The following is a 288,358-nucleotide window of genomic DNA, read 5'->3' on the forward strand; positions in this document are numbered from 1 at the left end:
ATCTGTGTAAGTAAAAAAGCTACTGGTCTGTGAAAGTTTTACATGCACATATGGACTGTTATTTACCTGCAGCAGTCCTCCTGTTATTGAGAATGGACCTCCTCAGACTAGATCATGTATTATTATTAGTCTGTAAGTGAAGTGATAGCTCTTTATTTGAAATTAACTGGTCACCATTTTGTTGTTATAGCTTATTTCAAATTATCATTATATTGGCTTGTGACTGTATCACTTTTATGTAATTCCTTTACTTTCAGCCTTGTTGGTTGTACTGGGTAAATTCTGAGTACTGATGTTAAGATGTTCCAGTGCATTGGAAATAGGGTCTATATTAAATAGGCAAAACTTCAAAATGTTGAACGCTCATATGAGCAGAAATTCAGGAACTTAAAATCGCTATTGTGGGGGCTGCACCCCCCCACAACCCCTGCTAAATATATATTCCAACTCCGAGATCGCACTGCAGTGAGGAAATGGCAAATATTCCAATCTTCACTGTACTGTGATCCAAAAAAATAAACACAGAGTTCCTGAATTTATGTGAGCATTTGACATTTTGAACTTTCGTCGATCTAAAGTAGACCCTTGGAAGTATGCATTCGTGTTCCTAAAAAAAAAAAAAAAATTGTGTTGCTTAGGTCTTCTGAATTGTATAATACTCTATATTTTTGACACTCTTTTGACTATACCTTGTAAATGACCATGGCTGTAAAGGATCCTTGAGATGAATCCACTTACCTGTCTTTTAAATGACCAAATGAATGACATGTACAAATAACTAACTAAAAATCTGACTTGTGAACTCACTCTGCAAGAAATCACGAACAGTGATAAAATAAATTGCTGATAATTTTAACTAGGAAGTAAAGAAGAGAAGAATTTCAACACATGGTGCAAGTAAAGTAAATAAAGCTGAGACAGCTAATGAGAAGAGGCAATTTAGTCACAAATAAGTGCACACTGTATTACTTCTTAAAATAACAAATCAAATGTGATGTATTACATGTTACAAGGGACAACAGTATAGATAAGTAATATTGTGTTGGGGCACGTAGAAAAGCATATTTTCACTTGTATACTTTGAAATGTGTTTGCAAAATTCATGGGGCAATCCTGCAGGACAGACAAACCATGAGAGAAAAAAATACAGAAAGACATAGCCTGACTGGGAGTGTTTTATGGCATCATTTACACTGCTAAGGCTCACATTAAAGTATACAAGCATGCTGCAATAAGAAGGACATATGGGCCCAAAATTCAGAGCTTTCTTGCCCAAAAGAGAGAGAGGCTGACATTTAATGCTCTAGAAAAAGCATGAGCAACAGAAAAATGTAATGTCGGATAAAGGAGACCAATCTGATAGAGACCCCACCCCCGGCCAGGTGATGACAGGAGAATAAAAAAGGGGCAAAGAAATAAACTGCTCTATTTAGATCTCCACTGCTTATGGGAAACTTACTTGTACAAGTGTACTATGTTCATCATCAGATACCTAGCACAGTAACATTTAGCAATATGGGATGATTGCCAAAGCTCATGAAGCACTGGTAGAGCTTATCCTGGGCAGAGTCCAGAAGTCCATGGAAAATAAACCTAGCAAACCCTGTCATGGCTCTGGAAAAGGAATAAATTTATAGCGCTTAGTGAAAGCATGTACTGATGATTGCTGCCTCTAAAACAGCTCTAGAGTGTAGCCCTTTCCAAAAGGTCCCAGAAGTTGCCACAGCTCTGGTGGAGTGAGCCTTTAATATTCTGAGAGGGGCTTTTCCCATTAGAATAGTAACAGAACGGAAGAGCCTAAGCTACCCTCACAGAAATGGTTTGCTTAGAAACTAACTGCTCTTTCTTCTTGCTATTAAAGGAAAATAAAGTGCTGGTCTAACATTCGGGAGTCTTTAGTCTTGTTCAGGTAGTATCTGAGTAGCTTCTGGACATCCAGGGTATAAAGAATTCTCTTCACTCTGTTTTTAGGCTCATGGAAGAACACATGAAGGTGACAGTTTGATTTAAAGTAAACTCCAAACAACTTTTGGCCACAAAGGAAGGTTTTTTCATAGGACCTAACTTGTTTTTATGGAAAATTCAAAAAGAGTTGAGAAGACATGAGGGCTTGCAACTCAGATACTTGCTAGCCAAGGACAGAGCAGTAAGTAAAGCTGTCTTACAAATGAGAACTTTTAGGGGAGAACTAAGTACAGGTGCAAAGGGAGGAATAGTCAGCTTTTCCAACAAAAAATTAAGATCCCAGGAAGGAGTCACCAATTTTCTAGGTGATTGAATATGGAGACCTCCTTTAAACAACTGTGACTTGGAACAAAGAAGGAAGGGGGATCTAATGTCAGACAGTCAGACATATCTGACATCTGTACTGTGACAGAAGTGTAAGAAAAGCCTGACTTGAAAAATTCACATAGATAGTGGAGAATCAATAGAGCCCCTGCATGGGATAGATCCTGGTCTTTAATATATCACCAACTAGAAAATCTCTTCCACTTGGCTAAATATGATTTTCTAGTAGCAGGTTTTCTAGCCTTCTTTAATAATTGTTGCAAATCATCTGAAAAGAGGTAACTGAATGGGATCAAAGACCTATAAACCTTATAGTCAGGTGAAGGTTTAGATAAATGTCAGATCCCTTATTATATGTGAGTAGGTCCACTTTGTGAGGAAGGTTCTGGTAAATGCCCACTACCAAATACATGAAAATTGAAAACAGATGTTATCTAAGCCAAAGGGGGGTTACTAGAAGTATCTTTGGAGAATCTTTTTTTTTTTATCTTTAGTAAGATTCTTGTTATCAGAGGAAAAGTTAAGGCATAAAGGATCATTCCCTTCCATGGGAAAGAAAAGTCATCTGTTTTCCAGGCCTTTTTTTGTAAAATATCCTGGCACAGAACTTTTGCAACTGTTTACTGTGAGTCAACACAAAGGAATATACTTAGGGAATTCCTCACAGATGGACAATCTCTTGGAAGATTTTGGGGTGTAACATCTATCTGTGAGGGTCTGTCCTGGATTTTCTCAGTGAATCTGGTGTTATTTTCCACTATCACATAACACAGGTTACCAAGAGAGAGAGAGAGAGAGAGACAGAGAGATTGCGCTGAGTTGCCAATTTCCAGGCTACCATGGCTAGTCAACACAGGTTTAGTCCTTGTCCCCCATGTCTATAACTGTGGGTTTTCTTGCTACAAAAAAAAAAAAAAAACAAAACAAAAAAAAAACCAGAGGTACAGATGTCCACAATTTATTCAGTACCTTGATAGTCTTTATCAGGGCAATTGTTTCCTTCTTGGTTTTTGTGTGTTTGGACCTGAAATGAAGTTCCCACATCAAGGACATTGATACCTTGAGTACCTGCCCCCATGCAGAATGAGAGATGTCCAGTATGACCTTTTCTGATGAATTCTAGAACTGGAAATGGGAAGGATAGGGAATTTTGGTGTTGGGAACAGACAAATTTGAATAAATAAATAAACTTTTCTCATGCGGTGTCTAGCTAAAGGAATCATGAAGCTAGATGAAGCCATGTAACTGAGAATTCTGAGGAATTGCCTTGCTATAGAACTGTTCTAGTGAGCAAGATTTAATAACTGCTCATTGTAGAAGGAAACTTTCTCTGGAGGGAGTTAAGATATCATTAGAGAAGTGTCTAGAAGGCATCCTAGAAAGATTAACAAGTGAGGAGACCAGGGAGGACTTTTCTAGGTTTAGCTTAAAACTAGACTTTGGAAAAGATTCATGGAAAAATGAAGTGGTGTCAGTGTCTCTAAGTTAGTAGTAGCTACAATGAGGGAAACATGTACATAAGTGTAAATGTGAATTTTCTGTATTCTGCAGAGGGCAAGGACTGGAGGCAAACACTTTGTGAATACCCTTGGAGTGGTAGATAGACAAAATGGTAAAGATGAAAGTACAATACCAAAACAAAGAATCTTAGATAACACTGGCGGTCTTTCTGAATAGGTATATGAACATAGGCATCCTTGAAGTCTAGAGTGGTAAATAAACCTTGTATGGAAGAAGAAGAAGGAAAACCGACTGCAAGGTTATTATTTTGAACTTAGGAATTATGAGAAAGCTGTTTATGTATGATAGATACAAATCTGGTCTCCAGCTGCCTTCCTACTTGGTACTTGAAAAATCCTCGAGTATATAAGCCTTTTCCTTATTGTAAAGGATTAACATGCTCTAGCACACATTGTGAAATCATATCGGATAGGATTTGGGAAATCAAAGTTTTGGTCTTTGGAGTAGTGGGACGCCTGACTGTACAGGGAGAGATACCCATTCCACTTTACAGCCATTATGAATTATTATTTTTCAGTACTCAATAATATGATGTTATCTGTCTCCAAAAGTTGTATGGAAAGAGATAGACTACCTGCTAGCTTTAGAGGATGACTGGGGTGGAGAGGGGATGAGAAGAATGAGGTCTAACGGTAGTCTTGCAGTTTTCTTATGCAGGGATGATCCTTGTGATCCATTCCCTTTTTTTTTTGAGTCTTCTTGTGACTTTTTCTTGTACTGTGCTTTCTGGATTTTGGTTGAGAAGGTTTAAAGGGCTTCCCATCGAAAACCTCAGGGCTTGAAGTCTTATTATTAGCTACTTAATTTTGGTCCCCTGGAAGTGGTAGCATTTTCTACATGTGGGAAAAGATATTTATGTATTCTTTAGATCTCAATGAATTTGTTTGTGTCTTTCGGCTTTTCCCGGTTAGGGGTCGCCACAGCAGAACTCCAGCCTGCTAATGATTGGCAGTAGATTTTTACGTGCTGGCTTGCCGGGCCTAACTCACAACCTTCACCGAAGGAACGCCCATTCACGCATGTCGCCACACAGAAGATGCTCTAACTGAGAATTGAACGGGCAATGTCTAACTGTGAGGCGACAACGCTACCACAGCACCACCACCGCAGCACTTTAGATCTCAATGAATGTGTATCTTATTAGCTAAATACTTTAAGATATTCTTGTGTAATTTAATTGATGCTGAAGCAATGTCTTACAGGCTATATAAGGGTGAAGTGGAAACCAAGAGGTGATTGTTGCCTTATTTATAGCACACTTTGAAATAAAACCACAATAGTGGCCTCAAAAATCTTAATTATCAGAGGACAAGAAGGTATCAGGATCATCGAGGAAAAAAACATCTCAAATGGAAAAACAATGTAGTTTCAAAGTTGTCAGACCTAATATAGTTGTTCATGGTAAAAACAAAAAAAAACACACAGCTGAAGTCCATGAAAATACTTTACTGCGTAAAAACACAACAAATGTAAGCGCTCTCGTAAGGCATCAATAACCAAACTTCCTAATTGTTAGAGGAATGGCTAAATCCTGCTTCATGCTATTTAAGATGCATCCAGAGATATTGTCAAGACCCATTGCTACAGTACTTTTAGCTTTTGATAGCACTTTCAGGACTTGTTCTTGTGTGATAGCTGGTGATGAGCCAATTTCAGGTATATCTTGTGTGATAAAAGATGGGAAAGAGTGGTAAATTTTGAGCTGAATTTACTGGCCAGTAAGTTAGCTGTATCTTCAGCTGCAATGTAGGTAACATTGTTCACTATTAGCTCAGTGTATTGATGCATTGTGCTTTTTAGATTTTAACATAACATAGGCCTCATGATTGTCTTTGGAAAGGATGGCTATTTTAGCCTCAGACTTGGCTTTGGTGGATTTTATTAAGCTCTGGAGTTGTCTGTTTATTTCAGTGATGATGGTGCTATCATTTTGAGAATTAATCTTCTTAATTTTGGTCAGAATTATTTTCCTTTTATTGTACAGATTATTGATATGATTCCACTAAACATTTTTTTTTCTGGGGTTTGCCCTGAGCTTGCTCCTACAGGGTAAAGCTGCATCAATGCAAGCTATATCTATGTGTGGTGGTATATATTTCTAGGTATTCAGTGAAGTTAACTGGGTTTGGTGGAGATTTGAAGCTTGACAATGTATACTTCAGGAGGAGGTAGTTCATCTTAGAGAAATTTCTAAAGGTACCTTAGGTGGAAGGAGTCCCAGGTTTCAGTTTTATTTTGAAGGAGATGGCTTACAATCAGACGTAACAAGTGTTGAAGATATACAAAAGATGCCATATGATGCCCCTATATTACTAAGGACAAGATTCAAGATGTTATCCCCCCAATAAATAGCCTGAATAACTGTTCCAGTACATTTGTATTGACAAAGCCCAGGAACCTCTGTGATTGCACACTAGTGGTGGTGGTGTTGGTTTCCCACTTAATAGTTGGATAGTTTAGGTCGTCCAATAAGGTCGTATCAGGTTTACAATCCGAGTGACTCCAGTTTCAGTAGTCATGCATTGTGGCTTTCTTGGGTCATACAAGGAGATCTACAGCTAGCTAATACATTGTATGGGATGTCTCTGATGGTTACTTGGACATGAAGAAGCTCTAGTGGCTTCCTCCCTCAAGTTCTGTGAAGTAAGGCTGAGCATGTTCAGTTCTTCCTTTTTGACCCTCCGTAGCTACTCTTCCAAAGGAATCCTGGTATCTTCTGACAGTGGTGCCTCAAATTCAGATTTGCTACTACCACTTAACTCTCCTCCTGAAGTAACACCTTCTAAGGGAAGCCCAGTAACTTTCAGCAGCTGTGATTGAGATTTTCTCTCACTGCTACTAATTAGCCCCTCTCCTAAAATAGCTACATTACCGCCCTCAGTTGGAGGTTTGGCCACTGTCTGGATCCCACCACTGAGTACCCTCACATGCTTGCCTCCATGTCTGGCTGCAGGTAACCACATGTATATGAAGTACTACATGGCCAAAATCATTCCTAGGTAGTTTGTTGTCAGGGTCATCTCCAGGTAACTCATCACTGTCACAGTGTTTCCCCTTCTTGCTGACTTGTGATTTTGTTCCCCCAACATGGCTCAGTGGTCACAGGTACAGTACATATGCACTTTGGTTGCAATGAAAAAATTTAACTACAAGGACCTAGGTATGTACAAAAATTAATGGCTTCCCCCTTTGCTGTGGACCTACTGTGATGGTTTAGATTAATATGGGTCCCAGTATACTCATGGTGTAAAGTGTGTCCCCTTCTTATGAAGTTGTAACCTGTTAGCTAGCTACAGATCTCCTTTCCACCCCATCTCTGGCAGGTGGTGACTTCAAATCAAAAGGGGGCTGCAGGAGACAGCTGAATGGGTGGGGTCAATGGGATGGGGTGTGGCCAACTAGAAAGGGGAGGAGCTATGCTCAAAACCACAAAAACTAACTAAATACACTGCCCTGGGTGCCAAACCGTCATTATGAGAGTCCAATCAAGACAAAATGAAGTGTAGAAGAATAAGAATATTTCAATGCATTGGCTGCATGACAGATTACTTAATATCTAGATGGAAACAAAAAGGTTGTCAGGCATGAAAAAATAAATTACTTTTTAAATACATTAATGGAATGCCAGTCAAAATCAAGTATAAGAAAAACAAGCAGCACTCAACTCAAACCACTTCTTGCACTGCAGTTCTAATTATAATTTATATTTCAGCTTTATTAAAGTACCAAGTAACATGCTGAAAGTAGAAATCTCTGATGCTCCCACTTGTAAAAATGTTTCTTATCCAAAAAAAGACATGCTGCCTGACAACTATCTACTTGTTTCATGGGGAAAACATGATCAAAGTAAAAAATGAAAAACAAACAAGAAATAAGCTCAAGATACATTGCTTAAAAGGATTACTGTACAGGTTATGGACCACACGATTGGCATTCTGTTTAGTTTACGGATAAAGCCTGCAGAGATGACTGGAAGTCTCCAAGTGTAATGAGCTTCTTAAAATAATGTAATCCTGTCCTTTATTACAAATACTGTCATATGCATTTCAATACCCAAGGCTTATACATTATCTAGTTAAGTATTCTCTACATGGCAACAACAGAAAGGCTTTCAATGTTGGCAATTCTTTAACAGTATGCTTATTAAAGCTTACTTGCATCTTACGATCTCACCCAAGCTTACCTGATGGTCATTAAAGTATTGCTACTTAAACACAGAGCAACAGGCACTTTGAGTAATAAGCATAAATCAACAGTACAAAAAATATGACAGAAACCAGACCATTCTGCAAAAATCAAGGACAGATGAAAAAACACTCTAGTACTTGTGTCTACCTTGGATGGGGAGGATACTGTGCACATTTACACTGCATAACTACTCCTTGCCTTGCTTCGACACATCCAGAGTCACTACATGGGGGAGTGGGGTGCAACAAATGTCACAACTGGAAATGTCTCTGGCTGACTGCGATGGCCCTGACACATTTGTCATACCTCTCAACCTCAAAGCAAGAAATCTGGACAAAGCCATACAAAGAAGTGGGACAAAGGCCCAAAAATAAGGACAATTGTTAAATATTGCTCTTATAAACTTAGAAAGATAACAGAATAGGTCTTGCATTAGTATGAATTTTCTGAATGGTATGAAATCTGAAACTGAAATGTCTGTCATTATTTTCTAACTTCAGTCTTTAATGATTTGTCACTAATTTGCCAAAAAAACCCCACAATTTTATGAAAAATGGACCAAAAATGTGATGTAAAAATATAAAATAGCCACACAATACAGCTGGGAACCTCTCAAAGAAGGGACACTAATATTAGTACTGCTAACTTGAGCAGCTGACAAAATAAAATAATCTACATGCATTTATGAAATAAAAGTAATCTATAACTCTGATTATTACAGTCATTTCTTAATTGTAAACCCTCCATGTTTTCTTCCAAAATTGCTATTTTGCGGAGGGATTATTAGGGGGAAGAGCAGCATTTTGAGCCAAAATCAGGGACAGTTGAGAGGTTTGGCTATGCCTAATTCTATAAAGCAATTTATTTGCATGTACCTCTCAATCTGTTAATGCAATAAATCTGGACAAGGCCAAATATATTGGGGGAACATATAAACAGTACTAAAAATTGCTCTTGTATAAACTGAGACAGTTGATAGAACAGGTCTTACTTTAGCATGCATTTTTCTGAAGGTTATGAAGTCTGAAACTCAGTGTGTCATTATTTAGTGACTTAATTCCTAAATGATTTGCCAGAAAAACACAAATTTTATGAGGAACAAACCAAAAATAAGAAGCAAAAATCTATTCGTTCTTTGAAAATCTGGACAGTTGGGAGGTATAGTTCAGCTGGGGCTGTCTTTAAGTTTGCCACCCTTCCCCCTCACAAAATCATGGTCGAATGGAGCCTCCCCCTGCAGCCATTCCAATGATCCATTACTTCTATGATGATTTGGACTTCATTTGAAAGTTTTATTTTGCATTTTACAGCACAAACACTAAGACATCTGCTAAACAAACTTAGCATTAAAACTTCTCTGCCCTCGAAACTCACATTCATTGAAACAGCACTGAAACCCACATTCAAAGAAAATACATTTTACCAGTGGCGGACAAAGATTAATTCTGGGCTGTTTTCAAATCATAGGCCCCTTGCATATGAAACATGCATGTGCTCTTTGATACACCTTCCTATTGTTTTGAACATTTTTCCAGTAAACTATGAAACAAAACGTATGCACCAATAATGACAAAACTGCCCAATTCAGAGCATCTTTCCAGTAAACAATGAAACAAAATGCATGCACCCATAATGACAAAACTGCCAAGTTCAGAACAATTCCATCATAAAAGTCTACTCAAACTTCTACAGTCCACCATTATCAGTAAATATGCACAATTCTACAGTCCACCATTATCACTAAATATGCACAATTCTACAGTCCACCATTATCAGTAAATATGCACAATCTCTGAAGTATGATGAGCTAGTAATATTGCAATAGGAAATGGATGGCAAACTGATAACAGGCTCATAGTTAGTATCTTAACTTTTTCAGTACAGCAGCATCCACCCCTTGTGGGAGTAGAACCAACAATCCTCTGCATCAAAAGCAAGTACACAACCTGTTGTGCTATTAACAATGCAAGATGACTTAGCATAAGCAGCACTAAACTTCTCTTCCCCTGCAGCTCTCAGCTCCTTGTAAACTCTACTCAATACTCAACTGCATCTCAACTTCGCAGCGCAAGAAATCTGGAAAAAGCCAAATTTATTGGGGGTCAAAAGCCCAAAAACCAGGGACACATTAAACATTGCTTGTATAATCTTGGAAAGTTGCTAGAATAAAATGCTGTGTTACCACCATACATTTTACTGCCAAGGTCCCTGTGCAAAAGAGTCAGAGCAACATACCACTATGCCAAATCAGCTGCTTTGTGAAAGAAAAATGCTGTGTTACCACCATACCTTTTACTGCCAAGGTCCCTGTGCAAAACAGTCAGAGCAACATACCACTATGCCAAATCAGCTGCTTTGTGAAAGAGAGGAAGACTGAAACTTAAATGGCTATCATTTAATGAATTCAGTTCTCACCATAGTTGTCAACCTGTTAGCACAAAACACCTGGACAAACCCAGTAATGAGGGAATACAGCCCTCAAACATATTCAGTGAATTCAGTTCTTGCCATAGCTGTCAACCTTAGTACAAAAAACCTGGACAAAGCCAATAATGGGGTAATACAGTCCCAAAAATAAGGACAAATTTCAAATATTCATCTTATAAACATAGAAAATTGCTAGAATAAAAGGTTGTGTTACTATGTATTTTCTGAAGAATTTGAAGTCTGAAATTCAAACGCCTGTCAATTTTACTTCAGACGGAACAAAAACAATTTTCAGCAGAGGCCCAGGGAGAAATACTGCAGACACATGTCTTTGTAAAATGGCAGGACACTAGAGCAAATCCACACAAACACAGACTCTACAAAGAAGGCACCCCAGCCAAGAATCAAACCAGAAAACCTATAGCTGTGAGGCAACAATGCTACCACTGCACCATTAAATATGTAAGGAATTAAACATTCAGAAACCTGAAGTCTGAAATTCAAATGCCAGTCAATTTTATTTAACATTTGTTAATCAGGACAGTCTGACTTGGAACAAAAAAACAATTTTCAGCAGAGGCCCAGGAAGAAATAATGCAGGTAAGTCTTTGTAACATGGGAGGACACAAAAGCAAACCCACACAAAGATAGGGAGAAGATGCAGACCCCACACAGAAGGCACCCCAGCCAAGAATCAAACCTGAGAATCTGCAGCTGTGAGAAAACAATGCTACCACTGCACCATCAAATATCAAGCAGTGCATCATTTAGAAACCACAGATATTATGAGGAACAGATCAGATCAAATATGAGGCAAAAATCTGCAAACACACAGAGAAGATGCAGACCCCACACAGAAGGCACCCCAGCCAAGAATCAAACCTGAAAACCTGCAGTTGTGAGACAACAATGCCACCACTGCACCATCAAATATCAAGCATTGCAACATTTAGAAACCACAGATATTATGAGGAACAGATCAGATCAAATATGAGGCAAAAATCTGCAATTTTTTACAAATGGTGGTGGGTAGGGAATTCAGGTCCTTAACACCTGCATACAAGGTACAGGGTTCAAGCCTGAGGTATTCCCTACCACACCACCATGAGTTTGTTCTAGCAACCAGTATATAACAACTGGGGCATACACACACACACACACACACACACACACACACACACACACACACACACACACACACACACACACACACACACACACACCTGGAGCGATCCCTTCGTGCCATTAAATCCATGCCTGTGACCTCATGATCCCTTCGTGTGCATCCCTGACAAGACTCCAGTCTGCCACCACGTGAGATTTCCCTGACGAGACTCTAGTCTGCCTGCTGACGTTGCTGTCTGAGTTGGCTCTATTTCCTGAGACACTCTATGCAGTTACAACCGCATAGACTTATGGTATGTCTGTTGTTAAGTGTTTCCTAATCCGGACTGCAGCTGAGACAGTCTGTGCATGCTCCAGACTGTCTCAACAGCAGTCCGGACTAATGCGCATGCGCGAAAGTCGCAATTTTTTATTTTTCGTTTTTATCTTTATTTTCTTTCTTTTTTTATTTTTTACAGCTGGGGGGGCTGCAGTCCGGCAGTCCAATAGCACGGGTTGCCTATGAATTAAGGTGAAGACTTAAGTTATGTGCAGTACTTTTGAATGTTATCCTTTTCCTGTTTTCCTGTGATAAATCTATACTGATTAGAATGAATGTGTTTTAGAAGAAGTATGGTTATTATATTCAACTGCAGAGTCATATAGATTTTATTAAGTATAGAAATGGGCTATTACAAGAAGTTGCAGATGGAGATAACACACAAGAAAAAAAAATACAAGGGGAGGAAGCCCCTTGCATCCTCATATGTGTGTGCGTGTGTGTGTGTGTGTGTGTGTGTGTGTGTATGTTTTTTATGTGTGAGTGGGGTTTTTTATACTCTTGTAAATCTTCTTCGTAGATTCTTTCTGGGAGGACAAACATATATGAAGAAACTGGGAGAAAAGCCTGGGCTGTCTAGCTATTAGTGGAACTAGAGAAACCATACAGTTAGTCTGAGGCCTGGGATACTGGGGTCCAGTATCCACAAAGGATAAAGATGAGATCAAAGGAGGATGAACCACACTTGGTGAGGCCGGGAGGTAATAAGTATACTAGAGCTTTTCAACCGACTAGCTTTCTGTAGGAATTTTGCAATTAGAGGAACTGGAAGATAGGCGTAAAGGAGACTGGAGGGTCAAATGTGGAATAGAGCATCTCGTGGTGACTCCCCCAAGGGGGGATCAGGGCAAAATACCTGCTGCACTTGTTGTCGTGGGGAGTTGCAAACAGATCACAGCAAGGTTGGTCCCAACGATGGAATATCTCTTCCGCCACTAACTGATTGAGACACCACTCATGAGGCATCAAAATGTACCAGATGAGTTTGTCTGCTGGTAGAGACAGGATTTCCCCAGGATATGCATTTCCACTAAAAAGTAGTTGGAAGAGATTGCCCACTATCACACTCTCATAGCTTCTTGACAAAGAGGATAAGATTGGCTCCCCCTTCTTTGTTGATGTACCAGACTATGGAGATGTTGTCTGTTTGAATCGCAATAGTCCCCAGAGGGAGAAGGTTCTGAAATGCCTGCAACGCTAATAGGACTGCTCTCATCTCCAAGATGTTGATGTGAAAACTGGTCTCTTAAGAGGACCATGTGTCTTGGACCATCCTTCCCAAGACATGCCCACCCACTCCAGCTGGGAGGCATGTGTGGTCTCACTCAACCCCACGCAAGTGAGACAGGATGCACGGACCAAACCAAATACAATCAGAAGCACCAAAAAAAGTCCAGCACCTTGAGAGATAGATGAAATTAAGATTTAATGTGACAGAACAGCAAAAACAGCATACCGATTTCGCCATATGGTTTAATTTGATGCTATTTAAATGTGTAATTGATTCATGTCAGTTAATGCACTGAAGAAGGCTGTAAGTTTTGCCAAAACCGGTATGCTGTTTTTGCTGTTCTGTCGCATTAAATCTTAATTTCAACTATCTCCCAAGATGCTGGACTTTTTTTTGGTGTTTCTGATTATGTTTGGTTTGGTCCATGCACCCTGTCTCACTTGCGTGGGGTTGAGTGAGGCTGCAGGCATGTCTGGTCACAATGGCCACTGGGGAAAGCAGAACGAACGAGCATCCTATGTAAATGCCATCTGACTGGATCCACCAACGAAGATGTTTTTTGCATATCCAAGTAATTTTGACTGGGAAGGATAGAGGATGTCAAGAATAGGCCACTGAACAGCTAGAGTCCATTGTACAGCACACGTATAATAACATGATAATGGAACGAAGACTGTAGATGCTGCCATTGAACCTACAGCCTGAAGGACAAATCTGGCTGGAGAAGTAAGGTGAGCAATAATTTGCTTTACCTGGAGCTTGACTGTATCTATACAATGAGCAGGCAGAGAAGTGATCTGGTTTATTGTGTTTAACTGTGCACCAATGAACTTCATGCTCTGTAACTGTTGTAGTTTGGATTTAGTGATGATGACTGAATGCCTACTGTTTGACAAAGTTGGAACAAATACTGCCTGGACTGTTCTAGTTGATGCCTGGTTGAGGCTGTGAGGAGCCAGTTGTCTAGGTATGAAACATTCAGAAACCTTGCAGTTTTGGGTGAGCTGTTACCACTGCCACATACTTGGTAAACAACCTGGGGGCTGTGGTGAGCCCAAAGGACAGGGCTCTGAACAGACAGTGATTGACTCAAAACCAAAGGATCTTCAGGAGCATCTGTTCATTTTGATGTGATAGTATACATCCTAACGACTGACTGAGCACATCCACACTTCCTTGTGTAAAAAAAGGTAGAATGGACTGAACTGTGACCATTCAGAACTTTGATTTCCTCACAAATTTGATCAGGTTGCTTGTTTTTTTGGTCAACAGTTGCTCAGATCCAAAACTGGTCTCAGGTCCCCTGTCTTTTTTGGCACTAAAAAGAACCTTGAGTAAGTCCTGAATCCTCTTTTGTCAGGCAAGACCTCCTGTATGACTCTTTTGTTCAGCAGTTTCTGAATTTCTTGAGCTGCAGCTTTACTCTGACTGGGAGGAATGTTAGGAAGCTTTTTGTCTTTTGATGTGGTATCTGTAAAAATGGTATGAAATAACCTCTGGATATTATTTTTGGCACCCAAAAGTCTTCTGCTATTGTAGCCCAGACATCTGGGTGCAAGGACAAGTGTCCCTGACTGCCTCCAGAGGTGAGCAATAGGGGAGCCTTTCAGGAGTGCTGAAAGGATCTATCCAGAAAGGAATCTCAGAAACTCTGTTTAGCAGGCCTCCTCTGCTGTGAAGATGGTGTCTTCCAATTGAACCCCCCCCCCCCACTGCCTCTGCAGGACTTGTCTCCATATGAAACCTGGAAAGATCCCGGGCTTTATGAAAACACAATTTCATGCCTCCTCTTTGATTCTGTGAAAAGGATCATTGAGAGGTAGAAAAGTGAATTCCTATGGCTGATAGGGTCTTCCCTACCTGTTTACTGTGGAAAGCATTTCTTCTACAGAAGGGCTAAACAAGTTTGTTCCATCAAAAGGAGCATTGATGAAAGAATACTTGAAAGGCTCCATAAAGTCACATAACTGCATAAAGGCAAGTTTCTTTATGGCAGTGTCTGAACTGGCCACCTGTGAGGTACCCTCTACAGTATGGGAGATCAACCTCATGAAAGCATTGGAAATGGATAGTAGAGTGGCCACTTGCAAGGATGATCTTTTAAAGTCCACTGCAGACGTGGATTCTGAGAGGGATATGGAGAACTCCTTGGTCAAATCCCTTCTGTAGCTTTGTAAAGTGCACCATATAATTCAGGGACTTCAAGGCAAAAGTCACTGAAGGAAACATGTGCTTTCCAAATCTGTCCAAAGCTCTGGACCCTCTATTGTGGGGATGAACAGAGGAGCTCTGCTCTGCTAACTCCTTTTTGTGGCTGTCACCACAACCATTGCATCAACAGGGACTCCTTATGTACAGTGAGGTCTGTCCTTTGGTTGTGCTAAAATCTTATCTGGATGACATAGGATTAGTTCAAAAGAATCTGGTTCCTTCCATGCCTGATGAGAGACTAGGTCAATGAGCTCATCAGCCAGGAGAGCCACGTAGATGGGCCATCAGCAAAAGCTTCAAGAAATACTTCACTGGAGAAGGATTATCTGAACACCAATCATCTTTCTGCTTAAGGATCTCCAAAATGTTGTGGTCAGGTGGTGATATAGGGGAACCCTTCACCTTTCTCAAACTCAGTATCTTCTGAGAGAGATTCTAAATGTATCAAACAGTTGCGACAGTTTATACCCTGCTTGCATTGAGCGTTACAGCGCTCAGGTTTAGATAAAAAAAAATAATTTTTTTTTTTTTTTTTTTACTTTACTTTAGACCACACACAGAATGCTATAGCGCTCATGCTTAACTGCAAATGCAATACTGGCTTTTAAAAGCCATTATTGCATTAAAGAGAGATTGGGCTGGCTGATCTAGCTGATCCCTAACACTCTGCACCTGGGGCAAGCAGCCATCTTGCCTCACCCTAGCTATACTACTGATTTCACTTGCTGATGTGTAGTAGGTCCATCACCCATGGTCAGAGGATGCCTTGTATGCCAGACACACATCAGCTGCTAGCAGTCAGTAGGACACCAAATATAATCAGAGGGTTTTGAGATGGTCCATATAGGACATACTGTTTAGTCCTTGTAGCCTTTTAATAAGGTATCTCTGTGGACATTCCAGCTTTTTCATGTGCCTGGAGAGGTGTATGCCAAGGGGTGTATTTTATTCAATGACTGGCCGAATGAGGGCTGAGTAAAGGGGAACAATGATATCTTTAGATCTAGATACAATGCTTTAGTTTATAGACTGCACAATATAGAATAACTTTTTATAATAGTGAAAACATGTCGGTCAAAAGTTAGGTCACTGTCCACAAATTTCCAACAACTGGGCCAATTCTCATGGGTGTATTGTCAATGTTGCAGTTACCTGGGCTAGATGAGTTCCCAAAGGATATGATAGTACATTTTTGGCATTTAGTTTCAGATCATGATTCTAGGACCAGTTATTTGTTTGGGGCAAACCTTCATGCAGGGTTGCTAGGTCATTTGAAGATTGAATAACTGCTCCTAGCTTGCAGTCATCTGCAGACTTAGTCGGACAGAGCCCTTTGGTATTGGATTTTACTTCAGAGAAGTACCAAACCCTGGGGGACTAGACAGATGACTTGTCTCTTTTTGGAAGTAGCTTCCCCTATCTTGATCTCCTGCCTACCATTTGTGAGTCAATTTGCTATCCAGCAGGTGATGCAAGGTTTATTTCCAGTTTAGCTTTTCTACTATGCCAGAATATGGGACTGGGTCAAAAGCCTTGACCAAGTTGAGGTATGCAGTTTGAACTATTTTACAATCATCTATTGTTTTAGTGACCTTTTCAAAGAAGTCCACTTGACTGAGTAAGCACTACCTGGCTTTGATGAATCTAAACTGAGATGGGTCCAGTGTTTGGAGGATACCCATGTCCTTATTGATTAGATCCATGTTAACACTTTCCATGGCTTTGCATATGAGGCTGGTCAAACTTTTGGTTCTGTAATTGCCTGGGTGTGTGGAAGGTTCTCCCTTATGCAGATGAATGATTGCAGCTGTTCTTGAACAAAATCTGTATGGAGGATGAGCATTAACAGCGTTGTTAGAGGAATGGCTAAATCCTGCTTCATGCTATTTAAGATGCATCCAGAGATATTGTCAGGACCCATTGCTGCGGTACTTTTAGCTTTTGATAGCACTTTCAGGACTTGTTCTTGTGTGATAGCTGGAGGTGAGCCAATTTCAGGTATATCTTGTGGGATAAAAGATGGGAAAGAGTGGTAAATTTTGAGCTGCATTTACTGGCCAGTAAGTTAGTTGTATCTTCAGCAGCAATGTAGGTAACATTGTTCACTATTAGCTCACTGTATTGATGCATTGTGCTTTTGAGATTTTAACATAACACAGACCTCATGATTGTCTTTGGAAAGGATGGCTATTTTAGCCTCAGACTTGGCTTTGGTGGATTTTATTAAGCTCTGGAGTTGTCTGTTTATTTCAGTGATGATGGTGCTATCATTTTGAGAATTAATCTTCTTAATTTTGGTCAGAATTATTTTCCTTTTATTGTACAGCTTGTTGATATGATTCCACTAAACAGTTTTTTTCTGGGGTTTGCCCTGAGCTTGCTCCTACAGGGTAAAGCTATATCAATGCAAGCTATATCTATGTGTGGTGGTATATATTTCTACGTAGTCAGTGAAGTTAACTGGGTTTGGTGGAGATTTGAAGCTTGACAATGTATACTTCAGGAGGAGGTAGTTCGTCTTAGAGAAATTTCTAAAGGTACCTTAGGTGGAAGGGGTCCCAGGTTTCAGTTTTATTTTGAAGGAGATGGCTTACAGTCAGACCTAACAAGTATTGAAGATATGCAAAAGATGCCACATGATGCCCTTATATTACTAAGGACAAGATTCAAGATGTTATTCCCCCAATAAATAGCCTGAATAACTGTTCCAGTACATTTGTATTGACAAAGCCCAGGAACCTCTGTGATTGCACACCAGTGGTGGTGGTGTTGGTTTCCCACTCAATAGTTGGATAGTTTAAGTCGTCCAATAAGGTCATATCAGGTTTACAATCCGAGTGACTCCAGTTTCAGCAGTCATGCATTGTGGCTTTCTTGGGTCATACAAGGAGATCTACAGCTAGCTAATACATGGTATGGATGTCTCTGATGGTTACTTGGACATGAAGAAGCTCTAGTGGCTTCCTCCCTCAAGTTCTGTGAAGTAAGGCTGAGCCTGTTCAGTTCTTCCTTTTTGACCCTCCCTAGTTACTCTTCCAAAGGAATCCTGGTATCTTCTGACAGTGGTGCCTCAAATTCAGATTTGCTACTACCACTTAACTCTCCTCCTGAAGTAACACCTTCTAAGGGAAGCCCAGTATCTTTCAGCAGCTGTGATTGAGATTTTCTCTCACTGCAACTAATTAGCCCCTCTCCTAAAATAGCTACATTACCACCCTCAGTTGGAGGTTTGGCCACTGTCTGGATCCCACCACTGAGTACCCTCACATGCTTGCCTCCATGTCTGGCTGCAGGTAACCACATGTATATGAAGTACTACATGACCAAAATCATTCCTAGGTAGTTTGTTGTCAGGGTCATCTCCAGGCAACTCATCACTGTCATAGTGTTTCCCCTTCTTGCTGACTTGTGATTTTGTTCCCCCAACATGGCTCAGTGGTCACAGGTACAGTACATATGCACTTTGGTTGCAATGAAAAAATTTAACTACAAGGACCTAGGTATGTACTAAAATTAATGGCTTCCCCCTTTGCTGTGGACCTACTGTGATGGTTTAGATTAATATGGGTCCCAGTATACTCATGGTGTAAAGCGTGTCCCCTTCTTATGAAGTTGTAACCTGTTAGCTAGCTACAGATCTCCTTTCCACCCCATCTCTGTGGTAGTGTTACACTCCCAGTCTGACAGGTATGTCTTCCAGCAGAATACTGAGTGATTGCTCCCTCAGCAAAAGGTCTGCTAGCTTTTCAAGTGTAGTAACTTGGAAACCATTTACCTGCCTATGAGAGTAAGTGCCTATTTCTGCAATATAATCACTTGAATGAGCATCTGAATTTCTTCTTTGCTCTCTAAATTTCTTTCTATATACTTCAGAAGTAGTTTTGACAGAGGATATATACTGGTAGATGTCAATTTAATGTACATATTCACTGTGCCGTGTTAATAAAGAAATTCTGTAAGGGAAAAGCTAATGGTGATGGGAGAACATATGCGTCAAGCTAACTTAATTGTGGTCTCTCTCTCTCTCTCTGTCACTCTCACACACATACACACACATTCATGAAGTGCACAGCACACTATATCTATCATCAGTGTTTAAGACAATGGGATGAAAGGGTGGCAGTTAAGAATAAGGCTACTGAATCATTAGCAACACAACAGAACCAAACAGAAACAGCAGGTAACAGTATGAATGCAGGCAGCAGTACAGTATTAAAATGAAAGAAAGAAGAAATTAAATGGTATCAACAATCACATGCTTTGACAGTGGCCCAAAAGAGCAAGAGGTTGCAGACAGCAAATATTAGCAGATGATTACTTTATCTTGTTTGCTGATTTAAACTAATCCAATATATTCACCAGTAGTGGACTACAAGAAAATCACTACAAACAACTGTCTGTTTAATATACTTTATTTTAGTTTGAATAAAAACTATGCCTATCATTTTGCTGTGCCTCTGTCAAGCAGTGTAGCTGAAGTAATCCCCTGGGGTATATCTGCAATCCACATCCATTGGTCAATCTTTGGTTCTGAGGATCTAGATTTTTTGAGGTGAAGCATATTCATCAAATCTGGGTTTGACATGGCCTTTATATATCAGGCACGGTCACCTCCTGAGCAAGCGGTATGAGAGCTGGATAGAGCTGGAGTTTCTTCAGTTCTCAGCATAGACAGACATTTTTTTGAGACTTTATCCTTTTGGTGAGGAACTTTTGCCTTCAAGCTGCAGCAGGTGTGTCTGTCAGATACATTCGATGAACCTTCATGATCAGGTGGGTGGATATAGAGGTTTTTCCTAACTACTTTAGCAACATGAGTCAAAACGAGCTACTGTCAACCTGGGTCCCCAGAGATCTCTGATGATTTTTTTCTGTGCTCAGTGGCCACTATATGTATGGTAGCTAGTAGCCTTTGTTTTTTCCCAGGTATGACTATGCATTTTTTTTTTTAACTTCAGGCCATGGCTCTGGCACCAGTTATCCATTTCAGTGGCCTGTCTCTGGGAGGATATCTGTGTGTGTGTGTGTTTTCGTTTTATGGCCCAGTTTACAGTTGCAGTCATCTGCAAACTTTGTCCCATAACCCTCCTGTGTTTGCTTGTACTTCAGTAGCCTGTGGGACACCACTTGTGACAGGCTTTGAGTCTGACATGGCTCAGCAAAACTGACCCTGTGGGTTCTGTCACTAGCCAGTTTGCAACCCATCTTGTGTGTGTGTGGTTTACATTCATCAGCTGATGCCTTTGCCAGGTCGAGGTAGGCTGTATGGACTGCCTTTCCCTCATCATGGCCTTTGGGACTGTCTCAAACTGAGTTGGATCCAAAGTCTGCAAGTCCTATGTCTTTTATATGAGAGTTCCATTATTGATCTCCTCTCTTTGCAGCAGATAGGCTTGTCAGTAATCCATCCGGTCGGATGGATGCTGTGTTTTTTGCCTTAGTGAGGGCAGTTCTCACGTTTGTTTGGGGGATGTTTGGGGGAATAGATATTTCTAACATAGCTAAAGAAATGATTCGGGTCCACCAGACTGGACGCTTGCTTTTGGTACAGAGAGTCTTAGTTTTTTTTGGGGATTGCCTGATCCATGCAGTCTGTAGGTGGTAGGCAGAAGCATTTGTAAGTGATTCAGCGGTTTGAGTAATTTACCACTTACTGCTGGGGGGCCAGGAGACCACACTGGTTTTTTTAAGTTTAGAATCGGCTTCTTTTTCTTTTTTTTTTTTTTGGTGTTTTTTTTGTTTCGGTGGGCGGGATGAGGACCTCCAGCCAGATTTTTTTATTGATCTGATCTCACCAGTGAGGGGTATACTTCGGTGTTGATTTTGATGTTTTTGATCATGTTGATGAGATCTCAAGTTCTATATTTGTTCCTCTGGTGTGGGGATGGACTAGTTTTTTTGTGGCATTGCACTCCAGGAATCAGGAATCTTTGGGTTTCGGTGCTGGTGTTGAGTGTCTGATTTCCCAGTCTATATTAGCACCTAGTATGAAGGTGTTTTGAGATTGATTATGTTTTCCAATGTTTTCTCCCCTCCAATGTTTGGGGTCATGGTTTGTTTGAGAGGTGAGTTAACATGCTGCAAAATAACATGCTACAAATTGCAGAGCAGTCTTGCACCTGGATGTTCTCGCATTGGCCTGGTCTCCGATGCATTGAGGTGTGTGTCCACTTGATGGTGTGTCTATGTCGGACATATGAGGTGAAACCTGTTAGTGCTGGGGTGCTCTCAGGAGCCGTTCTCCATATTGAGAAGGGCCCTCGAAAGGCATCTTGAGATTGAGACTTCTGCATTGGAGCAGCATTACCCTTTTTTTTTTTTTTTTTTTTCTAGGGTGGTGTAGGTAGTTTTTTTTTGCCTAAAAAAAAAAAAAATGGGGGGGGGGGGGAGCCCTTTATCATATCCCGCCCAGGGGTGACAGGGGTGCTGTCCAGCATGTCATCCCAGGCAGACAGACATTGGATCCCCTTTGAATGACACCAGAATTTAAGCCAATTATTAAAGCTGATCATCTTATCACTGTTGTGGCATCATTCTAGGTGGTGAAGGGTGGACTGGTCAGCAGGATCATATACCCCTGGGAGTTGCTCTGGAAGACAGAAATAGATACTTTATTCAACATTTAAGCACTTTCGTTCCACCATATAAGGAACTTCATCAGAAACATTGTAACAAGCACTTCCCTTCATTTTAAAAACCTTTAAAAGCACCAAACTCACAAACCTATTTAAAGAGATACACCTTTAAAAAACAAATTATGAACCGTCACAGAAAAAAATCATAAGAAACAATTAATAATCCCATAAAATACAAATAATAAGCAACAATCCAGATAAAGAAGCAGGGGTCATAATCATGGATCGACATACATATTCCTCAAAAATGCTGGATTATTTAAACAATGTAATATTTTTCACTGAGGTTTCTCACAATGAGATAATTATTGCATACCATGGTATTGATCTGACTTTGCTGGAAATTTTTTTTACGTATGACCTACCATGGACTACTAAGGAATTCCTTGTTAAAAATCCTAGGATTCCACTGATTTTTGGAATTTCCAAAATTCATAAATCAGTTTCAGATCCTGTCTTGAGACATATTGTTACACCAGATGGGTCTAAATACATTAACTTTGAACTTAAGTCATTTTCAGTGGATAAAAGGCACATATTAAAGGATTCATGGCATTTTCTTGAATTATTAGCTAATACTACTTTCTTGGCAGAAGCTTTATTTGTCAGCACTGACATCAAAGATTTATTTTCTGTGATTCCACATGAACAGGGACTAGAATGCTTTTTTGAAGCCATAGCTACAGGTATCAACTTGGATAATTCAGAGACTAATTTAATATCTCAATGCATGGAATTGGTTCATACAAATAATTTTGTTTATTATAAAGGTGAACATTTCAAACAGCATAGAGGTGTGGCAGTGGGGGATGGTATCAGCCCCTATTTTCGCTAATATGATCCTGTGGTATTGGAAAACCTCTGTGGTTTTAAATTCACCTTTTTCTTCAGTGTTTGAAATCCATTTGAGGTACCTGGGTGATATCTTTATTCTGTGGAAAGGTAGTATCGAAGAGTTGGAGTTATTTATTGACTTTTTAAACCATTCCACTGATTTTATAGAATTTACCTATCAATGTAATGATAAGCAAATATTTTTTTAAATATTACATTGTACAAAAAAATGGTGGATGGTACATTTGAATTGACTATTCTAAGAAAGGATACTTTCTTGAATGCTTATTTGCACTATGACAGTCAGCACCCTTTATGGCAAAAAATAAACTAAGTCAAAAGGCAACTGATTAGGCTAAACAGATTAGTATCTCACAATTCTGTCTCAGGTTGAAGCCATCAAGTTATGTGACCTGTTTAGAGACTGGATATCCACAGAATATGCTGGATGATGTAAATAGATGGGTTTATCAGTTTAGGAATCTTAGATATGGTACATCAGTCTAACATTATGGTGAGCAAAACTAAAGAAAGTAGTAATTGTAGTCTGTCTCAGGCTTTTGTATTACAATATAGTAAGAATATTTATTCCCTGAAAAGTTTGGATATACACCCACTGGAATACTGCTTTTGGTAGCCTTGGGCTGTTTAATTGGTTAGGTGAACAATCTAGGTTTGTTTTTAAAAACAGCAAGAATTTTATAGCCATTTTTGAAACAAATAAGGGTTATGAAGGGATCCCTACTAGTGGTTTGGAAATGAAACAATGCAGTGCATGCAATCAGTGCAGATTTATTTTTTAGGGAAGTCACTTTTCTGTTCTTGGCTATTTTAAATTAATCTCTGTTAGGGGCAACTACAATTATAATAAAAAAGGGGTAATTTATATTGCTTTTTGCTCCTCCTGTGTGGCATTTTACGACAGAAAGACCATTGGCCCCTTGGGAACAAGAATTTATCAGCATAATTATGCTATTAGTACAGCAAATAACTGTAATGCCCTGCATAAACATTCTGTATTGTGTAAGGATTTTAAAAAGTTTTCTTTCACAATACTTGAAAAAGAAGTACACCCTATGGGGGGGGGGGTGATTGGTTGAACAGAGGGAGTTCCAATGGCAAATATTATTAAATGCCAGTGCTCCATCAGGAATTAATGATTTATTTTCCATTAGGCCTGTCTTAGACATTAATTCTGCCTGTTTGTGTTAGAATAGTTTATAATAATTTTATATCCATTTTTTAATGTTTATTATTTGTATTTTATGGGATTATTGATTGTTTCTTATAATATTTTTCTATGATGATTCATAATTTGTTTTTAAGGGTGTATCTCTTTAAATATTTTGTAAGTTTGGCATCTCTAAAGGTTTTTAAATGAGAGGAAGTCTTTGTTAACAATGTTTCTGATTAAGTTCCTTTTCCTTATGGGGTGGAACAAAAGCGCTTAAATGTTGAATAAAGTGTCTGTTTGTGTAATCCAGTGCGGGTTTTTATTTATTTAAGTCTTACATTACACCATTTGTAGTTTTTGGTTAAAGTGTTTATTTTATGCTGTTCATGAAGTGAGAGAGGGTAATAATCAAGTACCTGAAGTCATTTAAAATCATAATTACAGTGATACTAAAGTGCCTGGTTAATTTATGCAGGGCAAAATATTTTTCACTTTTGTTAGATGATGAAAGTTAGCTGCAGAGTAACTTCATAGCAACTCTATGCAAACTGCAATCTGACAGAGGCTCTTGATGTTGGTTCTCCCTAGAATACTTTACAGAACAGTTTACATGAAATTAATGCATTACAGCTGAATGTGTGCCCACGATTTCCACTCATAGCAAGATGTTGTCCCGTTCGATTCTCAGCTAGAGCGTCTTCTGTGTGGAGGCATACGTTAATGGGGCGTGCCTTCGTTGAAGGTTGTGCGTCAGGGCTGGTAACCTGGTACGTAAAAATCCACTACCAATCATTAGCGGACCGGAGTTCCGCTGTGGTGACCCCTAACCGGGAAAACCCGAAAGACACAAACAAACTGCACATATTCCAAGAACCCTTTAACAGTGTTATAAAAAGCTGTATTGGATACTTTCTAAAATTCTAGCTGCATTTAATACTAAAAAAATTGGAAAACGTCTTGCTGAAATTTTTTACACGTCAGATACTTCTTTGATATGAACTATTGAGTTTCTGTGGTGCTTAGCACTGCTATAAGTGCTGTTATATTGACCAGGTGTTACATTTTTTGAGTTGAAAGATTTCACATATTAAGTACTGGTTTCATGTTAATTCATTAAACTTTTACAGCGACTACTGATTTGCAGTAAGAAATTCAGTAAGAAGTATATTTACAGAAAACAGAATTTCTCACGTCATTTAGAGAACAAGCTGTAGGTTACTTTTTGTAATCATTACCACTATCAGATTGAGCTGGAATGGGAATTACAGAAAATGATATTTCCTGTTCCATGCATGAGTGCATATACATTGGAGATTTTGTGTTTTACTGAATCACTATTCACTGACTGCAGCTCTGCTAAAACTTTTTTCATTAAATTCTGTAATTCTCCTTTCAAGATCTTCATGACTTTAGATCTGATTATACAATTTATTGGAGTGCCTGGTATTCTGCTCCCCTGAATATACAAGTGACAGTCTCCACTCAGGCAATGGGGATTCACGGAATATGTTGTCAGTGAAATTGTTTTACGTGTCAGTGTTAATGATTATTCCCTAATTAGAAGATCTCTGCAGTGGCCTATCTAAGTTGACTTAGTAATCCATGCATCTACATATCCATTCTCAAAACTTGCAGGTGCTTCTATAAGGCAGAAATGATTACCGGCAATAGGTTGTTTAATTTTCCTTCCTATTTGCTCCCTTTTTGATGACAAGGCAAAGTCATTCTTCTTAAAGTGGAATGCTGCTGCAAATAAGATGTAGGTCCACAGTGATCTCTCCTATTACCATAATATACATACATCTTTTATTGATGTACAGCTTCATTGTGCCTTTATAATGCTTTCTCTGACCACTCTGAGATCTTTGTTCATGAATGAACTGTGAGAATACAGCCTGTCAGAGTACTTGAGTTGAATATCTATAAGAAATATGAGAAGAAATGGTGGGAAAGGATTTTCACCTCTGTACACTAGTACCTGTCCAAGCTCTTTAAATGGCATTGGTAAGCCACTCAAGTTTTACATTCATAAGGGAAGGTGAACTTCAACATGTTTATTCAGTCATAACTGACGTGTGCAGGGATGTGTATTAGTTTATTCAGATCCCACAACAGCTGTTGTATCAGTGAACTGTAGGCAGTTTGAGGCAAGATGGTTTCTCCCTCATAGAAATATTTTACATTTCACAGCTAGTAGTGCTTTAGATTTGTAACCTTGTTTGGAGTCCTGTCAGTACTGATGCAAACCTCATCACAGCTGATTGGTGTTTTTGCCTGGTCGCAAAATCTGCCACCTTTGTGCAATTTTATTTATTTATTTATTTATTTATTTATTGACATTTGTTAACTGGGTTAGTCCAACTGGGCTTGTGGCCCATTTTCAGTGGAGACCCGAGGAGAAAAGCTCCAATGCAACAGAAAAAAATACAGTTTACAAGATAAAATGCCAGAAGTAGTTATATTTACAACTTTGTACTTGTTCATTCAACATATGGAGATTATACAGAGATAAAAATTCTTAAAGTCAAGGAAGAAAGATATTAATAGTTGAGCAGGATAATTAAGTATATACATTATTTACATTAATTCAATAAACAAACTTCAAGAACTTCAACAGTGGTGGTTAAATATCATTCAAGAGCTTCAACAGTGGTGGTTAAATAACATTTTAGTAGAATGAAATTTTTTGAGATGGAAGAAATGCCTATGTATAAAGAGAAGGGGAGAAAACAGAAGTAGATAGGGGGGGTTAAGCTGGGGCTTGACAGGGGCAGGTTTTGAAGTTAAGTAGATGAAGTTTAAGTTTCTCTTTGAAATGAAATGGGTGTTTTATACTGCATATTTCTCTAGGAAGTTTATTCCAAGCTTGGGCCATAGAGTACTTAATATAGGAGTTTGCCCACTGATTTTTTTTGGGATAGTATCTTTGTGGTAGATGCTGGTTAGATGTCCGGAGGGTACGAGGTGGAGAGTAGATGGTGATGAAGGAAGAGAGAGCAGGACAAGCAGAAGGTTTATAAAGAATAGTGTGTATCATTTGAAGTTGGGCTAATGACAATAGATGTGGAAGTTCTAGCCAATTGAGGGAGTTAAGAGGAAGGCAGTGGTGCGTATTGTAGGGAGAGCCGGTGATGAATCGAGCTATCTTATGATAGGTTTGCTGGACTTTGTTTAGGGTAGTAGTTTGTATATGTGTGAGCACAGGGGCAGCATAGAGAAGTGATGGGAGAAGCACAGCTTGAGCAAGGGAGAGTTTGGAGTTAGTAGTTAAGAATCTTTTGTGGTGGTATAGTAAACCAAGCTTTTGATTTGTCTTCTTGATGCACTGTAGGATGTGTAAGTTGAAATTGAGTCCATTATCAATAATAACGCCAAGAAGTTTGGTGTGGGATTCGGGTTTGATAGTAGTGTGATTTGAGGAAGTGATGGCAAAGGAGGATTTGTGGTGAGCTAGAGATTGAGGGAGAAATAGTAATAGTTTGGTCTTTTTAGGGTTTAGGATGAGTAGATTAGTAGATAACCAGCTTTCTGTGGCTAGGAAGACCTGTTGAGTGAGGTCTTGGAGTTCAGAGATGTTATTTGAAGTAGAGATCAGAGTAGAATCATCTGCATATTGTATGAGGGAAGATATATTGCAAGCTGTATGAAGATCATTGGTAAAAATGTTAAACAGAAGGGGCCCTAGGATGGAGCCTTGTGGGACCCCTGTTGGGACAGGTAAGAAAGGAGAGGAAGAGGTGTGCCATTTTACTGACTGTTGCCTACAAGATAAGTAACTGAAGAACCAAGCAAGGGAGTTGGAACTCATATTGAGATTAGCAAGTTTGGATAGTAGGAGAGTATGGGAGACTGTATCGAAAGCTTTAGATAAATCAAGGAAGAGACAAGATATAAATTTGTTATTATCTAGGGCCTCAGCAATGGTATGAGTGAAGGATAATAGGGCAGTAGTTGTGCTGTGGCTGGGACGAAAACCATGCTGGGTGGAAGTGAGTAGGTTGTGATCAAGGAGGTGTTTGAGTAGTTGTGAATGAATACATTTTTCAAGTATCTTAGAGCGAGAGGATAGAATGGCTATAGGTCTATAGTTAGATGGGTCAGTTGAGTTACCACCTTTATGCAAAGGGGTAGTGTAAAAGAATTTCCATAATAGAGGGACAGTAGACTCTTGTATAGATCTGTTGATAGGTATGGATACTGGGTAGGCAATGGAGTCTGCAGCAAGTTTAAGGAAGGAGGGAGGTAGGTTATCTGTAGAGGGAGAGCAATGTTTGAGTTTTTGGAGAAGTGATCAGCTGTAGGAAGTGGAAACCAGGTGTAAGGAAAATTGGGTTTTATTGGATGGGTTGGGAGGGGTAGTCAGAGGAGTAGTATTACAGCTGGGAGGCTTGAGTGTTTGAATAGTTTCAATGAAATGTTTATTGAGCAGAGTAGCTGTTTCAAGAGGAGGTAAGTTAGGGTAAGGGGAGGGGTTTCCGGGGGAGCCAGGAGAAAGGATTTTATTAATGGATGTCCAGAACTTTTTAGGGTTGGATTTGTTATTTAGTTGGACAGTGTTATAGAAGGACTTTTTGTCATTATTGGTATGCTTTTTAATGAGATTTCTCAGACATTTGTAGTTGTGAAATAGGGGTAAGTCTTTAGTTTTTATCCAAGCTTTCCATGCTTTGTCCCTTTCACGCATAAGAGATTTTGTTTTTTTTTGAAAGCCGGGGGTTTGGATAGATTTTAGTCTGATTTTCCTGGAAGGAGCGAATGAGTTCAGGGTGTCAAGGAAAATACTATTAAATCTATTTGTGGCATCACTGAGAGGGATTTGCTTGAGGATGGACCAGTCTATGAATGATAAGATAGAATTAAATTGGGCTAGGTTGAAGTTAGAGAGTTTGCGACAGTCTCTATATAGGTGAGATTTGGGTAGTTGGTGGGGATGTCGAAGGACAGAGATAGGAAGGTGGTCACTAAGTTGGCCTGGGTGAGTTGTGAGGGTATGGTATAGTGAAGGGGAGTTGGTTAGTATCCAGTCGATTATCGAGCCAGAGTTTCTATGTTTATGTAGATGAGTTGGAGATGATATAAGCTGATGAAAACCATGTAGATTTATACCAAGTTGGGGAGAGTCAATTTTCAGTTTGGACCAGTCTATATTGACATCACCCAAGATGAGGGTTTCATGTGATATGTTTTGGGAGAATCAGGATAGAATTTTCTCAAGGATTGTTTAGTTGTTTCCTGGAGGGATATAGATGGAGGCAATAACTAGTTTTTTATGGGTGTTGAGGTGGTTATTTAGAACTGGGAGTTCTGCTGGATGAAAGTCATGGAGGGGTGAGGGAAATGGAGAGAGGTTGAGTAAATTTGAGTATAAGATGGCTACACCACCTCCTTTTTGTGGTGTTCTGTATGAGCGGTAGATGTTATAACCTGATGGGAGTATTTCCTTACTTGAGATATGTGGCTTGAACCATGTTTCAGATAAAGAAATAATAAGTGGGGTAGTATGGGCTACCCATGCCTGGAATTCAGTGATTTTTTTGGTTAGGCTCTGAATGTTGAGAGCATATATGGATAAGTGATTAGTTGGTGGAGAGTCTGGCAGAGTAGGCAGGCAGGAGGGCGAGATGTTAGAGGGAGTAGGAGAGGTAGTGGCTAAGGGAGGTGGGTGGTTGAAGGGAGAAGTTGAGGGGCCAGGGTTGGGGTGGATATCGCCAGATGCAAGTAAGCTATTTAACAGATAAAGCTTTGTAGTAATGGCAAGATGTAGTTTATGCAACTTAAGTTTAGGTTTATAAGTAGGATGGAATGCTTGCACTCTGTATAGTTTGTGATGGCATGAGGTGGGGAGGTTGAAAAGGGTGGGGGAGATATAAAATACGGAGGTTGCATTGTGGTTGTTGCTGGTAGTACAGGTAGGAGAGATAGATATTGGGCTAGGAAGGTACTTATGATAAGCTGTTAGAGTTGAGAGTAGGAGGAGAGGAGAGGTCAAAATTATAAGGTGTTTCATTGTTTATGAGTGGGAGGGGAGAGGAGGAGTGGCTGTGGAAATTGTTAAACTAAAGGAAGTGATGAAGTAGAAAGGGTTAGTAAGAAGTTGATTCTTATTGGATGTTTAGGAAAGGAATGGAGTGGGACTGGATGGTATAAAGGAGATTGTAATGGGGTGGGAGGGAATGGGGTAGGGTAGGGGAGCAAAGTGAGCCCAAGCATAGCGAGGGCAAACGGAGCGGGGCTAACACCCAGGTCACAGTAGCGCATACAAGAAACAATCAGTAAAAAAGTAGTATGACAGGCCGGGGAGAGAGAGAGAGAGACAGAAAAGAAAGGTGGATGATATAGAAAAAAAAAAGCCAGAGAAGAGTATGTACTGAGAAATCAGTCTTAGGAGAAAAAAAAAAAACAGTAGGGGAAAATATCAGTCCAAGCTGGCAATAGCTAAGGACACAGGAGTCTATTGAAGTAACACTAGGCAGAAGAAACGGGAGAGGCAAAAACAGAAACAAATCAGCAGTGTGACTTTAGCAGAGGGACAGTATCAGGCAGTGAGAAGAAATAGTTAAAAAGTCACAAAAACAGAAGCCAGATACATGACAGACCAGTGATAGATTGCAGGGACAAAGAAAAGGTTAAAAAGAGTGACAAAAGATGGGCAGTGGGGTAAGGAGAAAGCGAGGATATAATGAAATAGGTTAGGGCTGCTGGCGTCTCTACTCCTGTGCTAGTTTCCACATAGTGAACAAGCACATTCAAAAAAAAACAGGTTATGCTTACACTGATATGTTAAGAAATAGTTCTACAACTATAAGCATATAAATGCAGTCTTGATGCAATGGTTGGCGCTTAACTTAGTCCCTGTGGGCACATACCTAGGACTTCTTTGAGAGTATTCAGTAGGTTGCAGGAAATTAAAACTGGAGGCTAGAAGGCAGGATATCAGTTTCAAGTTACTTTGAAGGTAGGTTATACAGTGACTTGGAGAAGCGGCTGGGGGAATCCACTATATGTTAGGACTTCTTTGAGAGTATTCAGTAGGTTGCAGGAAATTACAACTGGAGGCTAGAAGGCAGGATATCAGTTTCAGGTTACTTTGAAGGTAGGTTATACAGTGGCCTGGAGAAGCTGCTGGGGGCATCCACTATATGTTAGGACTTTTTTGAGAGTATTCAGTAGGTTGCAGGAAATTAAAACTGGAGGCTAGAAGGCTGGATATCAGTTTCGGGTTACTTTGAAGGTAGGTTATACAGTGGCCTTTGAGAGTATCCAGTAGGTTGCAGGAAATTAAAACTGGAGGCTAGAAGGCAGGATATCACTTTCAGGTTACTTTGAAGGTAGGTTATACAGTGGCCTGGAGAAGCTGCTGGGGGCATCCACTATATGTTAGGACTTCTTTGAGAGTATTCAGTAGGTTGCAGGAAATTAAACCTGGAGGCTAGAAGGCAGGATATCAGTTTCAGGTTACTCTGAAAATAGGTTATACAGTGGCCTGGAGAAGCTGCTGGGGGCATCCACTATATGTTAGGACTTCTTTGAGAGTTTTCAGTAGGTTGCAGGAAATTACAACTGGAGGCTAGAAGGCAGAATATCAGTTTCAGGTTACTTTCAAGGTAGGTTATACAGTGGCCTGGAGAAGCTGGTGGGGGCATCCATTATATGTTAGGACTTCTTTGAGAGTATTCAGTAGGTTGCAGGAAATTACAACTGGAGGCTAGAAGACAGGATATCAGTTTCAGGTTACTTTGAAGGTAGGTTATACAGTGGCTTGGAGAAGCTGCTGGGGGCAGCCACTATATGTTAGGACTTCTTTGAGAGTATTCAGTAGGTTGCAGGAATTTAAAACTGGAGGCTAGAAGGCAGGATATCAATTTCAGGTTACTTTGAAGGTAGGTTATACAGTGGCCTTTGAGAGTATTCAGTAGGTTGCAGGAAATTAAAACTGGAGGCTAGAAGGCAGGATATCAGTTTCAGGTTACTTTGAAGGTAGGTTATACAGTAGCCTGGAGAAGCTGCTGGGGGCATCCACTATATATTAGGACTTCTTTGAGAGTATTCAGTAGGTTGCAGGAAATTAAAACTGGAGGCTAGAAGGCAGGATATCAGTGTCAGGTTACTCTGAAGGTAGGTTATACAGTGGCCTGGAGAAGCTGCTGGGGGCATCCACTATATGTTAGGACTTCTTTGAGAGTATTCAGTAGGTTGCAGGAAATTAAAACTGGAGGCTTGAAGGCAGAATATCAGTTTCAGGTTTCTTTGAAAGTAGGTTATACAGTGGCCTGGAGAAGCTGCTGGGGGCATCCACTATATGTTAGGACTTCTTTGAGAGTATTCAGTAGGTTGCAGGAAATTAAAACTGAAGGCAAGAAGGCAGGATATCAGTTTCAGGTTACTTTGAAGGTAGGTTATACAGTGGCCTGGAGAAGCTGCTGGGGGCATCCACTATATGTTAGGACTTCTTTGAGAGTATTCAGTAGGTTGCAGGAAATTAAAACTGGAGGCTAGAAGGCAGGATATAAGTTTCAGGTTACTTTAAAGGTAGGTTATACAGTGGCTTGGAGAAGCTGCTGGGGGCATCCACTATATGTTAGGACTTCTTTGAGAATATTCAGTAGGTTGCAGGAAATTAAAACTGGAGGCTAGAAGGCAGGATATCAGTTTCAGGTTACTTTGAAGGTAGGTTATACAGTGGCCAGGAGAAGCTGCTGGGGGCATCCACTATATGTTAGGACTTCTTTGAAATTATTCAGTAGGTTGCAGGAAATTAAAACTGGAGGCTAGAAGGCAGGATATTAGTTTCAGATTACTTTAAAGGTAAGTTATACAATGGCCTGGAGAAGCTGCTGGAGGCATCCACTATATGTTAGGACTTATTTGAGAGTATTCAGTAGGCTGCAGGAAATTAAAACTGGAGGCTAGAAGGCAGGATATCCGTTTCAGGTTACTTTGAAGGTAGGTTATACAGTGGCCTGGAGAAGCTGCTGGGGACATCCACTATATGTCGCAGGGGAACAGAGACGCTCAGCAGTAGGCAAGGAGAAGAATCATATTCATAATCATAATCAAATATAATATGTGTTGCAAAGGAAGCTTATTTTGCAACTTAAAGTATACATGGAAGAATTTTCTAAATGCAGCAAAGTTTACTCATAACTTTGGCTTGGTATAATATTTTCAGAAATATGTAATCTACAGACAAATGTGTTAGGTGGAGTAGCAGATTCATAGACTGTTGCTAGGCTAAAGACCTGGCTGGGGGCATTCTAAGCTTAGCCAAGTTTTCCCAAAAGAATAATGATGTCCTGCATCCAAGTAGGACGTTGAGGGCCAGGCATTTATAAGCTACCTCTGTCCATAAGAGACATGGGTACCAGGCCCAGTGTAAATTTCCTATTCCCCATCCACTTGTCAGGTTGTGCTTAAACTGGATAATAGATGAACTCAGCTTCACATGGATGGGAAGCCTGTTCCATAGAAGGGGCAGTGTCTGGGACACATATTTGTCTCTCTAGCATGTTCTGTTTAAGTTATAGACAAAATTCAGGTCCCTAGACCTTATATTTCTGGTGCTCTTTGACTTACAAAAATGTAAGAGATTCACAAGTGTGGGGTTTGCAGATGCCTTGTAAGCCAAGCATAGCTCACCCCTCACCCCTCAACAATCTATAGGAGACTGAGTAGAGGGAAAGGGCTTTAAGGTGCTCTGCATAAGGCAGGTTTATTACACCTTGTATTCTTTTTTAAGGAACCTTTGAAGTTGTTCTAGTTGCTGCAGATGCCTGGTCAGGTACATACTAAAGGGAGCACTGTACTCTATGATTAGTCTGACATGGGCACATGGGTACAGTGGGATAATGACCTTTATGGACCTAGACGCCATGCCCTTACTTATAAGTTGCGCAACATAAAAAGGATTTCCTCACCACTGTGGCCACATGGTGGTCGAAGGTAAGGCTACTGTCTATCTCTGTACCCAGTACCCTGACTACTGGGTCAACTCTTAGGGGTGTATTATCAACATGGTAATTAGCCGGGATGGCTGATTTTCAAAAGGGTACAATTATGCATTTCTTAGGAGCTGCAATTGTCGGAGCCATTATTTTTTTCATTTACAATTTTTATTTTTGGAGAATGAATTACACTGTCATCAACATTGTATATATTTATAATTTATAGTAGGTCAGTACAAATTACACTACTTTAAATGTACTTGTACTAAGGTAAAGTACACACTGCATTAATTAGTTATATAGTATTAAATATTAAATAAAAGGCAAGCTTTTAGATGAAATGTTTTTATTTTTTAGTATATTTTTTAATATTTGTAGATTGTCAGCTTTCATTTATACACTCTTAAGCCTTTTTATCTGTTTGTACTATATGCAGTCTTAGGGGCTTGTATTATGTTAAATAGAGTTTACCTATTAGTTACTTGGATACCAGGACTACAGGATGTGATGTGAAAAATTTTTAACCTATAGTAACTAATCAGTTACTTTTTAAATTCATTGTTAATTAACTATTCACTAGTCCGATGAAGCCAGTCGGTGAAAGCGCCAACTACTCTGCAAATATTTTGTTTTATTAAAGTTCATGTTTGCTGGACTAAACCCTGTTGAATTGGTTCATTGGGAATATTGATCTTCGTTTGAAAACTTGGAACATTATTTGCTCCTTTCCTTGAAATTGTGAACTTTTGTCTCAGTTTAATTCAGAGGTATTTTTTGGAATCCTGGTCGTACCTCTGGTTTTTAAGCCGTGGCTAACCACTGTGTGCTTTATTCTGTTTTTTTATTATAGTTATATAGTATACTGACTATTTTTTAAATTATATGAATTTGTACATAGTTATGCATGGAAGATATTTCTTTATCAATATTTCTATTATTAGAAGTCTTTACCTAATGAACAATTAGTCAGTGCAGTATGCCTAAAACAGCAGAATGAAATAAAATATATTATGGTTTGTGACTAATTTATGTGTGTTGTGTTATACAATCTGGTGACACAGGAGTTCAACTGGTTGATGAAATACACTGGAAGATGGCTAAGGATCAGGATTTTGAAAGTCATAGTAAACTATAAAATATGAGGGCAGCAAGACAATTTGAATGGGTTAAGAGTTAGCTCTAGGAGCAGCCCTGCTTACTATCGTCAGTAGTAACATGACAGTGCACCTCATGGAAAAGAAAGGCACATCATTAACAACCACCCTGCATACACACCGAGTGAAAGGAGTATATATCGTACTAAAAACTCTTACACAATAAAAAAGGCAACAAATGCAAACCATAGGGAAAAAGATGTAAAATATTAATAATCAAAATATGTGGCATAATACTACTGGTGATATCAGTGGTCTATGTCCAACAACAACCATGGTGATATCAGTAGTCTGAGTCCAGGAACAATCAAGGGTTATTTAGGGTTAATCATCCCCAGTTCTACCTCTCTAAACCATAACATCAAACCAAATAAGAGATGTCTTACTGATATCTTAACATGATGGCAAAGTAAGGCAATGCACAGACAAAGTTTGTCAATAATGCAATTTTCTATAATAACAATGAAAACAATTTAGTCAGTTTACTGTGCAAGTTCTTGGAAAATGGGATACAAAAAAATATGCTATTAACTATCACAAAATGACTGCCATCTAAGAGGCCAGATACTACCATTTTTTTCTGTGGCTGGTTCCCTGCATACAGTCAGTGACAATCTTTTGAAGAGGACTAGTGTAAAAATGTCCCCTAACCTTAAGAAGCACTATGGGAACACATCAAGATGAGCAGGGATTGCCGATTGCTGAGGTAACACTCGGTGAATTTAAGAATGGAATTACGTAGACTAAGGAGTAAAGATAAATCACTTTCTGCACCTAGTTCTGTGTTAATGGCAACAATTTGTACTACTCATGCCACTGGCATGTAAGTTTGTAGTGCACTTTCAGGAAGCCTAAGAAAGTAATTTTACCAAAATGAACAACAAAAAAAAAAACTAATAAATAAAAACAATCAATCCCTATAGGAAAACATTTTTTGCATTGAAAAATCTGCTGTTTATTGTTCAACCCCCAGTAAATTATCTGTGCTCTCTTAATTCTCTTATCTTTTAATATAATTGCATTTTATTGGAACCCAGGTTTGCCTAACCCTATTTCAATACTAAACCATGATTATAAAGTGTTTATGTCTATAACGGCGAAAAGAATGGCAATCGTGATGCCAAAATTGATAGATATGGACCAATGTGGTTTTGTGGAGGGAAGGCAAACATTTGACAACATTAATAGAACATTAATGATCCAGAGGGAAGCAGAATGTAAGAAAATACATTGGCAAAGAAAATAAGGGACTCAGAAATTCAAGGATATAATTAGTATGGTAGTCAAGAAAAGCTGGGTGCATTTACAGATGATATTATTTTACACCTGATAAAACCAGAAAAAGACATTTTAGTGTTATGGAACACTGAAACAATTTCAAATCCTTTCAGGATACAAAATTAATGAAGCCAAACCAAAGCCAATAGCTATAAATTATGTACCCACACATGAATTAGTTCAGCAATATCCATACTTAAAGGGACATGATAAAATTAAGTACTTAGGAGTGTGCATTAAAAATTATTCTGATGTGGCAGATAAGGATATGTGGGAAGAGACTAAACAAAAGATAAAACCAAAACTGAGAAATTGGAAGCTATGTTATATGGATATGGATAGTAAGATACAAACAGTTAAAATGTTTTTAGTTCCTTTAGACTTATATACAGGTCAGACATATTTTTATCAACCAGAGAAGGTGTCGATAGCAATTAATAAATAGCTGAAGGATTTTATCTGGGAGGGGAAGACAGCAAGAGTCAAGAGGGATAAGATGATTCTTCCAATAGAAGAAGGCAGACTGGGATTACCCAATTTGAAGAGGTATTTCAGGGCTACAGAGTTAAGGCTCTTATACACAGCACAAGCAGAAACCTATCATTTAAAGTGGAAAGGGATGATGATGAAACAGGGTGAAAGGTCTAGAAACAAGCAGAAAGTGGGATTTTGGATGCAGATCTTTAAGGAAAATAACAATAATTATACAGAATATTATATTCATAAAGAAGCAGAAAGTATTCCAAGAACTAAGCCAACATGGGAATGGAGAAAGGAGATTCTGCCGATAGGGATTACTGCAATTAGGGATACAGACTATAGGCAACAGTGGGCTGGAATTTATTGGAGAAAACTGGCAAAGGAACCAAGGTATTAAAAGCAAATAACTAGAGAGGGAAAAGTAATAGAATGGGAAGACGCCAATAATTTATTTGGACTGCAGGTTGCATTCCCTATCAAGGATTGATATCAGAGTATAGACAGAGAAAAATAAATGAGGTGTGTGGGGGGGTCTAAACAAAAGACTAGCACTGGCAGAGATTTAGTAGACTCTCGAACAGAAGCGGCTGTTAATAAAAGGAACAATTAGCAGAGCATATAAAATATTTCATGAAAACTATAAGAATCAATCAGAGCAGGTTACAAAGGATTGGGAAGATAGACTGGATGAGTAATTCACAAAGAAACAATGGGGGATATATGTATGTCTCCATAATATGCAACCAAAATCTAGAAGATTTAGGATTTTAGCTTGGGAATGTTTACATAGGTATTTTTATACCCCAAGTACACTCCAGAGAATTTTTCCACAGATTAACAGCAAATGTTGGAGGTGTGATGCGGAAGAAATAGATACTTGGGAACATATTTTCTGAGAGAGTAATGAGTTAGCAGACTTTAAAGATTCCCTGCAGACTACTCTATCAGAGATATTGGGTGAGCAAATTCTGAGCTATGATAAAGAATTGGAAATGCCTACACATAGTAAGGCCTTGCTGAGTCTAATCATGGTGGCTGCCAAAAAAGCAATTACTAGAAAATGGAAATCAAAGTCTAAACCAACTGTACTAGAAGCAGTGAATAAGTAACAGAGATAAAACAACTGGAATTGGGATATTTAGAAAATGGTAGGAGCAAATTACATAGAAAAATGAGAATTGTTGGAACAATACACACAGGTAAGGAATGAAGTTTAAAAGATGCCAGAATTTAACTGAGCTATGTAATGTTTGACTGAAAATGATTGGGTAGACTATAATTAATGTATAATGTTAGCAATTAAAATTATGTCAATATGGTTTGTGATACATAATGATTGCAACTAAGATTATGTAAATATGGTTTGACTTCATTCATATAAATATATGATTGCCTGTGTCATAAGTGATAATTTAATAAAGATGTTTCTTGTTAAAAAATCCTATCGGTTTAAGTTCAAAATGTCACCATGTTCCTATTCTTCCTGTCAGAGTATTTTTTCAACATGTTCCCCATTATAGGGTCATAGATTAATACTAAGGTAACTGTCCTTGTAGGCCATTTTAAGAAGTCAATTATCCTATGTCAGAATCAAACCGTGCACCTTGGGTCTGTAAGTTAAACACTGTTACCATTATGCCAACCTCTCATCCCCCCCCCATCCTTACTTTCTTCTAAATTGTTCCTCTCCCTTCCTGACTGTCTATTCTGGCCACCATTTCATTCTTTTCATTATTGTTACCCTTGTCATCCTTTTCCATTTTGTGCCTTTTAAGTCTGTCTCTTATTTATGCTTTAGCCCTCATTTCCCAACTTTCATTTCTACTTACTTTCTCTTTTTTTTCTCCTCCAGTCCATCTTTACATGTTATTTTCTTTCCTAAGTTTTGGTTCCTTATTTTTCCCCTCTATGTAAATTTTTGTTTACATGTTTAGTGCCAGAATTCTGTTTATGGGCTTGCTTGACCCACCATATATGGGTTACCTAATTTCTTCCTTATTTAGCAATGACTTACTTCTAATCTCATTATCTTTATTACAGTCCTTTGCATTTAATACGTTCATACGAGGTTACTAGGCTAATGGCCCTACGGACTTTACAAGTGTAGCCATGTAAAAACACAAGTATTCTTAATGACCATATTTAGATGGTCATTGTTATCAGAGCGATTCTGTGATCAGCACTGACTTTCCCTGTCCATGAGGGACATAGGTGCCACCCTAGGATGAATTTATGGTCAACCATCCAGTCGTCAAAGCTGCACTTGAATAGGGTCATTATGGAGCTCTGCTTCACATGGAGTGGGAGCCTACTCTAGAGGTGTGGCATTCACTGGGAGATATACCTCTGTCTCCAGAATGTTCTCTTAATATCACTAGCTAGGTTGAGCTCCCTGGAGCAAGTTATTCTTGTCCCATTTGATTTGCAGATGTGCAGCAATTCCATTAGGGCAGGGTCAGAGACTGCTCTGTAGGTCAGGCACAAGTTGCCTCTCAGCAGCCTGCATGATACAGAGTACAGTGACAGGGTTTTTAGTCTTTTCATGTATGTCATGTTTTGGAGGCCCTGGATTCACTTGGTTAGAAACCTCTGTGGTGTATCCAGTTGCTGCAGGTATCTGGTGAGGTACATACATAATTGAGCATTGTACTCAATTAGTGGCCTGATAGTGGCTGAAGTACAGTGGAGCTATAACCTCCCTGGTCTTAGATGCAATGCCCTTATTTAGTAATGCACAACGTGAAATACTTTTCTTACCACTACAGACACTTGGTGATCGAAGCTTAGATTGCTATCATGTGTTCTCCTGCCCTTTGACCCTGTCTTCGGTGCATGATAATGAGTTGGCTGGTGGCAGTGATAACTACCTTAATAGTCTGGGCAGAAGGGGTCAAAGCTACTAAACCTGTGCCAGCCTTTCCAAGGTGTGTGTGTGTGTGTGTGTGTGTGTGTGTGTGTGTGTGTGTGTGTCAGCTACTTGGGCAGGAACATAAAGTACTGATTGGACAGAGAGGGTGTGGGAGGTCTTGGATTGGCTACTCAGCTGAGATCTCAACTCTATAGCTGTGCCATTTGGGAGTCTTATTGGGGATGTGGAGAAAGAGGGAGAAACCTGCACTGGACTGACTGTGGTCTCTGTGTGCTGTTAAGGGAAATTGCACTTGATGCAGAGAGCTGCATCTGGAAATAATATGTGTGTACTTGTCATCCTGCCAGTGTACTTCCCCCACTGCTGCCAGTGGTAAGGATTGAGGCTCCTTGATTACTGATCCAGTGGTGGGTCATCACATTTACTGGTGGCAGTGGTGTGGATATTGAACTCATGTACTTGGGCAGATGACACTACCTTAATCTGTGCTGCACAAAACATTCCCACCCTCCTGCAAACAACTCAACTAGCATTCTCTGACGTTGAAAACTACCTTACCAAAGCCCAACTTATCCTCAATCCAAAGAAAACTCAGCTTATGATTATAACCAGTTCTAACAAAAACACTAACAGTCAATTCACTATCTACTCCACAAATGCTGCTCCAATCGCTCCAGTGGCACAGGCTAAGCTATTGGGAATAACCATAGACTCCCACCTAAAATTTGATAGTCATCTGAACTTAACTATTAAAAAAGTACATGCCAAACTGGGGTCACTCTACCGTATCAAACCATTTCTTACCAACAACACAAGATCAGCCATTGCTCGCTCCCAACTTCTATCCACCCTACTCTATGCATCTCCCATTCTGACTAATCTCAACAAAACTGAACTAAGCAAAATGGAAGCTTGCTATAACAGAATTGCCCGCTTTGCTGCAAATTGCTCATATAGAACTCATCACTGTACTGCTTTGAGACAGCTCCACTGGCTTGAACTGCCCAACCTCCTAACCTACAATCAGCTCTGCCTCTGTCATTCTATCTATTACCTCTCCAATAAGTGTCCTTCCCTCAAAAACCTAGTACAACATCACTCAGCCAAAAGGCCTCTTAGATCATCAAGCAAACTACTACTAGAAGTCACCAACAGCTACAATAGCTTTGGAAATGCACTATATAGTAGTTCGGTGGCTAAAAAATGGAACTCTGTCCCTACTAGCATTCAAAACACATCATCCAAAGCCTCCTTTAAAGACCTCATCAGGCAACATCTCAAGCAAAGTTGGCAGTGCCATGATTGCTCCCCAGGCTAGTGAAAGCGGATAACATATACATACTAAATCTAGAGCAAGTGATAATAGTTTTTCAATCTTACTCACAAACACTGGCTAATCTACAATGTATGTACTGTACCTGTGTACTATGTATGTATTCTACCTACGCTCCAAAGTTCAGCCGTATACCACAAATCTATTACTTACCTTTATTTTTAAAATTAATATTTTTTGATTGTTCTCTCCACTGTAACTGTTTGTGCCGCATACCACTGTAAAAACATGTCTCTTGTAATTTGTGTGTATACTGATCATGTCTAAATAACTAAATGTGTCTGTAATTTTACTTTGTGGAGCTTTTCTCCCCGGGCCTCTGCTGAAAAAGGGCCTTTTCGGCTCAGTCAGACACCCCTGGTTAACAAATGTAAAATAAAATAAATAAAAATAAATAAATAAATGTAGCCTATAAACAGTGGTCACTAAAGAACGTTTGTACCCTCAAGCAGCCACACAGTAGAAATTCAGAGTTTCATATCAAAATAGTTTTATTTATTTATTTAAGTTAGCTTATTTATTCAGGAAGAGCAGCAGACTGACAAAGAGTCAGTTGGCTGAAATGTCCCAAGCCAAAGGACTGGGGCATGCCAACCTGACTAAAGCAGAGCTGATTGCAGCCTTAGTCACAGCTGCATCACAAACCAGAACCAGGACAACAACCACACTGGCCTTAGGGATGTACAACTCTAAGAACATGGACAGTTTAACTTCACCTCAGAGGACTTAAAAATCCATCTGGAATTAAACAGACTTGAACTGGAGGCCAAATGGTTAGAACTAGAATCAGCAGAGAGACTGCGGTGTTTGGAGGATGAAGAAAAGGAGAAACAGATGGCATTAGAATCAGCAGAGGGACTGAGACATCTGGAAGCTGAAGAAAATAAGAGGCAGAGGCAACATGAAAAGGAGATGCTGACTCTTCGCCAGGGTCATGGAGGTAATGGGGAAGGGAGTAACTGAACCCCAGAAACAACAAAGGTCAGTAAAATTTCTTCCACAATTTACAGAGGGTGAACATTTTGATAGTTTTATTCATATGTTTGAAATGGTTTGTAAACAGCATAATGTTGACCAAGGGCTCTGGGTACGGTTCCTGAAGCCCTTACTCCATGGTAAAGCTGTAACTGCTATTTCTAAATTGTTTGGTACTGACTGCTTAAATTATAATACTGTTAAAAATTGTTTATTAGAGTGCTTTAAGTTAACACCTGAAGCTTAGAGAAAAACGTTTTGTGAGCATAGATGCAAGGCAGATGAAAGTTAAGCATTTATTTTCATAGATGGGTGAGTGGATGTCAGGTCACCACTTTTGAAGAGCTGGCAGTCCTTTTGGTGAGGGAACAAGCCCTTAGCAGTTTGCCTGAGGACATGAAAATCTGGTTGGCAGACCGAAAATGTAATACCGCAGATGAGTTGGAGAAAAAGGGAGACCTATACTTAGCAAGCAGGGCATCAAAGGGATACCCAGTGCTGCACATGGATCTAAGAGAACCCAAGGTGGGTAGCCTAAACTGTCCCAACAGTGTCTGCCAGTAACAGGGGAAGCCACTAGTTAAGGGACATGGCCAGGATCAAGGGTTAAATGTTTTAAATGTAACCAGTGGGGCCATGTATCATACAGATGTCCACGGAGGCAAGGTGGGGAACAAAAGGTGGGGGAGCTAGTAAGTGAGAATGACAAAACACCAGCAGCAAGTTGCCTGGAGATAACAGGGGCACCAAACTACCACAAGAGGTTAAATCCTATCTTAGTAGATGGGAAACATGTCACTTCTAAGACAGACACAGCTTGTGACCCAACCATTGTGAAGCCTGCAATTGTTAAAAAGGAGCACTACTTGCTTGGACAGTCTACCCCAGTCAGAGCTTTAGGAGGGCCCCATTCCAAATACCTTTGGCTAGGGTTCACCTAGACTGGGAGGGTGGAAAAGGAAGCAAGCAAGTAGGTGTATTTGAGGATATCCCTGCATTAGTCCTGATAGGGAATTATTTTGATAAAGCAGTACCTTGTGTGCATGCAGTCAGGCTTGGAGACAAGCATGAGGGTCTGGTAGCCTTGGGGGGGGGGGGGGGCAGACAGACCACACACTTGAAGCCAGGACTGGTGAGATGGTTACTTCAGAGAGGGAGCTACCCTGTAAGCAGTGAGACTGAAGGTGAGCCACAGCTGCTGGTGGGTACTGATGTCCCCTTGGACAGAGTGACTGCAACAGCAGAGGTGAGTAGTAGTACCCAGGCTGACAGTGAGACAGCGCTGTCAGAAGATACCAGACTTCTTGTGGAAGGGGAGCTGGGAAGGGTTACAAAGAGAGAGTTGAGACAGGCTCCGCTCTCAGACCCTACATTACAGGGCTTGAGGGAGGTAGCCAGAGAGGCACCTGATTCTCAAGGAAAGGGGGAATCTGTATACTGGGGCAAAGGGTTACTGCACAGAGAGTGGACTCCTGAGGGAGGGCTACATGGTGAGAGACTACAGAAGTTGGTAGTGCCCAGAACCTACTGTCTGGCACTTCTAGCCATAGCCCATGACATTCCCTTTGCAGATCATATGGGCATAATGTGTACAAAGACATATATTATGCAGAACTTTTATTGGCCTGGGATTTCCAGAGATGTAACAGGGTACTGCAGGACCTGTGAGCAGTGCCAAAAGGTAGGTGAGGCAGGAGACAAGGTCAAAGCTCTTTTAGGGCCTTTGCCTGTGATTGAGGAGCCATTTCAGAGGGTAGCCATGGATATTATGGGGCCTCTGACTACCCCATGTTCCACACTTAAGAAGTATATCCTAGTGGTAGTAGATTATGCTACCAGATACCATGAGGCAGTGGCTCTGTCCTCCATTGAGGCAGAAAAAGTGCCAAATGCTTTGTTAGAGATTTTCAGCAGGGTAGGTTTCCCAAAAGAAATACCGACTGACAGAGGTGCCAATTTCATGTTAGACCTGCTGGCTTCTCTATGGAAGCACTGTGGGTTGAAGCACCTAAAGACCACCCCTACCATCCCTAGACTAATGGCCTGGTGGAGAGGTTATACTCTACACTAAAGACCATGCTACAGGCATTCGCAGACCTGTTTAAGAGGGACTGTGGCAAATATCTGCGCCATCTGTTGTTTGCTTACAAGGAGGTGCCCCACAAATCCACACATTTTTCACCCTTTGAGTTTCTAGATTTCATTAGTGATGAGTGGGGAGGGTGAGTGTGAATCACACAAGGAGTCTGTTGTGGCACATTTTTATGTATTTTATTTTGCATTTGTTGACTGGGAGATTCCGACAGGATACATATCCATTTTCAGTGGAGGGCTGGGGAGAAAAGCTCCACAGATAATGACATACAAGTAAGATAATTAATACAAATAAAGCATTTTTCTTAAGAAAACAAACAAAAAAAAACATTATTTACAAGGTTGCTTAAGCTACCAGTTTCATAGTACAATACTCCTTTTATTGTGCTGGAGGTGTTTAAAGGTGAAGCACCATCGGGGGAAATTATGCTTCATCTACAAGGGATAGAGGTAAGAGGATGCAGAAAAGTGGTGGAAGGGTTAGTATGCTAGGGTTCAACCTGGAAGGTGATAAGGGCATTTCCATGTGAGTATTAGGTGTTCTTTTAATAGTTTTTTGAATGTAACAATAATTTTGGCAGAGGAAATTGCAGAAGGTAGTGAGTTCCAGATTTTACCTATGTAGTTGGGGAACAGGGAGTCACCTGCTGAGTTGTTGGCTTTGGTCACCATTATTAGTCTTTTGTCACTAGAGCAAAGTTATCTGCAATTGGATTGTAGTTTAAGTAGATTATGCAGTGCTGGTGTTTTTTCAGGAAGTAGTAAGGGTTTATGAGTGAAAGAGAGCTGGTAGAAAGTGAGAAGATTTGGGAATTCAAGCCAATTAAGTTGGTGTAGTGACTGACAGTGGTGGACATAGTAGGGGACAACTGTAGCAAATCTGGCAATTTGATTGCAGCAGATGTTGAGCTTGGCCATTTCAGTTTTGTGTAGGTTGGTGAGGATAGGAGTGACGTATGGTAGTGGTGAGAGAAGCTGGGTTTGAGCTATGGTTATTCAAGCAGGTTGAGTTAGAAATGGTTTATTTTTATAAAGACTGCTCAGCTTTTGTGGATGTTATTAATAGTTTGATTTATATATAAATTGAATTTGAGGTTATCAATGGTCACTCCTGGCAGGTTAGTATGAGTGTCTGGTAAGATGATAGTTCCATCTCTGGACACAATATTGAATGAGTTGGGCATTGGAGTGGATTTGTTTGATTTAAATATCAACAGTTTGGTCTTTTTGGGATTAAGTAGAAGGTTTTTGTTCAGAAACCAGGTTTTGGTAGTTTGGAAGGCTTTTTGGGTGATGGAGTGGAGTTCATGGAGGCTATTTGCTTAGCAGACTAGTGTTGAGTTATTGGCATATTGTATAACCATTGCATCTTGGCAGATGCTGTGGAGATCATTAATGAAGATGGGGAATAGAAGGGGATCTAAGATGGACCCCTGTGGGACACCAGTTGTGATAGGTAGCAGTGAAGATAGGTTGTTGTCCCATCAGACTACTTGTTGTCTGTCTTGTAGATAGTTTTGGAGGCTATTGAGTGATTACTAAGGCCAAGGTTAGTGAGCGAGTGGAGCAGTTTGGGATGGTTGACCATGTCGAAGGCTTTTGACAGGTAAACTAACATCTGACATATTCTTGGACCTAAGTGCCTGTTTTGGTTGATGAGGTCTGTAAAGGAGAGAAGGGCTGTGGTTGTACTGTGGGCATGTCGGAATCCATGCTGGGTAGGAGAGAGTAGCTAGTTATTAAATAGGTATGGCAGAAGCTGGTGGTGTATACACTTTTCAAGAATCTTTGCTATTGGGGACAGGATGGCAATTGGGCGATAGTGAGGTCAGTGGATGTACCACCTTTATGTAAAGGGATGACATAGGAAGTTTTCCAAATAGATTGTCTGGAGCTTTCTCATATAGATCTGTTAAGCAGAATAGAGATTGGGTAGGCAATCTCATTAGCAGCCAATTGGAGGTATTCTGCTGGGATATCCATCAGCTGCTAGGGTACTAGGTTTAAGTTTTGCTAGTAATTTTTTTTATAACTGGTGAGGATGGGTTGAAATTGGAAGACAGTATTGGGACTGACAGCAGGTTTGGGGATATTGATGGTAGTAGTAGTGGGTTGTTGTTGAAAAAGTTTGGAGATGGTTTCAATGAAGTATTTATTGAATTAATCAGGTATATCTGTAATTTCACTTGTGGAGGTTGGTGGTGGGGTGGGGGGTTTACCAGGGCGAAGTAGTTTGTTTATTCTTGCCCAGAATTGTTTGGGATTGTGCTACTGCCTATTTTGCAAATGTAGGAAGTAATTCTTTTTGTCCAGGAGAATAGTTTCTTTTAGTTTCATTTCTAGGTTTTTCAAATTGTTTTCAAATACCGGTAGTTTTTGTGGCTCTCCAGTGATGCCAGGCTCTATTTCTTTGTGTTATTATATTTTTGGTCTCTCTGGTGATCCAGGGAGCTATATTTATTTTGATTTTTCTGGTATGAGGTACGGCATGGGCATTTAGGATTTTTAGGAAAGTGCTGTTGAATTGATTTACAGCTACATCTAGGGGAAATTTCCTTTAGTATGTTCCAGTTTTGGTATTTTAGTTCAAGTTTGAATTTGTTAAGGTCAAAGTTATGCTTTTGAAATAGTGGGGTAGAACTGGTATGAGTTTTGTATTTTAGTAGGAAGGTGGGTTGGTGGTCACTGAGGGTGTCTAGTAGGACACCTGCTTGGTAAGGGGCACTGTTCTTGTTTATCAAGATCCACTCTAGGAGACTTTCTTTGGTTTTATTGTTTCATAGCTTTGTGCTAGAGTGAATTACTTGGGAGAAGCAATAGAGATTAATATTGTTAGTGGGGTTAATAGCTGAGCATGAGTGCCAGTCAATATTAAAGTCACCTAGGATGATTGTTTCTTGGGGTAGATTTTGATTAGCCCAATGCATAAGGGCTTCTAGGAAGGGGATATTGTTCCCAGGGGTGTATATAGCCAGTGATAATATTGATTGATTTATTGTCACTAAGTTTGAGTTTGGTTAGAAGACGTTTGGAGGTATTAAGAGGAGGGATAGGAGGATATGTGGTACATATTTTCAAGTTATTTTTGAAAAAGAATGTGACCCCACCCCTTTTTTGGATAATCTATCTTTGCATAATACATTGCACCCAGGTGGGAGAAATTTGCTGTCAGGAGTTGTAGGTTTTAACCACATTTCAATTAGGGATGATAGTAGATCAGGGGAATAGGTGGATATCAAGGCATGTAGTAGCTGAACTTTATTATTTATGCTTCGGATGTTTAAGTTGTCCTAAATCTCAGGACAAGGCTCAGGAAACTCATGGTCTTGGCCCAGGAGAACCTGGCAAAAGCCCAATAGCAGAAAAAGGTCTGGTATGACAGGAATGCTCAAGCTAGACAGTATGCTGTGGGGCACCAGGTTATGGTTCTCATCCCTGTCAGACACAACAAGCTGCAGGCAGCTTGGGAGGGACCCTTCAAAGTGATAAGGAAGGTCAGTGATATTAACTACATGGTAGAACTGCTATGCAGGAGGCGGGGGCACAAACTGTACCATGTTAATATGATGAAACCTTGCCATGATAGGGAAGCCCTGGTGCTGCGTATTTGCAGTAGGGGTCAGGAGGAGTCTGAGGGGGATCTATGGCTACAGGTATCCAGCCAACAAAATCCCAAATTACTATGGTGGATCCTAGGGTTGCAGGCATGTGATATGTCACTACAATACTGTAATGGGGTCAGCAATGTAAAGGCAGCTGGGATCTCAAGACAGGAAATGGGGTAATGTATTCCCAGATAGGCTCATTCCGCTCAAGCAATGTTTCTCAAGGGTTACTTTGAAAAACTAGCTTGAGTCTTCGAGGGGGGGAAGAAGTGTGACGAAAGGAGATACTGCCAGCTCAGCTATCTCAAATGTTGTAAATAATTATATATCATTTGTGAATATCAATTACATAAGATGCTTGTTTTACAACTGTATTAGAACTGTATGTCATGTGTATATCAAACTGCTGGTACAGAAGTATGTGTTGGAAAGGTTTTTGCAAAGTGCTGTTTAAAATGTAACCACAGTGTGCCCTACTGGAAGAGGACAGAAATGTATATGCACTATTGTAACTGTTTAAATGTATATATTTTAACAGTGGAAACTGGAATAAAGGAGGTTAACTTCAGGACAGCAAAACGTCAGAAAAATACCTAAAATTAAATTACTTTATGGCAGCTACAGACACAATGTCTGTGCTGAGAAGCTTTCTGTATTGTCGTGGGAGTGAATTAATTATTACAATTGTTTTATGACTTCCAGCATCTGCCAAAGATCTGAGATTTATGTATTTTTGCAGGTAGATGCTAAATACTGCTAGCTTCCAGCAGTGGGGGTTTTGGTTTACTATCGTTATTTCGAATGGCAAAACATTTGCCGTTCGAAATAACGAAAAGTTAAACTGAAATCAAACATTTCTAGCATACACAATGTCACCCCAAATGATCGACACATTTGAGTCAACATTGTCACTGAAAATGTGATGTGATAGCCTTATAAGAGCTGATGTAAATCAAACTCCTATACCACATATCACGTTCTTGCACCTCTCATACCCCCTGCTACTAATATATTCCAACTCTGAGATCACATCACAGTGGGGATATGGATGAATTTCCAATCCCAACTGTATTGTCATCCCGTAATATAGTCAAACACACTTATGCGAATGCACTATTGCATTCCCATAAGTGTGTTCGACTATCCAATACACTTTTCATTTTGCGAACGACATTCCCATTTTCAGCAGCATAACTGCCAACATCGATGGTAGTCCTCTGAACACAGAAGGTGTTATAAGAGATCTGGGAACACAGGTTGACAGCATCCACTCTTTTGACCACCACATTGCCACTGTGGTTAGAAAATCCTTCTATGTGGCACATCTCATTACTAAGGGTTTTGCATCCAGGAAGAAAGAGGTCATTGTCCCCCTCTACTTTTCCCTCATTAGGCCAATCATCGAGTATAATGCCCCATTTGGCATGCACCTCACTAGACACCTGCAACAAATGGAGAGGTCGCAAAAGTACCTTACAAAGAGGATCCTAGGCCTTAAGCACTTGTCCTATATGGACAGACTCAAAAAACTCCAACTATTCTCTGTCTCATATCGCCTACTTAGAGGCGATCTCTGCTTGACTTACAAAGCCATGTCTGACCCAGCACTGTTAAAAATGCTACATCTAAAGAAATCCAAATCCTTTCACACCACATGCTCTAGAGACCTCAACCTCATTACCACAATCAACAGAACATGCTGGAGGGACAGGTTCATAACACAGAGACTGCCCATGCTATGGAATAGACTTCCCATATATGTCAAGCAGAGTACCTCACTGGTCCTCTTCAAGAGAAATCTTGATGAGTGGATGGGAAATAGAAAATTCACCTCTGAGATCACTTCAGTGGCTCTACTTGACAGAGGGACTGGGAACTAAGGTCGGGTGGCACGATGCCAGGGTAATCCTATGGGCTAGGCTTGTAAAGGCATCAGGGTCATGAGCCTGGTACACACCTATGTACCTATGACAGAATGTCATTCACACAAATGATAGTAAACTGGGGGGGGGGGGTCACCTGGGATAGAGTCAGATGACAAGAAATTATGTCATTCTGCAAGCTATCCCAGCAATAATATTTGAAATATTAATTTGAGAGGTCTCTTAGAGAGACACAGCATTCTATATTCTGTCTTGGACCAGACAACAACTAAAGAAGAACCATTCACCACATCTACCTTGATCTTAAGTAAGTTAACTAGGGTATAGTAATTCTCTTAGATTCAGTCAGGAATATAGTGAAGCATAGTTTAGATGTTTTCTTTATTTATATGAGACCGTCCTGAAATGTTGTTTTAAACATTTCCTATGATTTTGAACTCTGATGTCACTGTGAACATATACTAAGTATTTTCTTATTTTTTCTTATTAAATATATTTAAACCTTTCATTGTGGCTGCTCTTTGTGAGACATATTTAAGTTTTGAGAGCACTTGCATATTTATTTGTTGACACTGTGGGTCACTTCTAATAGCCTTGCTCTTGGTCAAACTACCATTTGTATTGATATTAATATTACACAGTAAGATTGAAAACGCTTTGTTAAGGACCTTAAAATAGCTGATAAGGAGTTGCCTGGTGGCAGTGATAACTACCTTATAGTCTGGGCAGAAGGGGGCATAGCTAGTAAACTTGTGCCAACCTATCCCAGGTGTGTGTGTGTGTGTGTGTGTGTGTGTGTGGGTGGGTGTGGCAGCTACTTTGGCAGGGACATAAAGCACTGGTTGGACAGAGGGTGCTGGAGGTCTTGGCTTGGCAACTCAGCTGAGATCTCAGCTCTCTAGCTGTGCTATTGGGTAGTATTACTGGGAATCTGGACAAAGACTTACTGTGGTCTCTGTGCTCTCTTAAGGGAAAACTATACTTGATGCCGAGAGCTACATCTGAAAATACTGTGAGTGTACTTGCCATCCTCCCACTGTACATCCTTCACTGTTGCAAATGGTAAGGATTGAGTCTACTTTATTACTGGTCCAGTGGTGGGTCATCACATATACCCTACATGAAGCATTTCACAGTTGGTGCAAACTAATTTACAGGTTCATAGGTCGTTACTAGGCTAATGACTACTAGGTTCTAGCTGTGCACCTCAAACCATTTGGATCCCAAATATCATGGGTGTCTTAACAGGGGTATATTAGTACTGAGATAAAGATTTGAGGGGGGTGTTAGTTAAAATAATACTTTTCTTATTGATGACCCTGTCCATAAGGTGGTAAATTTAAGATTTCCCATCCAATTGTCAAGGTTTTGTTTGAATAGGATCTGTGTTAACCTCTGTTTTACATGGATGGGGAGCCTATTGCACAGTGCAGGAATCCTTTGGGATACACATCATTCTCTCCAGCATGTTCTGTTTATGTCAAAAGAGAATTTCACATCCCTGGATCTAGTGTTTCTGCTGCTGTTTGTTTTGGGTATGTGCAACAGATTCAGGGAGGGTGGCCTAATGGTTAAGGTGTTAGCCTTACAAACACAAGGTACAGGGTTTGAATCTCACAGGGGATAAATGGCTAGGCTTAAAATGGCTCACAAGGGCAGTTAGCCTAGTACTAACCTATGAACCTATGAACCTATCAAGACTGGGTCTGAGGAAGCCCTGTAAGCCAGGCAAAGATCCCCTCTCTGCAGCCTGTAGGAGAATAAATACAGTGACAGTGCATTTAGACCAGGGGTGGGCAAACTTTTTGATTCGTGGGCCACATTGAGTTCTAACATTTGACAAAGGGGCTGGAACAGGAGCAGATAGATGGCATGCTTTGAAAACATCACCTCATTGGGGGATAAATACACATCTTGGGATATGGAGAAAACATGTGCTTTAATTTCCAATGAAAATGAAGAAAAGCATTACAATAAAATCTCTGACTTCGAAATGAGTCTTTAAACACTGAAAATCAAATGACCATTTTATTTTAAAGCACTGAAAGTTCTGTTATCCTTCAGGATATCACCATCACTCTCCTCCTGACTGTCTTTTTTTTCCAAAAACGGTAGGAGATGCAGATGTACTTGTCCTGTTCCTTTTATTCAATTTGTTTCCCCGGTGCCAAAAGTCAACAACGACCAGTGCAAGGACGAAACAGTTGCAGCAAGTCAGTCTGTGAAGCGTTATATTTGATCTGCACACACTGTTTATTTTAACAACGTGCATATCACGGAGACACACACATTTTAATGGGAGCAGTGTTGTTGGTCTTCTGCTGTCTCTACCATACATTCTTTTAAAAACTCGCCCTCAGACAGTGGTTTGCTGGCCTTTGCTATTTTGAATGAAAGCATAAAACTGGCCTTGGTACTTGACTCTTGAATGGCAGTTTGACGGTGAAAAAAACTTTGCTGAGCCTTCAAATTAGCTGCCACCTTCTCAGCAGCAGCTTCCTGTTCTTTTGTTGAGAGCTTGCTAGCATAATTAGCGTGCTTTGTGGCAAAGTGACGGCTAATATGATACTCTTTAAAAACCGCCACAGTTTCTTGTAATGTAGCCTGTTTGAAGGCTGTAGTTGAAGAATGCTTTAAGTGGTCCTGATAGGTCATGTTTTAGACTGTGCAGAAGGCAACCAAGGATGTTGCTGGGACTCATGGAAGTGTTGTTCTGGGCTTTAACGAGTGCTGCCAGCACCTTGTCACTGCTAATAGCTGAGGGTAGTATGTTGCAAGGTTTTTCACGTTCAGGACCTGGGGGAGTAGGGGTGTGAAGTCTGAGCTGAATTTATCAGCCAGTAAATCTGATATGCTATGTCACCCTGATCAGTGAAGGTGGTACCATTCACCACCAATTCAGCATGGTTTACTATCATAATTTCGAACATGTTTGTTGTGAGTACTAACTTACTCGAAAAACATTTTCAAAAGTTATGATATTGACTGAGAAAAAGAACTAATGAAAAAAAATGTTGACAATCTGATTTTGAATTGTCGACATTTTTCGAACATACCACATCTGGTGGCATACAACACACGTTTTGCAGGTGGGCAAGTCCCCCTGTGCCCCCCACACCCCCTGCAACTTATATATACAAATTCTGAGATCACACAACAGTGTGAGAAAGGGTACAATTCCAGATCCCCTCTATAGTGTGATCTCCATCCAATATGTCAAACTCACAACAGTAAACGCTCACTACAATTCCCTGTTGTGCATTCCGCATGTTTTTTTTTTCGCACATACAAACCTGTGCAGATTTACTTTTGAATATCCATTATTGCACACTGCAGCTGTGACATTGTGATGGTACACTATTCAGCACACTGCTGTGTTACCTTTAAGGTTCCAGACATAGAAGAAGGTCTTGTGATTGTCCTTAGCCTGCAAAGCTATCCTGACCTTGTAGTTGGCCTTGTTGGACTTAATTAGACCTATTAGCTTTGTGTTTAGTTGTGTATGAAAGCACTTGCTTAAAGGAGATGCTCTTCCTAATTTTGGTCATGAGTTTTCTACTTTTTATTATATACCCTGTTTAGGTGAGGATTCCAACAGTAAGGTTTATTTTTAGTGTTTTTTTTTTTTTTTGGGGGGGTACTTCTGGTAGGTATGGCAGCCTCTATGCAGGCATTTACATAGGGACTCTGTGAATAATTCTGCATAGGTAGCTGTGGTCTTAAGGTCAGGGGAAGCCTTGAATTTTGAAAAACTGTCACTTACTAGGATGTAGTTTGCCTTAGAATAGATCTTGTTCCTGGTTTAGCTGGGTTTTCCAGGTTGATTTTTACTTCAAAGGAGACAGCTCTGTGATCCAACCTCACAAGTGAGGATGTCGCATGGGGGGGGGGGGTAGGGGGTAGTGGCCAGTGGGATGGGGGTGCGACTCTCTCCAATTTTGTTGACTACCAGAGTCAGTATGTTTGATTCTCTGGTTGGAGCATGCACTATCTGTTCCAACATGTTTGTGTTAATAAAGTTCAGGAAATGCTGCCTGCGAGTTTGAGGCAGTGTATATTTCCCAATCTATAGAGGGGTAGTTAAAGTCACTCATGAATAGGGGTGCTTGGTTGGAAAGTGAGCACCTCTAATAGGTTTAAGTAAGAATTGAGAGACTCTAGTGACATAGATGGTGACCTATAGCTAGCCATGGTATGGTGAGGGATCTTATCTATGGTGATTTATACATGGATGCGATCCATGGTATCATCCTGTTTAACCAACCTGGAGATATGTTTGCTGCTAACATAGATTGAGATACCGCCACCTTTGCCCCCCCCCCGAATCTGTGCTGTTGTTGGTCTAAATGTGTGGAAGGCTATGTAGATTTGCACTGCCAGAGTACTTTCTATGGCTTTAAACAAACTCTTGGTCATGGAACATGCCTATATTCTCCAGAGTGAGGAGGGCTTGAAGGGTGTTGAGTTTTTTGTTTAGGCTCCTACCATTGAGAAGTAATACCTTAAGGTTGCTTGGAGAGTTTTTCACTATGTTGGTATTTTTGTTGTTTTGGCATTGTCTAAAAAGGCACTAAGTGGGTGTATAAAGTTTTAGCCAATGTCCGAATGCCTAGCGGGACAGGTGCAGCCCATCCTTTGCAAAGTAACATGGCCTGTTGAATTTGTCCTCCCATGCTGACAGATATTGGATCCCCCTGGAGTGACACCAGAAACTAAGCCAATTATTAAAATCAATTATTTTATGTTCTTACTCTGGTATCACCCTTGGTGAAGGTAGAATAATGCTCAGTGCAAGGCCCATATCTATCTGTGATACATATTCCAAGAGATGAATTATGTTTCTTATCATATAGTCCAGTGAAATATGCCTCAAGGTATTTACACCCACATGGAATATGATAGAATCATATTGTTACCTGGGGTGCAGTGACTTGAGTGCTTGCATGATATTGTGGATCCTGGCTCCAAATAGGGAAATAACTGTTATCTTCTCCTTATCTAACCTGGTGAGTGCAGTATCTGTGTGACGCACAACAGCGTCCCCAGTGAAAAAAGTATTAGACAAAGTATATCTTTGCCTTACGGGCTTTGCTCTTGGTAGGACCGTTGGGTGTAGACTTATGTGAGATGTTTTGTGTGGCTTCTGGTGTGTGTTTTTGGACTGCTGAGGTGCACTGTTGCTATTACATGGCTTTGGAGGTCTTTGAGTTTAGGAAGGTATCTTTGAAGTGCCTCAGTGTGTGTGTGTGTGTGTGTGTGTGTGTGTGTGTGTGTGTGTGTGTGTGTGTGTGTGTGTGTGTGTGTGTGTGTGTGTGTACTCCTGACCACCTTATTTGTATTCAACATTTTTGCCTCCAAGGAAGTTGCATATTTATATCTCTTGCATACTGTATTATTTCCTTTAATGATTAACTGGCTGTCTGAGAACATGAGACAATTACTACATTGCCTTAGGATGCCCAAATCTACCAAGCTAGCCACAGAGACATTTGGAAATTGCATAGCCATGTTGTCTGGCCATGTAGTAGGGTGGACTATTTTAGAATTAAGGATTGTGTTTTAACAGAGGTCTCCTAGGGTAGTTTATGGGGTTAAGGGCAAGATGTTATATAGTGCTATGATGTGGTAGTGTTATTTGATATGCAAACTAGTTTCTAGGCTAAGGACAAAATATTCTAAAGTGCTATGATATGGTAGTGCTATTTCATATGCAAGCTAGCTTCTCTAAGCTGAATTTCACTCAATGGCACACTGTTTAACATGTTTCGGAACCAATCCTAACTTTATAGGAAAATTTTACTGTTTTTCGTGAGTATTAAACAGTTATTTTATTCCCCAGTTTAATCCTATAGGGACTCAGTGTGAGCTGATCTTTTCTGCTCCTTCCCCATTTATCAGTAAGTTAGTTTTGTCTGGAATTTCAGGCAATTGTTGGCATAAGATAGGTCCCTTTATAACATACCCCATTGCTTTTTTACTATTTATGGATGTCTGAATTCTTTGACCTGGCATGTTTCTTTACACAGTCAGTATTCATTCTCATCTTTTGTATACATTCCAGCCCTGTGCTTCCCTTTATTCTTGCCCAATTGTTTCAACGGCCATATCACTCATTGATTATTTGCTCCTTTTCTGTACAGAGGCTCTCCGTGGACCTTCTGGGACATACTTCTGCTTCCTTCTGCCTCTCAAACATTTTTCTTTTCAATACATGGAACAGTTTTGGCAGCCATCTCTCCTCCAATCTTTCCTTCAATCGTGATTATTTCTTCCTTCTCCCATTATATTTTCCTCTGAATTGTCTTGCACATTGGCCTTTTTATACTTCTCCAGTTCTACTGCTAGACTGCTACAATTTCTGATTCAAGAAATGATTTTGCTCCATGAAGAAAGAAAATGTTCATTATAGCTGAATATATTAAATTGAAGTGTACATTTAAAAGCCACCTAAATTGCTTAAAATATGGGGTAAACCTACTTCTCTTCAGGGTAGTTTGTTTGTTTGTGTCTTTTGGCTTTTCCCGGTCAGGGGTCGCCACAGCGGAACTCCGGTCCGCTAATGATTGGTAGTTGATTTTTACGTGCCGAGTTACCAGCCCTGATGCACAACCTTCAACGAAGGTACGCCCATTCACGCATGTCTCCACGCAGAAGACGCTCTAGCTGAGAATCGAACCGGACAGCGTCTTACGGTGAGGCGACAACGCTACCACAGCACCACCACCACGGATACTTCTCTTCAGGGTAGTGCCAAACAATAAATCATGGTCAGTGAATACCCACTGTTTTCCAACAGTCAGTGTTTCACCTTTCTTCCATAGAAGAGTTTTAATAAATGTACCTTTAATTGGAAGTTTTATACTTTAATCACTATTGGGCAGAGGATTCTTTGCCCTGGTCTCATTGCTCTATACATCCTAAGCAATCTGTCTGTAATTCCTGTTTTGCCAGGCTCCAACCATTTACTTAGTTGCTCAGTAATATGTCCTCTACAATCTTTTCCTGCTTCCCTTTCGGGAATGTTTGCAATCTTCTTGCCTCTCTCTGTATCTCCCCTCTCTTGAATTTTAATGTCCAGTTCTTCTTTTGGTGATTCCAGCTCTGTCAGTCGTGTATGAGCATCCTTTACTCCCACTTTTTGGGCTGCTAGATCATCAGAATGATTAAATAAAGTTGTTTCCATTTCTTAGACTATCTTATCCATGTTTTTCATGTATTCCATTAAAGAATCACCTATTTTCAGTACTTTGGTATACAGTCTATCTAGTTTCCCACTCAGGTCTGACATTTCTTTTTTGTCATCAGGGGATTGTTGTTTGGCTGCCATTTTTTCTTGCCCCATGCCTCATTTTATTTTGGTTGCATGGGTTTACTTTGCTCTGCTCCAATACTGCCTGGCTTTCTGTTTTGTTTAGACATCCACACTCCTTTTATGATCACAATGCTTCCTTTCTGCAGTGATTTGTGGTAAATAAATTATCTTTTTTTTGCTGTTTTATTTCCCCTTTTGGAGGAGACAACACCTAGCATGGCCTTCTGATATGAAGCCAAACTCTCGTGGGGAATCCACTTTTTGTTAGTGCTATAGCAAGAAATTCAGAAGTAAAAAAAACACATGAAAAAATAATGTTCAAAATTTAGGTTGCAATAATTGATGCAGTTACTAATTAAAATGAACTAACTATTGCAAGCTACACTTGCCTATAGACACTGACAACCTCCACACGAAAACAGGTGAACCAAAAGTTAATAATCTAAACCTGAATGATATGGCTGTACCCTAAAGACAGTTTCACACTATCTCTTTAAAAACTAATGAGATGCAGTTTAGTATTAAAAGGCAATTATGATTTCCTCATTTCTAGAGGATATTCCTTTGGTAATTAGATAACAGAGGTAGAACGATTTCCTACTCTATGACTGCTACATGGTGGTAAAAGGATATTTCTTTGCTCATGAATATGCTTAGATCTCAAGGGACTATGTCAGTTTAAAGGGTATGTCATTAATGTACTATGGATGCAGATAATGCTATTTCCCAAATTAAAGTCTGCTACATTTAATGGCATTAATCTTGGACCCATGGTCAGTAAACTAGGTAAATTCATGGTCAAGCCCTTCTTGCTGATTCTAAGTCAGCAAGAGAGTTAATAATGGCACCCAGTTTGCAGTTATTGGAAAACTTAGTAAACTTAGTCACTAGCCTTTAATATCTGTCTTAATATCACAGAATTAGATACCACAGAGGAGGGAGCACAGGACTAAGCCCAGTGTAACACCCTTACTGATATTTCATTGTGTGGAAGAGGTATCACCACCCTTTATTGTATAAATTCAGTGGGAAGCCGGATGCCTATCCAACAGATGATGTAGGGATTAATGTTTAGATGAGTGAGCCTGTCAATAATACCAGCATGAGTAACTGAAGGACTTTGCCAAGTCCAGGTAGGTGGTGTGGACAGACAGGTAATTCCTCATAGCTTCAATAACTTTTTCACAGAGGCTTTGGGTGGTAAAAAGCAGGCCAGACTGCCAGACCAAGTGAACTCTCCTCCCTCCCTTCCTCTCGGAGCTCCAAGCTCCTTGATGACTCTCTAGAGCTCAGGTAGTGCTGCTATCTCTAGGAAGCATGCACATCTTCATCTACATGTTGATCCCTGGCACCTTGGCATTGTGTGTTCTGCAGGGTCATGCTCTCTGTAGATGCTATCCAAGCAGTAAGCCAGAAACACTGCTCTTCTCCCAGGATGGATGAAATGACAATGGTCACTCACACATCCACTGCTCTCTGCTCCCTTAGTGCCCATGCTGCTAATTAAACATGTCAGATGGGTCACAATTAGGCTTTCATCCTTGTGCACCACAGCAACAAGCCTCAGAAATTAATGTTCTCTTATGCTGATGTATTTTTATTTTCATTTTATATTTTAATTTTCTGTTTTCCTTTTTTTCTCTACAAAAATGATATGCAAACCTCTTTTTGGAATTTTACTAATCATATACCTAAACCAATACTCCAGTTCATTTGTTAGTTTCTGAAAATAAGTGTATGAATTCACTCTGCAATTTAACATTTGAAATTATGATGTATTTTATTTCTTTTCTGTGTTTAATTCTTTCTGCTACCTTTTCTTGTTGATCTGCTACTTTTATAAAAATAAGTTATGTCCTTACCATAACGTTCCATGTGAGTTGTTCATCTCGCCTTTTTGTTCTTACACATGGGGTCGGAGTTGATCCCTCGGCTCCGAACCGACTGCTTTCAAGCTCAAACTCACAGAGAAGCTCGAGACCTAGTGTATATCCCATGATGCTCTACTGTGAATCCCCAGATCTAGTATGCTGCAACCAAGACAGCCTACAGGTATAAGTGAAACTATAGTGTCTACCTATGAAGGTAGCTAAAAGATTGTAGATAGGAAACAGAATATGCCATACAGACTGACAACTTGACCAATCTACCAAGGCAACCATCCCATTCGATTGGAGGGGGAAGGTGGGCGGGAATGTAAGAACAAAAAGGAGAGATGAACAACTCACATGGAACGTTATGGTAAGGACATAACTTCTTTATGTGAAGTTGTTCTATCTCGCCGTTTTGTTCTTACACGTGGGTAGCGTCCCAAGCACCCTAATCCTGGGTGGCTCATGGGAGAACATTCCTGAGCACAGTGGAACCAAAGGTAGCCCTGTCCCTGGAGGTCCTATCCACTTTGTAATGAGTGATAAATGTGTGAGATTTTGACCACGTGGCAGCTGTACAGATGGTATCTAAAGGTAAACGAGCTGCATGAGCTAATGATGTAGAAACAGCTCGTGTCGAGTGGGCTTTGATGTTAGATTCTAATGGTTGACTAGTGGAAGCATAAATGGATTTGATGCACTCAGAGAGCCACTTAGACAATGTGATTTTTAATACTGCAAGACCTTTCTTATTTTCTACGTAAGAGACAAAAAGTTGATCCGATTGTCTGAAATCCTTCGTTGTATCTAGATAGAACCTCAGTTGTCTTGTACATCATGCTTGTGTAACATATATTTCAATCTGTTGGAATGGTGTCTGAAGAAGGTTGAGAGCTCAATGGACTGATTTAAGTTAGTCTCTGAACAGACCTTGGGAAGAAAGGTAGGGTTAGTCCTGAGGGAGACCCTATCTGGTGAAAAATCAAATATGGGAGTTTGGTGGACAAGGCTTGAAGTTCGGAGACCCTACATGCAGATGTAATGGCTACCAGGAATATAGTTTTCCAAGACAAAAACTTTAAATGACAAGATGAAGCAGGTTCGAAGGGGGCGAGCATCAATTGGGATAAAACTAGATTCAAATTCCAGGGAGAGACAGGATGCCTGATAGGTGGTCTGAGATGGTGGGTTCCTTTTAAGAATGCTTTACATAGTCTATGTGACATGATGTTAGACCCGTTAAACCCTACATGGAAGTTGGAAATAGCAGCCAATTAAACTTTAATTGTAGCAGCTGCTGCGCCATCATGGAACAAGGAAGACAAGAAGTCTAAGAAGATATAGACAGGTGCTACATAAGGGTCAATGTCATGTTGAGAAGCCCATTGAACAAATCGTTTCCATTTGCTATTGTACAGCTTCCTGGTAGATAGTTTATGAGAGGAAACTATAATATGCTGGACCGCAGAAGACAAATTTTGAGACCAGGCTAATGTGGGAATTGGAGCAGCCACGCTGTCAGTTTTAGGGAGGTGAGGGAGGGATGAAGAACTCCCGACGAGTGAGTCAGAAGATCTGGCACTGGGTCCAGGATCCATGGTTCTTGCAGTTGATGCTTCTGCAGGAAGGGGAACCCAAATTTGTCAAGGCCACAATGGGGCTATCAAGATCACAGTCCTTCCCAGACTTTTGGCTTTCTGTATAAATTTGGGAATTAGGGGTATTGGCGTAAAGGCATATAGGAGGCCCGGGGTCCAATCGTGTACGAGCACGTCCCTTGGTTTGTTCCCCGGTGGGGGATAAAGGGCAAAGTAGCAGCTGCATTTGGCATTCATCGGAGATGCAAACAGGTCGCAGCAAGGCTGGCCCCATCTGCAGAAAATCTTTTCCGCCACTTGTTGTTTGAGAGACCACTCGTGAGGCAACAGGAAGGCCCTGCTTAGCTTGTCCGCTATCATGTTGGATGACTCTGGGATGTGCGTTGCTATCAGAAAGCGTCTGGTGTATACAGCCCACTGCCAAATTCTTAGGGCCTCCAGGCACAAGGGATATGATCTGGTCCCCCCTTGTTTGTTGATGTACCAGACTACCGACATGTTGTCTGTCTGGATAGCAATTGTACCTAGAGGGAGAGAATCTTGAAAGTGTTGCAATGCCAGGAACACCACTCTCAGCTCTAGGACATTTATACGCAAATGTGTTTCCATGATTGACCAAGTGCCTTGGACAGTCTGTCCCTGAAATAAGCCCCCCCCACCCTATCAGGGAAGCATCCGTGGTCACTGTGGCTGTGGGTTGGGGAAGAACAAAGGGACGCCCAGTTATTACTTGGTCGCTGTTCAACCACCAATTGAGATCCTTCTTGCAAAGACTCATTAACCGGATCTCGTGTGACATGGGCAGGCATTGGTAAGACCATTGTGCGAAGAGTAGCCACTGGAGTATTCACATGTGCATGCACCCTAGTGGAACTGCTATCAGTGTGGCTGCCATTGTGCTTAAAAGCTGCAGTATCTGGGATGCAGGAGCTTTGTTCAGGACCAACAGACTGGATAACTCATTTTTTAGGGATATGATTCTTGACTGGGGCAACCTGATCTTGCAGTGTCCAGTTCTGCCCCTATAAATGTAATATGCTGCGAGGGCGATAATGCAGATTTTTTGAAATTTAGGGTTATGCCCAACTGGGAACAAAGGTTTATGGTGTAGTCTCTTGCTTGAATTAGTTGATGCCTAGAGGTGGCGGTGAGGAGCCAGTCGTCCAGATATCGAAATGCCCGGAATCCTAATCGTCTCCGATGAGCCGTGACCACTGCCATACATTTGGTTAACACCCTGGGGGCTGTAGTGAGACCAAAGGGCAGGGCTCTGAATTGGTAATGACTGGCTAACAGCCGGAAATGCAGGTGATCTCTGGATGATCTGTCCATTTTGATGTGGTAGTAAGCATCCTTGAGATCTATAGAGCACATCCAATCACCCGTTGTTAAGAGCGGGAGAATCGATTGCAGCGTGACCATCTGGAACTTTTCCTTCTTGACAAACGTGCTGAGTTTGCTGAGGTCTAGTATGGGCCTCCAGTCCCCTGTTTTCTTTGGAACTAAAAAGAACCTTGAGTAAGTTCCGGATCCTATTTGGTCCGCTGGGACTGGCTGGATGACTCTTTTGTCTAGCAGGTTTTGGATTTCAATAGTTGCTAGTTTTCTCAGACTGGGTGGAACATCTGGGATCTTCGTACACATGGGGGGGGGGGTTGTAAAGGGAATGTAGCAACCTCTGGCAATGATGCTTTTTACCCAAGAATCCACTGTGATGCTTAGCCAGGCCTTTGGGTATAAAGCTAAACGACCCCTGACTGCCTCCAGAGTAGGACAGCCGGGCTTCCTTTCAGGAACGCTGATGGGGCTTACCAGAGAACTGTTCCCTGTCACCCTGGTTTTACAGACCGCCTCTGCCGTTAAGACAGCATCTCCCATTTTTGCCCCCTGCTCTGCCCCTAGAGGGGGTATCAGTAGGTGTGCTTTGGAAAGCTCCTTGGGGTTTTCGGAACCACATTTTCCCACTTTGTTGCCCTTTGGGGTACGGTCTAGTTGGAGTGGAAAAATGGACTCCTACAGCAGATAGAGTCTTCCCTTCTTGTTCACACCTAGTAAGAGTCTACTTAAGTTTGGGTCCAAACAAGGCGTACCCATCGAATGGGGTACTGACGAATGAAGACTTAAAGGCTTCAGCAATGGAGCAAAGGCGCATCCAGGACTGTCTCCGAAGAGCTATCGCTGAACCTGCCGCCCTACTTGATCCATCAGCAGCATAAGAGATGAGTCGCATGGATGAGTTTACTATTGAATTAAGGGTGTTGAGTTGTGCAGTCACCTTTTCAGAGACTGCATCAGCTGTGTTACCCTGGAGAATATCTCCCAACTCTTTTAGGAGATCTCGTTGAAGGCGGGTAAAATGTGTTAGGTAGTTGAGCGATCACATGGAAAATGCCACAGAACTAAATATGTGTTTCCCATACCTGTCCATCATCCTGGAATCTCTATTAGGAGGATGGACAGCAGAAGAGGTTTCTGACATCTCTTTCTTGGTGGCCACCGCCACCACCATGGCATCAACCGGAACTCCTTTTGTAAGAAAGGCCTTATCTTTAGGGGAAGTAATAAACTTGTTGGGCCTCTGAGGGACTGGTTCCAGTGAGTCAGGGGACTCCCATGCCCTTCGAGCAACCAGCTCCATCAGTTCATCGAAGGGCGGAGTAACCCAGGAGGTGGACAGTTAAGATCCAAAGGCCTTCAGGAGGACCGACTCGTCCTCAGTAGGGGCAAGGGACTGACAATCACCCCTCTTCCTTAAGATTTCCAATATGTCTGCAAATGAGACATCCTCTGAGGGGGATCATGGGGACCCTTCTGATTCCTCCAAGTCGGTATCAGATGTGAGGGATTCCTGTGGGGAATCCAAGTGTTTCCTCTTGCACAATCTCTTTCTAGGTACTTCATCGGTGGGAGCATCTGGTGAAGTCCCTAGAGAGGAGGGGCCACCCAATGGGGATACCTGAGGCCCTGGATCTTGACGCTTGGTGGGGATCTGCGGGGAAGAGGTAGAAAAGAGGCCCTTTAGGGGGAGGGGAAGACAGATCTGAGGAGGTAGTAGTCTTAGCAGACATGACCTTCCTCATGGCATCGAAGGCACCAGAATCTCGGTCCGAGAAGTCCGTCAGCTCCGAAGAAACCGGCAGCTCTCCCCTGGCCAAGACCCCACACTCCAATCCAAAGGACGGAGCCCAGGCCACCTATGCCGAAGCCCTGAGTGGAAGGGTTGGAACCAAAGTATTGGTTCGACTCTCCACCCCGGAGCCAGCGAGGGACTGTCAGCCCCGAGATTCCCCGGTAGGAACCGAGGAGATCAAGGTCGAAGGAGCCGAGGGAGGTGGATCGAACTTCGGCTCCGAGGGCTCTACCAACATCGGTTCCGCCTGCCCCGGCTCCGAACGCTCGGTTGGCTTCTGAGGAGGAGGTGGAGATATTATGGCTGAGGTTTCAGGCTTCGAAGCCGATTGGCTAGAAGCAGACAGCATTTTGGCCAGGGCCGGGTTCTCTAAGAGCCTCTTAACCACTCAGTCCAGATCCACATTGGAAAGCCTTGAACAATGCGTCGAGGGATGGGTCGAAGGAGCCGAAGATGGCACCGACTGAAGAATTGGAGATTGAGGAGTCTCCAATATCGGTTACACAACTGGGCTCCGAGGTAGAGGTTCGATACATGGTTCCAAGGCCTGTGGAGCCGATGTGCGAACCACACCAGAGGAACTCTGAGCCGATGACTTGGGCTCCGAGGATCCTTTGGAAGACTTCAACCCCTTCGAAGCCTTGGAAGAGAGGTCAGCCTTGTCTAAAGTAGTCTGAAAATCCGGCTTCAGGAGTCCTCTATCTACCAGCTTTCTCCGCCTTTCCAAGAGAACCCCGGCGCTAAAGGAGTGGCAGATAGAGCACACCTCTTGTAGGTGCACCGAGCCCAAACAGTACACGCAGGTGTTGTGATTGTCTGTAACAAACATCTTTTGACCGCACTCACACCTTTTTAAAACCTGACTTTTGCTTTTCTGACATTTTTTAAGAAAAATTCAGGTCCCTGAATTTTACTTGTTCAATAAATTTAGTAACTACACTCACAACTAGTATAAACTAACTTCCTATGGAATAATATAGAATAATATATATAAATATATATATATATATATATATATATATATATATATATATATATATATACATATATAAAAACACACTAAATATTCTAATATTAAACTATCACTGACTATATAATGAACACTAGGCATATAATATATATATATATATATATATATATATACGTATATCTATATATGTATATATGTATATATATATATATATATATATATATATATATATATATATATATATATATAAATATCTATATATATATATATATAAGGAAATACACACACACAGAATAGCTGACAGAGCCCTGTCACGCCCAAGAAAAAAGAGGCCTAAAGCCCTGAAGAAAAAACTTTTAGAAAAAGTCCTAACAAGGTTACACTAACAGGTAACAACCTTAATACTATAATAAGGATAGTAATCTAAATATATAAAAACTAATTTTAGTCAAAAATCCTATTAATATATAAGATTTTAAATCGCTGGCCCGAGCTTCCTCTGACGAGCTGTTGATCCGTTGAAGCGGCAAACTAGATCTGGGGATTCACAGTAGAGCATCATGGAATATACACTAGGTCTCGAGCTTCTCTGAGAGTTTGAGCTTGAAAGCGGCCGATTCGGAGCCGAGGCTATCGGCTCTTACCCCACGTGTAAGAACAAAACGGCGAGATAGAACAACTTCACATCAATTTATTTTACCTTCATGCATAGTACTTAATGTGTAGTCAATTATGCTTTTTATTCAATTAATAAATTACATGCATTATACTCTTTCGCATTTGTTATACCTTTTATTCCTTAACAGAGTTATCTTTTATTTTTTAAGAAAGGCACTTATTGTTATAAACAGCTTCAGTTGCCACAATTCTTTAATTCCAGGTATTATAAAGTCACATATTGAAAAGCAGTTAGCACTCTACTGCACTATACTTATAATGGCTACATAATTAACTTGTCCATACATTCAACTCTGTTACATATTAGAGTATAAAAGATTAAAATGCCATAAAAAGGGAATATAAAACCTCAACAATCTACTATAATTTACAAATCTACCACCAAAACCATTAAATTATTCCTAGACTAGTACAATGGGATATATACTATCCTAAAGTTCCTATATTAGGATATAGTCATTGCCACATAATCTATCTAGAACCGCCCTACACATTAGAGATTTAAATTCCAGCAAACATACCTCATTCATCAAAGGAAATAACAGCAGATATTAAAGTTGAGTCCTTTGATTTCCAACATTTTGTGGATGATTTTTTAATCATAAAAAGTAAATGATATAATGGGATTCTTAGTACCTGCATGCTTGCCACCATTACCAGTCCCTAGAAAGAATAATACAGGCTGAAATTATATTTTGTTTATTTATATGTTATTTTCTTAAGTATATGCTTTTGCATTTCTGTATATTCTTTTATTTTACAGAGTAAATTTCCATGGGGGAAAATACTTTGTCCATTTGTAGTTATTACCACCATGAATCAAACTGGCAGCCACAAGAACTGAAGTATTCGGTTCCTAATCTTCCTTACTACCTTTTGCATGTATAATGGATGGTCTTTATTGCATTTTACAATACAGGAAAATCGCAGTTCACTTTATTTCTATAATCTGATCCTAGATTAATAGGAAGGGTGAAATCTACCCAACTTATTCACTGCTCTAATCTTGCAGTTTCAGTGTGAAATGCAAATATGTCTATAAAATTCTATTTTACTGTGCATAATTCTATTTACCCTCAACTGCAGCACACATTCTGCTTTACTACTTTACTTTGTCACTTAGCAGACACACACATCACTTGCTTTCTTAGAGAATATCTCAACCCTCACATATTATTTGGAGCTATGCATCTAAAGTAGCAGGTTAATAATTTTCTTACACTGCAGCTATGTAAATTCCCCACCTAAATATGTAAAAATCATTCTTTCACCATCATGGATCCTTGTACTTTTCCATGGTAATTCATAAAATAATGCACATTTCTCTCTAAAACATTTTACTTGGAGATTCCTTTAGCTCATAAGAAAGCTTGATTTCCTTTTACCCTCTTACCATCAAGGACTACTTCTAAGGCTTGTTCTTGCAACACTGCAGACCCTTGGCTTTATGTCTGACTCATGTAAACATCCTTTTTTTCTTGAAACACTTCAGTTTTCCTCCTTCTTTAGCAGGCTATGCCTTTTGTTCTATTTCCAGTCACTTAGTACATTTGTTTACAGGCACAGTCACTATGCAAATTTGCCCCTTTTATAACCCACTGCAGTTAATGCTAGAGAATGATAGTGAATTCTCTACATATTAGTCATAGAAGACTCCATTGTGAGACGCACAGATGTGCCCCTCACCAGGTTGGATAAGGAGAAAGTCACGGTTAGTTATTTGTCAGGTGCCAGAATCCATCATGCCACCCATACATGTTCTTGCCACCCCCATAGTGCCTTTTTTAGGAAATGCCATGAGGTCAAAACTACCAACACAGAAATTTCATCAAAATGTAAATTAAAGATCATGCTGCTAAACGCTAGGAATACAAACTTGAAACTGCACTCATTGCAAGCATTCTTAACTCTGGAAGATGCTGACATTTGTACAGTCACAGAAACCTGGTTCAAAGCTGTGGAGTACACACCAGCCATACCAGGTTAGTCATCCTATCATACATTCAGACCCCAAACCATGGGCAGCAAAGCAAAAGGAGGTGGAGTTGCAATATATATAAAAGACATACACTCCTCCAGGCTGGTCAAACAGTATGACAAACAGGAAATACTCCAGGTGCAGTTTACAATTGACAAGACCCCTGTTCAAATCATAGCTGGCTATAGGTCTCCAACTTTGACCGAAGATGCCCACTCCACTTATCTGGACCTTTTTGAATCTATCAAGATTCTACACTTTACTCTGATCCAACTATAGATTAGAAGAAATACTCATGCCAGAACACAAATACCCAGAGATTCCATGATTTCGTCAATGCAAATGCCTTAGACCAGTTGGCTGACACCCCCACAAGAGGTGAAAATAACTTGGACTTGGTATTAACCAACATGAGTAACCACTGCAGCATCCCTACAGTGTCATCATCCCTGATAAGATCTGACCACAAAGCGGTCACTTTCGAAGTCACCATCTCCCCCGACCCCCCCCCCCCCCAGCGAGGGTCAGACAAAACAACTTCTTCAAAGCTGATTACAATCTCCTGAGGGAAGGTTTAAACAGCCTCATAGCCCGTCCCCCTCCATAGGAACTGGCACATATGTCCAAACCTACACCAAAGTACTATATGGGCATTTATATAGCTGCATGGAATCGGGAATACCCTACAGGATGAAATCATCCTCCTCAAGGAAATGTAAACTTGTCTGGTGGACATCTGCAATAAATAAACTCTATAATAAAAGGAAAAAATTGCTGTCCAGGACCAAGAAGGAGCAGGTGCCTAATATGAAGCACTCTCTCCTTAGCCTGAATAAGTAAATAAGAACACTAGTGAAATCATCCGAAGCAAACTCCAAGTCCAAACTGGCCACAACTACTAAAGACAATCATAAGGTCTTCTTCACATATGTCCACAATCTCAAAGGAAGCACACAGATCTGCTCAGAACTGGTGGTCAAGGACCCCACATACACAAATGCGGTAGATATAGCTAAACTGCTGGCAGACAGGTTCAGTGAAAACTTAAGCCCTCCGTCCCTCCATCAGTAAATCAGGACATCCCCAGTACCTGCTCCCCTCCCTTTATCTCTAGGTAGCATTTCATCACTGCCCTCTCAAAGGCAAAAAATACAGCCTCCATGGGACCTGATAACATCCCAGGCTGCATCCTACATGAACTCAGGCAGGAACTTGCAGCACCATTAGGCACCCTATTCAACCAAAGCCTGAGTACCGGCTTCATCCCAGCCGAGTGGAGGACAGCCACTATCATCCGTTTGCACAAAGGTGGAGTGTCCACCGATCCAGGGAATTATAGACCCATCAGCCTAACTAGCCTTATGTGCAAGGCCATGGAGTGGATTATCATGGACCTCATTAACAAGGATACTGGCAACCTCCAAACACTCGATCCTACACAGTCTGGTTTCATCACGGGGAAGTCATGTATGTTAAATTTGGTCAACTTCTTTGAGACAGTCACCAAAGCCATGGACGAGGGGAAGACAGTGCACACCGCATACCTTGACCTGGCCAAAGCCTTCGATACTATTCCACACTCTGACATAACAGATAAACTCTCCCAACTAGGCATCCATCCACATTTTATTTTTTTTTTATTTTAACATTTGTTGACCGGGAATGTCCGACTAGGTTCCACAGATCCTGTTTTCAGCAGAGGCCCGGGGAGAAATGCTCCAGAAGCATGTCTTTAGAATGTGTTACCAAAAGTGACGAATCCTTGATGCTCCACACTAGATATAAAACGAGGCACTCAGAAACATAAAGTGCTTTAATTCTACTTTTAACTGTACAAAAATAAAATCCGCTTTTCGGCAATGCAAATAGCTTAACTTCTTCAGAAACCTTACGATAAAATATTAAAATGTATGCATAAAAAAGTATAAGTAGGCAAAAAACTGTGTTCATTTACACGCCTCACAACTCAAGTTAAAAATAAAATTAATATTAATGTCTGTCTAACTAGATTTTTCAATCTTAAAATACACATTATAGTACTCATTTCATTTATCCCTGGGTATTGACATGCATTTACTCTCAATTGCCAGAGAAGTTCATTTCTTTCCAATTTCAATGACTCTGGTCCACCCCTTCCATCATTCCTCAGTTGGTCGATAACCCTGAATTTGAATTGATGACCCACATTCTCGCTAATGTGTTTAGCCAACGAGTTTTCTAGTTTGTTTTTCCTAATACTATATATATGTTCATAAATTCTCTCGCCCAGCTTCCTATCGGTTTTACCTATATAGAAAGCTGGGCATAATGTACATTTGGCTAAGTAGACAACTTGTCTACTGCAACAGTTATATCTCCCATTAGAGGTAAATTTGTCATCAGCTATTGTAAAATTAATTCCCGTATCAATATATTTACAGAGCTGACACATATTGCACCTATACATACCTTCTCTACTAGTGCGTGGCTTCCTATTAGATTCTAAGATGGCTTTCAAGTTATTCCCTTGCCTAAAAACTACTTTTGGTGTTGAGGGAAAAATTTTTATGCATACATTTTTCATATACATATTTTTGGATCTAACCAGTTAAACACACTTTATTGTACATATTTCATATATATCATTTTATTATATATATTTTATTATATATATTTTATTATATTTAGTAGTTATATATAGAATTGTGTTTTAACTACACTATGACTGACACTAAGTTAATCAACTAATTAATACACACATTTATTTTTATATTTTATATTTATTTCTATATACATTTAGGTATATATTCAATATATTCAATATATTTATTAATTTAATAACATATATATTTATATTGTGTCAATGTTCGGATGTTTATATAATTAGTTTTATTTATTTTTTATACCATTGGTATTTCTATTTACATTTTTACAGATATATTCCACACATTTGGATCGTCTGACACAGATACTCATATATACATATATTATTCATAATTTTTCTTGGAGTGGTTATATATACATTTTAGCTTTAATTGAAGTGAACTTTTTAATTGGAGTCTAAGCACAACTGTTTGTAAGATACTGTTTGCCTTTAAGCTTTAATTTGTTCACCATGTGACAAGTATAATGGTGTATATAAGTCACCTGTTTTAATATTTTATCGTAAGGTTTCTGAAGAAGTTAAGCTATTTGCATTGACGAAAAGTGGATTTTATTTCTGTATACTTAAAAGGAGAATTAAAGCACTTTATGCTTCTGAGTGCCTCGTTTTATATCTAGTGTGGAGCATCAAGGATTCGTGACTCTTGGTGTTTTGAGTTACTCGTGTTTTAATCAGTTTGTATCCATCCATATGTTACCAGATCAGTAGCAAACTGGCTCACTGATAGAACCCACCTAGTCAAAATAGGGGAAGCCACCTCAAGCAGTAGACTCGTAATGAGTGGTGCACCCCAGGTATCAGTCTTGGGGCCTCTGTTCTTTGCGTTATACTTTTCTGAGGTGCAGGCCAAAACCAGTGAGCTATGGCTGACCAGGTTTGCATATGACTGCAAGCTGGGTGCTGTCATCAATTCCCTTAGTGATGTAGACATTCTCCAAGAGGGTTTCACCCAAACAAATGACTGGTGCCAGAAACATATCCTCAAACTGAATGGCAAAAAATGTATCATCATCCCCTTTGGGGAGAGTGATGTTCCCACAAATTATCATATTAATAATAAGGTCCTAAGCAAGCAATCCATTGTGAAGAACTTGGGCACCCAGTTGATAGCAAACTGACTTTTGACAACCATATTGCCTCTGTTGTAATGAAAGCTTTCTATGTGGCCCACCTTATTAGTAAGGGTATCTCATCCAGGGACAAGGTGGTCATAACATCCCTGTAGCCTTCCTTTATAAGACCCTATTAATGAGTGCAATGCCCTTTTTTGCATATACCTCATAAAGCACATGCAGCAGCTGGACAGACCACAGAGGTTCCTCACTAGGAGAATCCAGGGCGTCAAACATCTACCATACACAGACAGGCTAAAAGCCCTGCCCCTCTACTCAATTTCATACAGACTCCTCAGAGGTGACTTCTGTCTGGCATACAAAGCAATCTCAGACCCCACCTTGATGGGACTTCTGCATAACCACAAGTCAAGCTCCACTCTAGTAACCCACATGCGTGACCTCAACTTGGTCTGTGACATCAACAGGATTTGTTGGCGGGACAGGTTTGTGTCCCAGAGACTCCCCCTTTTGTGGAATAAACTCTGTCTCCATGTTAAGTAGAGCACCTCGTTAACCCTTTTTAAGCACAACCTGGATAGCTGTATGGGGTGCAGAAAATACACCCCTGGGATTCCACCTGTGTCTCTGCTGGACAGTAGCATAGGGTGCTGACTTGTTGGAACATGGGCTAAATTCTTGGCTAGGCTTGTAAGGGCCTCAGGGCCAATAACTTAGTAACTTCCTATGATCCTATGAAATGTTTTCAGAAATGCTGGTGCTAAAAGTACTGCACTGTTCATTTTAATAACAGAAGTACTGTATCACAGACTGATACAGGATTATTGTAGAGCATATTGTTTTTTTTTTATAAAATGTAAAGTAGTTGATTTCATTGTGTTCTTTCAAATATGCTCTTTTTGTTTACATGAATTATTTATAGCTGGCATAGTAGTGTTTTTGAGCTGCACAGCCACATATTGTTGCTCTTTCCAGTATAAAAAAAAATTTGTCTGGTTACTCTTCTGTGTGAAAGTTTAGAATGCAGAATTTTTCCACAACAGAATTTTCTGCCTCATGTTATCAAACTTCAGTCCTGGTACGGATTCCTGATCACTACTGAAGGAAGAGTCCACACTTAGAAAAAAAAAAGTATGATTTATAGGTGAGGCTGAAAATGTGGTTCTGAAGAGGTTATAATTTTCCATTAAGGTTTCTAAAAATTAAATGCAACACAGTCAAGCGTTACAATGGGACAAGCTATACTGTTCTATGCACTAAATGCAGTACTCACATTTTGCACACAGTACAAGAAGCATTAAGGAACCCCTTGGTACTGGTTGAAACACTGTAAATGCACACTCCTACATTAATGCATTGCTCACTGGCCACTCCATCTTAAGTCCCCACACAAATTTATGATACTATCATTTGGTGACAATTCTTAGGAAAGTTTATACCTTAACAGACTGCCCATAATCTACTGGGTAGTGTATTCACCATTCTAATTAGCTTTTATTTGTAATTAATTCACTAACACTACTTTGTAGACATTCAAGTAAAGTTTAATTTCATACCTTTCCTTTCACCTTCACATCTCTTACATGGCCTAATACATGATATTACTGCACTCTTGCAGAAGCTGCTAGCTTTAAGTCCCTTGCACTGCTTAACTGTCACTGTTGTTATTGGTGCACAGCAAAGCTGCTAGTATAGTGCTGGACGTTTACTAATTTTAACCTTGAGTTTGCAGGCATCTCTACACAATGCCCTTTTTTCTGTGTATTTCAGAAAATACGATTCTGCAGTTGAGTGCAGTGTGTTCTGTTCCACCCTCCCCATGTTGCTATTTCTGTTCTCTTCTTGTGTATTTTTAACTTCCTAGATAGACATATACAAGTCTCAAACACCCTTCATAATTCCACAAATAACAGTTCCGCAAAAATATAGAGGATTATAAACAGGTCACTGATCATAACCTGCTTATTGTGTTCGAGACATGGATGCCAAGAAATTCACCTACAGCGAAGCTTGAGAGGTGAATCTTGGCATCCATGTGAAAAACACATCATATTAGGTTATGACTGGTAACATAATCATAATTCTTTGTAGTGCATGCAGCTTTATGTGCTCCATGTACTACTAGTTACATTAAAATAGAAAAAAAGGCTAAGTGTTCTGCTGTCTTTCAAAGCTATAAAGCACTTAGCATTCACTGTCAAAAAAGGCAGTATAACATGGTCTGTTACATTTACACTCACCTTTCATGCCTGTCAGCTGTCCAAATTTTCACAGAATTTCCAGGTTATTGCTTCATATTTTTGGTCAGCTCCTGAGAAAATCTGTGTTTTTTGGATAAACCACTGAGGACTGAAGTCACTAATTAATGGCATACATTTGAGTTTATGAGTTATCCTTTGGAAAATGCAGCAAACACACATCCTGTTATTCCAGCTAGTTTCTAAATTTATTGGAGAAAGGGATACCTTATTCCTTTGGACAGCAGCCAGGGACAAATCATTTGTTCTGCTGTTGTGATTTGCTGGCCAGTACAGTCAAATTTTACTACATATTGACAGACCCAACCTTAACAACTTTAGCAGGAAGTGCTTAACATTTTTTACGGGTCAGGTATCATGCCAGTTTAGCTAGCCGGTTTGTTTTTTTCTAAATATTGGAGGGTAATCACACACTCCATGCACTATAACTGTTACATATGGATTTCATTCATAATCTAATTATACAACTTTACTAGGCACTTACATATACACCATTTACTTGCCCTTGGAAAACATGAATAATACAAACCAAATCAGCAGAGTGATGCAGCATACAATATTGTTGCCTCATACTGTTTATTTCTTCAGTATGATTACCACTTGGAGTGCTTTCTAAGTGGTGTCTGCATGTCCTGTAAGTGCATGGAGTTTTGAGGGATGCTCTGTTTTTTTCCTGGATCTCAAATAAGTACAGGTGGAAGAAATGGTTTGTTTGTGTCTTTCGGCTTTTCCCGATTAGGGGTCGCCACAGCGGAACTCCGGTCCGCTAATGATTAGCAGTGGATTTTTACGTGCCGAGCTGCCAGCCTTGATGCACAACCTTCAACGAAGGTACGCCCATTCACGCATGTCTCCACGCAGAAGACGCTCTAGCTGAGAATCGAACCGGACAGCGTCTTACTGTGAGGCGACAATGCTACCGCAGCACCACCACCGCAGTTAGGTGGAAGAAATGGTAATTTCCCATATTAACTATAGGGGTTGATAGGTTCTTACAAAGCTTGCGGCCAAGGAGACAATTGAGAATCTCATCACCCAATACTGGTGGGAGAAACAATGCCCCCTATTAAATAGACTGTCACCACATATCCCCTAGTGAAAATTTGTGATCACCCACCTAGTCGCCTTAACTAGTTTTAAAGGTTGCTAGGGAAGTACTCTGCTTGAAGGGAAAGGATACCCTATTTCAGAGATGTGAGATATGTTGGGTTAGGTATTTGTCAAGCCATCTGGTTTTGTTGATGTGTTAGTATAGATTTAGGTATCTAGGATGAGAATTTCCCTCAGTACTGGTTCTATTTAGACAGAGGAGTTCAGAGAGTGCTGGGTCATCCACAACACAGAAGGCTAAGCGGCGATCACCTTACAGGAGTCCATATGACAATAAGTAGGACAAGGCTTTTAGTCTATCAGAGTACTGAAACGTGAAGAAACATTGTAGTGTCTCAAGCTGGTTTAAGTGCTCAACAAGGCATATGTTGAAGGGTGCATTATATTCAGTAATGGACCCTGTGAGGATATCAGATATTGTTATCTGTGCTAGCATGACTGGCTGAAGTTTTGTAATAATTGTAAATTACCCTGTGTTACATATGTCAACATGACTAGCTATAATTTTGTAAATAAGTTTATGTCTTTTGATTATCACTCTGATTTATGCAAGATGTTTGAATGTCAAACAGCGTTGTTCTGGCTGACCAAATGTACATGCCCTTTGTAAAGAGAATTCTGAATGCATGTTATGCCACAGTCGGCTGACCTAAATGTGATGACAATATGTGCCAGGGCTGGGAGAATGGAATCTTCACTGCAGCTGTTTGTTTACTTTTCAAAGTCTGATATGAGAGTAGAATTCTCATGGCAGCGTCCTGTTACTTTTGAAAAAGATCTGCTATAAAAAGCAGGTTCTGAGTCAGTTGTTCAGTTTTACCATTCAGTTATTTTTCAGAGCTGTTCAGCAGTAGTAGTCCAGTTGTTTCCAGGAGAGTAGTTGTTCCAATTGCTGAGGACAGACAACAGCTTGGAGTGTGGACATAATTTCTCATCCTACTTTGTAGAAGTTAGAGTATAATCTAGCCTTGCTAAAATATTTAGATTAGATAGGGACAGTTAATTTTTAGATAATCAAGGAACTACAGCTAGGTAGTTAGAGGTTTTCTAAAATCAATGTAAGATCTATCCTACAGGATTATTTTCATATTTCCTGAATGCAAAACTCTGATGTTTATTGGAATCAATTAAATGTTTTACTACCTCTAATCGTAAATACTTTTAATAACCTGAGAGTGCTTATGCTTACTGTGATAACACCACAGCCACTCCAAAAATCCTTACTGCTTGGAATACATGCTACCATTTGTTGCGTTATCTATTTTACCCAATATAACTGATTCTTAATGATGGGTCGGATCAGCCTCGGCCTTTACATAAGCTTGAGTGCCTCATCCAAGCTAATGGCCAGTTTTCCCAACCCAAAATGCACATGTTCTATAACCTCAGATCTTGTTTGCCCCCCTAGCAATGAGTGGAAGTATACATTACTCAGAGAATGTAACAAACATATTACACAAGCCATATCTCAGAGGCTGTAGAGCTCTGTAAAAAAACAAAAAAAAAAACAAAAAACAACAAGAGCTACTAGGTCTACCAGGAGGGGGAATGGTGGGTGGGTTGTGAGAATAAAGAACAAGACTGGCAACACACATTGAACATTATGGTAAGAACATAACATCTTTATGTGTTGTTGCCAATGTCGTCTTTATTCTCACTGATGGAACTGAGTCCCTAGCTACCTAATTCTTGGGTGGCTCATGACAGAATATTCTCAGAACCATAGAACCACAGGATGATCTACTCCTAGAGACCAAATCCAATTTGTAATGAGTGATAAAGGTATGTGGTTTAGCCCATGTAGTTGCAGCACAGATGCTGTCTACGGGTAATCTGGCTTGGAAAGCCACTGAAGTGGCTACTGCCCTGGTAGAATGAGCCTTGATAGCATTTGGAATAGTCTTGTGGTTAGAATTGTATATAAAAAGATATACATTGTGATAGCCAACTGGACAGTGTTACTTTAGAAACTGGTTGGCCTTTTCTAATGTCTGAATAAGACATGAAGAGCTGATCTGATTTTCTAAATTATGATGACCTGTGTAAATAGAAACGCGATTTAAAAGATGGAGAGAGTATTCTCCTTTGCTTCCAAAGTTAGGATAGAAAACTGGTATTTCAAAAGACTGGTTGAGGTTTGATTGAGAAACCACTTTAGGTAAAAAGGAAGGGTTTGTTCTCAGAGGAACTCTGTCTTTATGAAAAATAATGTATGTGTGTTTGGAAGACAGGGCCTGTAGCTCAAAAACTGTTCTAGCTGAAGCTTATAGCTACTAAAAGAAGAGTTTTCCATGATAACAATTTTAAATCAGATGTAGCAGAAGGTTCAAAGGGTGGGTGAACAAGGTTTGACAATACAAAATTCAAATCCCAAGTGGAATAGGATTTCTATATGGAGGGCGAATTAAGGATGTATCTTTGAGGAATGCTTTACAAAGTCTGTGGGAAATTATAACAGTACCGTTGTCTCCTATGTGAAAATTAGAGATGGCTGCAAGTTGAACCCTAATAATAGCTGCAGCAGCTCCCTCACTTGAATAGTTTATCTAAGAATTCTAAAATAGAATGTAAGGGAGTTGTGACGGGATCTATGTCATTAAGATCAGACAAGGTCACAAATCTTTGCCATTTACTTTTGTACAGTTTTTGAGTAGAGTTGTTGTGGGAGGAAAGCAAAATGCATTTTACTAGAGAAGAAAGTAGAGGAAACCTGGCTATCATGGGAAGCGGAGCAGCCAAGCTGTCAGTCTGAGATTGTGTAGGCTGGGATGAAGTTCTCCTGACAGATGTGTCAGTAGATCCAGAACTGGGTCCAGGATCCATGGTCCCTTCTGTACATGTAGCCGGATAAAGGGAAACCATATCTGTCAAGGCCAATAGGGCAATTAGGATTACTGTGGTCTACAGCAAGCTTGCTTTCTGTAGGAATTTTGGAATCAGCGATATTGGTGGGAAAGCATAAAGAATTTCCAGGGGCAAATCGTGCACAAGTGCATTCCTTGGTGACTCCCCCACTGTGGGGATCAGGGCAAAGTAGTTGCTGCATTTGACATTGATGGGTGATGCAAAGAGATCGCAGTAAGGCTGGCTCTATTAGTGGAAGTTCTCTTACGCCACTTTCTGACTAAGGGACCACTCATGCGGCCAAATAATGGCTCTACTCAGTTTGTCTGCAATCACACTGGATTTCCCTGGAATGTGTGTTGCTATTAAAAAGTGGTTGGATGACTCTGCCCATTGCCAAACCCTCAGGGCTTCTCGACATAAGGGGTAAGACCTGGTTCCCTGTTTGTTTATTTGCCAGACTACAGACATGTTGTCTGATTGAATTGCTATTGTTCCTAGAGGGAGAGAGGTTTGAAATGCTTGCAATGTGCGGAGAACTGCTCTCATCTCTATAACATTTATGTGCAAGTTCATAGAGTAGTACTAGGCTAACTGCCTGTGTGGGCAATTTTAAGCCTAGCCATTTACCACATGTAAGAATCAAACCCTGGATCTTGTGTCTGCAAGGTAAACACCTTAACCATTATACCAACCTCCCACACCTAAACAGTCTACACTGTGATTTGAACCCACACATATTCATGAAGCAGCACAACAACTACCAGTGTCAGTCCAACCAAGAAAATGTTTCAAACGCTGGTTGCGTGAACAGTATCACTTCCCATAAATCCACGCAAGAGCTCTGGCTATTGAAATACACTTTTATTATACAGGAATAAATGAATGTACACCCCACAAAACCCTTGTTAGAAGTTCAAGTATAAAATGCACAGTTTTTATTGTTTATATCAGTGAGCTATACATATTTATTGTTTTAATATTTTGTACAGTATAGTGTTTATGTGTATATTACATTGTTTTTAAACTGTTTTTAAACTTTTTATTCAGAGTTTTAAAAGAAAGAATTTTTTAAGTGTTCTTTTATAACTGATTCCTATGTAAGATGTCTCGAAGTATCCACCAGTATGCATATGTATTAAGTATATGAATATGTATGAGGTTAATTGGTTGCTGGATGTGACTGGAAGTAAACTGTTATTTAACTTAGGTTAGTAATGAAGTTAGTGTTCTGATGAAGTCTACCATGAGTAGATGAAAACGCTTAACCTACGTTCTGTATAATAAAAGTGTGTTTCAACGGCCTGAGCACTTGCGGGGATTTATGGAAAGTGATACTGTTCATGCAACCAGCGTTTGAAACATTTTCTTGGTTGGATATTCATGAAGCATTCATAGCAGCATATTGCTTAACCTTTTGAGCTATGGACTAGGCCTCATGTTCCTGCCAAGTGCCTTGGACTGTGTTCCCCAGATAATGTCCCCCACCCTATCTAGGACACTTCGGTGGTCATTGTAGCTTTGGGCTGAGTGAGGAGAAAAGGACGGCCTTGAGCGACTATGGGAGAGTTGAGCTACCATTGAAGGTCTCTTTTGCAAGAGTTGGTTAGTATAATCTTGTGAGACATTGGAAGATCCCAAAAAGACCATTGTGTTGACAGCAACCACTGGAGGATTCTCATGTGTTGTCGAGCTAGTGGTATTAGCACTACTGTAGCTGCCATTTTGCTAACATCTGTAGGATTAGTTTGGCAGAAGCCCTTCTCTTGTTGATCAGCATCCTTACATGACGTTAAATATTGTAGAGCCTTTCTTGGGGAAGCTTTGCTGACATAATTGTTGTGTTTATTTGTGGTCCTATGAAAACCAAGTACTGACATGACTGTAGAGCAGATTTTCCATAATTTATCATGATTTCAAGGGATGAACAAAGCTGAAGGTATAGTCCATGTCTTTCTGAAGAAGATGCCTGGTCGGGGCGGAGATGAGCCAGTTGTCCAGATATGGAAACACACAGAATCCTTTGCACCTCAGGTGAGCTGCTACTACTGTCATGCATTTGGTGAACACTCTGAGGGCTGTCGTGAGACCAAAGGGCAGAGCTTGAAACTGGAAATGACTGGCTCCTAGCCAGAAGCGTAAAATCCTTCTGGATCACCTGCTTATTAGAATGTGATAGTATACATCCTGAAGGTCTATGGAGCACATCCAAATGTCTTTTTCTAAGAGTGGAAGTATCGACTTCAGTGTTACTATCCTGAACTTGCTCTTTTTTACAGACCTGTTTAGAATGCTGAGATCCAAGAAGGGCATCCAGTCTCGTTTTCTTTGGAACTAAAAATAATCTTGAGTAAGTTTCAGATCCTTTCTGTTTTGTGGGGACTTGCTGGATGACTCTTTTGTTTAGCAACTTTTTTTTCCCCATTAATTTTTATTTTTGTTTTACATTTGCAAAAACCATAACCATTTCATATTTACAAAATGACTATATTTTCATGTTATACATTGTGGATAAAGTAGAAACATGTAGGTCATACAACATACCTAATTACAATATATACAAAGATGCTTTCACAATTAATGTCATTAGTCTAAAAACAGCACATACAAAAATTATACTTCATCCATAGTTAAGCTGTGTACTCGTGGGAATACTTCCAGTTCATAAGATATGGTGTACCTGGTGCTTTATGCTAATAAGATGTTATAGGACTGTTCCCAGATTGCTCAGGCTTTCATATTTTTGTTTCTTTTGTCCAATACTATTTTATGTGCTAGTAGATGTTTAATAGCAGATTTCCTGAATTCCTCCCAAGAGATACTTACAGGATCTAACCATTTGCGAGCTATATATAGCTTCATTAATAAGAAAATCGTTATAAGTGGGTTAGCTTGTTTTCCTGAGATGTTGGCTGGGAGGATGTATAAAAGAGTAAATTCCGATGTTAGTGTTGATACTTGATACCCCATTTTTTGCAGTTGTAACTTGAGGGAATTCCAAAGCTTGAAAACGCATTTACAACTACAGAATATATGTATTAGGTCTGCAATCTGGTCTTTACAGTGTGGACAGTATGGGGACTTAGTTGCATTGAATTTGTGAAGAATTGCTGGGGTGAAATAAGCATTATTATTAATCATGAGTTGCGTGTAAGAGAGTTTTTTAAGTGGAATAGTTTTCAACGCTAAGTTGATTGCCTTTTCTATTTGCTGGTCATCCATATCAGGTTTTAATTTTCTCCAGTAATTAGAGAAGAGAAGGTCTTTCTGGAATTTGATTGCCCCTATCATTTTGTATGAGTTTGTTATTGCTTTCCTTGACATTAACATAATCTTCCAAAGTAGGGTACAATTTTCAATGTCACTTTTGAGTATGATAAGGTTTTAGAGGTAACTGGAACACACCTCTTTGATTTGTCTTAAAATTATTATATATACTTTAGGTAAGCTTAGATTACTTCTTAATTCATGAATTGTGCTACTGAGGAATGGGTAGATATCTTGGATTCTCTTATGTTTTAACCGAGGGAAGGAGTCTAGGTTTAGCATCTTGTTATTTATTTTTAAGTTAGGATTTTTATGGAGGGGTTGTAGTATTAACATAGCTTGTCCAAGGTTTAAGTAGTGAAAAAGTTTTTGTGTTATATTTATAGAATGTTTTAGGGGCTCTATTATGTTATAGGCTTGTAAATCTTTTTTATTTAAGAAGGGAAGCGCTTTGGGATTGATGTCTAGTGTTTTTATGTACCTATAGTATATTGTTACCCAGGCCGGTGAACCAATCTTTACCGAGGGGTCATACTCTGCTATTCTCAGTATTCTATTAGTGTTGATAATAGAGTAGTAGGTTTTGAAATCTGGCAAGTTCAGACCCCCTTTGTTCTTGGGAAGTGTTAGTTTTTGATAGGAGATTCTGGTCTTTTTAGTTTCCCATACAAATTTTTCTAGAAAGGTATGAATTTGTTTGAAGAATTTATTATGTATAGTTATCTAAGATGTCATAAATAGATATATTAATCTAGGTAGTATGTTCATTTTAATTATTGATACTTTATTCAAAAACGGTAGCTTAAGGTTATTCCATCATGTACAATCTTGTGTTATGTTTTGCCATTTAAGAGTTACGTTATGTTGGTAGAATTCCTTGTTATTCTGAAAGAAAGTAATCCCCAGGTATTTGGTTTCTTCTTTTATTTTTATTTTGTCTAAGAGAGGTATTATGGAGATGAGTCTAGGTGGCATTAAGGGGAATATATTAGTTTTATTAAGGTTTAATTTGTAGTTGGACATGTATGACAATTGTTCAATTGTGTTCATTATTTTGGTCATGTCTGAACTCGGTGTAGTAAAGTATATGATTAAAATCGTTTGCAAATGCTGAGAGATAAACTTTGAAGTTATGTACTGAGGGGGGATTATGATATGTATTTTGTTTAATATATAGAAATAGGGGTTCTAGGTAAAGTTTGAAAAGAAAGGGTGATAGTGGGCAGCCTTGTCTTGTTCCATTTTTTATCGAAATTCTGTTTGACCCTGCTTTGTTTATATACAGGGATGTATATGGATTACTATAGAGAATTTGAATGATCTGTATAAAATTTTTAGGTATGTCAAAGTGAGGGAACGTTTGCAGCAAGAATTCAAGATTGACCCTATCAAAAGCCTTGTGGGCATCTACTACCATTGTGAAGATGTTGGTATTTCTCTGATTTGCAAAGGATATTAATGCTTCTAATGTTAGCATGTTGTCACTGGTCTGTCTATGTGGTGTAAACCCAGATTGTTCTGGAGAAATGATTTTCTCTACCAAATTTTTAATTCTGTTTGCATGTATTGAGGTCAGGATCTTGGTGTTTATATTTAGAAGAGAGATAGGTCTATAACTATCTGGATATTTAGGGCCCGCTTCGTCTTTTAATATAAAAATAGTTTTAGAGGTGTTAAAGTGAATATCATGTATGTTGTTATTTATTATATAGTTCAGCACGTGGTATAATAATCTGGCAACTAGTGGATGGAAGGATTTATAAAATTCTGAGGTAAGACCATCCGGTCCTGGGGCCTTGTGTGGTTTTAGATGTTTAATTGTTGTGGTTATCTCATTAAAAGAAATGGGCTCCGTTAGTTTTTTTTTTTTTTGTTGATCTAAATCTAGTTTAGGGAATTTTAGTTTTTGAAGAAAAAGATCCCTATCCTCCTTCGAGGCTTGTAAGGTTTGTTCTCCATATGTTTGAGTATATATTTGTTCAAATACTTTGATAATTTCCTCATTTCTTGTATAGTTTTTCCCTTGGTAATTTACTTCTGCTATAACTGAGGTGGATTTTTGTTGAGCGATAATTCTGGCCAATGCTCTTGAAGGAATTTCGGCTTCTGCGTAATTAGCCAACTGTCTTGTCTCATAAAAAGATACATTTCTGTTCTCAAGCATATATAGGTCTCTTTGTAGTTTTAGGAGGTCCATTTCCATTTGATTATTAGGGTTATTTATCAATTCTTTCTCACGTTGTTCTATTTTCTTTTTTATTTCATGTTCCTCTTTCAGTTGGATTTTTTTATAATATGCTGCTTTTTTAATGAAAGTTCCTCTGATTTGTGTTTTGGTTGATGCCCATTCTATATCCATTTATGTTTGGAAATTAAAGATATTTACAAGGGATGTTTTTAATATATCCTCAATCTCTTTTACTACATCTGTTTTGAAGAGCAGATTAGGATTTAATGACCAGTTATTAGCTCTATTGTTTAAAAACCTGTTTTTTGTCCCAGTTGATACTCAGTGTAACTTTGGAATGATCTGACAGAAATCTAGTGTGTATGACTATTGTAGGGTCCATGTTAATGAGTATGTCTGAGACTAAAAAGAAGTCTATTCTCGCCCACATTTTATGGCATTGGGAGTAGAATGTGTAATTCCCAGTTTTGTTATCTTTATCCTCATATTTAAAGGGGTCATATAGTTTGAAGTCTTGTTTAAGTTAATTTAAAGCTATTGTAGCTTGTCTATTATGTAGTTTGGTCGGGTTCAATTTATCCTTTCCTGGGTTTTGATATGTGTTCCAGTCACCACCAATTATTAATGATCTTCCAGTTGGTTTAGAACTGGGTACAGTGACATGAAAAAGAGATGTTGGTTGCTACAAGGTGCATATACATTTAACACCATTATGGGTTTTGGAAATACCGTGTTAGTAAAGGTTACATAGCACCACCTTCCCTCTTTGTCAGCCTTAGTTTCAAGTATTTTATCCTGAAAATGTTTTTTAATTATTATGGCCACCCCAGCACTGTTAGTTTTATCCCCAGAAGCTATATATTGTCTTATCCACTTTTTTTTCCCAATATCGGTCCATTGCTCTGACGTAATGCGTTTCTTGTATTAAGATAAGATTAGCTTTGGTTTTCAGGACTAAATGCAAAAATAGCTTCCTTTTTTCTTTATTTTGTAGTCCTTTAACATTCCACGTTTCAATTTCCCCCATTTATTTATGTGACAGATATGCTTGTTTTTACTGATCTGTATGTTAATTTAACATTTATGTTTTTTGTATGTGTTGTTATAGTGTGTCATTGGAAAGCATCTAACTATTCCCGTCCCTACACTGTGCCTACCCACTATACCCCTGGACCGGGAATAATCGGGGGAATACAATGTGAATTTAGTATGTACCATAAGATTCCCACTAGTATTAAATTATGTTTTTTCTTTACGTATAAGTTTGTGACATAGTATCCCCTTTATGTTATTAAATACAATATGGACAAAGCTTAACAGACTAGTTCTCTACAAAAAACACTGCTGCGTCATATCCCTAGTCTCAACCTTTAAACTATTATACCATTAGAATGCAGCAGTTAAAGTACAAGACATACGCTTATAAGTTTATGATCTATTCCTCCTAAAAGTGAGTTTTTAAACAACATGTTAATGATCAAATTCTCAATTAGATATGGCAAAATATACAACAATGTAACCTATATTTTTAAGCCAGACATGTCATATTTTAATGATCCTTCTCCATATAGTTCTCTTACCTTCCCTCTTCTTATATATATAAAAATTACCCAGCTTCTGTGTTCAGGCATTCTTCTGTAGCAATCTATAACAAACTCAGATTGCATTATTGGCATCTAAATATAAGTGGGTATATAAAGGTAAAAAAAAGATTGTAAGCTTAGGCAGATATATATACTGCTAAGACTTGCTTGTTTACATTATTTATAACTTCTGCAGTCAATTAGGTTATATTCATATTGTCATATAATTCCTCTCCACTAAACTGCTTAAACTCTCATTCCTGCAGTTATTCCAATTAAACATCATTATTTCAATCAAGAACCATTTACTTGGTCTGGTTCTACCAGACTCGCATCCAGAAATTAAGACTGGATTCTTTACAATAAGCTTGTATTGGAGAATCAAAGTCACAGTTTTGTTTTGGTAAAACAGTACCTTATTCTTCTGATTCTTCAAAGTTATGTTTGCAGGATTTACTAGTCATCTTTCAGTCAGTTGTTGTCTTATTGTTTTATGTCAATTTTTGTAATTTTGAGTCAGAAATCACTTCTTGGTCTTGCTGTACCTTCCTTTAAGGTCGTTTTGGTTTTATAGTGAAGATTTTGAGCTCGAAGGGAGGACTGTTTTAACATACCAGTTTCCTGGGAAATGGTGTCACCTTATATTACGTGCATCGGAAACAGCAGTTGAATTTTAGTTCCTATCGGGTTTTCATTTCCTTTTCCTGTGTTCCTTGTGGCTCCCATCACTGATTTAAGGGCCTAGGAAGGGGAAGCTCTCGGGGTGTGTATCCCATCAAAAACACTCACAAATCAGTCTGATTTTTACTCAAGTGTCATTTTTAATTTCCAGGCATTTTATTTAGTTTCTGGAGGTGGAATCTGCTTGAAAACTGACAGGAAAGTCTCTTTTGCTTCCTTGGGGTTAGCAATCATGTATTTAACATCTTTTACATTGAACATTAGAAGGTTTGGGTATTTCATCTGGAACTTTATTTCTTTTCTATCAGAAACTTGCAGTATGGAGATAGAAGTTGCCTTGCTTACCTTATCTGAATAGGCAGATCTTGAGTAAAGGAAATTCCACTATTATTCCAGGTGAGTGTCCCTTTCTTCTTTGCTGCAAAGAGTATTTTATTTACATCTTGATAGTTTAAGATTTTGGCATACACATGTCTTGGTCTCAAGGATGACTGAGCTTCTCTCAGAGCTCTGTGGGCTCATTCTATTATTATTTGTTGTGTTGTTTCAGAATCATCTAGTAAAGATTTTAGTATGAGTTTGATAGTTGGTATTAGATCAATGTGTGACACAGTTTCAGGGATTCCCCTTATGATAATATTGTTTCTCCAAACTCTTGCTTCTAAATCTATCATTTTTGCTTGTAGACTTTGCAGCTCTTTGTCATGGGAATCAGTTCTCTGAGATATAGAGTCTAATTTTATTTCATTTTCTAATATTTTTGCTTCAGATTTTTCAATTCTGGTTAGAATTTGATTAAACGAGTCTCCAAATGTTTGAATGTGTGGATAAGTCCTGTATTGCTTGTTGAATGGGCAATAAAGCTGTTTTTATATCTTCCAGGCTAGCTGGCTGTTCTGACTTGGTTTTATTTGCAGACTTGGAATTGTCAGATTGCTTATTTGTCCTCTGTCTTTTTGGAGTTCTGTCTTTGTCTGGTGAGGCTAGTATCGAGAATTTGGTTTTAGTTGTTAAAGTCTCCATATTATTTTCTTCTTTCGATAGCTTGCTTTTAGGTAAGTTTTGCAGACTTTATGTATGACTGCAGGGCCACAGCACCACATGGCTACAGATGATTTCTAGAATCTTAGTTAATCCTTTTGTTTTAAAAGGAAGATGTTGCTTTTTTTCCCCTTTTTTTGAATGCTGTTTGTTGTCTGGAACAGATATTCAGTCGTATTTATTTGTTTTTTAGTCTGCGCTGTCTTCTAGGTTTATTATAATCCAGGGTATTTCAGAGAGCTATGTGCTTGCAGAACAGCGGCCATCTTGAACTCCCTTGTTTAGCAACTTTTGAACTTCTGAGGTTGCTTGTTCCTTTTGACTGGGTGGAATGTCTGGAACTAAGGTGTTTATAGAAGGATGGTAGGTGAAGGGAATGACATACCCTCTGGATATTATACTCTGCACCCATATGTTGTTTGTGATGTTTCATCAGGTTTCTTGGTGCAGAGACAAATGACCCTCGACTGCCTCCAGAGACGAGCAATCAGTCACTCCTTCAGGAGCGCTGGTAGGGTCCTCCAAAGAAAGATTCTCTGAAGCCCTGGTTATGTGGACCCCTTCTGCTGTGAGGTCAGCGTCTACCATTATTGTTTCCCCCTCTGCCCCTGGGGGAACTGTTACCTTGTGTGTCCTGGAAATACCTGTGAGATTTTCTGAACCACATTTTCCCACTACCCCTTTGACCCTTTGGGAAAGGTCTGGTGGGTGCAGAAAAACATACTCCAACAGCAGACAAGGTCTTGCCCTCTTGTTCACACCTGTTGAGTGTTTCTTTCACTTCTGGTCCAAAAAGAGGGGAACTGTTAAAACGGGAATTAATGAAGGTAGACTTTAAGGGCTCTGCAAAGTCATAAAGTCTAATATAGGCCTGTTTCCAGACAGCAATACCTAAATCCGCAGCTCTACTCATTCCATTTGCAGCATAGGATATCAGCCTCATGGAAGAGGCTACTACAGAATTGAGGGTGGCGAGTTGAGCATTAACTTTATCTGCTGCTGCATCAGCTACAGCTCCTTGGAGGGAGTCTGTGAGTTCTTTTAACAGGTCCCCCTGTAGCCTGGTGAAATCAGTAAGGTAGTTCAGGAATTGAAGAGCAAAAGTCGCTGACAAAAACACTCACTTCCCATATCTATCCATAGTCCTAGAGTCTTTATTAGGAGGCAGGATAGAGAAGCTGGTCTCAGATAGCTCCTTTTTAATAGCTGCCGCCACGACCATGTCATCAACTGCAACTCCTTTAGTAAGAAACCCTTTATCTTTAGGTGCTGTAATGAACTTATTTGGCCTTCTACAAGTAGGCTGTGGAATCTGGGGTCTGCTACACCTTCCTAGAGACTAAATCCATAAGCTTGTCAGAAGGTGGAGTCACCCAAGAGGAGGAAGGGCGAGACCCAAAGGCTTTCAGGTAAATTGACTCCTCAGCAGAAGAGGGGCTGGACTGCTAGTCATCTCTCTGTTTTAATAATTCCAGGATGTCTCCAAAAGAGACATCATCAGGAGGTGACCCTCTTGCAGGTTCTCTTCCAAGGGCCCTCCTCAGTGGGATGCTCTTGGGAGGTTTCAGAAGAGGGGGGAGTCTCTCAATGGACAATTTGAGGCCTGGGGTCTCTGTGATCCTGTGGAAGGGTTACCTGAGAGGATGAAGACAACTGGCCTGTAGAGGGAGGAAGATCTGATGAAGGATGTGCCTTAGACTCATTAGGAGTCAATACCCTCCTCATAACCTAAGACAGACTGCCCCCACTCCGATGACTCTTCTGGAGCTGACAAAAAGGTTACTGTTATGAAGGCATCCCTGGAGCCAGAAACAGAAGCTTCAAGGCCAAGGTAGGAGCAGAATTCACCTGCACTGAAGCCCCGAGAGGCAGAGTCGGATCCAGAGAGATCCGAGCTGGCTCCGAGGATCTAACTAGGGAGTGTCGGCTCCTAAAGGCTTCTTCTTGCTCTGAATAGAGGAAAACGCTCCAGGCAAATGTCTGCTCCGAGGAAAGCAATGGTCCTGGAGCCGACACAGACACTGTCTGGAGATCAGAATCTTCTGGCTCCAAAACCAAGGGACAGATCAGAGGAAGAACAGCAACAATGGCAGTTGGATGTGTCTGACCTGAATCCTTTGAACTCGGATCCAACAGAAGTTTATCCAGGGCTGGAGTCTTCAGCAACCTCTGCACAACCATGTACATGTCTTCATTGGATAAGCTCCTGGTAGACCTAGAAGAAAGAGATGGTGATCTGGACTTAGTCAGTAATGGTGATGGGAGCCAGGAAGTCACTGGTTCAAGTGAAGGCAATGTGGAGTGTGCGTCAGCGCAGATGATGTTTGAGCCAATGGTTCTGTTGGCTCCGATGAAATCTTAGATCCAGTGGTGACTGTCTGCTCCAAGGATTCTGAAGGAGTAGAAAGTCAAGGAGTTTTGGGTTTCAGCTCCAAAGAGTCTTTTGAAGCCGAAGATGCCCTCTTGGAAGACTTGTCCGGGGATTTCGAAGAGTATGAAGAAATAGCTTCTGAGAAGAATGTCTTTAGCAAACCCTTCAGTATCAACTTGTTTTTATACTCGAGGAGATTTCTCTGGTTAAATCCATGACATATGAAACAATTTTCTTGGAGGTGAAGAGCCCCCAAGCAATAAAAACAAAGTGTGAGAATCACTAAAGGGCATCTTCTTTCCACATTTTTTTGAAACCTAATGTTTTAGAATTACTCAAAAAAAGAAAAAAAAAACAAAGGTAATGAGTAAAAAGGGGATAGAAAGGGATAACAGGAATTTTTTTTTTTCTAACACAACAACGAAACAGTTCTCCAACTTAATCGGACCAAAAGATGGGATAATCAAAGGGAGAAGTTATCCTCTAACTAAAATGGATGATTAGAGATGGAAAGGAATAGTCAAGAGAAACATCCTCCAACTAAAATGGATGGTAGGAATGACCCTCTAACGTAAACGGGTTTGTAGATTAAAAAACTGGGAAGGGTAAGGTCACACTATAAGGAAGATAATAACAATAATAGTAATAATAATAGCTATAACAATAACAAATAAGATTAGTTGTAAGTAATTTACAATACTTAGCCCACAGCTCAGCTAAAACGCACCTCTGCGCTCGCAGCAAATGAGATCTGAGGTTATAGAACAGGTGCATTGTGGGTAGGGAAATGCTCATGAGCTTATGGCCGAGACGGATCCGACCCATCAGTGAGAATAAAGATGAGATTGACAATAACACATCACCCCTTTTGAAGAGTATTTTGGTATCTGAATGGTGGCAGGCATTACCTTGTAATTTGGGCAAAGAAACACAGCAGGTAAATCTGTATTAGTCTTTCCCAAAAGAGTGAGCATGTGTGAATATCAAACATTTAAGAGTGACTGTGTCAGATACCTAGACGTAGGATGCTGTGTTCTGCAGTGGTTAATGTCGAGACTCATTTGGGGACTTGGAGTGAAGCATATAGTCCAGTTCCATGTTTTGGAACCTGTTCCTGGTGTACTCTTAAGGGAAATTGTGTATCCCTATCCCTGCTTTTAGTGACACTCCCTTACCGGAGACTGTGGTGAGGATTCAGACTCATTAGTTACTGCCCTGGGGTAAAGAAGACTTGTCACATATTGGGTTTCGTTATGTCCATGTACAGCACTGGGTATCCCTTTCTTATGCAGTGGTGCCCTGCTTGACGAGTAGAGATCCCCATTTCTCCCCAACTCATTTGCAGGGTTACATTCTTGGTCTGCCAACCAAATCCTCACATCCTCATGCAAGTGCTGAGAGCTTGTTCTCTCACCAAATGGTCTGCCAGTCCTTCAAAAGTGGTGATCTGACATCCACTCACCCACCTGTGAAAGTAAGTACTCAAATCAGCAATGTAATCACATATAGTTTCATATGCCTTGCGTCTATGTTCACAAAATGTTTATCTATACATTTCAGGGGTTAATTTGAAACAAAATAAGTAAACATTGTTTTACACAATCGTAATTCAAACACTCAATATCAGACAGTTTAGCAACTGCATTAACAGCTCTAACATGGAATAAGGGGATCAGAAACTGTATCCAGAGCTCTCAGTCAACATTATACTGTTTACATGCCCTTTCAAATATACAGATACAACTATCAAATTCATCTCCCTCCCTGTACTGAAGAAAAGTTTACTGACCTTTATGGCTTCTGGGTTTCAGTCATTCCCTTCCCCATTACCTCCATGAACCTGCTGAAGGGTTAGAAGCTCTTTTTCATACTCTCTGCCTCTCATTTTCTTCAGCTTCCATCTCCAAATGCTTGGTCTCCAAACGGTGCAGTCTCTCCGCTGATTCCATTTCCAAATGTTTGGTTTCCAGTTCAAGCTGATGCTGCTTCTCCTTCTCCCTCTCCTCAGCCAACAATTGTAAATAATTGTAAATTACCGTGTTATATATGCCAGGATGACTAGATATAATTTTGTAAATTTTTGATTATCACTCTGATTTATGCAAGATGTTTGAATGTCAAACAGTGTTCTTCTGGCTGACCAAATGTACATTTGTTTTAAAGAGAATTCTGAATGTATGTTATGCTACAGTCAGCTGACATAGATGTGATGTCATTGTGTGCCAGAGGTGGACGAACAGAATCTTCACTGCAGCTCTTTGTTTACTTTTCAAAGTCTGATATAAGAGAGTAGAGTTCCCATAGCAGCTTCCTGTTACTTTTAAAAAGATCTGCTATAAAAGCAGGTTATGAGTCAGTTGTTTTTCCAGAGCTATTCAGCAGTAGTCCAGTTGTTTCCAGTGTAGTTATTCCAGTCACTGAGGATAGACAACAGCCTGGAGTGTAGACATAATTTCTCATCTTGCCTTGCAGAAGTAAGAGCATAATCTTGTCTTGCTGAGTTATTTAGATTAGATAGGGACAGTTAATCTTCAGATAGTCAGGGAACTACAACTAGTTAGTTAGAGATTTTCTAAAATCAATGTGAGATCTATCCTACAGTATTATTTTCATATTTCCTGTGTGTGAAACTCTGTTGTTTACTGGAATCAGTTATTCACTATTTACATGTTTTAAAATGTTTTATTTATTATTAAATGTTTTACTGTCTCTTGTGCTTGATTATTTAGTTAATATTTTAATAACTTGAGAGTGTTTATGCTTATTGTGATAACAACAGGGTCACTGTGAAAAGCCTCACTGCTTGGGATACATGCTACCATTTGTTTCAATATCTCTTTTACCCAATGTAATTGAACACCCCTTTTGAAGGGTATTGTGGTATTTCGCTGGTGGCAGCTGATACCTTGTAATTTGGACAAAGAAACACAGCAGGTAAACATGTATCAATCTTTCCCAAGAGTGTGTGTATGTGTGAATATCAAACATTTAAGACTGAGTCTATCAGATACCTAGAACTGGGATATAGTGTTCTACAGTGGTTAATGTGGAGACTCATTTGGGGACATGGAGTGAAGCATATAGACCAGTTCCAGGTTCCTGGAACCTGTTCCCACTGTACTCTTTGGGGAAATTGTTAATTTCTATACCTGATTTTAGTGACACTCCCTTACCAGAGACAGTGGTGAGGATTAAGACTCCTTAGTTACTGCCCTGAGATAAAGAGGGCTCATCACAGGCCCAATAATAGATGAGTCCACCTAAAATTCACTTAGTGACTAGTCACTTTGGCTATGATATTTAACAACTGGTAAGTGTCCCTAGTTGACCAAATGCCACAAGAGTGAAAGATTCTAATTGATATCATCTTCATAAATATTCCTAAATATTGCAAAAAAAAGCCTCACTTTCCAAAATGCTATTCTTTACCACTGCAAAATGCTAATTTTCACCCATAATTTACCTTAAAGTCTTAAAGGTATTAGCTATGCTTCCTCATAAAGGTCAAAGCTGTAATCCTACTTTACAGACCACTTTTTCAAACAGACAGTACCTTGCACTCTCCCTCTAATGGCATACATATGTAATTTCTCAATAGCTACAGGAATCAGTTTTGCTATCCTTCCATTTGAAAAAAATAAATAAAACCCTTAATACTTGGCTGAGTTTCAACAGGTCTCTAAAGTGATAATCATCATCAGGTTTTATAACACATAAATAAACAAAGCGGACACAGTCCAGTAAAATATGCTACCTAGAATGGTTATGGTGCATTCATATTATTGCATATAGTTTCAGACTTTATATTTACTAACATGGGTGCTGGCCTACAGACAAGTGCTGACCTCAAGCATACTTTCATTTTGGGTGAGCACCAATTCAGTTCTAACTTGGGCATCTCTAATGGTCAAGTCTTAGGGCTTATAGTTCATAATCACAGACTACCTCATTCCCTTTCACACTCCCCCTTATCACAAAAAAATACTTCCTAATGTTCCACCCTCTCTAAGGGAAGTGGCCACTTCAGAAATAAAGAACCTTCTAAACAACTGAGTAATCTAAAAAGGTCCTACCAGATCAAAGGGGATCTGGAATTTACTCAAGGTTCTTTTTAGTGCCAAAGAAAAACAGGAACCTAAGGCCAATTCTAGACCAATGTTACCTGAATAAACTGTAAATAAAACAAAATTCCAGATAGTCACAATATAGCCCATCACAATATAGCCCATTCTTCCTCTTCTGAGGGTGAATGATTGGATGTGCTTGACAGATCTTCAGGATGCATATAACCATATAAAAATGGAAAAACACTCTAGGAAGCATCTTCAGTTCTGTCTGGGAGTCAGACATTTTTAGTTCTGAGCTCTGCCCTTCAGTCTTACCACAGCCCCTGGGGGTTCAACAAATTATGGCAGTAGTAGCAGCTCAGCTTCAACTGCAGGTATTCTGTGTGTTCACTTACTTAGACCAGGTGTTGTCACCAGCCTTACCAGGGATTTAGTCATCCAAGCCAGGGATTTATTGCTTCACCTGTGTTCAGACCTAGGCATTACAATGTATATAACAAAGTCCAAACTTCATCCAGCTCAGTCTTTAGAATTCATAAGAGTTCAGTTGGACACAAGCTTAAATTGTAAAACTTCCTCAAACAAGGATTACATATATTCATCATTGAGCCTTGGCCATCTTATCCTGTCAGAAGCCAACATCAAAAACAATTCTCCATCTTTTAGGCTCCATGGCAGCCTCAATCACCTTGGTTCCCCTGGCCATGTACAATATATGAGTTCTGCAGTGGAGTGGACTCTTGTAATCCAGTGGTCAGCAAGATAGCAAAGTACAGTTGTGTACACTTACCATAAATGTAGATGTTTGAGTGTATTCACTGTTGCAGTCCTAACCAATGGGTTATCCAGCTCCTGGTAGCCCTCGATCGGCCAGAATACCAAAGGTAAGTAAATACGACATCAGCTGTCGTCGGTTGCAAAAGGACGTCCGATACAAAAGGAGGCAGCTGACGTCACTTCCTCAGTTTTTCTTGCCATAACAGTCAGGAGTCGCAAGAAAACAAGGCTTAAACCAAAAACAAAGTAACTTTGGTAAAGTAAACCAGATTCAGTTTGTTCCTTAGGAAAGGAGAGCAGAAGAGGACCAAAAAAGGGGGAAGGAGGGAGGGAAATCAAGAATGCAACAGTGAATACACTCGAACATCTACATTTATGGTAAGTGTACACAACTGTACAATGTTCATCATGTTTCACTGTTGCAGTCCTAACCAATGGGTTGACTACCAAAGCCCAAAGAAAAGGGAGGAAGTATCAACAGAATCAAAGACTGGAGAGAATGCCCTGCAAAACAGCAGTGGCAAACCCTGCCCTGGCTCTAGAAAACAAAGGCAAATTATAATGCTTTGTGAAAGTGTGAACAGAAGACCATGTGGCAGCCTCCAAAATGTCTTTAGTAGAGACACCTCTTAAAATGGCTGCAGAAGTGGAAGCTGCTCTAGTGGAGTGGGTCCTAACCCCTTGAGGAGGAACCTTGCCATGAAAGGAATAACAGAAAGTAATACAATGTGCAATCCATTTCAAATAGAGAGAGCTTTGCTCTGAGCTCCAAGGGCAAAACTGACCAAGAGCTGTGGAGATTTCCGAAGGTCTTTAGTCCTGTCCTGGTAAAACCTGAGCTGTCTGTGCACATCAAGAGAATGCAGGATCCTTTCACCTCTATTTCAAGGATTAAGAAGGAAAGTAGGAAGGTGTATGGACTGATCAGGCTAGAAACCACCTTAGGCATAAAAGAGGGATTGGTTCTCAGAGAGACATGATCTGCATGGAAGATAAGAAAAGGCTCCAAATCCATCAAAGCTTGTAGCTCCAAAACTCTCCTTGCTGAAGTTGTAGCTAAGAAGAAGGCAGTTTTCCAAGAGAGAAACTTTAAATTTGCAGTGGCAGTGGCTCAAAAGGAGGAAGAGTGAGTTTCTCTAAAACAAAATTAAGATCCCTGGCTGGAGTAGGTGCCCTTCTGGGAGGTTTTAAGTTGCAAGCACCTCTGGGAAACATTTTCATCAGGGGATTTGAGAAAATGGGTTGCTAAAAAGAACAATGAGCAGAAATGGCTGAAGCATGGATCTTGATAGAGGAAAAAGAAAGAACACATTGAAGCAAATCAGCCAAGTATTCCAGAATCAGAGGAAGAGTAGGCTGAGAAGAAGATTCTCCTCTAGCCTGCATCCAATGAGAGAATCTTTCCCATTTGCCAGCATAGGACTTCCTAGTGCTAGGCCTCCCGAAGTACGTCACCCACCTGCTGGGTAAGGGAAGAAGAAATGGATTGATTCATACAATGAGCCTTGCTGCCAAATGGATAGACTGAAGAAGGGGATGTAGAATGTTACCCCCTTCCTGAACCAAAAGATCTGGTTTCAGAGGAAGATGTCGAGGAGGAAATCGGGAGAGACTGTGAAGCAGTGAATACCAATGCTGTCTGGGACAGTCTGGAGCTATGAGAATGGTCCTTGGTCTTTCATCCCTGATCTTCAATAATACTCTGGGAAGAAGAGGAAGAGGAGGGAAGGCATAAACTGACAGTAGCATCCAAGGGAAGGACAGAGCATCCACTCTCCAGGCCTTGCTGTGATGCTGTCTGGTGCAAAAAAGTGGTAGAAGGTGGTTGTCTGGGGAGGAGAAAAGATCCACCTGAGGAGTGCCCCAAAACTGAATGATGCTGTAAAAGACTGCACTGTTCAGTTGCCACACATGAGGATCCAAGGTCTGTCTGCTCAACTGGTCTGCCAAAGCATTGAGTCTTCCTGGAAGAAATTGAGCTAGGAGATGCAGGCCCAAGGATGCTGCTGTGGACCAGAGAATCATGCTCTGTCTGCACAGGGGGTAAGAATGAGTCCCTCCTGTTTGTTGATGTACCCCATGACTGTGGTGTTGTCTGTTCTGACAAGCAGAGTTCCTGGTGAAAGAAGATGCTTGAAAGCCAGTAAGGCTGCTGAACTGCTATCAACTCCTTCAGGTTTATGTGCAGGTGCATCTGCTGGGCGTGCCAACATCCCTGTATGCATCTGCCATCCAGGTGAGCTCCCCAGGCATAGTCCGATGCGTCTGTGGTAAGAACTTGAATGGCAGGAGGTGGGTGAAAAGGCATGCCTTTGTTCTGTAGGCAGGCTGTTGCCCACCATAGAAACTCTGTCTGCAGACATGGAAGCAGAGGAATTATCATATCCAGGTCCTGTGTGTGTTGACACCAAAGGTTCTTGAGGTACCATTGCAATTTCCTCATATGCAGTCTTGCATATGGAATTGTGAGAATGCAAGAGGCCATGTATCCCAGAGCCTGCAGTTATTTCCTTTCAGGGAGCTGGGACAGGCTTGCCAAATCCTTGAAGTAAACTGAAAGACTTGCCTGCTTCTCCTGGGTGAGATATATCATCTGGGCAGCTGTGTTCAGACTCACTCCCAGGAATATCATCTCCTTGGTTGGAACCATTTTTGATTTTTCCTCATTGAGAGTGTAACCCAAGGAAGAGAGAAGATTCTTTACAAATTGCAGATCCTTTAACAGCTGTTCCCGAATCGTCCAAGTATGGATAAATCTGAATTTTCTTCTGCCTGCAAAAAGCAATGACTGGAGCCAGGCACTTTGTGAAAACTCTGGGAGCAGTAGATAAGCCAAAGGGCAGCACACAGAACTGATAATGTTGCATGCCCACTCTGAAACAAAGGTATTGCCTGCAACTTTTCATGATAGGGATGTGCAGATAATCTTCTTTGAGATCCAAAGTTACCAGCCAGGAGTAATTGTCTAACATTGGTAGCAACTGATGCAAAGTGAGCATTCTGAACTTTGGAATTACCAAGAAAGAGTTCAGAATGGATAGATCTAGGATAGGATGCCAGGTGCCTTTTTTTGGAACTAAGAAAAGTCTGGAATAGAAGCCCTGGCCTACCTGCTGAGCAGGAACTGATTCTATTGCTCCCAGATGTAACAGTGACAAAATTTACTTTTCTACTTCTGCCCTTTGGTTTAAAGGAGTGTCTGGGAATCCTTTGGGCACCAGAAAGATGTGGAAAGAAAACCTGTGCCCTAGGGATACAGTTCTGTGTACCCATTTGTCGTCAGTAATGGTGGCCCAGACATTTGCAAAAATGGCCAACCTTCCCCCTAAACGAAACTCCGGACAAGCAGGAACAGGTAGAAGTTGGAAAGAGTCACTGAGAATGCTTGGATTGAGATGTAGGCTCAGAACTTCCTGCCTTAAAAGTGGAAGCATGCCATCGCTTAGACCTTTGAGGGTTAGCCACCTGTCCCCTAGAAGATTTGTAACCGCTAATCTTAGAACGGTTCTGTCTGCTGGTATCAGGAAACATCCAACTCTTAGAATTGTAATTCCTACTGAAGCGAGGAAGTTGAACTTGCAGAAAGCCTTTAACTGTTTGCATAGACTTAGCCTTATCCTCCATCTTTGTGAGCACTTCCTCTGCTTTGCTGCCAAAAAGACTGTCCTTGTGTAAAGGTACATCTAAAAGCTTAGCCTTGACAGGCTCTGGAAGGGGCTGTTCCCTGAGCCAAGCTTGCCTTCTGATAACAGATCCAGTAGCTGTCGCCCTGCAGGAAGCTTCTACAATGTCAAAACCACAATGTATTGAATGTTTATTGACAAGACTGGCAGAATTCAGCAAATCCTGCATATCCTTACTCTCTGCCAAAAGAGACACACTTGCAATCTTTAACTTAATAGCCTCCAAGGTGTGTGGCTGATACTTAAGTATATGAAAAAGGCAATTAGTAGACCTAATAGCAAGAGTGGCAGAGGTATAAACTTTTTACCCCACCTATCTAGGTTCCAAGATTCCCTGTCAGAAGGAACAGGATTTTTGGTAACACTGGCCTTAACTCCTTTAGGCCCTTGAGAAATAACCTCTGAGTCAGCTAGCGGATTCCTAAAAAGAAACAAATGAGAATCAGGGACTCTATAGTATCTGTCAGGTTTCCTGGGAGCAGGAGGAACAGAATTCGGAGTCAAGGAATTTTTTAGAAAAACATCATCAACCACTTCCAACACTGGAGGAATAGTCAGAGGCTTATGCTGAGGCAAATCCAAAAACTCCCTGATCCTTTTCTTAGATTGGGGATAATCCTGACTTTCCCATTTAAAATGCTCCCAAAGAGTATTAAAAGTATCACCAAAAGAGAAATCCTCTGGAGGAGAAGCAGAGGGAATAGATTCCTCTGCAACTGAATCCTCAAAAGGAGAGAAAACTGGGAAACTTCCTCTTCATCAGCAGAAATGCTAGAAGTATCAGAACCTGAATAAGATAAAACTTCTGGAGAGACATCCCTACCCGTTTTTGAAGGAGGAGGCTGAGAACCCCTAATAAGAGTCAAAAGGTCATTAGCCATTCTAACCATTTGAGATTGAGGGGAACATGAGGAAGCTGGAGCCTGTTTCTTCACAGGCTTATGACTGGAGGATTTACTTGCAAGTCTGAGGGACTTGGGAGGCTCGGCCACCTCTAAAGTTGAGGAAGAGGTCGTAGATATGAGCCTGCTGTCAGAACGAAAAATGGAGGCCTCAGAAACCAGCGCCAATTTATCGGCTCTGGATTCAGCTAAAGAGGTGACAGGAGACAAAATGGAAGCCAGAGGTCTGGGGGACTCTGAAATGGCCTCAACTGAGGTCTGCGGTTGAAAATCCATGGACTGCAGGGGCTGCAAAGGCGCCTCACTGGCTACCACAGGGCTGATGATCAACTTAACATCATCGGAAGACTTGACCCTCTGAAGCCTGTCGTGGTCCTTATCCTTACGTTTCTTAGGAACATCTGAAGCCTGAAGACCAGCAGACACCATACAGACAAACTTAGGCCACACTCCAAAATGCTTAGCTAAAAGCTTAGCCCGACGATAACTAGTACGTGGATTAAAGGAAGCACAGAGATCACAATTAGGAACATCATGGTCAAGGCCTAAACAAATAATACAATAGGTGGAATGAAAATCTCGAAGATAAATCTGTTTTCCACAGGCAAGACAATTATTAACTTTTTATGACATTCATTAAGGCAAGAAAAGAGGATCCCCAATGGGGTACTTAGCTGTAGTTGACTTCAACTCTGTAGTTGGAAACCAAAAAATGTAAACGGCCGACCGGCACTCATGCAAAATTGCTTCTGCTTTAGGCTCCGCAGCAAGGAAGACTGAGGAAGTGATGTCGGCTGCCCCCTTTTGTATTGGATGTTCTGATGTCCTTTTACAATTGACGACAGCCGATGTCATATTTACTTACCTTTGGTATTCTGGCCGATCGAGGGCTTCCAGGAGTCGGATAACCCATTGGTTAGGACTGCAACAGTGAAACACGATGAACATTCTATATCTTTCCAAGTATCTTCAAGGAAGATTTGAAAAACACATATCCAGTGGCAGTTGGAGTCACCACGTTTCACAAGGATGTCCCTTCAATCTTCCCTCTCCCCAAGCCATGGTGATGACTGATGTGTCTCACTTGGGGTAGCTTGGGGTAGGGGGCATTACCTGAAAAAGACAGTACAGGGCACATGGCCACAATCACAGGCCAGTCCACACATCAGTGTATAGGAGATGACAAATGTTGTCCAAGCACTATAGGCCTTTCAGTACTCTCTGCTCTCAGATGTGATCTCTATCCAAACAGACAACATGACAGTTATCTGGTACCACAACAAACAGGGAGGAACCAGATCTTATCTGCTATGTTGTGAGGCCATGTCAGAGTGGCAGTGGGTGATATCATTTTCAATACTTTCTAATAGCAGCACATATTCCAAGAAAGTCCAGTGTCTTAGCAGACAGGTTGAGCAGGTTCAGCCTTTTCCCTCACAAGTAATCTCTCAATCCAGTAGTCACAGAGCAGATATTCAGCTGCAATCTCTTTGCATCTTGCTATAATACTATGTGCAGAAAGTTCTTTGCTGTGATCTCTCAGGAGGGGGAGTCACTTAGTAATGCTCTGACCCCACAGTTGGCCTCCATGACTCCTTTATGCCATCACTTCCATTCCTTTGATTCCAAAGTTCTTACAGAAAGCACTGGTGAAGAAAATCACAGTCATCCTTATAGCGCCCTACTAGCCTTTACAAGTAAGTTTTCCCTTTCTCTGGTCTCATCTAGTACACCCTCCCTGGGTGTGGGGCTCAGCTCCAGATCTACTCAACCACCTGTCGGGGTCACCTCACCAAGATATTCAATCCCTCAAGTTGACCACATGGTTTCTCCGATTCCAGTGATGGTAAGACAGTCCAGGTTTTCATCCTTGGTTGTTCATTGCCTGACTTCATCCCAGAAACCTTCTACATGTAAGATTTATAAAAGCAAATGGAAAAGGCTCTCTATGTGAGTAGTTGAGAACAATCTTCAAACTTTTTCAGCTCCTCTTCCAGCAGTCTTGGAGTTCCTGTCCTATCTTTCTCAGAATAGAATCAGCTATTGCACTGTCAAAGCACAAATCTTCCTTTCACATTGGCGAGAATCACAAGCCCAATCGCAGCCTTAAGACTATCTTAAGCCTTTCTTACAGAAACATTTCTGTTACATCCCCATGTACAGATCCAATTTTCCCTGGGATATTACCATTTTACTGCAAGCCCTAACTACTTCATCATTTGAACCTGCTACCAAAGCCGATTTAATTTTTTTTTATCATGGAAAACTCTATTCTTAGTTGATATTATTTCTGCTAGAAGAATTTCTGAGCTTCGTGCCTTGTCTTCAAAACCTCCATACATAGTCTTTCACAAGGACAGATTGTATTTTTGATCTAACCCTTCTTTTAATTCAAACACATATACATACATGGTTCCCCTTCACAAGACTGAATGGATGGAAGTTCGAAATTCATAATCTCAAGACCAGAATCTCAAACTTCCATTCAGTCAAAATTGTGAATGGGAGCCTTAGGTTTAAAAAAATAAAAAGTTAACTTACCTTTTTTCAGGGGGCCAGGTCCCCCTGTACCCTAGCAGTTTAAACGTGAATGTTCCGTGACCGCACTACAGCCGGAGGAATGGAAAATCTTCCGTTTTGCACTTACACGTATAGCAAGGAAAGGGAGAGTTCCCTTTCTTTCATTATAGTGCGATCTGGGAGTAGGTATATTTAAGTAGGGGGGGTGCGGGTGGTGCAGGGGGCGAAGCCCCCCTGCGAAAACATTTGAAAGATGTTAATTTTTTTTTGTCCCTTTCATATGTTCGAGTTTCTCTAAATTCGAGATTCTGGTTTCGAATTTATGACTTTTGAGTTTAGAGAAATTCGATCATATGAAGGGGAACCACATACATACATACACACACACAAATATTTCAAGCATAGGCATTCATGCCCTTCTAGGCTGTCAATATACCAAAACAGTTGTTCCCATAATAACAGCTCAGGCTGTTCTTAAAAATATCTAGTGTTTGCTTTCATGTAATTTGGTAGTCTATTCCATGCATCAGCTGCTTTCTCAGAGAGCCAATTATTTCACTTCTCAGTCCTACAGAATCTTCTACATAGGTTGTGATTCTCTACTACTTTTTGATAACCCCAAACATTCCCAGAGATAGTTGTCTGTAAATGCCCTATATACCTGAATAAGGTCTCCTCTTAAATATCTATATGAGATACTGTACAAGTTCAGATATATTAGACTTTCATAATAACAAATTTTCACATCCATGGATGCCCTTGGTATATTTCCGCTGTACAGTTTCCAGTTTACTCATGCTTGTTTTCTAATAAGGTTTCCATAGTGTTATTCTATACCCACGTTTGGGTCAAATGTAATTAACAAATAATGACATCATCATTCCTGATTTCCTAGAATTTATAAATATTTTTATATAACATATAGTTCTATAACTATCATTAATCAATTGGTTGATAAAATTAGAAAAACTCAAAGTTGGATCTACCCATATACCCAGGTCCTTAAATGAATCAACAGTTTCAATCACTGTGTGATATACTATTTACCTTTCAATTTATGTCTGTCAAATCTGATATGCTTAGTGTTTGATGTATTTATCAGCATATTATTCTCCTGTGCCCAGTCAATTTAGTAAAGTTCTTTTGCAGACATGCCCTGTCTTTAACACATGTAATCAGTTTAAACAATTTCAAATCATCTACATACAGACTATAGAATACCTCAGATGAAAAAGATCTGAAAGATACAATTTAAACAAGTAAGGGCCTAGGATTGATCCCTGTGGGACACCTAACTGTAACCAAGAATTTCATCTCTCCAGTTGTTGTATGATACTTGTCATGTCCCATTTGTAAGTCATGCAACTATCCATCGTATCAAGAATGCATCAATACTTAGTTGTTCTAATTTATTGATCAGTGTTTTGTGCATGACCCTGCCAAATGCTGAAGTTAAATCTGCATAAACTATATCACAGCACAAGTTTTTCATTCACAGTTATTATATTGTCATAAACGTCATGTTACAGGTGGTAATAGCTCTATTTTCAACATATTCATGCTGATATATGGTTTAGTCCCAACCTTTCCAGTTATGACAATAACTTATCCATTATTACCTTCTCCATTATTTTTTCCAACATGAAAGTAAACTTAAGGGTCTATAAAACTCTGGGTTTGTCCTACTCCCCTTCCCCTTAAAGACGGGTTTAATAAATGCATGAATCCAAACTTGAAGAATATCTACATATTTATATGACCTAGTAAATAATAAATATAATGGCACTGCAAGTTCTTACTGAAATGTTCTCAGGTCATTATTACTAATGTCATCTCCTCCCTGTGCTATATTCGTATTCAGTTTGCATAGTTCTTTTTCAATATAATCTAATTTGATTTCAGTATCTGAGGTAAACTGGATGCCACTAGGACAACTTATCACCTCCTCTGTGTAACCAAGCGTTTTGCATAAAATTTCATAATTATATACAGTGTATATATATATATATATATATATATATATATATATATATATATAATCTGTTGTGTCTGACAATAAACTCTAGATTCTACACACAGATAGTTATACTCCTTCCACATGTTATGTATCTATAAAATGGTTTCCTATTATGCTCAATATATTTATATAGATTTTCTTCAAATTTTTCTTGATCTAGTTTCACAGTATGTTTACTTTATCTGTCCAGCTTGTTTATTTCAGTTTTCAAAGTTGTAGTTTGACCACTTTTCCTTTTATTTTTTGTCTCTCACCTTAATCAAGTATTTTGTACTTATGTAAGTATATTCTCCTGACGTTGTGTGCCTAGATCCTGATGTTAAACTTTTTTTTTCACATTCAAACAATTTCTCTTTCAAAACCTTCCACTTTTCTTCTGCACTTTTTTTCACTGAACGCGTCACTCCAATTAGTTTTGCATAGTGACAGTTTTGCTTCCATATAATCTGTTATTAATCTTCTTTGCATTGCTTTAGATTTCAGTTTGACAGAATTATCAGCCAACAAATTCACCTTTATAACTCCATGATCACTGCACATCACAGTGGTAAAACTTGATATGAAATAATAATTTCTTTAGGAAAAAAAAAAACAATGCCTAGTATGTTCTGTTCCCTGGTAGTTTTTCTTTTTTTACAGTCGGAAGCAACTGTTGTTCCTGAACATATGTTGTGAATAACTTCCTTCCTAATGTTGTTGAATCATTATTATTCCAGTCTGTTTCTGGTAAATTTAAGTCCCCAGCCACTATTATTCTTCCCTCTTGTGTTTCATGCAAGAAATGTATGAATTCTTCTAGGTCAACAGCACTTAACATTGGTGGTCTATACACTACAAAAAGAAGTTATGTACTTACCATAATGTTCCTTCTGTGCTATCCCTTTTCATTTTTCCTCATCTGATGGGTTCAGATCTGAGCCCTCAGATCTGACTTGGCCGCTTGTGGCAACTTTGAACTCTTGAGCTTCTCCCTTACCCAGAATGCACCAACTCCCATTACCTCAGATCTTGTTTGCAAACTATAGCAGAAAAGAATTACTCTTATGTAAAGAACATTAAGGAATATATAGCAGAAAAGTAAACAAAGCTATAGCTGGAGCTTTACAATGTGAAGAGTAGGCCCAAAAACTCGCTCTTCCAGAAAAATTAAGGTTGGAGGTCAGTGGATGGGGAGTTGAGGAAGAATGAAAATGGACAACACAGATGGAACATTATGGTAAGTATATAACTTCTTTATCTGATGTTGTCAATTTTCATTCTGTCATCAAATGATGTAGCCCCCAGCTACCTGAATCCCAGGGTGGCCTCAAGGAAGGATATTCCTAAGCAGCACTGAGCCAAATGATGCCCTACCCCTGGAAACTAAGTCCAGTTTGTACTAAGAGATGAAGGTGTGAGGAACCCAAGTTGCTGCTCCACATATGTCATCCATAGAGTCTCCCGAGTTGAAAGGCTGAGGAAGCTATCGACCTTGTTGAGTAAGCATGTAGTTGCTTAGCTAAAGGCAAGTTCAACTTGTGAATAAAGGAAATGTGGTTAGTAAGCCATTTGTCTAGGGAAACTCTAGTCACAGGCTTGCCCAATTTCCCTTCAGCAAGAGAAACAAATCACTGATCTGATTATCTGAAGTTCTGTGGTCCTTTGTTCTGCGTAAACAGAAACACAATTGCCTATGAACGTCTAGTAAATATAACAAATATTTGCCTTTGTTTGTATGATTTTAGAAGAAAACTGGCAGATTAATGGATTGGTTAATGTTGGACTCTGACACTACTTTGGGAAAAAAAGATGTATTAGTTTCTATCATAACTGTATCCTTATGAAAAACTAGATGTGGAGGCTTCACAGATAAGGCCTCAATCTCTGAAATTCATCTAGCAGAAATAATGGTCACCAAAAACAAAGTTTTCCAAGAAAGAAATTTGAGATCACAATCATATGCAGGTTCGAAGGGAGGAAGGACCAGAGCATGCTTTACCAAAGTTAAGTCCCATGGAGAAGTAGGATCTTTAAAGGGGGGGGGTTCTTAACAGAAGTGTGCCTCATAGAAAGGTTTTACAAAGTTTATGGGAAGCAAGTGAAGAGCGTTCAAGACCAATATAAAAATAAGAAATTGTTGCTAATTGAACCATCACTGTTGAAAAACTGTCTCCTTGACTAAAAAGTAATGTCAAGAACTCCAGGATACTATTGAATCGCTGCAGAAAGGGGGTCCACATCATTTTGAAGGGTCAAGTGCACACATCTTTTCCATTTGCTAGAATAACAATTCCTTGTAGACAGTTTGAGAGAAGATAACACAATTCGTGAGACAGGACAGGACAGCATAGATTGTCAGGCTATTACTAGAAATGGAGAAACCAAGCTGCTACCTTGAGACTTGGGAGGTCTGGATGCATCATGCCTGTTGGGTGAGACAACAGATTTGGAGCTAGGTCCAGGATCCAGGGTTGATGAATCAAATGAGGCCATAGGAAGGGGAACCAAATTTGTCAACGTCAAAAGGGTGCAATGAGGATGACTTTGCTCTTCAAACTGGCAGCTTTCTGTAGAAACTTTGAGATCAAAGGAATTGGGGGATATGCATAAAGTAGACTGGCGGGAGTGCCAATTGTGAAGGAGAGCATCCCTTGGTGATCCCCCCTGTGGGAGAATTAGGTCAAAGTAGCTCCTGCACTTGTTCAGGGGGGATGCAAAGAGATCCTAGCATGGCTGGCCCCACTTGCTGAAAATCATTTCAGCTACGTAGTAGAATATACCTGCTCAGTTTGTCCACTAGCATGTTGGATTTTCCCAGAATGTATGCTGCTATAAGAAAGTGGCTGGAAGATACTGCCCATTGCCATATCCTGAGTGCTTCTTGACATAGGGGATAAGATTTGATTCCTCCTTGTTTGTTGATGTACCAAACCACTGACATGTTGACTGTTTGTACTGTAATCATTCCCAAAGGGAGAGCATTCTGAAAGGCTTGCAGTGTTAAAAGCAATGCTCTCAATTCTAGAATAATGATATGTAAATTTGCCTCTTCAGGGGACCAATTGCCTTGGACCGTCTTCCCTAGGTAATGTTCCCCCCACCCCAGCTGGGAAGAATCAGTGGTCACTGGGGCCTTGGGCTGAGAAGGGATGAATAAACAACCTTGTACAATCTAATCGGATTGAATCCACCACATCAGATCCCTTTTGCATATGTTGGTTATTCGTATCGGGGGGAGATGAAGAACTGACCACTGGGAGGCCAGCATCCATTGAATGATTCTCATGTGAAATCTGGCTAAAGGCACTAATGTTATCACTGCTGCCACTGATCCCAGAGCCTGAAGGACCAAGCAGGCTGAAACTCTGGTATTGGAAACTATCTTTTCTACTTGTGTTCTTATTGTCTGAACTCTGGAGAGGGGAAGTTAGGCTACTGATCGTTTTCTGTTGAGCAGTGCCCCTATGAAGTCTAGACTTTGACTTGGTTTTAGTTGAGATTTTTTGTAGTTTATAGGTATCCCTAGTAAAGTACAAGTTTGGATCACTTTTTCCCTTGCTATGATGAGCTGATGCCTGGTCAGGGCAGATATGAGCTAATTGTCTAAGTATGGAAACACCCAGAATCCTTGCAATCCCAAATGAGATGCTACTACTGCCATGCATTTGGTAAACACCCTGGGGGCAATGGTGAGCCCAAAGGGAGAACTCTGAACTGATAATGACTGGCTCCCAGCCAGAAGTCTAAAAGCCTTCTGGAACACCTGTTCATTTTTATGTCATAGTATTCATCCTGAAGGTCTATCGAGCATATCCAATCATCCTTCTCCAAAAAAGAATGGAATGCACTGTGAACATCCAAAACCTGGTCTTTCAAATGGATTTGTTTAAGATGCTGAGATCCAGAATTGGCATCCAGTCAACTGTTTTCTTTGGTACTAAAAAGAACCTTGAGTAAGTTCCGGATTCTATCTGGTCTGAGGGGAACGTTTTGGATGACTCTGTCTAGCATCTTTTGTATTTGAATTGCTGCTTGTTTCCCCTGACTAGGTGGAACATTGAGGAATTTTCTTGAATTGGGAGGACAAAGGGAAATGGTATTATATGACCTCTGGAAATTATCTGCACCCAAGTATACGCTATTTCTAGTCAAGCTCTCTGGTACAGGGACAAGTGATCCATGATTTCCTCCAGAGGTGGACAATCAGGCCTCCTTTCTGAACATTGGAAGGGTTTGCCAAAGAAAAAAATCTCTTGACCCTTGGTTCTGCAGGCCACCTCTGCCCAGAGAGCACCAGCTACCATTAGTGTTCTCCCCTTCCCCTGGGGAACTTCCTCCACATGTGTCCTAGAAAGCACCTTGAGATTTCTTGAACAACATTTTACCACCACCTCAATGATTCCTCAAAAAGGATCTTTGAGGGGTGGAAAAATGTATGCCCACAGTAGAAAGGGCCTTTCCATCCTTCTCACACCTGGATAATGTGTCTTTTACCTTGAGACCAAAAACTGATGTGCCATCAAAGGGAGCATTAATGAACGAAGACTTAAAGGGCTCCACGAAATCACACAAATGCATCCAGACATGTCTTCTAATGGAAATACCTGAACACACTGCCCTTGAGATTCCTTCTAGTCCATTAGAAATGAACCTCATTGAAGAGTTGGATATGGACTGTAGGGTAGCCAACTGAGAAGTGAAGTGACAGATGTCTTCACCTCTTCAGAAATGATTCCTGAGAGAGTGTCTGACAGTTCCTTAATCAGGCTCCTTTGTAGTCTCATGAAATGTGCCAAATAGTTCAGTGAACTTAAGGCAAAGGTCGCTGAAGCATACACAAGCTTCCCAAATCTGTTCATCGACCATGACTCTTTGTTGGGGGGATTAGCACACAGGCATGGCATCCAGGGATACACATTTGGACCAAAATTGTCTGTCCTCTGAGGGAGTCATAATTTTGTTGGGCTTCCAGGGGATGGGCTCAATGGTGTCAGGATCTTTCCATGCCCTCTGAGAGACCAAGTTGATGAGCTTATCTGCAGGTGGGATCACTAGGGAGGTAGATGGGCTAGTACCAAATGCCTCCAGGAGTACAGATTCTTCTGAGGGGTTGCTGGGCTTCCAGCCATCTCTCTGTTTCAGGATCTCAAGGATGTCTCCGAATGAGACATTATCAGGAGGTGACTGTGGGGACCCTTTGCCCTCATCAAAATCTGTATATTTGGTGACAGATTCAGAGGAATCTAAATGCTTCCTCTTGCATATTCTCTTCTTAGGGACCTCCTTGTGGGATATTTGGGGAGGTATCAGAACAGGAGGGGATATCCTGATGGGAAGCCTGGGGTCCTGGTATCAGCTGCTCTTGTAGAGAGGATAGCTGAGACTGGAATAGATGTAGACTTAGGATCTGAGGGGGTAGGCAAGTGCAGACAGAGTTCTCTCCAAAACCCTAAAGGCAGACTGTCCTGGAGAGTGATAATAACCTGGGTCTGAGAGGACAAGCCACTGATTCCTGGTCCCCCCTGTTCCGAGGACAGCCACTCCAATGCCAGAGTCAGAACCGAAGTGACTATAGCCAAGGCTCTCAGATGCAGAGACGGCTTCAAAACCCTTGGTGCTGACTGCAACACCTTGGAACCAATGGGGTGGTATCAGGTCAAACAGCTCTCTGGATCCAACTGGACCAAAGAGCTCAGAGGAAGTCTTGGATCAGAGGATACAAAGATTCCCAGATCTGATGCAGATGGGTCTTGATGACTCGGATCCAAGGACTCTAAAATCTTGATAGGAGTCAAAGGAGGAATTGGTAGTGGTGGTGTCTTGGGTATACAGGCTTCCTGACACAATGAGGTAGAAAGTGAGAAAGGAGTAGGCTGGCTCTGTGCCAAAAGAATCTTCCTCACTAGCCTCGCTGTATCCTCTTTGGTCAGATATCTAGAACAGTGGGAGGATAGAGCAGATGGAGATTTAGGTCTCTCCAAAAAGGGGAAGGTATTCTTGAGGGAAATGGATCCAGTGATGGGGAGTACCTTGTTTCAGGCAAAGTAGACAAAGTCGATTTTAGTGTCTGATCTGAGGTCTTCAGATCCGATGAATCTTTAATTTTCACAGACTTCGGATCCAAGGACAGCTTTTTAGACATTGTTGGACTGGAGGAAAGGGATGGATCTGAGAGTTTTGACGACTTCTTCAATGGATCCTATAAAACCTTATGATCCAAAAAGTTCTTTTTCCAAGGACGGGAGGAGGCAAAAGAGGTATTCAGAGAAGTATGAGACATCTTTTTAAGCTTTTCTTTGGATGCTCCAGACATAGCTTCATCAAAGGAAGAAGGCACAAGACCCTTTAAAATAAGTTTAATCCTTTGATCTAACAATGTTTTATGGTTAAAAGCATGGCAGCTCGCACAGTTTTCCTGGAGGTGAAGAGAGCATAACCAAAAAAACTCACAAAGTGTGTGAGTCAGAAAAATGTATTTTCTGACCACACTTTCCACATTTTTTAAAGCCCACTGGGCTTTTCTCCTTTTCAGCCATAAGCAAACAATCAGAAAGATATAAAATGACCAACAACAAAAAAAAAATCACTGAATATACAATTTTTTTGAAATGGAAGAAGGTAAAGGCAAAGTCTGAAAAACTATCTATGAAGGTAGTAAGAATTATGCAAACGTATCTACAGCAAAGGCAAGGGAGAGACATTAGAGAAAGGGAGAGATACTAACAATAGTATCAACAGTACATTAGTATAGAAGGAAAAAGGATTTAAATAGTGAGATAAATTCAGAGAAAAATTCACAAAAAGTCACTTATCTAATTAGTAGCTTGAGAGACAACAGAAACCACATCTTTCACCTAGAGGTGGCAAATGAGATCTGAGGTAATGAGGATTGGTGTGTTCTGGGTAAGGGAGAAGCTCGAGAGTTCAAAGCTGCCACAAGCTTTTACAGTGGCCGAGACAGATCCGAGGGCTCGGATCCGAACCCATCAGTTGAGGACAGAATGAAAAATGACATCATCAGATCATTGGCTATATGTTCCAGTTTTGTCTTTATTGTCACAGTTACACAATCTATAGTACTGGTGCTATCACTGAACATGTAATAATCACAGGCCTTACAACTATCTTTAATCCCAATCATAACACCTCTACCTGATTTTTTGTTACAATGTCTGTTACAATAAAAATGTTTATACCCTGAAAGAAATGGTTTCCAGTTATTGTTCTTTAACCACGTTTTACAAACAATAATAATATCAGTCTTGTGGGAACATAGCAAATTTTCCAATAAAAAAAAAAAAAAAAATTATTATTAATGCTCCAAGCATTAACAACTATTAAAGATGCATCAAACGTGCTGCCTGTGAATTGTTAAATTTTTGACCTGGCAAAAATCCTGCTGAAAATTGCAGCCTCTGAATCTTTTATCAAAGACTCTATAAATCTCCCTGTATTTTTCAAAAAATTTTCAAACAAAGGTGAATACACATTACAATTAGTAGATATTCACCATCAGTTAAAATTCTGTTTACATTGGACAAAGGCCTATAGGAAAACTGAACAGTTGATTGTTTTTTTTTTTACTCCCATATCATCATGATGGAAAAGGGGGTATTCCAAAGTTACTCTCTCACATTGGTTCACTGAATGTATAGCATGTGTTTAAAAAGAAAAGGGTTTATTACTGCCTACACCCCCAAAAGCCCATTTTACTAGATCTGTAAATTCATCAACAGCCTTTTTTTTTCAGACTACCTCTTGATGACATCTGTGCAGTTGCTACCTGGCCCAAGGTCCATACCTTCATCTCATATTATAAACTGGACATACAATCCAGATCAAGAGCATCTTTTGCTTTGGCTGAGCTCCAAAATATCCTTCCAAAAGACCACCCAGGTGTTAAAGTAGATGGGGACGCTGCCCCATATGTTGAGGAACAGATGTAAAAGACAATATCTAATACAACAGTTATGTACTTACCATAATGGTAGATCTGTGTTGTCTATTTCTGTTCTTCTTCAACTTCCCACCCTCCTTTCCCCTGCCTTTGTGGTATTTGGTACTTTAACTCCTGGACTGTTTTGGCTGACAGCCTTGGCTGCTAGATCTTCCTTATCAAGACAAAGTGTTTCAGCTAGTGTCTTATTTCTATAGTAGACACTGTATACTTGCCTATTTTATTGTAGGCAAACTTGATCTGGGGTAGCTGGGTCAACAAGAGGGATTATGGGTAAGGGGAGGAGCTTGAGCACCAGATCCAAAGCTTGAAAGGCAACAAAGTCAGATCCAACTTGAATCTGAAGACCCATACATTGAGAAACAGATGGAAAAGACAACATCAGATCAAAAAATAAACTTAAAAATATCCCTAGGGTAGCCAAATCCTAAAAAGCAACCCCTACAGAGACAGTAATAAATGAGGAACGTCTACTGATATGCCTGAAAAAACAGTATTCTTTAAGTGGCATACCACTATTTTCTATAAAAAAAATAGTAAAAACAATAAAAAAGATATTGAAAATATACGTTATATATGTGGTGGAAGGTGTCCTCAGAAAGAGTCTTACCTGTCTGACAGGAAGTCTTGGCTGAATGCACTGTAGAAGTCTCAGAGATGCATTTGCATAAGACTGCAAGAAAGTACTGAAGATTTCTAGTCACTCTGGCTGCTTTCCTAATTCCCTACAAAAGGGATTAGCCTATAGGCAGCTGCGGTGACTGTGTGGGAGCCGATTAGAGCTTTGAGAAGCTGTCTGGGTGCTGCATTCTTGACAGGATACAACCGCTTAGGCTACTGCAGCAGTGAGAATGATGAACAAAAGCCTTCTAAAAACAAATAAATTTTAATTTCTTAATTTTAGGAAGGGTGGAAGTTAAGGATTCCTTTTCAGCAGCAGCTCCCAGAGAATGTTCTGATAAGTGTCAAGAGGAGAGCCACTCAACTCACTAAGTTTTCTAACTAGGCAGCAAACAGAGTTTGTGAGAGTATACTTGCTTGAAGCTTCTCTGTCATGTCACCTGGTTATATTCAGAAAAAAGGTATGGCAGGCAGTATTATGAGCTTCTCTTAAATCAGTAAGTGCCACAAGCACTTTCTGGATAGAGGTTTAGATAATGTAAGCCAATTAGGTCTAGGCTTGGTAGTGCAGCAAGACAAGAGGAGACCTTCTCACAAAACATATTATAAGAATTTTAGTTCTTGTGGCTGAAAATAGAAATTGTAAAAAGAAAGAAAGAAAGAAAGAAAGAAAGAAAGAAAGAAAGAAAGAAAGAAATTGTTCTCAAGCAGAACCCAGAACACCAGCAGCATCCTTAGTGAGTTTTGTCAAAAACTTTGGGAAGCAGCCTGGGGCTATTTGTCACTACCCAATTATGAAGCACAGAAATGACTACAGTGTGTGAGAAAAGTGATACATAATGAAAAGGACACACACACACACACACACACACACACACACACACACACACACACACACACACACACAGATAAAAATTTGCTCTCATTCCCCCATGCATATACCAGTTGCAGCTCAAAGTTCACTTTCTTGCCAGGGTAGTAGCTAGCTGATGGGGCACATAGGACATGTGAAAGAAACGCGCCAAAACAACACATTAGTAAAGTATGGAGTACAAAGACTGGCAATGTTCACATCAAATAAAAAATACTAATTTGCCATGCACAAGCATTATGGTTTGGATGAAGTGTTGGTATGCTGCAGCATAACAAATCAAGGCTTTAGCTACCAAAACAACAGAGGTGGAAATATATAATGCACAGACACATTTTTCCTCAGTAGAAAGAAAAAATATATAATTAACCCAAATTCAAGAACAGAAAGTCGGACTTTTGTTCCGTGCTGCATTGTAAGGAAAATATTTTTAAGCAAATACAACACATTTTACCAGCATTCAAAATAAAACACACATCTTCCCACTGCAGACACTAATGAACAGTAAAGCAGTTTAAATGCATATTAAAAGTTCTTTGAGGTAAAGGCAAGCCAGTTAATTCCTGGATTGCAATGATAGTTTTGACACCTCAGGAAAAAATGTGGGAGAGGGTCTGTCTGCACTAGGACTAAAACTGAAAGCCTTAAAACATGCATTTCAGCTAGTTTATTTATTTGAGCATTTATAACTACTGTTACAGAGGTAAGAGCTGCTCTGATAACACAAATTAGAGTAATTCAAGCTAAAGGGTACAAATGAAAATAGGTTTCAGAAACTGTGCAAGATGTCTGTGATTCCCACTGCTACCAGTCTATTTATATGACAGTTAAAATAAAAAAAAAAAAGATTTTCATTATGTCTAGTATGACTCATATAAAGGGATTTTGAAGTGGATTCTTGGAGAAAACCTCCAATATCACTTTACTGCTACAGGTCAGTTGAGATACAATAACCATACCCACTTAACAATATTGATTAATTAAAAAAGCCATAGTACAAAAATATAATGAATGAACTGAGATACAGTGGCAAACATAATTACCATAATTTATTTTCACTTTTTATTGTCTGGGTTAGTCCCACAAGGCCAATGGCTGCTTTTCGGGAGAGACCTGAGGTGGTACTCTTACTGAGTAGGGGAAGTTTGGCCAGGATACTGGGGAACTTCTCCTACTCTTATTGATAAGTTCCATTGGATCACTAACATCCACCTGGCTACCTCCAAATCAGGCAGATGGGACCTCGGTTTAATGTCTTATTCTAAGGAAGGCACACCCAAGAAATGCAGCCACCCCCCCTTTAGCTGCACTAACGTTTCTGTTGTGGGAATAGAACCCACAGTGGTCTGTGTGCTGCCTGTTGATCTACTAAGACTTCAAACAAAGACATGCAAGTTTTCTACCCTCCTCCAAGAACAGCTGCACCGATAAAAACAAAAAAAAACTTGAGCCAAGCAAATAAAGCAACATGAACCAACTGGTACTCTGTTTCTGGTTTGCTGAAACAACACCAATAGAAATCACTTAGATCACAATGTTTTGGGGTAACACCGAACCTCTAATTATTTTTTTGAGAATTATGGACAAATCCAAAATAATGTCTGTGGGAAGAGGCAAAATCAGGAACAATTTTTAAATATTATTGTAATTCACGGTTAATAGAGTAACAAACATATTCTGCATCAGTATACATTTTTGAACAATAAGAAGTATAAAACTCTAATGACTGGCATTATTGACTGACTGTAATCAGGAGTGATCTACCAGAAAGACGAAAATGTTACAAGGGACAGAAAAAACATATAAAGCAAAATCAGGGACATTCTGCAAAAATATGGAGAGGTAGCATTCAAAACCAAGTCTGGTCACAACAGCCCATTCCAGGATTTGAATACTTTTTTGGATGTATGAGATTTTAAATGATGCAGTTATGATTTTCTCAATGTTATTACAAATCTCTATAAATAAGTCTCAGCATAAGACTTTAAGAAATTGTAATTTTAATGACCATGATAGTTAAAACTACATATATTTAAATTCTTAAGCTGAGGCTTCTTCATTTTCAGGTAGTTTAGTTACCATAACATCCACAGCATCAACCACTAAAAGTATTAAAGAAACTGCAGCCATAGTCAATTTTCCATTATCAAAATATGGAACACTATATTCTCTCTCACATAAGGTGGAAAAAATGGATAATGTGGAGCATTTGATAACAACTAGGGAGGGAACTCACAGCATGGTTAAAATGTTAGTTTATACTTGTTCTTCAACCATTAGAGACTCTTGGGAGCAACAACTGATGTTGCTGAAGTCCAAGGCCCCAGATGGGCAATCCAAGCAACACCCCCCCCAAAAAAAACAAAAAAAACAAAAAAAAACACAATCAACTCTAGTCAGCATCAGGCAATCAAGTAATACAGGTAAACACAGACTTGCAATACCATGAATATTATACTATCCATAACACCAACCAGCACAGGATTTAAAGAAATTACATTCTAAGTCAACTTTCTATCTTCAAAATGCAAAATACTTCACTATCTTGCACAATGTGGAACAAATGGGTAAAAATGAGACATTTACTACCATCTGGAAAAGAAACTCACACCATGATTAAACAGTGTACTTTATACTTACAAAACAGTGTCACTGGTTTTATAGGTAGCACACTCGCTGTTGGTGCAATAGGCTGTGGATTCTAGTCTGACACCAGGTAGATCTATATCTGACACTGCAGTGCAGCATAAGTGCTGCACTCCAGAGTTTTTTGCCTTTTGTATGAGACATTAAACTGAGGTCTCAACTACCTGAGTTACTGGTAACTCAGGTGAATGCAAAAGATTCCATGGCACCTATTAAAAAGAGTAAGGATCCTTTATTTTTATACAAAAAAAAAACTCTTTATTTACAACATATTTACAGATTTATAAATATTTACAACTGTACAGATATGCAAATATATTTACACATTTTCATAATTTTTCTTACAATCACACTAAATATCCATTCCTATTACACCCCAAACTCCTATTTACATAATCACCATCTGATTTTACTTAATACTGATGACAAAATCCATTTATCATTAAAAAGAAGTTATGTACTCACCGTAAAATTCCATCTATGTTGTCCATCTTCATTCTTCCTCAACCTCTGGTTCTGATTTTCGGAACCAACTTGGCCACTACAATAGCTCATGGGAACCAAAGACTCTTGAGATTATTCCTTACCCACAATGCACCTGTCCAAATTACCTCAGATCGAGTCTGCTGATAAAAAAAGACAAATGCTTTCATGGAGACTATATCTGGAACTGTAAAATATATCAAAAAAGGTAATATTCCATTTATCACCTGTTCTTTCAGAAGTCAGGGATAGGGGGTTGGAGGGTGAGGAGTTGAGGAAGAATGAAAATGGACAACAAAGATGGACTATTATGGTGAGTACATAACTTCTTTATCTGATGTTGTCAATTTTCATTCTATCCTCAACCTATGGGACAGAGTCCCCAACTACTTTATATCCTGGGTGGACTTAAGGAAGGATGTTCCTAAGCATCACTGAGCCGAATGATGCTCTACCCCTGGAGACCTGATCTAATTTGTAATTAGTAATAAAGGTATGGGGAGTAGCCCAAGTTGCTGCTGTACAGATATCATCCATGGAAGCTCTAGACTGGAATACAGCTGTCACTGCTACACCCATGGTTGTATGGGCTCACAAGCGTTTTGACAAGGAAATGCACAATTTGATATAGATGAATAAGATACAATTTGTGAGCCATCTGGCTAAAGTTACTTTGGTCACAGGTTTTCCCATTCTAGTATGTGAGAAGGAAACAAATAATTGGTCTCACTTCCTAAAATCGTTTGTTCTATGATGACAGAATCTACACTGGCTGTGAACATCTAGCAAATGTAAGCAATATTCACCTTTATTAGAGAAGTTGGGGAAGAATACTGGCAGGTTAATACATTGGTTGATATAGGTCTCTGAAACCACCTTAGGTAGAAAAGAGGGGTTGGTTCTGAGCAAGACTCTATCGTCGTAAAAAATTAGGTATGGAGATTTAGATGACAAAACTTAAAGCTCTGAAATCCTTCTTGCAGAAGTTCCTGCCACTAAGAAAATAGTTTTCCAAGACAGGAACTTAATACCGCACTCTTTAGCCGGTTCAATGGGAGATTGAGGAATTGCTTGCAATACCAAATTCAGGTCCCAAGGAGGCTTTAAAAGAAGAATACCCCTGGAGATTAAGATACTCACCGTCCTATATACACTCCTGTTTCTAGGCTCCTTCAAAGATAATACTAATCTCTGACTTTTAAGATAGAGAGCTTGTCTTCTCCATAAAATATGCTCATTTTAATAATATATTTAACTCATCAAACTATCGAAACTGCCTGAGATTGGAAGCGGATTCTTAAAAACAAGAAGATTACCTCAAATTCTGTGGGAATTCTGGTGCATGTTCTCTGCCATGTGCACTCTGCTTCTGCATTACTCATCCTAAAATAAAAAAATAAATAAAAAATGCTGAATGAATCAGACAACATGGACACACAAACCAGCAAAGCTAAGTTCTCAGTGATTGCTTCTCCAGAAAAAAGACACCTTATCTAGAATGGGAAAGCAGCATGAATGTAGCAAAATGCCCAGCAAGAATAAACCTGAATTTACAAACCTACAGGAACTCAAATTAGCACCAAATCCACTGCAGATGGCTATCCAAAATTTCTCTGAACAGTTAAAAACCTTTGGTGAATATATCAATCAAATCGTAACCAGAGTTGAAAAAAATGGAAGCCAAAATCCTTGACAATGAAGTCAAAATTGAAGTACTACAGAAAGAGTCTATGTTAAATACAAAGTATATACAAGAATTACAACAAAAAGTTTTGGACCTGGAAGCAAGATCTAGACACAATAACATTATTCTAAGAGGTATCCCAGAAAGTGTGGACCAATCTAAACTACTGAATTCAATCATAGACATTTTTGCCGTCTTGCTGACGCTAAACAAATAATCATCGAGAGAGCCTATAGAGCTTTTCACCCCCTCTAGATACCAACAAACCATGTCTAGTCTACTTTATGCTTCTCAACTACCAAAATGTCAATGAAATACTTACAATGTCAAAAAAAAAAAAGAAATCTGTCACTTGGAATGGAGTTAGAATCTTTTTTACATAGGATCTTTTGTTACAAATTAAACAAGAAAGACAGAAGCTATCCACTTTCTGTGCTCACCTGATACAAACTCAGATCAAATTCAAAATGAAATACCCCAATATTCTCCTCTTTCAACATCAAGGAACTAAATACTCAATTTCCAACATAGAAGCAAAATAAATCTTCAGCAACATCTTTAAAACAATACCAGAAGTGATTACACCTAAATGCTGAATTTAACTGCTTACTACACTTTAATTAATCTCATTTATATATTCCGCTGCTTCCGATTCCTATAACCATCTAAATAAAAGCCTTGAACACATTTCAACACTTACCATGACTTTGCAGTGGTCAGTTGTCTGTCCAATGCTGCTCTCTCCTTATGGGAGCCATTATTTTTTCTTTTGTGCAACTCTGGGTATTTCTTGGCCCTGCATAGGCCCTCACTACTCCCTTTCAACCATTACCTTTATACCCAGGCTCCAACTGTTTCTTAAAGGGACATACCAGCATAATCTCGATTTACTGTAACAGAATGCAAGCCAATCTATTCATTCTGGCCCTACTGTTGATGTTGAATGGTAATTTACTTCATGGTATCTGGCTGTATGTTCAAGACTCCAGAAATCTTGATGCAGTCATCCTTGGAGCTTCGTAAGTCCAATATTGTACCAATCCTTTGCTAAGAACCATCGTTACATTTGCATTTGTCTGCCACATCTTTTTTTGCAAAATGCTTGAAGTTTTAAAGTATATTTAGTGGTGAAACAGGGAGTGGCTGGGTCCTGTATATCTCCTTAATAAACTAAGCTCAGATCACGGAGGTGCAGCAGAGAAAGCTCATCTTATGTGAGTTCAGATATACAGTCACTCAGAACATGTTTATTTCAGCTTACTATAACAGGAGCAAATAAAACTGTTCATTCCAAGCATCTTTATATGGTGGGACAAGCTCCCTTTTCACTTTATTATTTTTACTTCAAGATTACAGTCCTTTATAAATAATGACTTACCATCTCTTGCTCTTACTTTTCTAATGGAACACTACAGCTGTAGAAACACACTGAAATTGTAACTTCTCTGATAAACATATCGATGGACTGTTTTTTTTTTCCGTAGTTTACTTGATATATCACTTTTAAGATCCCACCAATGGTTCAGATATCTATGCATTTAATGTGTCATGCTTACCCTGCTCAATTCACTCTTGTTGGTTATTTGCTTTTTCTGATAGAATCTTGCTTTGTGAACTATGATGGTGTCAGGGATATGCATGATATACTTGCCAAACAATAGATGCTTGTTTTTTGCTATTGTCATGGCTTTTCTTAAAGTTTTCATGGGGAAGGGGAACGGAGTGGGTGCAGACATAAATAACAGTATTCATGGGAGCTCTTAAACCCCTATTGGTAAACCTTGACTATATTTCTTTGAAAATAATGTTTGTACTGCACCCCCCTGCTTGTATTTCCTATCATTACCTATTGTTGTTATACCAATAGTGGAACCAGTTAATAAAATTAACTACGTTATCATATATATATTTTTTTCTTTTTTTTCTCTGAATGGTCTTTGCATGGCTGCCAAATATTTACAAAAGTTGTACTGATTGAAAGATCCTGTTAATTGTGAAACAGTACATTCATATTATGAATATTTTCATAGTTTAAATTCTTAAAGACTAATATATATATATATATATATATATATATATATATATATTTTTTTTTGAAACGTATTCATGACATGGAGAAGATTATTATCGCTCTCTCTTCTTTATTGTAACACACCACTCTTACTCAATACCTACACAACACGGGTCGTGATATACTAGTCACAGTTAAGTTAACAACCTTAACTAGAGATTACAGAATTCTAGTTCTCTAGCTTATTTAGGGACATTCAACATAATATCCCTCTGGGATAAACTTAGACTATTCGCTTATGTTATTACAGTCATTATAAAAATTGATTATACTTATCTTGTATGTTATACATTACCATTTCCCTACTTACGAGTAAGATATTGCTCTGGTATCTTTACCTACACCTCATGATATCAACAAGCTGCAAGCCAACCTTACTGTTTGAAAGTTTTTAACCATGTTTTTCCATTTCTAAAATCTTTATCGCTCAATTCAACTTATTACGTAGCAAGGCTTATTGCTACATTATTTCCCATTGTATCTCTCCCTACACCCTACTTGTATCTGTACAGAGTTAAACTTAACCGTTATCAACCACGAATCCCATCCATCTCTTTTTATTAATTGATATAAATGTAAACTCTATTTATCCTCTGGAATTTTTTAACTGAGCTTGACCTTATCTACATACCCTCACTCTCCCTCGACAATTCTAACTCCTAATATTCCTTCACCATGTTAATATGAGGGGTATATTAAAGTGACACTCATATCCTGCTCTCTACCTTAACCCTCCCAATCTTAATAAGAGCTGAGAACTTTGCAGTTGATGTGTTAGGAAGTTATGCTATCTATACTCTATGTATATAATATTTAAAATTTGGGTCTACATGTTACAAGAAAACCAGCTTTAAGAGATCTATTGCTTAATGCTTTCTCTAATGACATCAAATCTAGATCTGTACTACCTACATTCCCTCTCTCTTCCAGGCTAAGTAGTTTTGTGAATAGGCACAAGGTTAATGCAGGAAGAGATATGCTCCTTTGTCCCTTTTTACTAAGTCATTTCATTCCACGCTTCCCCCACTCCCTTTTACCAAGATATTTAAAAAAGTACCTTATTATGTAAACAACTGCTTCATGGAATGTTAAGGAGATTCAATTAGAAAAGAAAAAGAAACTATTTTTTCATTTGCTCTATAAATCTAAAGCTAACATAATTCTTGTACAAGAAACACTATGTTACCTGAACAATGGAAATTTGCCCTGAGGAAAAAATGGATTAAGACTATTATAGCATCTGGTAAAAGTATGAAAAGTACAGGGGTAGCAATCATTGTAAAGGATAATTTCCAACAGGATATTAAAAGTTACGACAAGGACCCTGATGGTAGGTGGTGTTACATAACCAGATGCCCCCATATAGACAAACCTATATCGCTGCTAAACCTAAACGCCTATTGCATCAATCAGCATTAATTTATCATGTCAATCTATAAAATCCTGTCCTCCTTCCCTAACTATTATTATGTCTTAGGAGGGGATTGGAATTCTGTTCAAGCTCCAATAACTGACAGAACAAATCCCAAAACTAAACACAACAAATATGCCTCATTATCCATAATGGAACTTAGGAATGATTTCCAACTATTTGATTCATGTACCCCTCTCAACCTAATAATAACCCCAGAAATAAATTCATTTTCTACTCTCTTTGCCACAAGACATAGCCCAAATTGGATTTCTTTCTAATTTCTAATATTCTTCTAAACTTTAATATCTCATTCTATACTGAACTCAGATTCTTCTTTGACCACTCCAAGATTACTATAACTGTTGACCTGATTAAAAATCATTATATTAAAAATAGAGGCTATAACTGCTCATTAAATCCTAACTTACTAAATAATAAAGAGATGATACAAGAAATTGATACCATTATTGAACAAGCCTTAAACTCTTTTGATCTTAACCAACTACCCTTTGACATTTATTGTGCTTCCATTAAATGTCTAATCAGAGGTGCAGCTTCTTACTACATAAAAAAATATCCTCCAAGAATCAACAATTAATAATAAAATTACCAATCTTGAGACAGATCTCTAATCAAATTGTAACCATGAAACTGAAAAACAGATAATTCATCTACAGAAAAAGCTATTTGATCTTAACACTAAAAACGTAACCCACCAAGAAATAAAGACTCTAACGAATTACTCTGAATGGTCCCACATGCCATCCAAATTCCTAGCAAGGCTAATCAATCAAAACAAACGCTCTCCAAGTATAACCAAAATATTCTATCAAGCAAAAACTACCATAATATCCACGATATAATCACAATATTTGAACAACTTTAAACTCATTCATATAGATCCCCCAGTCTTCCACCTAATAAACAAGGTATGGAAACTTTTTTAAATCAATTAAGCTTTCCTGAACTCAACCCTGAATAACAGAAAATACTATCATCCCCTATTACCCAACAAGAAATAATAATGACAATTAACAAGCTTAAGCTCAATAAAGCTCCAGGACCTGATGGCCTTACCGCAGAATTTTACAATTTTTTTTTGCTCAAAAAATATCTTTTTTTTCTCCTACATTTATTTAACTATATCATTCACAATGGAATAAATGACTTACACTTAAATGCCTCTAAAACAATCCTTATCCCTCAATATTGCTCTGATCTTAAAAAAACCCTGGAATTATAGGCCTATTGCTCTAATCAATATTGATATGAAGATCTATGCATCTATCCTAGCTAACAGAATTAAACCCATTACCCCATGCATTATTTCTACAGAGCAATCAGGTTTCATTCAAAATAGACAAACCTTTGACCATACCATATCCTTGATGCCATGATATCTCTCTCTAATAATGCCCACAACCCTATATATGCCCTAGCTATTGATGCTTCCAAGGCCTTTGACAGACTAAATGTTGAGTTTCTACTATCCATTTTAGCCAAGTTTAACATTACCCCAGCTTTTATACAAGCTATTAGAACTCTATATTCTAATGCCCACACTCTTACAAATTAACAAAAACTCTTCCTCTCATACTGATATCAAGAATGGAGCCAGGCAAGGCTGCCCAATGGCCCCCTTATCTATTTAACCTATACACTGAATGTCTATTTTTATTAATTACTCAAAAAACATTTCACCTCATTCCTACTCTTTTCAGTACTAAAATTGCCTTATCAGCTTATGCTGGTGATTTAAACCTATATTACTCTCTTCTGAATTCAGATCTTCATAAAAATACTAGACTCAATTGATAATTACTCAATATTTTCTAACTACAAATTCAACTTAGAGAAAACAGCTATCTTTCCCATTAACCCCTTCTGTCAACTACCTACTTGCACTTTGTCCTTTCAAATTAAAATTAATAATTCTCTACAATACTTAGGAATATTCTTTCACCAAGACCCTAAACAAATCTATTTGAATAACATTACCAAACTTTGGTCCAATATCCAACAAGATCAAAATATGTGGGCAAAATTGCACCTCCCATTTCTCGCTAAAGTAGCCACAATCAGAATGAATATCCTACCCAAATTTCTATATGTCTTCAATGTTTCTAGCATAACCATTCACAACATTTTTTTTAAAACCCTCCATTCTATTTCTAAATCTCTACGGTTCCCCAAATCTACCAGAATTAGTTACAGAAGCTTAACCTTCCTTAAAGACAAGGGTGGTTTAAGCCTACCTGATTTTAAACTTTATTATGGTATTATCAATAGTAACAGAATTTTAACTATAGCTGACTATACCACGACTCGTCTCACTGGTGACCCACTTGGACAAAACTCTTTTATAATTATACTAAAACATTTAACCTCAACACCAAAGCCCTCCCCTTCCTCAATAATGAAAATTTGAAAAATTCTAAAATACACACATCTATAAAACATAAAATATCTATCTTTCAAAAGATTTTCAAATCTTTGAACTTATCCAATGCTTTCAACACTTTACAACCAATCCATCTTACTCCTAATCTTAAATTGAACAGCAAAATGATCAACTTAGTTAACCCTAGCTGACATTTTCTCATTTAAAATAAATCTATTACTGATATAAGAACTCCCATGAATTTACCTAAAAGCTATACGATAATCATAAGACAAATTCTTGAGATCTGTCGTAAAGCCTTGGAAAATACAGCTTTAACTTTCAATGACATAAAAACCAGTAAAACTATATGGAATTCACTTTCACTAAAAAAAGAAAATGATCTCCAATTCATATAAACTTATTATTTCTATTAGAACTCAAAATGATGTAATTCTTTCAAAGTACTGAAAAGACCTATTCCCTTCACTTTCACCTAACCAAATATCCAAAGCCATCCAACTAACCTCAAAACTTATCCCCCTTAAAAACTTAATTATACCCTAATTATGATACTTAATAATGCCTGCCTTACTCCAACTATACTGACCAAAATCTACCCCTCATCCTCTCCTCTCTGTCCACACTGTATCAACCATAAAGCTGATCTGTTACATATTTTTGGAGGTGTAAATGCTCCTACAGACTTTGGTGTTTACTTAGAGCTCAACTGGAAAAGATGGGTTACAAGAAGACAACTTTGTCATGGAAATTCGAACTACTACATATCCCTCCCTCAGGACTATCCAAATGACAGATACGTATCTTAATAGCACTCTTTATCCTAATCAACTTTTATATTACACTTAACTGAAAAGACAGCTCTCCACTCTCATGGGATGGATTTAAACACCTAGCTGTCAAACATCTACTTGATCATAAATAGTTAATCTACTCTCAAAAAATCTACAAACAATTTACTGAATATTGGGACACACTTTTGACCACATCTTAGATTAACCCTATCCTTCTTTCTTCTCCTTTGGATACAAGGCATATTTGTAAATTAGTTACTTACTATGTATATGTTTATATGCATTATTATTTTACTGTGTATCTCTTTTGATTTATATTACAAATGTGTTAATAAAGAGATTTTTCAAAAAAAAGAGAGAAAAAAAAAGAAGAGTACCCCTCAAAAAGGCTTTAAAAAGCTTGTAAGAAGCTACCGAGGAGCCTTGAAAGCCAATGTGAAAATTGGATATGGCTGCTAATTGTACTCTGATAATGGAAGCAAAACCCCCTTCATTGAAAAGTGCAGCTAAAAAACTGTAGAATATCATGATTTGGAGCCAAACAAAGGTTCAGTGTTATTCTGGAGCGCCCACCATGCAAATCTTTTCCATTTACTAGAGTAAAGCTTTTATATAGAACGTTTATGAGAAAATAATAGTGTATGTGTGTTGGACAAGGGAAGACAGCATAGGTTGTCTTGCTACTAATAGAATTGGAGAAACCAAGCTGTCAGCTTGAGATTTGGAATTTTCAGATGAACCATGCCTGTCAGGTGAGACAGGAGATCTGGAGTTGTACCAAGAATCCAAGGCTGTCGAATTAGGTGAAGCCAAAGGAAAAGAAACCAAATCTGATGAGGCCAATAAGGTGCAATAAGGATAACTGTGCTCTTCAACCTGACTGCTTTCTGTATGAACTTGGGAATTAATGGAATTGCTGGAAATGCATACAGGAGACCGGGGGGGGGGGGTGAACTGGGAAGAAGAGCATACCTCGGTAGCTCACCTTCTCTGGGGGAATTATAGCAACAAGTTGCTGCACTTGTTATTTAGTAGAGAGGCAAACAGATCACAGCAAGACTGACCCCATCTTTGGAATATCCCTTCTGACACTTTCTGATTGAGGGACCATTTGTGTGGTAAAAGTATGCACCAGCTCAATTTATCTGCTATGAGATTGGACTTCCCTAGAATGTGCATTGCTATGAGAAAATGGTTGGATGAGATCATCCACTGTTACACTCTCGAGCTTCTCAACATAATGGGTAGGATTTGGTTCCTCCTTGTTTGTTGAGGTGCCAAACTACTGACATGTTGTCCATTTGAACTGCAATGGTCCCCAAGGCAAGAGTAGCTTGGAAGGCCTGCAACGCTAAAAGCACTGCTCTAGGACGTTGATGTGCAAACTGGCCTCTACTGGCGACCAAGTGCCTTGAACCATCCTTCCCACCCTAACTGGGAAGCGTCCATGGTCACTGTGGTCTTGGGCTGAGTGGGAATGAAAGGATGACTCTGCAAAATTTGATTTGACTGAATCCACCATGTAAGATCTCTTTTGCAGATACTGATGATTATAACTGGTGTCGACACCGGCTGATAAAGAGTGGACCATTGTGATGCAAGCAGCCATTGTAAAATTCTCATGAGAAATCTGGCCAAGGAAACACGTGTTATTGATGCTGCCATGGACCTCAGCACCTGAAGAACGAATCTTGCTGGTACTTTGTTGCTGTTGATTATTCTCCTAACTTGAAATCAGACTGTCTCCAGTCTTTGTGGAAGAAGGGAGGCAATTGTGGTTTTTGTGTTTAAAGAAGCCCCTATGAAATCTAGTGTTTGTATTGGTTCTAGATGAGATTTTTCATAATTTATGGTTATGCCCAGGAAAGACCATGTTTGGAAAATGTCTTCTCTTGCCTCTAGCAGTCTATGTGTGGTCATGGCAGTGATGAGCCAGTCATCCAAATATGGAAACACTCGGAATCCTTACAGCCTCAAGTGAGCTGCTATTACTGCCATGCACTTGGTAAATACGCTGGAGGCTGCAGTGAGGCCAAAGGGCAGTACTCTGAATTGGTAGTGACTGGCTCCTAGCCAGAAGTGCAAGAACCTCCTGGATTGTCTGTGCATCTTTATGTGATAACAGGCATCCTGAAGTCCTGAAGGTCTATTCAGCACATCCAGTCACCCTGTTCAAAAAAAGGAAGAATGGACTGAACCATGGTCATCTGGAATTTGGTTTGCCAAACTGATTTGTTTAGACTGCTGAGATCCAAAGCTGATTGCCAGTCCCCTGTCTTTTTTGGCACTAAAAAGAACCTTGAATAAGTTCTGAATTCTCTCTCTGGTCTGGTGGGATCTCCTGGATGACTCTTTTTTTCTAGCAGCTTTTGTATTTGTAGTGCTGCTTGTTCCCCTTTGACTGCTTGGAACATGTGGGATTTTTCTGTAAGTGGACAGAGGAAGGGAAAATGTTATAATATAACCTCTGGATATTATCCTCTGCATCCATGTATTGGAAGTTACCTGTAGCCAGGCTCTCTGATGCTGGTATCAGCAACCCTGACTGTCTCCAGAGGAGGACAATCGGGCTTCCTTTCAAGAGTGCTGAAAGGGTTTACCAAAGAAGGATTCTCTGTACCCTTGGTTTTGTGGGCCCCCTCTGCTGTGTCAGCAGCATCTCCCTTTAGAGTTCACCCCTCTGCCTCTGGGGGAACCACCACCAAGTGTGTCCTGAGAAGACCGTTGGGATTTTCTGAACTATATTTTCCCATCACTGCAATGATTCCTTGAGAAGCATGTTTGCAGAGTGAAAAAATGTATGCCCGCAGCAGAAAGGGTTTTCCCATCTTTCTCACACTTGGTCAATGTGTCTTTAACTTTAGGGCCAAACAAGGACATGCTATCAAAAGGAGCACTGACGAACAAAAGCTTAAGAGGCTCAGTAAAATCACACAAGGGCATTCAAGCATGTCTCCTTATGGCAATGCCTGAATCAATCCGCTGCTCTGGTCATTCCTTTGGCTAAATGCAAAATGAGCCTCGTGGAAGAATTAGAAATTTAATTTGGGGTGGCCAACTGAGAGGTAGCAGACTCCCAAGCCTCTTCAGAAATGACTCTCGAGAGGGTATCTGAAAGTTCTTTAATCAAATTCCTCTGTGCTCTGGTGAAATGCTTCAGAGACCATGATTCCAAGCTGCCATGACATACAAGAACTGTAAGGCAGAGGCTGTTGACACATAAACTCACTTCCCAAATCTATCCATCATCCGTGACTCCTTTTTTGGGAGGATGGATATAAGAACTTTCCTCTGCCAGTTCCTTTTTCATGGCTGTCACCATGACCGTGGCATCCACAGGCCAACCTTTTGTCTAGAATGACTTATCCTTGGGGGCAATGATAATTTTGTCCTATCTCTCCAGGATCTGCTCAATGGAATCAGGAGCCTTCCATGCCCACCGAGAGATCAACTCAATGAGCTCATCAGTGGCAAGAGTTACCCAGGAAGGAGATGGGCAGGTACCAAAGCCCTGCAGGTACACAGATTCCTCAGACAAAGGATTGGACTTCCAATCACTTCTCTGCTTAAGGATTTCTATAATGTCGCCAAATGAGACATCATCAGAATGTGACCTTGGGGATCCTTCACCAGCATCGAAATCCATGTCTTCTGTGATAGATTCGTCTGGAGAATCCAAGTGCTTATTAATGCAGTTCTTCCTAGGGACCTCCTCAGTGAGGTGTTCCTGGGAGGTATCAGAAGATGAGGGTGCACCCTGCTTGGAAACTTGAGGCTTTGATACTTGCTGTCCCGGTGAAGGCAATGGTTAAGGTTCTGACCAAAAATGTACCAGAGTTGGCTGTTCCGAGAGGGAAGAAACCAACTGACTGACTGATGCAGACATGGCTCTCTCTATAACCTTAAAAGCAGATCCCCCAAAGAAGGAAAGGATCTCAGATCCAAGAGGATGGACTTCAGAGCTGTAGTGCCTCCCCACCCCAAGGAGAACCTTCCCAAGGCAGAAGCCAGAGCTGAGCTGATCCATGCCAAAGCCCCGTGGTGCAGAAATCTCTCCAAAAAAACAGGAGTCGACTCCAGCCCCTTGAAAGCGACAGGACAGATACTGCTCTCAGAGGTCTCCAGTTCCAACTGAATTAAAGAACTAAGAGCAAGCATCAGATCCGGAGGTGAGGATGTCTTCAGATCCGATGCAGTCAGTACCGGACAGCTCGGAATCATGGTCTCTGAAGCTTCCATCAAAGTTAGCTGAGGAATTAAAGGAGATGTAGTTGTAGACGGACGTCCCTGACCCATGGGGGTAAGACCCGAGGTGGCCCCTGTCACACCTTGTGCAGAGAGAATTTTCCTCACAAATCTCTCCATATCATCTTCAGTAAGACTTCTGGAAGAATGGGTGGACATGTCAGATGGAGATCTGTGTCTTTCCAAGAAAGGAGAAGGAATTCTGCCTAGAAATGGATCTATTGTAGGTAAATACGGAGTCCTAGGTATGAAAAAAGGTAGTGGAAGATGAATCTTTACATTAAGAAGTCATATCTGAAGAACTCGGCACCAAAACATGTCTTTTTTGTTGAAGCATCAGAGCCGAAGTCAAGGTCGGATCTGAAGACTGACCAGTAGTACTTTTTCATGCTGACAATTCCATCGGTGCCAAAGGTTTGAACAATTTAGTTCTCAGATCTAAAGGAGAAGACGGAATCAAAAGTCTTGCCTTCTTCCAGCTCAGAACCGATGGAGAAGTCGGAGTCGAAGAACTTCTCTTCTAAGCCTTCTCTGAGACCTTAGAGGAGGAAAACAGGCAGGACTAGAAATATCAGACTTGGCTTTTTGTTTTTCTTTAGGTAAAGAAATTCCAGATATTGCCTACCCGAAAGAGGAAGGAAGAAGTCTTTTCAGAATCAATTTGTTTTTTCTCTTTACCACAGCACAATGGCTGAAGGAGTGGCAAATGGAGCAGTGCTGCAGATGGAGGGGCCCCTAACAATATATGCATAGAGAATGAGAGTCAGAATTTGGGATTTTGGGACCACATTTCTCACAGCACTTAAAGCCCGCCTGGCCTTTTTCTTTATCCGCCATTTGAAGAAGCAACTACATACACAAACACACACACATACTCACCACAACAACTTTAGAAGAGAGAAAAATAGGAAAACATTTTTTTTCTGAAAGGAAAATATCAGCTATGATATTTTATGGCTACACAAACTGGAGAGGAGAAAGAAAGAGATATCAATGCTGATATTCTAGAGCTACACGAATGTGTAGAAGAAATAGAAAGAGAGGTTTAGAAAGGGGATACTAGCAGTAGTATTGGAGATAATTAGTGGGAGGAGCTGAGAAACCACACTCCTCTTTTAGTTAGAAAAATCTCTATTTAGCTGAAGTGTTTATTTGGCCTGCTTGCTGTACTCTACCTGAATATTGCTGATCTTTGGCTGCATTTTATTTTGAATTGAAGTTTTTCATTTAAGGTTTAGTCCCTTCTATTTTCTATCTTATTATTGTATTACATGTGTATTGCTTTACGTTTTCAGTTCTGCTAGAGCTTAAGAGGTCTTGGCTAGGGTCAGTTAGAAACATTAGCAAAGAATTCCTTTGCAAACAGTGAATAACATCAGATAATTAGTGGGAGGAGCTGAGAACCTGCATTCCTCATTTAGTTAGAAATGTCTGTATTTAGCTGAAGTGCTTGTTTGGTGTGCTTGCTGTACTCTGCCTAAATATTGCTGATCTCTGACTGCATTTTATTTTTCCCACCCAACACCCTAATTGTTGTAGTGTTGTTAAACTTGTTGGCTTTTAAGTTTCTCACCCCTACTATAAATCTGATTTTGGGCACTGCTCCCAGTCCCATATCATCAGCTCATTCTGAGTACAGAGAGATCATTTGGAAAGGCCCACCCCTTAGTTTCTTATCCTTCAATTATCTTCTGTTTTCCCCCTCCCCACTGAACTTAAAAAATACAGTTTATTCAGCTGATTTTACTTTATTTGTGTTTCTTCCTACTTTATTCTGCTTTTGCTGCTTGTTCTTAAAAATGTTCAACTGCATTTATTCTGCAGCATTTATCACTGCTTGTTGGTAGCCTGATTAAATGGTAACTGTTACTTTAAGCCTCTTGGTTTTGGTTTAAGCACTTGGGCTTCAGGCCAGTTGTTTTACATTAATAAGGTCTGTAGTCTACACTCTTGTGGCAGGAGAGGTAGCTTACATTTTCTAAGCTGGGAATTCCTGGTTGAAGGCTTAGTGTGTCTATTATTCTAAAAGTGTCTTAGTTCTGGTTTAAGCACTTAGGCTTCAGGCCAGCCATTTTACATTAAGAATGTTTGTGGTCTACACTCTTGTGGGAGGAGAGGGTAGCTTCTGCCCTTCTGAGTTGGGAATTGCTGGTTGAAGACTTATTGTGCCTGCTTATTTGAACTGTTTTTTCCTGAAATTGTTGTACTTTGTTTACTGCAGCACAGAGTAGATTCGGACTTGCTGACTATAGGTCTGTTTGTATAACATGAGCAGTAAACCACTCCCTCTTTTGTTGGAGAGGGTTCCCCTGCACCATAGTGGCAGGAGTGTGCAGTTAGAACTCATCTGACTGAAGGTTGCTGGAACAGTGCTCATTTTTTATGGGTTAATTTGTTTAGAGCAGTTTGTGCTCATTTGCACATCATGCACTGCTGAGCACCGGTGGGCACTGTTGGTGTTTATAGACACAAACACTTTTGCTAAAAATTTCCCCTTAGATCTCTACTGGTATTCCATCGGTGATTTTTCACGAATGTCGCTCACTGACAGGTATTCTGTTCAGCGAATCTCCTGATGAACCAACCCACTGCCCCTTCATATTTTTTGTCCACTTCTCCTGTACTCTACTTTACCTGGTCCTTCCTGAGGTCTCCCTGTTTACTGACCACATCAACTTACTAAGCATTATGGATGGACAATTTCCCACAGTTTCTCCAGCCAGCCCGGTTGATGTGGGCATCCTGAGGCAATGTAGCAATTCCTTCATGTACACTGACAACCCACTTCTCTAGCCCACACAAATTCATTATGTGAGAGATGCATCTATATCAAGAACCTAGAATCCAGGCTCTCTCTCATCAGTCAGCTCAGCAGGTTGTCAGCATGCACACCTCACCTACTGCACCTACCAAATCAACAACACATAAACCTACATATGCGAAGGTTTTTACAAGAAGCTTACCTAAACATCAGAGACCTCCCAAACACAAGCATGCTTCACATAATACATCCTCTGCAGAACACAGTACACACAATATATCACACACCAGTGTCTCACCAGTCAAGCCCCTAAGGTATAACACAAAAACAAACATCTTAGGTTATACATGACTCAATTGTGAGACACACACATACCCCTCTCACCAGGCTGGATAAGGAAAAGGTCACGGTCAGGTGTCAGGTGACAGGATCCACCACATCAGACATGCACTCAAGTCTCTCAACAACAGGCACTGTTATCATTCTGTCATAGTCCATGATGGTGTGAATGGCTTGAGATGTACCCCATTGGACTACACAACTCAGCTCTCTGATTATATGTCTCAGGCAGGTATGTCCCTAGCCTTAAGGAGCATTTTGCCTTCATCTAGCATGATACCTCGATACAAACAAAAAATGATTGACTTCAACAACTGGCTTAGTTTCTGGTGTCATTCAAAGGGGATCCAGTGTCTGTGAGCCTCTGACAACATGGCTGACAGACCTTGATGCTCTGCCAGAGATGATTTTCATCCATCACCCCAGGGATTTTGGTTACTGGCTAAGGCTCTTGCCATCCATATAGTGCCTTTTTTAGGCAATGCCACAAGAACAAAATTCCTGATGTAAAAAGATCCTCTAAGAACAACCTCACGGTTATGCTGCTAAACACTGGGAGTTTAAACCGCAAACTGCACTCACTGGAAGCAGTCCTCACCCTGGAAGATGCTGACATTTGTGAAATCACTGAGACTTGGTTTAAGGCTGTGGAGAGCACCCCAGCTATAGCAGGTTATATTTCCTTCCACAACAAACTGAAGGTGTGAGAACTAAATGTGGTAGTGTATCAATATTCATTAAAGATAAATATACATCTAGATTGGTTAAGCACCACAATTCCCTTGAATTACTTCAGGTGCAATTGACTGTAGGGCAAGGCTCCTCTTCAGATCATTGCCAGTTATATGGCCCCCTCCATGAATTAGGACATCCAGTCAGCCCACTTGGAATTGAGTCATATACAATCAATAACCTTGGTTTTGGGTGACTTTAATTAACAGACCACAGACTGGGAAAATTATACATGTTCTAACTCACTTGCCCAATTCCTGGACTTCTCCAATGCCCTTGACAAGCTGATTCACTCACCACAAGGGGCTCAAACACCCTGGACCTGGTGTTCACCAACATGGGGAGCCACAGCACAATGTGCAGTGTGTGGCTATCACTGGTGGGATTTGACCACAAATCAGTCTCTCTAGAAGTAACTATAACACAAGACCCACCTTTAACAACAACAGACTAAAAAACTTCTCCAAGGCCAATTACAACCTCTTACATGATGGCATAAAGCTCCTGATGAACTAACCCTGGTCCTACCCATTAACCCGTTCCTCCACTGATGGAACAGACACCTATGCTAGGTTATATAGCAATGCTTTATGCAAGCACCTGTACAATTGTATTGACTCTGCCGTACCTGATAGAACCAAAGCAAGATCTGCAAGAAAAAATAAACCTGCCTGATGGACACCTGCCATTAATAAGCTATAAGAACAAGCTGGTCCAAGGCATTGGAATTAATGAATTCCAGGAAATGCTGGGCAAGTGTATTGGTGCAAGAGTCATTTTCTCAGTTAATGGAAGGGTAGTTGAAGTCACCAAGTATGAGTGTGTTAGGCTGGACCCAATATTCTCCAGGATATCTCAGATATGTATGCCAAAGGTACAACGCATCTAGTGGGTAGAGATTTTAAGGTAGACAAGTGTGTATTTCAATCAAGGCACAGTTGCATCAAATGAATCACAGAAAAATAATCAAACATTGTTTTCAAGTGGTGAATATGATAAAAATTCCCCACTGTTGCATGACAATGAAGCTGAAGCAAGTACAAGTGCTTCTGGGCATGGTTATTTTTCTTGTAACATGCTTAATATCATTTCACCTTCTCCTTTTCAGAATACTGTACAGAAGACATTAGAAGGGAATTACGATCATTTACTAGGGAAATGAAAAAGTAAAGCCATGAGCAAAGGGAGAAGAACAAAACTACTAAATGTTCAGTTACTAATTCAAGTAAGTTTCAATTAGATTCTAAACAGTTATAAGTACTTGAGAAAGGATTTAGCTTCATTCCTTCAAATCAAGCTAACTTAGTGTCCTTAAAGACCTTCAGTTATTTGTACGTAAATTAAACTTACATTATATTTTACACAAAGTAAAAGGTCTTACAGAGAATTCTACACATAGTTTTAGAAAACAAGTTTACAATCCAGTGTTACACCACACATTGCAAGTTTTTTTCACATACATGTGAACAAGACATTGGAAACATTGTCAATAATCCAGTAAATACATTTTTTTTTTCACACAGTGAAAGAGAAACTTTAAAGGAATGTAGGAAAGACAGAGAAATTAGAATCATGGAATCAGACAAAAGCAGTGGGACAGTACTCATGAATAGTGAGGATTATGTCCACAGATGTTGTAATATGCTAGAAGACACAGATTATCATGAACAAATTTCCATCAATGTCATTAACCAGAATAAAAAAAAAGATCTGATATTAGTATATTCATTAGATCAAGGACAGATTGACTTATCAATGATTTTTTTAAAGGCAGACCATCCTAAAATGGCCCCCAAAATAAATAATAATGACTTACCATCTTTCAGACAAATTATTGCTGCAGATTTTATTAAAACTGAGGCAATTTCTGTATTTTAGACTCAATTTTAAATCCTGTGGTACAAAATTTTGAATTTTTTCTAAAAGATTATTGGGCGATGTTAAATTTTCTGCATCAATACAGTTTTACTGGAAAAGAAAAACTGATATTCACCTTAGATGTAGTGCCAATATACACTTGTATAATGCAAGAAGTGGGACTTGGTTATCTCAGAGAATATTTGAAAATGTTTAGTGATTTTAGTAATTCTTATATAAACCTTATTTGCACAAGTACTGAATCAGTATTAAATAAGATTTTTTTTGTATTTAATGGTAAATATTTTAGACAAAAGTGTGGTGTCAGCATGGTAGTGAGGATGGCACCATCATTTGCAAATATGGTAATGAGGTGGTGGGAAATAGAAGTGTTATGGACCCACAAACTTTTAAATAAAATAGCCTTTTATAAAAGGTACATTGATGACTTGTTTTTGTCTGGGAGGGTAGTCTAGATGAACTTAACAGTTTCTTACTGGACTTAAATAGTGGTACTGATTTTCAACTTTCACCAAAGGTAAGTTAGGTACCATTGTTACATTTTTGGATGTTGAAATTGAACTGGATTTAAAGAAAAGGGTTTTTAATAGTAGTATCTATAGAGAACCTCCTTTTGTTAACAACTATCAAAGCTTTGACAGTCAACATCCAAAATTTATGAAATAAAATGTTTGAAAGGACAAATTTATTAGATTACGTCACTTGACAAGTAGTGATACAAGGTTTGAAAATAAAACACTGTATTTAAGAAAATTATTTATCGAAAGAGGGTATTTTGTAGCCATATTAGATAGAATTATTGAAGAAATGTAGTGAAAGACAAAAAGACCCCTCTAATGTGAAGGCACTTCCCCTTCTGATACCTCTGGACTTTTATAATATTAAAAATCTAGTCAATAGTAACTGGAAAATTATTCTTGGTAATAAAGATCTAACTGCTGAACAAGAAAAGTCAAATAGAAAGGGTACCTATAGGTGTCACAGATGTAAAGCATGTAATCACTTGGATAGTGACAATACGTTTACACATCCGGGCACGAACCATATCTACAGCTTTAATACATATGCAAATTTCAATACACAACATCTAATCTATCTTGCTTGCTGTACACATTGCACTGCTTTTTACATAGCAAAACAGATCAGCTTTTTAAAAATCAGATCCTGTGTCTCCTTAACGATATTAAGAAATTGGATCTCACTAATTCTTGCATCACATGTTGCCAGTAATCCCACCCACCGCTTTAAATTTAGAGCAGTGGAAGTAATTCCCATGAGTTTACGGGAAGGGGATATTAAAAACAGAGCTGAATTACGTGAATCCAGCTGGATAACTAATTTGAGAGCCAACCGTCCACCAGGTCTCAACAGTGTTGCCCCACTGAAACCTATGCTGAAAGCAAGAAAAATGAGTGTAGCTGCTAGAAAGGAAGATTAATGGACAAATGGATAACTTATGGCAATGGAATACAAGAGCTACAATTTATTTTATGCTCTACCAAGTTGTTCTGCGAATTTATTTACATCACTTGCAGTTTAATTATTTGAAGCAGAGACTTATAAAGACAAGGAAAGTTGCAACAGTGATTATTTACAATACCCTTTGTGGTGTAAGCTTATTATTATGGTAATGGAATATAAGAGCTACGAAATATTTTATGCTTTGCCATGTTGTTCTGCGAATATATTTACATCATTTGCAGTCTAATTATTTAATGCAGGGACTGATAAAAATAAGGAAAGCTGCAGCAGTGAAAAACACTCTTTGTGGTGCATTATATTATGCTGAATCTGTGACCAGGCAGTATTTTTGTAGAACAAGGAGCAAATAGCTAAGAATATTTCAGGAGGCATAAAGTATGTCACTCTGAAGACCACATGGGCATATGTATTAATTTGTTACACTGTGAATTATGCACATAATAGGAATTTATATGCAAGAATACTAGTGCTATTGCACTCATAAAACTGTAATATATGTGCTACTTGCTTTTGTGAAGTACTGCATATTGCTGAATGAATTGAGTGGCAATTTGCTCTGGCAACTAAAGGAACTTAGTCTCTTCGATGCTATTGGCTAGCTACAGGACAAGAAAATTGTAGATTGGATATCTGAAGGCATAAATATGATTGGATGTAACAAGAAGCAGGATTTATGCTGTATGCAAATCATTAACCTTGTTGCTACTGTATAGCTTTGCCACTAGGATATCAGACAGTTGATACTTTGAGATACAATAATGACTGGCTCACAGCAAGACACAGGAGATATGCTGTATGCAAACTAATGAGTTTCCATTGGTTATGACTATGTGTCTGGAACATTGATTGGTTTATTCTGTCTTTAAATCTAGGGTGAGCATAGCCAAGACACATGATTTGATGAAGGCTAGTAAGTCGAAAGCGCTTATCCAGGAATTTTACTGTGCTCCTGTTTTTGTTGTTTTTACTGAAGATTAAAGTCTGTTTTTAACATTTTTATAGCTGTGGTGAAACAGAGGATTTTTCCTACTACATTTCTACATTTATGCTCAGAGCCTTCAGCAATATAGCTACGTTTTCTTCATTCACATTATTCCAACCCCCAACCTTTCACTGTACTTGTCCCTTTACATTTTATTTTTCTTTTACCAATTTACCAAGACATTTTTTATTTTACTATTTCCCAATTTATGTCTTTCTCATCACTTATTTCAGAACCTTCTTCCAAATCATCTTTATTACTTTCCAATCTATTTTTTTTTCTATTTCTACTACTTCTAAAATGTTTTCTCTTTGTTCATAGTCATGTCTTTCTTTTTCTCTTTTCCTTGCTTTTATTTTTACAATCCATTCATAAATGCCTAGCTTTGTTACATTTATAACATTTCAGTTCACATTTGCATCATGTCTTATTTCCCCACAAATATAACATTTTCTTTTGTCACAGTTACTTATCAAATGTTCTTCTCTTCCACAAAAAACATGTTTTCAGTTGTCCTCAGTATTTTACAACACCTCTGTTCCCGTCCACATTTATTATGCTTGATATATGTATTTTTTTTTCTCTTTCTATTTTTAATACAATATTACAATCCCATTCACCAGTCCATTAACCACTCTCTACCTTTGTTTGAAATTGCACATGACTTTTCTTTCTTGTTTACCTGTTAAATGCTTTTATCACATAAAGATTAAATGGGTTACAGTCTATTTTTTCATATTCTCCAAGAAAAATTGCCATTGATAAAAGTCTCAAATATAATGTCACAAAATGTCTCTTTGTTAATAAGAATAAATGCTCTTACCTCATGTGCTTTTACACCCAAAGAAGCTATTACATTGTAAATCCAAAATACCAGTCCAAGTGTTCCAAGTAGAAACCACACAGCTTGTAAAAACAATAACATTTACTGACCAAAAGATTGAGCTCTTTTGCCTGGTTGTAGGAAAATACTTCTTCAGAATCTAACTAAACATCAGTAAAAACTCATTTAAATCTTACTTGAACATTGTCACCTGATCCATTAGCTAATTAACATATAAAACAATGATTCTAAATTTAAAGCAATATAGCCATGAATAAAACAAATAAAGAATTCCTTACTTCCAATGAATGTATAAAAACAGTTATCACAGCATCAAAATCTAAACAACATAGGAACTAAGTTTGAGAATACTATTGATACTTAAATAATCATTAAGCCTAGGAGGGCTAAGGGCCTGCAGTCTAATTTGCCATCTCAATTCTTTGGCCTCCAATAAATCCTGCCAAGGGCCCCCCTAGGATTCTTTTCAATCTTTTCAATACCAAAGAATGTGAACTGATGCCCAGCATATTGGTTCACATGTTTTCCCAAAGCATTACTCATTTTGAGATGTATGATGTCTAAATAGAAGTTATGTTCTTACCATAATGTTCCATGTTAGTTGTCTTCTTCTCGCCTTCTTCTTGCTGGATGGGTTCGGAGCCGACCTCGGCTCCGACTCGGCCACTCTAAAAGCTCGAGAGTTGGTTCCACCGGCTCGAGGCTCCCCTTATATCCCACAATGCTAGGCGAGAGTTACCTCAGATCTCGTTTGTAAGCTAACCCCAGCTTATAATAGTAACAGTATAACTCTAAACAGAGTCCACCTCTAACAACAAGAAGAAAGAAGGATGACCTACATCCTGAACCAGGAAATATGCACAACAGCATATGCCTAAGAAAGAGGTGGTAGAAAGAGAGGTCACAATCACAACTCCTCTAGGTCTGTCCAGGCCAGGGGGAAGGAGGGTGGGACGCAAGAAGAAGGCGAGAAGAAGACAACTAACATGGAACGTTATGGTAAGAACATAACTTCTATATGTTAAGTTGTCTATCTCGCCTTCATTCTTGCTGGATGGGACCGCGTCCCTAGCACCTTGTCCCGGGTGGCCTAACAGAACAGACTCCTGAGAACAGTGGAACCAAAGTTAGCTCTATGCCTAGAAGCTAAGTCCAACTTATAATGAGAAATGAAAGTGTGAGGAGTAGCCCAAGTAGCCGCTGCACAAATGGTGTCAATAGGCAGTCTGTCTTGGAAGGCTAAAGAAGTAGCCACAGCTCTGGTGGAATGGGCCTTAGGTTTATTAGGCAGTTTTTGGTGTCTAATTTCATGTACAAGGGAAATCAAAGATGTTAGCCATCTGGATAATGATACCTTTGAAACTGAAAGTCCCTTTCTGCTTTCCGCATAGGAGACAAACAGCTGATCAGATTTTCTGAATTGTTTTGTTCTATCCAAGTAGTACCTCAATTGACGATGAACATCCAGGCAGTGTAATTTTTGTTCAGACCTATTGGAATATTCTGGAAAAAAGACAGGTAGGTCAATGCTTTGATTTAGATTTGACGTCGAGACCACCTTAGGCAAAAAGGACGGGTTAGTTCGTAAGGATACTCTGTCCTTATGAAACAATAGATAAGGAGGTCGACAGCTGAGTGCTTGAAGCTCTGAAACTCTTCTAGCTGAAGTAATAGCTACCAGAAAAAGAGTCTTCCATGATAGCAATTTTAAAGAACAGGAGACTGCAGGTTCGAAAGGGGGAAGGATAAAAGAAGCAAGAACTAAATTTAGGTCCCAAGGAGAAGGAGGATTTCTTATAGGAGGTCTGAGAAGAAAAAACTCCTTTCAAAAAGGCTTTGCAAAGCTTGTGGGACATTAAGGCAGATTCAGAAATACCCACATGAAATTTAGAAATAGCTGCCAATTGAACTTTAAGAGTAGAGGGAGATGAACCTGCATGGAAGAGTTCAGCTAGAAAATCAAGGACTAATTGGATGGAAGCAGTGAAAGGATCTATGTCCTTTCCTTGAGCCCAATATGTGAAGCGTTTCCACTTACTCAAATAAATCTTCCGAGTGGAAGATTTATGGGAAGCTATCAAAATATCTCGAACAGAGTGAGATAATTGAGGAAGCCTGGCTAAGGTTGGAACTGGAGGAACCAAGCAGTGAGGTTCAGAGAGGGGAGGGAGCGATGAAACTGACCCGACTGATGGATCAAAAGATCTGGAACTAGGTCCAGATTCCATGGTCGCTCCAAAAGAAATCGATGTAGAAAGGGGAACCACACCTGTCGAGGCCAGTAAGGAGCAATGAGGATCAATGAGGCCTTCTGAGCGATAGCTTTCTGTATCACTTGAGAGATTAGTGGGAAGGGAGGAAATGCATACAGAAGTCCCCGGGGCCAAACTTGGACTAGAGCGTCTCTGCTGGGTTGGCCTGGTAAAGGGAATAGGGTGAAATATTCTCTGCACTTGCTGTTTTGGGGAGTAGCAAAAAGATTGCAGCAAGGCTGACCCCACTTGAGGAAAATTTCTCTCACAACAGAGTCTTTCAGAGACCACTCGTGAGGTATGAGGATAGCTCTGCTCAACTTGTCCGCAATTTGATTGGACTTCCCGGGGATGTGCGTTGCTATCAGAAACCACTGAGAAGAAATCGCCCATTGCCACAGTCTGAGTGCTTCTCGACACAGGGGGTATGACCTGGTTCCACCTTGTTTGTTGATGTACCACACTACAGACATATTGTCTGTCTGGATTGCAATCGTTCCCAAGGGAAGAGGGTCTTGAAGGGCTTGCAACGCTAAAAGCACTGCTCTCATCTCCAGAACATTTATGTGCAAGTGGCATTCGTTTGGTTGCCATGTGCCCTGGACCGTCCTGCCCTGATAATGCCCCCCCCCACCCGATCAGGGAGGCGTCCGTTGTCAGAGTAGCAACCGGAGGGGGTGGAACAAAGGGTCTTCCCAACAAGAGCTGAGGGGAAGACATCCACCACATGAGATGATTTTTGCACGCTTGCGTGATCATAATGGTGTGAGACATTGGAAGTTCCTGGTATGACCATTGAGTAAAGAGCATCCATTGAAGGATCCGCATGTGGAATCTGGCTAATGGAAGCAGAGGTATGGCCGCCATAATTCCCAACACTTTCAGAACTAACCTGGCTTTGATTCTGTTGTTGTTGAAAAGGAGTGAGACCAGTTTGTGAATGTCTGTTATTCTCTGATGTGTTAGTCTCGCAGACATGTTTACTGTGTCTAGATTTGCCTATGAAAGTAATAGCACGACAAGGCGACAAAACAGACTTTTCGCAATTTATTGAAATGCCTAACTTTTGACAAATGCGAAAAGTGTAATCCCTGGCCATCAGAAGGAGATGCTTGGTGGGAGCTGTGAGGAGCCAGTCGTCCAAATATGGAAATACCTGGAATCCTTGTCGTCTCAGGTGAGAAGCTACCACTGCCATGTATTTGGTAAACACCCGGGGGGCAGTGGTGAGACCAAAGGGCAGGGCCCTGAACTGAAAATGACTGGTTCCCAGCCTGAAGCGGAGGAATCTTCTGGAGCGTCTGTTCATTTTTATGTGATAGTACGCATCCTGAAGGTCTATAGAGCACATCCAGTTTCCTTTGCCCAAAAGGGGAAGGATGGATTGCAGCGTGACCATCCGAAATCTTGTTTTCTTGACTGATCTGTTCAAGATACTGAGATCCAAAATTGGTCTCCAGTCCCCTGTTTTCTTTGGAACTAAAAAGAACCTTGAGTAGATTCCGGATCCTTGCTGGTCTGCTGGAACTGGCTGAATTGCTCTTTTTGCAAGCAGTTTTGAAATCTCCAAAACCGCTAGATCCCTTTGAGCGGGTGGAACATCTGGAAGGGATTTTTTTGACTGATTTGGAATGCGAAGAAAGGGGATAGAATAGCCTTCGGAAATGATGGACTGTACCCATTTGTCTTGAGTCAGGGATAGCCAGGCTTCTGGGTACAGTGACAATCTTCCCCCGACTGCCTCCGAAGGTGGGCAGTCGGGCAACACCTCAGGGATGCTGAAAAGGCTTGTCAGGGAAGGCTTCCTGATTGCCCTGGTTCTGCGGACCCCCCCTGCCCCTAGGGCGACGTCTACCATTGTTATTCCCGCCTCTGCCTCTGGCAGGGAAACGACTCTGTGCATCAGGCGAAGTCCCTTGAGATTGTTTACGGAACCACATCTTTCCACCTTTCTGGCCTTTGGGGTAAGGCCTAGAAGGAGTAGAAAAACGGACTCCGACGGCAGAAAGGGTCTTGCCATCAGTTTCGCACCTGGTCAAGGTTTCTTTCACTTGAGGACCAAAGAGAGATGATCCATCAAACGGGGAGTTAGTGAAAGACGTCTTGAAGGGGTCCGCAAAATTGCATAGCCGCATCCAGGCATGCCTATGTAAGGCCACACCTGTCCCTGTGGCTCTACTCGCTCCATCAGCCGCGTAAGAAAGAAGGCGCATGGAGGAGTTGGTTATGGAGTTAAGGGTAGCCAGCTGCGTGTTCATCTTATCTTGAAAACCCGCAGCTGTAGGGTCCTTTAACATTTCACTCGCTTCCTTGATCAAGTCCCTTTGAAGACGAGTAAAATGGCACAGGTAGTTCAGCTTAACGCATGGTAAATGTCGCTGACGAGAACATCCGCTTCCGCACCTGTCCATGGACCTAGATTCCTTGTTAGGTGGATGGACAGGTACTGAAGGATCAGCTAGCTCCTTCTTAGTGGCAGCAGCTACCACCATAGCATCCACAGAAACTCCTTTTGTTAAGAACTGTTTGTCTGCTGGTGCCGTTATGAACTTGGAGGGTCTCCTGGGAGTGGGTTCCACTGAATCAGGAGCCGTCCATGCCTTCTTAGCAACCACCTGCATGAGGGGGTCAAAGGGGGGGGACACCCAGGAGGTGGAAGGACGAGAGCCAAACGCCTCAAGATACACAGATTCGTCCTCCGAAGGGTTGAGGGCTGGCCAATTTCCCCTCTGCTTCAGGATCTCTAGAATGTCTGCAAATGAGACATCTTCAGAAGGGGAACGGGGGGAACCCTCAGAATCATCCAAATCTGTGTCAGACGTGATGGACTCAGGTGAGTCAGTGTGTTTCCTCTTACACTTTCTCTTCCGAGGGGGCTCTTCTGCCAAATCAGGAGAGGCCTCGGAAGAGGATGAAATCCCCACAGGGGGTTCCTGAGGAGCTGGCTCTCTGCGGTCCGGGATGAGGGAGTGAGTCGACTTGACCTGAGGCACCGTAGAGGGAGGGGCGGACGGAGCCGACTGTGGAGTAGAACCAGGCTCTAACACACTCCGCATGACCTCGAATGCACCCCTGTCAGGCAGAGCCAGAGGTCCCCGCTCCGAGAAGCTAAGAACCTCCCTTGGCACCGACAGTGATGGCTCCCAGGCCGATGTCGGAGCCGAACTCACCAGCGCCGAAGCACCGAGAGGGAGAGGGGGGTCGGACAAGGGTCCGATGCCACTCACGCCCGGGGAGCCGACGAGGGAAGTCCGGCGCCGAGATTCTTCCAAGGAAGAAATCGGAGCCGACGGAGCCGAAGACAATTGTATCGGCTCCGACACTATCACAGTCTCGGTTCCGACGTGACCCGGCTCCGAGCTCAAGAGAGTCGAAGGAGGAATATATTGATGGACCGGGGCAGGCATCGACTGATGAGTCGGGCTCTGAAGCATCTGGGCCAGTGCCTCGGACTTAAGAAGTCGACTCACTACCCTCTGAAGGTCATGATCCGACAGCCTCGATGACCTAGAGGAGTGAGATCTTTGGCTCCGTTCAGACAGCAGGGGAGGTCCTGGAGCCGAATGAACGGAGCCAAGAGATGGTGACCTGGACCTCTTCCTAGTTGTCGGCTCCGAAGGTCTGGTCGGAGCCGACACGGGAATTTCTAATACCTCGGCTCCAGCCGGAGCCGAGGGAACCACAGAAACTGTGGATTGAGACTCATCGGCTCCAGCCGGAGCCGATGTAGACAGAGGTTTAGAAACCTTAGGTCTCGGCTCAGTTGTCGGAGCCGAAGACCTAGATGCCTTAGAGGGCTTCCCTGTAGATACAGAAAGGGAATCCTCTGGCTTGAGTAAGCCCCTTAAAATTAATTTATTTTTTCTTTCCTGCAGGACCCTGGGGCTGAAGCCATGGCACACAGCACAGGAGTCCTGCAGGTGCAAAGGTCCCAGACAGTAGACACAAGAAGTGTGAGCGTCTGTCAGAGACATTTTCTGACAGCACGCATCACACTTCTTGAATCCGGAGACCTTTGCTTCTTTAGACATATCTACAGGTGTAATCACACACACAGTCACAAACACACTAATTACACCCTGTCCAGTTTAAAATATAATAAACCACTAACTAGGTTTTTAAGAAAAATAAGACACACTCTCCACTAGGGAAAGAAAAAAGGCCTGTAGGCCCAAGGGAAGAACTTAAAGTTCTTGAGGGGAAAAAACAGGAATTTTTAAGAAAGGGGATAAGAATTTCTCTAAACTAAGGGAAATAAGTAAAAATATTAAAATTAAAGGGGTTTAAATAGACTAACTACACAAGAAAAGTCACTTACCAAGAACCGGTAGAAAACCAACACCTCGATAGCTGCAGCGGCAAACGAGATCTGAGGTAACTCTCGCCTAGCATTGTGGGATATAAGGGGAGCCTCGAGCCGGTGGAACCAACTCTCGAGATTTTAGAGTGGCCGAGTCGGAGCAGAGGTCGGCTCCGAACCCATCCAGCAAGAATGAAGGCGAGATAGACAAATTAACATCAAATGTTCATAAATCCAATCTCTAAAACGTCTTTGGGTCTTACCTACATAAAAACTAGCACACTGACTTCATACAGCAACATAAACAATACATTTGGTGTTACAATTTCAATAAAAGTTAGGGTTAAAAAGTTTTCCATTCACCATAAATGTTTCTCCCTCCCTGATATGGGAGCATTGGGAGCATGCTCCACATTTATAGGTACCAGATCTTATAGAGTGACTGTTGCCAGTCTGTTCAAGATAGTTTTTGATAGCTTTATGCTTTCTACATACCACCTTTGGTTCTTTATTAATATAATCAAAAATCCCATCAAAACAAGAAAAAATGCTCCAGTTTTTTCTTATAATGTTAAGTATTTCAGAATGCTCACTGCTGAAAGTGGTGATAAATGCTTGTACAAATGTATTGTCCCCACTGTCTTGTCGGGCACCCATATCCCCAGGTTGGCTTCATCATCCTTCAAGATAAACTTAATTAGCTCTTTTTCCACGTACTTGCAGAAACATTTTTGAACCAAAGGGCCTGGATAACCATGCCTGGTGAACATAGCCATTAATTTTTCACCTTCCTGGATGAAAGCATCATCCTCAGAGACCACACGGGCCAGTCTAACATACTGGCCCTTAATAACACATCTCTTTTGATGATGCAGGTGGCAACTATTGAAATATAAAAGACTGTTAGAATATGTGGATTTTCTGTAAATATTACTCACGTATGCTCTGTTAATAAAGTATTTACTAATTTAAACATCCATAATAATTGATATTATTTGGATTCACAGTGTAGATAAATCTTAAAAAGGTTGTAGTGTTGTTACAATAATCAAGAAAATTGGCTATTTCATCATATGACCATTTCCAGGCCACAAATATGTCATCCATAAAAACGACAATAGGTGGCCCAAAATTGTTCATAACGGGAGCCCTGAAGATACTTCTTTTCCCACTCAGGCATAATTATGTTAGAGAAAATGGGGGCATAAGCCACCCCCATAGCCACATCACATTCCTGATGATAATATTGTCCCTCAAAGTAGACATAATTGTTCTTAAGAAGTGCCTCCATCAGGGTGGTCAACACATAAACCTTATTATTGGAAAAATTCCCAAATGCAAATAGGTAATCCTGAAACCATTCAATGCCTAGGTTGTGTGAGACAACATTAAATAAGTTCACAATGTCTATGGTCAAAAAGGTAATTTCTTCACGAAATGCTAAATTTCTTATTTTTCCTAGAAAATCCCATGAGTCTTTACATATGTGTACATGTGCGTCTAAACATTTCTTAAGTTTAAAATCCACATATTTAGCTAGTGGACATACCTTGGTCTTAGAAGCATTAACAATAGGCCTTAATGGGGATCAACAATGTTTGTATGAATTTTGGGAAGCCCAAATATCACAGGGACAGTGGGGAACTCACAACACAGAAATTTGTATTCATCATAGCTAACAGTACCTTGGTCAAACATGTCCTTCATCAGGTAGCCAATGTGAACGTAAGAAAGGTTGACCATATTTACGGATGCCTCATCATACATGCTGTCATCAAAAAGCATGGTGTTCATTCGGTTACAGTAATCAACTTTAGTCATGATTACAACCCCCCCACCCTTGTCGGGCCTCATAACCCTTATGGCCTTATCCAAACTAAGTTTTTTAAGCAAGTCAAATTCTGTTTGGGTGAGGTTGTAACCCACATTACCTTTTGATTTATCCATTTTCCTGAACTCAGATTCACAAATTTTCTCAAAAATAATGAGAGGCATTTGAAAGGAAAGGTTAAAATACTCTTACAAATCAATTCTTGTGAACTATCATGGGCATATTTATCATGAAAAAATAAACACAAATTTTGAATTCACCTTCAAAGTTGGTAACAATACCAGGTCCATCCAAATGCCCGTTCATATCAAGTAATCCATTTTGGGAAACCATGTCAGGGACAGGAACTATCTCCTCTGCCCTCGTTTGAAGTTGTTTGTTGTTCTCCTCCACTGTTGCTGAGGTGCTTGTAGGTAGCTATTCTGATTCCTCAGGCACTTTGAATGCCTCAGGGGGGCCTGTTCTAAAGGGACACCTTGATTTCCTCACTGTGGCTCATTGGGTGTGTTGCTTTCATGCACGTCAGGTTTCAGACTGTACTCAAGCCTATCCCTTTCAATTTTCTTCAACTTCCTGTTCCCGATGTCATTAGAAATCCTGTAGGCCTTTCCTAGTATTTTATCATACTTGTCACCACAAGGAGAAAAAAGTAAATACCCTTTGATGCATTTTTCCAACCAACAATATCACGCTGGAGATTGTCCAGTTCTTTTAAGTTGTATTTAATCATCGTTTCCATCAACTCACATCCCTGCCTATCGAACAAGATAAGCAGTTCAAGGTACTGGGGTGAGTTCTGAAGAAGTCCATTAGGGAACTTTTACGATCTTAAACCCTTTGGAACTTGCTTATTTTTTATACATTCACAGAAATACTCATTTTCAATCAACAACTTTCTGTATTTGATAATTTTGAACTCAAAAAGCTCCAAGAATTTATTGAAGGTAATGTTATTATTGCTTACCATAGAACTGAAGTGTGTTGATGGCTTGTTTAGCCATGTAGTAATACTAACAAAGGAACTAACGTTACCTTGTGCAGCAATAGACAGTTCTTCATTGTCCGTATTCTGTCCATTAAAAAATGTTGAAAATAGACAGGGTTCTGTTACTAATATCCTCCTTTGAAGAATTATTTGAAGTCTACAACAGGATACTCCTGGCAGTCGGTTGCGAGACCTGCTGTGAAAATTGCTGAATTACTTGGGTCAGGAGCCCCAGTTTCAAATTCCAAATGTTTAGATTTTGATGCTGTGACAACTGTTTTTATACATTCATTGGAAGTAAGGAATTCTTTGTTTTATTCATGGCTATATTGCTTTAAATTTAGAATCATTGTTTTAGATGTTAATTAGCTAATAGATCAGGTGACAATGTTCAAATAAGATTTAAATGTGTTTTTACTGAGGTTTAGTTAAGATTCTGAAGAAGTCTTTTGCTACAACCAGATGAAAGCGCTCAATCGTTTGGTCAATACATTTTATTGTTTTAACAACACAAGCTGTGTGGTTTCTACTTAGAACACTTGGACTGGTATTTTGGATTAGCAGTTTTGTGGTTCTGGTTCTGAGCCAAGCTATTAAATTGTCCCATACTTCAAACCTATTTCTTTGTCTTCTTTACTTTGAATCTTTACCATGCACTTCCATTTTTCATTCTCATCTGCCTTTTCTGTTACTTACCTTTTACATTCTCTGCATATGTTTTCTTTTCCATCTCACTACTATTCTTCAGGATTGTCTTTGCATCTTCCATTTGTATTTTCTCTATAATGTTCCCCTACAATATACCTCCATCATTTTTTGGCTCACACAGCATCAGCATTTCTTTAAATAAATCATCCAGCAACCTTCCCAACTGGATGGTTGTAAATACACATCCATCATTTGCAGAATCATCTCCATCAGATTTCTTTGAAATATCTCAGAATCCTACATGCATTCTCTGGTCTCAATATTGTCATTCTCCTCCATTTCTCTCACCACTCTATTATGTCTTTCTCTCTCTCTGTCTCCAGTTGCCTTCCTGTTTCAACAAAATAGTTGGAAGCACAGCCCACACTTAGGAAATCCTCCTCAAGTAAATCCAAGTACAAAAGTAATTGTAAAAAACATAAATTTATTCCATACAACAAAGGTTCAAAGAATTAGCGTTTACGTCCTTTATGGTAAGAACTTCAGATGAATGAAGAAAATGTTTAAGCCACATTTAAACACTCACAGTAAAAACGTCATTAACAATGAACATGAAAAGACACATCCCATTAAAAATCAAACATAATTAATAAAAAGTTAATGAAAGAATAATGCCCAAATCATATTATATGAAAATCTAAAAATGTGTAATACAAAAATAATCTATCTTTCCAAAGCTTTAAGGTTTAAGTAAAGAACTAATGGAAACATTCATTTAAACCTGGCCAGTTGCCTGCATCAGGATGTAACTGCCAGTATAATTCACATTTTTCCAGAATGAGGACCAAGCTCCACCTCGCATATCTGTTTTAATGCTGTCAATTACTGCAAATTTAAATGAATGCCCTTCATTTTCTAAGATGTGTTTACTCAGGGCATTGGATTCTTTTTTCCTTATAGTGTCATATAAATGCTCATATATATGATTTTTCAGTTTACTGTCAGTTATGCCAACATAAAAACAACAACAACATGCAGTACATAATGCACAATATATAACTTTTCAGAGCAACAATTATATTTATGGTGAATCCTCATGTCAGTGTTATTAATATGAAAGACACTGCCCTCAAAAATAAATTTACAGAAAGTACACATTCCGCACCTGTTCATATAACCTTCCTTCACATTATGACAATTATCTTTTGTTTCAAAGATATTTTTAAGGTTCCTACCCTTTTTGTAAACTACTATGGGGTTTGTAACCACATAAGGTCTTATACTTTTATCTTGACTTAAAATAGGCCAAATTTTAACCAAAATGTTCCTCAACTTGAGTCTGTCAACATTGAAAGTAGTAATAAAGGAACTCCTATAGTTCTTAAAGTCTTCTATGTTTTCTGTATTTCCATCAACATGAATAGAGACAACATTGGTTTCCTGGCCTAATAGAAGGAGAGAAAAAAATTCTCTCTCTTTTGTTAATGACTTCTAAAATAATGTCTACAATGAATTTACACAGATAATCCCTACACAAAAACATTTATTTCAGTTTGTCACATTCATATAAAAAAGCATCCATGGTAGAGACCATGCGGGTAGCACGCACAAACTGTCCTTTCACAATGGCTTTCTTCTGTTTCAAGGGATGTGTGCTGGAAAAATGGAGTAGGGAATCAGAATGTTTCTTTCCTAAAAATCTGGGATAGAAATCTTCTATTTTGATAGTCCTTGGTTAACAGGACATCCAGGAAATAAATAAAGTCAACCCCATGGGTATAAGTGAACTTTAAAAAATTAGTGGTGGAATTAATATAGCAAACAAAATCACTAATGAGTTCACTAGGTCCATCCCATAAAATAAAAAGATCAGCCAAAAAATGCATGTAACACTTAATCTGGGTGAAAAATACTGAAGAAAACAAAAACTTCCTTTCCCATTGTGTAACTACAATGTTGGCATAAAGGCCCCTACAGGCCGACCCCATTGGTACTCCTTCTTGCTGTAGGTAAATCTCATTATTGAATAATATAAAGTTGTTTTTCAATACTAGTGCTAATAATAACTAAAACTATATCATCTAAATACATAAAAGTTGTAGGAATTTGAATTTCTTCTGTTATTCTATATCTTGCCATTCTCAACCCTCTTCATTTTACTAACAACTAAGTTCATGACTAATGCAAACAAAATACTGCTGGTTGGACATCCCTACTTTATTCCACATTCTATTTTTATTTCATCATTTAACCACTCATTTAATATCACACTCACATTATTATTCTCATACACAGGCACCAATAGTTTTATTATTTTACCATATATTATAGTTTCTTAACATATCCCACAAAACATTATATTGTATTCGATCAAATGCTTTACTTACATCTCCTACCATAACTTTTATGTCTACTTCTTTATGTATAACTTCATCTATCACCCCTCTCAATATCAATAATAAATCTTGACTTCCTTTACCTGTTTTACCAAAAATTATGTCATCAAGTAATTTATTCGGGTCTATATTAGAACATCGAAGTTTCAAAACTTCGAATGTTCTAATATCGACCCCTATTAAGTGAACGCTTACAACATCGAACATGCAGAACAGCAAATTTTTTCCTAGGGAAAAAATTTGCTGTTCCAAAACACAAACACACAACACAAGCACACCAAACAAACAGCAATCCACACACATACACCTAAAATCTTACATCTAACCCTACACTAAAATGTACATACATCACTAACTATCCACTTATCTTAACCCAAACCCTAACCCTAAGATCTGTCATTATCGCACACTCACCTCACCCGCACCCTAACCCTAACTCACCTAACCCGCCCTAACCCTCACGTCCACAGAATCGCACACTTACCTGACCCGCGCCCTAACCCTAACTCACCTAACCCTCCCTAACCCTCATGTCCACACAATCACACACATACCTAACCGGTGCCCTAACCCTAACTCACCTAACCCATGCCCAATCGCAAACTTAACTGAACTCGACCCGTAACTTTCCACCACAGCACTGAAAATAGCAAAGTGACAGAAATGGAAAACCGAATTCTTTCCCTAGGAAAAAAATTGGTTTTCTGTAGCTTCGCTATTTTCAATGTTTGCTGAATAGGGGTCGATATTAGAACTTTCAAAGTTTTGAAACTTCGATGTTCTAATATAGACCCATTTATTCACATTGTTTCTTAATATTTTCCCTACTATCCTCACAGATATTTTGTAATCTGTATTATTCAACACTATAGTTCTCCAATTACTTATATCCTCTTTGTCTCCTTTATTCCATATACATTTCATAACCCCTGTACATATTTCTTTTTCCACTATTCCTTTTCCCAACCATTTGTTTAATACCTCCATAAAACACACTTTTTGCCATTCTTCCATATTGTAATACGTGTGATACTCAATACCATCTATTCTCGTATCTTTTTCCATATCTAATTCCTTTAAAATTATATTAACTTCTTCTACACTAATATGTTTTTTCCATATCCTTCACTTAATTTTTTTAACTTTCCATTTCTGCTTTTCTTCTATATCCTTTTTTAAAATATATTCTCTATATACCCCCTTATTACCTCAAGTATTTGTTTTTGCATATTCACTCTCTTTCTTCTTCAATATTCTTAAATACCCTTACTATTCTCTCATTTTCTCTAACAATCTTTTTTAAATATGGTGCCACCTCTTATTTTCTTCCCTGTAAAAAATATCTTTGCTTATACAACATTTTTTACATTCTCTTGATTTATTTCATATATCTTCCCCTCCTTTTCAGAAATAATTATCGTTTTCGATAATATTATTGACTTAGTCGCTTATATTTTAGTTTTTATTTCCTCTTTCTCATTACCTAATATTGCAAAAAAGACCTTTTATATTTTTCTTTAAAACTTATCCACCAATCAAGTCAAATTTTTATAAAAGATTCTCATATTAACATTATCCTTCCATAATTGGTTAATCTCTTCTCTTCCTTCCTTATCTAAATCTGTTTTAAGTCTGTTAATACCTTTACCTAATCTTAAATACCCTTCCTTTTCCTGTACTTCTACCCATATAGCTGAATGGGGTCTATAGCACAACATCGAGGTGTCAAAACTTTGAATGTTATAACATCGAACCCAAAACCACTAAAGTTGAAAACCTCGAAGACTGAGAACAGCGATTTTTTTTCCATGGGGAAAAAAATCACTGTTCCAGTACAAAACACGAAACACACAAACACCTCAAACTATTTCTAATGTGGGGGGCTTCGCCCCCACACCCCCCAATGTGGAGGGCTGTGCCCCCCCATACCACCCCTACTTAAATATACCAACTCCGAGATCGCACCACAGTGGAGGAAATAGCAAAGCCATGGAAATAGCCCACCAAATTCTTTCCCTGTGAAAGAATTTGATGTTCCGTGGCTTCGATATTTTCAGTCTTCGAGGTTTCCAGTTCGAGGTTTTGGTATTCGAACTTTTCATTGTTCGAACTTTTGATATACACCCAGCTGAATGATCCAAAATTCCTGTCTCCTTTATTCTTTTTGTACTATTTTTAGGCTATGACATATTACAAAAATAATCATTTTCCATTTTCATCTCATTTCTTTTATAAGTCCAGTGTTTCTCATCTCATATATATAACTTTCCACTTTTTATTTCATATACCTTCCTAACATCACTTCCCATTTTTTCTTTCTTAAATAACAAAGTCTCCTACTAATATTATTTCCATATTTACTCCTACATAGTTCAGAATCATTTTAAACGTTACTTCTCTTTTTTTCATAACACATGCATAAATTGCGTAACACACATATTTTTTCATTCTTATATTTGTTACTATTGTTCTAACTCTACAATAGTATAATCTAAAACTTTTATTACTTCACTACATAACATCGCAATACCTGTACATGTATCTTTCCCCATATTACAGATATTTCCATCCCATAATTTTTCCATTTGTAACCTTTCTTCTTGTTAACATTCTTATATTTTCTAATATAATTATACGCCTATCAAGTAACACAAACCATTCTAAAATACCTATTCTTATTTTAATGTCCTTTATACTATTAACATTTATTGCTAAGATTCTCAGTCATCTATTAGTAAAGTGTTACTACTTCCTTTCACTTGTCCTTTACCATTTTTATTTTCTTTCATGACTAAACTTTTAAACGTCCTTTTTCTATCTTTCACTCTCTTCCTATAGAGTTCTTTTTACCACTCACCACTCTCCAATTAACATCTTCATCTTCACTTGTTTCTTATATCAATTCTTCCACTTCATTTTCATCTTTTTTATTTACTATTTTTTCTTTATTAATCCCTTATTCACATTTTTCTATACCCCTATCTACAGATTAATGTATTTGTTCTTGTTCTTTAATTTCTACATATTTTTCACAATCTATCCATAGATGTCCTGTTTTCCCACATATTTTACATATCATATCCCACTTTTTAGCTTCATGCCATGACTTCTCTGTTCTTTTACCATGATTGCCAATCAAATGATTGTCTTTTACACAAAAATAACATGTTTTTGGTTGTTCCCTATATGTAATATAACCTCTATTTCCATCTACATTTATTACACTTGAAATGAACATAAGTTTTTTAATTTTCCATGTTCAAATATACCCCACAGTCTCATACCCAGTCCATAATCTTCTATCATCATAACTTTTTGTAATGTCCATCACTTCTTTACATACAGTCTTTAAATAATCTTTCAATGCTTCTTTCTCAACTTCAGTATGAAATTGGACAGTAAATCATTTTGCTTCTCTAGTAAATAGTTGAACTACATACAAATTCCAGGGATAACACCCTTTCTTTTTTCAAAACTTTCTAAGAATTCCTCCATCTACTGGCCCATTTTGAACCAAATGTCACAGTATGTCTCTATTTATATGTATAAAAGCTCTTACCTTCTTAGGTAAAATACCAAGAGCTGCAATTACTGAGTCCCAAACATCATACCTTTCAAGCTCCTTTTCTGCTTTGCTATTCAACCTCACCATGAATTTTCTTCTTATTGTCTCTCTTTTATCTTCCACATGCTTCTCTCAATCCTTCAACTTTTAACCATACAATTTCTTCTTAACTTCTTCTGCTTTCACCTCCTCCTCTTGTAGTTTGTCCATTATTTCACCCCATAAAGCTTCCATCTCACTTTCTGGTTCACTCTTGGTCAACATGTCCCTTAAATAAACATCCCACAACCCTCCCGATTGCAGGGTTGTAATAGTACATTCTTGCTGACCCTCACCATCTCCCTCGAACAAGCTCTCCTGGAATAAACACTTTGCGTCAGATACAGATCCAACAACCTTCTGCTCCTTTGCGTCCTTCATTCTTATCTTCTCCGCCAATACGGGTGACACCTCAGTTTTTTCCACTTCACTTCACTGTCTTTCTCACAAAGGCTCCGCTACCTCCATGTTTGTATTCTCTTTCTCCAATAAACCATGCTCCTTGCATACACTTTCCATACATCTTCCAGCTTCTCCAAGTCGCCTACGTGCCCGGACCAGAAACAGGAAGTTGGACACACCACCACCAACAGTCTCCCCATATGCTACAAGTAGGGGAAGGTCCCTGATGCCCTGGCCAAATGTAACCTGGTAATATAAATATAACCTCAGGGGTGAAAGGATTCAACCCCTGTACTTTTTACTACAGGAATCTGTTTGTTAACATAAGTGCTAGACCGCTCCAATTCACTTAAAATGTTAACGAAGTAATAAACATAGCATGGATGTTCATTCTCTGAACCATAAATATTATGAAACTGTAATGACTGTATTATTGACTGAGTAATCCTCAGTGATTTATCAGAAAAAAAGAAGGTAATGAAGGATAGGGCATAAATATGAGCTAAAATCTGAGATATTTTGCAAAATTAGAGACAGATAAGAGACAAACTCCTGTAATTCACTTAAGACTATAACAAGACAGATTCTGAACATCTGAACAACAAAAACAATGAAACTCGAATAACTGGCACCACTGACTGACTTTAAACCTTAGTGAGTATTAACCCTCAGTGATTTATCAGAAAATGAAGACACAAGTGAAGGTCTGGCAGTTAGTGCAGAAGATTAAGGCTCTAAACTCATAGTGACTGCTTCCTGTAGTGAAGGGTACAAGGTTTGATTTTTTCAGGTTCTAAACTCATACTGACTGCTCCCTGCAGTCAGGTGTACATGGTTTGATTGTTTCTACCTCCATTTTCCTTAATGTGACTTTAAGTGAGTAACTTAACCAGATAGGCCTCCTAGGTGCTCCTTTATCTGGTTTAAAGATACAAAATAAAAAGATAAGCCTGGGAAGACATGATCAACAGGCCACACTGCTTTGGCAGAGATGGTCTGCACCTATCTCCTCTAGGCTTTTTGATACTGAAAAGGCATTAGCCACCACTATTGTACATTTTTTTAGCCAGTGAAAATCCTCTCTAGATAAACTCATGGTACTGCTGCTTAATGCTAGGAGCCTAAAATGAGAAACTGCACTCCCTGGAAGTACTTTTCACTATGGAAGATGCTGGCATCTGTGTAGTCACTGAGACATGGTTCAGAGGCATGGAAAGCACCCCAGCCATGCAGAGCTACAATGCCTTCCATATGTTCAGACCACAAACTGAGCATAACAGCACCAAATGAAGAGGTGCATCCATTTTCATTAAGGATAAGTATACCTTGAGACTGGTCAAACAGTATGACTCTCTTGAGCTACTCCATGTCCAGGTAACTATAGGCAAAGCCCCCCTACCACATCATAGCTAGCTATAGGCACCCCACCATGAAACAGGAATAGTGTACCTGGACTTACTGGATTCACTTGCTATACAGCTCAAAGTGTTACAGGGGTGATTTTAATTATTCTGGCACTGACTGGGAAAAGTACATGACCACATGCTGGCTCAGAGATTCTTGAACTTTATCACGGCAAATGCTCTGGAACAGCTAGTTAGCACACCCTCAAGAGGCTCAAATGTCCTGGACATAGTACTCACTAACATGAGACAGCAATGCACCCCCCCCCCCATGTGATGTCCTCCCTGGTAAGATCGGACCATAAATCAGTCTTGTTCAAGGTAATGTTAAGACCAGAAACCCCATCAAGCTCAAAAATGCTTAAGAATTTTTCAAAGACAAATTACCTCCTGCTGTGTGATAGTATAAGAAGTTTCAAAGCCCCCTTGAATGCAGATAACACAGACTCCTATGCAGAGGTGTATACCAATGCCCTGTATAACCACTGAAACAGGTGTATAGATTTGGCTGTACCTGACCAGATTAAAACCAGGTCTTGCCAAAAAAAACAAGCCACCCTGGTGGACCCCTAGTATAAACAGGCTATACAACAAGAGAAAGAAACTAATGTCCGAAAACAAGAGGGAACTGGCTCAGGAGAGGTAGGAATCCATCCTTAGCTTAAACAAATTAGAGATTTTGTCAAGTCCTCCAAAGCTAATTACAAAGCAAAAATAGCCTTCCTAGTTAAGGATAATGACAAGGCACTCTAACTACATCCGAAATCTGAAATGGAATATCCAACTATGTTCTGACACCACCCATACTCAACCAGAGGTAATAGCCAACCCACTAGCTGACAAATTTGGAGCAAACTTCACCCCCTCGTCTCATCCAGTCATGCCCCAAAGAATACCTGCCACCATTCCTCAGCCTCTTATCTCAAGAGAGCAGGTCATTTCAGTGCACTCCAAGACAAAAAACACAGCATCAATGGGACAAGACAACATCCAAAGTTGCCTTTATAACAACTTAAAACATGACCTAGCAGACCCACTTGGATCACTGTTTAACTACAGCCTGCAAACTGGCTATGTTCCGGTGAAATACAGGACAGCAAGTGTAATCTCTCTGCACAAAGGGGGACCATCAACCAACCCTGGGAATTATAGGCCCATAAGCTTGACTAGCCTCATCTGCAAGGCCATGGAAAAAATCATTAGGAATTTATTACCAAGGACATAGGTAATCTCCAACTCTGGACCCAACCCAGTTTGGATTCATTAAAGGTAGATCATACCTGTTAAACATGGTTGACTTCTTTGAGAAAGTCACCAAGGCCCTGGAAGAGGAAAAGACACTGCATACCTCCTAGCTTGACATAGCCAAGTCATTTGACACAATTCCCCCACTCAGGTATTACAAAGAACCTTTCCCAAATGGGAATTAACCCCTATATTACCAGATGGGTAGCCAATTGACTCATCAACAAGACACATACTGTCAAAGTGGGTGACTTCAACTATAGCAAAAGAGCAGTCACTTATAGCATACCACAGGGTTCTGTGCTGGGCCTCTTACTGTTCAGAACTTATTCCTCAGAAGTTCAGGCAAACTTGGATGGCCTGTGGTTGACCAAGTTCACTGACCACTGCAAATTGGGAGCAATCACTGAGTACCCCAATGATGTTAATGTACTACAGACAGGGCTAACGCAGACAAATGATTGGTGCCAAAGCCACAGATTAAAGCTAAATGCAAAAAAATGCATTATTATTCCTTGTGGGAAAGCTGACATCACTGCTAATTACATTATAGACAGAATCCCCCTAAGTTTAAACCCACTGGTACATGATCTTTGTACTCATGCTGATAGCAATTTGAACGTTGACCAACACATATCCACAGTAGTAAGGAAATCCTTCTAAGTGGCACATCTTATAAGTAAAGCCATCACATCTAGATCTAAGAATGTTATAATTCTATTATATTCGGCTCTCATCAGACCAATAACTGAGTATGATGTTCTCTTGTGCATGGACCTCACCAGACACCTGTAACAATTTGAGAGACCACAAAAGTTTCTCACCAAGAAATTACAGGGTACACAAAACAAGTCTTAAGTGGAAAGACTGAAAGCTCTGTCATTATATTCTCCCTCCTACAGGTGGTGAACTGTGCCTGGCTTACAGGGCAGTCTCTGACCTGTTCCTGATGGAAATGCTATATATTTGTACATCTAACTGCAGGAGAGTCACTTGCTCCAGGGATCTTAACCTAGCCTCTGACATGAACAGGTCATGCTGGGAGATGGCTACATCTCCCTGAGACTACCACTTCTCTGGAAAAAGCTTCCAATTCTTGTGAAACACAGACCCTCCTGACTCTCTTCAAATGCAACCTAGATCAATGGAAGGGTGACCACAAATTCACTCCCAGGGTGGCACCCATGGTTGTCCTGGACATTACCTCTGTTAACTTCACTCACCTAACCACAGACAACTGGGACAACTTGGGATAAATATGGCTAGGTTTGTAAGGGTTCTAGGGCCATTAGCTTAGTAACCTAATATGAACCTATGAATGTATGAGGTTAAATATTCATGTGCAGTTTCTGAACAATAAGAGCAGAGAAACATCATGGTGAAATGGGGTCTTAGGCAGAATAATGGACCAAACCTCCCACTCACAGCGAGACCAACATCCCATTACTTGAAAGATTCTCCACAGTAACCACAAAACATTGTTAAAACCTGGTACACAATGTGTGTACTATTTTCTACTTTACTTTTACAATGATCACAGAGATTTGGATTCAATTAAAAACTTTTATTTAAAAAAATTAAAAGAAAAATGCAGCCATTTGATGAACAAAACACTCTCAAAATGAAAACAGACAGCATGAGCAACAGTAAACTTCTCTTCTTTTGAAACTCTGATTTATTGAACCTGCATCTGGCAATCCATTAAACTACAATATGCAGAGATTGACACTAAAATAGCATACAGTGAAGCACTAAAATGGGGCTGAGAAGAGTGCAGGAATTTAAACAACAAATGTGCAATGAACTTTTAACAGCTTGGAACAGCCTACTGTGCATATATGTTTCCTTTTGGGGGGAGCCCAACAGCACTGTCTGGTGATATGAGTTGTTCAGACTCACACTAGCAAACAAAAGCTGATGTAATCAAAAGTTGCATTACAAGAAGCAGCTTATTAACAGCTCACAGCCTTAACTCATCTGCACTAAGTACTACACTGTTGTTGCACAACACAGTGTATTTTACACCCTGTGCCAGCAAAAAAACAAGTTAAATTTAAAAAGCATTCTTAGTTAATATTTTAACATTAGACTCACACACTTCATGTTGTACAGTATATTCATAGAAAAATAAGTACACTGTCAACAGTCAACAAAACAAGGAAACCAGGGCTTGTATCTAATGAACACGGCTCATATGATGAAGCCACTGTTTGCTATAATTGATTCCTTCCCTTACAACATAGCTATGTGGGATGCAGGGTACACACACAAATGCAAACACATACTTATGTGACCATCAATTACAGCCCCTTGTATAAGTGCATACCTTTAGATGTTTGCTTGCGATAAAATAAAGGAACAAGTACATAAATAAGTATATTTAGCTCACAACTTGGAGAAACATAGAGTGCATCACAATATCACCCTCCCACACCTTCTCAACCTCTTAGCTCATGAATTAGAGACAAAGACCGAACAATGAGGAACAAATTTTAAATCTTTCTCTTACATACATAAAAATTTGCATCAGCAAGCATTTTTTTCTTCTTCTTTCGGCTTTTCCCGGTTAGGGGTTGCCACAGCGGAACTCCAGTCCACTAATTATTGGCAGTGGATTTTTACGGTGCCGAGATGCCAGCCCGATGCCCGACCTTCAAAGAAGGCACACATATTCACAAACATACCTACCTGCATGTCTTTAAATGTCACTTGGCCGGGGGGGGGGGAACATGTAGACTCCACACAGAAGGCTCTCCAGCCAAGAACTGAATGGGAGAACCTCTTGCTGTGAGGTGACAACGCTAACCGCTGCACCACTGCGGCTATGCATTTTCTAAAGAACACAAAATCTGAAACTCACATAACTGAAATTATTTAATGACTGCCATTTTTTTTGTTATCATCCTAATCTCAAAACCACAATGCAGCAATGCACTGATTGTGAATGACTTTATCTACATTGAGGCTGAAGATATAATGAGTCTACTGGTCAATAAATTTAGCTCTAACTTTACTCCCTTCCCCCAACATCTGCCCTCAAGATATACCTCAAACTAGCTTGCCTACAGCTATCACACAAGACCAAGTCCTAAAAGTGTTATCAAACTAAAAATACTGCATTTGCTGGGTCCTGATAATATCCTTGATGCATCTTAAATAACATGAAGCATGACTTAGTCACATCTCTAACAACACTGTTCAATCTCAGACTCCACAAGGTTCTCTATCAAGAGAATGGAGAACAGATACAGTCATTTCCCCTGCAAAAGGAAGGATCTTCCACAGACCTAGGTAATTACAGACCCATACGTCTGACCAGCCTCCTATTCAAAGCCATGGAAAGACTTATCATGGAACTTGTCAATCAGGACATATGTAAACCTCCTGCACCTGTCTCAGTTTGTATTCAGGAGCAGAGCACACTTACTCAATCTCATGGATTTTTTTTTTTTTTAAAGTCACCAAAGTAACAGATGAAGGCAAAATGGTACACACCACATACCTCAACCTGGACAAATCTTTTTACAAAATTCCCCTCTAAGGCATAGTAAAAAATTTAAATAAATGGGGAATAAAGCACTATGTGACCCACTGGATTGCTAACTGGCTTACAGATGGAATGCAAGAAATCAAAATCAGGGAAGTTACCTTTGCAAAGAGACCGATCATCAGTGAAGTCCCTCAGGGTTCTATGCTGGGACCTCTCCTGCTGGTTTCTACTTTTCTGAAGTAAAACCCAATACTAAAAGGCCCTGACTGACTAAACCCCTATAGGATTTATCTATCCTGCAGGAAGGTTTGCTCAAATAACTGGTGCCAAAATCATGGGCTGAAACTAAATGCCAAAAATGCATTACTGTATCCTTTGGCAAGTCATTTATCCCAGGGAACTACGATATTAACAATACACTCTAAGAGATGACCTAGTTGTTTTGGATTTGGGAACTTACTTGGACAGTAACCTAACTTTTGACCAACATGTGTCCACTGTTTTAAGAAATTTCTTCTGTATTGCACAACTTATAAACAAATGGGACTGTGTCTAGATCTAGGGATGTCAATGTTCCCCTTTACGCAGCTCTCATTAAGCCAGTCATTCAGTATAACACCCCCCTATGGCATGTATCTGTCCAGACAGGTACAACTGGTATACCCACAAAGATACTTTACTAAAAGGATACAAGGCCTAAACGTGTCCTACAAGGACAAAAAGAAGTTATATACTCACTATAACATTCTGTCTGTGTTGTCTGCTTCAGTCTTCATCAAACCTGTGGGTTTCGGTTCTGAGCTTGGAACCGACACGGCCGTCAGCAAGCTTAGGATCCAAAGCTAGAGTGCCTCCCACCCGACCCATACTGCCCAGCTCCTCTGAGATATGTTAGATTGAGTTTGCTGCACATTATATATATATATATATATATATATATATATATATATATAGATAGATACAGATATATATATATATATATATATAAAACAAATTGCATTCCAAGAAGAAAACAGAGCATAAAAATCGTTCAGGAGCTCAACAGAGGAACAAATGTTTCTAGTATAATCCATCAAGTCTTTCAGAGATAAGGAAGGGGGAAGGTTGATGAAGACTGAAGCAAAAAACACAGATGGAATGTTATGGCGAGTACATAACTTCTTTATCTGATGTTATCTGTTCTGTCTTCATCAACTCTGTGGGACAGAGTCCCAGCTACACAGATCTGGGTAGCCTTATGGATGGATATTCCGGAGCACTGCAGAACCAAAGGCAGCCCTGTTCCTGGAAATGATGTTGAGCTTATAATGCGAGATAAAAGTGTGGGAGTTCACCCAGGATGCAGCTGCACACATATCTTTTAAAGAAACCCTAGAACAGAAAGCCTGGGAAGTGGCAATAGATCTTGTGGAATGAGCTCTGACTGGTTTGGGTAGAGGAACATTATTCAAAGAATACACATGAATGGTACAGCTTCTTAGCCAATGAGCAATAGTAGTTTTAACAACCACTTTCCCTTTTCCGGATTCTGAGAAAGCAACAAACAACTGATCAGATTCCTGAAAGATTTTGTCCTATCTAGGTAGAATCTCAATTGTCTATGGGTGTCCAAAAGATGCAATATATATTCACTCTTATTTTGAAAGTTTGGAAAAAATGGCTATCTAGTGACACCAAACTGCTACTTAAACATAGCGATACAGCATGGTCAACCTACCAGTCTATCAAAGATATATCCAACCTCTTAGCATATAAACAGCTTTGGAATTTAGCTAAGAAACAAATCTAAAAGGACAAATAAACCTACTTCCAAACCAGTCAACAGAAACACCTATACAACCCCCCAAAATTCTGGCAGAGCATTAACTACTTCCTTAGCCCTGGTCATACCCCAACCTCTGCCCCTATCTCTACTAACAACACTGACCCTATAGCTACTCAATTCAACTTCCACTTTATTAAGTCCATAACCACCCTACTGGGCACCCAGACCATCCAGCCACCTACCCTCCCCAGGCCTACCTCACACAACCCCAACTCCCTGACTTTCAATACCATTCAAACTAGCTACATAAAAAACTACTAACCAAACTAAAACCCTACTGTCTTGCTGTTGACCAACTCCCTAATGAATTTCTAAAGATTGCTGCACCTTCTATCACCTACCCTATATCCATCTTGATCAATCATTCCATTACAGAACATTACATCCTTCTTCTCTGGAAGATATCCCACATCATTCCCCTCCACAAAGGAGGACCCTCCAGAGAACTAACAAATTACTGTCCCATAGCTATCCTCTCCCCCCTCGCAAAAATCTTAAAAAAATACATCCACAACCAGTTCCTTAGTCACAACCTGCTCTCTAGCTCTCAGCATGGCTTTCGACCTAAACATAGTACTAGCACAGCTCTAATATCTTTCACCAACACCATTAATCATCTCCTAAATGAAGGTCAATCTGTCTCTTCCATCTTTCTCAATACGTTCAAAGCCTTTGAGACCATTTCCCACCAACTACTTCTAGACAAACTCTCATCCTAAGACCTCTCTACTGCATCCCTAACCTGGTTTCATAGTTATGTTTCCTATCGTTAGCAAGCAACCAAATGGGCAAACAGTCCCTCCCCCCCTTCTCCCCATCTCAATAGGTGTCCTCCAAGGTTCCATTCTTGGTCCCCTCCTCTTTACCATATTACTAACAGCCTCAGTTCAGCAACTCAACTGGCACACATTGTCCAGTACGCCGATGACTCCCCTCTCCACAAGAACTAAAAAAAAAAATGCCAACCTCCTTTCATTACATAGAAAAATACCTCTCAGAGCATCAACTCATACTTAACCCAAACAAAACTAAGATTATAGTCTTCAGTAACAAAAGAACCAAACCTGGTCAGTCCCCTCTCACAATCCTGTCCTCAAACGGAACCGAAATTGAACCCACTAACCATACTAAACATCTAGGCGTCACAATCGATGAGAATCGAAAATTCGACAAGCATATTTCTCTGACTATTAAGAAAGCTCATGCCAAACTTGGCACACTCCATAGGGCTAAGCCATACCTTACTCAGAGAGCCAGACTAGCCACTGTGCTTTCCACCCTCCTATATGGATCTCACATATTCACAAACCTACGTAAAACTGAGCACAGTAACCTGGAATCCTGCTACAACAAAATTTCCAAGTTTGCCACCATTCAGCCATACAGGACCCACCACTGCACTGCCCTCTCCCAACTCAACTTGCTAGAACTCCCTAATCTTTTATCCCTCAACCAAATTACCAGGGCCCACAAAATAATCTACCAACCTAGCAACTGCCCTGCCCTGTATAACTTGTCCAACCTAGTACTAACACCTGATCCCTCAGATCCTCAAACAAACTAATGCTAAATGTATCCCACTCCCACAACTACCATGGCGAATCTGTTTACTCCCACAAAATTGCCAAATTATAGAATACTCTTCCACAGCCCAACACACAAAATACCCACCACCACAAGTTCAAATAACTCCTAAAGAACTACCTAACCAGTCACTGGATTTGTTCCTGCTATTCACCAGGCTAATTCCTCATACCTCCCTGAACCTGACCTTATCCTCTTCTTTAACCTTCTGCTATAATCCCTCCATCTGTCTGCAGTCTTGACAGACTCATACTGTACATACATCTGGAATAGTAAATAACTTCCTGTCTTTATTTCTCTGTTGATCTACGTACATCGCTGCATTTATATTGTGCATACTGTCTTTATAATTTGTATTTCTGTGACGTTTAACAATGGCTTGTCCTATCACTTGTGACACTGTATACTGTTTATACTGTGGAATGTATTCTGTTTTAACTACTGTATTATAAAATGTATTATTATTGCTGTTAGCTTTGTTATTGCATGTGGAGCTTTTCTCCTTGGACCTGTGCTGAAAACGGGCTTCTGGCCCAGTTGGAGACTACCCAGTTAACAAATGTAATAAATACATACAGGGAGATAAATATATTGATTAATAATATTGAGAGATGCAACCTTTGGTAAGAAAGAGGGATTAGTATGTAAAGTAACTCTGTCTTTATGGAAAATAAGATAGGGAGGTTTAGAAGAAAGCGTCTGAAGTTCACAAACCCTCTTGGCTGAAGTAATGGCTACTAGAAAGGCTGTTTTCCAGGACAGGAATTTCAATTCAGCCTTAGCAGCAGGGTCAAAGGGGGGTAAAGTCAGGGCTTGTAGAAGTAATGTAAGATCCCACAGAGAAGTAAGATCCTTGATAGGAGGTTGGAAGAAGGAAGGCACCCTTGAGAGTGGCTTTGCAAAGTCTGGAAAAAGCCAAAGACATATCATTCTCTCCAATGTGAAAATTAAAAATGTCTGCTAACGGAACTTTAATGGTAGAGAAAATGGCCCTCAAATGAAACAAACCAGCCAGAAAATCCAAGACTGCCGAAATGGGTGCTGTAAGCTGATCAATGTGATGCTGGTGGGCCCAGATAGAAAACCTTTTCCACTTAAACTTTTTTTTTAATTTTTTTTGGGTAGAAAACTTATGGGAAGAAATGATAATCTTCTGGACAAGGGAAGAAAGCCTGGATTGTCTAGCCATTATTGGAATTGGAGAAACCATGTGTTTAGACATAAACTGCAAAGGTCTGGAGGAATGTGCCCTGACGAATGAGACAGAAGGTCTTACGTGGTTCCAGGGTCCACGGAGGGCAAATTAGGTGGGACCAAAGGAAGGTAAACCAAACGTGTCAAGGCCAAAAGGGGCAATGAGAATCACACTGCTCTTCAACCTGTGTGCCTTCTGAAGAAATTTGAGAATTAGAAGGATGGGAAGAAAGTCATAAAGTAGACCAAGAGGCCAAGCATGGACTACAGCATCTCTTGGTGACTATCCCTGTGGAGGGATCAGGGCAAAGTAACTGCTGCACTTGTTGCTGTTAGAGGAGGCAAAAAGGTCGCAGGAGGGTTGACCCCATCTGAGGAAGATCTGGTTTGCCACTGACTGATTCAGAGACCACTTGTGAGGCATTAGAAAAACTCTGCTGAACATGTCCACCAATATGTTGTGCTCCCCCAGAATGCGCATTGCAACTAGAAAGTGGTTGATAGACAGAGCCCATTGTCACTCTCTCATTCCTTCTTGACAAAGGAGGTAGGACTTGGTTCCACCTTGTTTGTTGAGATACCACACAACAAACCTGTCAGTCTGAATTACAATTGTTCCCAGTGGAAGAAGGGAGTGAAGCGGCTTGCAATGCTAGAAGAATCACCTTCGTCTCTAGGACACTGATATGCAGATTGGTCTCCTGGGGAATCCACATGACTTGGACTCTCTGTCCCAGGTAATCCCCCCCCCCCAGCTGGGAGGCATCAATGGTGAATGTGGTGATGGGGGTGAGAAGACTGAAAGGTCGACCCTGAGATACTTCTGGATCATGAAGCCTCCACAAGAAAGAGTTCCTGCATACCCGAGACAGTTTCACAGGATAATCGAGGGGGTGATCCTTAAAGGACCACTGGACAGACAATGTCCATTGGAGAATTCTCATGTGTAAGCAAGCTCTTGGTAGTATGGTAATTGTTGCAGCCATAGAACCAAGAGCCCTGAGAATCAGACTTGCTGTAGGGACTGGTACCACTAACATTTGTTTGACATGTGTCCGCAGAGACAGAATCCAGTCTGATGGAAGAAAAGTTAGGATTTTGGTTGTGTCCAAGCAGAATCCTATACAATCTATCACTTGCACAGGTTGTAACTGCAAATTCTGGAGGTTTATGGTGATCCCTAAGGTACTAGTTGTAGGAGAAAATCCCTGGCCTGGATCAGTAGATGCCTGGTTGGTGTGACTAGGAGCCAGTCATCCAGGAATGGAATCTGTGCAGTCTTAGGTGAGCTGCGACCACTGCCATGCATTTGGTGAACACCCTGGGGACTGTGATGAGACCAAATGGAAGCACATGGAATTGGTAGTGACTGGCTCCCTGCCTGAAACAAAGATACCTTCTGGAGCATCTGTTCATTTTAATGTGAGAGTACGCATCCTTCATGTCTACTGAGCACATCCAATTGTCCTTCTATAAAAAGGGAAAGATAGACTGAACCATGATCATCCTGAACTGTGTGTGTCTCACTGATCTGTTCAGGTAAGTCAGGTCTGGTATGGGCCTGAGGTCCCCCTGTTTTCTTTGGAACTAAAAAGAATAGTGAGTAAATCTCTAATCTGTGCTGGTCTGATGGGACTTCCCGGATAACTCTTTTTTAAAGCAACTTTGTGATTTCCAAAGTTTCTGCCTCCCTCTGATTGGGTGGGTCATCAGGAAGGTGTTGTTTGGGCTTGGGGAAATTTAAAAAGGGAACGGAGTAGCCTCTGGATATAACACCTTGCACCTGTTGGTCATTTGTGATGGCTAACTAGGCATCTAGGTGCAAGGAGCATCGTCCCCTGACTGCCTCCAAAGAGGGACAGTCAGGCAACACCTCAGGGATTCTGCAAGGATTTCTCCAAAGGAGAATTTCAAGACCCCAGATTCTTGGGACCCCCTCTGCCCTGAGGGCAGCATCTACCACAATAATTAATCCCTCCACTACCCCTGGGGGAAAAAACTCCCTTGGCATCCTGGAAAAGACCCTGGGATTTTCTGAACCACAGCTTCTTTACTCTGCACTGATTCCTGGAGAAGGACCTTTGTGGGGTAGGGAAGCGGATCCTGATGGCAGACAGGGTCTTTCTGTCTTTCTTGCTATGGGAGACTGTGTAACATACAGTCAGTCCAAAAAGGAAGGACCTATCAAAGGACGCATTGACAAAAGATGCCTTAAAGGGTTCAGCGAAATCACATAGTCACATCCAGGCATGACACCAAATATCAGTGCTGGACCCGGCCATCCCTGCGTGAGAGATAAGCCTCATGAATGCATTAGAAATGGATTGAAGAGTGGTCATATGGGAGGTAAAGGAAGTCCAATCCTCCAGCGTCATGGACTCAGGGCCAGAGCTAGAGAGTTTCTTAAGTCCCTCTGTAGCCTGGTAAAATGAACAAAGTAATTCAACACTCTAAGGTCAAGGTGGAAGAAGCATAGACCCTTTTTACAAATCTGTCCATAGCCCTAGAATCTGTGTTAGAGGGATGGACATTATAGCTTTACTGTGCAAGCTTTTTCTTGGTGGCTGCTGTCACCACCATGGCATCTACTGGAACGCCCTTTGTCCACTGAGGTCTATCCTTGCGGGCACTAAGGGTCTTGTCTGCTCTTTATGGTATAGGCTCTGCAGCATCTGCCTCCTTTCATGCCTGTGTAGATACCAGGTTCATGAGGGAATCTGTAGGGGGGGACACCCATGATGTAGGTGGGCTGGTCCTGAAGACCTCCAAGGACACAGACTCATCCAGGGTGGGATTTGGGGCAAACCAATCACCTTTCTGGTGAAGAATCTCTAATATGCCTCTGAATGAGACACTAGGTAGAGTTCTGGGGGACCCCTCCCCTTCATCGAAGTCAGTGTCCATAGTGAGCAATTCTTCTGGGGGATCTAGGTGCCTCCTTTTGCACCTTTGTTCCGAGGAACCTCCTTGGTGGGGTGCTCCGGGGGGGGGGGTGTCAGAAGAGGTCTGGGCTTCCCTGGGTAGAAAAGACTAGAGGCTCTGTGGAACCAGCCATCTCAGTATCAGAAGAGAGGTCCTCCTGGGGCAGAGAAGACACTCTCCACCACCTCGAAGGCAGAAGGACTGATGGAGTCTCAAAGAAGACTGCTCTGTCCCAAGGGATCATGAGCAAGTCATCCTTGGTCACCCTCAGCCCTCCACTCTGAGGGGGAGTGAGCACCGAGCTGTCAAATGGCAAGGCACCATGAGGAGTGGAAGTCATCCCATTGGACTTGATGTTAAGGCTTCAGCTCCTAGACATGCTCGGCCTCAACATGGTTGGAACCTAGTGAGTCAATGAAGCAGTCAGACTTGAAGCAGGCAACTATTGGGGCCAATAGACTGGCACCAGGGGCAAAAGGATCCAGGAGCTCTGAAACGGATCAGAGGAGAAGAAGACATAATCCTATAGGGAGAGGCTCTGCACACATATCCCACCGGGGATGGAGCTTTGAGGACCCCCATCTGGATCTGCGTACGAAGAAACTTCCTCATTAATCTGTCCACCTCGTTCTCTGACAGGCTCTGACAGGACCTAAAGGACGTGGATACCAAGGAGGGTCCGGAATGGTTTCTGGGTGAAACAACTCTAGGGGAGAGTTTTGGTGCCAATGACTCCAACCCTGAAGTGGGGGGCAGGGGCACAGAGTGGAGAGACAGATACTGGTATTGAAGCTGGGGAACTGTGCTCCAATAGTCGTGGGGCTTTCTTAGGAGGCTCCAACTCCAAAGACATGGAAAGGTCTGGGGACCATTTCTTATGGCCCCTGGCCTCCTTAGATTTCTTGGCGGGGGTTGAGCACCTGAAACAGAAGCAACTGCAGGAGAAGGAGGAGGGATAAGACCCTCGAGAACAAGTTCACTGTGTCTATCTGCAAGGGCCTAAGGGAGAAAGGCCTTACAGATAGAGCAATCTACTTGAAGGCGGGCAGGAGCCAAACAGTAAATACATTCCCTGTGGGCATTAGATACAGGGATCTTGTGCCCACAGTAAGTGCATTTTTTTAAAACCTACTGGTTTGTCAGATTTCTCTGACATTGTGGGAAAGAGAGAGAAAAGAAGAAGTGAAAGAGAATCTTGATGGCCATGTGCACAAAGATACAGCACACTATCAAAAACATAAGAGAAACTAAGCTAACTTTTTTTTCAGTAGAATAAGGCAGGATACAAAAGTAAGGAGAAAAAAAGGAACATTTAGTCACAATCAAAAAGCACACTAGTGGAGGAGTGCTAACTGATCACGATGCTTTAGCTGATCATGGCAAACAAGATCTGAGGTATCTCAGAGGCGCTTGGCAGTATGGGTAGGGTGGGAGGAGTTCTAGCTTTGGATCCTAAGCTTGCTGATGGCTGTGCTGATTCTGAGCCCAGAACCGAAACCCACACATTTGATAAAGAAGGAGCAGACAACGTCAGATCTCAAAGCTCTGTCACAATACGTGTATCCTACAGACTGCTAAAATGGGACCTGTGCCTGGCAACCCCTGATCCATTACTGATGGATTTACTGCACATCAGCAATTCAAATGGCATCAGAAATACTCAGTCTAGGGATCTAAACCTGTTCTGCAACATCAAAAGGATGGTTTGGGGGGATACCACTGCTCTGGAACAGACTCCCCCATCCATATAAAATGAAGTTCATGCTTGTCCATGCTTAAGTGCAAACTGGATCTATGGATAGGAAACACAAAATTTACCCCTGGACTGTCCCCTGTATAAATAATGGGCATAGGCAGCTCCTAAATGCTTTCTCCCATGCATGAGTCCCCTCAAATTATCTATGGTATGATCCCAGTTATTCATATTAGGGTTAATACAAAATGATCGACCATGGGATGGGTAAAGCCAATTTGCACCAAAAGGATAGGTTATTTCTGGCACAGAAAAGGAAATTTGTTAGGCTAAAATTGCCTTCAAGGGTAGCTAGCCTAGTACAACAAATAAGACATCCTCACTCAATTTAATAAATATTTTACAGAAACCATCCAGACCCTTGCAAACAACGAACCCTATGACAAACATCCCCACCCCTGCAAATCCACCCCCAACTAACAATTGCCCCAAGTTCAGCTTCCACCAGAACCAACCAAATCCATTGAAAAACTACTCTGCAAGCTCAAATCAACGTCTCTAGCCACAGATAAATTACCCACTGAATACCTCCACCTGGCTGCAGAAGGCATATCATATTCTGTCTACATCCTAATTAACAGATCCATCTCTGAGTGTATAGTACCCAAGCTATGGAAAATATCACATATCATCCCTCTACATAAAGGGGAAACCTCCCTGGAACTCAATAACTACTGCCCTATAGCCATACTACCCCCTTTATCTAAAGTTTTTGAGAGGGTAATACATAAGCAACTAATGAAATATCTCCTCGAAAATAATCTAATAGCAACACAACGACATGGCTTTAGACCCGTCCATAGCACCACCACCGCACTAACAGAATTCACCAACATTGTCAATACTCACAGAAACAATGAACTCCTTGTATCTGCCACCTTTTTTGACTTGTCCAAAACATTAGCTATGGTTAACCACAATAAACTCCTTTCACTAGCAACTCTAAACCTTACCACCCCTGCCATCTCCTGGTTCAAAAACTACCTAGAGGGAAGGAAACAAGCTGTTATGTGGCAAAACCAACTCTCCCCCTCCCTACCAATCTCCCTAGGAATACCCCAAGGCTCCATCCTGGGGCCACTTCTTTTTACCCTCTTCACCAATCAGCTCCCAAACAGTATTCCTAAAACCTCAATAGTGCAATATGCAGACGATACCACCATAATATGCACAGCCAAACCAATTGACATCCTTCATTCCCTAACACAAGAATGCTTTTCCCTAGCAGAAACTTGGATTACAAACCAAAGGCTCATTCTGAACCCAAATAAAACAAAGCTAGTACTCTTTAGCTCCCACAGAGCCACACCTCCCACTGATTCTTTCTTCATCTCCTCCTTTAACAAGACCACAATCACCCCCACAAATCATACCAAACTCTTAGGGGTTGAAATAGATAATCACCTTAGATTTGACCTACATATTTCTATAACCATAAAAAAGTACATAAAAAACTTGGCCTACTGTATCGCAATAAAAAATTCCTCACTGACCACTCCAAAACTACAACAGTGAGGACTCACCTACTATCCACCCTACTTTATGCCTTCCCGGTGATTACAAATCTCCGCATATCTGACCTAAACAAACTTGATCGTTGTTATAATAAGATAGCCAAATTCGCTACAACCTTTCCCATCAGAACACATCACTGTGAATGCCTAAAAAAACTCAATTGGCTAGAACTACCACTACTACTTCAACTCAATCAACTATCACTAGCCCACAAAATAATACATCTGAAAACACCCCAGCCCTACAAAATCTTTTGCAACCCTATACAACCGCCAGGCCCTTGAGGTCTTGCACACAAAACCTCTTCAAAGTAACAAAATATAACAATGAAGCTGGTAAGTCTGTCTACAGCCACTGTATAGCAAAAAACCTGGAACTCCCTTCCTGCCCACATAACGGACAACAAATCCCCATCACAGTTCAAGAAACTTGTTAAAACTCACTTTTTGAATAATCAAGTGTGCTCCTGTATCCCCTCTGGCTAATGTCTCATTAGGACACTTCACCTAACTTAAGTAACTCTGCTAAGCCAACCAATCACAGTACTGTACCCACTTAGGACTGTTAATCTACTGCTCATCCCATCTCTCTAGGAGTTAGAGAAAACTACTGCAGCAATGTTGTGCTTTCCATAAGCAACTAAAACCAGGAGAAGACATACTGTAAATCAATTTGTTATCCTTCTCAACTAAAACCAGGCGAAGGCTTATAGTAAATCAATTTGTTATCCTTCTCAACTACAGCGAGCATCATCTGCTCTCTCAGAGCCTTATTCTACATCTCTCTGCTTTTATTCTGATAGTAAATCTATCATAGGAATCCTAAACTTAGGAATATCTTCTAAAATGTAATATTATATTGTAGAGAACAAATGTATCCTATCTGTTAATTAATATGCATGTCAAAGTCTTTCTATGGAAATTGTATGTCAAAAGTCTGTCCTTAAAACTATGTTTTGTAAAACATTGCTCTCTTGGAGCTTTTCTCCCCGGGCCTCCACTGAAAATGGACTTGTAATCCAGTTGGACTCTCCCGGTCAACAAATGTAAAAAATAAATAAAAATAAATAAATAATACTTAACGTATGAACCTATGAACCCACAGCAATTTGTCAGAAAGCTAGAAACTGTACAAAGGACAAGGTAAAATAATTTTCAGTTTATTTGCTCAAGAATTATGGACAATACCAGACATAATTGGGGGAGGGAGGCCTAAAAAGTGACAAGTTTTAAATATTATCATTTTTAATCTATTTGTTAACCAGGTAAACCCACTGGAGAAAATGTCTCTTTTCAGTGGTGACCCAGGAGTACTGTCTGTGTGACGTGTTGACTGTAGGCAAATAGAGGTGGCAGGAATGAAATGCTATACCTTTGACTACAGGAAGTAATTTAACAGCTTAGAGCATTAAGAGCCAAACAACTCTAATTCACTTAAAAAGGTTAACAAAACTATACAGGTATTGCATGGAAATGCATTTTCCAAGACAATGACAACTCTACTTCACTTTCAAAGTTAATAGAACTACAACAGGTGTTGCATGGATATGCATTTTCCATACAATGAAGACTATGAAACTGTAATGACTGATTTACCAAAAAATAAGTTAAGGGAGATCTGGCAGTTGGTGTGGAGGATTAAGGCCCCCAGCTGTTAATGAGCTGCCTCAAGTGTACAGGGCTTTATTTTTTCTACCTCCAGCTGTGTGACTGTAATTCATTCAATCAGAAACTTCTATGTAACTGGGGCATTTCAGACACACACACACACACACACACACACACACACACACACACACACACACACACACACACACACACACACACACACACACACACACCTGCCCAAAACTTATAAATGTAGTAATAGACACCTCACTTAAGCTCCCAACCAGAATGCTTTGTGCTAAAGAGGCAACCACATGTGTATAATGCTCTCTCATAACAATGTACATGCTCAGGCATTTTTTTAGTATTCCATCACTTGTCTTTTAGTATTCCAGGGACCGTGGCATTCAGAAGGCACACATTTCTTGGGGTCACATGACCTGCATGCGCTCCCTCTCTAGCACTGGCCCTGTGTAAAACCTTGATAAAAAGTTGGAAAGGCAGATCATGGAATTTAATGGAGGAATAACTGGATCTTGAATGGAAAAGTTCCATCAAAAAAAATGAAACAATAAGGATCTGAAGAGGAAAGCGTCTGTGCTTGGTTGGTTGTCCATAATGAGAATTTCAGCCATTTACTTCAGCATATCTTTCTACTAGAAGGCTACAAGGAGTTTTATCACCTGTGGAAGGAACATATGTCCCTGACCATTACTGATAGTGGTTAGTTAAATGGACTGTATGTCCAGGTGAGGTCGACCCGATGGAGTTGAACAGCAGCTATGAATGCTCAGATAGAAGGAAAGGTTTCCTTATTAAGGCCAGGGGAAAACAAATCTAGCAGAGCCAGAATGGAGCTATGAAATTTCCCTTGGCTTTGCACATCTTGGTTTTCTGTACAAATCTTGGCATGACTGGTATAGGGGGAAGGTATAGAAGAGACTGAGAGGTTAGTCATGAACCAAAGTGTTTCTTGGGGAGTATCCCTGATGATGGAAAACAAGTCGCTGCATTTGGTACTGAATGGTGAAGCAAAGAGACTGTAGCAAAGCTTCCCCTATTTAGGAAAAATCTTTAGGGCTGTTGATTCACTGACAGACTGTTTGTGTGGGAGCAGTAGTCTGTGCAGCCAATCCACAATAAAGTTGGAAGTTTCTGTAATGTGCATTGCTATCAGAAAGTGATGTGAAGATATGATCCATTCCCAAACCCTTGGCAGATAATTTAAGACCATTGCCATATTGTCTAAAAAGATGAATAATGCACCGTGGGGGAAAAAAGGTCTTGAAATGCGTGTAGTGTTAGAAAGACCACTCTCATCTCCAGCACATGTATGCACACTTGGGTCTCCAGCACTATCCACATCCACTGGACAATCCTGTTTATGTTATACCCCTCCATCCTAGGTTGACTCTGTTCATGGTTAGAGTGACTACTGGATGGGGCTAACTAAATGATTTTCATTTTCTGAAGTTTTCTGGATGAATCCACCAAGATAGGTCTTTTAAACATGGCTTTGAGAATCATATAGTCTTTGTCATAAACTCTGTTGACTGACACAATTGCACTTTTAGTGTCCACTACAGTACTCTCATATGGAGTCTGGTATGTGAAACAGTTTGGATTGTGACTGCCATAAGTTCAAAAAGAACTGAGAATTGTGTGTTTGTCTTCTTTCAGAGTATGGCACAGATCTTCCATGGCATGGACTATGGGTGATATTTTGTTTACTAGTCAAGTGTCAAATGGTGTTCAAAACAGACCTGATAAAGGTCAGAGCTTGAGAGAATTCCATTTGAGATTTTTACAAGTTTACTAGTGATCTTCAATGATAGGCATAGCTGGAGTATTTCTTTGCTAGAATTAGTTTCTGTTTCAGCACAGCAGCAATGGACCAACTGTCCAGACTAAGAAAGTTTTTCCTAACAGTCTCACACTGGTAGCAAATGGAGCCATATACATGGTAAATAATCAGGAGCTGTGGTAAGACCAAAAGGTAGGGCTCTGAACTAAAAATGAGTAGCTCCTACATGAAAGTCTAGGAATCAACCGGATGCCTTGGCTTGCTTGGTGTGGAAGCAGGTATCCTTGAGATCCAAAGAGCATATTCAATCTCCTGCTTTATGCAAGGTAGAACAGAGTGCATCATGACCATCTGGAAGGTTTCCTTCTTTATATACTTAATCAGATGGATGATGTTTAGAATCAGTCTGTGGTCCTGCATCTTTTTTGGGCAGCAAGAAGAATCCTGAGTAAAATCTGGTGGGAACTCTTGGATGGCACTTTGCAACAGAAGGTTTTGCATTACCTGCTGAGCTGTCCCTCTCTGTTAGGGTGGCAGCATGGGCAGATGGGAGGGTGGTTTTACAGGTGGTTCAGAAAATGGAAATATATACTTCTGGACATAATCTTCTTGACTCAAATGTCCTGTGTGATGGCCATCCATGCAAGAGGGGACAAGGACTGATGCCCCCAACTGCCTCTAGAGTGGGACAGTTGAGTGTCTGTTCAAGGTTCATACTGTTTAGTCCAGGGAGAGGGACTATGGAACCCCTGCCGATGCAGTCCACCTCTCCCACTAAGGGACAGCTGTTGAAGAAGTTCCCTCTGCCTTGGGAATTAATTTCAAACTGCTGCTGTTGCTGTTGGACTTTCTAAACCAAATATTCTTTGTTTTCTTTTGATTTCTCTGAAATTACCTCTGATAAGCTGAGAATCTGGACATAACAGCTGTGAGCATCTTGTTCTTTTGCTCAGACTGTTGCAGTTTATCTTTTACTTTTTGACCAAATAAGGGGGTTCCATCAAAAAAGAGTATTCTTTCACAAATGCTGCCTGAAATGTTTCAAGTCAACCACCACCAGGCCTGATGTCTCATAGCATTGCCCGAGCATGCAGAATGAACAGCTCTATTCTCTATAATGTGAAAGTGACAGAGAGTGATAACAATAGTATTTATTGTTGCCACTTGAGACTCCAACTGTTTGTGAACATCTCCAGTGAGCAACTTTTACTGAGTCTCTAAGGACCTATCTGCAAGTTTCCACTGACATCATACCATATGGTCCAAGCAACTGGTCACTCTGATGGAAAAAGTACTGTTCAAACCTACTCTCTTTCCTGACCTATCAATTATTCTCGAGTCTTTGTTTGGAGGATGGATAGCCCAGACAACTGGAGCCTCTCTTTTGGTGTCTGCTGACACCTTCATATAGCGAGTCTACAAGTGATCAATTATTCCAGTGTGACCATATCCCTGGAATTCTACAGCACTCTGTCAGTCTTCCTAAGTATGGACCCCTTACATGTCTTCGTACAGACCATGTCAATTAACTTAATGGAGGAACCACACAAGTCACTGGGGGTGAAGATCTATAAGCTTCCTGTAAGATCTTTTCCGCTGGGGAGGTGGGGTTGGTGGGTCACAATCTCCTCTGCTGCATCATCTCTAAGATCTTCCCCAAATCTGAAGTCCTCTGGAGGGGACAGGGGGAAGCCTCCCCTTTGATGAGGTCCATTTCTGGAGACAGAGATACTCCAAAAAGGAGTCAGTTAGCTCCCTCCTTCATGTCCGTTTCCTTGGCAGGTTGGATGAGGACTCATCCAATCTTTCTACGGAAAAGGAAACCCAGACTTGTTCCCTTGCTTGGCCTACCTGTTCCCTAAGTCCATGGTAAAACAGATTATCAGTCAGAAGACCCAACACTGAAAGTGTACAGGGCTGGAAGAGGAAGAGTAGGTGCCTATTCCAACTGATAGTGCAAAGAGGATTTCCTCAGCACCAACTGACCTGCCAAGGTGCCCAAGGCCATAATTACTGGTACCACAGTGTTGAAATTTCCTGGACAGACACTGACACTGACTGATCAAAGACTGAAAGCTTCAATACCAACAATGAACTCTTAGGTGTTGGAGCTGACATCAATGTCAAGGCACCAGCGCCAATCCTGTCGGGCTTAGTGGGGTTCAGTGTCAACACCACCAGTGTCAAAACCACCACCAATGCCAAGAGTACTGACACATGGAAAGGGAAATCCAAGGATGTCAAGTACATCAGCATGGATTCTCCTATTGATTCCAATATGCCCAGTGCCAACAATCAAAACCATAATGGGGACTTCTGTCTCTTTTTGCACTGCTCTCGACACAGAGGGCTCTAAGAGTACACTGAAGTGAAGTTGTGCCTCGATAAAGGCCATCATAATCTTGTCCTAGATTAGTTGAGTTGGGTTCCAGAAAGACATGGTGGAGGACAGGGAGATGGCTGATATAAATCAAGAAGACAGAAATCTTGACATTATTTGCTTCAATGAGAAGCTTCCTCTTTTTTTTTCTTTGGAATGGTGTCAATTAGGACCAAACAGTCCTGTTTGGTGGAAGATGCTGGGTAAGGAGGAGTGTCCAGCAGGCCTGAAGGACTTGGCTGGGGAGAAGAAGAAGACTATAAAAGTCTGCGGATTTTGGCCAGAGAAAATATTTCCTACTATTGGCTGCTCTAGCTCTTCAAAACATATCTTCATCTTTTTTCTTGTCTATTCTTTCTGTATGGTCTTTGTCTTTTTCCTTTGGTGGATCGCTCTTCAACAAACCTTTTAAATGAGTTTATTTTGGTGATTTAAGAGAGTCCCAGCACTGATGTTTTTACAATTACTGCAGTCTGAGTCAAGATGACTGACCTCTATACATAAGACACAAAGGGCTTGAGGGTCTAGGACAGGATCTTGTGGCCACATTGATGACGTCTATGGAAGCCTGATGCCTTAACCATAGTAAAATAGCAAAAACTGAGAAGAATTCACCACAAAAGCACTACAGCTTAACTCCAATAGATAAAGCAGCAAGAAAAAGCATTTTCTTTCTTAGACAAGGGTAGGGGAAGTGTAGTAAGAGGGAAATAGAGGAGGAAGGAGTTTGAAGAGAAAAGTGCAGAAATATGTTTGGAAAAATGACAGAAACTGTAGGTTTGATGGAATTTATTTGTTTTATTTGTTTATTTATTTACCATTTGTTTAATGAGTAGGCAAGCTGGTCTACTAACCTTTTTTTAATTGCATCCTGGGAACATACATAAAGTACTGTAAGTAATTAGAATGGTACAATGATATATGTATGCAGTGGGATTAAACAGTGATTAGTCAAGAATTAGAAGTTATGTACCTACCATAACGTTCCATGTTAGTTGTCTTCTTCTCACCTTCTTTCTTGCTGGATGGGTTCGGAGCCGATCCTTGGCTCCGACTCGGCCACTCTAAAAGCTCGAGAGCTAGTTCCACTGGCTCGAGGCTCCCCTATATCCCACAATGCTAGGCTGTAACTCCTCAGATCTCGTTTGAAAGCTAAAGCCAGCAATAAAATTTCATAAGGAACAAAGAAGAAAACTCTTCTAGGTCTGTCCTGGCTAGGGGGAAGGAGGGTGGGACGCAAGAAAGAAGGCGAGAAGAAGACAACTAACATGGAACGTTATGGTAGGTACATAACTTCTAAATGTTAAGTTGTCAATCTCGCCTTCATTCTTGCTGGATGGGACCACGTCCCTAGCACCTTGTCCCGGGTGGCCTATCGGAACAGACTCTTGAGTACAGTGGAACCAAAGTTGGCTCGGTCTCTAGAGGCCAAATCCAACTTATAATGAGAAATGAAGGTATGGGGAGAAGCCCAAGTAGCTGCCGAACAAATCGAATCAATAGGCAGCCTGTCTTGGAAAGCTACAGAAGTGGCTAAAGCTCTAGTTGAATGAGCCCTGGGTTTGGATGGCAACCGTTGATGTCTTGTCTCATACACTAGGGTAATCAATGAAGTAAGCCATCTAGAGAGAGAGACTTTAGAGACTGGAAGGCCCATTCTACCTGCTGCATAAGAAACAAACAGTTGGTCAGATTTCCTGAATTGTTTGGTCCTGTCTAAATAGTACCTAAGTTGGCGATGAACATCTAGACAGTGTAACTTTTGTTCTGACCTATTAGAATAATATGGGAAGAATACAGGAAGCTCAATGGTTTGATTCAAATTTGCCAAAGAAGCTACTTTGGGCAAAAAGGACGGGTTAGTATGCAAGGACACCCTGTCTTTATGAAATACCAGATAAGGGGGTCGACTACACAGAGCATGTAGTTCGGAGACTCTTCTAGCTGAGGTGATAGCTACTAAAAAGAGTGTCTTCCAAGAAAGCAACTTTATAGAACAGGAAGCCGCAGGTTCAAAGGGGGGGAAGAATTAAGGATGCCAGAACCAAGTTGAGATCCCATTGAGGAGGAGGATCTCTGATGGGTGGTTTGAGTAGAAAGACTCCCTTTAAAAAGGCCTTGCAGAGTCTATGAGACATGATAGAGGACTCTGAGATTCCAACATGAAAGTTTGAAATTGCAGCCAATTGAACTCTAATGGTAGATGGGGACGAACCTGCATGGAAAAGTTCGGCTAGAAAGTCTAGAACTGTTTGAATAGAAGCAGTGAAAGGATCTATATTCTTTGACTGCGCCCAATAGGAAAAACGTTTCCACTTGCTATGATAAATCTTCCGAGTGGAAGATTTATGAGAGGCAATCAAGATATCTCTAACTGAGTGAGATATCAAAGGAAGCCTGGCTAAGGTCGGAATTGGAGGAACCAAGCTGTGAGGTTCAGAGAGGGAAGGGAGTGGTGCAACTGACCCGACTGATGGGTCAAGAGGTCTGGAACTGGGTAGGGATGCCAAGGTTGTTCCAACAGATAACGGTGGAGAAAGGGGAACCAAATTTGTCGAGGCCGGTAAGGGGCAATGAGGATCATAGAAGCTTCCTGAGTGATGGCTTTCTGTATCAGCTGGGATATAAGTGGGAAGGGAGGAAAGGCATATAGAAGTCCCCGGGGCCAAACGTGCACTAGAGCGTCTCTGCTGGGATGGCCTGGTTGGGGAAAGAGGGTGAAAAATTTGTCGCACTTGCTGTTTTGGGGAGTAGCGAAAAGGTCGCAGCAAGGCCTGCCCCACTTTCGAAAAACTTTCTTCAACACTGAATTGTTCAGAGACCATTCGTGAGGCATGAGAATAGCTCTGCTCAATTTGTCCGCAATCACATTGGATTTCCCGGGGATGTGTGTTGCTAACAGAAATCGCTGAGAAGAAATCGCCCATTGCCATAGTCTGAGTGCCTCTCGACATAGGGGGTAAGACCTGGTTCGGCCTTGTTTGTTGATGTACCACACTACAGACATGTTGTCTGTTTGTACTGCTATAGTTCCCTTGGGAAGAGAGTCTTGTAGGGCTTGCAACGCTAGAAGCACTGCTCTCATCTCTAGGACGTTTATGTGCAAGTGGCACTCGAACGGTTGCCACATGCCCTGGAATGTCCTGCCCTGGAAATGCCCCCCCCACCCAATCAGGGAGGCGTCCGTTGTCACTGTAGCAACCGGAGGGGGAGGGACAAAAGGTCTCCCTAGGAGGAGCTGAGGAGATGTGATCCACCAAGAGAGATGACTCTTGCACGACTGAGTTATCCGAATAGGATGGGACATTGGAAGGCTTTGGCAAGACCATTGTGTGAAGAGCATCCATTGCAAAATCCTCATGTGGAAGCGAGCTAATGGTAAGAGAGGGATGGCCGCCGCCATAATCCCCAAGACTTTCAGGATCTGTCTGGCTTTGACTTTGTTGTTCTGCAAAAGAAGAAAGACCTGTTTGTGAATGTCTGCTATCCTCTGCTCTGTGAGTCTGGCTGACATCTTGACTGTGTCTAGATTTGCACCTATGAAAGTAATAACACGACAAGGCGACAAGACAGACTTTTCGTAGTTTATTGAAATGCCTAATGCCTGACATGTGCGAAAGGTGTAGTCTCTGGCGAGGAGTAAAAGATGCTTGGTGGGGGCTGTAAGGAGCCAGTCATCTAAATAAGGAAACACCTGGAATCCTTGACGTCTCAGATGAGAGGCTACCACTGCCATGCATTTGGTAAACACTCGGGGCTGTAGTGAGACCAAAGGGCAGGGCTCTGAATTGAAAATGACTGGTTCCCAGCCTGAAGCGGAGAAACCTCCTGGAGCGTCGATTCATCTTGATGTGATAGTACGCGTCCTGGAGGTCTATAGAGCACATCCAGCTGTCCCGTTCCAAAAGAGGAAGAATGGACTGCAGCATGACCATCCGGAACTTTGTTTTCTTGATAAACTTGTTCAAGTTGTTGAGATCCAAAATGGGTCTCCAGTCCCCTGTTTTCTTTGGAACCAAAAAGAATTTGGAGTAGGTTCCGGATCCTACTTGGTCTGCTGGCACTGGTTGAATAGCTCTTTTTGTGAGCAGCTTTGAAATTTCTAATGCTGCTTGCTCCCTTTGACTGGGTGGAACGTCTGGAAGGGATTTTTTGGACAGCTTTGGAATGAGAAGGAAAGGGATTCTGTAGCCTTCGGAAATAATAGACTGTACCCACTTGTCTTGAGTTAAAGATAGCCAGGCTTTTGGGTACAGTGACAACCTTCCCCCGACTGCCTCCAAAGGTGGACAGTCGGGCAACACCTCAGGGATGCTGAAAAGGCTTGTCGGAAAAGGATTCTCGACTGCCCTGATTCTGCGGGCCTCCTCTGCCTCTGGGACGGCATCTACCATTGTTGTTCCCCCCACTGCCTCTAGAGGGGAATCGACTCTGTGCGTCAGGCAAGTCTCCTTGAGATTGTTTACGGAACCACATCTTTCCCCCTTCTGACCTTTGGGGTAAGGTCTAGAAGGAGTAGAAAAACAGACTCCGACGGCAGAAAGAGTTTTGCCATCAGTCTCGCACCTAGTCAGGGTTTCCTTCACTTGAGGACCAAAGAGGGATGATCCATCAAAGGGGGAATTAGTGAAGGATGCCTTAAAGGGGTCCGCAAAATTACAAAGCCGCATCCAGGCATGCCTACACAAGGCTACACCTGTACCTGCCGCTCTACTTGCTCCATCAGCCGCATATGAAAGGAGGCGCATGGAGGAGTTGGTTATAGAATTAAGGGTAGCCAGCTGAGAGTTCATCCTGTCCTGAAAACCCGCAGCTGTTGGGTCCTTCAACATTTCACTTGCTTCCTTGAGTAAATCCCTCTGAAGTCGAGTAAAATGACACAGGTAATTCAGCGATCTCATAGTAAAGGTCGCTGACGAGAACATCTGCTTCCCGTACCTGTCCATCGACCTAGACTCCTTGTTAGGAGGATGAACAGGTACTGAAGGATCAGCTAACTCCTTCTTGATAGCTGCAGCCACCACCATAGCATCAACAGAGATGCCTTTGGTCAGAAACTCTTTATCCTTGGGGGCCGTGATGAACTTAGATGGTCTCCTGGGGGTGGGTTCCACTGAGTCAGGAGCCGCCCAAGCCTTCTTTGCCACCACTTGCATAAGGGGGTCAAAGGGAGGGGACACCCAGGAGGTGGAAGGGCGAGAGCCAAACGCCTCAAGGTACACTGATTCATCCTCTGAAGGGTTGAGGGCTGGCCAATTCCCCCTCTGTTTTAAGATTTCAAGGATGTCTGCAAAAGAGACATCTTCAGAGGGGGAACGAGGGGACCCTTCAGAATCCTCTAAATCAGTGTCAAAGGTGACAGACTCAGGGGAGTCAATGAGCTTCCTCTTACACTGCCTTTTCCTAGGGGGCTCTCCTGCAGGGTCTGATTGTATCACTTTTGCTTATTCAGCTCCTAATATGCCCTTACAACATAAAATTAAGCCTCACTCCACCAAAACAGTGTCTACATTGTCTACTTTTTCTGCTAGACTTTTGTGCAGCAGCCACTTGGTCAACACCTCATACCTTTGCCACTCATTACAAAGTTGACAGGGCCTCCTTTGGATCCACTGTCCTGAAAAACATACTCCTGTGAGCCACCCGAGATAGATAGTGCTTGAGATGCTACCCACCTGTAAGAATGAACAGTGAGATAGAACAACTTCACATAAAGAAGTTATGTACTTACCATAACATTCCATGTGAGTTGTTCATCTCGCCTTCATTCTTATGTCCAATATCAGCTACCTTAAGTTCAACACATCCTTCCTATCACAGACTCTCCCCTAGTATAAAAAAATGTTGAACTTGTTTAGTATCCATACCAAATTTCTCTCAGTTACTAAAAATGCCAAGCGCAGATTTGGCCCTCCATATAAACTAAGAGCCAAAATACCACATAGGTCTAATCCATTAACAAACTGCAATCATTCCACAGCAAGAAATGTGGAAAGATCTGCTCAAACTGCAAACAGAATGCTCAGGACATTGGAATAAAATGGTTGCACAATGGAAGATAAATGTAACTGCTCAGACTCACCCTCCTAAAAAGACATCAGTATGAGATACAAAACTCCAGATTTTAGTTCTGTACTTCTGCTACTTTATTGTTTTAGTGTAAAAAAATAAACTTTTTAATTCTTTATTGGATTATACTGCAGTCTTAAAACATGTTTCAGTTATGTTGTATTTGTAATACTATCATCAGCAAGTTATTTAGTTATGTTGAATGGTTTTATTTTCCCTCGCAAAGTGCAAGCTTTAACTACAGGCTCAGAAAAGGCTTTGATAAAACTAATAATAGTGGGCTGCACCTGACTGAAGGGATTGAAGCAAACATGGGATTCAGAATTACTCTGGATTACCGAATGGAAACAGTCCAGTTTAACTGTAATTATTTTGACCTACTTTCCTATCCACAAAATACCCACTAACACAAACATACACACTCACATATAAAACATACTTTATTAGTAAGAAAAAAGGGGCTTTGCATCATCCTTCCACACACTATCTTAATTTGACTGGTGCTCTGTCTCTGTTTTCTTTCTCAGGAAAAAAAAAACATACCATTTGACTGGAGAGTTAAAGGTATAATACATATTGTGCTCCTCCCCATGTACTTTGAACAAATATCTACAGCTTTCTCACAATGTTCTCAGGCAGTGAAGGTGTAGTAATGCATACTTCACCTGCACAGGTAAAAAACACCACCATATATTAGATGGCAAAACTAACCTGTTTTTAAAGAAATCCTATATATCCATGAGATAATTTTGGAGCTTTTCTCCCTGGGCCTCCGCTGAAAATGGGCTTCTACCCAATCGGACTTTCCCAATGATCAAATGTCAATAAATAAATAATTTGTATTGCTAGCAGAGCAGATCTGACAGGACTATCACTTCCCATTCCATGTTTACGTTGCAAATATTTCCAAGCCAACACTGTAATACTTTGGGTTTAGCATCCCATGTGTATTACTTTGTAACCTTATTAAATTTAAACTAATAAAGTTATATCCCACTTTCATTTTTTTGCTAAGTCTCTATCCTTTTTTTTTCAGTACTTCTTCTCTGAATGTCCTGTTGAAATCCATCTGACCATCTTCAAATGGCATATTTTTCTTCTAGATCCTCATCAATACTATTTTAAGACAAATACAAAAGGTATATGAATTGTTATTAAATTGTGGTATCTTTGGAAGATGACTGAAACACCACATTCAGTTGGCAAGTTTACAAAGAAAAAAGAAGTTGTGTACTTACTATAGCGTTCCATGTGAGTTGTTCATCTCGCCTTCATTCTTACAAATAGGTTCGGAGCCGATCCTCGGCTCCGAGTCAGCCTACTACAAAGCTTGAGGTCTTCAGATAGCTTGAGGCCAAGTCCCTATCCCATGATGCAGCTAGAGTTACCTCAGATCTTGTTTGCTGCATATAATAATACCATATGTCATTCTATCACTCTATAAGAGAAAGATATAGAAGGGTTGAGCAACCAGGAAAAATCCAATATCTTGGTCTTCGGAAAGCTCAGGAGGGGGTAGGAGGGTGGGAAGTAAGAATGAAGGCGAGATGAACAACACACATGGAATGTTATGGTAAGTACATAACTTCTTTATGTGAAGTTGTTCTATCTCACTGTTCATTCTTACAGGTGGGTAGCATCTCAAGCACTATCTATCTCGGGTGGCTCACAGGAGTATGTTTTTCAGGACAGTGGATCCAAAGGAGGCCCTGTCAACTTTGTAATGAGTGGCAAAGGTATGAGGTGTTGACCAAGTGGCTGCTGCACAAAAGTCTAGCAGAAAAAGTAGACAATGTAGACACTGTTTTGGTGGAGTGAGGCTTAATTTTATGTTGTAAGGGCATATTAGGAGCTGAATAAGCAAAAGTGATACAATCAGATTACCACTTGGGTAGAGTTGTTTTGGCCACTGGCATAACTTTCCTGGAGTCTGAAAAGGAGACAAAAAGCTGTTCAGATTTCCTAAAATATTTTGTTCTATCCAAGTAAAATCTGAGCTGTCTATGAACATTAAGTTTGTGTAGCATATATTCTAAATTGTGTGAGTGATTGTGGAAGAAAACTGGCAAATCAATAATTTGATTAAGATTGGCTTCAGTGCAAACTTTAGGTAAGAAAGAAGGGTTAGTTCGAAGTCACTCTCTGTCAGCATGGAAAATCAAATAATGAAGGCTTGATGGACAAGGCTTGAAGCTCTAACACTCTACGGGCAGAAGTGATAGCTACTAAAAAGACAGTCTTCCATGACAAAAATTTGAGGTCACATGAGGAGGCTGGTTCGAATTGAGGAAGAATAATGTGAGAAAGCATAAAATGTAGATTCCATGGGGTATAGGGAGATTTTACAGGTGGTCTGAGATGAAAGGTCCATTTAAGAAAAGCTTTGGATAGTTTGTGTGACATAATGTTCAATCCTTCAAATCCAAGATGAAAATTAGAAATGGCAGCAAGTTGAACACGAACTGTTGCTGCTGCAGCTCCTTTGTTAAAAATCGTAGTCAAGGACTCTAAAATGGAGGCCATAGGGGCTTGATAGGGATCAATATTGTTTTGACAGGCACATATAGAACATTTTTTCCACTTGACAAGGTATAGCTTCCCCGTAGGGAATTTATGAGAGGATAAAAGAATTTGCTTTGTCTCATTAGAAAGGTTATGGAACCTGGCTATGATGGGAATTGGAGCAGCCAAGCTGTCAGCTTCAGGGACTGCAGAGAGGAATGAAGTTCCCCCGATGAGTGTGTCAGAAGATCCAGAACTGGGTCCAGAATCCAAGGGTCCTCCAAAAGATGAAGTTGAAGGAAGGGGAACCAAATCTGATGAGGCCAATGAGGGGCTATTAGAATGATGGTTCTTCCCAGGGCTTTTGCTTTCTGTAGTACCTTGGGTATCAATGGGATTAGTGGGAATGCATAGAGGAGACCTGGAGGCCAATCATGAATGAGTGCGTCCCTTGGGGCTTCTCCCAGAGAGGGAATCAGGGCAAAGTAGCTTCTGCATTTTGTGTTCATGTGACTGGCAAAAAGGTCACAGCATGGCTGGCCCCACCTGCGGAATATCCTGTCCACTATTTCTTTCTTGAGGGACCACTTGTGGGGCAACAAGATTGCTCTGCTCAGCTTGTTTGCTATCACGTTGGATTTCCCTGGGATGTGCATTGCTAACAGAAAGCGATGGGTGGATATAGCCCACTGCCATACTCTTAGGGCCTTGCGAGAAAGGGGATATGATCTGGTTTCTCCTTGTTTGTTCAAGTACCCGACCACTGACATGTTGTCTGTCTGAATCGCAATTGTACCCAGAGGAAGAGAGTCCTGGAAGTACTGCAATGCTAAAAGTACTGCTCTCATCTCTAGGACATTGATATGCAGGTGTGTCTCTTGATTGGTCCATGTGCCTTGGGCTGTTCGTCCCTGAAAATGCCCCACCACCCTATCAGGGAAGCGTCCGTGGTCACTGTGGCCGCTGGAGGGGGTAAAACAAAGGGACGACATTGTGACATGAAGAGAGGTCAACCACCACTTAAGATCCTTTTTGCAAGAGTTCATGTTCATTTTAAGGTGAGACATGGGGAGCTCTTGGTAAGACCATTGAGTGAACAACAGTCATTGCAGTATCTGCATGTGCATGTGACCCAGTGGTATGGCCAGAATTGCAGCTGCCATCATGCCTAACAATTTTAGAACTTCGGATGCTGGAGCCTTGTTCTTGAATATCAGATTGTGGACCTGCGGATGGAGTAGTAAGACTCTTTCTACTGGAGGTCTCAGCAGGGTGGTGGTGGTGTCCAATTCTGCTCCAATAAAAACGGTATGTTGCGATGGCGACAAGGCAGAATTTTCTGAATTTATTGTAATGCCCAGCTGACTGTAGAGTGACAGAGTGGTGTCTCCGGCTTGAATGAGTTGATGCCTGGTGGTGGCGGTGAGGAGCCAATTGTCTGGGTACGGAAACACCTGGAATCCTAAACATTTCTGGTGAGCCGTGACCACTGCCATGCATTTGTAAACACTCTGGCGGCTGTAGTGAGACCAAAGGGAAGGGCTCGAAACTGGTAATGATTAGCTCCCAGCCAGAAGCACAGATGATCCCTGGATGGTCTGGCCATTTTTATGTGGTAGTACGCATCCTGGAGATCTATTGAGCACATCCAATTGTCTTTCCCTAAAAAGGGAAGTATCGACTGAAGTGTGACCATCAAAAACTTCTCTTTCTTGACAGATTTGTTTAGCCTGCTGATGTCCACTATAGGTCTCCAGTCCCCTGTCTTTTTTGGAACTAAAAAGAATCTTGAGTAAGTTCCAGATCCTGTCTTGTCTGCTGGGACTGGTTGGATGACTCTTTTTCTTATCAACATTTGGACCTCTACTGTTGCTTGTTCCCTGTAACTGGGTGGAACGTCCGGGATTTTTCTTGTCGGTGGAGGGGGTGTAGCGAAAGGAATGAAGTATCCTCTGGAAATGATACTTTGTACCCAGTTGTCATTTCTTATTTTGAGCCAGGCGTCTGGATACAAAGATAAGTGAGCCCTGGCTGCCTCCAGAGTAGGAGGGTCGGGTCTCCTTTCAGGAGCGCTGGTAGGGCTTCCCAAAGAAGTGCTCTCTGTATCCCTGGTTTTGTGGACCCCCTCTGCCACGAGGGCAGTGTATTCCATTATTGCCCCCTCCGCTGCCCCTGGAGGGGTGTTCACCATGTGTGTCCTGAAAGGCTCCTTGGGCTTTTCGGAACCACATCTTTCCTCCCCTTTGACCCTTGGGGTAGGGTCTGGTAGGAGTGGAAAAATGGACTCTGACGGCAGACAGAGTCTTTCCTTTCTGCCCACACCTGGTCAAAGTTTCCTTAACTTTGGACCCGAAATGGGATGAGCCATCAAAAGGGGTATTTACAAAGGATGACTTGAAGGGCTCCGCGAAGGAACACAAGCACATCCAGGAGTGTCTCCTAAGAGCAATTCCTGTACCCACTGCCCTTCTCATTCCATCCGCTGCATACGAAATGAGGTGCATGGATGAGTTAACTATGGAGCTGAGGGTAGCAAGCTGGGAGACAACTTTATCTGAAGCTCCTGCAGTTACTGTACCCTGAAGAGTATCTCCCAGCTCTTTAAGGAGATCTCTTTGCAGTCTCGTAAAATGGGTTAGAGAGTTGAGCGAACGCAGTGCAAAAGTCACTGAACTAGAAGTGTGCTTCCCATATCTATCCATGATCCTGGAATCTCTGTTAGGAGGATGGATAGGAGAGGTTGCCGCCACCACCATGGCATCAACTGGCATACCCTTGGTCAAAAAGGATTTGTCTTGGGGAGCAGAGATAAATTTATTAGGCCTCCTAGAGACTGGCTTCATGGTGTCCAGAGTCACCAATGCCCTTTGTGAGACCAGCTGCATAAGCTCATCCAAGGGCGGAGACACCCAAGAGGTGGAGGGTTGAGAACTGAAAGCCTTCAGGAGAACTGACTCGTCTTCAGTAGGGTTGGTGGACTGCCAGTTTCCCCTCTGCTTAAGGATTTCTAATATTTCAGCAAATGAGATATCCTCAGAGGGGGACCTTGGGGACCCTTCTGATTCATCCAAGTCGGTAGCAGATATCAGGGACTCCTGCAGGGAGTCTAGATGCTTCCTCTTACAAACTCTCTTCCTGGGAACCTCATCAGTGGGAGCTACTGGTGAGGTCTCGGAAGAGCATCGGTCACCCAATGGGGCTTCCTGAGGCTCTGGGCCTCTATGCTTGGCAAGGATCTGCAAGGCAGAAGCAGATACAGGTGCTTTAGGGGAGGAAGAAGCCAGACCTGAGGATGAAGATGTCTTAGAAGACATAACTCTCCTCATGTCTTTGAAGGCACACCTGCTCTGATGCGAAGGGACCAACGGATCAGAGGAAACCGTCGATACCCCCAGCACCAGAACAGTGGGCTCTGAGCCAGAAGTAGGAGCCAAGTTCATCCGAGCCGAAGCCCTGAGAGGCAGAGTCAAAACCGTCAAGTCGGTCCGACTATCCTCCCCAGACCTGTCCAGAAAGTATCGACTCCTAGATTCCTCGATCAGCACTGAGGACATCAGAGTAAATGGAGCCAAAGACACTAGATCAGACATCAACTCCAAAGGCTCCACGATCAACATGTCTGACTCCTCCAGCTCCGAAGGACCAGTATGACTCGGAGGAGGAAGAGTAGTAACTGGCAAAAGGAACTTCAGCTCTGAAGCCGCTGGGTCAGAGCCGATAAAATTTTTGCAAAAGCCAGTGTCTGTAAAAGCTTCTGCACCACACGATCCACATTGAAATCTATAAGGCTAAAGGAAGACTGAGATGAATGGACTGAAAGTGGTACCAACTGCAAAAGTGGAGATTTTGGTATTTCGGATACCGGTTCCAAAACTGGGGACCACCTCTGTAAAGATAAGACAGTCAGCTCCAAGGACTGTGGAGCCGATGTTGAAGACTTTTTCAAATTTTTGATTCAGAAGTCTTGGAAGACTATGAGAACTTACCAGATCCATCCTGGTTGCTCAAAGGCTCCTGGAAAGAAGGCTTCAGTAAACCCCTGCCAATAAGTTTCCTCCTTCTCTCCTGGAGAACTCTTGAAGAAAAGGAATGGCATATGGAGCAGCTTTCTTGGAGATGTAAAGCTCCTAAGCAATAAACACAGTTTACATGACTGTCAGTGACAGACATTTTCTGACCACATTTAGGGCATTTTTTAAACCCTGACTTAGGGTGTTTGTCCTTATCATCAGACATTGCTAACAAGCACAATGCTATTAGAGTGCTGAAAAAAATAAGATATCATAACAAGCCTTCCTAAAATACAGGCTCATGTAAATGGCATAAGCCCTTCAAAACTATGGGCTAAAAGGTCACACGCACGCACACACACACACACACTCACACACACACACACACACACACACACACACACACACACACTATTTATCTAAGCAGATAACAATATCAAAGTTGTGACAGAAAGTCACTATCTAAATGCAAACAACAATACTATATACTACTGCTGAAACACTAAATAAACTTTAGCTCTATTTATTGCAAAGCTGTGACAAAAAAGGTCACTATCCAAGCACACACACTTAAATATAACTAGTACTAAGAAAATTTATGACAGAAAAGGTCATAATTTAAACTATTTAAACACTACAATCTAACTAGGCCTAAGACAAAATGAGGCCAAATAGTTAAGAGGCACACCAAGGGAATGGAAACTACAGAGTAAAGCTGTAAAAGCTTAACTAAGTATCTACAAACTACTATTTAGAAGAATTTATCAATAAATTGCAAAATATTTGAAAATATTTGCATAATACGGTTTTTACTGGCCCGAGCTAGCGAGAACCTCTGATTTGTTGCAGCGGCAAACTAGATCTGGGGTAACTCTAGAGCATCATGGGATAGGGACTTGGCCTCGAGCTATCTGAAGACCTCGAGCTTTGTAGTAGGTCGACTCAGAGCCGAGGATCAGCTTTGAACCCATCTGTAAGAATGAATAGCGAGACAACACAACTTCACATTACAGCTTTTGAAATTGGGGATAATGTCATAAATCTGAAGAATGGTGACCTTGGAGTTTGTATATATAAGTGAAAGTTATTGGTATTGTACATAGAGTGTATTATGGAGCCTGCTCCTGATTTAAATATAGAGGATTATGATCAGGTCATGGATCTTAACCATCTTATTATGTGTTTGAGACATGAATGCCAAGAAAATCACCCAAGAGTGAAGTTGAAGAAATGAATCTTGGCATGCTTGTCAAGAACACATAATTGCAGCTTAGGATCAGAGACCTGATCATAATTCTCTGTATTGCATGGAGCTTTATCTCATCCAAGACGAAGGGTGTTATGACTCCTCTGTACTCGACCTTCATTAGACCACTAATAGAGTACAATGTTCCCTTTTGCATGTACATCACCAGACACTGGCAGCAGCTGGAGAGACTACAGAGGTTTCTCACCAAGAAACTTCAGGGCCTACAAACCATAATCTGCGTAGAAAGACTGAAATCCCTGTCATTGTACTCTGTATTCTACAGGCTGATGAGAGGCAAATTGTGCCTGGCCTACAGAGCAGTTTCTGACCCTACCCTAATGGAAATGCTGCAAATCAAATGGGACAAGAGTCACTTGCTCAAGGGATCTCAACCTAGCCTGTGACACTAACAGAACATGCTGGAGAGACAGATATACCTCCCAGAGACTGCCGCTCCTCTGGAATAAACTCCCAATTCATGTGAAGCAGACCTCCTCGATAATCCTATTCAAGTACAGCCTAGACAATTGGATAGGAGACCGTAAATTCACCCGGGGGGGGGGGGGGCACCTATGTCCCTCATGGACATGGGCAGTCAATGCTGATCATAGACTTGCTCTGTGAACAACAACCTTCTAACCAAGGTAAATTAGGGAACAAAGGTATAACGCGGTTAGGTTTGTAAAGGCCCTAGGGCCATTAACCTAGTAACCTCCTATGAACCTATATAATATAAGTTAACACTGAAAAAATAAAAAATGCTAAGTGTTTTGCCAGCTTTCAAAGCCATTAAACGCTTAGCAAGCACTGTCAGAAAGGCAGTGCAATGCAGTCCTTTACATTTACAATCACCTATAATACCTTTCAGGTGTCTAGACATTTGCATAGTCCACATTATTTCTTCATATTTGTGGTCTGTTTCTTTTAAAATGTGTGTTTTTTGGAGGAACCACTGAGGATTGAAGTCAGTAAATAATGACATACATTTAAGTTTCAGACTTCATATCCTTTTAAAAAATGAAGACAAATGTACTTCCTGTTATTCAACCTACTTTTTATGGGACATCTTATCTGTTTTGTTCTGTCACTGTCATTTGCTGGACAGTACTGGCAGATTCACTGTCTAGCCTGAGACCTGACCTTAACTTCAGCAGGGGGTACTTAACATTTGTTAAGGTCAGGTCTTACTCCACATTGGCACTTAAATGGTTTGTCTTTTTTTGATTATTGGAGCATGATCAACGGTGTTATTTTGGCCACATGTTTTAGCTATGTTATTTTAATACTTCTTTCTGTGTGTTGTCCAGCAGATGCTTATCCTGTTCTATTACCCTAAGGACCTACTCATGATGCCTATTTTGACTTTTAACTTTTTATCTGGTAATCTGTTAAATTCTCTTCCCATATATTTCACTGACTTTCAAGCACATGAAGACTCAGCATGATGAAAAAAATCAAACATTAAAATAGTCAAAACCTTGCAAAAAAGCATTTTTGCTAAAGAGCAAGCCTCTTGCACCCCCTATCACCTCCACTCCCTTCCTTAAATATGCTAACACACTGTCACACAACCACCGAGAAAAAAAAATAGCAGACAGTGAATCACTGTGGGCACACAAACAGAAATCACACTGACATTGATTTTTTATTGAGGTGACAGAGATTGATGAGTTCAAGAACAGTGACTTTAAATTGTTTTTTTTTTTTTTTGGGGGGGGTGCTCATTATTATTAGTCTGGCCCTCAGTGCCTCATGTCCATGCAAGGTCTACCAGCTACCCTCTTACCCATAGGACTTCCTCCAGTGTTGCTGGGGCCAGTAGTGGATCTTAAGGGCATCCTGGGGACTCGACTGTCTGTGCTTCACCTGGTGTCTTTTTTTTTTGTTTTATGTACCTTAAACACTTTTCCTTTCCCTGCTCCCCCACACTCACTAACCACATCTGAGAGCAGCTTCCCTGTTTGGATGATGCCTCCCCTTAGGGAGTGTCACCAATGAGTGCCTACCTCTCAGAATGGAAAGTCCCATCCCTCCCTGTCACTCCATCAGTTGCCTGAGCTGCTAATCAAACCTGGGTTGGTTATGAATAACACTTTAGAATTAAAAGAATATGAATGGATCATTAGACTGCAGGCAGATGTTATACCAGGTTTGAATTGTACTGTCAGTATAAAACCCATATTAATTAAAAGGCAGAGAGAGAATATATAAGAATGCAATTTTTATATTCCAGATTTTAGCAAATTGTATATGATTTTATAATAATGTGTATATTTGTTGTATAAAATATGTACACATGGAGAATATATGTGCGTGTGTGTGTGTGTGTGTGTGCGTGTGTGTGTGTGTGTGTGTGTGTGTGTGTGTGTGTGTGTGTGTGTGTGTGTGTGTGTGTGTGTGTGTGTGTATACATATGTATTAATGAAATAAATGTATATGTTTTAAATGTTTTTAAAAAATGATGATAGTTATTTTTGAATGAAATAATTTAAATATTTAATTGTTAGTTAATGATGTTAGGCTGGCTGAATCATGTGATTTTATTGGAATCCTTATCTAATTGTTGATGAGACCCATTGATTCTATGTACTGATGAAGGGTGGTTAACCCGAAAGCTTTACTTATTAAATCTTTTTGGGGTTTAAGTGTGTTTTTTGGAATATTTTTGTGCAGTTTCACCAGGAGTTTAACTATTGGTTGGGAAGTAGTCAGGACTTTGTCCCGCTACAGTACTGGAGCAACTAGTGACTTTAAATTGCTAAGTTAAATCCTCATCCAGTTACAACTCAATTAAGAGTACAGTAATGGTTGAATTCCTTGTTAAAAGCTAGGCAGACCACATCTAGAGCCTCTTTCTCCTGTAATATCCTGGTTACTTTTTTTGGAAAGCACATTACTGCATGACACTCATTTGACATGACTTTCTCACTGACAATTCATATTGTTTTGTGTCCTGAGTTCCAATATCTAGTAAATAATAGGTTGCTTTTCCAGAAGTGGTTCATAGGTTTATACTAGGCTATCTGCCCTAAGGCATTTATAAGCCTTGCCCAAAGTTTTGTGGCTTACGCCACCCCTTATATGAAAAAATACTGTGCCCATTAGTTTGTTGTGCCTCTGTCCAGCAGTGACACAGAGATGATTCCCGGGGTAAACCTACGATCTCCCATCCACAGGTGAAGATTTCTCTTGAACAGAGCCAACGAGGTGCTCTGCCTCACATGGACCGGGACTCTATTCCACAGCATAGGGAGTCTCTGAGTGATAAATCTATCCCTCCAGCACGTCCTATTTATATCCGTGCTAAGGTTTAAGTCGCTTGCTCTAGTGGTTTTGGTGGATTTGGATTTTTTGAGGTGGAGCATGTCCATTAATTCCGGGTTGGACATGGCCTTGTATGTCAGGCACATGTCACCTCTGAGCAGACGGTATGCGACTGAATAAAGCTGGAGTTTCTTCAATCTGGCAGCATATGACAGATTTTGGAGTCCCTTTATCCTTTTGGTGAGGAACTTTTGGGGTCTCTCCAATTGCTGCAGATGTCGGGTGAGATACATCCCGAATGGGGCATTGTATTCGATCATTGGTCTGATAAGTGAAGAGTACAGGGGAACAATGACCTCACTAGATCTGGATGTGAATCCCTTCATGATCAGGTGGGCAATGTAGAAGGTCTTTCTAACCACTTTAGCAATGTGAGTGTCAAAAGAAAGGCCACTGTCAACCTGGGTCCCCAGGTCCCTGATAACCTCTTCTGTGCTTAGTGGATTGCTGCCTATATGGTAGCTGGGGTTACCTTGTTTTTCCCGAAGGGTATGACTATACATTTTTTGGCATTTAACTTCAGGCCATGGCTCTGGCACCAGCTATCAGTTTCCGTGAGTCCCTTCTGAAGGATATCCGTGTCCGATGCACTTTCCACTATGGCGCCCAGTTTGCAGTCGTCTGCAAACTTTGTCAGCCAAAGTCCTCCCATGTTGGCCTGTACTTCTGAGAAGTAGATGCCGAACAATAGGGGGCCAAGGACCGAGCCCTGTGGGACACCACTTCTGACCGGTTTGGAGTCTGACATAGCGCCAGCAACTCTAACCCTGTGGGTTCTGTCCTTAAGCCAGTTTGCAACCCATCTTGTGACATATGGGTTTACATTTAAGCTGGTAAGTTTTTCTGCAATACCCGAGTGGGGTATTGTGTCGAAAGCCTTTGCAAGGTCAAGGTAGGCTGTATGGACTGCCTTTCCCTCATCAATGGCCTTGGTGACTGTTTCGAAGAAGTCGACCAGGTTCAAAAGGCATGATCTGCCCTTGACGAAGCCAAACTGTGTCGGGTCCAATGTCTGCAAGTCCCCTATATCTTTGTTTATGAGCTCCATTATGATCCTCTCCATAGCTTTGCAGACTAGACTTGTTAAGCTTATGGGGCGGTAATTACCTGGGTCCGTAGAGGCACCGCCTTTGTGGAGTGGGACCACAGTTGCCGTACGCCACTCCATGGGCACGTATCCTGCGGTAAGGCTGAGATTAAACAGCTGCCTTATGTGCGGGTTTAATTCCTCATTTAGCTCGTGTAGCACACAGCCGGGGACACCATCCGGTCCCATTGATGCTGTGTTTTTAGCTTTAGAGAGAGCAGCTTTCACCTGCGCATTTGAGATGTCTGGGAGGCTACACTCCGCTGGGATAGATATCTCTCCTTTAGGGGGGGGGGTGAAGTTTGCACTGAACCTGTCTGCCAGTATGTTGGCAATGTCTGTGGGTTCAGTGATTTTTGTATCATTTTGGACTAATTCTGAGCATATCTGGGAGTTTCCACCCAGGTTCCTAACATAGCTGAAAAAGGCCTTATGACTGTCCTTTGAATCCATGGCAATTTTTCTCTCAAAATTGGCCTTAGTTGATTTTATGAGTGCTCGTATTTTTTACTAATAATGATCAGGGGTGACTTCCCTTTATGGATTTTGTTCTATCATGTAATAGCTTTCTCCTCTTATTGTAAAGTTTGTTAATGGCAGGGGTCCACCAGACTGGACGTTTGCCCTTTGTGGAAAGAGTCTTGGTTTTATTTGGGATTGCCTGATCCATGCAGTCCTGGAGGTGTTCATAGAAGGCATTTGTAAGGGCTTCCGCAGCTTGGGTTGTGGTTTCCACTGGCTCAGGGGCCTTGAAGGATACCACACCAGTCTTGAGTAGTGTGAAGTTTGCTTTTGAGAAGTTCTTCACTGTGGTCTTTTGTTTGGGGTGGGGCGGGATGTGGATTTCCAGTGAGATTAGTTTATGATCAGATCTCACCAATGAGGGATATACTTCCGGTGTGGAGCATTTTGTCCCCATGTTTGTGATAATGAGATCTAGTATATTTTCTCCTCTCATAGGAACAGTGACTAGCTGTTCCATGGCATTTGAATTTATGAACTCCAGGAACCGTTGGGCTAGAAAGTTAGGGCTTGAGTAATGTTCCCAGTCTATATTCGGGTAGTTGAAGTCACCCAATATGATGGTGTTTGGAGATACATTTATACCCTCCAGTGTCTTCAGGAAGGCTGTGTGGGGTTCCTGAGTTTGAGAGGGTGGCCTGTAGCATGCTACAATTTGTAGAGCAGTTTTGCCTATGATTAGTTGCACCTGGATGGTTTCCGAAGCTTCGTGCGTTGCCACCAACCTGGAGGTGTGGGTATCCTTTATAAATATGGATACACCCCCTCCTTTTGTGGTGTGGTCCGGGTTTTGGGGCCGGAACGCATGATATGAGGTAAAACCTAATAGTGCCGGGGTGCTCTCAGGAGCCTTGAACCAGGTTTCAGTTACAGCACAGACATCGATGTTCTCCATACTGAGAAGGGCCTAGTTCATAATTTTACTACATCAATGATATTAAATTAAAGAACTGCTTTGTAATGAGACTTAAAAAAAAGAGACATACCAGATGAGGTCTAATCTCAGTGAGGGATACAGTGTGACTGAAAACTTTCTAGATGAATTATGTACTGCATGATATGCAAATCACTATAGCTACCTCATCAGCATTAAAACTGCATACCTATGTATCATGTCCCCCTTTTTTAATTTAGAAAAATACAATATAAATATACTTACTGTTAAAGACATAGCTGGATAAACAGGCCCATCCTCATTGCTTTGATGGCAGGACTTGGGCAACTTAGCATCTACAGGAGACAATACCCCAAGGATATTGCCAGTAACCTGGCAAATCAATTTAGTGTCAACTTCACCCCCCTCTCACCCCCTAAAGGGCCCATCTCAATACCAAAACATTGCCAAATTCCGGTAATCACAGCCGCACAGGTAGAAACTGCACTCTCCAAAGCAAAAAATACAGCATCCATGGCACCAGATGACATCCCAGGCTGTGTACTACATGAACTACAAAATGAACTGGCACCTCACCTAAGTGTCATGATTGACCATAGCCTCACCTCAGGCTTCGTGCCCACAGAGTGGCGCACAGCTAGTGTTATCCCACTCCACAAGGGGGATCCACCTTGGATCCCGGGAACTACTGTCCCATCAGTCTGATGAGCCTGATCTGCAAGGGCATGGAATGCATTATCATGGAACTTATAAACAAAGACACCTGGCAACCTTCAAATACTGGACCCCACCCAGTTTGGGTTTGTGAAGGGCCTATCTTGTCTCCTGAACCTGACTGACTTCTTCGAATCAGTCTCCAGAGCTGTGGACGAGGGTAAGGCGGTCCACACAGCCTATCCAGACCTCGCCAAGGCCTTCAACACCATTCCCCACTCTGGAATCATAAATAAACTTACTAAGCTGGGCATAAATCCCTACATCACTCAATGGGTTGCCAACTGGCTTACTAACAGAATCCAGACTGTAAAAGTAGCCGACTCCAAATCCAGCTCCAGACAAGTGACAAGTGGAGTACCTCAGGGTTCAGTCTTGGGACCACTCTTGTTTGGCATCTACTTCTCTGAAGTACAGGCCAACACTAAGGGACTCTGGCTAACAAAGTTTGCAGATGACTGCAAACTGGGAGCCATTACTGTATCCCCAAATGATGTGGATATTCTACAAAAGGACCTCACAGAAACAGATGCCTAATGCCAGAGCCATGGGCTCAAGCTTAATGCCAAGAAATGTATAGTTATCCCCTTTGGAAAAAAAACATGTACCTATGAATTACCACATAGGTGGCAGTACACTAAACATCGAAAGTGTGATGAGAGACTTAGGGACACAGGTGGACAGTGGTATCACCTTCGATACCCACATCACCACAACAGTCAGGAAATCATTCTATGTGGCACAACTCATCACTAAGAGCTTTTCAACCAGAAAAAAGGAGGTCATTGTCCCACTGTACTCCTTCCTCATTAGACCCATTATAGAGTATAATGCCCCATTTGGTATGTACCTCAGAAGACATCTGCAACAGCTGGAAAGGCTACAGAAATACCTCACTAAACGAATCACAGGCCTAAAGCAGATGCCATATGCTGACTGTCTAAAAAAAACCCAGCTGTACACTGTGGCATATCGTCTACTCAGAGGCGATCTCTGCTTAACATACAAGGCCATGTCAAACCCTGAGCTGTTGGACATGCTCCACTTAAAGAAATCCCAATCCCTCAGAGCCACACACTCCAAGGATCTAAACCTTATCATCACAATGAACAAAACATGCTGGAGGGATAGGTTCCTGACCCAGAGACTCCCCATACTCTGGAATAGACTGCCCATATATGTCAAGCAGAGCACCTCCTTGGCCCTCTTCAAAAGGAACCTTGATGACTGGATGGGAGATAGGAAATTCACCCCGGGGATCATGTCAGTCACCCTGCTAGACAGGGGTCCAGGGAAGTAAATATTGTGAGAAGAAATATCCAGGGAATTGTTATGGCTAGGCTTGTATAGGCCCTAGGGCCGATAGCCTAGTGCCAACCTATGAACCTATGAACAAACTTCCTAAGTTATTGACCTTCACCCCTTACCTATAATAGTCTGTGAGTAGGGAATCTCTCCAGATCTCTGCTATGCTATGCTAAGGGCAGAGCAACAGCAGCAACTATACAATACAAGACATAACATCACAAAAAAGGAGAAGGGTATATTGACAAGGATAGGCCTGTTTATCTAGATCTATTGTTAGAATAAATATGTAACCTCTAATACCTGGTGTGAGGAGTTCATCTTTGTCAACTGACAGGACAGAGTCCCAAGATAATTTTCCTGGGTGTTCTTCAAGAGAACATAATCCTCATTAATGGCCTGAAAAGGTGACCTAGATAAATAGATCATATCCAGCTTGTAGCATCTTGTAAAAACATTCAATAAAGCCCACTTAGTTGTAGCACAAACAGCATCCAAGGATGCATTACTGGAAAATACTTGAAAAGCAGCTACTGTTCTAGTACAGTGAGCTACAAAGCAAGGATTTATTGTAATTCTGGTAGCAGAACTTGATACCATCAGACAACCACTTTAACAAAGTGATTTTAAAGACTTTGTAAACCAATTTCCCTTTCTGGAAATGAAATAAATAAATAATCTTTCCTGATATATTTAGTTATTTCGAGGGCAAATCTGAGCAACATGTAAACATCTATACAATGCAGTAGGTATTCACCTCTGCTGAAATAATTAAAGAAGAAAACAGATTAATGGGCTGGTTTAGATTAGTTTTATTTGCTATATTGGGTGTGATGGGTGGGTAAATTTAGTCCCAAGGGAACTTTATCCTTATGAAAGATTACCCAAAGAGATTTGACATGCAATATCTCTAATTCAGATAGACTTCTGGTGGAGGTGATAGCTATCAAACAGTCTCCAAAGCACAAAGTTTAAATCTGCTGAAGCAGCTAGTTCAGAAGGAGGTAAGGGTACATTTTTCAAACACAGAATATAAATCTCAGGGAGGGACAGGATCCATAACTGAACAGTGTAAGAGAAACGTTTGTTTAAGATATACCTTGTAAATCTTTCAGGTCACTAAAAAGAAGACTTAGCATTTACTGAAAGTTTGCAAATCTGTCAGATGAAATAGCTCAAACCAATGTCAAAAAATTGAAACAAATGGACTAGAACTGCAGGTATAAGAGCATTAAGGGGGGGGGGGTCTAACCATTTTGTTGTATCCCATATAGAAAAAAACATGTCTATTTAATTTTATATGTATTTTTTTTATTCAGTCACTGGGTAGAAGTAAGAATCTGCACCATTTCACCATGGTAAAAAGGGTCACTGGTCATCACTATAAATGAAATAACTATACAATTAGATGAAGGTAGTGAAGGTCCAGATAAGGTTTGCCAGGCAGAGGGAAGGAATGATTGTAAATGGCCACAGTTGTAGAGACATCTGCAGAAGATGATGCCATAGCAGAGTTAACCAGACTTCTCAAGTTCAGTATGGGATCATACAAATTACTTTAGACTTCCCCATTTTGTCATCTGGATTATAACTGAGATCACAGGGAATTAGGGAAAAAATGCAAAAATGAGTTCTGCAGGCCATTTCTTCAGGAATGAATCTCTAAGATACCACTCAAGGAAGGAAGAAAAAAGGGAAAGAAGTCGCTGCATTTGGTGTTGGTTGAAGATACAAAAAATGCTGCATTAAGCTTTTCCTCAGAGATGGAAATGGTTCTGCTCTACATCCTGTTTGCTGATGCTTCATTAGTGGTATCTCAATGATGACCTATCCACTAAAGACCTGGCATCTTCTGGGATACGGTTAACTATTATTAGAACACATGGCTTCTCAACAAAAGAGGCAGAAGTGAGGATTTCCTTGTTTTTTCATACACCAGGCCACTGGCATGTTGTTGGCATGGATGGCAATTGCATTCTGTGATAATGAATCCTAAAATGCCACCCTCATCTCAAGAATATTGGCTCAATTTGTGTCCATCCTTCTTAGACCATCTTGTCATGATGAGAACACTCCAGGGCACAGGCATCCATGGTGACAACACCGACTGAGCTAGGACCTAGAAAAATTCTGCCCAGAGGCAAGTTTGCAGACTATGTCTACTAACTTAAATGCAAGTGAGTCATTGCAAAATATGGATAACAAGTGCTAGATGCATGGGATCTGTCAGTAGGCACCACTAGACTTTCAGAGTCACCTGTTAAACTCATATGGTAGCTGACATTCTGACTCATATAAATAATGGCTACCATGAGACACAATGCCATGTTAAGTACTGTGTGTGCAAGAGTTTATTCACCATTTATTAACCAGGAACAATACTGTGAAAAAGGAAGAAAACTGTGACAGATCAATGTCTAAAGTGCATCTGATGATTATGAGATCTGAGTGGGCTTCATCTGGAATGTCATGGTGTTCACTGTAATTCTCAAGGACTGGAATAGACTGAAAAAATAGTCCCTCACCAGGATCAGACATGTCATCATTGAAGTGACAAGGAGCTAGCCATCTACATAAGGGAATGCCTTGATCTCTTTTGGTCTTTGGTTTGCTGCAGTAATAAACATGTATTTGGTGATCATTCAGGTGACTGAAGTGAGGCCAGATGGGAGCATTACTCACTGTCAGCCAGAAGTATAAGTACCCTCTGCACTCCTTGTTAGTCTTCTTTGTAGAAAGGAGTTCAAAACAGCATATCCATTCTCCTCCTAACAGAAAAGAAAAACATAGCCTGCATCATGACATTGTAAAAGAACTCTTTTGGAATAAACTGGCTGAGGCCACTCAGACCAAGTAAGGGCCTGAGGCTATTGGTGTTTCTGGGAACTACAAAGAACTTGGAGTAGAAACCACATTCCTTCTGGTCTGCTAGTACTTCATGGGCAGCTCTTTTTGGTAAGATGTTTAGCACATCTCTTCTTTCTACACTCTTCTGATGCAGTGGGACATTTGGCAGGGGGATAAAATGAGACTGGAGAGACATATGGAAGCAATTGTGTAGCCTCTGGATATTATTGTTTTGATGCACTTTTCCCAAGTGAAGGCCAGCCACCTTCAGAGTGGGAAAGTCAGGCAAAGCCTCAGGGATTAGACTTCTCCCCTTACAGAGGGGTCACAATATATTTGTTTTTTTCTTATTACAGCCTTTGGGTTGATTGCCATTCTGGAACTTTCAACAGCCTCTCAGACTCATACCAGAACCTTGATTAGTTCCTTGCCATTGGCTGTGCTGTAAATGCTGCTGGTACCAACTCCTTTGTGCTCTTAAAAAAAGAGTGCTTGAGAGTTTCAGACTTGACACTCACTTTGCCAATTATCCTACTGTGCCAAATTCTCCAATTTAGCTTTAGCTGCTAGGTAAAAAAAAATACTGACCCATCAAAATGGCATTTATGAAGGCCACCTTAGTATTTGTGAAATCAGTGAGATATAGCAAGGTGCATCAATGCATAGCTAAGCTGGTACGTGCATTTCTAGCAGTACCATCTTCAGTAATGCATGGTGAGATTAACAGCTAAAAAAATGGTTGATATCAGGGATTGTAACATGAATTTCAAGCCATCTAGAGACTGGTTGATTTGATCTGCCAACTCCCTCTGGAAATCTGAGAAAAATAATTTATAACCATGAGGAGAAAAGGTGAAAGATGCATAAGCTCACCTCCCAAGTCCGTTAATCAAATAAGATTATTTATTTGGGGGTTTAGAAATGCTCATAGTTATGGGGGCAAGATAAGATGAAGTATTTAGGACTATGGATTAAAAAGGCTCCTGTTACAGCAGCTAAGGATATGTGGGAAGAGACTACATAAATGATAATACAAAAACTGAGAAAATGAATCTTTTGTTTATGGATATAGATAGTAGAATACAAGCAATGAAAATGTTTTTAATCCCTTTCATTTTATACACTGGTTAGGTATATTCTTATAAACCAGAGAAGAAGTTGTGGACAATAATTAATAAGGAGTTGAAGGAATTTATCTGGGAAAGAACGAGGACAAGATTTAAATAAGATAAACTGATCCTTCAAATAGAATGAGGAGGCTTATATTTACCTAATTTGAAGAGATATTTTACAGATACATAGTTAAGGCACATATAAAAAAACACAGGCAAAAATTCAAAAAAGGGGTAATGATGAAGCAGGGTGGGAATTCAAGAAATAAGGAGTAAGTGGGATTTTAGATGTAGATTCCTAAGGAGACTACTAACCACGATACAGAATATTGCATTCATAAAGCTGCAGAAAGTATTCTAAGAACTAAGCCAATGCAAGAATGGAGAATGATATTTTGCTAATAAGGATGACTGCAAGTAGGGGTACATAAAATATGCAAGGGGTGGAATTTACTAGAGAAAACTGGCAAAGGAACCAACGTATTTGGAGCAAATAACTAGAGAAGGAACAGTAATAAAGTGGGATGAGGCCAAGGAGGAGTTTGGACTGCATGTTTGAAACTGCCTTCCCTACCTACCAGAGACTGATATCAGAGTATAGTCAAAGAGAAAGGGATAGGGGAATCCTAAGTGAAAGACCATCTGTAGTAGAGTTTTTAATCAAATCTACAACATAAGCTATTGTTTAAAAGGGGATAATAAGTACTGCATATAAAATATTGCATGATAACTATAAGAGTCAATCAGAGGTTGGAAAAGATGATGGGGAATAGATACTGGAAAATCAATTTACAAGGGAACAAAGGGAGGACATATGTATGGGTCCCAAGTATGCAACAATGTCCAGAAGGGTTAGGATTTTTGCTTGGAAGTGTTTGCCTATGTATTTTAACACCCTAAGCATACTTCAAAGAATTTCTCCTTCAGTAGATAGCCACAATTGGAAGTGTGATAGGGAAGAAAGAGATATCTCGAAACATGTTTTTGGGAGTATGATGAGTTGGCTGATTTTAAAAATTCCATAGAGGATATCTAGGAAATATTAGGGGATCAAATGGCTGTAGCGAAGGAAATTATTCTTTTGAGCTGGGGTGCAGGATATGAATTATGCTATCAGTTGAAGAGAATGGATTTCCTCATCTTAGATATGAGTGTGTGTGTGTGTGTGTGTATATGTGTGTGTGTGAGCTGTATACTTGTCATTTAGCACACGTTACATTAAAGTAATTATTAAAGTAATTGTTGTGTTCTCCCGTTCGATTCTCGGCTGGAGTGCCTTCTGTGTGGAGTCTGCATGTCCTCCCCGCGGTCGAGTGGCGTTCGAAAGACATGCGTAGAATGGGCGTGCCTTCGTTGAAGGTTGGGTGTTGAGCTGGCACCGTAAAAATCTACTGCCAATCATTAGCAGACCGGAGTTCTGCTGTGGCCACCCCTAACCAGGAGAAGCCGAAAGAAGAACAAAATTAAAGTAATTGATGTAAACTAACTGTAACTGTAACACAACACTAAATTTGTCATGGGTTATGTACATCAAAATAAAACACTGCAATATATTTTAAAAGCTTTTTAAACAAATACAATGATTAGTCTTTAGAATCATTTTTAACTCTGGAAAATTCCACAAAACTGTATGATTTCTTCAACAGTCTTCCATAGTATGAGATGTTAATAGAACCATTTACAGCAATCATTTGGTCTTGTTTTTGGAACAGTTTCTTATGCACAGTAGCTACATTTGGAGAGATGGCTACAAAAGTCACACTCTCTCTCTCTCTCTGTTGTCAACCCACCAACTATCACAATTATCCTAGTCTCACTCTTTTTACAGGGGAGCTGATTGTGACACTTTGGTTTGCTCACATTCTTAAACTCTGACTTTATGTTTTTTTCAACAAATGACTGTGATTTCTCTTGTATAGCTTTCCAACTTATTGATGGACTACATTACAAAACACAGACAAGCCTTCATAGTCAAATAACATTTATTAAATTAAGTAAGCACTTTAGCTGGTTTTACAAATGTACAAACTTCATCAGACCGCAGGCATACAGTACCCAAAAACATTTATAGTCTAAGTTATTACATCATAACCTCCCATTCATTTCACTGGACACATAAGTTTTAATATATTAACAGTTTGTAATTTAACAAAAAAAATTTTTCGTTGTTTCATTCAGTCCAGGAGACCGGAAAACATTAAACATAGTTTGCCACATTAACTCATCTCTTTATAACTTCAAGTTAATATCTCCAACTATCTCATCTTCTTTCAACCCTTTCAAACTCTTGAATTCTGAAAATTTCTGTTTTCCCTGAACTTTGCATCTCATTTGAATTGCATCATCTGAATCTCTGCCATTTAAGTGCTGTTGTAATTCCTTTAAGGCAGTTCCAGGCCATTCAGCAACAGATTTAAGTTTCTAAGATTTCCCTACTGTGCCACCTTGTTCTTGCTGTGTGGTTAAACTCAGTGTAGCTCTGGTTATCTGCTCTCTAAGATAATTTGACCACATACTTCCCTCACTCTCCTTTTTTATTGGCTGTTGCCAGTAAGCAAACAAGTATAATTTTGTGAGGTCTTTCAGTTATTTGAAAACATTTGCCCTCAGACTGTATTTCATAGTTCCAGAATACAGTGTCTCTACCAAGCCAGTTTGTGTTTCTCTTTTAACTTGGTGGCTCTTGAGTAGCTTGCCTGTACCATAAATTTGTGTTTTGTAGCTCTTCTGGGTCTCATTTTATCTGCTCATACTACTGAGCACTAGAGGATTAATGGGAAGATCCATCCCTTTGACTGCTAAAACTTGAGATGCCTTTGATTTTATATCATCCCTTCTCTTTAATGCTACATTTGCTTTACTCATTTGAACACATATTAGTACTAGCCTGGATGGAAGGCCCACATGCTAGTTCTACTTCTGATGACTGTCTTTTAACACTAAGTATCCTAAGACAGTGTACAAACTGCTTTATGGTCACAGATAATGAACTTATACTCAAAATTAATAATAATTCTGTCTTACCTAAAACCTCTCTGTGAGTTTCGTACATCACCACTATGATCCTTTTCTAATCACGCAATAATGTCTTACACTGACGTTGTTAAACAATCACTCCCAAAGTCGTCTAGAAATAGGAAGAAATCGCCTCAGCAAAAACCAGGACACCTCATGCATACCTCCCATAAAGAAATAACCTGGGCAAAACTACTCAAATCTATCCCTTTTAAACAAAGAAATCTTTCAGTGACCGGTGACTCTATTGTCAGGTATACTGACTTGTCACTCACAAGGCTAGATGAAGAGAGAGTTAAAGTGAGTTATCTTTCAAGTGCCAGTATCTCATATATTACAAGGGCTTTAAAAACCCTAACTCCTGACAAATATGATTATGATGTGGCAGTGGTACATGTGGGAGTGAACACCCTGGGACAACTTCTAAACTAGCCTGACTCTTACTCCACTCACAAGAAAGAAACTAGGTTTTACTACCCCTGACGAATATGCAGAGAAACCTGTCAAAAATTTCCATGTTACAAATGCAGGTAAGACACTAGCCTTGAGTAGAATCCTTCTTTCACCTTGAATGATATGCCTAGAAACAAAGAAAAGATCATTTGCTTCAATAATTGGTTAATTATCTGGCATAATTTCAAGGGGATGCACGATGTGTCATCATGGCATTAGATGCTCGAAAATCTAGTTTGTATCACTAAGGATGGCCTGCACGTCTTGTTTCAAGGCTTCTTCACACTGGTTAAAGCCTTTGCTGGTCCCTCAGTGCTGTTTTAGGCAGAGTCCAGTTGATGGAAATACCACTGTAACCAACCTATCTCCTTAATGCCAGAAGTCTAAACAATAAATCACCTGATCTTGGAAGTACTCCTGCCTTTGGAAAACATACATGTCTGCACAGTTATGAAACTTGGATTAGAGAGAGCACACTCTTTATACCAAGCTTTTACACTTTTCATGCCTTGAGACCTAATTGCTGTTATGAATCTCTCTTTGTTTTATCTTTGTTGTTACTGTGTGATCAATGCAAGTAAAATATTGATAAAAAAGACCCAATAGCAAGTGTAGTGGAGTCCCCATTATTTGTAAAGTAACATATTGCTTCCTGACAGGTCCCTAGGGTTCACAAACTAAACTTACTGAACTACAGATCACTCTAGATAGGATTATCAATTAAAAGTTTCTTATAGATGATGACTATGTAAGATTTCTCAGTGTTTTAAATGATCTCCCTGTTAACAAAAACTGTCTTATTCTGGGTGATTTTAACTACTCTTCAATAAACTGAGGCACGTATACCTCTAATTTAGGATGTGCTTAAAACATTTAAACTTAACAAAAATGTCCTTGAGCAGTCGGTAAATAAACCTACTGGAAGACACAACATTCCTGACCTGATTCTTACAAATATGACCACCCCTTGCATTATTTTATCACCTTACCCAGTGAAGTCTGACCATAAACTTGTGACCTTCTACTTTAAACTTTCAAAAGGCCCTACAGCAAGCACTAATGAATTTAAAGACTACAAACATTCCATACCTCAATCTATTCAGTGACAAAATATCAAAATTCACTTAGGACTGCAGCTCCACTGACCTTTATACTTCGGCAAGCATCACTAAGGAATTCTATGCCAATTTTAAAAAATGCATAGAGCTAGCAGCCCTAACAAAACCTAGTATTACAGGAAATTCAAAAAACAAACCACTCTGGTGGTCCACTATTATAAATAAATAGTACAACAGGGCTCATTTATTCAAAACTTTCTTGTGCCTGGCCTGTGACTACAAGACTCGGATTTCTTCTAAAATTATTTGACCTACAGAGCAGATACAAGTGTAATTTTTGCATTTGATTCTGTACTGCATTTATTTATTTGGTTGAATTTATCACTGTTTTTTAGCATGTGCTTGTTGAACTCCATTTGTTATTATACTGCTCTTAGGTTGCTTTAACAATATTCTGATATTTCTTAACCTCCCCTGATACTGCATAAGCTGCTCTGAGTAAGTCTGCCAAAATATTTCTAAATTTTGTAAAGTTTTTGTGTGCTGTGAACATTTCTCGGGTTAGTGAACTTATTTCCAAGGATTCCTGACATATTGCAGAAGTTCTTACTTCTGTTGTAAAAAAGAAGTTATGTACTCACCATAATGTTTAATGTGTGTTGTCAATCTTCATTTATACTTTGCCATTGAGACATGGTTCTGATCCGTGGAACTGTCTCAGCCATTACATAGCTTGCATCAGCTAAAGACTCTCGAGCTAAGACTCTACCCACACTACCCCTCTTCATATTACGCAGATCGAGTTTACAGCTACACAAAAAGACAAAGGAATTTGTAAACAGAATTGAAGAGCAAATGTCCAAGGTCAAACCTTATAAAGTCACCAGGACAATCATCCAATCCTCTGGAAAGACCATAGGCAGTAGATGGAGGATGGGGCGCAAAGGATTAATGAAGATCGACAACAGAGATGGAATATTATGGTGAGTACATAACTTCTTTTTCTGATGTTGTCAATATTCATTTATCCTTTACCACTGGGACAGAGTCTTCATCTACTTTAGATCCTGGATGGCCTTATGGATGCCGCCAGGCTCTTGACTGCAATGAAAATCTTCCCCTGACTGCTTCCAGAGGTACGCAATCAACCCCACTTTTCAGGAGTGCTAATAGGACTGTCCAGAGAAAGAATCTCTGGAACCCTGATTCTGTGGACCACCTCTGCTGCAGAGTTGGAGTCTTCCATTAGTGTTCGCCCCTCTGCCCTGAGGGGAGCCACAACCACATTTGTCCTGAAAAGGCCCTTGGGATTTTTTGAACTACATTTCCTCTTATTCCTAACCCCTCTGCCCAGTACTGGTGGTCCTCTGAAGCAGACAGTATTCTGTCAGATCTCTGAAGAACTTGGCTCTATGGATTCAGACGCCTTCCAAGGCCACTGTGCAATCAGCTTAATAAGACTGCCAGTGGGAAGGGTCACCCAAGAAGTAGATGGGTGAGCATCAAAAGGCTGCATGTGCACTTTCTCATACGTAGGGTCTTTGGGCTTCCAGTTATCCCTCTGTTTCAGAATCTCTACAATGTCTCCAAAGACAATGTCTTCTGGGGTTGACCAGGTGGAACCCTCCCTATCATTGAAGTCCATGTCTTCCATGACCAATTCCTCTGGGAATCTAACTGTTTCATCTTGCATGTCTTTTTCCAGGGAGGCTCCTCAGTGGGGATCACTGAGGAAGACTTGGAAAAAGATAGGCCCTGTGCAGGGGTATCTTGCAGTCTCAGTGCCTGCTGTCTGGACATGGAGGTTGGTGTCAGCTCTGGGCAAGAATGAGTCATGGGATAAAACTCCGACACAGAAGGGGACAGCTAAGAGCCTGCAGAGGCCAAAGCCCTCTCCATCACCTGGATGGCAGGCCCACCCAAAGAGGGGTGAAAGCCTGGAACCAAGAAGGACAACCTTGGAAATGAAGTCACACCTTGCTTCAAGAGACCCACCTCCAAAGCAGGAACCAAGGAACAGCCAAAATCTGCTAAGGTTCCAAGAGTCAAGGACGAGTCTGAATAAAAAACTGGAGCAGGTACAAAACTCTCTGACCCAATGGTGGAGCCATGACCCTGGGAGTCTCTCGGTTCTGAAGGAACCGAAGGAGTCAAGGCAGTTCCTGGAACTGAAGGAGTAAAAGCTGTCATAACTAGAGCAGCTGGAACTGGAGCGATTGGTGTTGGAAGGTCTAAGCCCTAAGAGGAGGTTAGAGAAGGAAGATTTGGTAGAATCATGGGAGAAAACTCCCCAACTCCAGAAAGAAGAGGGGCCTGGGAGGAGGCAGAACGACCCCTGGCCACTAGGAGCTGATCCACCAACCGCATGACGTCAACTTTGGTAAGACTCCTGGAGGAACGGACAGACAAACCTAAGGGGAATTCTGGTCTTTAAAGAAAGAGACTAGGGAGCTGTCCCACAATGGGTTCAACAGAGGGTGAACACCTTGTCCTGGGAGAGAAAATTATGTCTGATTTCGGCACCTATGGGGGTTCCAATGTCTGTGGAAGTGTAGCAGGGGAGGAGGGTACCGGCGGGGAAACTGAAGGTGTTGGTACCGAAGAGACCAGCACTGAGGTTTGTGGTGACATAGAAGATGGTGCTGAGGATGTTGTTGGTTCCAAAAGCTTCCGAACCTTAGCCTACGGTTGCACTGAAGTGGTAGGAGCAGAAGGCTTATGCTTTTTTGCCACCAGTACCGAAGGGGACACTGGCATCGAGTGACTTTTCTTGGTTCCATTGTCAGATATACAGGGAGACATCTTGGATAAGACCTCCTGAAAAGAGGACTTAATTAGCCCTTTTAATAGTAATTTATTTCTATGTTCAACCAAGGCCCAGTTGCTGAAGACCTGGCAAATAGTACAGTCCTGATCTAAGTCCTGATCTAGATGAGCTGGGCTTAAACAATATACACAGGAAGAATGTCCATAGGAATTGGGCATCTTCCGATCATATTCCTGGCACTGTTTAAAACCTATACTGCATTTAGATTTCTCAGCCATGTTGACAGACACCAAAAGAAAAGAAGGGGTCAACAGGCAGCAAACACACACACACACACACACACACACACACACACACACACACACACACACACACACACACACACACAAGGAAAGGAAGAAACTACAAAACAATGGTAGGTTAAAGCTACCTAAAGTGGTAGAGAAAGAGAGGGAGAGGTACTACCAATGATGGGAGGGAAAGAATACCGTATGGTAAGAAAAACAGACTCACCCGATAAAGAAAGTGGGTAGAAATATAAAGAATATATATATATATATATATATATATATATATATATATATATATGTGTGTGTGTGTGTGTGTGTGTGTGTGTGTGTGTGTGTGTGTGTGTACATATATATATATATATATATATATATATATATATAATTATAGAAAAAAGATTAGTTTAAACTATGAAAACACAAGAAAATTTCACTTAGCTGCGAGAGAAAATGGCTGACACATTTTGTGACAAGAACGAAATCTGAGGTAATATGGAGAGAGGTATTGTTGGTAGAGTTTTAGTTCAAGAGGTTTTGGCTGCAGTGAGCTATGTAATGGCCGAGCCAGTTCTGAGGATCGGAACTGTGTCCTAGTGCTAAAGTATAAATAAAGACTGACAACATCACGACATTTGTTACTGCACTTGAGCTGAAAGCCAGTTTGTTTTACATTGGAAGGGTTCTTTTGCACTCTGGTAGGAGAAGAAATCTAAATTCAACCCATCCAAGGTGGGAACTACTAGTTGATAGCGTATTGTGTTTTTATCTGTTTGGCCTGAGGGTTTAACTTTATAAAAGCATTTTATCCTGCTCGTATAAAAGTCTTGCATTTGTGCATCTCACAAACACAGTTCCCCTTGCTTGCATATAAACAAAGTTTAAAATCCTCTATAGGAAATGGTCTCCATAGTCTACCACCTCACTTTTCACAGCTGCTCGAAGAACTGCCAGTTAGTGCAGAGGGTGGTACCACTACAGGTCATCTAACAGCATACTAATAAACACTCTCACTTAGACTTTTAAGTGACTCTCCCTTACTCCTTCCCATTTAGAAATTGTGTTTCCATGCCTTACATAGCTAGGCTGGATTCAGACCTACTGAATCTATGTTTGCTATCACTGCACTCTTAGACCATCCATTTTACATTAAGAGGGTCACCCTGCACCCTTGTGGTAGAAGTGTGTAGCTCAGGACCCATATGAGTTGGGGATTGCTGGAGAAAGCTCAGTTTGGGTCTTTCCCTCTGGTAGTTGTGTTAAAACTGTTTAAAATTTGCCTGTATATAAGCCTTGCATTTGTGCAGGTTTGCACTCGGTTTACCAGAGCTGCTCAACATTTGGCAACTTTAGCCAAAGGCCAGAAGTGCATCTGCACTGAAATCCAAGGCATCCACTGAAAAGAAAAAAAACAAATGAAAAAATAAGTGCATTTTAAGCCAGCACTGTACTTTGTTAACTGCATTTAATTGAATTGCTACTTCATTTTTGCTATTTGTGACTAAGTCCAGCTAGCCCACATCTTCCCAAATACCACAGTCAGAAAAATCCTGCCACAATAGATGGGCAGTTTCCTATCATTTCTCCCACCAGCTTTTCTGATATGGGCATTTTGAGGCAATGTGGCAATTGCTTCATGTATACTAACAACCACTTACTCCTAAAGCAAACTAACATCCTATGTCAGAGATGCAAATACAGTGTGGAATTGGAGTAAATTCTCTCACATAAAAACAAACTAGACATCAAACAGGTTGTCAGCACACACACTTCACCTCTCACGCAAATGTCACCTCTTACACAAAATAAGGTCACAACACACAAACCCACGTACAAGGAGGTACTCACTAAAAACCTACCAAAAGAACAGAGACTTCCCAAATGCACATCATCCACACTCACAACTAAGCATAAAGAAACTGCTACACATATTAACATATACATCCATGTCTCAAAAAATAAGCCGCTAAGGCAAAACATATCAAATGCCTTGGCCATTGGTGACTCCATAGTGATCACACAGATGTTACCCTCACCAGACTGGACATGGAGAAGGTCATGGTCAGCTGCCCATCAGGTGCCAGGATCCAACAGATCATGCATGCACTCAAATCAGTAAAGAAGAAGTACCGTTACGACTCTGTCATAGTCTATGTTGGAGTAAATGACTTGAGACATATCTCTGGGCATCTCTGGGCTATATGGAGAGACATATGATGGAGCTACATGATTATGTGTCCCAGAGAGGTATGCCCCCAGCCCTAAGCAATATCCTACCCTCACTCAGGATGATGCCACAATATAAACAAAAAAATGAATTACTTCAATAATTGGCTCTTCTAGTGTCAGTCCAGGGGGGATCCAATATCTGTCAGCCTGAGAAGATATGGTAGATAGATCTCACTGCTTTGCTACAGATAGTCTGCACCTGTCCCCCACCTAGGCTTTCAGATGCTGGCAAAGGCCCTTGCCTCCCTCATCGTGCCTTTTTTAGGCAATGTCAAAAGAACAAATCAAACTCAGGGTCTTGCTGCTTAATGCTAGTAGTCTAAACATGAAACTGCATTCCCTGGAAGCACTCCTCACCTTGGAGGATGCTGATGTTTGTGCAGTTACCAACACAGTTCAAGACCACTAAGAGCACCCCTGCCGTGCAAGGCTACAGTGCCTTCCATATGTTCAGACCTCAAACTGAGCATGAAGGAACCAAAGATGGAGGTGTATTCATCTTCATTAGAACCAAATATATTTTGAGACTGGTCAAACAGTATGACTCTCTCAAACTATTCCATGTCCAATTAACTATTGGGAAAGTACAATGCCACATCATTGCTAGCTATAAATCCACCACTATGAACCAGGATAAACACACCGCCTACCTCAATTTACTGGAATTCCTTGCCATACAGCCCAACACCTTAGTCATAAGAGATTTCAACTATCCCTCCATAGACTGGGGGACATACATGAGCCAAAGCCCATTTGACCAGAGGTTCCTGGACTTTGTTAACACAAATGCTCTGGAACAGATAATCTGCACCCCCACTAGGGGCTCACCAACATGGGAGGGGTCACTGTACTTCCTCATTAATGATGCTCTCCCTGGTTAGGCCAGATCACAAATCAGTTTAGTTTGAAGTAACTACTGGAAATGATACCCTCACAGGAACAAAAATTACAAAAAAACTTCACCAAAGCTAACTACAGTGTACTAAGCAATGTTATAAAAAGTTTCATACCACCCACAATCACAGACACCAATGATCACTATGCAGTACAAATGCCCTCTTAAATATTTAAGTGACTGCATAAACTCTGCTGTACCTGACTGGATGAAAAACAGGTCTTACGGTAAAAACAAGTCACCTTGGTGGATTTCAAGTATAAACAGATTAGATAACAAGAGGAAGAAATTGTTGTTCAAAAGCAAGAGGGATAATACTCTGCAGAAAAAGAGTTCCCTGCTAAACCTAAATAGGAAAATCAGAAATCTTGTTGTCTTCTAAAGCAAATTACGAAACTAAAATCGCATCTCTAGACATTCTTTAACTACAACCAAAGTATAAAAGGGAATGCCCAGGTATGTGCCAAACTGGTTGTAGATGAGTTCACTCATACTACACTGGAAGATATTGCCAACCTGCTAGCTGACAGATTCAGTGCAAACTTCACCCCCTATTTCCACCAATCATATCCCAAAGCATATGTGACATCAGCCCTCTGCCTATTATCTCTAGAGAACAGGTCATCTCTGCACTCGCCAAGGCCAAAAACACAGCCTCAATGGGACCAGATAATATCCCATGTTGTTTACTAAGCAATCAAAAACAAGACCTAGCAGAACCACTTGGTGTTCTTTTTAATCATAGCTTGAGAACTATGTTCTTGCAGAATGGAGAACAACAACAGTAATCCCCCTGCACAAAGGAGGGCCATCAACTGACCCTGGGAACTACAGACCCATAAGTCTAACCAGCCTCATCCACAAGGCCATGGAAAGAACTGTCATGGACCTTATCAACAAAAACATAGATGACCTCCAAACAATTGACCCAACCTAGTTTGGCTTCATTAAAGGAAAATCAGCTTATTAAACCTGGTAGACATCTCTGAGAATGTCACCAAAGCCATGGATGAAGGTAAGAGAGTGCACACAGCCTATCTCTACCTTGCCAAGGCTTCCAACACAATTCCTCCCTCTGGCATCATTGAGAAACTCAGCCAGATTAGGGAAAAGAAGACAAAAGTAGCATTGATCACTGAAGTCACTACACCCAGTGACTATAGTGTTTTGCGTACAGAGAGACGCAAAGTCATAAAATATCAGGATTGCAGGCAGAAATGACAGCAATGTGGAAGAAAGTTACCCCAACAGTTCCAATAGTAGTAGGAGCAATGGAACTTATAAAAAATAATCTACAATCATATTTAGATATGTTACCAATACATGTAACTCCATACGAATTGCAGGAGGAGGAGTCATTACTGGGCACATTGCAGATGTTGCAAACACCACTTCTGGCGGACATCAAAGACTGAAACAAGACTAATTTCATGAACTTTAATCATACTTTGACATAGGAATAGGGACCATTCCCATCATGTATTAGAGACCCTAAAACTTGGGGGGGGGGGTTTAATAAAGCCTACACTTTTTTTTTCTTTTCGTACTGGCATCACTCTGCGATGCTTACACAGATTCGAACATATTAAGATTCAATAATTGCTGCAGAGTGGCGCGCATGCAAGTGCAAACACGGAAAATTCCATGGCATGCAAATCTCCTCGTAAGCAGACGAAAGAATCTCATGCAAATGAGGCAGGTAGAATGATCCAACATGCAGAAAGGTATCTCTTCAGACCCCATATCAGTCTCCATCATGTACGAGGAAAAAAATCCACATACAGCAGTCTAGACAGACTAAAGGGGATGTAAAACTGTAGAAATGTGGACATAAATCCCCTGAAAATGTAAGACCACATACACACATCAGCAAAACTATTAGTCTGTATGTCAGAAAGATTAAAGGGAATAAGTTAAATAAAATTTTTTTAATAATCTTGGCATATTTGTGCTATGCCCCACAGCACGCAAACATGCTGAACAGAAAAATAATAAAAAAAATATACTGAAATATATTATAGGACCTTGCATGGGAGTCCCTACAATGGTGCATTGCTGCTATTGCTAAGGTGATAGGGCTATGAAGCGTGTTGTTTCCAGGCTGTCAGTACGAATAAGTATGCAAATGAAGTGAGGTAACTGAATAGCAGAAAGGAGTAATTGTGTCCACATATCCCCTATGTCTAGGGTCTTACTCCATGTTGATGTTTATACAGGATGTGGTTGACATTGGGGGGTGTGTCCTCTCACTTCTAAGCTCTTTTAAGTTTAAGTGCATGTGTTTGTGAGGCAAGCTGCCTAGCTGAGCGTGTTCTTAAAACCAGATGTATTCAATTAGAAATTTAGACCTTTGCATGAGCCATGCTGCTCGGCACGGAGCTGTGCATGGCGTTGTGCACTGAAATAGGACCATTAAATGATGTTAATTATATTGTAGGCAGGTGGAATGCATCATATTTAGTCAATCACAGATTCTCCACCTACACCAGGGCTGTATAAAGTATGCATACACCCTACATTCTGATTTGCCCCCAATACTACAGATTTGGGGATTTTAACTGAGATAATGCTAGAGTCTGCTGCACATCTGCTACATCTGTATGTGCTGCTGGTGCTGCTGAGAATAGGCATAGGCAGAGAAGGACAAGAGTGTTCAGGGCCAGGGTACCCTTCCAGGATCTACATAAGCTGGCGATTGTACAGCGCTACATGGTGGCCAGGGACATACTACAAGAACTCACTGAGCTCTGGGCCCTCAAGTCAGACCCAGAGCCAACAGAGGAGAACCCATACCAGTGGAAAAAAAGGCATGTGTAGCCCTAAGGATACTAGCTACAGGTACTTTCCAAAGACCAACTGGGGACATGATGGGGGTCTCACAGGTATCTGCAACCAGGATACTCCAACAGTTCCTGGATGCCATGCTACCACATGCCAGTGAGCGCTGAGGCAAGGGCCAGCAATATGTAACACTTCTACCATGTAGCACAATACTCTGAAGTACTGGATGCCATAGATTGCACTCATGTACACATCAAGGCACCACTCAGTGAAGAGAGTAGAATCTACATCAACTGCAAGGGGTACTACTCCATCAACTGCCAGGTCATGTGCAATGCCCAGGAGATTATCCTGAATGTGTGTGCTGGCAGCCCTGGCAGTTATCATGACTCCTGTATCTGGCACGCATCACAACTGCACCTGATGTTTGCTAGGAGGGACATCCCACACGGCCATTTACTATGCCCTGGAACTGTGGAGGATGACACCCATCAGAAATGCACATACATCCATGCATGGAAGAATGAGGCACATGCACAAACTAGGAACATCATAGAGCATGTGTTTAGGCTTCTGAATTCACGGTTCCTGTGCCACGATATATCTGGTGCAGACCTGCAGTACTCTCCAGCCACATGTGCATATATATTCACAGTATGCACTATGCTACACAATCTGATCCTGTAGAAATGACTGCAGCAGGACCAGCAGAGGGAAGGGATACACAGCCCCCCACCAGTGCCTAGGTCACCACAGCCACAATCACAAGAAGACTCGGGGGAGAACCCCCCTGCTGATGTCCCTGTAGGCAGACATAGGTGTGCTCAGTATTCCCTGGCTTTGGCTAAGAGACAACACATAACATATTCACTGACAACCTAAAGACCTAGAGACTGACACCTTACTGCTACTCACATACATATATTAAACTTGATGCCAGACAACCCACACAGCTTGTACCTATACATGTATTGGCTGTGTATTGCTTGCATCAGACAGAGTCAGCCCTGAACTACAGTTCTGTCAACTGCTGCATTCGCAATGTAAGTCTCTAACCTACATAGTACTTGCAAGAATTAGTATGATATGGTAATGCATGTATGGATCGGCTACATTAATGCGAATAAATATAATGGGCTATTTGGACAGAAGTAACATCCACATGGGACTACAGATACCCAGGCCACTATCATGTGTCCTTTAGTAGTCACTATGCCTCATGCATGGAATATTCACTACATCAGTCAAGGGAGATGTTAAACAGAGGGGTTACATATTTGCACTGCTGTGTATCCCAGCAGAACATGCGGTGTTGTTCCCCCACCCCCAACATGTCAGTGTTCCCATATAACTGCTGTAACAGTAACTCATCAATGGTTTATCAGCAGTCCAGGTAATCTCAGGGCAATAACATAGAAATTGAAAATACATTGTGTGTCTCACTTAATGCAGGAGTAACAATGTACATATTTATGCTGTTGATTGCGTGATGGATGACTACTCTCTGTCTGTCAGCTTGTGTGGTTCAGTGGACTAGGGAAGTTAGCATGGGTGATGACGTTGATGGTTCTAATTTGGAAATATCCACATGTTTTGGATGTGAGAGATTGTCAGTGTGTGTGGTGTAACATTATTAACCTCTGTCACATATTAATTACATCAGACAGCTGAAGAAGGCTGTGGACAATGAGTGAACTGCAGTACTGCAGAAACAGGGACATGTCATTGTCTGTAACACACAAAATCCCAGACTTGAGTACAGGTAGGTGTGGCCTAGAGTCAGTTTAGAAGTACTGACAATCCCACTGGGCATGCTAATACACTTAGAGTGCAATTCTGTTGCCCCTTGCTCAAAGGGACCTGTTATGTATAGATATGTCTATACATACATACATATGTGTATGTATACATATCTGTCTGTCACTATTTCTCTCTCTACATACATATACAGTATGTATACATATCTGTCACTATTTTGCTCTCCCACAGATAGTCTATCTATCTCTATGTATATACAAATAGGGCTATACCTATATATATATATATATATATATATATATATATATATATATATGAATATGCATCTCAGGTCTCTCCCCATATATCTATGTTCATAGGCATGTACTACGCTAATGGCCCTGGAGCCTATGTAAGCCTAGCCAACAAGAATCCCCAGAGTCATGTCAACAGACATTAGTTCCCATTGCCTCTATCTAGCAGGGCAGCTGAGGTGATCCCCTGGGTGAATTTTCTATTTCCTATCCACTCGTCAATATTTCTTTTGAACAGGGCCAGGGAGGGATTCTGCTTGATGTGGATGGGGAGTCTGTTCCAGAGCAAGGGCAGTCTCTGGGTAAGGAACCTATCCCTCCAGCATGTTCTATTTAATGTGGTAACAAGAGTGAGGTCCCTGGAGCATGTATGATATACATATATTGTACACACACACAGCTACATTTCTATATACATCTCTGTTATATACATAAATGAGTGTGCGGATGTCTGTTTTGTCCCACATACCCTGATAATGGTGAGTAAAGCTGCACTATCATAAATCTATAATGTTGCTCAAAGGATCCAAAATAATGGCTCAGCAGTACATAATGCACTTACCTTCAGACCCCTGTACCTGCTGGATGTCATCACACATACAGCAACAGGTAAGCAAGTGGTGCAATGTATAATGTTGTCTATGCATGCATGACAGGATACATTGTTCTTGTCCACAGGCTTGCCCATCCAAATGTAAACAGCCACATATGGCCAAAATGTTAAATGTAGCCACATAGCTAGGATAAATAACAGTTATCTGACTGTTAGGCTACTAGATGCAGATAACAGTATGAAGCAGTTTCAGTCTGCACGCCACAGATGCTTTTCAACACAATCCTAGTTTGTGCAATCCACAAGTAGTTTGCCTGCAGTCATGTCTAAAACAGACTTTAGCCACGGCACATGTGATTAAATAATGTGATTTATAGTGTGCAAGTGTAGTTAGGTAGGGGTTCTAATCTCACTCCAGGCCACTTGTTTTGTGTGTGTGTGTGTGTGTGTGTGTGTGTGTGTGTGTGTGTGTGTGTGTGCACTCATGCATGTATTCCCCAGCAAAACAACTGAGAATCCCTCACTGACTATCAAACTATAATAGTTCTGCACTTTTTGGCCCTGTAAGTTGTTGCTGGTTTCCAACCTGCCCTTTTCAACAAGGCCTGCTGATGCCATCGACCTTACCAGCTGCCATTGTAATGTCAGACTTAAGCAGTGGCATGTGCTATTAAGTACTGTGATCTGTAGTGTGCAACACTAGATAGGTAGGGGTTCTAATCTCTCTCCAGCCCACTCAGTGTGCATATGTGGGTGTGTGTGTGTGTGTGTGTGTGTGTGTGTGTGTGTGTGTGTGTGTGTGTGTGTGTGTGTGTGTGTGTGTGTGTATCTCCATATGACATAAATATGATTACCTCAGTAACTTAGAAAGAGGTAGGGTTTTCAGTATTTTGGTTGTAGCAGGTGATGTGGGCCTCCAAATGCCTGACCACCATTAGGCCTGCTGATGTCATTAAGCATAAGATGTCCTAAAGAGATAATAACAACAGACTTAAGGTGCAGGGCATGCATCACGTACTGTGATCTGTAGAGTGTACCATTAGATAGGTAAGTGTTCTAATACATGCAGCCAAAGTGTAGTGTGTGTGTGTGTGTGTGTGTGTGTGTGTGTGTGTGTGTGTGTGTGTGTGTGTGTGTGTGCTGTGCCATGTCCTGCAAACAGTAATTGGAAGTGATGCTATCTACAATGTAGCCAGGTTTGTGTGTGTGGCTGTTAGAGCATTTTATATCAGCTTATGGAATCATAGGATTTTTGAACTTTAGTAGTATAATGGCCCTACAGTCCTCACAATCCTAGCCAATTTTAAACCCTTATTTACATGATCAATACATATTGCCCCTGTCCACAAGGGACACAAGCAAAAGCCACTGGGAGGGTATCCTCCTGAGCTCCTAAGCACCTTATAGCTGGCTATAACCTTCTATAGCCAATTCCCATAAGATCTCTCACACTCTGTAAATATTGTAAATAGCTTTTGACTTTAACTGTGTGAATTTCTTAAAATGTATCTGCACGATATTTTTCCACTATGGACAATATTGCTCACGTTTTGTATTATTTGATATGTATTTGTAGTTGTACTTTTATTTTTATTGGACTGCTATCTTTACTGTAATCTGTTTCATGGAGCTTTTCTCGCCAGGCCTCCAGTGAAGACGGGCTCTCTGGGCCCAGTGGACCACCCTGGTAATCAAACTGGAAATAAAATCCTGTGGTGAAATGACGGTCACCCAGCCAATCATACAGATGGCATGTGACGAGGTCCAGTGAAGTGCTCTGTTTGCCATTAGGTAGGATTCTGTTTCAAAGATGTGTTAAAGTGTACTAGACAGATGTTTCCCACCAGCATGTATTAATAATGTCACATACCAGGTTTTCTTAGAGGGAGTAATCCATGTACCACACCACTTACAGATATGCATCATTTGCACTCAAACAGGGTCAGACATTGCCCCATATGCAAGGCAGAGATCAACACTGACTAGTCTATATGCCACATGCTACAATGACCACTGATTTCAGATGAAGCCCACTGAACAGATACTGAAGGCATGAAGATCCCTTGTGAGGGCAACTGTGTTGTGGGCAATTGCCAGTAGTGCTTGGAAAGGTACAGTACCAAATGGCCATTGCACTCAAATATTGGCATGTTGAGGGAAGAGTACATGCAGCTTATGAATATGTCAGTGTTGGGTGACTGTGCCCTCAGTTATGACATACGATGCCAGTCTTACCACTGGGGAGACATGGTGATCTGAGGTACATTATGTGTTAACCTGTGTGGTCAGGTCTATCACCCCTGAGTATGTACATCACATGTTGCAAATGATGTGCTACTTAACAGGAACATAGGTGTTACCAATGGAAATGATATTACATATATATTTGCATGAAGTTTAAGGCCATTAGTATGTCAACAGGCATTTGTTCCCTCTTGACATAACTCACAGAGTCTGTGACTGCTCACAATTTACAGGCATCAGCCAACACTGTCAGCCACAGACATTCAGTATTCTCTTATATCATGGTTAAATGGATTCCAAGCAGTACAAGATCCAAGACTGAGCCCTGTTAAACACTGCTGCTTACAGCTCAGCTATTGGAGGTGGCATCAATGAGCCACTTAGTGACCACTATAATGATATTACAGTGGATGCCTAAATGGGTGCTTTTGTCAATGATGTCTGAGTGGGGGATAGAGTCACATGGTGTATATCCAGGGGGTTGTATGCCCTAATATCTCCTCACCCAGGTCCTTGGTGTTCTGCCTCGGGCGTATACAGTCAACTGTTTGTAGATCACATATATGTTTGCTGATCAGCTCCATGATGATTTGCCCCATGGGCATACAGATATGGCTACTCAGGCAAATAGGTCTATAGTTCCGGTGGTTGGTGGATGCATCACTTCTGTACAAGGGGATAATAGTTGCCTTTGTCCAGTCAGCTGGGATGTAGGCAATGTTTACAGTATGATTGCAAGGAGTTCCCAATAGTGTTATTAATCCTTGTTGGATCTGATGTAAGACACAGCCCGGGATGTTAGCATGTCCAATAGATGTTGTGTATCCCCAATAGATTGGACAGTTATGACCTACTCTGTAGATATGGAAGGCGTGGGACAGGTTGTAGGAATGTCATGTGGCACATGTGGTGGGGATAGGGGAGCGAAGTTGACACAGAACCTGTGAGACAACAGGTTAGCTATGAGTACAGACTCATTATATGTGGTATCATTAAGTACAAGTTCACTGACAATTTGGGCTTGTCTTCTGAGGTTACACATGTAACTACATTGTGCGTTGTGGTTCTGCTTTGTTGGGGAGGCTAATGTAGTCACATACTGTTTCTACATTATGTCACAACAACACTATGTGTTTGTTTTAGCTGAATAGGTTGTGCTTCCATTTTAGGGGACACCTTCACCCCAACTGTCACACAGCAATGTCCACCTCTTATTGTACAGCCTGCTAATGGCAGTTGTCTTCCTGTCAGGTACAGCCAAGTCTATGCAGTTATACTGCTACTTACATAATGCATGGGTGTAGAGCTCTACCACTTGCCTGTCCCACCTGAGTGGAGAGGTGCAGTCATGCTATGCAAACCATCCTATAGGAGTTAATACATTGCTTTGTTGAAGGAAATTTCTGTATTTTCTGCAAGAGGGGGTCAGGTCTGATAGTTTCAATGAGACTGATATGTGGCCAGATCTCACCAGGGAAATCCTTACAGTGGGGGGTTGTAGTGGTCACTCATATTGGGAAACACATGATGCACTACATTACCTTCCCTTGTGGGGATGTCACACCACTGGTTCAGGATGTGGACTAACCTTTGGGCAACTGAGCTTCAGCACGACTAAGCAACACAGAGGGTGGTTACTTCATGCGATCCCAAACCACGGTGTACTGATATGTCTTGATGGACACACATGCATTCAAATAAGCACAATGGATGTCTGGATTCATAGAGCTGCTCCTGTAGCTGGCAATGGCTTGATTAGGTGCCCTTCCAGCAGTGAATAGCACCTGCAGTATCTCTGGGAAAACATAGTGTTTCACTAAATCTGGATGTGTATCTATTCTTAATGAATATGTACACACCACCTGGATTACCTTGCACACTGTCAGTTTGAGGTATGAACATGTGGAAGGATTTGTAGTCTGGTATGGCTGTGGTGCTGTTCAAAGCCATGAACCAGGTGTCTTTTTTTTGATGAAAGAACACAATAATTTAATACATTCATAATATTCAATAACTATTTACAATATTTACATTCAGCCTGACAAAAAAGATTCAGTTAAAAACATTTGTAGTTAAAAACCAGGTGTCTTTGACCGCACAAATGTCTGCATTTTCCAAGGTGGGGACATCTTTCACAGAATGGAGTTTATTGTTGCCATTCCCAGCGTGTAGCAGCATAACAGTGATGTATGAAGATGGCGTTATCATTGGAAAGTTTTTCCTCTGGATAGTGCCCATAAGGTGCACTGTGGAGGTGTCAGCAGCCGTGGGCAGTACTCAAAATCTCAGGGGTGAGAGATGAAGACAATCTCTGGCAAAGCATTGATGTCTGTTGAGAAAGTCATCCCAGACAGATATGTAGTGGATCCCCTTACAATGACACCAACCACTAAAGCAATTACTGACATTCATCATTTTCTATGTGTATTGAGCCATCATCCTAGGTGAAGGTCAAATGCAGCTGAAATATGATGTCATTATTATGTCACCTGGTATTCCTTGAGTTGCAGCAATATGTGGTATAGTGTATCGTGTCAACCCACAGACAGCTAACTGTGATATTTCCCATATGTAGCCTGGTAACACAGACATCACTGTGTCTCAAGATGTACTCACCTACGAATAATAGGTTTGCTTTTGTGTTTTGCCTCAGGTGTTTGACCAGGGAGACAGTGGTGCATGCACTATTATGTGTACTGTGCTCTAGAGGTAGAATTTATACAGATTATTGTATGTTTTTTATTTTTTATATTTTTCCCCTAACAGATTTGTTTGTTTTTCAATTGAATTGTACAGGTTATAGGTCACATTAAAGATGGGAAAAGTTTTGAAATGATTTATTGTGGTCTATTTTTTTTATATCACAAAAACCTGGCATTTTGGCAGGGGTGTGTACACTTTTTATATCCACTGTATATAAAATGTTTGGCAACGCGTTTACTGTTTGAAGAAAGTCTCATGCAGACTGGTTCCCCTAGCCAGCCGTTTGCCTTTTTAACATGATTCTCTTTACCAGGTGATTGGCTTTTAACCAATCTGTGGCTCTGAAATGCTAATTGCAGCTAACACAGCTGATTTGCAGTAGAATCAGCCAATAACATCAAACCACTGAACAAGATATAAGGCCTTCATGTAGGTTAGAAGCCCTTTCTGATATGTTGTGCTGGACATTCCTGGGGTCAAGATACTATGTCATTGCAGAGGTTATGTCTGTAGCAGCTACTTTTACATACAGATGTGTGCTACAGGGTGCAGCTTATGCTGCAGGCAATAGGCACAGGCAGAAAATGTGAACACTATGGAGGACAACAAGCTGTAATTGTAACTGTGGGAGCTGTGGCAGCCTTGTTGTAGAGGAAGGGGCTAGGGTGACAGTACCCATTATACAGCAAATTAAGGCATGTGTTTAAGATAAGTATGTTAGACAATGGTATCACTAACAAATTACTAGGCAACATGTTTGCTGTGTCCTTGAGCAACATTGGGGGTAAATATACCATTATGTCAACCATTTGGGCAACTGTCAGGCCTTGTGTTACATTATGGTAGTATTTGGAATGTGTGCTGGCAGGACCTCCATATGTGTATGTTAGTTGTGCAGCTGTGCTAATCTGTAATATCATTATGAAAAGATTGAGTACTGGACTCTGATAATAGTGGGTCTCATTTACATTACTTACATTAAAATCCTCTGTGAATGCATATTAATGCATGACCTGACATTTTATGCACTTACAGTGTTACTACAGGGATATGTCGAGTGCGTTCCTATTAGCAGGCCTGTGACTTCCATCAATGAAAAGCAGACATTTCATTTGAAATGCATTGTGTTTATAAAGAGTGCATGACTCAGTTATTCATTGATGGCTTCACAATAATGTAATTTAAATTCTACACATCATTGGATTTGAACCCAGGACCATGTGTGGAAAAACGTACTGTTCATAGGTGTGTGCTAGGCTAATGGCCCTGGAACCTTTAGAAGCTTAGCCCATAGGATTACCCTGGCATTGTGCCACCCGACCTTAGTTCCCACTGCCTCTATCGAGTAAAGCCACTGGAGTGATCCCTGGGGTGAAATTTCTATTTCCCATCTACTCATCAAGATTTCTCTTGAAGAGGGCAAGTGAGGTGCTCTGCTTGACATGTATGGGAAGTCTATTCCAGAGCATGGGCAGTCTCTGGGTTATGAACCTGTCCTTCCAGCATGTTCTGTTAATTGTGGTAATGAGGTTGAGGTCTCTGTAGCATGTGGTGCGGGGGGATTGGGATTTCTTCACATGTAACATTTCTAACAGAGCTGGGTCAGACATGGCTTTGTAAGTCAAGCACAGATCACCTCTAAGTAGGCGATATGACACACAGAATAGTTGGAGTTTTTTTAGTCTGTCCATATAGGACAAATGTTTAAGGCCTAGGATCCTCTTTGTGAGGTACTTTTGTGGCCTCTCCAGTTGTTGCAGGCGTTTAGTGAGGTGCATGCAAATGGGGCATTGTACTCAATAATTGGCCTAATGAGGGAAGAGTTGAGGGAGACAATGACCTCTTTCTTCCCAGATGCAAAACCCTTAGTAATGAGATGTGCCACATAGAAGGACTTTCTAACCACAGTGGCAATGTGGTGGTCAAAAGAGAGGTTGCTGTCAACCTGTGTTCTCAGATATCTTATAACACCTTCTGGGTTCAGTGTACTACCAACGATGTGGTAATTCATGGGAACCAGGTTTTTCCCAAAGGGGATGATGACACATTTGTTGGCATTGAGCTTAAAGCCATGGTTGTGACACCAGTCGGTCTCAGTGAGGCCTTTGAGTAGGATGTCAACATCACTTGGGGAGTTAATAATAGCTCCCAACTTGCAATCATCTGTGAACTTTGTCAGAGAGACCCTTCATGTTGGCCTGGACTTCAGAGAAGTAGATACCAAAAAGGAGAGGACCCAGGACTGAACCCTGTGGAAACTCCACTCATGACTGGATGGCAGTTTGACTTGGAGTCAACTACTTTCACACTGTGGGTTCTATCTGTGAGCCAGTTTGCAACCCACCTAGTGATATAGGGGTTGATGCCTATATTAGTGAGTTTTTCTTTGATTCCTAAGAGAGGAATAGTATAAAAGGCCTTGGCCAGATCAAGGTAGGCTGTATGAACCACCTTGCCTTCATCCACAGCTCTGATGACTGACTCACAGAGGTTGACCAAGTTGAGCAGGCATGATCTACCCTTCACAAAACAAACTGTGTGGGATCCAGAGTTTGGAGATTCCCTAAATCTTTGTTTATTAAGTCCATCATGATGCGTTCCATAGCTTTGCATATCAGACTCGTCAGGTTATTGGGGCAATAGTTCCCAGGGTCTGTAGTCGCCCCTCCTTTATGGAGAAGGATTAATGTAGCAGTGCGCCATTCAGTAGGAGCAAACCTGAGGTGAGGCTGTGATTGAACAGGGCACAGAGCTGAGGTGCCAGTTCACTCTGTAGTTCATGTAGAACACAGCCAAGATATTGTCAGGTCCCATAGAAGCTGTATTCTTGGTCATGGACAGTGCTGTTTTAACCTGTGCAGCAGTAACACTGGGTGTCTGGCAATCTACTTATATTGTTAGCAAAGCATTTAACAGACTGAGCTACTGAGTCACTGTTAGAGCATACAGTCTGAGACATACCTCCATTATATCATGTGCCTGGCTTTATAGGGATGTATTTCTCCACGAGAGTCCCAGTTGAACATGCATTTTGCCATTAATGCTTTAGCAGGTGTATTGCGTACATCTTGCTGTTAAAAGTGCCCATTAACCTGCTATTGGTAACCTGAATTACAGCCATTCATGTTTGTCTGGCTTTCTAGAGGTGTAGTCCTGTACCAGACTTGAAATCACACTCCTAGTGTTTCTGTTACTTTTTCAGCAAGTATGCACAACGTGGCAAGATGTACAGCTCTGCTTAAACATGCTTAATTATGGCAACATGCAATTACTATGTTTTGCTTAAACCACCTGTTTTAATTAATAGTTGTGTGGCATGGTAAATTATTGCAGTGGTCTGCAGGTGCAATGGTCTCGGGTTCGAAATACGGGACAGATGTTTATTTTGTATGTGTTTATTATCATTTAAAACACATATATCAATATAGCTCCATTTAGCTGAGCTTAGCGACACGCCACATTGCTCAGCATCACACAAAAAATCTTTAAAGAAAAGAAAAAATGTGAGATAGGAAAGTGGTGAAATGGGGGGGGGGGGACATAGTGAATGACTGGTAGGACTGTGCAGGAAGGGTGTAGGGAAGAACCATAGATATCCATTCTTGTACAGCAACTGTGCACTTTGACAGAATCCGTAGATGAATTTGAACCTCAGAGAGAAGGGTGAAGACAACATAACTGCGTTGTTGAGCCAATAGGACCAGATTACGTGTGTCTGGTGGACACGCTTGTGAAATGGAGAGCTATGTATGGCACAATATTTTTTTTGGGACAGGTGCCCATTTTTTTTTTCCTAAGGTGAGAGTGGAATGTTGGGGAAGGGACAAAAATATGTGTGGGGGAGGTAAGCTGGGAAGGTGAGGAAGCTTTTGGAGACAAACAAAACAGCAGACAGGAGTGGTGTGAGACATAAGAGGGTGGGTAAACACCTTGGATGGAGAGGGTGTTGTAGATGCCTCCACAAGGTAGCAGTGTGACTCAAGTCCCCACCTATGGGAATGTCAGCACTGCTCCTTCACTGCCCCTGGGGTGGCAGTGGTGGATGCTGGCCTCCGGGGTGAGGCTGCCCCACCAGGGTGGCCAGCATGCCCTCCAACAGGTGCAGACAGCGTCCAAAATAATGGAACATAATCCTGTGCACCAATCCTGGAGGTTCATCGCGGGAGGTTCACTGCTACCAGTGGGGAGGATCTACCCAATGCCACAGGTACTGCAGGGGCAGCAGATGGCTGGTTCCCAGATCTGCTGGGCCCTGGTGCCACCACCAAAGGAGCGAAGGTAGGTGAATCACCTGGAACTGGCATATCTTGTTGCTCTGTAGTAAATTAGTTATAACAAGAGGTTAAGGTTAGTAGTAACCAAACCAATGTTAGTATTAACACAATGGAACATAATATTGATTAATCCACATACATATTAATGTATATTATGTGGAACACAACATTAAATAACATAACAGTAAGTATTTTAAAACCAAACCAGAATGAAATAATCTTTAATGCCTGTGCCACACCACCACTAGCCCAGTAATCAAGGAGCCTCAATCCTCACCACAGGCAACAGTGGGGGACGTTAACACTGGGAGGATGACAAGTACACACAAAGTAAAGTGCAATTTCCCTTAAGAGCACTCAGAGACCACAGTCAATCTGGGGCTGTTTTTTCCCTCTTTCTCCAGATCCTCAATAAGACTCCCCATTGGCACAGCTATAGGGTTAAGATTTTAGCTGAGTGGCCAAGCCAAGACCTCCAAGCACCCTCTCTGTCCAACCAGTGCTTAATGTCCCTGCCCAAGTAGCAAACACACACACTCTTAGAGATTGGATTTACACACACACACACACACACACACACACACACACACACACACACACACACACACACACACACCTGGGAAAGGCTGGAACAGGTTTACTAGCTATGTCCCCTTTTGCCCGGACTATAAGATAGTTATTACTGCCACCAGCCAACTCTTTATCAGCTACTTTAAGGCCCTTAACAAAGGGTGTCCAATCTTACTGTGTAATGTTACTATCAATAAAAATGGTAGTTTAACCAAGAGCAAGGCTATTAGGAGTTGCCCACACAGTGTCACCAAATAAATATGCAAGTACTCTCAGAACATAAATATGCCTCTACACAGATCAGTTATAATGAAAGGTTTAAATACATTTAATAATAAACAATAAAAGAACAAGAAAATACTCAGTAAATAATCACAGTTACATCAGAGTTCAGCATCACAGGAAATATTTAAAACAACATTGCAGGACAATCTCAAGTAAATAAAAAAACATCTAAGCTATACTTCACTATATTCCTGCCTGAATCTAAGAGAAATTACTGTATCCTAGTTAACTTACTTACAGAAAAACAGGCAGGCAGATGTAGTGAGTGGATGTTCTTGTTGGGTCAAGATCAAAATGTACAATCACTCTCTCAGAGAGTTCTTAAATTAATATTTCAAATATTACTGGTGGGGTAGCTGGCAGCATGACATCACTTCTTGTCATCTGACTATCAGTTCCCAGGCTCACAACCATTGATTTTAGCATCATACCATTAGTGAGGTCTCAGATGATATTAATACAGGGATTGCTAATACATATGTCTACAGTTGTGCAGTGTCAATTGTGAGTACAGTGACTCACATTCTTTTATAGATGATGTAGAAGGTACATACCTGTCAAACTGTTAGCATGGGACAGTAGAGGCCAAGCACTAACAAATGCAAGTACACGGAACTGTTTCACATAATGTGCACATACATAACTACCAAGGTGTTCTGTAAATGGATTTGCAAATACACTGCATTCCAGGTAATCAAGTATCTGCTAATCATGGACCAGACAGATTGGGCAGTTGTCACTACATTACAAAAATTGTGGCACTTGAGAGGTATGTTTGTGTACATTAAGTAGGCTAGACAGCCATCATGTCTTAGTTGGCAGGCATTGGAGTAGAACCCAAAAGCTGTGACTGCAGGGGACATGTGCACTTTATGTAACAACTGACTGCAGTGACATTAGAACAGACATACATAAATATAGCCCTACTGCACTGATTTCAACACATTTTTATGAAACCAGAATCCTGCTTTACACTTTATTGTTATTGCTGCTTACAATATGCGAAGTATTCACATGATATCTGCCCAGAACTTGGGCTATCCTTACCCATATATCTTTTTTCTGGAGTGGGATATAGAGAGCAGGTTCCCATTCAGAAGCCTGAAACATCATAAGCCTGAAAATCAAAATCCTGAAACCAAAAGCCTGAAAATTCAGAATCCTGAAAACTCAAAATCCTGAAAGCCCATAATCCTGAAAGCCCAAAATCCTGAAACTCAAAATCCTGAAAACACAAAATAGACATACTGATGTCATTGTGGCTTTGCTATTGTTAGCCCTGTGGTGTTAGGTCATGCGTTGGGGTCAGGTAAGTGTGTGGTTGGTTTTATGTTAGGGTTAGGGGCGGTTTAAGTGAGTTAGGGTTAGGGCGCAGGTTAGGCATGTATGCAATAGTGACAAATATTGGGGTTAGTGGCGGTTTAAGTGAGTTAGGGTTAGGGCGCGGGTCAGGTGAGTGTGCGATAGTGACGGACCTTAGGGTTAGGGTTAGGGTCAGGGTCAGTTGGTAGATATTAGTGTCTTTATAGTGACATATTAGCATTATTTGTGTTTTCAGGATTTTGAGTTTCAGGATTTTGGGCTTTCAGGATTTTGAGTTTTCAGGATTCTGAATTTTCAGGCTTTTGGTTTCAGGATTTTGATTTTCAGGCTTATGATGTTTCAGGCTTCTGAATGGGAACCAGAGAGCATTATGTGACTGAAAGTGGGCTGCAGACAGCCCTGAATTGTACTGTAGGTTATGAAACACATTTATCAGGCAATTACGTTTGCATCCTTTATTTCAGTTTTACAGTTGACTGTAGCAACATTATAACAGACATGCAGTGATTACAGCCCTACTGTACTTATTTCCACACATTCTTATGGCACCACAATCCTGCTTTACACCTTAATACTTATTGTTGCTGGTATTGTTTATTGTTTATTGCACTAATGTTACCACAAAATATCTGTACTTACCACACTCATGGCACACCTTGGCCAGGCGCCTGGCATGAGACTGGATGGTGTGAGCTCATTCAGCTGCAGCAGTTGGAAGAGAAGCACACCATTATGCATGCCAGTTTTGAACAGATTTAGCTTATATTTTAGTAAAGCAGTGACAAATATACTTAAATATCTGTGGGGCATGTCCAGCCCTAGTCTCTTGGACCCAGGTGTCCAAGGTTCCCCTCTTCCTTTGCTTCAGGTCATCATAGTGGTGATGACACTGCTAAACAGTGTGGGGGATACTAGTAGCACTGGTAAGAACCCTGGCTAAATGATCCCAGGTTTCAGCTTTACATTCTGATCCCTGGTAATTGTCCTGCAAAAGTTGGAGTTTGCAGTTTTGGACCAGGAGTCCAACAAACACTCTGGACATCCGCACACACCACCTATGCACCTTAAAACGCACTTCCTCACCAACACAACCAGGCATATTGACAGATTAACAAGACTCCAATAAATCCTGCAGAATTCCCTCTTGCTGTTTTCCAGCCCTTACACATCATACTGCAACATTCAAAAAAGTGATGCATTGCTTAGCATTGTGCAAACTCGCTTTGCAGAGCTGCGCATTGTGTAAACTCACACAACTGTGTTTTAGCGAAGCCTAGCAATGCACAAACAGGAGTAGCTGTTGCCCATGTTTAGGCAGTGCTTAGCACCGTGCAGCTTTTTCAAATGTAACAAATTTGTTTTTACATTAAACTGCCCTTTAGGTCACCTCACACATTTCCGCAGCAATAAATGTAAAAAGGTATGACTGCTGGGGACTTGAACCCAGGACCTGCAACACTCTAGCCATGACTCTACCTATTCAGTTATGTGGATACAAAGAAAATCAGTATACCTTCACATATACTACTAAGCTGCCTGTTAGCTTTGCTAAGTACCATGCTGCGCAAATGGCCATTCACGATATAAAATAAAAACATGTAGACAAAAACAGATAATTAATTACATCTGGTTTCTATTGACAGATGTCTGGCAGATGTCACCAGTACATGTGTAAGCACAGCTCAGCACTGCTGTGCTCTGCACCATGCAAACGGGCATTAAAAGACACCAAAATAAATAATTAAGTTACATCTAGTTTCTATGTTTACATGGCTGGCAGGTGACAGCTGTATATGTCTGAACACAGCTTGGCATTTCTGCACTCCGCACCGTGTCGTCCAAACAGTACTCGACTTTCCTTACTTGTCTAGAGGAAAACAGTTTTTAGTACTTAATAAATAAGCACCTATCCAGACATGTCTAAGAGTCAGCTCCCGGTGTTTTCTCCTGTCTACCTGATGAATCTGGGCATCTTGGGGCAATGCAGCAATTGTCTCATGTACACAGACAACCCTCTCCTTCTACCACCCAACACTACAACCTGTGAGAGATGCACTTATATAGCAGAACTGGAAGCAAAGCTCTCTTCACCCAAGACTGGACTAGACAGTCAAGAGGAGAAGGTAAACACTTGCACCACACCACACTCATCACACAGTCCCTCAAAACCTACATCACCAAAACGCACACACAGAAACATAAAACACACACCTACATTTGCAGAGGCTCTCAATAAAATTTACCCAAGCAACAGGGACCTCCAAAGCAGAAACATAAGCAACCTCCACCCCCCCCAACACAACCCAAATGACACATAGCTCACAAACTCAGTGTGCCATTCAACCACAGCCCATAAGGTATAACAACGTACCCAACACTCCAGTCATAGGTGACTCTATAGTCAGGCACACTGATGTTCCACTCACCAGGCTAAACAAGGAGAAAGTTACTGTCAGCTGCCTGTCAGGTGCCAGGATCCGTCACATAAGGCATGCACTCGTCACTCCACAACAAGTACAAATATGACTCTGTCATTGTCCATGTTGGTGTGAATAACCTGAGATGTACCTCCCTGGACAACATGAAAAGAGACATGGAGGAGCTGTCCGATCATGTAGCCCAGGTAGGTATGACCCTAGCTCTGAGTTGCATCCTGCCATCACCCAGAATGATACCGCAGTACAAGGACAAAATGATTGACGTCAACAATTGGCTAAGATTCTGGTGTCATTCTAAGGGGATCCAGTATCTGTCTGCCTGGGATGACATGATCGACAAACCACAATGCTTTGCCAGAGATGGCCTGCACCTGTCGCCCTTGGAATTCTGGATACTGACTAAGGCTCTTGCCACCCCTATATTGGCTTTTTTAGGCAAGGTTCAAATAACAAATTCACCACTGTAACAAGTACAAGCAAGAAAAATCTGAGGGTAATGCTACTTAATGCTAGACATCTAAACCTCAAAATGCACTCACTCGAGGCACTCCTTAAAATGAAGAACATCAACATCTGCGCAGTGACAGAGACCTGGTTCAAGGCTCCAGAGAGCACCCCTGCATCACCAGGCTATAATTCATGCCATACCTTTCGGCCACCTAACCTGGACCGAAACACTAAAGGCGTTGGCATGCCCATATTCATTAAGGATATCCACACCTCCAGGCTAGTTGCTCAGCATAATGCATCTGAGATTATCCAAGTGTAACTAACTCTGGGCAAGACCACAATCCAAACTGTAGCTTGCTACAGATCCCCCACCATGCCCCAGAATTCCCACTCCTCATTTCTTGATACACTGGAAAATATTAGGGTACAACCTAACACCCTAATAATGGGCGAGTTCAACTACCCCACAATTAACTGGGAAAACTACTCATGTACCAACACTTGTGCTCAACGTTTTCTGGAATTCATAAATTCCAACACCTTGGATCAACTTATCCACACCCCCATCAGGGGCAGCAATATCCTAGACCTGGTCATTACCAACATGGGCAACCGATGTTCCACACCAGAGGTCAATTTCTTGTTGGTCAGATCTGACCACAAGCTAATCACCCTAGACATCCACATCCCACCCCCACCCCCCATTAGGGAAACCACCATAAAAAATTCTCCAAAGCCAACTTCACGCTTAAGACAGAAGTGGCAAACTTCACAACACCCATGCTGACGGACAATAGAGGTACGACTGCTGAATCCTATACAAATGCACTTTATAAGCACTTACACGAGTGCATGGATCATGCAATCCCTAACAGAACTAAGATGCTATCCTCCAAAAAAAGGAAGCCAATCTGGTGGTCCCCTGCCATAAACAAAATCTACAACAGGAGAAAGAAACTGCTGCAAAAAAGAGTAAAATCCCATGATTGGAGGAACTCCGTGGTCAGCCTCAGTAAGAAGCTGAGATCCCTCATAAAATCCTCCAAAGCTAGTTAAGAAAACAAAATCACCACTGATTCTACAGACAGCCACAAAGCATTCCATAGCTATGTCAAGAATCTCAATGGCAACACTCAGATCTGCTCTGAGTTACAGCACAATGGCACTAAATATACAGAACCAACTGATATTGCCAACATCCTGGCAGATAGGTTCAGTGCTAACTTTACCCCTCTCTCACCCCCTAAAGGGCCCATCTCTATGCCAGAAGAATGCAAATCTCCTGTAATCACGGCTGCAGAAGCAAAAAACACACTCTTCAATGCCAAGAACACAGCATCCATGGGACCTGACAACATCCCAGGCTGCATTCTACATGAACTACAGAATGAACTGGCACCCCACCTAAGTACCATGTTCAATCATAGCCTAACATCAGGCTTTATACCCACTGAATGGCGCACAGCAATGGTTATCCCACTCCACAAAGGGGGGGGGCACCACAGACCCCTGGAACTACTGCCCCATTAGCCTGATGAGCCTGGTCTGCAAGGCTATGGAATGTATCATCATGGAACTTATAAACAATGACATTGGTAATCTCCAGCTCTGGACTCTACCCAGTTCAGGTTTGTAAAAGGCAGATTATGTCTCCTAAACCTGATCGACTTCTTTGAAGCGGTCACCAAAGCCGTAGATGAGGGTAAGGTGGTTCACACAGCCCATCTAGATCTTGCCAATTCTTTCAACACCATCCACCACTCTGGAATTATAGATAAACTCACTAAACTAGGTATAAATCCCTATGTCAAAAGATGGGTTGCCAACTGGTTCACTGACTGAACTCCACACTGTGAAATTAGCAGACTCTAAATCTAACTTCAGACCAGTAACAAGTGGAGCACCACAGGGTTCAGTCCTAGGTCTTCTCCTGTTTGGTATCTTCGTCTCTGAAGTACAGGCTAACACAGAAGGTCTTTGGCTACCAAAGTTTGCAGATGACTGCAAACTAGGAGCCATAATCAAAACTCCTAATGATGTGGACATCCTACAAAAGGGCCTCACTGAGACAGATGCCTGGTGTCAAAGCCATGGCCTCAAGCTGAATACCAAAAAGTGCACTGTCATCCCTTTTGGTAAAAACTCTGTACCCATGAACTACCACATAGGCGGTAGTCTACTTAACACCGAAAGTGTGATAAGAGACCTTGGGAAACAGGTGGACAATAGTCTCTCCTTTGATAATCACATTGCCACAGTAGTCTGGAAATCCTTCTACGTTGCACACCTCATCACAAAAGGTTTCTCATCCAGGAAAAAAGAGGTCATTGTTCCTCTCTACTCATCATTCATTAGACTCATTATAGAGTACAATGCCCCTTTTGGTATGTACCTCACAAGACATCTACAATAACTGGAAAGGCCACAGAAATACCTCACAAAGAGGATTACCGGCCTCAAACAGATGCTCTACGCAGACTGTCTCAAAAAACACCAGCTTTACTCTGTCGCATATCACCTACTCAGAGGCGATCTCTGCCTAACATACAAAGCTATGTCAAATCCAGAGCTGTTGGACATGCTCCACTTAAAGAAATCCCAATCCCTCTGAGCTACAAGTTCTAGGGACCTAAACCTTGTCACCACAATAAACAGAACACGCTGGAGGGATAGAATCCTGTCCCAGAGACTTCCCATACTCTGGAACTAACTACCTATCTATATCAAACAAAGCTCCTCATTAGCACTCTTCAAGAAAAATCTTGATGATTGAATGGGAGATAGGAAATTCACCCCGAGGATCACTTCTGTAGCTCTGCTTGACAGGGGCACAGGAAAATAATTTTCTTGGGTGGCAAAAGCCAGGGTACCATTTGGCTAGGCTTATATAGGCCCTAGGGCCAATACCCTAGTACCTACCTATGAATCTATGAACAGGCATTAAAAAATAAAAAAATACAAAAATAAAACAAAAAAATATTAAAATTCACACATATTTCTACACTAGCAGGGTACATCACAGGGATTCTTCTCCTGTACATTACATCCATCAAGGAATTCTCTAGACAATCCACAACCACGGGATACTACACTATGCCTACATGGATTCAATATCCATGTTAATGTGATCTCCCTTGGCAGAGTGCCATGATTAATATGCATGGCATGCTGCCGAGGAGGAACCGTGACTGTGTTCACTGGTACATTCTGTGTATGCTCTACACACAGTCTACACAGATTTTATTGAATCCTGAGGTTGGAAAAACTAAAAATAATAGGGATTAACCCTTATGTTACTAGATGGGTAGCCATTTGGTTCACTGATAGAACACACAGTGTCAAAATTGGTGACTACACCTCAACCAGTAGACCCATTGCCAGTGGAGTACTACTGGGTTCTGTGCAGGGCCCCTTACTGTTTGTCATCTATTTCTCAGAAGTTCAGGCCAAAGTAGATGGCCTTCGGCTCAACAAGTTTGCTGATGATTGCAAACTTGAAGCAATCACTGAGTCCCCCAATGACGTCAACATAGTACATGAAGGACTAACCCAAACAAATGATCGGTGTCAAAGCTATGGTCTAAAACTAAATGTGAAAAAATGCATTATCATTCCCTTTGGCAAAACTGAATTCCCTTCAAATTACAATATTGAAAGCACTTTCCTGAGTTCCAACCCAGTGTTGTGAGACTTAGGAACACAGGCTGATAGCAATCTATTTTCTATTCTCACTGCAAACTAGTCTACCTACTCAGCCAGCTGGCAGCTCTAAGCTTCTGCAAGTCTTCATACCTGTGATAGCACTGCTGACTATAGTGGGTTACAGCTGTCAGGGTTGCCAGGTTATCACCCATCTCCTGCCAGATATCAATCTTTTTCCAAGTGCTATGTTTCATATACACCTCAAGCATCTACAGGTATGAATCCTGCAAAAGATAAAGCATGATCAAGGACTCTTTATCAGCCCAGCTCCTACTTTCACAAGAAATGCCATCTTTCAAACAGTCAGAACAAGAATGACAGAAGTATGGTGAGGGAAGTATTAAACAGGGTTAGAACCACTCTCTTGTATGGTGTGACATCACCTTAACAAAACCCTATTTGCTAGCATGCTCAATACAAAAGCTAGTGACACAACTGACAAGCCTGATATAACCAAAACTGCTTTGTCACATACTGATTTTTTTAAAGGGAAGCCCTTCCTTTCCATGTATCATAAAAATTTAAATGCATGTGTTACAGCTGAAATGTTATTTTTTTTTCTTTTTTGGGGGGAATAAATGTCAATATGTATGTGATTTTTTTCACTTTTATGACTTTATGATTTGTTTCAGTTGCTAGGGTGCAACATGCACGCTGTTGGATGGGTAGGGATTAACCTTCAGATTGCCGTAAACCTAACATTCAGATGGCTCTAGTTTGTTTTTTTAAAGTATACTCTTATTTTGGCAATCTAGGGCCATTTGCTTGTTTCTGTGGAAAGTATGAGATAGTTTCAGAGTGCTGTGGACTTTGTAAACACCTGCAGTGCACCCATGTCTTTCTGAAATAAGTTAATGTAATGTTGGATGTGTGTTCACAATTGGCGAAGTGCCGAATTTCACTGATATACCTCAGGACATATTTGTTTACCATTATGATTCATAGACATGTATATAAATTAGCCTAATTTACATATAACACATGTAAATGGCCCTGAATTTTCACCAATAAGTTGAGCATCGCCAAATTAATTCTCGAGCAACTGAGATAGGCAGCAAATGTTTTAGGATACCACACATATAGTAAAGTAAGGAAAACTTTTAAAAATATTATTTTATGACACACAAACATTTATTTTAATATTGCTTTAAAGATCACTTGCAATGAATCCTGATGTACATTATGTATTTATATATATTTTGAGACCACTGCCTAAGTAGTAAATTTCTTTATCATTTTGAAGTTGTATTTCATGACATGAGGTGTGGAACTGAGTACTGATTACAGGAAATGAACATTAGTGTAATGTACTGACTGTGCATATATTGGAATAAATGCATTAATTTACTAAGACTTTACTGTGTAAAGAACATGAATAGGCATGTATGATGAATCTGATATTTTGGAACTGACAGTGAGGAAAAAAGTACATGACAATGGCAGAGAACAGGCAATGCTGTATTTTTGGTTGACTAGTGTGATTGAATGAACTGTAGTTAACATAGATTGAACTTTGCATGGTTATACTGAGATTTCTGTCATTCATATTTCTTTGCGTTAAGTAACAGTTACTATGGGTGGCAGGAATAGCTGACCAGTGGTTTGTACTTTAACAGGTGATTACATCTAAACATTACTGTAACACTGACCGTAGTTTTTTTTTTTTTTTACATTTAGTACTGATGGAGAATAAGACAGCAAAGCACAGAAAGGATAACTTCAGCCATGAGGAAAATCATGTCCTCATGGCAGCACTTGGGACATATGGGAAACATCTTTTTGGTAAAAGGGGGCCCAGACAAGCCGCGAGGAACAAAGCGTGGAGTCAAGTAGTTGTTGAAATCAATGCAGTTGGAGACAGAAACCGAGCACTGGCACAATGCAAGAAAAGGGCAAATGATGTGGCAGTATGTGCTAGAAGCAAGGTCAAGCAGAATGCAATTTCTCATACCACTTTGCGGGGGGAGGGGGGGCTCTGAATCTTATTAAGTTAATGCAAGATGATGAGTACCTTCTGTCCATCCATGGGGATGACTATGATACAGAAGATGGTGCAATAAGAATAATTACAGGTAGTGTGAACACTGCTCCATTAAACCAATGTCTGCAGCAGAAGCAACATTCATCTGCCCATGAAGGTTGTTTTGAAATTAATGACAGAAAGTTATATAATGAGAAATGAATGAAGACAAGAAATAATGCAATTAAATATGTCACAATTCATCATTATTAGGGGAGCCTTGTACATCAGCAAATAATGAAAATGAAAGCAGCATGCTTGGTAAATTTTCTACTCACCCCCTTGTAAGCATACTGTACTATATGCTGCTGCATTGTGACTGTTATTAATGTTTTGTAAGAATTCTTTACAGAGTCAGTATTAAAAACAAACAGTTTGACAATACCAATACATCTGGATGATGTCAGCAGCAGAATGGGTGTTGCTGCTGTTGCTAATAACATACTTATACTCATGAGGCAGACTGAGGAAAGTAGCAGGCACTCCCCAAATTTAATGGCATGTTCTCCCCTCACAACATGTTAGCAACTCTGCAGAAAGTGACAGTGCAAGTCAAAGTCAAACTCATCTTGACAAAGTATTCACGGCTGTACTACAGAAACACCCCTGCACTTCCACACCAGCATCTGCAAACCCAAAAAAAGACTTTGAGGATGATGGAAGAAATAAAGAGGCCACAATGCCCAGTGTGACACCTTTACAAAGAGGAGACAGGCAGAGGAATGTCTTACAACTACCCAAGGAAACATGTAAAGTATTGTTTGCCCAAGAAGAAATGTGCTGTGACATTGCTAGGGCTCAGAGCACTGCCACAGAGAATCAGATGGAAATGGTCAGAGTTCTTCAGGGTATGCCTGATTATTTCCAGCACTACTTCAAAATGGGAGATAGCAGGGATAATTCCAATACTACACTGAAGTGTAGTATGGTAACACACCAAGCATCAGTGGCTGCCTCCATTCATATACTAGTTAGGACATACCATAGTCAAGCTGGACTCAGTCTTGTAAGGGGCAGAGGACGGGGTTCTGTCCGGACATGTAGGGGGGGCATCATATGATACTACCATTGCTTTTCAAGACAGTAATGTCAGTAGTTTTTTAGGAGTATGGATTAAAAATGATTCTGGTGTGGCAGGTAAGGATATGTGGGAAGAAACTAAACAAAAGAGAATACAAAATCTGAGAGATTGGAAGCTCTGTTATATGGATATGGATAGTAAGATACAAACAGTTAAAATCTGTTTAGTCACTTTACTCTTATACACAGGCCAGGCATATTTTTATAAAGCAGAGAAGATGTGGATAGCAATTAATAAAGAGCTGAATGATTTTATCTGGGAAGGGAACACATCAAGAGTCAAGTTGCATAAGTTGATTCTTCCAACAGAACAAGGCGGATTGGGATTATCCAATTTGAAGGGGCATTTCAGAGCTACACAGTTCAGGCTCCTATACACAGCACAAGCTGAAACCTGTAATTCAAAGTGGAAAGGGATGATGATGAAATGGGGGGAAGCTCAAGAAACAAGAAGAGACTGGGATTTTGGATGCAGATCTTTAAGGAGAATAACAATAATCATACATAATATTATATTCATAAAGTAGCAGAAAGTATTCTAAGAACTAAGCTAACACGGCAATGGAAAAAGGAGATTCTGCTGATAAGGATGACTGCAATTAGGATACAGATAATATGGAAAAAGGGGCTGGAATTTATTGAAGAAAAATGGCAAAGGAACCAAGGCATTGGGAGCAAATAATTAGCGGGGGGAAGGTAATAAAATGGGAGGACAACAAGAATTTATTTGGCCTGCAGGTTAGATATTGCCTTTCCTATCAAGGATTGATATCAGAGTACAAGCAAAAAGAAAGAAATAGGGGAGTCCTCAATAAAAACAAGTATAGGTAGAGTTTTTAGTAGAATCTAGAAAAGAATCTGCTGTTAAAAAGGAATAATTAGTAGAGCATATAAAATACTGCATGATGACTATAAGAATCAATCATAGGAGCTTAGAAAGGATTAGGAAGATAGGCTGCATAAGCATTTCACAAAGAAACAATGGGAGGATATATGTATAACCTTCCAAATATGCAACAAAATCTAGAAGATTTAGGTTTTTGCTTGGAAATGTTTACATTGATATTTTTATACCTCAGGTAGACAGCAAATGTTAGAGGTGTGACAGGAAAGAAAGAGATAACTGGGAACATATTTTCTGTGAGTTTAATGAGTTGGCAGACTTTCAAGATTCCCTAAAGACTACTCTGTCAGAGATACTGGGTGAGCAAATTGGTGTAACTAGGGAAATGACTTTTCTGAGCTATTATACAGAATCAGAACTGCCTAGACATATTAAGGCCTTGATGAGTCTAATTATGGTGGCTGCCAAAAAAACAATTACTAGAAAATAGAAATCAAAGTCTATATCAACTGTATTGGAAGTAGTGGATACAGTAACAGAGATAAAACAACTTGAATTGTGATGTTTAAAAAAGGGTTAGAGCAAATGACATAAGAAAAATTGGAATTGTTTGAACAATAAATGCAGGGAAGGAATGAGGTTTAAAAAAAGGCAGGACTTGAATGAGCTAGGGGGTACCATTATTATCTTTTTTATCTTCTTCTATCACTACTGGAGCTCCTCTTGCAATTAATATAAATACGCTTTTCCTTTGTCCCAGGTATTCCACTGAATAGCTATCCTGAAAACCTTTATCAAATTCCCATGTTCAGTTCTTTCCTCTCCTGTAGCATAGCTATTTGCACTCTACATTTTTTTAATATAGTTCACTACTCTTTCTTTTTTGTATTTATCTGTAAGACCATTGACAGTTAAAGAAATTAAAGAAAGCATCACTGTACTAAAAAGATATTATTCCCACCTTTTATGTATAATAGCTTTTTTGTTAAATGTCTAGTTCTAGCTTTTGTGTTATATGCATACACTGTTTGGCAGGTTCATCTTTTATACAACTATTTCTTGTCATATTAATTTCAGCCTATGTCACAACCTACAAAACTTTTTGCTTTACTGAAGAAAACAATCAACCTCATGCCTGCTTTTCAACATTCCCCAAACAGTGGAATAAATGTACTCCTCTTCTGCCTAGCGTACAATGAGTAATCATTCCCCACAAATACTCTGACTCCCACATTTAGTACTTTGTCTTTCTGGCACAATTTTGTCCACATCAACTCCTTCTGCTGGTAGGATTGCATCTTTACTGTTAAAGGTCTAGGCTGCTTTCTCGTAGCCAGGAGTTTCATACACATGATGTGCCCTTTCAGTTAACAACTGCTGCGGAATACCAGTCCAGTTACTTATTTGTGATTTCATAAAATTAATACAGCCTGTTCCTTCCAGCTTCTCTGGTACAGCAGACAATCTCAGCTTTTCCCTATTTGCTCTGTACTCTAATTCTTTTATTTTTTGAAACATTTCTTCTTGAGTAGTCTCACATTCACCCAGCCTTTTCTTCATTTTGACCTCTGATTTTTGCAGTTTTATCACCTCATCTGAATATCTGTTTAAAGCTTCTTCCATTTTTCCAGCCATTTCTTGTTTGAGTTGATATATTCCATCAGTGTTTCATTTATTTTAATCATTTATTTTAATCAGATCTTTGTGCAGTTGTCTTACATGTTCCTCTATGTTACCAGAAGTCATATCTGGAACATGCATTGCTTTTTCCTGAACAGCTGCAGTACTTCCCCAGTCAGTCTTTTTCCTCACCTTTTGTAGCTGATTTTCTTTCAGGTCCTCTGTATTTCTTTCTTCCTGGCATCAAGGCAATGCAGTTACTAGCCAGTTACTGAAATTTACTCAGAAATACAAATCCACTGGCTTTATCTACTAAGTTTCTGTTTTCACACTGGGAGAGCTACAAGTAAGCTGTTACTCAATGTGCAGCCATCTTGGAAGTCCAGATTAAGTATTTCATTGTTGTCGGTATTGCATACTGTTGCATAGTTAACTAATCATTAACGTAGAAGTTATTCATTACAGCATACAAAATTGTAAATTATTTCCTATGTGATGCCTTTCAACATCATTGTACAGGAATCAGTGAGCACTCTGGCATGTCAACAACATGAGTATTATTCAAACAGGTAATAATACCAAAATATTTTAAAATGAAACAGAATGTTAGATGGACAGTGACAGCAGACCATGCAACGCACAACATAGCCCACAGACATCCCTGTATGCATAAATTGTACTCATTGTGTTTTTTACTGTAAAGGAAACATTAACCTGGATGTCCTGGTACATAGTTCTGGATTAGATGCTGCCTCTTTACCTGCACAACTGCATGCCATATACAAGCTTGACACATGGGGCTGGTCATCATTAATCGGAGTGGGACTAGAACTGGGAGGTGCAAAGACAGCATGGGTCACTTGCTGCCAGATTCATGCTAGATCATATTATGCAGAATGTAACATGCAGTGAACATCCTGTATGCAGTAGCTAGGTCATACTGAAGGGAACCCCCAGACTCACACAGGCACCTGAAATAACAATATGGGTTTGGGACAGGGATGTGCTATATGTCTCCTCTGCAGCTCCACTTGGGTTTCTCACTGGAGTCATGAGCTATAACTCCAGTGGATATCCAGCATCACCTGAAAAAAGAGAGAGAGAGAGAGAGATAGAGAAAAGGGCAGGGGGTGAGACAAAATAGGAAAAAAAACATATTGTACAGCAATACAATTTAATGTGAATCATATAAAAAACTTTCCATGTACCGACAAGATGACCACTGGACATCCTACCATGCAGGAAGGCAAGGCAGAGAGAGCTAGTGTGTCAGATGTAGGAATCATGTGTACTGCCAGGATGTTGGGTAGAGATATTGGTGCTACAGCCCCCATGCATACCACACTACCTGGCAATTGATAGACTGATGGGCCTTCCCATTGCAATACTACTCCCCCGTGGACCAGGAGGGGCCCTAATGCCACACTGGTGCCATCTATCGCACTAATTCAGAGAAATATGCCAGCCTACAAACAGTCCTGGCATGGTCCTGAGGTGGCACTAGGAAATAAATGTACAGATCCACATATGCCAAGAGCACATATAGGAACTATTACACCATTCTAAAGGCATAAGAATGAACATGTCCCCACTCTGTCTCTGGAAGATCACTGTAGCAAGTACAGTGAGGGCTATCCAGTGAACAGGAAGTCTGTGTATTCTTCCAGTGTCCCTACAGAGTTCAAACTTGCCCGTTAAGACCTATATAATGTCCCTGCTCACTCTGAACATATCAAAGATTTTCTGATTATAAAAGTTATAATGAGTAATCCTTTGCTTATATTTTTGCCTTCTTGGTGGGTGAATGTTGCTGGGCACAAGTGGTTTTGGCCCAGCCAAGACAAGCAAATCAGACTTAGAAATAGCAAAAGCTTGTTGTAAATGATAGCATTTCTGCTGATTGTAACTTTGATAGATTTGATGATGCTTGCCTTTATATAGTGTATCCTTCACTACTGCAGAATAACTGACTATGAATCGCAAATGGTATAAAACGTATTTCATTAGCATATGAAGATTTACATCTCTCCTCATTCCATCTCATTATTTGCATGCTTGCATAAGCACAATCGAGGTCATCTCACATTGGTGTAAATGGCCTATAAATCGCAACTCAGCTGTGCTCATTCACTGAAGCCTCTGAAAGCCTAAACACATTTGTGTAAATGACTACAAATACCGGCCTAAGTGTTTAGCAGCAGGATTAACTAAATCTATAACTGCTGGATTAGGTTTGTAAAGAGTATATACAAACATAAAAAGATTGAAAAACTTTATACATCCTATCTGCCTTTTTAGAGGCAGCTGGCTGACTGCCAGGAAAATTACATGCAATAACATAAAAACACATGCCAGTGTCTCACCAAGTAAGCCATTAAGGAGTAATGCATAGCAAAATGTACTAAACATAGGCAACTCTATCATGAGATACACTGATGTGTCTCTCACCAGGCTGGATAAGGAAAAGGTTACGGTTAGCTGGCTGTCTGGTTCCAGGATCCAGAATATTACACACGCACTCAAGTCTCTCAGCAGCAAGTACTGCTATAATTCTGTCATAGTACATGTTGGTGTGAATGACTTGAGATGTTACTCTCTGGACTACATGAAGAGAGACATGACTGACCTCTCAGATTGTGTGTCCCAGGCAGGTATGCCCCTAGGATAGCTGGCCTTAGGCATAGGCCAACTAGGCGGCCACCTAGGGTGCCGCTGTAGTAGGGGCACTTTTCCAGTATTTATTTGGTGCAGGTAGACTAGGATGGGGGCATTGGGTGGTGTGTGGGCGGGCACCGTGGAGCCCTTTTGCCTAAGGCACCAGTTGACCTAAGGCCACTCCTGGTCCCTAGCCTTAAGCAGCATACAACCCTCACCCAGAATGATGCTGCAATACAAGCAAAAGATGATGGACTTAAACAATTGGCTTAATTTCTGGTGTCATTCTAAAGGGATCGAGTTCCTGTCAGCCTGGGATGACATGGCCAATAGAGATTGATGCTTTGCCAGAGACAGTCTTCACCTGTCACCCTAGGAGTTTGGCTTCTGGCAAAGGCTCTTGCCTTCTCCAGTGCCTTTTTAGGCAATGTCTCAAGTACAACATTTCCAACATAAAAGTTTCCCCAAAAAAAAACAACATCAGGGTTATGCTGCTAAATGCTAGGAGTATTAATCTAAAACTGCATTCAACGGAAGCTGCCCTCATCTTGGAGGATGCTGACATCTGTGCTGTCACAGAAACCTGGTTCAAGGCTGCAGGGAGCACCCCAGTTATACTGGGTTACAATGCCTTCCACTCACTCAGACCATCAGATGAGAGAAGGAAATCCAGAGGAGGAGGAGGAATATCTATTTTTATTAACGACAGATACTCCTCCAGAGTGGTATGTCTAAATAAGTCCCTCGAACTTCTCCATGTACAACTCTCTGTAGGTAAAACTCCTCTGTCCATGAACTAGGACACCCACAATGCCTACCTGGACCTCATGGAGTCCCTCAATATACCACCAAACACCCTGATTTTGGAGACTTCAAATACCCATCAATAGATTGGTTTAACTACAACTGTACCAACATGCTTACCCAGAGATTCTTGAACTTTATAATCTCCAATGCCCTGGTCCAGTTACTGGACACCACTACTAGAGGTTTAAACACCCTGGAGCTGGTACTCATGAATGAGTGATCATTGCACCACCCCAAGTGTAAAGTCATCTCTAGTGAGATCTGACCACAAGTCAATCACACTAGAAGTAACAATAGAGTCTGACCCTCCCCCAGCTGGAACTAAACTAAAATACTGCTCCAAAGCAAACTATATTTTCCAATGAGACAATATCATTAGTTTCATAACCCCTACTGCTACTGATGGCAACGATCCCTATGTCGAGGTTTATACAAACACCTTGTGTAAACACCTCCACAGATGCATCTACTCATCTGTACCTGATAGGATAAAATTAAGTTCCTCACATAAGGATAAGCTTGTTTGGTGGACATAAGCCATAAACAGGAGAAAGAAACTGCTGTCCAAATGCAGCAGAAGATGGCCCTATAACTCAAAGGACTCCCTTATAGGACTAAATAAGCAAATAAGACACCTAGTGAAAAAATCTAAAGTTGACTACGAATCTAAATTGGCCACCCTAGCCAAGGGTAACCACAAGGTATTATTTGGCTATATCCGCACCTCAAAGGAAAATCCCAGAGTAACACTGAACTTGTTGTAAATGACACAACATATACTGAATCTGGTGATATTGCTAACCTGCTGGCAGATAAGTTCAGTGAGAACTTATTCCCCCTGTCACCACCCAATATATCACAAGACATTGCTCCCGCATGTCCTCCCCCAGAAATCTTTAAGAAACAGGTCCTTAATACCCTTTCCAAGACAAAAAACACAGCCTCTATGGGACCAGAAAACATTCCTGGCTGCATCCTAAATTGCTTAAAGCAGGAGCTAGCAGCAATATGAGTACCCTGTTTAACCACAGTTTAAGCACTGGGTATGTTCCTGCAGATTGGAAAAATGACACTGTCACCCCCCTTCACAAATGGGACTCCTCTGCTGACCCCGGGAATTACAGATCAATAAGTCTGACCAGCCTCATATGCCAGGCCATGGAAAGAATAATCATGGACCTCATCAACAAGGATATAGGTGACCTCCAAACACTAGATCCATCCCAGTTTGGTTTCGTCAAAAGGAAATCGTACCTACTGAACTTGGTGGACTTCTTTGAGACAGTCACCAAAGCTCTGGATGAAGGCAAAACTGTGCATACTGCCTATCTAGACCTAGTGAAGGCCATCAACACCATTCCCCACTCAGGCATCACTGATAAACTTACCCAACTGAACGTAAACCAGTATATAGTTAGGTGGGGTGTTAACTGGCACACCAATAGAACACACACAGTTAAAAGAAGGGACTCTTCATCCATATCCAGACCAGTAACCAGTGGAGTAACACAGGGCTCAGTTCTGGGGCCCCTACTGTTTGGAATTTACTTTTCAGAAGTACAGGCCAATACAAAAGGCATGTGGCTAACAAAGTCTGCAGATGACTGCAAGCTTGCCGTGATCGCTGAAAACCCTAGTGACACTGTTACCCTTCAGGAAGGTCTTACTCAAACCAATGATTGGTGCCAGACTCACGGGCTCAAGCTAAATGCTAAAAAGTGCATCCTCATCCCCTTCAGCAAGGGAGATGTCCCTGAAAAGTATCACATTAACACCACCACCTTAAGTACCCAATCCATGGTAAGAGATCTGGGCACACAGGTTGACTGCAACCTCTCCTTCAACCATCATGTTTCCGCAGTGGTGAGGAAGCCTTTTACATTGCCCATCTTATCAATAAAGGCACTGCCTCCAGAAAAAAGGAGGTTATAACCCCCTGTACTCCTCCCTTATTAGAAAAAATATAGAATATAATGTGCCCTTTGGTATGTACCTTGGCAGGCACCTCCAACAATTGGACAGACTTCAGAGGTACCTTACAAAAAAATTCAGGTTGTCTAATACCTGGCCTATGCCAACAGATTGAAATACCTGTCGCTATACTCTGTGCCATACAGACCACACTGGGGTGACCTCTGCCTAGCCTATAAGTAAACTGCATACCCTGCCATGATAGAAATGCTACACATTAGCAAGACAAATGGTACTCGCTGCACCCATTCTAGTGACCTCAACATGAGAAGCAACATTAACAGGACCAGCTGGAGTGACAGGTTCAACTCCCAAAGGTTCTCCCTACTCTGAAATAAGCTTCTAGTCCTAGTAAAACAGAGCCATTTACAGACCCTCTTCAAGCATAATCTGGATAACTGGATGAGGAATCGCAAATTCAGCCCTGGGGTACTACCTGCGTCCTTTCTGGACAGGGGCAGAAGGTTTGAGTCAAGTCTACTAACAGCACCATTAAAAGATGGAAATAACTTGACTAGGCTTGTAAGGGCCTCAGGGCCATTAGCCTAGTAACCTCCTATGGTCCTATGAACAAATACATCCTCAAAAACTGACACAGCTGAAGGAATGGGTGCAGATTCTGATAACTCCTTGTGTAACAGCTCATAGTGTTCACTTAAGGATTGACAAACCTCAGTGTTCTCCCATTGAGAACACTGGCACATTGTATAAATAGTCAGAGAATAAGAACTCCTCACAAGGAGAGTCAGAAACGGAGGTCTCCTCTGAGTCTGAATCAGAATTCTGAAGAGAAAACCCTATATCTTTCCCTTAATCATCCTGTCCAGATTCAGAATCTTGAATCTCTTCAGGAAAGTAGTACCACTGTTTCTTTTGCCATAAACTACTTTATAAGGGTCAATAGCCTGAATTGAACTCTTTACCAGACCTAGTAAACTATTACTAAGGAAATTTGAGGAGGAGTAGATACATGTTTAGTTTTTTGGGTCTTTTTTTTATAGGAAAAATGGGGCCAGCAGTGTTATTATGGTAACAGCATTTTCTCCAGGGGTGGGCACAATATTCTGATAAAACAGGAAAGCCTTCCCTGTTCTCTATTCAAGGACCAACATGAGTGGCTTATCCTTGCCCACTGAGGGGACCCCAACAGTTGCAGAGAACATGGCTAACCCTTACTCCATAGAAGGTGTAGGTGATACAGCACAGGGATCCAGTGTAAAAGATGAATGGCCTGAAGTATAACGGCCACAGCAGAGCCAGCCACCTGAAGCTGAGGCAACTGCTAGCCTGCTGTGAGGGCAAAGGCTGTTGGCATAACTTTTTATTTTTGTGGCTGGAAGAAGGACTGACTGTGGGACTGAGACATTGTTCTATGGTCAAGATGAAAATGGCGTCTCTCACCTGTAGAAAAACAGCAGCAAATTTTGGTTAAGATAAAATGTCTTTAAAAGTTACAGTTTTCACAGACACAGCAAAAAGCACTCTAAAACACTTTGCCAGCCACACAAAGTAAAATAAACACAATTTCTCAACAGAAAAAAATCACTTACTTTAAACAACTTTTAAGATGACAAGAAAAAAGAATGCTCTCATTTAAAAGTACAGTATAGTAGGAAAAGTCCTGAAAACAGAAACCACATCACAGGTATATTTAATAGTATATTTAGTTAACTGATATGCTAAATTCAGCCTTTCCATGACACTGGATTGAACTTTATACTTTGGAAGGTTTTCTAAAGATTTATAAAATGGATAAAAGATACTTATTAGTTCAGCAGTTTATGGCCCTGAAAGCTATGGTGGAAGAAGTATATGCTTATTTGCCAAACATGTTAAATGCTCTGTTTGCCTTATCTATAGGTACTGGGTTTCAGGAAGAAAAGGTTCTGATACCTCTCTCTGCGTTCAAAAGAAATAATGGCAAGTTGAGTAGGGGGGGGGGGGTTGTAAATTACTTATGTGAATCTATTACCATATAAAATACAAGAACTGAATATCTCTGTTGGTATAACATGAAGAGAAACTGCCACCAAGATCTAAAAATATTTCTTTACTTGAACAAGCTCAATAAGTTTTCACAGGGATGCTTTTTCAAGTTATAAATATAAGAACAATTTCATAGCATTTTATAGGAAACAACTCATCACATGACATGAAAACAACCCATCACATGACTTAAGCCAACAGATAATCAGAAAATATTTTAAAATGACACTCCATGTAATTCATCAATCCTCACCATAAAAAAATATGTCAGGCTTTTTGGGAGCAGGAGGCTGGGAATTTGGTGATATAGATGTAGCTTAGAATGCATTCTCCAAAGCCCACAATACGAGATAGATAGCCATAGGCTTGGGGGAATCCAAGTTTAGAACTTTGCAATTCAAACACTTCTTTCATTTGAAAAAGTCTTTCATTTTTGCAATGTTGTCACTAAAGGAAATTTCTTCATTTGGGAAGTCTGACGATCAAAAGTCTTCTGTCTTTTTTTCACAACGTGTGTGTGTGTGTGTGTGTGTGTGTGTGTGTGTGTGTGTGTGTGTGTGTGTGTGTGTGTGTGTGTGTGGGGTCTGAGGATAATAGTTCAATCCCTCATTGTCCGAGTCAGACATAATCTCTTATTCAGAAGATAAAGGAACTCCCTTTTAGGAGTCGAAGAGGAAGAAGCAGAAATGAAGGAGTGAAATGCCTGAAAGGCTTTGAACGGTCTTTGAGGAAAGTTAAACAAGTTCTCCTGACTCCCTTTCAATTAGAAGGGGTAGCAAGAGGGAACAAATACTTGGTCTTAAAAAGTATTCTTTCTGGGAATGTCCAAAATTATGGTCTTTGGAGTTGAAGCCATAGGTCTGATCCCAATAAGAGACCTGCCAACACCTTCCCTCACAAAAACCTAATGTATATCTCCCTCATCCTCATATAGGACAATTTGTAGTTCTTCCTTCTGGGCTGAATCTGCAAGGCAAATGAAGTCTGTGAGCATGTCAGGGTCCTGGGCCTAGGAACCACCAAATGGGACAAGATGGACTTAAGGCTGCATAAATGCCTCAGCATAGTCATCAGCCACAGACTGAGTTAGACATAAAGGTATAGATACTTGCCTCGCTTATCGATAGTTTCTTTTTTTCTGACTTGATCAGGGAGGTATGTAACAGGGAAATCTGTAGACATGCCTACTCACGCTATGTCCCTCAGATATCTGTTTTCTAGTAAAGCATGAAAGGATTTCAGTCTACTCTTAACAGTTTTTTGAGCAAAGGAGAGGTAACTAGAACAAGACATGGCACTCTGTTCAACCCACAAACAAAAAGCACAACTAGAGTGAAAGTCCTTCTATGGAATTCAGGACATACAACTAGACTTGTTCTTTCTGAAAGACATTAGAAAGGATTTTCTGCTAACTTCTACAGAAAAGGAAGGACCACCATTTACTGAAGATAAAGAAGCTGAAGTCAACTACTGGTACTACCAGATGGAGAGTTAACAAGAGTCTGCATTAGTATTGTAATAGCAAGAAAGTTCACAGTTTTGGAAGATCCTTAGATCCATGTTATAATTACATATCCTCTTGTGTTAAGGGCATATGTATAGGACACAAGGAGGAAATGTGCAGCTTTGCAGACTGGCTGGACCTTCATTGTCCCATACTGTAATGATACTGTAATGTAAATAAACATCTAAAGAATCTAAAACTGCTGGACTATTCAGCAGCAGTAACTAGGGAACATAAGCATGTTATTTTCTGAACTGTTCAATAGGAAACACCTGGTAAAAATCAGAGCTGCAGTTGGCTCTTAGCTAGTGCCCATTTTCCTGTCTGAAGCCCTGACCCTACATGTATTTTGAAGAGCAAAAAAAGTCTCAAATGTGTTTCTCGATCAGTCTGGCACTGTCCAATCCAGATCACCCTGCCCACTATTCTCTTCATTCAAAAAAGAAAGAGACGTTTGTTATTCTTTTTAAATTGCTAAGGCACTGGAATGGCATTCTATAGTAGCATTCATAAATGTCACTAAAGAAAGAAGAATGCAGGCCCTGCACTTCATGATCATTCCCAAACATCTTGTGCCCAGGGTGATTGCCCCCTTTGACCCACCCTTGCTACATGTCTACATTAAATTATGTTGTTTAGCCCCTCAAAGCTTGAAATATATAAACTGGTAATGACCTCACGCACTAAATGTAACACAATCAGAATATAAATATTTGGGTCGACTTCACATAATCAAACATCCAAATGTTCGACTTTCATATGGCCAAGACTATATGATCAAACATTTGAATGTTCGAAAATGTGAAAAAAAAAACAAACAAACAAAAAAAAAACTAAACAGTGCTAGCAGGGGGACAAGCCCCCCTGCACCCCCCCGCTACTATTTAAATATACCAACTCCGACATTGCGGTAAAGGGAAATACAAGTCAAAGTCTGCTACAGAACCCCAAACATGTCCCTAGACCCTCACTCTAAGTTCCTAATCTCCCTGGAGTCTATCAAGGTCCAACCCAATACTCTCATATTGGGTGACTTCAACTACCCTTCCATCAACTGGGAAAATTATTCAAGTACCAATGTATAGGCCCAACGCTTTCTGGAATTTATCAATTTCAGTGACCTGGACCAGCTCATTCTGACCCCCACTAGAGGAAGCAACATCCTCGACCTGGTTATCACCAATATAGGAGACCATTGCTCCACACCTATAGTCAATTCCTCCCTGGTTAAATCCGACCAAAAATTGATCACCATGGAAATCTCCATCTCACTTACAACTCCTGGTAAGGTGACCACCCTGAAAAACTTCTCTAAAGCCAACTTTGTGCTCCTAAAAACAGAGGTGACTAACTTCTCAGCACCCATGCCAATGAAAAATAGCTGCATGACTGCAGAATCATACACCAATGCACTGTACAGGCACATACACAAATGCATGGACCTTGCCACACCAAATAAAACTAAGACACTCTCTTTCAAAAAAAGAAAGCCAATCTGGTACTCCCCAGCCATCAATAAACTCTACAACAGGAGGAAGAAACTGTTGCAGAAAAAAATAAAGTCACAAGACTGGAAAACCTCCCTTATCAGTCTTAACAAAAAGCTGAGATCCCTTATCAAATCCTTTAAAGCCAGCTATGAAGGCAGAATTGTGACTGACACCAAAAACAACCACAAAACCATCTATAGCTATATCAAAAACCTCCAAGGCAATACCCAGACCTGCTCTGAGTTATTGCACAATGGCACCTCCTATACTGAGCCAACAGATATAGCCAACAGATTCAGTGCCAACTTTGCCCCCCCAAGAGCCCTATCACAATACCAGAAGAAAGCCTTGTACCCACCATTTCTGTGGCACAGGTAAAAGCTGCATTGTCCAAAGCCAAGAATACAGCATCCATGTGACCTGATAATATCCATATCTTTGTTCTACATGAGCTACAAAATGAACTGGCAACACATCTGTGTGCCCTGTTCAATCACAGCCTTACCTCAGGCTATGACCCTAATGAATGGCTCCCTGCTACAGTCATCCTGCTCCATAACGGGGGAACAACTACAGACCCTGGTAACTATCGCCCCATTAGCCTGATGAGTCTGGTATGCAAAGCTATGGAGCACATCATCATGGACCTGCTTAACAAAGATATAGACAATCTCCAACCTCTTGACTCCATGCAGTTTGGCTTTGTCAAGGGGAGATCCTGCCTGTTGAACCTGGCTGACGTCTTTGAGGCAGTCACCAAGGCTGTGGATGAGGTAAAGAAGTGCATGCAGCCTACCTTGATCTGGCAAAGGCCTTTGATACCATTCCCCACACAAGTATCATTGATAAACTCAGCAAACTAGGCATCAACCCTTACATCACTTGGTGGGTTGCAAATTGGCTCACAGACAGAACCCACAGAGTGAAAGTTGCGGATTCCAAGTCAGACTGTCGACCAGTCATAAGTGGAATCCCACAGGGCTCGGTCCTGGTCCCTTCTCCTGTTTAGCATATACTTCTTAGAAGTCCAGTCCAACACAGAAGGACTCTGCCTGACCAAGTTCACTGATGACTGCAAGCTGGGAGTCATTTATCAACTCCCCAAGTTATGCACACATCATACAAAAGGGCATCTCTGAGACCAATGACTGGTGTCAAAACCATGGCCTGAAGCTTAATGTCCAAAAATGCGTTATCATCTCCTTTGGAAAAAACTCAGTTCCTATGAATTACCATGTTGATGGGAGCCCAATGAACACTGAAGGGGCCATAAGAGACCTGGGCACCCAGGTCGACAACCACCTCACCTTTGACCACCACATTTCCATTGTGGTCAGAAAATCCTTCTATGTGACACATCTTATAACCAAAGTTTTCACATCCAGGAAGAAAGAAATCATCATCCCTCTCTACTTATCCCTCACTAGACCAATCATCGAATATAACACCCTGCTTGGCATGTACCTGACCGGACACCAACAACAGATGGAGAAGCCACAAAAGTATCTCAAAAAAGATCCTAGGCCTTAAACACATGTCCTACATGGAAAGACTCAAGAAACTTCAGCTGTTCTCAGTCTCTTATCATCTACTTAAAGGTGATCTGTGCTTGACTTACAAAGCCATGTCCGACCCAGCCCTACTTGAAATGCTACACCTAAAAAAATCCCAATTGTCCTGTGCCACACGCTCCAGAGATCACAACCTCATTACCACAATTAACAGAACATGCTGGAGAGACAGGTTCATCTCTCAAAGAATGCCCATACTCTGGAATAAGCTTTGCATTCATGTCAAGCACAGTACCTTGCTAGCTCTCTTCAAATGAAATCTTGATGAGTGGATGGGTAACAGAAAGTTCACCCCGGGGATCACTCCAGTTAACGTACTGGATAGGGGCACTGTGAACTAACATCAGGTGGCATGGTGCCTGGGCAATATTTTTGGGCTAGGCTTGTAAAGGCTCCAGGGCCATTAGCCTAGTACACACCTATGAACAAGTTTGGTCATCTGAAGGAATAAAGATTAATAAAGAAAAGATAGCTAGTGGGACAGCCCTATGTGGGATGAGGACTATTTGGGCTATCATGTGTGAGATGAGTGGGAAAAAATAGGAAGAATATTAGTTGGGAGCAATACAGGGGCATAGCCAATTATCATTTAAACAGTCTTTCAGGGTAGTTTTAAATGTGGACAGATTGGGGTTTTTAGTTATCTGTTGAGGAAGGGTGTTACAATCTTTGGCTATTTTATAGGAGTAGAGGGAATCTCCGTGATAGTTGTGAGACTGGGTTACTTTCAGCATTAGTTTGTTGGATGACCTGAGGAGTCTACAGTTTGTGTTTGGCTGGACTAGGTTTGATAGAGCTGGGCATTCATTAGGGTTGAATATGATTTTATGGGCAAGTGAAAGTTGTTTTAGTAATAATAGGTTGGGAAGTTCTAGCCATTTGAGCTGTCAGAGAGCAGTGCAGTGGTGTGTTCTGTAGGGTTGGTTGGTGACAAACTTAGCTATTCTGTTATAGCAGGAGTCTAGTTTACTTAGGTCAGTTTTTGATAGGTTAGTAAAGACTCTCAGAGCAGTATAGGAGAGAGGATAGCAAGTGGGATCTTGCAGTGGACAGTCTAGCTTGCTGTGTAAGGTAAGGTTTAACCCTGTATACAGCACCTAGTTTAGAGTGGATTTTTTTGATGGTCAGATACATGTGTTTATCAAATTTTAGTAAGTCATCTGTTGTTACCTGTAGCAGCTTGGTCTGATTGGTGGGTTCGATTTTTGTACCGTTGTTAAATAGTATGGAGAGGGATTGGGTACTGGGTTTGGAAGATTTATTAGAGAAAATTGTGAGCTTGGTCTTGTCTGGATTTAGGATGAGATGGTGGCTGGTGAGGTACTTTTCAATATCTTGGAATGATGACTGTATTTTGTGTTGGAGCTCTTGTGGGGAGTGGGCTGAGCAAATAAGGGAGGAGTCATCTGCATATTGGATGATGGTGGCATGTTGGTTGGCAGTATATAGGTTGCTGGTAAATATTATGAAGTGGAGGGGCCCAAGTATGGAGCCTTGTGGTACCCCTGTGGTGACTGGTAATAGTGGGGACAGGCCATATGCCCATTTACTGGCCTGTTGTCAGTTGGATAGATAACTGTGAAACCATGTTAGGGGTGTGATATTGAGATTGTAAGTGCCAAGTTTGTTGAGGAGCAGCTAATGGGACACTGTGTCAAAAGCTTTTTGACATATCTAAGAAAATGGCTGAGACGAGTTGTCCTTCATTTTTGAGGTGGGAATGGTCTCTGTAAAGGTTATGAGGGCTGAGTTAGTACTGTGTTTAGGCCTGAAGCCATGCTAGGTGTGGGAGAGTAGGTTGTTGGTAGTGAGGTGATTCATGAATTGCTGGTGGATACATTTCTCTAGAATTTTGGCAAGAGGGGATAGAATGGCGATGGGACGGTAGATTGTTATGTGTCTAGATGTGCCGCCCTTATGAAGTGGTATGATATGAGAGATTTTTCATAATTTGGGAATGCACTGTTCAGAGATAGAGTGGTCTGAACATGTCAAGCAGAGCGCCTCTTTGGCCCTCTTCAAAAGGAACCTTGAAGATTGGATAGGAGATAGAAAATTCACCCCAGGGATCACTTCAGTCTCCCTGCTAGACAGGGGTCCAGGGAAGTTAATACTGTGGGAAGAAATAGCCAGGGAATAGTTATGGCTAGGCTTGCATAGGCTCTAGGGCCGATAGCCTAGTACCAACCTATGAACCTATACATAGAACATGGTATTTTAGAATTCACAGACATGTTAGCCGTAAAGAGGAAAGATCTCTTTTTAGGCTAATTTGCTTATCTCTGAATCACAGTTACTAAAGCGAGTATACAGCTCTGTATACTTGCAGTACCTACTACTTGCACATGTGCAGCACAGGTTGGGACTTTACTGGTTTACGTCATTACCTGAAGTAAAACAAAACAGCCTGCAGCCTGGGCTGAAATAAAGCTGATGGTGATGGAGCTCCAACTCCAGAACCAAATTCTGAAACAGAGGTACAATCCCAACAGCCTATCTTCATCTCTCTCTCTCTTTTACAGCTTTTCCACATCTGAACTACAAAAAAAGCCAAGATGTACAATATGGCTTTTGCATGTTTAACAAGAACTCAGGATCCATCAGACATATAGCTCATGTAGTAATAGAATTCATTAGTAAATCAGGATTACTATCAAACATAGAATGGAAACATGCAGGAAGGTAAAAAATGCATAGCATTCAACCTGAAGAAATGATGATTGTGGCTTGTCTGCAAGTTCCAAAACCACAGTACAATTTGCTTCATGTTATCAGCTTTTGCTGCACTGAGAAGAACTGTAAGTACAACAGCGAACTGGGGAGAGGTAACAAAATGCATAAAACTGAATACTGTGAATGAAAAAGCTGACTCTGCTTAAACTGTACAATCAGTAGCTGGCTACTGTTTCTACTCTTAACACACTCAGATTTAATGGGTCACATTTAGCAACAGCACCAATGATGCTAAACAATATTTTAAAATGAAGCTGTAATCCCAATAGCACACAACTGATTTCAATGATTAAAGAGCGATAAAAAGTGGAATCCATACACAAAGAAAACTGAGACCAGGTAAATATTATGTTTTGTCTATCTGAGGTACCTTCACATGAAACTAAATTGCAGAAATTTCTGCAGATTACAGGCTTCTTCTTCTTTCTGCTTTTTTCCCGGTTAGGGGTCGCCACAGCGGATCATCTGTCCACTCATGATTGGCAGTGGAGTTTTACGGTGTTGAGTTGCCAGCCCGGCATCCAACCTTCCACAGAAGGCACACACATGCACACACTCACACCTAGGGCCAATTTAGAGTGTCCAATTCACCTACTGCATGTCTTTGGGATGTGGGAGGAAACCGGAGCACCTGGAGGAAACCCATGCGACCACAGGGAGGACATGCAGACTCCACACAGAAGGCACCCCAGCCAAGAATCGAACCAGAGAACCTCTAGCTGTGAGGTGGCAATGCTTACCACTGCACCACCATGGCTGCTGAAGATTACAGGCTTAATAATTGAAAATCATATTTGCTTTAAATAAAGTTGATTGGCTAAGAGAATATTCCCAGATCCAGTATTACATAGTAGCCACTGCATTTTTTAAGATATTGAAGGTAGTTGAGTGAAATATGATGTTTTCTTTCATGCCCTGTCTATGGGTTTCTAACTTCTCATTAGCTCTTGATTTTCAGAGGGGCTATTGCTGCAAAAGTACGACTTTAACTTAATGTATAATGTGTGTGTATTTTAGTGTGTGTGTGTGTGTGTGTGTATATATATATATATATATATATATATATATATATATATATATATATATATATATATATATATATATATATACAAACACACACGCATACATACTCGTGCAAACATGCATCAGAACTCACGGTATTGGTGCTGCTGTCCTCCAGAGAAGAATGAATTGAATTAGCTCTTCCTAACATGCCTGTACTTATGACTGTGAAGTACATTTCATGTTTTTTTAGACAGGTCACAAGTCACTTCTTTATGCTCTCAATTATCTTCTAGATTACTGAAGTGACAATGAATCAGAAGTAATTGCCTTTGTTTTCCAAACTGTCCTTTTTGGACAATTCACTGGATGATTTAGCACCTTAGAGTAAAAGCACAAAATACTTATTTTGCTAATCCTGAATGTATTTATTTATTTTAGGGCTTCTAAAAATAATTTAAAACTACACATGTATGGGACTACTTATTTCAAAATCTGAATGAAGCTGGAACCTTTGCAGTACAATAATGTGGCACATCACCCTCAATCCTACAAAAACTAGTCTTCCACAGTACAGTGCATTTCTGACACACAGCAGAATACTGCTAGCAGGATACAGTTTCTATTACACTAAAAATCAGTTGGGAGACCTTTTCCAATGTAACATTTACCCTGTCATTTTCAAACATAAGTTTTCCTTACTGATTGAACAACTATGCGTGGTACAGAGACTATTACTAAGAAATGCTGTATTAGTCTCTGAATGGCAGCTTTTCTGATACTTTTAACTCATTCTCTCTAAAGGAGTGGTTTTGAGTTTGTACTCTAAAATCCAAAGAGTGCACCCTGAGCCTTTTACAAAAAGGAATTTATCACCTCACAGTTCAAACAAATGTTCATATCTCCAGAAATGGGTTTATAGAAAACTTTAAGAGGGTAATTATTCAGCACAAAATAATCTTAACAGTGGTTACATTAATGTAATTCTTTGTGTTCAGGTGGACTTTTTTTTATAATCCACAATAAACACAGTAAATATTAATTTTGTAATGTTATATAAAAAGCTTACAATATTTCAGAAACCATTCAAGTAATACACAAACTGCTAATAGCATTTTCTTCATACAACTGTGAGCGTTCATATGAGAAGAGGCAGTGCTGTCTCTGTCACTTAATTGTTGAGATGTTTATTGAAGTATGAACATTTTTGCAATACAAATAAATAGCCTGCAAATAAAATTCAGTATCTCTTTAGCTGGACTACACAGAGGTCAGATATCAATACAATTGTGTTTGTCATGATGCTCACATGTAGCATGGTTTTGTAAATATTATATTTGAGCAAATATGAACAACCAGTATTTGAAAGCTAAAGGTGTCAGTAGGATGCTACTGCAGAAATACCTGGAGAGTTACTAGTCTGTAACAAGTTAAAATCAAGTGCTGTACCACAGAAGACAGATGACATTTTTCTGTGCCATCTTGCTGTATATATGTGACATAAAGTTTAAAATATTTATTTTATTTTTCAGCTAAACTTAACAATCACTTTATTCTTTTATTGAGTAGTATTTCCCATCATTACCCAAGTACTAGTTGATGATTTTAATAAATACCAATGAATATTTATTTCCAAAACATTCTGAACCCATAGCTAATCAACATGGATTCCTTTAGGGAATTTTCTTTGTGTGCACACACGTGTGTGTGTGTGTATATATGTGTGTGTGCGTGCACGCGTGTGGGCTGGATTAGAAACCAGGACTTTCTAGGATGCTTATTCCAAGTTTCCTGAAGTATTCTGCAGTAGGTGAGTTTGTATGTATGAGATTCACAGGATTGCGTTTATGTTTTCTTTTTCATTATGTGCAGCGCCAAACATTTCCACCAGTCCAGTGTTCTTCAGGAGATCTGTGTCTGTCCAACCTTTCGTCATGTCCAAGGACAGTTATCTAGATGGCTGATGTGAAGTTAGCCTTGTCATAAGGAAAATATATAAGCCATTGAAAATTTTGCAGGAGCTCTAGGCTTGTAATTGACTCTCAGCTTTGCATGGAGAAGTAAAACAAATGCAAGGGTGCTGTCCACTGACCTTGACCTAAAAAGTCACCTGCTGCAGACTGTTTCATACATCCAGTGTTTTCCTTCTCAGGTAATGTATATCATGCTCATATTCAATTTACTTAATTGTTAGCAGCTGTCTACATTTCACTACCCAATATCTTCATTAAAAAAAAAAAAAGAAGATGGGTTTACAATTAACTCCATACGTAAAGAGTATATGCAGTGGAACTGCTATTTTCTAATCCTGACTCCATTGCTTGGCACAGAAGACAGGCTTAAAACAGTTGCTAGGATGCACACAGAGCATACCTCTCAACATACCTCTTAAATGTCCCTGGTTTTGCATAACATCCATGATTTTATCTTATACTTTTGCCTAATACCTCATAATATTTTTGATTTTCTAGCAAATCACAGATGACTGTAGTCCATCCATAATTCCGGATAGTGTTTCATACCACTTGTTGATACAGCTTCTGTTGTTCTGATATCTTTTTAAATGAATCAGAGAAATATTTAAAAATTGTCCTTGAATTTTAGCCTTTGTCTCCCATTGTTTTTGGCTTTGTTTAGAACTCTTGAGCAAAGACGTTGAGAGGAATACTGCTGGCGCACTTTAGTATGAAGATTGTTCTTTATTTTGCACGTTAAAAAGTCTGTTCCTTGCAGTTCCAAATAGAACAGGGTCTGTCAAAAAATTCTTGAAACTGAGTTTGCAACTAATATCCATGGTAATACTGAATCATTTCAATTCAACAAAATATTTTTTATAAGTACAAAGAAACCTATTTTAACAATACTGAAAGCTTCCTAGTTGAAGCTGTTATTAAGTTCATTAAAAGTGTTCCACATTTTGCTCATTTGATCCGCATTATGAAATGTCATGTTCTACCTTTTTTGAGAAAGTTGGTCAAGATCTATAAGACAGAGATTAGCAGTCAAGTCAGAGTAGACCACAGCCTTACTGCCCACATAACTTTCACTCACTCTAATCCTATTTGTGGGATCTCCACAGGGGTTGACTTGATGTGATTTTGCTATTAGATGCCCGCAGCTGTAATCTGCTACTGCAGTAGAAAGTTACTCTACAATGTATAATTAATATTTTTTTCATGTGTATAAATTACACACATTTAAGAGAAGTAGCATCAGTTTAGTTGTACCTGTAATGTACATTACTGCACTGTGAATTCATTATCAGCTTTGTTTTAAGTATTCTAATAACGTAGGCTATTAATTTGTATGGCTGAGTCACAGAGCAAATAGATGCAAAGTTTACAAGAAATCATTTGGATAGCAGTTCAATCAGCATTTTATACACTTTCAACATTTAAAAGCTTGCAGCAACTATGTATTATTTTGTTAGACATGCACAGATATCTGTGTTCATGACGGGGGGGGGGGGTATTGCAGTACAAGAAATCAAACTGTGAGGTACAGTGCTTACTTTTGCAAAATGACATTAATATAGGAATCTGTACATCTGATATAATGTTTTCTTTAATTTGCAGATGTACCTTGCAGGAAGTATTAAACATCTTTGGACTTCTTCAATGATCAGAAAGTTAGTTTCATGGGAAAGTTCCTCAGACAGCCAAATCATAATGAAGCCATAGCTAAATCGGGTCTACTTTAATTAAACAAAAGCGGAATCCGTTGAATACAAATCTGTCGACACATAAACAGCAAAATGCAGAAACGTCGAGCGCACTAAATAGCGAAATCGGAAATGTTGAATTGTCATAGTTGGCCCGTCTGCGGTATAGCTCCGTGAGGTAAATGTGCGATAGTTACGGAACTTAGGGTTAGGGTGCGGGTTAAGGTAAGTGCATAGATAGGTAATGTATGTAAGGTTTAGTGTAGGGTTTTGTTAAGTGTATGTGTTTGGAATATTTACTTTGTGTGGGTATAGTTCTGTAGGATAAGTGTGCGGTAGTTACAGACCTTAGGTTTAGGGAGGGGTTAAAGGGTAGTGCATAGATAGTTGTGTATGTGGGGTTTAGTGTAGAGTTACAAGTGGGGTTTTGGTGCTTTAATTTATGGTTAGTAGTAGGGTTTTGGTTAGTGTATGTATGTGTTTTTTGTTGTTGTGTTTGCGTAGGTAGTATGTTATGGGCGGTGGGGTTGGCCGACTATTGCGGTTTCGATGTTTAAATTTCGTGGTTTTGCGTGTTCGCTATCGTGTTTCGCTGTTTATGTGTCAACTGATTCGTATTCGAAGGATTCTGCTTTTGTTTAATTAAAGTAGACCCAGCTAAATCACATTTACTTTGCTGCAATTTTCTTTCTATATGCATTTCACTTTTTCTCTCTCTTTAATGATTCCATTTGAATCAGTATAATTCAATATTATTGTTGGTAGTCGGCGAAGAAATAGTTACAGGTGTGTTCTTGGACTCAGACACTGTACCAGCTGCACAGTTTCACTAGAGTATCAAACTAGATAAAAAATGTCAAAATGTCTCAACATTATTCAGTAGGGTAACCATGTAAAACATATTGTGTTAATACTGTATACATTTAGCATAATGTTTAAAACACTTATTTTTATTATTCAAGTAAACTTAAAGTAATTGATTAACACAATGTAAACTGAAGACCACGGAGCAAAAGAAAACCGGAGACCAAGCTAGTGCTTTCGTTCACTTTAATATAAACTGAACTTCATCAGACTGATGAAGTTCAGTTTATATTAAAGTGAACGAAAGCACTAGCTTGGTGTCTGGTTTTCTTTTGCTCCGTGGTCTTCAGTTTACACTGTGCTCATTTACTTTGTTCCTGTGGGCTTGCTTTTAAAATAATTGATTTTATAGTGAACTACCTAACTGGAATTGTATATTCTCATGGCACAAAACATGGCTGGCAATGATTCATTTGTCAGCCAAATTCTCCTGTTTAAATGTAGTAAGGTATTTAGAAATTGGTCTATTGGAATGTACAAGGACCATTATGCATAATAAGCTATTTATTTAAACTTTACTTGGACTCTGGGAAATGTGGGGGTTGCATAAAGCCGGAAAATTTGCATTCAGCAGTGAGAGTGAGAGCATAGCCATAAATATGCATACGGAAATGACTATTATCTTAGAATGATTTTTTTGGGCTTGATATTGGTGAATGACCTAATCACAGTGATGGTTTAAAATGTACACAACTCTTGTCAGAAGTTCGATTTTATATTCTTGGTAGAAATGCAGCATTGTAGCTATTAGTGTTGAGATATCAAGCTGCTGACCTGTCTTTGCATCTGAGCGCTTAACTCTTGAATAGTATAAGTCACCCTAGGCAAGTCGTTTGCTTGCATGGTAGATTGATCAATGCTATACCTTGACTGGAACAAAGGATGTGCACCTTGCAAGGTAAATGAATGTAACTGGAAATGATATAGTTACAGGCTGGCATGATGATGGGAAAAATGGATAGGGTCTATGAAATGTAGTGAGGCATGGACACAGAAAATGGAGGCAATGAATGCACTCAGATGCGAGCCATAAGTAAAGGGGGGAAGTGCTTGGCTTGGATCACAACCTTCAGAGAATGGCTGAATGGGAATTCAGTCTTGTGAGATTAAAAGTAAATGACAGGCTGACAAACTGCTGTATGCTGTCAAAAAAAACTTTGAATAACATTTGCGGTGTTTGTGTTTTCAGATTTCAAAGTTATTCAGCAGCACTACATTCTTTTGATTCTGCCATATGCTTTTGGAGGACTGTGGATAGTGCATCTCAATAGGCCATTTCTGCTTAATGAACTAAAAAATATTGAACAGCGAGCTACTTAAAAATTGTGCATGCTCTTAACTGCATTGCAGGTCTTGTTGAGATAATAACTATATTGGTGGTGTGGTACTAAGAAATGTTTTTGTTTGAAGTTTGGATAGTCCATAAATCACATTTAGTTGTGGCTTCTGTTAGGATTTCTGACTCAGAAATGGTTAAGTTTTCTATGAACAAATGTGATCATGTCAAATACAGGTGAAAATCTGTGATTCACATTTTCTAGGTTGCTGCATGTCCCAGGGGTAAGAGGACACTAGATCTTTTCACAGGGAGGGATAAAGTCTTGACTTTGACTCAGATGATCCAAGATTGATTAGTAGCTCGGTCACCTGTTGAAGTTGGTAAGAATGGAAGAGAAACTTTAGGGGAAGACTATGGGAAAATGTTGTGGAGTAATGCAGGTGAGGCAGAGACAAGACAGCAGTGGTAATACTCTTGCTATACCTATAACCTGGTGATGCAGTGTAGAGGGACAGGTGTTTGAGAACTTGTCATCACAGAAATGGAACATTTACCCTCATGATTCTATTGTACCCTACTCACAACATTAGTGCATCATCTATGGTTAGACAGCTGAGATGTTTATATAGATAAAATAGCAGCTATAATCGATGGCCTGAGTACAGGGTTCATCTGTGCATGAAACATGATTGACTGCTGTAATTTGCAGAATTATTTTGGGTGTGCTTTACAAGACTAATGTGACTTGAATGAAGAAGCTAGAAAGGAATACTTCACTGTGGGGCGACTGCCTGGGTGAAACACAGTTGTAATGCATTAGGTGGTGATTATTTTGTATTACAATCATTTGTATGGGGTGTAAATAGTCACCAAGGGGATGTAACTGTTTGATAGGAAGATGCCTGTGTATGAAAACTTACTGTCTTGTTTCCTCAGTTTAACAGTCTAGTTTTACAGGATTAGTGAGCATTTGTGTGAAATAAGTTAGAATACTTACGCTCTCTGGTTACTATTTGTGTTAAAGTTAAAAATGTCCCTGATTTTGTGAATGTCACTGACTTTTGCCTCACAATTTCTGGACTGTTAGTTCCTCATAAAGTTTCTGTTTTTTTTCTGCACATCACTGAGGACTGCAGTCACTAATGACAGGCATTTGAGTTTCAGATTCTATATCCTTCAGAAAGTGCACACCAATGCAAAATTTTTTATTCTAACAATTTTCTAAGTTTATAAGAGCAATAATTCAAATCTGGCCTTTATTCTGGGCCTTCACCCCTCATTTAATCTTGGTTAGTTGCCCGCCCCTACTGTAAATTTGATCTGGGACACTCTTCCCACTCTAGTGTCATTAGCTCATTCTACCTAATATAGAGAGAACATTTGAGAAAGCCAACCCACTTGGTTTCTTAACCTTGAATTACATTCTGTTCCTCCTTTCTCCCTTTCCACTTTATTAAAAAAAACACTTTGCTAGAATCTATCATTGCTAGAATCTCCTTGTGTTCTAACTGAGTGTGCTTCTCAAACACTCTGGAAATATAGAGCTGATAAGCATATTTTTGGCACTTCTTAACTGTTCAGAGTTCTGCACTGTCTTAAATTTTGCTTGACTGAATTATTTATATATTTGCTGGCATTGTTTTCTGATTCTCCAAGTGCTTCCATTTTGATTTTTCCTAATCTACTGCTTTCTGCACATGATTTTAGTCATTTATTAATTTACTTGCATTTATTTAAACTGTATTTGCTTTAATTGTGCTACACACTCAAGTGTGCTAACTTGCACTGCATTTGAATTGTTTTACTGCTGTTTAGCTGCTTTTCTGTAAAAAAAAAAAAAAAAAAAAAAGAAGTTCTAAGCTTGCTTCCCACCTTTCTTGTAACTAGTGTAGTCCAGATACAGATTTGCTGTATCCAGGACTGTTTGTAAGCTTCTGAGCCCCCCCCCCCCAGCCTTTCTGTGTTGGAGGAAAGCCTTCTAGCTTATCAGTGGGAGTGGTAAGCAATGGGTAGCCTATCTACCACAAGAGGAGTGGTCTCTGGCCCAGAAATTGTAGTTTATTGAACATTTCGGCAGTTTTTCCATCCCTTTCAGCATTCTGGTTTAAAATACCACATTTGCATGGGTTGTCTAAGCTCCGCTCAGCAGCGCCAAGCTGAGATAAGCTATTACTGGTGTCAGAAAGTCTGCTCTTCAGTTTTTCCCTTAGATCTTGCTAGTTCTTTCTCTCTTGCACTTCAAATAGCCTAATCACTTTGCACTTCAACAGGCTTTTGTAGCAATTATTATAGCACACCTAAGAGCCATCAGTACTAGCCATTCTTCATGGAAATAGCTCCAGTATTTAGTAGTTATGACCACCCTACTGGCATGATTAAATGGTAATTCCCTGTGCTTTCTCCTATTAACCTGGTGCATTTGGGCATTCTGAAGCATTGTAGCAAGTGCCTCATGTACACATACAACCCTCTCCTCTTACCGCCCAACACTCAGACTTGTGAGAGATGCACTTATATCACCAAATTGGAAGCTATGCACTCTCCAGCCAAGACCGGACTAGGTGGTCAAGAGGAGAAGCTCAACACCTGCAGTACACCACATGGAACACATAGCCCTCCAGAACACCCACTATCACAGCTCTCACTTAAAAACACAAACCACACACCCACCTTTACAGAGGCTCTCAATAGACATTTAACCAAACAGCAGAGACCTCCAAAACAGAAACACACTGGACCACCACAACACAGAACAAACCACAACTTCACAGTGTGCCTCTCAACCTAAGCCCCTAAGGCTAAACACCTTGCCCAATACACTAATCATAGGTGACTCAATAGCGAGGCACACAGATGTCCCACTCACTAGGTTGAATAAGGAGAAGGCAACAGTCAACTGTCTATCAGATGCCAGAATCCAACACATAACACACACACTCATGTCACTCCACAACAATTACAAGTATGACTGTCATTGTCCATGTGTGTGTGAATGACCTGAGGCACACCTCTCTGAGCTACATGAAAAGAGACATGGTCGAGCTCTTGGATTATGTGGCCCAGGCAGGTATGACACTAGCCCTGAGCAGTACCTTACCATCACCCAGAATGATACCGCAATATAAACAAAAAATGACTGACTTCAACAATTGACTAAGTTTCTGGTTTCTTTCTAAGGGGATCCAGTATCTGTCTGCTTGGGATGACATGACTGACAAACCTCAATGATTTGCCAGAGATGGCCTGCAGCTGTCAACTCTGGGTTTCTGGGTACTGGCTAAGACTCTTGCCACCCCTATAGTGCCTTTTTAGGTGGTGTTCCAAAGACCAAATTACCACCATAACAGTTATAAATAAATGCAATATGAGGGTCATGCTGCTCAATGCCAGAAGTCTAAATTTCAAGATGCACTCGCTCGAAGCACTCCTCAAAATGGAGAGCATCAACATTTGTGTAGTAACGGAGACCTGGTTTAATGTGGCAGAAAGCACACCTGCGCTACCAGGCTAAAACTCATTCCACACCCTTCGGCCCCGAAACATGGACCAAAGCTCCAAAGGTGGTGGTGTCTCCATATTCATAAAGGATATGCACACCTCCAGACTAGAAGCCCAGCATAATGCATCTGAGATACTTCAGGTACAACTAACATTGGGTAAGACTGCGATCCGGGTCATAGCCTGCTATAGGTCCCTAACCATGTCCCTAGACTCTCACTCCATGTTCCTAAGCACCCTGGAATCTATCAAGGTACAACCCAACACTCTCATACTAGGAGACTTCAACTACCCCTCCATCAACTGGGAAAACTACTTAAGCACCAAGGCACTGGCCCAACGCTTACTGGAATTAATCAGTTCCAATGCCCTGGACCAGCTCATTCTTACCCCACTAGAGGAAGCAACATCCTTGTCCTGGTTATTACTAACAAGGGCAACACCAATAGTCAATTCCTCCCTGGTTAGATCCTACCACAAACTAATCACGATGGAAATTCACATCTCACCCACACCCCCTGCAAAAGTATCCACCATGAAAAACTTCTCCAAAGCTGACTTTGGACTCCTAAAAACAGAGGTGGCTAACTTCACAGCACACATGCCAATGAAAAATAGATGCATGACTGCTGAATCATACACCAATGCACTGTATGAATACGTACATAAATGCATTGAACTAGCCATACCCAACAGAACCAAGATGCTCTCCTCAAAAAAAAAGGAAGCCAGTGTGGTGGTCCCCTGCCATTAATAAACTCTACAACAGAAGGAAGAAACTGTTGCAGAAAAAGATGAGGTGCCAGGACTGGAAAAATTCCTTATTAGCCTCAACAAAAAGTTGAGATCCCTCATCAAAACCTCCTAAAGCCAGCTATGAAGGCAGAATTGCAGCAGACACTAAAAACAACCACAAAGCCTTCTTCTTTCAAGAATCTCCATGGCAATACCCAGATTTGCTCTGAGTTACTGCACAATGGTGCCTCCTATACTGAGCCATCAGATAATGCCAATGTACTGGCCGATAGATTCAATGCCAACTTTACCCCCCCATAGGACCAGTCTCAATACCGGAAGAATGCCAGGTACCTTACATTACTGCAGCACAGGTTAAAGCTGCATTGCCTAAGGCCAAGAATATAGCTTCCATGGGACCCGACAATATCCCTGGTTGTGTTCTATATGAATTACAAAGTGAACTGGCAACACATCTGTGTGCTCTGTACACTCAGAGCCTAACCTCAGGGTTTGTCCCTACCAAATGGCGCACTGCAACAGTCATCCCTCTCTGTAAAGGAGGAGCGACTACAGATCCTGGAAATTATCGCCCCATTAGCCCGAAGAGTCTGATATGTAAGGCTATGGACAGCATCATCATGGACCTAATTAACAAGGATAAAGGGAATCTCCAAACTCTACATCCCACGCAATTTGGTTTTGTGAAAGGTAGATCATGCCTGCTCAACCTGGTTGACTTCTTTGAGTCAGTCACCAGAGCGGTGGATGAAGGTAAGGCAGTTCATACAGCCTACCTTGATATGGCCAAGGCCTTTGATACCATTCCTCATGCAGGAATTACTGAGAAACTCACCAAACTAGGCATCAACCCCTATATCATTAGGTGGGTTGCAAACTGGCTCACAGAGAGAACACACAGTGTGAAAGTAGCAGACTCCAAGTCAGACTGCTGACCAGTTACGTCACGAGTGGAGTCCCACAGGGATCGGTCTTGGGTCCACTCCTGTTTGGCATCTACTTCTCAGAAGTCCAGGCCAACACGGAGAGACTCTGGCTGACCAAATTCACAGATGACTTCAAGCTGGGAGCCATTATTAATTCCCCAAGTGATGCAGACATCCTACAGAAGGGCCTCACTGAGACCAATGACTGGTATCAAAACCATGGCCTTAAGCTTAATGCCAAAAAATGCATCATCTTCCCCTCTGGGAAAAACTCATTTCCCACTGATTACCACATCGATGGGAGCCCACTGAACACTGAAGGCGTTATAAGAGATCTGGGGACACAGGCTGACAGCAACCTCTCCTTTGACCACCACATTGCCACTGTGGTCAGAAAGTCCTTCTATGTGGGACATCTCATTACCAAGGGTTTTGCATTCAGGAAGAAAGAGGTCATCATTTCTCTCTACTCTTTCCTCATTAGACCAATCATAGAATATAATGTCCCATTTGGCATGTACCTCACTAGACACCTGCAACAGCTGCAGTGGCCACAAAAGTACCCCACAAAGGGGATCCTAGGCCTTAAACACATGTCCTACATGGACAGACTCAAAAAACTCCAGCTATTCTCTGAGTCATATCGTCTACTAAGAGGCGATCTCTGCTTGACTTACAAAGCCATGTCTGACCCAGCTCTGTTAGAAATGGTACATCTAAAGAAATACCAATCCCTCCGCACCACATGCAGGTTTCAAAACATTATTTTATTTAAGCCTTTATTTCCATTTGGTTCCCTTTCATACAATCCAATGTGCAAACCACATGAATGGTGCATTCTGTCATTTCCTACCAGAAGGTGTCCAGAGTTAATGAATCTCTCACCATATATTCTAACAAGTGACTAAAATACTAGGGGTTACAAAGATATTTATATTTATTTTACTTCATCACCTGACAGACTGTTTTGCTATAATCATTTTATATAATTAATCTTATAAACCTCATAGTGACAGAAAGGAAAGCGAAGGGGAAAAACAAAGTAAAAAAATAAAACAAAACAAAAACAATATACCATATACCCCTTGTGTTAACTATATACAAGGTGCAATTTATTCTACAAACTTTTCAATTCACCTGCCCATCCCTGTGGTAAGGCTATCACAAATTACCTTCAAGTATGACCCCACAAAATTTTAGGTGCCTGGCAATAACTCTCAACTGTTTACAGATTTTCGCAGAATGTCTAGATTTTTGCCTCATATTTTTGGCCTGTTCCTCATAAAATGTGTGGTTTGCTGGCAAATCAGTATGGATTGAAGTAATTAAATAATGACATAATTTGAGTTTCAGACCCAATATCTTTCAGGAAATGCATGATAACACAAATCCTGTTAATCTAGCAACCTTTTTAAGTTTATAACAGCAATATTTAAAGTCAGTCCCTATTTCTAGGCCATTGTTCTCCCATTATTTTAGGCTATGTCCAGATTTCTTGCACTAAGATATTGAGAGGTGTGGGCTGGCACTGACCTAGATGAAAGAGTTGGTCAATACACTGACATAGACGAAAGAATTGGTCAATACACTTACAGAAGTTTTCCGGATTCTGGACATACCGACCCTGATGATTAAGGAACATAATCTAAAACGCAATGACATGAAGAAATACTCAAGGTATCCAGTGTACAGATGTACAATGTGCAGATATAGCTTGGCCAACATTGATGCAACATAGGCAAATGTACCATGCAACAGTTAATGTCACATTAATTCATGGCTGGTATTTGATGTCAGTACATTTCACTGTTCAGGACATTCACACACCCAGGATTTGCAGCAGTGGACTGATGTGTTAAGATGAATGCACAGTATTATTACTCACCATTAAAATGAAAGCAATAAAGCAAACAAATGTTGGAAGATAATGGAAAAAAGAAATACACTGCCAAAGATCTAGTCACAACTATCAAGGAGCGCATTTAAATTCAAGTGGCAGTGTGCTACAGTCCAGAAGAAAACACAATGGATGAGACTAGGGCTCAACATGACACAGGCAAACAAGAATAAAACTGATCGTGACTGATATGTACTCATCAGCAAAGGTAGAAGTATAAGGGATGTGCATGGTCCATGTCAAGCAATAGGCAACATGGACACAAGATGCGATGAGATGAAAAGAATTAAATAAGGAACTAGAGTAAATGGACCACTCAAGAGGGAGAAGAGATGTAGATGTGCATGGTATTTCAAAACAATAGATGCAATTATGTACAGACCCACACACTGCTGATATGCATTTAATATAGTGAGGACTATTAATACCATACAAACAAATAAGCCTATGGAACATATGCATCTGTGAGCAATGCATTCACCCAAAAGCCCAGTAGAACATTGTTAAGACTAAGCTAACCAGTCTGCCTCCACCACCTACAGTATCCTAACTGCAGAAATAAATAATAACAATAATAATGATAATAATAACAGCAAGTTCAGAGCGCTTCTGAATAAGTAAAAGTATAAATCTGAAGTTTTGTAAGCCATCATTTTTGTGCTGTATGTATTTCCATTTTGTCTTGCATGTAAAAAAGAACCATAATGTTCCATGTTTGTTATCCATAATCTCACGTTTATTCTTGATGGTTGGGTTCAGAACTGAGCAACAGTTCTGACTCAGCCATATACTAAAGCTCAAGAGCTTTCACTGGCTCGAGGACTAAATACTACCCCAAGATGCCTAGAGACTGTTACCCAGATCTTGTTTGAGATAATTAATCACTAGACTATGCAACCCAATACAACTACTACAACAGATCCTCTGCCCATAATTCCTAAGGCATGAAGGGAATCAGGAACTTATAGCCAATTTTAGAAAAGGTCTTCTCGATCCTCCAGGAAGGGGGAAGGTGGGTGGGATGCAAGAATGAAGGTGAGATTATGGATTATGGACAACAAACATGGAACGTTATGGTGAGTACATAACTTCTTTATGTTATGTTGTCCTAGCTCTCCTTCATTCTTGATGGTTGGGACAGTGTCCCTAGCACCTTCTTACGAGGGTGGCTCAAGGGAATAACTCTGCAGAACAGTGGAACCAAAGGCTGCCCTGTTCTGGGAGGCCACATCTAATTTGTAATGAGTGATAAAGGTATGAGGGTTAACTCATGTGGCTGCAGCACAAATTGAATCCAAAGGGAGCCTGATTTGAAAGGCAGTGGAAGTTGACATTGCTCTAGTCGAATGCCCTCTAATTTTTCTTGGCAGCTCTTTATTTTGAGAGGTATAGACATAATAATGGTGTCTGTAAACCATTTTCATAGAGTCACTTTTGAAACTGAAGTTCCTTTTCTGCTTTCTGAGAATGAAACAAACGGTCAGATTTTCTAAAGTCCTTTGTCCTATGCAAGTAGAAACGTAGCTGCCCATATACATACAATTGGTGAAGCTCATATTCTGCTTTGTTGCCATAACTGGGGAAAAACAATGGTAAGCTCAATAGACTGATTTAAATTGGCCTCAGAGCTAACTTTTGGCAGAAAGGAAGGATTTGTCCTGAGAGACACTGTTGTGGAAAATTAGATAGGAGGGATGAACAGACAGAGCTTGCAGTTCTGAAACCCTCCTGGTGGAAGTAATGGCTATCAAAAAGATTGTCTTCCAAGATAAGAACTTTAGTGGGCAAGAGGAAGCTGGTTCAAATGGAGAAAGAATTACGGAGGATAGCACCAAATTTAGATCCCAAGGAGGTGGTGGTTCTCTTATGGGAGGTCTTAAAAAGAATGTACCCCTCAGAAAGGCTTTGCATAATCTGTGGGACATTATGTTAGATCCCATGTCTCCTACGTAGTAGTTTGATATAGGGGCTAATTGTACTCATACCATGGCTGCTGCTGCACCCTGATTAAAGGTTTCTGCTAAAAATTCCAAGATTGCTGATATAGGGGCTGTAAAATGGTCTATATGGTTCTTGTCAGCCCAGCAAGAAAACCCTCTTCCATTTGTTTGCAATAAATTTTCACACTGCTGGGGATATATCTGGAAGCCTGGCTAAGATGGGAAGTGGAGTAAGCAGGCCATCAGCTGGAGGCTTTGAAGAGATGGGTGAAGCGATCCTGACTAATGAGTCAGAAGATCTGGCACTGGGTCCAGGATCCAAGGCTGCTCCAGGAGATGGGGCCATAGAAAGGGGAACTATATCTGACAATGCCAGTAAGGAGCAATGAGAATCATCTTGCAACTCAACAAACTGGGTATTAATGGGAATGGGGGAAATGTGCAAAGAAGTCCCGGGGGCCAATCGTGAACAAGTGCATCCCTGGATGACTCCCCCAGAGGGGGGACTAGGGTAAAGTAGCTGCTGCATTTGGAGTCGATGGACATGGCAAAGAGGTCACAGCAAGGTTGGCCCCATTTGCAAAAAATTCGGTTCGCAATTTCCTGTTCGAGAGACCACTTGTAAGGCATAAGAATTGCCCGGCTTAGCTTGTCTGCTATCATGTTGGATTTCCACGGGATGTGCGTTGCCGTTAGAAAATGCTGAGAAGAGATTGCCCATTGCCAAACTCTCTGGTTCCGCCTTGTTTGACATATTGTCTGTTTGTATTGCAATCGTACCTGTTGGGAGAGAGCTGTGGAGTGCTTGCAATGCTAGGAGCACTGCCCTCATCTCTAGGACATTGATGTGCAAGTGGTATTTATGGTCTTGCCAAGTCCCTTGGACAGTCTGTCCCAGATAATGCCCACCCCCACACTAAGAACCATCAGTGGTTACTGTAGCTATCGGCTGGGGAAGAACAAATGGTCTGCCTATCGTGACCTGTGTGGAATGAAGCCATCATTGTAGGTCCCTCTTGCAGGTGCTCGTAATGAGGATTTTGTGGAACTCCTGCATAGACCACTGAGCGAAAAGTAGCCACTGTAATATTCTCATGTGTAGATGCATCAGTGGGACTAGTGTTATTGCAGCTGCCATCAAACCCAGAACCTTGAGGACAAATTTTGCTTGCACTCTTTTCCTCCTGAGCAATACTGACACCTGATGGTGCAGCATTTGAACTCTTTCATGAGGCAGTTTTGCCACTATGGTTTTTGTGTTTAAGTCTGCCCCTATAAAGGTAATATGCTGTGATGGCAACAAGGCAGACTTTTCTAAATTTATACTAATGCCCAGTTCTGAGCAGAGATGAATGGTGGTGTCTCTTGTCCTGGTTAGTAGATGCTCGGTGGTGGTGGTCAGGAGCCAGTCGTCTAAGTATGGAAACACCTGGAATCGTTGACACCTCAGGAGAGCCGTGACTACTGCCATGCATTTGGTAAATACTCTGGGGGCTGTAGTGAGGCCAAAGGGCAGAACTCTGAATTGGTAATGACTGGCTCCCACCTGGAAGCGTATATATCTTCTGGATCGCCTGCCCATCTTTGTATGGTAGTACGCATCCTGAAAATCTATAGAGCACATACAATTGTCTTTTCCCAGAAAAGGGAGTATAGACTGCGGGTCTATATTAGATCACAGAGCACTTAAAAAAGCGAACGGTGATTAATCGTCCCTACGTAAGCGAAAACTTAAAATTTCGAACTGTCAGAACAGCAATTTTTTTCCTAGGGAAAAAAAAATCACTGTTCCAACAAAAAAAAAACAAAACAAAAAAAAAAACATACTTTAAACATTACATTAAGTGGGGGGCTTCACCCCCCCTACTAAAATATACCAACTCCGAGACTGCACTACAGTGCTGAAAACGGCAAAGTAATGAAGCGGCCAAGCAAATTCTTTCCCAGGGAAAGAATTTGCTTAAAAGCCACTTTGATATTTTGCCATTTCAGGCTTTTGAGTTCGAGCAAGATGCATTTGAAAGAATGCGTCTTCGGTCTTCTAATAGGGAACCTAGACAGCAGTGTTATCATCTGGAACTTCATTTTCTTTACCAAATTATTCAGTCTGCTGAGATCCAAAATTGGTCTCCAGTCCCCTGTCTTTTCTGGAACTAAAAAGAACCTTGAGTAAATTCCGGATCTGATTTGGTCTGCGGGGACTTCTTGGATGACTCTTTTTTTCTAGCAACCTCTGAATTTCTAAGGTTGCTTGATCCCTTTGACCAGGTGGTATGTCTGGAATGGTCTTTGATGGAAGGGGTGGAAGGGAGAAAGGAATGTTGTATCCCCTGGATATGATGGACTATACCCATTTGTCTCGAGTCATGTTTAGCCAGGCTTTTGGGTACAGTGATAATCTCCCCCTGAATGCCTCCAGAGGTGGACAGGTGGGCCTCCTTTCAGGAACACTGGATGGGTCTACCCAAGAACGTATCTCTGTCACCCTGATTTTGCAGACCCTCTCTGCTATGAGGGTGGCATCTTCCCTTATTTCCCCCTCTGCCCCTGGGGGAAAATTCACCTCAAGCGTCCGGCGAGGCTCCTTTGAATTTCCAGAACCACAGTTTTCTGCCTTTCTGACCTTTGGGATAAGGTCTGGTAGGGACAGAACAATGTATTCCCATGGCAGACAGAGTCTTGCCTTCTTGCTTGCTCCTGGTAAGAGTCTCCTTCACGTTTGGCCTGAACAAGGATGAGCCATCAAATGGGGTGTCAATAATGAAGACTTGAAGGGTTCAGCAAAGTCACACACATGCATCCAGGAATGTCTCCTCAGAGCTATTCCTGTGCCTGCTGCCCTGATCGCTTCATTGGCCGCATAAGAAATGAGGCGCATGGAGGAGTTAGTTACAGAGGTTAAGGTTGCAAGCTGAGAGATTATCTTGTCAGATACCCCCGCAGCTGTAATGCCTTGGAGGGAATCTCCTAGATTCTTGAGGAGACCCTTCTGGAGAAGAGTGAAATGGGACAAATAATTTAGCAACCTAAGGATAAAGGCTGCTGAAGAGAACATACGCTTCCCATATCTGTCCATCATTTGAGACTCCTTATTCGGCAGGTGGACAGATGCAGAAGTTTCAGCTAATTCCTTCTTGGTGGCCACCGCCACCACCATAGCATCTACTGGGACATCTTTGGTCAAAAACTCTCTGCCTTCTGGGGCTGTAATGAATTTGTTGGGCCTCCTTGGAACCGGCTCCACCGACACTGCAGAGCTCCATGCCTTTCGAATGACTACATCCAGGAGCTGGTCGAAAGGTTGAGACACCCAAGTGATGGAAGGTCAAGAACCAAATGCCTCCAGGTACACCGACTCATCTTCAGAAGGGGAGAGAGTTTTCCACCCACCTGTCTGTTCCAGGATCTCTAAGATATCTGAAACAGAGACATCCTCAATGGATAACCATGGGGAACCTTCTGAACCCTCTAAGTCAGTATCAGATGTGACAGACTTAGGGGAGTCTATGTGTTTCCTCTTACACATCCTCTTCAGAGGACCTCCTTGGGGGGATGTTCCAGAGAAGTCTCAGAAGAGAGGGTTTTGCCCATTGGGGCATTCCTGGGCATTAGTTCACTACGCTGGTGCGGGAGGGATGGTGTAGAGGTTGAAACTGGCCCTGTGTGGGGAAGAGGAGCCGGAAATGAGGGTGGAGCAGTCTCAGAGGAAAGCATGCTCCTCCTCATCTCGAAGGCACCATGATGCTGGGCTGGGAGAGCTTCCACATCCGAGGAACCAGGAGATCTCCCCCGCACCAAGTAGGATGGCTCTGAGGCTGATGTGGGTGCCAAACTCACCTGCACTGAAACCCTGAGTGGGAGAGTCGGATCCGACAAAGGTCTGGTTCGAATCTCCACCCCGGACCCGACAAAGGAGTCTCGGCCCCCAAACCCCCCGATGGAAGACAACCTCAAAGTGGTCAGAGCAGAGATTGGCACCGAAGCGCCAGGAATGGTTTTTGGTTCCGAAGGTTCCACCACTAGGACTTCCAGGCACTCGGGCTCTGAACTCAGCTGAGTCGGAGGAGGAACTGAAGGTAAAGAAAGTACTGGGGGACAGCTCCATGACCTTCTGGGCTTGGCTGGAGAGAATTTTTGTCAGGGATGGTGTACGAAGCAACCTTCTAACCACTCGCTCCACATCATCATCCAAAAGGCTCCTGGATGACCAAGAGGAATGGGAGGACTTGTTGCTACCTGCCACCAACTGCAATAGAGGAGACTGCGGCACTGAACGAATCAGGTCCAAGGACGGTGATCGGCTCCTTTTTCGACTACTAGATGGTTCTGAAACTGCAGATGGAACCAAAGTAAACTTCTCCTTCTCGGAATCGATGGGCTTCTGATCCGAAGAACTCAATTTTTCAGGTCACTTTGATGGCTCAGAAGCTGGAGCTGAAGAAGTTTTTGATGATTTGTCTGAAGGTTTGAAGGTCTGAGTCCCTTCAACTGCCGAATCAAAAGGCCCGTTTAACAAACCCTGAAGAAGTAACTTATTTTTCTGTTCCTGCAGGACCCCTGAAATGAATGCATGGCAATTGGAACAGGAATTCTGCAGGTGGAAGGCACCTAAGCAATTTCACACAACTAGTGTGACCATCAGCGATTAACATTTTTTGTGTGCATGAATCACACTTTTTAAAGCCAGACTGTTTAGTTTCTTTACACATCCTGTCACTAACAGTCAAAATTCAGGAACAGTAGTGCAAGACATGAAATTAGGAAAAGGGATTTTACACAAGTGTAGAATACAAACACTACTCTAAAAAGAGAAACAACAAGTTTTTTTTTTTGTTCTTTAAAGGAAAGTAAAGAAGAAGTTAGAGGAGGGTCTCTGACTTAAACAATGCACTCCTCTAACCTGAGGAGACACCTGTAATTTAAACAGCGAAAAGAATAACAGGGGAAGCCCTCTAACTAAAAATGGGCTAAAGAGAAAGAAAGAGGGAATCCTCTAAGTTAAATGGATTCCTCAAATGGGGGGGGGGGGGGCTGATACAGGCCTAAGAGGAAAAAAAACGACAGCCCACACAAAACCAAAAAACAGATCGGAAAGGTTTTAAACAAGAATATAAAAACCCTTAAGATATAGTAAACAAGGATATTATTCTGCCAACCAAATATAAACTAACAATTATACCAATTAGATAAAGAAAAAATCCACTTAGCCTGAGCCAGCATAAAAAAACAATCTCGAAGCTTCAAGTGGCAAACGAGATCTGGGTAACAATCGCTAGACATCTTAGGATAGTATTTAGCCTTGAGCCAATGAAAGCTCTCGAGTTTTAGTATACAGCTGAGTTGGAACCGTTGCTTGGTTCTGAACCCAACCATCAAGAATGAAAGTGAGATAGGACAACATAACACCATTAGTTATCTCACTTGTCAAAATGAAAAAATGGCACGTACATAAAAGACCTCTGAAAATTTGTTATAAAAAGGAATATTTGAATTATTTTAAAAGTATAATTTTAGTAGTCAGTTTTATTTTAAAAGATGATAATTCGTATGTTGAAGCAATCAGAATCCAGTGAAACAGAACTGCAGGAAAGACTCTCACTTTATACCTTTTAAATAATACTCAGCAATTCACACTATATTTCAAGAATTACATAACATTTAGCCACACAGTTGACAAAGTTAAACTGTCAAGTTTTCTATGGAAATGCTGAGCAGCAAAATTCAATAAATGTGTCACTGCTATGAGTATAAATTATGCAAGAATAAAAGCATTATTGCTACATATGGCTGGAGACAGAATACAAAAACATGTTCATAGGTTCTTACTGATGGGGGGCCAGGGCAACTATATATTGCCTAGCCATGCAATTCAGACAATTTAGAGGGTGAATATGCCACCCCACTCAGTCAGGGCTATATTGCTTGTTCCAGGAGTAAATATCTGAGCACCCATCCAATCATCCAGGCAGAAGATGAAGGAGGCCAATGTGCTACATTGTTTGACATGCAAATGTGAGGTTGTTCAATAAGAAGGGAATTTTTGGGTGCGGAACTTGTCTTTCTAAGAGGCCTTGTTTATGGTACAATGAAGGCTGAGGTCTTGGAGCATGTGTCTTTAGTATCACCATGATTTCTTAGGTGAAGGAAGTCTAGTAAGTCAGGATCTTTCATAACCAGGAAGGTGGCACACTCATCACTATATAGATGATGATATATGAAAGAGAAAATTAGAGGGCTTTTAGTTTCTTTGGCTAGCTAAGAGTACTTATTCTTTTGATTTTTTAGTTAGAAAACACTGCAGTCTTTCTAGCTGTTTTAGATTATGTTCCTTAATCAGAAGGGTCGATATGTTCAGAACTGGAGAGGTACATTCTAAACAATGTCATGTATTCTCTGACTAGCCCAAGGAGTGAAAATCAGAAGGGGACTGTACCATCCTTGGTCCTAGGGGATATACTTATGGCAATTAACTGGGCAAGGTAGTAGGATTTCATAACTATAAGCAATACATGAAGACTGAAAGAATGATCATTGTTAATCAAAGTACCCAGATTGCTTCTGATTGTGACCATTTTAGATAGGATCACATTTATGTGGCAAACAGTAGGACAGACTTACTTTCCAAATGCAACTACAATATATTTTTTGACATTAAACTTAAAGCCATGGTTGATAATCCAAGTGTTGGTTCAGGCAAGCCCCTGTTGGAGGATAGGAGTGTTCATGAGGGAGTCAATAACAGCTCCCAGCTTACATGAGGGAGTTAACAACAGCTCCCAGCTTGGTTAGCTCTAGACCTTTGAGACCTGTTTTCATACTGAAGGTACAGATGCCCAAAACTGTGAATGCCACAAACTATTACAGTGTGAATTTAATCAGAGAGATAATTTGCAACCAATAGGTGACACAGGAATTTATGTTTGGACTAGTGAGTTTGTGTATATTGCCAGCAAGGAAATTCATACAAAATGCTTTAGAACGTTTCCAAATAAGCAGTATGGGCAGCATGTCCTTTGTTGATGGCATCTATAGCATTTCAAATATTTTAATCAGATTAAGGAGAGAAGATCTACCTTACATGAAGCCAGAGTGATTAGGGCTAAGGGACTGCAGGCTGGCAATTTCAATGTTTACCAAGCTGACCAAGAAATGTTATATGATTTTACAGGTGATGGTGGTGAGGCTAAAAGGATGATTATTCTTAAGATCCTGAAGGAGCCACCCTTGTGCAGTAGCCCCATGATGGACATTCTCCAGAGGTCAAGTATATAGCCATTGGAGAAACAAAGGCTGAAAACGTTTAAGAGAGGTTCAGCAATGTTGTGCTATGTTTGGGCCTGAGGAGATATGCTTTTTTGGTTTGGGCTACAATTTCTGGGATATGTACCATGATTTGGGTGGAAGGGGAGTTTAGTGATTTAAGGCAGGTAACCTGAGGTGAGTGGGAAGATTGAAATTGAAATTAAATTTGTCAACTAGGACACTGGCTATGGATTTGGGATCAGAATTGGTAGTACCATTCATCTGGAGCTTGATGTAGTACTGGGCATTACTTCTAATACTCCTAATATAATTTGAAAAAGCCTTATAGTTATCCTTTGTGTAGGTTGACTACTTTCTGTTCATATTCTGGCTTAGTCCTCCTAATGGTGACCTTGAGTTTTTTTGCTGGTCTGACTAACCACTTAGTTAAAGCTAAATAATGAGGCAATGGCAACTTCAATACATACATTTGATGATGAGTAATTCAAGCTATATAAATACATACAACCAAAGAAAAATATTTAATTCGATATTTTCAGATTCAGAGATTTTTTTTAGATTTTTTTTACATTTTATGCTATTCCCATGCATTTATATACATTATTTAACACTGTAATTCATCCAGGATTACATTTCCCAGCATCCCGAACAATATCTTATGCTGCTGTTATGATTATCTGGCTCACTGACAAATCCACGTATCTGTAAGAATGTCCTAATCTCTAAATCTTCTAAAACTCACAACTGGATCTGTAATATTGCCATAGTCTGAACGTTAAAGGAAAAAATGAAATAACAGTTTCTGGCACTCAGAAGTGACTGAGTAGTGTTCCCATTCCATTGGCTGCTGAATCACCACAACAGGGGATGCTTTGAATCTGAAAAGAAATTGAAATACCGCAGTGTATGGCTGGATTTACACCTCTGTTTTCAATATATCGGAATAAGAAAGCAGTGTTCTCTGTCCCTGGGTGTGGTTGAATACCTTAAAAATCTGTAAATAAATTCAAATACCTCAGTATAACACTGAAGTTATACATCTCTAACTCTAACTTAGTTATTCCCGATAAACTCATTACTAAAGTAAATGGCATACTTAATATTTGCTGAAAGATCTCCCATGTTAAATACTGATGCCAAATCTTCACTGTGTAAAGGGAAGTAAAGGGAAGATGTCCTTACATTCAGTGCTGCAGTATTCTTAACAAATGGGATTCCCTGCAGTGGAAGCACAAACATCCAGCCAGTTTACCAAAGATTACTTATTGCTTTTAAAAGGTATGCCAAATGTCACCCAAATGCTCTTCGTGTAGCATAGGACATAAAGGTGACACTCGGGCCTACTGTAATCAGAACTGAATGCCCCAGTAGGAACACAGTCCAAGAAACCCAAGAGGTTTGTCAAGAGGTAAGGACATCTATGGTTATGGTAAGATTTTACACAACTGCACTTTCATAATCAAGCTGGAGCATAATCTGACACTAAATGACTAACAGCTCTCAAAGGTTGTGAGCGGGAATGAATAAGACGTGCAAGTTCATAAGGAATACCTAAGATTTGAGCCTCAGTGTGTTATTCTTGCTAAAGCTAAAAAAGGCTTCCTGTTATTCAAAGAGCAGTAGGCACCTTAACTGTCTGACTTATAAATATTGCAAACTGAAATATGTTCGTTTAAGAAGCATCTTTACTTTGTGTATGTAGAGTATTCTTCAATATCAAACTGCATCTACGACCACAGGCACATACTGGTCTGATTAAACAGCTCCAGTCATTAATCTGTAACATTGAATGTCAAGCTGGCTTTTGTTTTATTTCTCCCCCCTGCATATATGCATATTTAGATTCATAGGTTCATAGGTTCATACTAGGCTATCTGCCCTAGGGCATTTATAAGCCTAGCCAGAGTGTGTTTGGCTTTCGCCACCCATTTTAAATTAATTTTGCTATGCCCTTTTTCGAGGTCAGTATACTGTGCCTCTGTCTAACAGTGACATAGAAGTGATACCCGGGGTAAACCTACAATCTCCCATCCACTCATCAAGATTCCTCTTGAAGAGAGTCAATGAGGGGCTCTGCCTAACCTGGACTGGGATTTTATTCCAGAGTGAAGGGAGCCTCTGGGTTATGAATGTGTCCCTCCAGCATGTCTTATTTATTTCAGTGCTGAGGTTCAAGTCTCTCGAGCGTGTAGCTCGATGGGATTTGGATTTTCTGAGGTGCAGCATGTCCATTAATTCCGGGTTGGACATGGCTTTATACATCAGGCACAGATCGCCTCTGAGCAGGCGGTATGCCACTGAGCAGAGCTGGAGTTTCTTTAACCGGGCAGCATATGGCACCTGTTTGAGCCCTTTGATCCTCTTGGTGAGGTCCTTTTGGGGTCTTTCCAGTTGCTGCAGGTATCTGGTAAGGTACATCCCAAAAGGGGCATTGTACTCAATTATGGGCCTGATGAGGGATGAGTAAAGAGGCACAATGACCTCCCCTGATCTAGATGTGAATCCCTTCATGATTACGTGGGCTATATAAAAAGTTTTTCTAACCACTTTGTTCACGTGGTTGTCAAATGAGAGCTTGCTATCAACTTGGGTCCCCAGGTCCCTAATTACTTCTTCTGTACTTAATGGATTACCACCTATGTGGTAATTTGTGGGCACTTTGTTTTTGCCAAAGGGGATGACTATACACTTTTTGGCATTTAGCTTGAGGCCACGGCTCTGGCACCAGTTGTCTGTTTCTATGAGGCCCTTTTGGAGGATGCTTGTGTCGGCTGGAGAGTCGATTATGGCGTCCAGTTTGCAGTCATCTGCGAACTTGGTCAGCCACAGTCCTTCCGTGTTGGCCTGTACCTCCGAGAAATATATACCGAACAAGAGAGGTCCCAGGACTGAGCCTTGTGGGATGCCACTTGTAACTGGTTTGGAGTCTGACATGGCTCCAGCAATTCTAACCATGTGGGTTCTGTCCTTGATCCAGTTTGCAACCCATCTAGTGACATAGGGGTTTATATTTAAGCTGGTGAGCTTATCTGTAATGCCCAAGTGGGGTATTGTATCGAAGGCTTTTGCGAGGTCCAGGTAGGCTGTGTAGACCACCTTCCCTTAGTCAATGGCCTTGGTGACTGTTTCAAAGAAATCGACCAGGTTTAAGAGGCAGGATCTGCCCTTAACAAAGCCAAGCTGGGTAGGATCCAGTGTCTGTAGGTCCCCAATATCTTTATTTATGAGGTCCATGATGATCTTTTCCATAGCTTTGCAGACCAAGCTAGTCAGGCTTATGGGGCGATAGTTTCCAGGATCTGTTGAGGCACCACCTTTGTGGAGAGGGACCACTGTTGCTGTACACCACTCTTTGGGTACATATATCCTGTAGTAAGGCTGAGATTGAACAGTAGTTTTATGTTTGGGTTTAGCCCTTCTTGGAGTTCATGTAGGATGCAGCCCGGGACACCGTCTGGTCCCATTGATGCTGTGTTTTTTGCTTTGGAGAGGGCAGCTCTTACCTGAGCATCTGAGATGTCAGGGGGGCAGCACTCTGCTAGGATAGATATTTGCCCTTTTGGTGGGGGGGGGGGGGAGAAGTTTGCGCTGAACCTGTCAACATAACTAAAGAAAGCCTTGTGATTATCCTTAGTGTCCTGTACAATTTTTCTCTCGAAGCTGGCCTTAGACGACTTTATGAGTGCCCGTAGTTTTTTGTGAATATTGATCAGAGATGCCTTCCCTTTTTGGGATTTTGCTCTATCATGTAGTAGCTTCCTCCTTCTATTGTATAGTTTGTTTATGGCTGGGGTCCACCAGACAGGACGTCTGCCTTTGGAGGATTGGGTCTTGGTTTTATTTGGGATTGCATGATCCATGCATTCCTGAAGGTGTTCATAGAATGCTTTTATAAAGGATTCTGTGGTCTGGGCCGTATTTTCCACAGGCTTGGGGGCTTTGAAGGATTCCACCTCGGTTTTGAGAAGTGAGAAATTTGCTTTAGAGAAGTTTTTCACTGTGGTTTTCTGGGCAGGGGGTGGGGTCGGGATGTGAATATCCAGTGAGATTAGTTTATGGTCTGATCTTACCAGTGAGGGATACACTTCTCGTCTGGAGCATAGAGTCCCCATGTTGGTGATGATCAGGTCCAGTATGTTTTCCCCTCTTGTGGGAGTGGTAACAAGTTGTTCCATAGCATTTGAGTTTATAAATTCTAGGAACCTTTGGGCTAGGGTGTTGGAGCTAGAGTAATGCTCCCAGTCTATGTTTGGGTAGTTGAAGTCACCCAATATAATGGTGTTTGGAGAGACCTTCATATTTTCCAGTGTTCTCAGGAAGGCTGAGTGGGGTTCCTGGGTTTGGGAGGGTGGTCTGTAGCAGGCTATAAACTGGAAGGCAGTTTTACCCACTGTTAGTTGCACATGGATAGTCTCTGATGCTTCGTGCTGTGCCACCAACCTGGAGGTGTCGGTATCTTTGATGAATATTGATACTCCCCTTCCTTTTGTGGTTTGGTTCAAGTTTTGAGGTCGAAAAGCATGGTATGAGGTATAACCTGGTAGTGCTGGGGTGCTCTCGGGAGCCTTGAACCAGGTTTCTGTTACTGCACAGATATATGCTCCTGACATCCATGATTATGTACTGTTTTGCACATAGCATCCTATTTCACTATGTCATTAATAACAATAGTTACTATTATATGCATCAGCAAAGCAGCCTTCAACATACCCACTGGCAAGACCTGTCAGCCCCCAACAACTGGCAGTAGAAGCACCACCACCAATAGCTGAAGCACCGACCATATACAGGTGCCAGCTTGCCACAGTTGCCTCCACACCTTCTGGCCTACATGCGTCAACTGTATCAGGTAAACTTGCACTAAAGGCCATTATAGTGGTACCACTGATAGTAGTCTGAGTGAAGGCGACAACTTTGTCACCCATCAGTAGTTAACACTGTGGGAGATATCATCATCAGCAGGAGTTAGCATACTTCAGCCACATGGATTCCATGTCCCTGTGCAATACTGGCCCAACTTTCAGAGCCAGAACCCAGTGGTGAAATTACCCTGGGTGATGAATAATCTCCCACTGTGTCTCAGCTGGCAGAGACTATTTCTATGAATACCCAATTCTATTCTTCAACTAAGAGTTCTCCTCCCTTTTCTTTTCATTCTCATTAGTACTGTTTTACTGTTTTCCCTCTGTTTGATTTCTACTTCAAAATTGTGCTTTTTCCTCTGTTTGTTTGATTTCTACTTCAAAATTATGCTTTCTCTCTATCGATGTGCTATCCCACACCCTGTTAGTCTGGTCTGTTTTCTCTTGCTTGCTCGCCCCTCTTACCTTGCTCTTACCTATCTTCCTTCCCCAACTTTCCTTTCTCTTAAAAAAAAGGAGGCCTTTGTCCTTCAAGAAATGTATTCCTCAAGGACTTCCAAGATGGCTGCACATTGAGTAACAGCTTGTTTCTAGCTCTCCCAGTGTGAAAACATAAACTCAGCAGAGAAGGGCATTAGACTTGTGCTTACAGCTACATTTCAGTAACTGGCTAGTAAGTGCACTGCCCGAATGCCAGGAATAAAGAAATACAGAAGACCTGGAACAAAATCAGCTACATAAAGTGAGGAAGAAACATTGACTGGGGAAAGTTCTGCAGCTGTTCATCAAAAAGCAATGCAACCTTCAGACATGACTTCTGATAACCTACAGGAAGATACAAGACAACTACATACAGACCTGGTTAAAATAAACAAAACACTGATGGAGAATATCAATACAAACAACAAAAGGCTGAAAAAATGGAAGAAACTTTAAACAGATATTCAGATGAGATGATAAAGCTGCAAAGATCAGCAGTCGAAATGAAGAAAAGGCTGTCTGAATATGAGACTGCTCAGTAAGAGATGTTTCAAAAAATAATACAATTAGAGGACATAGGGAAAACCTGTGATTTACAGCTATACCAGAAAAGCTGGAAGGAACAGACTGCATTAATGTTAAGAAAGCACAAATAAGCAACTGGACTGGTATTCCACAGCAGCAGATGATCGTTGAAAGGACAAATTGTGTGTATGCTCCAAACCTGGCTATAAGAAAGCAACCTAGACCTTTAATAGTAAATATGCAATCCTATTTTGAAAACTGAAATTAACAAATTAGACAAACAGATTAAGCATACTGTTAGACAAGATCAAGAAAAATTTGAAGAAAATTTATATAACGATACTGAGCATAATAGGAAACCTTTTTATAGATACATAAGATGTGGAGGGAGTAAAGATACACAAATTGATAAACTGTGTGCAGATTCTATAATTTATTCTCAGACACAACAGATTATAGAATATTTACAAAATCTTATGCAAAGCAGTTTGGCTCCACAAACGGGGTGATAAATTGTCCAAGTGACATCCAGGTAACCCCAGATACTGGAATCAAATTAGATTGTAATACAGATTTTATACATACATATATATATATATATATATATATATATATATATATATATACATATATATATAGAAAAAGAAGTGTGCAAACTGGATCCAAACAAAGTGTAGGGAGGAGACGGAATTAGTAACAATGACCTGAGAGCACTTCAGCAAGGACTTATACTACCATTATATCTATTATTCGCAAGGTCATATAAATATGGGGAGATTCCTCAAGATTGGAGACATGCACTTATTAAACCTGTCTTTAAGGGAAAGGGGAGTAGGACAAACCCAGAATCATACAGACTGTTAAGTCTACTTTCATGTTGTGGAAAAATAATGGAGAGGGTAATATTGGATATGTTATTGTCAGAACTGGATAGGTTGGGACTTGAAAGTACAGTTCACCATGCATATGTTGAAAATAGATCTATTACCATCTAAAACATGATATTCTATACCAATATAATAACAGCTATGAATGAAAAATGTTGCTGTGATGTAATTTATATAGATTTAACTTTATCATTTGACAGGGTCATACACAAAACACTGATCAATAAATTAGTACAACTAGGTATTGATGTGCACTTAAAAAGATGGATAGCTGCATAGCTTACAAATAGGACATGGAAAGTAGTCAAACAAACAGCAGAGAACCAAACCAGAAGTAAATGCACACACAGCCAGGAAATGGAACAGCTTGTTGTAAGTTCACCAAGGCAGATTCAGTAAATCCAGGTAGGCACCAAACGAATTCAAATAATTCCTTTATTCAGAACCACAGAATAATAACACACAAGCGCTTTCGCTCAGAGGAATTCTGAGCTTTATCAAGTGACCGTGGTCACTTGATAAAGCTCAGAATTCCTCTGAGCGAAAGCGCTTGTGTGTTATTATTCTGTGGTTCTGAATAAAGGAATTATTTGAATTTGTTTGGTGCCTACCTGGATTTACTGAATCTGCCTTGGTGAACTTACAACAAGCTGTTCCATTTCCTGGCTGTGTGTGCATTTACTTCCAGGACATGGAAAGTATCATAAACCAACTGGACAGGTGAAATCCTTGGTTACAGTAAGGGTGTCCCACAGGGCTCTATCCTAGGCCCTTACTTGTTTAGATTGTATCTTTCAGACCTTACTTTTTCATCCGAGGTGTTCTACAGTCTATATGCTAACAACCTGAAATTGGGTAAACTGATTACAAGTGTTACAGATAAGGCATGTCTGCAAAATAACTTGGATAAATAGACCATTTGGGCACAGGAGAATAATATGTTGATAAATACATCAAAAACTCAGCACATGAGATTTGGGAGACAAACTGAAAGGTGAACATTTAATACAGCACACAGTGATTGAAACTGTAGACTCATTTAAGGACCTGGGTATATGGGTAGATTCAGCTATGAGTTTTTCTAATCATATCAACCAATTGGTTAATGATAGTTATAGAACTATAGGCTGTATAAAAAGATTTATAAAGTCTAATAAATCAAACGTAATGAAGTCATTGTTTGTTAGTTACATTAGACCCAAACTTAGAGTATGGAATAGCAATATGGAAACCCTACAGGAAAACAAGCATGAGTAAACTGGAAAGAGTACAGCAGAACTATACCAAGGGCATCTATGGATGTGAAAATCTAAGTTATTATGAAAGACTAAAATATCTGAACTTGTACAGTGTCTCTTAAAGATATCTAAGAGGTGATCTTATTCAGGTATATAGGGCATTTAGGGACCACTACCTCTGGGAATGTTTGGGGTTAACAAAACGTACTAGCGAATCATCAGATAACCTATGTAGAAGATTCTATAGGAATGAAAAGTGTACTAATTGGTTCTCTGACAGAGTAGCTGATGCATGGAACAGACCACCAAATTACATTAAAGCAATTACTAGTTTATATATTTTTAAGAACAGCCTGGACACTTATTATGGGAACAAGTGTTTGGTATATTGGCAAGCTAGAAGGGCATTATTGCCCATGCTTGAAATATCTGTATGTATGTATGTATGTATCCAACTAGCAGGAGGAGCTGATTCTGGAAAAACTATGGCAGAAGGACAAAGTACCAAAAGTGGGAGACAGCAGAGTGTTTGTGGAGAATGATTACTCATTGTACACCAGACAGAAGAGGAGAAAATATATTTTACTATTCAGGGAATGTCGAGATCAGGTGTGAGATTCAAACTGCTGTACCTATCTGTCTTCAATGTATTCTTCCCTGGAGGGACAAAATAATTTTTGATGAAGTATACGCTAAGGAGGAAATCCAAAAGTTTGTCCAACAAAAAGTAAGCTCTGAAACAGAAGGAGATTCTGCTTCTTGTTCTTCTGGTAATAAAGACCACAGAGGGAATGTACCTGTGAAACCTTTTCAAAATTTTCAATGGAAAATGTTGGAGAGAAGGAAGAGAGCAAGATAATTGACTAGAAGAATCAAAGAGTACACTGGAAATGAGGATTTTGGAGATGAACAGTAATAAAACCAGTAACTTAATATGGGATTACAATGCAATAATTATATTTATGAAATATGACAGAATAAAAAAAATCTGGAAATATTGGACTTTTTCAGAATTTGTTGGACTTGTGGGGGACTCCAAAGCATATGCTCTACTTCATGTCATTAATGTTTGGAAACGTGCTTTGAGGAGGGGAAGAGGAGGGAGAAAATTAACTGTAAGTAAAGATTTTTATTTTCTTAAATAGAACCAATTTTGTGGCATGTAGTCTTCTTTACATGTTATAAAGTAATTTTTTTCAGTTATTTTTAAGTGTAATGGGGAGTGTAAACAAGTGCTGCTGTTCTTTTCTTCGTTCTCCCTTATTCTCTCTTTTTTCTTGTTCAGTTTTAAAAGTGCAGGCACTGCAATTTAAAAAAAGCATGGTTAAAATGCATGATGAAAGAAAAATGTGTTTTTTCTTATTCTTGCATAGGAGGATGACTGGATTAAAGATCTTAGATTGATTTAGTAATGCATTTTAAGACAGAGCAAATAAATGAAAAAGAACATTGAATATTATAAGACTTTTTTTCTAGCAAATACATGTATGCTCAGTAACAATTCTGCTGCTGGTCTTCATGTGTCCATGGAAACAATCTGATAAAGAAAAAGTGGGATGGTTCTCATGTCTCCATTGAGACAATCTGATACAGATAAACTGGCTACAGTTTGGTGGACAGTGATTGACTGAGGGGAAAAAAAGAAAAGAGAAATTGGCTAGGAAATAATGTTCTCTGAAGGTATTCAGGGATTTTACTAAGGTGGATGATGTTATCTGAAAGCATTCAGGGTCTTCCCAGCTGGGAGAGCTATAACGATAAGACAAAACCAATCAACACTTAGTAGAAGCACAAGCTGCACCATGCGTTTTAGCATGGATAACTTTCTTTGAGGT

The sequence above is a fragment of the Protopterus annectens genome, chromosome 9.part0, assembly GCF_019279795.1.
Source record: "Protopterus annectens isolate FY-2018-M chromosome 9.part0, PAN1.0, whole genome shotgun sequence".
In the NCBI taxonomy this organism is placed as follows: Eukaryota; Metazoa; Chordata; order Ceratodontiformes; family Protopteridae; genus Protopterus; species Protopterus annectens.